General features: G+C 39.0%; 13 protein-coding genes and 2 long non-coding RNA genes across 25 annotated transcripts in view; 8 read left to right on the forward strand and 7 right to left on the reverse strand.

The window, feature by feature from the left end:
* Positions 1 to 1,271: 1,271 nt before the first annotated feature.
* On the reverse strand, positions 1,272 to 5,501 carry LOC121503709 (tryptase-2-like). Its single transcript, XM_041778241.1, has 5 exons — positions 5,386 to 5,501; positions 2,362 to 2,536; positions 1,880 to 2,157; positions 1,641 to 1,780; positions 1,272 to 1,549 (listed from the first exon to the last, which is right to left on the reverse strand). The coding sequence occupies exons 1-5, from the start codon at positions 5,435 to 5,437 to the stop codon at positions 1,370 to 1,372; spliced, it is 825 nt and encodes a 274-aa protein (XP_041634175.1). The 5' UTR covers positions 5,438 to 5,501; the 3' UTR covers positions 1,272 to 1,369.
* Positions 5,502 to 7,316: 1,815 nt separating this feature from the next.
* On the reverse strand, positions 7,317 to 10,667 carry LOC121503729 (tryptase-2-like). The gene is made up of 5 exons (XM_041778268.1): positions 10,605 to 10,667; positions 8,410 to 8,584; positions 7,927 to 8,204; positions 7,688 to 7,827; positions 7,317 to 7,596 (listed from the first exon to the last, which is right to left on the reverse strand). The coding sequence occupies exons 1-5, from the start codon at positions 10,654 to 10,656 to the stop codon at positions 7,417 to 7,419; spliced, it is 825 nt and encodes a 274-aa protein (XP_041634202.1). The 5' UTR covers positions 10,657 to 10,667; the 3' UTR covers positions 7,317 to 7,416.
* An 889-nt stretch (positions 10,668 to 11,556) lies between these two features.
* Positions 11,557 to 33,613, forward strand: cln3 (CLN3 lysosomal/endosomal transmembrane protein, battenin). 2 transcript variants are annotated; one of them, XM_041777957.1, is made up of 15 exons: positions 11,557 to 11,823; positions 11,901 to 11,937; positions 16,117 to 16,213; positions 17,287 to 17,370; positions 18,620 to 18,699; positions 20,096 to 20,181; positions 21,637 to 21,709; positions 23,747 to 23,890; positions 24,698 to 24,831; positions 27,630 to 27,712; positions 27,800 to 27,868; positions 28,074 to 28,129; positions 28,233 to 28,326; positions 29,147 to 29,287; positions 30,528 to 33,613. In XM_041777957.1, exons 1-15 carry the CDS (start codon positions 11,769 to 11,771, stop codon positions 30,642 to 30,644), a joined length of 1,350 nt encoding a protein of 449 aa, XP_041633891.1. In that variant the 5' UTR covers positions 11,557 to 11,768; the 3' UTR covers positions 30,645 to 33,613. The 2 variants fall into 2 exon arrangements, with proteins under 2 accessions (XP_041633891.1, XP_041633892.1); XM_041777958.1 differs by having other exon boundaries at positions 27,660 to 27,712.
* A 2,044-nt stretch (positions 33,614 to 35,657) lies between these two features.
* On the forward strand, positions 35,658 to 53,499 carry LOC121529626 (serine/threonine-protein phosphatase 4 catalytic subunit B). Its single transcript, XM_041817574.1, has 9 exons — positions 35,658 to 35,807; positions 39,499 to 39,763; positions 42,500 to 42,551; positions 43,266 to 43,316; positions 45,788 to 45,889; positions 46,591 to 46,764; positions 46,858 to 46,984; positions 47,215 to 47,404; positions 52,605 to 53,499. Exons 2-9 carry the CDS (start codon positions 39,654 to 39,656, stop codon positions 52,732 to 52,734), a joined length of 936 nt encoding a protein of 311 aa, XP_041673508.1. The 5' UTR covers positions 35,658 to 35,807; positions 39,499 to 39,653; the 3' UTR covers positions 52,735 to 53,499.
* Positions 53,500 to 57,476: 3,977 nt separating this feature from the next.
* On the forward strand, positions 57,477 to 72,049 carry aldh3b1 (aldehyde dehydrogenase 3 family, member B1). The gene is made up of 10 exons (XM_041816688.1): positions 57,477 to 57,710; positions 62,915 to 63,083; positions 64,681 to 64,791; positions 65,011 to 65,131; positions 66,706 to 66,791; positions 66,914 to 66,995; positions 67,653 to 68,045; positions 70,050 to 70,216; positions 70,306 to 70,405; positions 71,305 to 72,049. Exons 2-10 carry the CDS (start codon positions 62,922 to 62,924, stop codon positions 71,490 to 71,492), a joined length of 1,410 nt encoding a protein of 469 aa, XP_041672622.1. The 5' UTR covers positions 57,477 to 57,710; positions 62,915 to 62,921; the 3' UTR covers positions 71,493 to 72,049.
* A 2,387-nt stretch (positions 72,050 to 74,436) lies between these two features.
* Positions 74,437 to 87,269, forward strand: ube2z (ubiquitin-conjugating enzyme E2Z). The gene is made up of 7 exons (XM_041777985.1): positions 74,437 to 75,459; positions 81,720 to 81,792; positions 81,965 to 82,152; positions 84,184 to 84,295; positions 84,388 to 84,500; positions 84,590 to 84,680; positions 85,024 to 87,269. The coding sequence occupies exons 1-7, from the start codon at positions 74,993 to 74,995 to the stop codon at positions 85,204 to 85,206; spliced, it is 1,227 nt and encodes a 408-aa protein (XP_041633919.1). The 5' UTR covers positions 74,437 to 74,992; the 3' UTR covers positions 85,207 to 87,269.
* A 5,121-nt stretch (positions 87,270 to 92,390) lies between these two features.
* Positions 92,391 to 125,641, forward strand: LOC121503755 (oxysterol-binding protein-related protein 7-like). 4 transcript variants are annotated; one of them, XM_041778301.1, is made up of 24 exons: positions 92,391 to 92,526; positions 102,953 to 103,058; positions 106,678 to 106,901; positions 107,156 to 107,299; positions 108,243 to 108,296; positions 108,401 to 108,514; positions 109,449 to 109,616; positions 110,052 to 110,241; positions 110,679 to 110,797; positions 111,387 to 111,473; positions 111,573 to 111,729; positions 112,214 to 112,347; positions 115,982 to 116,074; positions 117,955 to 118,135; positions 118,218 to 118,292; positions 119,346 to 119,560; positions 120,038 to 120,169; positions 120,350 to 120,413; positions 120,508 to 120,586; positions 121,302 to 121,446; positions 121,544 to 121,694; positions 121,789 to 121,915; positions 122,004 to 122,126; positions 124,750 to 125,641. In XM_041778301.1, the coding sequence occupies exons 3-24, from the start codon at positions 106,734 to 106,736 to the stop codon at positions 124,859 to 124,861; spliced, it is 2,832 nt and encodes a 943-aa protein (XP_041634235.1). In that variant the 5' UTR covers positions 92,391 to 92,526; positions 102,953 to 103,058; positions 106,678 to 106,733; the 3' UTR covers positions 124,862 to 125,641. The 4 variants fall into 4 exon arrangements, with proteins under 4 accessions (XP_041634235.1, XP_041634236.1, XP_041634237.1 ...); XM_041778302.1 differs by having other exon boundaries at positions 102,956 to 103,058; XM_041778303.1 differs by lacking the exon at positions 102,953 to 103,058.
* Positions 125,642 to 133,338: 7,697 nt separating this feature from the next.
* On the reverse strand, positions 133,339 to 162,769 carry LOC121503603 (TANK-binding kinase 1-binding protein 1-like). 2 transcript variants are annotated; one of them, XM_041778084.1, is made up of 13 exons: positions 162,637 to 162,769; positions 144,266 to 144,500; positions 144,011 to 144,142; positions 141,581 to 141,685; positions 141,354 to 141,504; positions 140,378 to 140,571; positions 140,224 to 140,285; positions 140,034 to 140,140; positions 139,429 to 139,628; positions 138,260 to 138,541; positions 138,035 to 138,115; positions 137,721 to 137,948; positions 133,339 to 135,101 (listed from the first exon to the last, which is right to left on the reverse strand). In XM_041778084.1, the coding sequence occupies exons 2-13, from the start codon at positions 144,488 to 144,490 to the stop codon at positions 134,973 to 134,975; spliced, it is 1,896 nt and encodes a 631-aa protein (XP_041634018.1). In that variant the 5' UTR covers positions 144,491 to 144,500; positions 162,637 to 162,769; the 3' UTR covers positions 133,339 to 134,972. The 2 variants fall into 2 exon arrangements, with proteins under 2 accessions (XP_041634018.1, XP_041634017.1); XM_041778083.1 differs by having other exon boundaries at positions 144,260 to 144,500.
* A 5,158-nt stretch (positions 162,770 to 167,927) lies between these two features.
* Positions 167,928 to 171,889, reverse strand: LOC121503842. The gene is made up of 5 exons (XR_005991398.1): positions 171,801 to 171,889; positions 171,562 to 171,709; positions 170,097 to 170,195; positions 169,824 to 170,015; positions 167,928 to 168,330 (listed from the first exon to the last, which is right to left on the reverse strand). It is a non-coding gene; the product is annotated as an uncharacterized LOC121503842 (long non-coding RNA).
* A 10,593-nt stretch (positions 171,890 to 182,482) lies between these two features.
* On the forward strand, positions 182,483 to 231,680 carry kank2 (KN motif and ankyrin repeat domains 2). Its single transcript, XM_041778500.1, has 13 exons — positions 182,483 to 182,550; positions 204,094 to 204,181; positions 214,214 to 214,296; positions 214,571 to 215,917; positions 218,923 to 219,120; positions 219,208 to 219,316; positions 221,968 to 222,555; positions 222,857 to 222,944; positions 225,434 to 225,653; positions 225,999 to 226,141; positions 227,561 to 227,761; positions 227,857 to 227,955; positions 230,377 to 231,680. Exons 3-13 carry the CDS (start codon positions 214,260 to 214,262, stop codon positions 230,431 to 230,433), a joined length of 3,087 nt encoding a protein of 1,028 aa, XP_041634434.1. The 5' UTR covers positions 182,483 to 182,550; positions 204,094 to 204,181; positions 214,214 to 214,259; the 3' UTR covers positions 230,434 to 231,680.
* A 6,089-nt stretch (positions 231,681 to 237,769) lies between these two features.
* LOC121503902 (hemoglobin embryonic subunit alpha-like) lies at positions 237,770 to 238,811 on the forward strand. The gene is made up of 3 exons (XM_041778501.1): positions 237,770 to 238,287; positions 238,367 to 238,574; positions 238,683 to 238,811. The coding sequence occupies exons 1-3, from the start codon at positions 238,100 to 238,102 to the stop codon at positions 238,809 to 238,811; spliced, it is 525 nt and encodes a 174-aa protein (XP_041634435.1). The 5' UTR covers positions 237,770 to 238,099.
* A 4,226-nt stretch (positions 238,812 to 243,037) lies between these two features.
* Positions 243,038 to 247,518, reverse strand: LOC121503903 (hemoglobin subunit beta-2). Of its 4 annotated transcripts, none has more exons than XM_041778505.1 (4): positions 247,197 to 247,518; positions 243,642 to 243,753; positions 243,331 to 243,553; positions 243,038 to 243,241 (listed from the first exon to the last, which is right to left on the reverse strand). In XM_041778505.1, exons 2-4 carry the CDS (start codon positions 243,731 to 243,733, stop codon positions 243,113 to 243,115), a joined length of 444 nt encoding a protein of 147 aa, XP_041634439.1. In that variant the 5' UTR covers positions 243,734 to 243,753; positions 247,197 to 247,518; the 3' UTR covers positions 243,038 to 243,112. The 4 variants fall into 4 exon arrangements, with proteins under 4 accessions (XP_041634439.1, XP_041634440.1, XP_041634436.1 ...); XM_041778506.1 differs by having other exon boundaries at positions 243,642 to 243,852; XM_041778502.1 differs by having other exon boundaries at positions 243,642 to 243,863.
* Positions 247,519 to 249,222: 1,704 nt separating this feature from the next.
* LOC121503713 (complement C1q-like protein 4) lies at positions 249,223 to 254,567 on the reverse strand. The gene is made up of 5 exons (XM_041778249.1): positions 254,441 to 254,567; positions 254,292 to 254,357; positions 252,078 to 252,108; positions 251,724 to 251,968; positions 249,223 to 249,858 (listed from the first exon to the last, which is right to left on the reverse strand). The coding sequence occupies exons 1-5, from the start codon at positions 254,453 to 254,455 to the stop codon at positions 249,553 to 249,555; spliced, it is 663 nt and encodes a 220-aa protein (XP_041634183.1). The 5' UTR covers positions 254,456 to 254,567; the 3' UTR covers positions 249,223 to 249,552.
* A 4,319-nt stretch (positions 254,568 to 258,886) lies between these two features.
* On the reverse strand, positions 258,887 to 270,656 carry LOC121503481 (slit homolog 3 protein). 3 transcript variants are annotated; one of them, XM_041777924.1, is made up of 7 exons: positions 270,572 to 270,656; positions 267,415 to 267,501; positions 263,725 to 264,100; positions 263,222 to 263,367; positions 261,259 to 261,427; positions 261,018 to 261,180; positions 258,887 to 259,511 (listed from the first exon to the last, which is right to left on the reverse strand). In XM_041777924.1, exons 3-7 carry the CDS (start codon positions 264,016 to 264,018, stop codon positions 259,219 to 259,221), a joined length of 1,065 nt encoding a protein of 354 aa, XP_041633858.1. In that variant the 5' UTR covers positions 264,019 to 264,100; positions 267,415 to 267,501; positions 270,572 to 270,656; the 3' UTR covers positions 258,887 to 259,218. The 3 variants fall into 3 exon arrangements, with proteins under 3 accessions (XP_041633858.1, XP_041633860.1, XP_041633859.1); XM_041777926.1 differs by having other exon boundaries at positions 267,415 to 267,722; positions 270,572 to 270,623; XM_041777925.1 differs by having other exon boundaries at positions 267,415 to 267,819; positions 270,572 to 270,597.
* Positions 270,657 to 283,952: 13,296 nt separating this feature from the next.
* LOC121503765 overlaps positions 283,953 to 285,450 on the forward strand; it is a 2,409-nt gene continuing 911 nt past the window's right edge. Inside the window, exons 1-2 of the long non-coding RNA XR_005991392.1 lie at positions 283,953 to 284,691; positions 285,264 to 285,416. This is a non-coding gene — a long non-coding RNA (uncharacterized LOC121503765). The remainder of the gene's footprint in view (positions 284,692 to 285,263; positions 285,417 to 285,450) is intronic.

A 285,450-nucleotide genomic window follows, 5' to 3' on the forward strand; every position in this document is an offset into this window, starting at 1 on the left:
CGTAGGCACGTCACTTAGCGGGCTGCTACAGCGCGCTGGTGTATCTGGTCTTCTATCTATGCGTGCCCAGGCCCACTTGCATCTGTACTCAGTCTGAAACAGCAGGTGGGGGTGTGCATGCAGCTGGTTAGAAGGAGGAGAGAGAAGAAGAAGTTACCATGGCAACCACTCGGGTCATGACCTGAGCGAAGATTGTTTTTGTTTTAACCCGGCAAAAAAAGTCCCTCCTGCAGCCATGGATGATTTAAAATCACTTTGAAAGATGCCAGCAACTTTCATATCCCTTCATCTCTTCATAGCTCTTCGTATCTGCACATCTACTACAGCCCAGAGGATTGAACGGGCCGAGCTGCAGATACAGCGGTTTTTGAGGTGACAGGAGACTTTTATTGCCTTTACACCTCCTCTCACTGACTCCAACTTGCGGTGAGTCACAGCAGACCGTTTATTGACTGGATTCTGATGATTTCCACCCTTTATTAGGAAAAACGTGAACAAACTGCCGCTCTGTGGAAAGAAGTTTAGTTTTCACGATGACGTCATAAAGCTGATACGACCTCCCCATGTGGGCCTGTCCCGGTGCCTGAATGCAGTCCGTTTGTATTCACAGTACCAAAACAAACTGGACTTTGGGCTCAAGTGCACTCGGATCCAGGACTGGGCCCCTAATGTGAAAGTACTCTCATAATTGCCTACACTTTGAATATTACTGTGGTGCCCTCTGTTGGCACTAAAATGATATAACATTCCACTGTCACTTCATAACACGGGGGAAGTCCTGAATAGTGACATTTCACTGTTTTATTTAAAATCTGTGCATATTCATGATTTTTTAAAGGCACCAGTATTGAACCAGCGCACCCAAGAAGTCGTCTGAGAGGAATCAAAGACAATTGGAGCAACGGTGTGGCATGCAAATCAACACAGACGGAAGATAGGCTGCCAATTATAGAAGTACGATATTACTACCTAATTTTTTAGTGGCAGAAATGGGCTTCAAGTGTAAAACATCATGAAATAAATATGTAAAATGAGAGTGACAAAATTAAAAAAAAGCAGAATAAGAATAAAAATCGCTAAATGAAGTGCAGGATTTAGCCCAAAGTTTGTACAGCCAGATGTTTTAAGTCTTTTTTAAATAAGTAGAAATTATGTTTACTAAGCATGTAAATGAACTGAAGAGTCTGTGATGCTTAGACTTAAATAACAGTGTTCATGCTTTGTTAATTCAGATTAAAGCTTTGATAAAAAACACACTGACACCAGAAATGGATGCTTCAAAGCTTTAATGCAGAGATTGATATTGTTGGTGTGTAGCACAGACTAAGAGCTGTCAGAGAAAAGCCGGTTTTCAGGAGAGGAGTGGCGTCTAGAACTCAGCAGAAGCTTCCTGGCCTTGGTTGATGTAGCTGTTGATGTAGTCCACGAAGCTGGAGACACGGGTGTAGACCCCAGGATGACCAGGAAGACCACAACTGCCATAGCTCATGATGCCCACCTGGACAAAGTCACCGCCACTACGGCACACCAGTGGGCCGCCGTAATCCCCCTTTAATGGCAGGAAACAAACCGTTAATCACATTCAGGTTGGCTGTTTTATTCTAAAAGGGTTCAAACTTTAATCTGATGGTCAAACTCACCTTGCAGGCGTCCTTTCCTCCAGCCAGGTCTCCTGCACACAGCTGCTCATCGGTCAGGTTAGGATAGGTCTCCTTACAGACGTTCTGAGGGATGATGGGAATCCTCAGCTGCTGAAGGGTTTCTGGAGAAGGGAGGGGAACTGCAGAGACACAGGGGTCATAATGATTCTGGGCTTATACTTTCTCACAGCCCTGTATGTCCTTGTACATCATGTAAACCCTCTTGGTGTGACCCTTACCCTCATCTCCGACGTTCCCCCATCCTGTGATCCAACACTCGGACGAAGAGTCGAAGGAGTCGGTGGCTCTCGGCAGCCGGATCGGTTTAACGAGCTGAGAGAAAGTGATCGTCTTCTTCAGCTTCACCAGGGAGAGGTCGTTGATGTAGCCGTTGCCCACGGCTCGATATCCAGGATGAGGCATGTCAAACTCGATGCCCATGTAACGAGCCGACGCCTTCTGCAGGTCATGGGAGCCGACCCAGGCCATGGAGCGGGTCACGTCAGGCCTAGGGTCTCTAGAAGCAAACAAATACCAGTGGATCAGGACTCAGAGTGTTCAGTATTGTGTTGATCTGTGTAACCTTGATGAACAGAGTAATGAAGAAACCTCGCTGTCCTTTTCAGACTGAATAAAGCTTTTAGAAACAGAAGCTTATGTGTGAAGTTATTTTATTATAACGGTGCTTTTAGCTGCAGAAATCCTGGACACAGATACTGACTTGTCCCAGCAGTTGGCAGCAGTGAGCACCCACTGACTGTTGAGGATGGTTCCACCGCAGCGCCACTTTTTGGTGCGGCTACTGAAGACATTGAGGTAAACCATCCACGGCCACCCGCCTTTTGGAGCGTTCTTCCCCCCGATGATGGAGCTCCCCACCTCAGCACCAAACAGACCTGAACAAGAACAAAACAAACCAGATCAGAATGATGATAAACCTCTGACAGGTCCCTGCAAAACACAAATCTTTGTAGTCTGTGTTCTAATTTCTGGTCAGAAACAGGGGTGTAGCGGGGATTTTTGGCCCCCAGAAAGAATATTACACGGGGCCGTCCTTAACCAGCTAGCCAGTCAACAAATGTTGCATCAAATTTTTAATCTCTTTATTCTATTTTATATTTGTTTTGTTGTTTTCTCTGCACAGTTTTTCTTTTTTTTCTATCCCCCCCCCCCCCAATTTGTTGTCTCTTTTTAATGTTTATTATATGTAAATAATTTTGTAAATCAGCACCACAACTTGCTACCCATTTATCTGTCTGTGTAGCAAATATTTGTTTGTATGCACTTATTGGTGAATAAAAGATATATATATATATATATACTGCATTTCATGTAAAGTTATGAAATTTTAAATAAAATTTAAAAACATATATACATATATGAGAAAATATATATATTAAAAAAATACATATAAAATATATATCTATTTACATATTTGCCTTGCATAAAATTACAAAATTTAAAATAAATTAAAACACACACACACATATATTATATATATATCTAATATATATAAAATATTAGTATAACAAAAAGAATATATATTGAAAATACATATATAAAAATATTTATTTATAATTTGCATTGCATAAAATTATAAAATCTTAAATTAAAACACACACACATATATATTAGTATAAAATATATATATATATTAAAAATACACATTATATATTATATAAAATATATATTTATTTATATATTTGCCTTGCATACAATTTTAAATAAATGAAGACACACACACATATAAGAAAATATATATTTATTAAAAATATATATTTATATTTTTGCCTTGCATAAAATTATAGAATTTTAGATAAATTAAACCACACACACACACACACACACCCATATATATATATATTCTTTTTTTAATTTTAATTTCCCTTTCTATAAGCAATAATTTTATCATGCTAAAATTAAATTAACTTGCATTACTTTGCAGTGCTGGACATTCGGAGATTTCTAAGGGAGGGGCAGGGCCCCCAGTATCGTATTTCACTCTGTATTACTCCATATTACAGTTCTTATACTGTTTTGTGAGTGTTTTTTGAACAAATATGACCATCCTGTAATCAAACTAGCATTGAAAGGGTTAAAATCCTGAACATTTTCAATAATTGATTGTTTTGATCACAACTGAAGTTGTTCAAAAGATATGACCAAAAAAAAGCAGAAAAAAATGAATGTATACTATTTTTATTGCTGTTTTTGTCCCTAATGACTCGAAAGGGAAGAAAATTTTATATCTGTTTCTACACAAAAACTAAAAATGCAACAAAGTCAATATTTTGGCTGATCATTGACATGTCCACGCTGGATTTAGAAATAACGTTCCAGCCATCCAAAGATAACACATGTTAAAAAACAACATTGACTTTAAGTAATCAAACTGGCATTTAAAGGGTTAAAATCCTCAAAAGGATTGAATGGAGGTTTAAACTAATCTGTTAAGTTTTTACAGCAGGTTTTGGAAGGGGACATTTTTGTCCTTAATGGCTTTAAAGGGTAGTAAATTAAAGTGATGCCTGAGAGTTAATATAAGCTGTTTTCACCCAAAAATCAACATTTATGTCTTATTTTATATCCAAAAATCAAAGCTCAGGCCTGAATTTTCTTTGGTAATTAATCTGATGATGCAGGATGCAAAACTTCTTAGTCTTCTTGAGCTCACGTCAAAAACATTTCTCGCTGCTTATTGCCAATTCTTCATGTCAGCTATTTTTCTATTTTTCTATCATAGAATAAGATGTTTGGATGTTTGTCTTTCAGGCTAGTTTTCCTTCTAATAAGTGAAAAAGATGTTTTTGACTAGAAAGTAGACAAGCACACGGCAGTGATTACAACACAAAACTGACAGAATTGTGAACTTTTCCTTTAAATTTGGAGAGAAACTCACAGGCAGCCTGTTCTCAGAAACCAACAGAGGCAGACATTAGTTTATAAAATGCTGAAGCCAAAATCCTTCAGTTTAAAACAGACTAACATTTTTGATAGTTCATCCTTGTGCTCTCCTCAAATTTACAACCCTCGGGACACCTTCGAGGCAAAAATGTACACGTACAGAAAAGTTGCCATTAAATCAGCATACATCAATATTTTTTTCTACTTTTTTTTTCATAAATTTCTTCAACAACTTCAGACCGGCTCCAATCTACCAAATATTAAATAATTTTAAAGATTTTAACCCTTTAAATGCCGGTTTGATTATTTAAAATATTTTATTTTTTCACTAAAAAACAGAAAAAGTACATTATTTTTCATATAATTAACAGTAGAAAGATGGGACTTTGGTGCTGATGAGAGTCTCTGATGGGTCAAAGATTAACAACAAAACTGATTTGATTGCACTTGTATTTTTTTTGTAGTGCCAGCTTTCACATTCGGGCACCCTCTTGACACCTTTGAGGCAAAAATGTACACGTACAAAAAAAACTGCCATTTTTTGTACGTGTTCATTTTTGCCTCGAGGGTGTCCCAAAGGTACAAAATTCACTGAGAGAGTATGAATGACATTTAAGAGTAAAACATGTTGGATTTCACAAATTTAACTAGAAAGCAAAGTTCCTGTAAAAATTCGTGCCACAGGCTGTAAAACTGACAAAATGATCACAAATTTAAAAAAAAAAAGTTGAGAAAAATGGCCAAAAATGCCCGAGGAGGGCACAAGGGTTAAAGTCAGTGAACTACCTTTAATAAATCAAATCCAGATACATAATTAAAGCATAATGCTGACGTGTCTCACCTCCACAGTAGTGGATCAGCACCAGCACGGTCAGGAGTTTGCAGAAAGCCATGATGGTGAAGAGTGAAGCTCTGCAGAATGCACCGAGACCCTGCAGCTTTTTATCAGCCGCTCTCTTATCAGCAACATCAGCTCAGGTTTTTTTCTCAGAATGTGGAAAATTACTCGCATGCTGTGATGTAGAGATCTGGTACTCTGCAGCAGCATTTCAACTTTGAAACATTTTATATTAATGCACAACTAAAGCGCAGCGAGTGCCGTTTTATTGTTTATTATCTCAAAGCACAAGTTATGAGGAGAAATATGAGAAAGTTTAATGAGCTCTCTTACCTAATATTAGTAATGTTTCATATCATCTATTTAAAATAAATAATCTATAACACACACTTGTATTTACTTCTTTCAAACAAACCAGTCATTTGACCCTGTTTACCCATGAAAACAGATAAATTTAGTTTGTTTTCATATTTTGATTTATTCATCTTGTTTTCTCAGGATTACAACACTGTCTGTTTCTCAAGATCTTGATAAATAACCATGTGATCATTTGGCTTTTTCAATTGGTTATTTGGACTGATATCATAGTTTGACCTTTTAGGGCCATCGTTTTTAATTTTAAGCCACATTATTGCCTAAAAACATTGTGATTTTCTTTTTTATATATTTGCCCTTTAAAAGCATTATTTTATCATCTAATTTCATGTTTTGACCTTTTGAACAAATAAAATTGACTTTTTATCTCGTATTTGACATTTGAGGTTAACAGTTTTAATTTTAAGTCATATTTTGGCTTAAAAACATGGTTGTGACTTTCTTTTTTTATATATTTGCCTTTTCAAAACATTATTTTAACATCTAATTTTGTGCTTTGACCTAAAGCAAAAATGAAGTCTGTATGATGAAGTGAGCTGAAGTTTGAGCCTTAGAAGTTGAAACAGTTTTCGAGGATCTAAAGAGTTTAGTTGTATTGCCGTAGATGGGGAACTGAATGGGTTTCGATCACGCTTTGAAGCTTACTGTGCCAAATCCGTTGATCATTTTGCCCTTAAATCTTTTTTTGTGAGCAAGAGGAGACGTTTGGCTATGTTTTGCTGTTAATATTATAAATGTGGACCAAATATTTTATTCAGCAGAACAGTTTCTTCGGGAAGTTCTGCCTCTATTTCACACAGCTTCTGTGCTCTAAGTGTGACATCATCACTCTAAGCCTCTCCATTTACCCCCATTGTAAACGTCTGAGAGAGCTCAAATATTCATGAAGTTTGATCAGTGATTATAAGAAATCTGTAAAAGATATCAATAATGTGAATCAGTCCTAGATAGCTGAAGAGTTTGTCTACGTTTTAAAGCAAAAATGAAGTTTGTATGTTGAAGTGAGCTGAAGTTATAAGCCTTAAAAGTTGGAACCATTTTAGAGGATCTAAAGTGTTGGCCCATCTGAAATAATGTTAATTTAGTTTTAGAAAAAGCAAAATGGTTTAAAAAAGTATAAATGATATAAAAAATATTTAAAATAGCTGAAAAGAGCATCGGAAGCTGAAGAGTTTGATAGTAGAATAGTGAAAATATTCCAAAAAATGCCAAAGTTATGAGGAGTTAAAAAAAAGTGCAGTTTTTAAGAAATGCCCTATTCAATTGAATGGCAAAAAATGTTGCAGAAAAAGTGTAATATTTAAAAATTATAAACGTTTTAAATGAGAAAAGTCATAGCCATCATGTCCTAAAAGAGCTGGATAGAATGATATGAGAATGATGAGTATAGCTCAAAGAGTGAAAGAGCAGATGGGGTCCAAAAAACGTACAGAAAAAACAAAATGGCTGACGCAAATATCAATAGTGTGGATGCTTACTCAGCATCCCCACTAATTACAGTGTTCATACTTTGTTAATTCAGATTAAAGCTTTGATAAAAAACACACTGACACCAGAAATGGATGCTTCAAAGCTTTAATGCAGAGATTGATATTGTTGGTGTGTAGCACTGACTAAGAGCTGTCAGGGATAAGCCGGTTTTCAGGAGAGGAGCAACGTCTAGAACTCAGCAGAAGCTTCCTGGCCTTGGTTGATGTAGCTGTTGATGTAGTCCACGAAGCTGGAGACACGGGTGTAGACCCCAGGACGACCAGGGAGACCACAACTGCCATAGCTCATGATGCCCACCTGGACAAAGTCACCGCCACTACGGCACACCAGTGGGCCGCCGTAATCCCCCTTCAACGGCAGGAAACAAACTGTTAATCACATTCAGGTTGGCTGTTTTATTCTGAAAGGGTTCAAACTTTACTCTGACGGTCAAACTCACCTTGCAGGCGTCCTTTCCTCCAGCCAGGTCTCCTGCACACAGCTGCTCATCGGTCAGGTGAGGATAGGTCCTCTTACAGACGTTCTGAGGGATGATGGGAATCCTCAGCTGCTGAAGGGTTTCTGGAGAAGGGAGGGGAACTGCAGAGACACAGGGGTCATAATGATTCTGGGCTTATACTTTCTCACAGCCCTGTATGTCCTTGTACATCATGCAAACCCTCTTGGTGTGACCCTTACCCTCGTCTCCGACGTTCCCCCATCCTGTGATCCAACACTCGGACGAAGAGTCGAAGGAGTCGGTGGCTCTCGGCAGCCGGATCGGTTTAACGAGCTGAGAGAAAGTGATCGTCTTCTTCAGCTTCACCAGGGAGAGGTCGTTGATGTAGCCGTCGCCCACGGCTCGATATCCAGGATGAGGCATGTGATTATAGATGCCCATGTAACGAGCCGACGCCTTCTGCAGGTCGTGGGAGCCGACCCAGGCCATGGAGCGGGTCACGTCAGGCCTAGGGTATCTAGAAGCAAACAAATACCAGTGGATCAGGACTCAGAGAGTTCAGTATTGTGTTGATCTGTGTAACCTTGATTAAATGAGTAATGAAGAAACCTCGCTGTCCTTTTTAGACTGAATAAAGCTTTTAGAAACAGAAGCTTATGTGTGAAGTTATTTTATTATAACGGTGCTTTTTAGCTGCAGAAATCCTGGACACAGATACTGACTTGTCCCAGCAGTTGGCAGCAGTGAGCACCCACTGACTGTTGAGGATGGTTCCACCGCAGCGCCACTTTTTGGTGCGGTTACCGTAGACGTTGACGTAAACCATCCACGGCCACCCGCCCTTTGGAGCGTTCTCCCCCCCGATGATGGAGCTCCCCACCTCAGCACCAAACAGACCTGAACAAGAACAAAACAAACCAGATCAGAATGATGATAAACCTCTGACAGGTCCCTGCAAAACACAAATCTTTTTATGTTTGTGTTCTAATTTCTGGTCAGAAATATCCCGTTGCTATGGTGGCCAGAAAGAGCAACTGTAAAAGTATTTAATAGCTGCAAAAACTCATTCCACCAGATGTCAGAAAACAAATGCAACAGTATTTAAAGAATGTAAATAAATTTAACATCATTAAAATATTTTATGATACCTAAAATACATAAATGATAAATTATTAAATCTTTTTGCATTCAACTAAAAAATGAAATAAAATCATAACTTGCAAAAATAATTAACTCTTGCAAAAAAATTTGATTTTTTTTTGCAGTAAGTGAACATTTTTTTCTTAATTTTTTTCCTCTTTTTGGAAATGTGTATGCATTTTATTTTTTATTTTTTTATTGCAATCATTAAACATTTTTACAGTGGACCTTTAGGGTCATCGTATATATAACAACTTACCCCAATGACCCATACATGTACATATAAGGATATTTTTACATTTTGGCTTCTTTAAAACATAAAAAACACAACATAATTGTTCCAAATTTACATAAAGTTTTATGAATTTTCTTGGGATGTTTGAAGAAATTTGCTTTGAATTTTTCTTGGATTTTATTGAACATTTTTGGGGTTATGTTTATATATTTTGGAGTCTTCTGAAATTTGTAGGTCTTTTCAGGGGTATGCAGGGAATTTATTTGAGCTATTTCAGGAAATATGATTGGAAATAATGGTGGGGAATTTTCTTTGAAATTTTCCTGAATTTTTAGGGATCTTTTTGGGATTTTCTTTTTTTTTTTTTTTGACTTTTTTTGACTTTTGATTTTTGGGAGGTATTTTTCCTTTGGACAGTTTCAATAAATTTGATTGGAATTGGGGGGGCGGGGGGGTATTTGTAATTTCTTGAGAATTTTATTAAAAATTCTGGGTGAAATTTACTTAGAAATTTTGGTGAATTTTGTTAAAAACGGAACTACATTTTTAAAGAATATTTGGAGAACATTTAATGCAATCTTTAGGCCTTTCAGGAAAGTTTACTGAAATATTTGGGGATTATTTTAGGAGGTATCTTTTTAAAGAATTCATGAATTTTCACAGAATTCTTTGGTAATGTCTCAGACATTTTAGGGAAATCAATTTATTTTTTATATTTTGAGAATCTCTAATAATTCTAAAGGGAATTTCCAAGACCTGGACTTTTGGTGGAAATTTAGTTTATAATTGACCTCACCGCAATAGTTGCATGTGAAAAGATGCTTAGAAAAAGAACAATGATCTATCTAAAGAGCAATGGGGTGATTTTGGCCGTCATATTTTGGAAGTAAGAACCTAATTTGTCAAGAAATGGACGGACTGTATAAGTGCATTAGTGAAATGGTACAGATCCTCTACAGACCTCAACAAGTTCTCCCATCATCAGAAATCTGACCCTGTACATCCCTTATTGGCAGGCGCCATTCCACCTGACTGAGACTCATAATGTAAAAAATATGCACCTTTTTTTTTTGTAAAAACTACTTCCTGTTCAAATACGAGGTTTATGTTATAAACTTAGTAGAGTACGCTGTTAAAACTAATGTGCCAATGCAGGAAGCAAAAACTCATGTCAGATTATTTTTCTATTTTTCTATCATTGAATAAGATGTTTAGATGTTTGTCTTTCAGGCTAATTTCCCTTCTAATAAGTGAATAAGATGTTTTTGACTAGAAAGTAGACAAGCACACGGCAGTGATTACAACACAAAACTGACAGAATTGTGAACTTTTCCTTTAAATTTGGAGAGAAACTCACAGGCAGCCTGTTCTCAGAAACTAACAGAGATAGACATTAGTTTATAAAATATTAAAGCCAAAATCCTTCAATTTAAACACTAAACCTGGTAGTTTAAAAAAGATTCCTCTAGTTGGAGTCAGTAAACTACCTTTAATAAATCAAATCCAGATACATAATTAAAGCATAATGCTGACGTGTCTCACCTCCACAGTAGTGGATCAGCACCAGTGAGGTCAGGAGTTTGCAGAAAGCCATGATGGTGAAGAGTGAAGCTCTGCAGAATGCACCAAGACCCTGCAGCTTTTTATCAGCTGTTCTCTTATCAGCAACATCAGCTCAGGTTTTTTTTCTCAGAATGTGGAAAATGACTCAAATCCTGTGATGTAGAGAGCTGGTACTCTGCAGCAGTATTTCAACTTTGAAACATTTCATATTTAAGCACAACTAAAGCCCAGCGAGTGCCATTTTATTGTTTATTATCTCAAAGCACAAGTTATGAGGAGAAATATGAGAAAGTTTAATGAGCTCTCTTACTTAATATTAGTAATGTTTCATATCATCTACTTAAAATAAATAATTTATAACACACGCTTGTATTTATTACTCATGATCCTGTTTACACATTAAAACAGATAAATTTAGATTGTTTCCATGATATTTTGATTTGTTCATCTTGTTTTCTCAGGATTAAAACACTGCTTTTCCCTGATGACAAGTTTATTTTGGTCTAGTCTCAAGATCTGAAGAAATTACCATGTGATAACAGGAAAACCAGTGCTGTTTACCCAAGTTATTGTGGTAAGTAGGTCAGAATAGTGAGAAAAAGACTAATTAGTTTGTTATCAAGTGAAACTGGTGTCATATAAATGGTATAGTCTTGTCATTTTAGGGCTTTTGTAATAATTTATAAATTTAAATCTATTCAAATTCCCTTCTTAAATCATAAATAAGTTCTGATATTTGTTTCTTAATCGTCAAACTGGCTTCCAAAGCTACAGATTTGTCAGCAAGAGGTTATTTAATATATATTTTTTCGTTCAAACAATAAATATACTGATTTTACAACAAACTCTTGTTCGCTAGCTGTAGCGTCAACGGGAACTTGCGCTTTAGCTTTTGTTTCCGCTGGGGTTTATTTACGTGGAACACCGCGTTCACTGGACGGAAGGAGGAAAATATCGAACAATTAGCGGCTAAACTAGGTCAAAAACAGCCTGTTCTCCGGGATGTTTTGACGCTTTCTGTGTTTGACAGTGCACGTAGCTTCTTAGTAGCCTTGCTAAAATGTCTTCGGATTATTTTAAAGTGTTCTAACGTATTTTATTTACTGTTAGATAGTTTTATTTATTTTTTATCCTGGTTTAAACATGGAACAGAGTGGCAGCGTCCCCGCACATCTTGTTCACCGCCCTGACACCAACGGTGGGTCTGACATCTGTCAGCATCATAAACAAGATCTTTAAAAACATTATGTTAATGGTTTCATGTTTTATTTTTAGGCCGTTCGACTCTATGGAGGAACTGGTCCGGGTTTTGGTGAGTGTCTACAACCAATGTCTGGTGTACTGGTTAAATTAGTTACCGTGTAAAATGTGAACTTTAATTTTAAGTTATTGATGAATACATATTTATAAGCTTGTTAGGATATGACAACTAAAATATAAACAAAAAGGCATTTACGAAGACTCCTAAATCTTTTAGCAGTTGTTCTAACTACGGCAAGCACAGCTTAATTCGGCTGAAGTCACCAGTTAGCACGGTCACTACTTAAACCATTACACTGGTAGAGAACAGAGCGGCTTTTCTAAAGAGAAACTTATTCTAAAGGTGTTATGAAAGGTGACATAACAGATGTATTACCAACGTTAACAGCCTTTATTTGGAAAAAATAAAACTATAAAGTTTTTTAATTTTCCGGTTGTAGTCGAAACTGCTTCAGCCCGCTGCTTCCTAATGTTCACACTGAGTAGACTAGACCAGGTTTTCAAACTTTGTTCGCCCAAGGCACACCATATTTAAATTGATATAAAATAGACTTTTTAAATAATGTTACAGTCAAGGTGATCCATAAAGGGGAGAGCCTTCTGGGCCCAGCCAACTGGGGGATCATGGAGGTGGAAAAATTGGGCAATAAGTGGCAAAACAAAATCAGAAATGGGCGAAAATTGGTTAAAAAAAAAAAAGTGGCCAAACAACAGGTTAAAATTGGAAAAACTTGTTAAAATAGAAGGAAAAATGGGTTACAAGTGGTCTAAAAGGGTTAAATGTTGTAAAAAAGTGATAAAATGTGTTTAAAGTGATTTAAAAAAGGGCAAAATTGGGCAGAAAAGTGGTCAAACAAGGGCAGTAGTGGGTGAAAATTTCCAAAAAGGTGAAATAAATGGGTTGAAAGTGTCAAAAAGGTGGCAGAATAGATCACAAGTGGCAGAAAATTGGCAAAAAAGGGTTGAAATTGAAATAAGGTGGTAAAAGGGGGTTAAAGGTTATTAAGAAGAAGTAAAAAAGTGGCCAAACAGTAGAAAAATTGGCTGAAAAGTGACAAAAGGGTTGCAAAGATGGTTTAAATGTGGCAAAACATTCCCCAAAAAGTGGCAAAAATATGTCAAAAGTGGTAAAAAGAAGTGGCAAAATGGATTAAGCTGTCAAAAGAACCAATCCAATCAACCCAAAATTAGCTTGCCATGCTTTTTCAGCTCTAAATTATGTAACTGTTAGCCAGGATGCTAGCACCAATGCTACTGATCCAACACACATACGCTGATATCATCAATAAATCATAATTAGGGAGGGCCCATTCTCTGTTTTTTTCCAGCCAGATCTGTGGGCAGGCCTGGCTACAGTAGGCTACTTGCCCTAAAGTCACAGTAGTAACGTGCGGTTGTACAGGTTCCCAAGGCACACCTAGACTTGCCTCAAGGCACACTAGTGTGCCCTGACACACCATTTGAGAACCACTGGGCTAGACTATACACTTTGACATAAATGTAAAAAAGGAACAGAAACCTTTGGTTTGCTGTTTATTCAGTTTAAGAAATGAAACTGCCTCCTTTTGGCTGTGTCTGTTGTTAATAAGGTAGAAGAAGAGTTGTTTCTGCTGCCATACTACATCTAGATTTGGACTGTTGTGAAATATTGGCTCATGGGAAAAGATCATGTTTCATTATCAGTTCTAGATAGTAAGGCCGTCTAAATTTTCCACCCTCAGAGACTCATGGAACTGCAAAAAGAAACAAAGTGTTTTGTTTCAGGTCCTGGTTTATATTTTAAAATTTCACCTGTGGTGGACTCAGGATGTTTGAGGAGCAGGGGTGAAAATAAGAAGGGTACCTTCAGTGTGTAGTGGGGCACCAACACACAGAAGTTGTACTCATAGTACTCATGTACTTATAGTTGAACATTTACAGTAAAATACTTATAAATCCCCCCCATGTCTAAGAAGAATTTGAGCCCCCTCAGGGCCGACACGTAAAAAAAATAGTGATATTTTGTGACCAAAATTAACATAAATTTTAATTATTTTTTGTGCAAATCCAACAATGTAGCCCTCAGGACAGACAGAGCCCTGTGCCCCCCTGAGATCTCTGGTGCCCCCCCTAAGGGGGTCCAGGACCCCAGGTTGGGAAGCAAGGTACTACACCACTGTAATGAAACAGATGAGGAATTTGTAACTATTTAACTATTTATGTCACAAAAATAAATAAGAGAGGACGTCAGTGAATGTTGATTCAATACAGAAAAGTTGATGGCACTGATCATCAACTGGAGGCCCGGGGGCCATATCAGGCCCCCCAAAGCTTCCTGTCCTGCCCTTGAAACATCATTAAATCCAAAAAAAGGAGGAAAAGAAGATGTGGTTTTAAGAGTATCCTTTGGCTTTGAATGCCTGCAGCTTTTAAATCCATCCCACAAACAATTAACACCGAATTAGTTTTAGGATGACTTCACAATGTGATCTGTTTTTACTGAAATCAGTAGTAGATATTTAAAAAAAGGGTTGAGGTTGGCAGAAGTGCTGCAAAATGACCAGATAAAGTGGTGAAAAGGGGTTAGAGAGTAGCAAAATGGATTGTGGAGTGGCATAAAGGGACCAAAATTGGCAGAAAAGTGGTGAAAAGGGGTTAAAATCTTTCAAAAATTGGGTTGAAATGGCAATAAAAGGGGATAAAAGTGTCAAAAATTGGTTAAAAATGACAAAAAATAGTGCAAAAAAAGTTATGGATAGGGATAGGCAGTGGCCAAAAATAGAAGAAAAGTGGCAAAAATGGATTTAAAAAAAAGTAGCACAGAGGGGGTAAAACATGCAGTGGTTCAAAATGGGTTAAAAATTGCAAAAATTGGGTTAAAGAGGCAAAACGTATCAAAAATGGGTTAAAAGTGACAAAAATTGGTTTTTAAGTTGCAAGAATTGTTGAAAAAGAATGTAATGAAAAGGGGTTAAAAAGCGGCCAAAATAGAAAAAAAGTGGTACATATGGGATAAAACATGCGTGAAAAGTGGTTCTAAAGGGGTTAATCCTTGCAAAAATTGGGTTTAAGGGGCAAAAAGTAACAAAAATTGGTAACAAATGACAGAAAATAGTGCAAAAAAGTCATGAAAAGGGGCTTAAATGGGTTAAAGAATTACAAAATTGGGTTAAAGAGGCAAAGAGGGGCATAAAATATCAAAAAGGAGGTAAAAGTGTCAAAAATGGGTTAATACTGGTGCTTCATGACAATTGTGGAGGGCCCGTTCTCTGGGATTTTCAGGGGCCCAGCCAACCCTGTTGTCAGGTCTGTCTCCTTGTGGCCTGCTGCATTATAGATAATAGGTATAGATCTCACTGGTAATGACTAAAATGTCCTGAGTTTTGAAAGAAAGTACAAATACTACTGCAATAATATTTCAATCAGACCAAAATATTGATTTAATTTTTGTTTATGTGAAAGTCGGGCCCCCAGAGTTTCTGTCGAGACTAAATCTGGCCCTTGTGCAGATGTACTTGATGACCCCTGGTTTATGGCACTCAACAACATTTGTTCTCTCTAGTATTGGGGTTCCCAAACTTTTGGGCCTAGGACCCCCAAATGAAAAGGTCAGAGACCAGGGACCCCACCGTACCTTAAGATGGGGAAGCACTGTTGCACACGGCCGTGCACATTTAAGAAAAGTTGTGTGCAGACTTACATTTTAAGGATTTTTCTAAACTATTACTTTGATGTCAGCATAAATCTCACAGCAGTTAGCACTGGTGCCTCACATCAAGACGGTTCCTGGTTTGGTTCCTGGTCAGGGCCTTTCTGTGCTGAGTTTGCATGTTCTTCCTTTAAAATTTAGTAAATAAGTGATATGATCACCCAACACATGGTTCTGGATTCTTCTATTTTTGTTTTGAAAAGTATATTGATAGAGTTAGATTTATACCTTTATATTACTTTATAATATTCACTTTAAACCATTCAGTTTGTCCAGCAAAGTTTACATTTATGTCATTATTGTGTGTTTGCATATTGTAAGCTTTTTAATCCTGGGATTATTTATGTGATCTGTCTCTTAAATAAATAAATAAATGTTAAAATTGTATTAAAATGTAATTATCTGTGATCATGACATCCCTGTTGAAAACCGTGCATGTATAAGAAGTTATCAGAGTAACCTTTCATCCAGCAGCTCGGTCATCAGTTTTTGATGCATCTGTTTACTCTGCCTTATCTGTCTCTCTTCCGTTTATCTCCTCAGGCTGCTCGGATTGTGCAACAACTTTGCGTATGTGGTAATGCTGAGCGCTGCCCATGACATCCTGAAAAAACAAGAGTCAGAGAACAACACAGCATCAGTAAGAGGACTGAGTCTGTCTGTTTGGTAGCTTTTATTCAGAGCTAAGGTTCTGTACTTTAACAGTCTTTAATACTGCATTTTTTAAATCAATTAATAGTCAGAAAAAAGCAAAGCTGTAAGAAAAAAAAAGATTTTATGTCGTGATCTTACCTGCAGCTGATGGGAGGAAAAGAGAAAGTGATCCATTCATCCCGTAGAGATGCAAAAGTTAAAATATTTTATAGCAAAAGAGAGCAAAAAAAAAGTCTAAAATGCCTGAAAAAAACATAAACCTTTTGGTATCAAAGTTTTGTGCAATTCAAACACTGTGCAGAAGGTTGCCTGCAATTTTTGTTAGCTGAAATATAGAAAGAACCCAGTATTTTATTTTCTATTTTTATTTAACTAGAACAAAACCTCGTTGATATTAAATGTTTTTCTGTTCAAAATTGTCCTGGTCAACAGTTAACAGAATTTTAAGAGCAGATTATTAAGTCGGTGCGTAAGACTTCAGTTTTTTCTATGTCGTCACAGGGTTCCAGCAGATCCTTAAAAGTCTTCAGAAGTCTTATTTTCAATAGTTAGTGGTCTTAAATTGTAGATGGCACCTTGACTTCGGTGCGTCTATATCCAGTCTCTGTTTTCTACCTACATGCGATTATTTTAATCATCCTTTTTTATATGTTTGTGATAAATTTCACTGTACTCTATATTGATAGAAATGAGGCATTAAATGTGCAGGAAATCATTAAATTTGGGTATTAATGACCAAAATATCTCTGTTTTCCATCAACTGACATTTCATCCACAGGGCATTGAACCAGATAATCCAGTCCAGTGTACCAAGGAATCGCATGCCTTTCATTTTTGACTGTCTGCCACATAAAGTGTGGTATTAAATTTTATCAGCTCAGGTCTTTAAAAAGGTCTAAAAAGTCTTGAATTTCACCCTTAAAGCGTGTAGGAACTCTGTATCAGAACACGATTGATACTGTTAGATTTTTTCCTGTATTATTTCTAGGTGTAAAATCCTGGTATCATGACAAATCTATAAAATTAACTTTTTCCTTTTTTTTCCGCTTTCCTTTCCAGGTTTCAGGGACACTGTCCGTGGATTTCCAGGGTGGAAACAGCAGCAACAGCAGTCGCTATGACTGCAATCCTGTCTCCACTGCGGTAAGTAAAGTCACACCCACCGACCTCTGAATGTCTTTAATCAGGTTATACAGAGGCAAGGAATAACTCATTTTCTAGGTTTTCATGAAATAAAGCACAAAAATATTTCAGATAGAGCATCAGAGGTTCCTTTCAGAACACATTTCATAAAAGAGAAATGAATTAGGGTAAATTGCAAAGAGCTGTGTTCATGTATGACCTCTGACAGAGGCAAAAAGTATTTAAAGTAAAGTTGAACTGGTGATTATGAGGTTTAAGGGACTTTTTTGCCAACCAAAAATATTTTGTGGAATATTTTTTAGTTTTTCTCTAAAGCTCAATGGAGCAGTTTTGCTGCACAAGTGCCCAGTTCACTTAAAGTGCTCTCATTTTTCACATCTTTGCCTGATTTTTACAATAAAAGCTAATCATTTAAATGAAAAACTTGCATGATCTAAAATGCATTTCAGTCAGTAAAATTGTATTTTTAAGCTGAGAACTTTTATAAAGTTAAAGAGTAGATTTGCACTCCTGATTTAAGTTTAAATCATGAGGACAAATTTTCCCACTTCAGATGAATGTTCAAACTAGGGCTGGGCAATTAATCGTAAATTAGATTAAACCGCAATATGGCCTGCTTCAATTTTCAAATCGCAAACAGTGCAACATTTTTTTGATCTGAAATGTTTCAAAATACCAATTTGATACAATTTTTTGCAGCAGAAATTTTAAGCTCTACACATTACGCATACTTAAGTGTCTTTTTTTAATATAAAATCCTAATTTTCCTCTTTGTGTATGTGATTTTCTTGAACAAAATGAAAATAACATAAAAGATTGTCATCGCTTCAGCTTAGCAATCAATATCAAATTAGGCGTATGAGCCAAAATCACAATTAGATGTATTTTTTTTCAAATCTTTCATACCTAGTTTAATTTATCTAACATTGTGCTGTGTATAATATAAAATTATTTATTGCTTATGTCTGTTGAATAATACATAAGATAAGGAATCTAAAAATAATCACATATTAAATCGCAATCACAATATTGGGCAAAAAATCACAATTAGATTATTTTCTCAAATCGTTCTGCCCTAGTTCAAACTTTTCTTGCACCTTAACAAGAAAATTAAATTAAATTAAAATAAACTTTGAGACAGAAGGAAAATATAACTTCTTTAGTTTTACTTTTGATGTCACAGGACTCTTAACAATAAAACATTCTCCTTTATTTATCTGAGTGATATTTCTGATGTTTTCCTCCTCAGGCTGTCCTGTTGGCCGACATCCTTCCAACGCTCGTCATCAAGCTGTTTGCTCCGTTTGTCATCCACAAAATGCCTTATGGGTAAGATCAGAGTTATTTTCCTATTTTATCTTTCTTTTCTTTTTTTTTTTTTTTTTTGGTCTTATTTTAGTTTGTCTTTGTTCACCAGGTTTTTTGTCTTCTATAACTGAGCGCTGTGGTCCATTTAGTTTATTTTTATTCTGAGCTGCTGATGCTAAGCTCACTCACTGTAAACTAAGTCACTAAGGGGTTAAAAATAAAGTTACTTTACTTTGCAAAGCTGGTGGATTGTCCAGATTCCATGGCTGTCATCAGATGGAGCTATCTCCTAGTGCTTAAAGCTGATTCATCTGTCCTGGTTACAGAACGACAGGACCAATCAGAATCATTTAAGGAGAAAGAGGCAGTGCCGGTGGGCGTGGTTTAGTTGAAGCGACTGCAAGCCTGTAAACAATGGCGGCCTGTAGAGATTAGCATGGATGCAGCTATAGCAGCAGAACTGGACAGGATTTCTGTATTGAAAGAAGAGCAGAGAACCAGACTGAAGCTTTTCTTGGTTTTCACTCTTCTCCTAACCGGCTTCAGCAAGAGTTTGATTCACCAGCCAACGTCACATAAACATTCTCACATCTGTTGTAGTCGCTCTATTGTTTTCATCTTTATACCTCTCTGGTTTAACATATCAACAACATCTGTAAATGGAAAACAACAACTTCTTTATTTTAGGGCTGAGAATATTTTAAAGGGGACATATGCAAAAATCACTTTCTCAGGCTTTTCTAACAAAAATATGTGCCTTTGGCCCGTCCACAATCCCCTCAAGTACCAGAAAAATCCATTCCCTGCCCCCTCTCTTTCTTCACCTCCCAGAAAATGTGTGCTGAGACAAGCTGTTCTCAGATTTCCCCTCATGGTCAGGGGCGGAGTCAGACAGCTCGTTAACATTTAAAGCCACAAACACAGAAACACACAAAAAGCTACCTACTTCAAATCTAAAAGGTCAATTCATTGTTTTAGAAATACAAACTGTTTTTTTTTTTCAATTAAAAAAGTTTGATTCCAACTTAAAGGGACAAATATTCATCTATTAAGTCAGTAAGACTCCAGATCTTTATTCTTCAGATTTATTTCTGGGCTTTTTATCCCTTTATTCATAGAGGAGGACAGTGGATAGAGTTAGGAAAAGGGAGAGACATGAGGGAAAGGAGCCACAGGCCGGACTTGAACCCAGGCTCATCTGCTCCCCAACTTACCTCTAAATTTATGGTTTTTATGGCCAACATCATTCAAAAAGGGGCAATAACTGCAACCAGTTTATTGTGGATTCTTTCAGTTGCTGGACTGAGCTTTAGAAGAACTGTATAAATAAAAATATCATCCTTTTAGGCTTTTGCACTTAACAAGCATGGAGCTAAACTGTTTATTTACCTCCTTCATTCTTTCCTTTCTGTTCCAGTTTTCGAGTTTTGTTCTGCTCCATCATGGCGGCGACAAGTTTCCTCCTGGTGTCGTTCTCCTCAGCTGTGTGGATGAGCCTCCTCGGTAAAGAACACACCTCTAAAGACAGAATCCAAACTAACTTTATAGGTTTTTTTTATCAATTATGGTGGTGTAGCTGGATTCTGATGCTGTCTTTGTATGTTCATCCAAAAGCTTGATCCAAAAGAGCCAGCTGGACTTGGTTCAGGTTCTTTTAAAGGTTTATTTTTTGGGCATTTCTGTGCCTTTATTAGATAGAGGAGGACAGTGGATAGAGTCGGACACAGGGACAAGAGCAGGGGAGAGGCATGCAGTAAAGGGCCTCAGGCTGGATTTGTACCCGGGCCGTCCGCATACAAGGGGCGCACCTTAACCACTCGGCCACCTGCGCCCTTTGGTTCAGGTTCTTGAAAGTGATTCTTCATGAAACCTCAAGTCCAGCTGCCCCTTTCAAAAATTGCTGATGGTTGAGTTTTGTAGATAAATCTCTCCATCTTTAGCTTTGATCTCATTTCCTCTAGTCGGATGTAAACAGTCATTTCACAGAAATATGTTATCATGATCTGCTGCAGGCATCTAACCTTAAAGTTTAGGTTCATGTGCTGATGTTCAGTTTTTACTCTTAAAGTGAGAGGAAGAGGAAGAGTAATCTAAACAGAAGCAGGTTTAGAGACAAACTGAGAAGTCTGATTCCTGTAAAGCTGAAAGAACATCATCACAGCTTTTATCAGGAGTGTTTCATCCCTGACAGCTGAACAGGTCAAACATGACATCTGACAAAATGAGGGTCACTTTGTACCAGACCTGTGGAGTCCTGAGAAGACTTTCTGCTCAAGTGTCCTCTTCAAATGTCCCTTATGAGGCCTGTTAGCACTGGTTTAGAGTCTTTATAGTCAAGGCTCATCTTAAGTCTAAATTCAATAAATCTCTCCTGAGCGTGTGTGCTTTCATCCATTGTTGATTTCTTTGTCAGGGACCAAAAGTAGGAAGTTAGCTGAAAAAATATAGTTCTCATGAAAGTTTTTCTGGTACCTCCACATCCCTTAAGGCAGTGGTTCCCAAAGCGGGCGGTGGGCCCCCTCCATGAGGGTGCGGGGTTATATAACAGGGGAGGAAGTCACCTCAGATTCAACAACTTTATTGGAGTTTAAGTCCAAGACAGTCAGGGTTTTGGATTGGAGGGGAAAAGGAGGAGTAGTGAGGCACAAGAGTCTTTGCCACACTTTCTCCTTTTGCAACATCCTACCTGTGTGAGGATGTAGCAAAAGTCTGTAGCCTCTACATTAGAAAGTCAAACAACAACTGGACATTAAAAATGAACAGAGATTGACAGTCTCACTGCTGCACCCAGAACTCAAAAAGATCTCTAGCACCAAATAAGCCCCAACAAAAGTTAGGGAACCTCTGCCTTGAGGAACTGAGTATTGTTTGTTAGCTCATATTATTTAAATATTTTGTTTTAAAGTTCGTGTCTCTGCCCGTGTTCAGACTAATCCGTCTCTCTCTCTCTATTTTCAGGAGTGATTTTTGCCAGTGTCAGCTCTGGACTCGGAGAACTGTCCTTCCTCTCTCTCACAGTCTTCTTCAGCAGGTAAACTGTGATCTTTACACATTTCATTGTCTACAGTGAAGTCATTTCATGTTTTTTTTTTTAGATACTTCTTCATATTTTGACAATTATTTCCATGTTTTATCTGTTCTTTCTTGGCTGCACTCCTGTAAGATGTGTCTTCTTACTATAACTAGCTTGTATATTGGTATATTCATGTTTTTCTACTGATGAAGTTTTTCTAAGTGTTGGCAGAAAGTTAACTAGCCATGGGCTGTGGTCAGACCCCATCAGAAAGTTCTGGATTATGTGAATGCCCCCTTTGAAATAGACACAGGTTTTCTGAGCTGTACTGTCTGCTCAGTGGGTGAACCTTCCAACTACACTTTGTTCCACATTGTTATGTAAATTGGATTTTAGTGTCAAACATTCAGTTTTTGTTTTCCAGTTAAACTCATGGATGATGTTGTGTCTCAGGGCTCTTTGGATCACTAAAATCAATCTAACACACCTGTGATCATTAGTTTGCCAGGTGAGCCCAATTAAAGGAAAACTACTTAAGAAGGATGTTCCACATTATTAAGCAGGCCACAGGTTTCAGCAATATGGGACAGGAAAAGGATCTTTGCTGCTGAAAAGCCTCAAATAGTGCAATGTCTTGGACAAGGAATGAAAACATGAGATATTTCAGGAAAACTTCAGCGTGATCATCGTACTATGAAGAAATTTGTGGCTGATTCAGAGCACAGACGGGTCGGTGCAGATAAAGACATAATGAGGAAGGTTTCTGCCAGACAAATTCATGGGATTAAGAGAGCAGCTGCTAAAATGCCATTACAAAGCAGCAAACAGATATTTGAAGCTGCTGGTCCCACCAACCTCAAGGTGTAGGATCCTCCAGAGGCTTGCAGTCGTGTATAAACCTACTATTCAGCCCCCCCTAACCAATGCTCACAAGCAGAAACGGTTGCAGTGGGCCCAGAAATACAAGAAGACTCATTTTCAAACAGTCTTGTTTACTGATGAGTGCCGTGCAACCCTGGATGGTCCAGATGGAGGAGTGGTGGATGGTTGGTGGTTGGCCACCATGTCCCAACAAGGCTACAGGGAGGGGGCGGAGCCATGTTTTGGGCCAGAGTCATGGGGAGAGAGCTGGTAGGCTCCTTTAAAATTACCTCAGCAAAGTATATAGAGTTTCTGACTGACCACTTTCTTCCATGGTATAAAAAGAAGAACTGTGCCTTCCATAGCAAAATGATCGCGTGCATGACAATGCACCATCTCATGCTGCAAAGAATCTCTCTGTGTCATTGGCTGCTATGGGCATTAAAGGAGAGAAACTCATGGTGTGGCCCCCATCCTCCCCTGACCTTTAACCCTGTTGAGAACCTTTGGAGCATCCTCAAGCTAAAGATCTATGAGGGTGGGAGGCAGTTCACATCAAAACAGCAGCTCTGGGAGGATATTCTGACATCCTGCAGAGAAATTCAAGCAGAAACTCTCCAAAAACTCACAAGTTCAATGGATGCAAGAATAGTGAAGGTGATATCAAAGAAGGGCTCCTATGTTAGCATGGAACTTGGTCTGTTAAGATGTTTTTGATTGAAATAGCTTTGATTTCAGTAAATATGACCTTCAACAAATGACCATTTTCAGTTCTTTACAACCTATAAAATGTTTTAAAACTCTGTTTTGCATAATAATGTGGAACAGTGCATTTTGAGTTTTTTATTTTTGAAAAAAGTAGATAGTTATCATTGGGAGGTTTGCTCAAACAAAGTTAAATTATGCTCTAAACATTGATGACTTGAAAATTACACTGACTGTCATTTACATAATAATTTGGAATGCGGTGTAGTGCTTTCATTCTGCAGTGAAACAGAAGCGTTGTGCACTGACAGCTGTGAGACAAACAGTTTTTCCTCCATGTTGACACAAGTGGAATCTCAACATTTCAAACATAGATCTTGATTTAATTTTGTTGCTGACGCTCACTTAGTGAGACGCACTGTAATTCAAATACTGACAATCATAACTCCTACTTCAAATATATTTTTTGCAACCTTTATGTTTTCTCAGGAACGTTCTGGGAGGCTGGGGCTCAGGTACAGGTGGTGCAGGTGTCGCTGGAGCCTTCCTCTACTCTGGTCTCACCCAGGTCGGCCTGACGCCTCGGGTCACGCTCCTCATCATGCTGGTGGTCCCAGTCATGATGCTGATAAGGTGAGTGTGGAGGGAAAAAAAATCAAACTTTATTTTACTTAAATTCAGACCTGTACAGCAGTGGTTTTAACTGGTCTGGCCTCAGGACCCACCAAACCAAGACACACATTACTAATATTTTCAACCAATCAGATTTAAACATTGATAAATAGTGCAGTTTGGACCTCAGACGCTAAAACACAACAGGACAAGGAGTCGGAGCATTTCAGAGTTTTCATGAAAAGAGAAATGAAGGACAGCAGCCCAAACCTATCTACCAGGCTGTGCATGAATAATTCTGCTGTAAAGTTTGCTGTTTTAATACGGAGCCTGATAGAAATCAAACATTTTAGCAGATTTTTACAGGAGCTGCAGTTTCTGATTCTCCTTGTCAGCTTCTTTTTTAGACTTTGAGAGTTACTGCCTGTTTTTTTATAGCCATCCTTATAAACTTGATATTTCTGCGTCTTCAGGAGGAGTTTCTCTAAATTCAGCGCTGTTGACCTCCACTCATCAGTGAACTAATGAGATTTGAAAGATGTACGAGTGGATAATTCCTCTGTTTGTTCTGCTGTCATGAGAAAAGTCTTCTGACGATCACATGCTCCTCAGTAAATGTTAAATGTCCTGTGTTCTCTATTGTTAATGATACTGAAGCATCTTCTGTTTTAATAGTCACATTTATTCAGCTGTGTTTTAGGGTAAAGGGTTCTCTTAAATATGAATATTTTAACACTAAACTAAACATAACTCCCATTCAGGCCACATCCTGGTTTCTCCTTTTCATTCCTCCTCATTTTACTGACTATATCGTCACTCCTCTGTTAGTTATTTCTTCCTGCTGGATCCCCCGTCTTCGTTGCCTCAGTGGAGAAACAAGGTGACAGCGTATGAGGCGGTGGGCTCAGAGGAGAGCGAGCGGTTGATTGACGGAGCAGACGAGGAGGAGAAATCAACCACAGGTACACGCCACAAAGCCTACCAACTTTCTGTCCCATTCTGATGCTCGGGCTGAACTTTAGCACATTGTTGTCACCGTGGGACTGTCAGCGTTGATGCATTAATCGTGATTAATTAAGGTCCACAATTAATGCAACAATTGCCTTTAGTCACGATTAATCACATGCTTTATTGTCAATTTTTAGCACACTTTAGTCCAGCTTCTCCCTGCAGCCACAGGGATGTAAAATAAGTCCACCACTTCTCCTAAATGGCTAATTTCACTTTAAAAATTCAGACAGCTCAGTGCAAGAGTCAGAAATCATCTGAACCTTCTGATATCAAGCATTTATCTTTTTACTGCCCATTTATTTCCTTTTTAATCCATCACAACTTCTTTTTTCTTTGGTTAAATGCCTGCAGCTACCACTATTCTTCTCAAATTCTCTGACCAGAAACAAGCGTATCAGCTTGAAGCTTTGCAAGGTGAAGGCTAGACATGAATTTTGGACGATCTGTCTGCATTGCACGGTTAATTTTAATGATCCAAACAAGTAAAATCCATGCCATGTGCAACCATACATAAAAACAAAGCAAATACATGTGCATTAAAATAATTTAAAATGTGAAAATGTATTATTGAGAAGTGCAAATAAGCCTGACTCTCAGAAATGCACTTACTGCTAAGTTAACCAGCAGAGCATGCATGCAGCAGCTCTCCGGGCTCTGCTTTAATCTAATCAGATCATAATCAAACATTGAGCTATTCTGGAGGAGGAGGGGGGAAATCTGATCATAAATGTTTCTTTAAGGAGATAAAATGAAGCTTAAACTCTAAATGAGTCACCTCGGTGCCCTCAGCTCTTTATCTCAGTTTATTTAGCCTATGCTGGGTTTTTTTTACAGAAGCTTGTTATGTGCACATTAGAGGAGATAAGTCGGTCCGTATGAGGGAGGGTTTGTGTGGGGACACAAAGGAGATAAATCTGATTTTATCTGCTCTAAACTACATTAAATCTGATATCCAGGGTTGGTATGATGGAAAAAGGCCAAACAGATAACTAATCTAGCTTTACCCTGTAATTTTGATGCTCTTAATTTGCAAATTGTCATGTCAGGATACTTGATTACTGGTGGACTTTAGGCCACATGTTTATGTGTATTTAAGCTGATGACTCAAAGATGCATAAGTCTGAAGAAGAGCGTGCTGGCTCAAAAAGTCACATGGTTGCAAATAAACGCCTGATACAGCAACTCCTAGGTGTGCAGACCTTTTCTCCTTACCTCTCTCCCCCTGGACGTGGACTTTTTGACCCCCCTCTCAATCAGGAGGCTGACCAAAACCTCATGCCCATCTGCTGTCAGCCCAGTGAGCAGTACTCTGGCCCTCTCCCTTCCTTCCATAGACTCTTGACTGAACCCAGAACCTGCAGACTAAATAATGCATGTTTATATAGACTTTATGCATCACATTAACACTCATCAGATTTTATCTCTTCTGTTTAAAATCAAACAGTCTGTTTTACATCCTTCATAAAATTGCACTTTCACCTGACAATCAATAAACCTGCACATCTCCACGGTTTCTCCTTTTTTAGCACCTTTGTATATACTTTCCTGATCTTTATATTGTATTTTTTATTTTGCTGCTATATTTTCCTTTAATAATCTATTTAGGACTATGGCCTCGTAATATTTTTAACTTCCTCTGTGCCAGTGTGAGTCAACCCTGCTCAACCAAAGAGCCAAATTACTGTAAAAATATCTTTGCAAGAACCCCAATCTAAGGGTGAAAAGTGGTGAAAAAGATGTCGAAAAAATGGGTTAAAGTGGTGATAAAAATCAGTTAAAACCGGAATAAATGATGTAAAAAGTGGCAAAAACAATGGGTGAGAAGAGCAAAAATGGTATAGAGTGGCAAAAACAATGGCTGAGAAGTGACAAAAACAGGGAGGAAAAGTGGCAAAAACTGTGTGAGAAGTGACAAAAATGGGGAGAAAAAATGGCAAAAAAATGTGTAAGAGGTGACAAAAATGGGTTGAAAAGGGGCAAAAATGAGTGAGAAGTGACAAAAATGGGGAGAAAAAGGGGCAAAAAGGGGAAAAATACAAATTGCAAAAAGCAGGATAAAAGAGGCAAAAACTGGTGATAAAGGACAAAATGGGCTAAAAGTGGCAAAAATTGGGGGAAGCTGTAAAAATGGGCTAAAAGCATCAATGGATTAAAAGGTGCAAAAAGGGGCAAATAAGAGCAATAGAAAATAAATAAAGGTTGACAATTAAAGCCTTTTAAGTGTGGGAAACAAACTGATTAATGCGATTTGCAATGAGGAATTTCTGAGGTCAAAGTTTCCATTTTTCAAGATTTTCTGGGGATAATATTTCAAATTATGACATAAAAGAGCCGTTGACTATCATTGCTTTATGCTACTTGTTTTGCATCTAGTACAAGTCAGATTCCTTAATTGTAAAAATCGTCTTGGCAGTAAAACTCGATTCTGGTTCTGAAAAGGCAGCTTTCGGGTTGTTAAATGTGATTTTTCTCATTCTTCACACCCTTTCATTTCAGTTTTGACAGCTAGATTTCCTTTTACTTCATGTATTACTGCTTAGCTTGAGAAATACAACTAAAAATTTATATTTTATTATTTTTGACTACATGGATGAAGCTCAGCCAAGCTCTGAATGATGAGGACCCTGTTTGATTCCTAACGATCAATCTTTTGTCTTTCTGAATGATTTTTAGAGGCTTCTTTAGTAAAAACTGTCATTTATGAGCATAATTTTGCTAAAGTGTGTTTTGTTACTGAATAACCACACAGTGCATGCTCTCTTTCACCTGAATGTACCAGAGGAATGGACTGTTGGACCGCTCACCTTCACAGAGAAGCTTCAGGTTATCAAAGTGAGTCTACTCTCATATCTAATGGAAACATCAGGGTTGGAGGATTTGTCTTATTACACTGATAATCCTCTTGTTTTCTGTGAGCAGGGTCTGCTGAAGTTCGTGTTTCCTCTGGGACTCGTCTACTTCGCCGAATACTTCATCAACCAGGGATTGGTGAGCTCTCTTCAATTTGATTCACCTTTTTGATGTCCCATTTAACGGAGATTCCTTGAAATGTGTTGTCTCATTTATTTCGTAAATAAGCCATCCAAACCTACCTCTTATGTGGAAAAGTCATTGCCCCCTTAACCTGATACCTGGAGTCTTTCACATCACTGTGGAGGAATGTTGTCTCACTCTTCTCCTTTTCTTTTTCCAGATGGAACTTCTGTATTTCCCTGATTTCTTCCTGTCCCATGCAGAGCAGTACCGCTGGTCAGTTAGCCTCCCTTTAAAACTTCTCCTAATGATTTCTATTGATTAAATTATTTTAGGATGTAGACTTGGATTTGGTTATTGATCAACGTTGTGTGTTCAGGTATCAGACTCTGTACCAGGTGGGCGTGTTGGTGTCTCGGTCGTCTCTCTGCTGTGTGAAGATCAGGAAACTGTGGGCGCTCTCTCTGCTGCAGGTGAGAAACAGAGGACAAAAGGTGCAGACACGGGGATAATGATTGTCCAGAACAGTGGTTCTCAATCCTTTCTTGATCAAGGCGCACCAGATCCATATTTATACAACACTGCCTATTTAAAACGTTCAGGCAGGCCACGGGGTCAAGCACTTGAGATCAGCTGATCTGATTTGCCAGCTAATGACATTCATGCAGCCATATTTAAACAGCTCTAACCTGGCTATGCTTTGCTGCTCCCTCTCCAAGCCACTTTTTACAGCCCTCCTCCACCCCAGCTCCTCCTTCCCAGGACAGCCACAAATGAATAACAGCGAAGTGCAAATTTACAACTGCCAATAAATAACAACTATTTATGACCGCAGATCATGCATTTCTTGACAAAGTGGTCCTGACTTGTATAGCTGCAGTAATTATGTATGGTTGTACAAATTGCTATGGCACACCAAGACTTGCCTCAAGGCCTGCCGTTTGAACCACTGGTCTAGAACATTTAGTTTGTGCATGTTATGACAAAAAAGTCACTAAAGTGAAAGTAAAATGTTTGAATTTTCAAAGTGAGTAGCTTTTTAGACCCAGTAATAACTTCAGAGTTATTAATTTTGTTGCTTTACAACCTATGAAGATGAAATCCACACAGTATTGATAAAGGAAAAAAGAAATGTGTGTTTAAAGCTTCTTTTATTTGTAGTTCTTTTAGTTTTTTTCTTCATACAAAGAAAAACTAATTAGATACAAAGCTGTTTAGACTATAAAGGTTGTCAGTCGTTGTTGGTTAAGTTCCTGATTCCCCTGACTCTCTCCGGCTCTTTGTCCTCCTCAGGTGGTGAACGCCGCGCTGCTCCTGTTTGCAGTAAAGTACCAGTTTCTCCCCAGCGCCTGGTTGGTGTTTGTTATCATCCTCTATGAGGGTCTGCTGGGTGGAGCCGCGTACGTCAACACCTTCTACTTCATCAGAGAAGAGGTGAGAAGCTGAGAGCTGCACCTGAATTCATAATGAAGTTTGTTCAATCCTTTGAAATTGATATATTCCTATTAAAAACTATACTAAATCAAGTTAAAGAGGAATATATTGACAAACACAGAGGTCTGCAGGACTCCTTATATTTATGTAGTTTAGTCCTTTAAAATGTAAATATTTCTGTTAATCTTGATGTAATATGAAAACTAGAAGTGCCAAACCTTGAATTTATTTTCAAGAGAAAGCCAAGGCTTACATCTGTAATATCAAACTTTAAAGTAATAATTGTATTATGACATGTTGTATAAAAAAGGGAAAATTGAACAGCTGGAGAAGCTCCAATTTTGTTGTATGAGATACATTTTTGATCTTTTTTTTGCCCAAAATGCAATGAAAAATCATGGAATATTTCCCCCATGCATTCAAACAAATTCCCTAAAATTTACATGAAAATTCAGGAAAACTGTGCAGGAACTCCCCCTAGAATTTCCGATCATATTCACAAAAGCATACAAATACATTTCTGAAATTCCCATGAAAGTGCCTAAAAATTTTAAAGCCACCAACCACAAATCAAACTCTCCAAAATACAAATTTTCCCTATACTTTTCATTGAAATTCCTGCAAATTTAAAAAACGATTCCCCTTAACATTTCAATCAAATTGCTTGAACTTCTACAGTAATTCTGGACAATTTTCTAACTAAATTTAAATGGTTGAATTTATCACTATATTCTAGGAAAGCCAGAATGTAATATCCTCATGTGTGCGCGCAGAATCTCAGGTTTAGCCTCCTGACAAACAGCCACAACATGCTAGCTTTCCCTCCTGTCAGCCCAATCAGAGGTATCATTTTTAAATTAGGCAGTAAACATATTTATTTCTGCAGAAAAACTAACATTTTAACATAGATTATTAATGCAGACAGCCTCTAGTAGACACTCGAGGAACTGCAGCTTTTTCACTTCTGCAGTGGCTTCGTCTGTCAACAGCAGAGGTTGCTGCTTGGTCACCAGCCTCTCTCTCCTCCATTTTCTCTTTCTTCAGCTGTCCTATCCTATAAAGGCAAAAATAGCCTAAAAATAACTTAAAAAACGTAGGCTCAAGCAGAGGATTTCAGAGGTCTAGGCATTGTTGCAAGCCTCTATTTGTCTTAAAATCATCACCTAGAAGAGCTGTAGGATTTCAAACAGCTGTGGTGTGTCTGTTGTTTATCCTCACGTGTCTTCCTGTTTCCTCGCAGACGGAGGAGCGACACAGGGAGTTTGCGATGGCTGCAGCCAGCGTGGGAGACAGTCTGGGCATCGCTCTGGCCGGGCTCGCTGCTTTCCCCGTCCACAGATACTTCTGCTCCCTGTGAGCCGCCCACACAGCCGGCAGCTCGATGATTAAGACATACGTGGGAGAGCTTGGTTTGAAGGTTTATTTATACCTGGTATCAGAGACTATCAGACTTCCCTCCTACATTAAACACAGGAGAGAGGGGGAAACATCTAAATATAGTCCTAATGAACTAAAGTGGAGTTTCAGGTATCTGAACTTTGATCAGATTCTTATTCTTCCAACATGTTTTTACATTTAGGCCCTGAAATTTTAACATGGTTATCTTTCCTTTACATTATATCAACTTAATTGTCCCTAAGGGGAAATTTACCTTAGACCTAAGTGCAGAAAAACCACTCAGATCTGTGCAACTTATAAGAAAACAAAAATACTTAGGCAGCCATGAAAAGACTTAATCAAATAGACTTCCATATGCATTATTTAGAAGAAAGAATAATAAATACAAAAAAGACCAAACTACACGTTTTTATTGTTTACATTTGCAGACTGGCTCATAACTTTATTCTCTGCAGACAGAATTTGATTATTTTCATTTAGCTTCATTGAAAGCCTCCTTTTCAGCATGAATACTAATCGCAGCCTCAGCAGATGAGCCAGTAACATAAAAAAACTGCTTTTGCACGCACATCAGTACATATCCTGCTCTAAAGATACTCTTTATAGCTCTTTTTCTGTACATTGCTGGGATATTTTGGGAGTATAAGCTGCATCTCCTAGTTCTGCTCCTGTACAGAAGTGAAGCCAGATTTTTCCATGTGATCGCATGTGCTAGAAATGTCAAAATATTCAGTACTTGGACACTTTTTGTCTTTATAAAACGGTACTGTATTTGTTATTTTAATGATCTATAGAAGGAAAAAGTACTGAGACATTACACATCTACATCTGTTTGATAGGACAGATGCATTAAAGAGGATGAATCCATCAAAAACTGCAGGAAAAACTCCTGCAAACTTAAAGTACCTTTATTCTTTGTTAGGTTAGTGTTGTTACTTTCCAAATTGTCTTCCAAAAAAAAAACATTTTTATCTGAATAAGATCAAAATTTACCCATGGCTAAAGGTCAGTATATATTTCAAACTAAAAGCAAAACAAAGAGAAGTTTGTTGAGGAAAATCTCTTATCTTAATTGCTAACTGTAGCTGAGATTTTAGGCTGACCTCACACTGGATGATCTACAAATCGTAAATTATTTCATAAACATGGGAGACACATGCATAAGAGCAGTTTAGTTCTCATGTGATAGTCCTCTGAACGCACACACGAGAAGATTCACGGTGAGACCAGTAGACCAGGTATGGGAGCGTATGCCGGTTCGGCACTTCCCCCGTGTCAGCCCTGGTCCTGGACTGCTCTGGTCTCCTGATGGCCATCCTCCAGGCCTGCTCCAGGCCCATGCCCCATCTCTCCAGGTATCCTCCCACCTGACCTCTCCACGATGCACACGGTCACCCTCAACGTCTAGACCTAATTATAGAGTTTGCAATTAATTCATCACAGTTAATCCCATATGTCGGTCGTTTTGAAAAGACTGCATGGCTGCTAGTTTTAGTAATAATAGTAATACAACAGAATGCTTCTGAATGGCATCAAAACTTCCCTCTAGCTTTTGAAACAAAGAAGTGTAGAATGAGGGCAGATTATTTATAAAATTTTAACTATTGAGATTAATCGGCATGCATTTTTAATCGCATATTTAACCTCTGTGATCGATTCAAATTTTACCACCACTAATAATACAAAAGGAAGACCAAAGAGAGGAAGCACTGCTGGGGTCTTTTTCCTGTCGTACTCAGGTGTTCTTTGAAACGTTGGGCTTGCTTTGCACAGTTTGTCTGTGCCTTGGATTGTTTTTCTGAAAAACGGTTGCAGTTTTTTAATAATTTGTTTTTTATTTTACACCGTATGAAAATCATGCATCCACCGCTTCACAAAATTAACTTGTACACAAATTATTTTGTTTTACAAAACATTTATAAAATACAAAATAATTCAGAGTCAGATTCAGACAAATTTATTTATCCCAAATGGCAATTCAGTTTTTGCAGTCTACCCAGACCGTACATACAACCACAAACAGCAGAGACAACAATAAATTAAAGTCAGTACGTGACAGAGATGCTCATTGACACATCGACCCTCATGTGACCCCTTTAGTAACGACACACTCAGGGTCAACTGTACAAATGAGCCCAAAGTCCACATACTGAGACATCCACAAAGCTCCAAACACACAGGACGGCTTAAAAATGTTTTAAAACCAGCTAAAACCGGTTAAAAAAAAACCTGTTAAAAAAAGGTAAAAGACAAGCCAGGTAGAGCTGCTTTGGGTTGCACACTGTGAAGCGCCCCGGAATTGATTATAATATAAATAATAATAATAAAATTATAAATAATGACAAAATTGAAAAATAGTGCAATTAAAAATTCTATTAATTGCAATTAGCTACCAAAATTCTGTTATAAATTGCCTTTTTCAAATGGTTTGACAGCCATTGTTAAATTTAGGAGCTTCTTTATATTTTGAAAAATTTTCCAAATTTTGATTTGAGATTTAACAACATCTACGTTTGACGAGTTTGCATTGCATGTAGAAAAGTCCTTTAGAGAATCACCTCACATTCATACTATCAGCTGACACCAGAGCCTGAACTTTAAACTTTTACTCTAGAATAGGAAGTCAGATTAGTACTTCTGTTTTTTATTTTTAGTGTTTTAGTGTTTAACACAGCTGGACTAAAGAAAAGATGCACTTTTGGCACTTTTGCATTAAAAATAAACTTTAGGAATACTGTAAACAATAAAGAGCATGGTGATGGGTACGATGATACTGAAGTATTTTACTTTAATGGTCAGATATTGCAAGCAAGGAATAATTTACACACATAATACTGGTTTGTATCAAAGCCTTAACAATTTTGAGTGCTCTAAGATTTTTAATGTGTTTTTGTCACTTCTGATTAAATACTTTGAATTCTTTTTCAAGCATTTGCAACTTTTTGATTCCTTTTATTTTTAAATCCCATCTGAGACGTTAACAAAGCCTCAGAAGATTAAGTCGTTCTGTTACCTTTTTCTTTCAGTACCTGGTTGAATCAGGGTTGTTAGCTTACTGATGATTGTTTTCCTTTTCACTGACCGTTCATGTCTAATCATAATTGAAATAACCAAAAGTGCCCTTAACTGTTAGTTCCTATGAGCAACTCTGAAAAATACTTTATGTTGATGATAATTTTAATTTTACACAGGTATTAATCAGGAAAAAGAACTAAATCCAGCTTTAATAATTCACTTTTCAACAGTCAGTGCCCTTAAAAACTTTGTAGTAATAAAATAAAGTGTTTTCTTTCAAGATGTGCACATTCCTGCTGATGTTTTTATTATGTTTTATAATCTGCTGCTACTGATGACTTTTTGAAAACAATTTATGTTTTTCAGCACTTAGTTAAATTGTTTTCATTGTGGGGTTGTGTTTAAACTGTCATGCAAAGTAAAAATGTGAATAAAATTTGAAGTGATAATAAAAATGTGGTCGATATTTTATAATCAGTTTGAACTTTTCTGCATTGTATCATCATAAATAACATTAGTAGTACTTGCTGTACCTGCTTTAACCTGCTTTACTTAGTTTTCTAAAAAACGATTCAGTGTTGTTTTTCAGTCAAGAACAAAAGTGGTGAGATTTTACAATCACTGAAATCTGTTTTTGTTTACATTTTACACAGCATCCCAACTTCATTTGTGAGGTATTTATTAGGCTTGAAAAATCTCAATACAAGATGAAGCCTTGTCATCAGTGTTCTAAGGCAGTGGTTCTCAAAATAGGGGTCAGGACCCCATTTGGGGTCGCCAGATGCCTGAAAAAACAATATTTTTTAAATGTTTTTTGTCACTATTATTTGCCACACATTTTATCTCTTTCCCTCGCCAATTTTTGCTAATTTTAACCCATTTTTGTCATTTTTAATCTGTTTCCAGACTTTTTTCTGACTGCTTTTCCAACTTCTAAACCAATTCTTGCTGCTTTCTGCCTATTGTTGTCTCTGTTAACCCATTATTATGGATTTTTACCTGTTTTCACCCATTTTTGCCCCTTTTAAGTACATTTGACTATTTTTATGCACATTTTTGCAAGTTTTACCCACTTCTGCCAAGTTCTCTGCCTTAGTTAACCCATTTTTGCCAGTTTAAAACACTTTTCTCCACTTTTAAATCCCATTTCACCAGCATTTCCACCCTTTTCTGCCACTTAAATCCCCTTTTACCACTCCTTAAGCCTATTTTTTGCCATTTATTGCTGCCTCTCTTATCTATCTTTTGGTACCTTTTGCCTTTTCTACTTCTTTTAAAATCCCATTTCACCACCTTTTCCCCCATTTTTTGCCATTTTAACCCATTTTAGCTATTTTCAATCCATTTTAGTTCTGCTTTTAAGAAAAACGATGCACATTTAAGACTATCGACTACAGCACAAATTAATAAAAAAAGATATCTGTTGCTTTGTTAAGAATTGTTTTTATTCAGGTTGAATATTAATATGGTTATTGCAACTTAACTGTAGAGTGGACCATGGTTTTGCTGGGCCCCAGAAAGCGCTCCCATTTATCCCCCCTTATGTGCGGCCTTGTCTGCACATGACTATTCTTAATTGTGTCTGTGTTTAGCCACCTTCAGGTCCAGTGGTGTCCCCTTGTTTTTCCTGTTTATTTGCTAATTAGCTGTAAACCTGGGGAAAAAGTCAAAAATCTTTATAAACACTTATTTATAAAAAAAAAAAAAAATTGAAAATCTTTGTAAATGTTGTTTTTCTTTACCAGATTCTCACAGCTTCAATGAAATCTTTCACAGTTTAGCCTTAAAAAATTAAAGGTGGCATATGTTAAGAGGGAGACACCTTTAAAATTTCCTACATTGCCGTTTAGGGCCACCGTATCAGAGAAAAAAACATGCTTATGTGATCTAACGACTTCTTTCGGGAACGCGCTCGACTGCTGTTCAGGCTGAGCAATGCGCGTGCCCGCCACCGGAACTTACAGTGTGATCGTCGGTGTTCATGAACAGGCAGGCTGAACCGGCAACGACGAAACCGAGGAGAGAAGAGGAACCGGTGGACACACAATCCACGGAATGAGATTTACCTATGGTTGTTTCTCAAAGATCATCCGTCACTAACACTCCGGTAATTACTACCCTTCGTCTTTTATCGAATTAACCGCCGCGGTTTGCGGCTTTTTGTCCCGGTGTGCCTTTTAGCATCGGCTAGCTGGTTAGCCGAGTAGTGCTAACTGGTGTTGACGCCGTCTGTTCAGGTTAGCCCCGGCAGCCATGGTTAGCCGGCTAACGTTCGGCGTTTTTCACAGCTAACCTCAATACGAATTTTAGTCATGTAAGTCAAGCAATTCTGTGTTATAGTGCGGCACGAGATGGCAGACATTACAGCCAACCTGCGGGACAAATTCCTGAACAAAATGGTCGGCTAACTTATCAAAGCATCAGCGGTTCGCTGACGTCGTTAGCAGTGATGTAAGCTAACCTGCTAATGGTTAGCTTTCTATGTAGCTACGCCCATAGGCCTCACATTCCTTTACGGAAAAAACGTCAGTATATGAGGTGTTTCTACACCTGTATTCAGGGCTAATTTAAAAAGGAAAGTATTCACCCTGTTCTGATTACAATGATTGTTTTGTAGGAAACCAGTTAGGGGATATCATGGGACTGTGGTTGTCATAAAACTAGGTTTTCAACTCCAATACTTGTAAAGAACAAGCTATTCTGATATGGTTTGAAACCCATAACTTAAACAGAAGTCTGGAGCTCTCAGACTTGGTTATTATCTTTTTACATGATTGGAAATGGCGATAAAACAACTACAAATCCCAAACTTATTGGTCGTGTTTGTCTGAGCAAATTTAGATAATGTGGAGGTGTTTGTCTTCAATATTTGATAAAAACATCCCTATTCAGTGCGGGGATATTATAAATTATATGTAGTTCGTTTTTAAAGCTCTGGAACTTTCTGAGACTTTTGATTTGATAATTTAAATATCCAGGACTATATTATCCTAAAATATGTATTGTTACAGGCTGAGCAGTATTTATAATATTAGATGAGGAATTGTAAGATCGTTGTTTATGTTGAAGTTGATAAGAGAAAAGCTACCAGGCCTAAAAATAGTTTGTTTACAGCCTTTCTTTACAGCCCTTTGGCAGTGAATGTGAATCAAGTCTTGGTCTAATTTAGGGATGCACAATACCTACTTTGTCAAGACCAACTCATGATACAGAGTACAAATATGAGTACTTATACCATCACTGTTGGTAAAATAATTCTGGAAGTATTTTTATTTACATCCGATGACCTTCATTCTTCACTTGAGAATTTATCATTGCATAGTGGTTTTTAGTACAATTTGGTAATAATGTGTAGTTCTAGTTATACTGGACAATACTGCATTGCATTTGTGATTAGGATGTAATCTGTTCATGGCATCATGAGTCTACTTGCTTGGTTATCCAGGAAAAACAGAAAAATAATAGTTTTGGTGTTCTCAGTTTAAAACATACAGCTATTAAATAGCATAGAAACGTCAGTTTTTATAGTACTGCTGTTAAATTAACTTTAAACTTAAAATCAATCATATTTGAATATAAAGGCACTTCTACAAAGTACAGTATTTGCATTATTGTAAATTTAAAGGCCTTTCTGTAGTAGCTTTCCAGTACTAAATACAAAATAAGTGCACAGTCTGACATTAAGACTGCAATTATATTAACTGTACATCCTCATTTATGTTTAAATATCACCAAACTGCAGACTTGGCTCCAACTTTAAATATAAACTCGCATAATAAGAGGCCAACATCATACTGTAAAATGATACTGCAGTGTTTTACAAATATGAGTGCTAAGGTTTATATTGACTAGGGCTGAACAATTTTGGAAAATAATCTAATTGTGATGTTTTCCCCCAATATTGCACTTGTGAACTGACATGCGATTATTCCTTAAATTTCTAATATTCCTATACAAGGGCTGAAAAATTATATATAAGTTTCTAATTCTGATGACTTTGAATCGTCTTGCAAATTGGATATGATTGTTGCATTGAAGGGTTTTTTTCATTCTTATATTTAATAAGAAAAAAGTACAAAAAAGAAGAAGGTAAGGGTTTTTGTAGACTATTCTCAAAAGAAATGGCATCTGAATGATTGCATGATATGTCATGCATAACATCTCTGCTGCAAAAAAAAGTTTAAAACTGGTACTTTGACTCAAATTTCAGGTCAAAGAAATATTGCACCTTTTGCAATTTGAAAATTGCAGCAGGCCATATTGCGATTTTATCTAATTTTCGATTAATTGCCCAGCCCTAATATTGACACCTATACTGGTATTGGTATCTATGCATCCCTAATCTTTAGATTAAAATGTCTTAGTTTTCAGTCACATTTAAGATTTTTTCACTCCTTAAAGGTTTATTTTAGTTTTAGTGTGGAAACTCAAACATCTTAGTCAAGTTTTGGTCAGTAAAAGTCCTGACATTTTAGTCAAGATATTTATTTTCTTTGAACTTGTTTACCTTGACATTCTGTAAACTTATTATAAATGTAACAAACTGTTATTAATGCTCTAAAGATATTTTGATAGATTTAAAATACACAGAAGAAATGACTGACGTAGACAGAGGTGCAGACGAAAATACCGACATACCTAATAGGGATGGGAATTTTTACGTATGATTAGGTAGGTACAATTTGATTTGAATACAATTCAGAGGTCTAGGATTTGATTCTTAATCTGTTATTGATGCATTTTTTTTACATTTCTGTTCTTACTGTGTCAAACTTAATAAAACTGTTACATTTGTGTTAAGAAAGAAGGAGATGAATTAAACTTCCACTATCGTCTAACAGGAGATGTGTGCAAACCGTCATTTCAGATGTGTTACAAGTGTCCTTTTTTCACAAGTGAACAACTGGTAATCAAAATCTTGCTGTTACGCACTGCGTGTCAAGTTCCACGTTTTTGGTCCTGCTATTCCACAGTATTAAATATTTAAATAATTGATTATTATTATCAATTATTGGACTTTTGAAAATCGTTTCAGAATCTTTCACCTCCACATCACGGTGCCTCTAAAAATCAACTATTTCCTCCCACCTCTAATACCTAACGTGCGTCATATACGCAGATACCTTGGATTTAACATCCCACAGTTCAGCACCAACACTTATGTCTCCTTGACAAAAACTAAACTTACTTTTCATCAGCGTTTTTGTCTTCAAAGATCAATTTTAACTCGTCCTTAATCTTGTCTTACTCATGGGTAAAAAAGGTTTTTAGCTAACTTTTTAGTCATAGTTTTGTTGATGAAATTAACACTGCAGTCTCGGTTCTCAACTGATGGGTCGTAACGCAATTTCAACATGTATCTGGAAAATGATAATTGGCAAATATTCTGTGACGCGCCTTTATTTTGAAGAGTATATCTGTGTTTTTGTTCTGTCACGTCTTTTGTTCCCTCCCAGCCAGACTTACCATTTCATTACAAATAATTGTTTATGACTGAAGTAATAAGAAATGTAGGCCAGTTTTTTATTATTATTTCTCATGTGCATGTCGACATAGTGCCACATGCTGTTAATTAAAGTGCCTGTGTGTGATATTTAGCATTTAGGCCATGAGGATTTGACCCAGAGCTGATCTGTTTTCATGGTCAAACCTGAGAGGAAATATGTTGGATAGATCTAGTATCCCGTGGTATCATAAAACAACTACACCATGTGATTGTCAGGTTCTGGTGTTTTAGTATTGTGACCTTTCCTTTGGTTTGTTGCTGACTTCTCTCTTTTTTTTGGCTCCCCTCACAGAAAATTAAAGCCAGAGCCTGAGCTGCAACTTTTGAATAGCCTTGTCCATTTCTGAGGACCGTCCGCTCCACTGCCGGGGAAAGAAAGAGGCCGTTGTTCCAGTGACCCCGGCGTGAGAAGAGGAGTGTGTGCTTAGTGTGTGAGCGGCTCTCCCTATGTGTGTCACAATGGGAGACATCAGTGACCTGGACCGACAGATAGAGCAGCTCCGACGCTGTGAGCTCATTAAGGAAAATGAAGTCAAAGCGCTGTGTGCTAAAGCCAGGTAATGAATGAAGCTGAGTCACTGACACAAAAACCAGGATGTAATGTCCTCACTCTGAACAGGATCTGTGTGATGTAAGCTGCTTCAGATGAAGTTTTTGTGCAATCATATTTTTACATTGCAAATCCTGTTTTACTGATAGTTGATATTTTTGCTTACAACTTGTAGGTGCTTCGTAATTTTCGATGCCATGCATTTTAAAATGGTTCAATCTCTGCTGTTTTTATGATAATTAGTATCTCAGGCCCTTTTCAAGCTTGTGCAAAATTTTCACAAATTCATTAGGGTGGAAAACTTTGCATTTGTAAGAGCAAACAGGAGCTTTTCACCCAAACTTGCCTGGTCCCCTTATATTAATGCCCATCTTTTTGAGGAAAACTTTTAAGCGTAAAGAAGCAAGTCAGGAAGGGGGAAATTGCAGGGTACTGTGTGTTAAAAAGAGCCTAATAGTGCTGAAACCTTTTAAAACTGTTACATCTTCAGTTTTATTTTAGAAAATGATTTATTTGTAGTTTTACAGAAAAGGCAGAGCATTCAGACGGTTGAAAGGCGAGAACACTACCTTTCTCCCCCTCCCATCTCTACTCTCTTATAACAGAAAAGGGACAAAAGGATCTATTGTGTATTTGTTTACAAGTTTCTCTGGTCATCCTTTTATACAACTACATCTAATGTTAACCCTCTGAGACAGACATTTATACATCAAGGAGAGACGCGGGTTATTTAAGTTTCTTAACTTTAGAGCCATATATCACTGCCACTTTTTACCCAATTGAAGCTTGACACTGTGTCACTCCAGTGATGCCACCCATGCCTTCGTAGCCTTTATGGAGGCTTTTCAAGTGAGCCTGGGACTTGGATGACTTTCTGGGGCATTTAAAGATTAAATCCACACCGGATATTGCTGGTGTTTTATCCATTTTATAGAACTGCACAGATCCTGGTGGAGATGTCCTGAATAGCTCATAATAGAGAAAAGGAGAGACAGAGAGCCTGTGACGTGGTCTTCTGTGTCTCTGCAGACAGGAACTGCTTTGAACAATGGCACACATAGCACCAATACAAAAAAGTGAATCGACTTTTTTTAATTATGTGAATACTTCAAAGATTTTTGTCATAGAATGATTATTTTTTCACTTTTTGGTCCTAAAAAGAATCAGAGGACACGTTTGTGCAAAAGTCTTGGTCATTATTAGGGCTGAATAATTCACAAAAATAATGTAATTGTGATTTTATTCCCCAATACTGCAATTTAATATCTGATTATTCATTTTATGAAGAATTGAAAAAACATATGTAATTGCAGTTGATTTTGCTCTTGTTGCAAATTTGATATCAATTGCTTTATTAAAGAGAAATTCTTTATTTTTCAGTTCTGAAAGGCGGACATCAGGGCACATCATATACATGAAAAAGTACCTGAGTTTCCTCTATAATTCAGTCTTTCCTTTTCTTATGTAAGGAACTAGTGCAACATAGGAGAGGTAAAGTGTGCACACAAGACCAACCAAAAATACACCATAAATAGTCTCGCGAGGCAGAAAGTAAAACAAAACCACAACAACATTGTAGTTTGCCAAGATTACATAGCACCACAAATTCCTTAGATTGTCACCTCCACAAAATTTTTGTTGTTTTGATCAAGAAAAATGTGCATAAAAAGGAAGAAGGAGGATTTTTGTACACCATTCTAAAATACTGAAACTTGAGTGTACACAGAAGTTCTGCTCCTGCAAAAAATGAATGCATTAAACTGGTATTCTAACATATTCAAGTTAAAGAAATGGCCACATTGCAATTTAATCTAATTTGCGATTAATTGCCCAGCGTAGTCGTTATTGATAACTGTGTATCACACATAAAAATATTTGACTTTTAATTTCTGTTCAGTTTTTTCTTTGTCTTTAGAGTCCCAAACATTGTTTTAATTCAATGACATTACTGCAGCACACTTATTCTTAAAGCCCAGGTTGTCCTGAATAAAAGGATGTTTAGAGCTTGACTGTGCACCACAGGGTTGATCCATGTGGGTCCCTGCAGAGCTGAGATATAGACAAGAAAAGGCTGTTTTTCCTAGAATCTCATATCTGAACTTCCCCAATATAAAGTACTAGAAAGCTCAGTGAGCCATGCTTCAGAGCAAAGGTTCTTTAGTCATATTTTTAACCTAAAGCTGTCACAAGAAAAAAAGACTACTGTCTTAACTACACAAAAACTGCAGGGTGTTGGAGTTTGCCTGCAGTTTTTGGCACTGGAAACTACAAATTGCTCAATATTGGGTGTCTGGAACTTCTATCTTTGTTGCTGTGGTATCAAACCAGTATTGACCGACCTTTAACTCTAGTAAACCTTGATTCAAAAAAGTAGAACACAGATTGAATCATGTTGGGTGTCTGTAAACCTGGATTTGAATCAGTTTGCTGTACTGTTCTTGCATCATGATTGCAGTTTAGTGATATGAGCTTTAGACAGAAGGGTGTAGCTTTACAGCTGTGTCTTATGTAAGTCCTAAGAATCTGGTACAGACCTGTTCTGGATGTAAAAAAAGAAGGATTAAAGACCATCAGTAACCATAAAAACCTGCAGTACCTCTCATTAAAAAATCAGATTTTAATGTATGCTGGGTAAAAAATGCTAAAGAAGTACCATAGCGTGGGTCTTAAAACGCACTGTCAGTAAATCTAAAGGAGTTTAGCAGGACATGAAAGTTTATCTAATGATGTGTTTCTTTTTCAGAGAGATTCTTGTTGAAGAAAGTAATGTCCAGAGAGTAGACTCTCCTGTCACAGTGAGTAAAAGTTTAATTTCTCAGCAGAGATTCTGACTTTAAAGATGGTATTAACCTAAGACTCCACTCCAAGAAAAATATAAAACTACTAACATGTCCTGCTGGAGACAATGTGGTTTGAGGGAGGCAAATCACTTTCATGTATTTTGGGGATGCCCCACATTAACTCTTACTGGAAGGAAATACATTGACCAACATTGATCATTGTGTTTAAAACTCACCTACCTATGAACTTTGAGACTCTGTATTTTGGTCGAACTCAACTAATGAATGGAAGGAAGGATGTAAAGCTACTACAGGCTCTTCTAGCAGCCAGTAAAAAGTAAATTACCAGAAGGTGGTTGAATCCTTCACCTCCCACATTGGAGGAATGGTTTGGAATCGTTTTTGAGATATATAAAATGGAAAAGCTAACCTATTGTTTAAGAGTTCAGAAAGTTAAATTCGACCAAATTTGGGCTAAATAGATTGATTTTATTACCCTGACACGCATGGACTTTAGTAACTACACCTGAATCTGTACAAACTTCATCTCTCTGATTGTATATTATGTAAGCCACCTTGGTTCTTTCGTTTTTTATGTTTCTTAATTCAAAAAGTGGGAAATGAATGTTGTAAACAATGCTGAGTTGATTATACTTTTGTATGCAACATTTTCCTAATAAAAAGTTAATAAAAAAAAGGTGGTATTAATCTTTGTTTGTTTCCTCGCAGGTGTGTGGTGATATCCACGGTCAGTTCTATGACTTAAAAGAGCTGTTCAGAGTGAGTTCCTGTTTTTCTTCACGTATTCTCAGTTACCACATGATTGTTGTTCATTGTATTGTCTGCTGAAGTTTGTTGCTGATGCCATATAGAGATGTTATTTAATACTTTATGGTGGTGCATTGTTGGAGTCACGTTGTAGGGCTCGTGTTTATCAGCCACGCCTCGTCCAGGTGCTTTCTAGCTGTGGTTGGTAGAACAGGTATTACAGTGTGTTCAGACAAGCACTGATTACAGGAGCCGGGCTCTTTAAAGGTTAAATATGTGACTTTTAGTCTAGATGTCCAATAGATGGCTGAAGTTCTGGAACCAAAAACAACCTCCACAGAACTTCAGAGCATCCCCACACCCGCTCCTCCCTCAGTGTTCTTAAAGATTATTTGGTCCATATTTCTTAGAACCTTTTTACACAAAGTATTTTTCTTCAGTTTGCGAAGTCTTTTAGTTCCTTCCATTTGTACATTATTCCTGAGTTGAGGCCTGGGTCTCTTCTTTTACTTGTTTGTGGGTGTAAATGTTGGATTAGGAGGATCCCTGTGGCGAAATGAAAAATATAAAGCATGTTTGAGCCTCTGAGGTTGCATTAGCACTGTTATCCATACCATCCCTAAGCATATTCAGCCCTTAAAGTACAGTTTGTGTCACCAGTAGGAGTGCGCCATACTATACTCAAGCACAGCACCCTTCCTTGACTCTGGAAGAGGCAGGATGGTTGGAAATTTAAGGCTACATAAAGTCTTGAAAAGTCTGATTTTAACCTGTAAGCGGTCTCACATTTTAGATGGCTCTTTGACTATAATGTGTCGTTATCCCTCCTTTGGTATTTTTTCTTTTAAGATATATTTTTGGGCTTTTATGCCTTTATTTTAAGAGAGGACAGTGGATAGAGTCTGTAACAGGGATGAGAGATTGGGGGAAAGAAGTCCTCAAACCCAGGCTGCCTGCATACATAGGGCACAACCTAACAATCAGGCCATCTGCACCCTTATGTAATCTTTGTTTCATAGTGAAATCAATTACATCTTGATTATTCTTCTGCTTGCATTTAGAGCAGTGCAGCCTGTACAGTTTATAACCAGACACCATCAAATTTCAGCTTTAATGACCAAAAAATGTCTGTCCTTTCTAACAGCATTAAATCATAAATTCAGATCTGGCCTGGTGTGCCAAAAATGTCGCATCTTATTTGTGACTGTTTGCCACTGCTGTCATCCTGTCTAACACGTCTTGACCACTAAACCTGTTTAAGATCAGCTGATAAGGTGTGTCGCAGCAACATCCTGTGATGCTTCTTAAGAAAAACTGCAGGAAGTCAGTGGTTGAAACATGTCAGGGTCATAAAAATGTCACGTCTGTCTTTTAGAAACAGAAGAAAAACCTCAGGGGAGGTTTGCTTTCACTGTATCTTTATGAAGTTATTAATCCATTATATAGTCAGCTGCAATACATTTAATATCCAAAACATTAAAGTTTAGAATATTGCGTATTCCTGTATCTGTTGAAATACACCCCAGACTCAGTTCTTCATATTTCAGAATATGTGCTCATTCTGAACAATAAGAAATATCTGAATTTGCAGTGGTTTCTTCAAGCCTCAGTGTGTGCTTAGGCAGTTTGATTCAGGTTGTTTAATAGATTAGCTGCCTTTAAATATGGCTGCCCCAGTCTACTGCAGAGGCTAATATTTCCTACCGCCGTCCTGCCTTAAATGCCTTCTTAAAGGTCTGAAAAAGCGTAGTGCTTCTTTTTTTAACAGCTGCTATGCATTTCAGTATCACGTACAGTAGAAGACATGTATTATAGTGTTCTGTGGGCCAAGTCTCTGCTGCATCAAAGTCACATTAACTGAAGCATTGACTTTTTAAAGTAGAGCTTTTATTTGAGGTTTTTCTAAGATTATCAGAGTGGTTACAGTGAAGCATTTGTGGATAAATCTTGTTGAATCGTGAGGCTTGCAGTCTGTGTTGTAGTGTTTCACCTTGGTCAGTAACTTGCTCACGGTGTCTGTGGGGTCTGCAGGTATTAAGATCATAAATCTCTTTAGCTGAAATCAAGGCTTTTAAAAAGTATTCAAGTTTTAAATAGGGGCACAGGTGTTTTAGTGGTTTAAGGTGGCCTCATGTAAGCAGATGACCAGGGTTCATGTCTGACTTGTGGCTACTTTCCCTCACTCTCTCATCCCTGTCTCTTACTCTATGAATAAAGGCATTAAAAGCCCAACAAGACAACAGGAGCAAGCTGCAACTTTAGCAAGACTCCCATGATTTTACTGACTTTGGAAATTTGAAAAGTCGTTAGGTGTAAGGCCGCCTCAGTATATACGCAACTGTGTTGTTAATGCAATATGTGATGAATTAAAGCTCTAATGCAACTCTGCATTAGTCCCACCTGTGTGGTTGTTATTCTCTGTAATGTTGTTTTCTGAGCATATTCCCTTGTGTTAAATTGTGTAATTTGTCCTTGTTCTACAGGTTGGTGGCGATGTCCCAGAGACAAATTATCTCTTCATGGGCGATTTTGTGGACAGAGGCTTCTACAGTGTGGAGACGTTCCTTCTTTTGCTAGCTCTTAAGGTAAATGTTCTTATTTCTTGGTTTTCTATTAGGAAAGTGAACAGGGTTTTTTTCTTGTTTTAACCAGTAATGCATTCTCCAATTAAATTTTCATGCATTGTCTTGCACCTTAGCACTGCGTTCTGTCTGATTGTTATGAAGTCTAAAATCACATTTAAAATATAAAGTCATAAAATGTGTTAAAAGCCTTTGTTTTTCTTTTTCAGTAAAAAAATAGATGATCATTCAGATGAGATATCTCACTGCTTTATCATAGTCACATCAGCTAGTTGGCAGTGGATTTTTTCACTGCATTAACAGGACTGTATTGTGTGCAAAATAGAAGACAACTGGAAAATTCAAGTTCTGGGAATTTGGCTTCTAGATAAAATACAGGGTTGGTTTGTAGGGGAAACAACTGTTATAATGTGAATGCAACACACACAAAACCATCTTCACACTAGGGACAATAGGAATCAAAGACATGAGCCCAGCATGGAATTTAAGAAGCCTCACTGCTATGTGGAGCTAAAGTTGTATGAATTTTCTCTGACTGGGTCTTAAAGTCGTAGCTTTAATAAAGTTTGCTGCATCCTCCCAGCGGGAGAATCAGTTATGTTTGTTGTCTGTAAGTTTCATACTCTGTTTCCCTGAGTGACTTTTTAAATCACTTAAAGATTTAAGAAGACTTCTCGTCTCATCTCTTCTGCTGTGCTCGTCAGGTGCGTTATCCAGACAGGATAACCTTGATTCGGGGTAACCACGAGTCACGCCAAATCACCCAGGTCTACGGTTTCTACGACGAGTGCCTCCGTAAATACGGCTCAGTCACTGTGTGGAGATACTGCACGGAGATCTTCGACTACCTGTCCCTGTCTGCTATCATCGATGGCAAGGTGAGAAAAAGAGCCTCAGGATGAAGATTTGAACGCTGTAGTCACAAAAATGACGCCGTGGAAGGTTGATCTTTTCCCTCCTTTGTCCCTCAGATCTTCTGTGTGCACGGCGGCTTGTCTCCTTCCATCCAAACACTGGACCAGATCAGGACCATCGACAGAAAACAGGAAGTACCTCACGATGGGCCGATGTGTGACCTCCTGTGGTCGGACCCTGAAGGTAAACACACAGCCAGATGGGCCTTTTTAAACTTATTTTGACTCCAGTCAGAGTTTAAATCCCACATGACACCGGTGTATCGGCAGTGTTAATTTCCTTTCCTGAGTCTGATAAAGTTTAACATTTGATTTTAAAAAGTCTGCAGCAACCCTGAACCAGCACCAGAGGTAGAACGCCACTCGGATGTCGAAGTTTGCAGGAGTTAACCTGACTTCTCTCCCCTCCCTCAGACACTACGGGGTGGGGCGTGAGTCCCAGAGGTGCCGGCTACCTCTTCGGTAGCGACGTTGTTGCTCAGTTCAACGCTGCCAATGACATCCACATGATCTGCCGAGCGCACCAGCTGGTCATGGAGGGCTACAAGTGGCACTTCAACGAGACGGTGCTCACCGTGTGGTCGGCACCAAACTACTGCTACAGGTGAGCAGACAGATGCATGAATACGATGTTAGATCGGTTCTAAAGGTCTAAGGCTGCTCTCATAGTAACATCAGCTCTGTCTTCTTTTGAGTGGAGCCTGTGCAGAGGCAGGATTCACACACTGCTGCTGGATTACTTTGTTACGTGCCATACATCTTCTGTTCCGCCTTTGTCTCTATGTGGAAAAACCAACACTAAACAACATAAAGACCGTTCCACAAGATGCAGCTAAAAGTGTCTGAGCCCTAAGAATCCCTCTACATCCTGAATTTGCTCCTGTTTGATTTAAACAAAATTTCCAGAACAAGAAAGGGCCCTTCTCTGCTAGAAAAACAGCCATTAAAATCTCACTAGAGTTTAATGAAACCTTAGCCACCATTATGTCAGAAAGTGTAATAAATGACTAAAACAGGAGGACAAGAGGTCAGTTTAACATGATGCATTCAACTCTGAGGACCAGTTGGTTCCATGTATGCTCGATTAAAAAGCAATCCTTTATTTTTAAAGCCAGGACACAAATTTTGAACCTTCACAACATTGTGAAAGACTTCCACTGCTGTTAATTTTTTAAGCAATATTCATGCAAACTGAAAAAACAAACAGCTGTTTACATAAAGTACCTGCAGAATAATGCATGCACAGATTCAAAAGATTAGATCTTTGAAACTCTCCTTTTTACATAACTAAGCATGAAGACACTCCCATCCCTAAACTGCGTCTAATCCTCTGCTGCTGTCAGTCATTCCAGTTGAAAAGTAACTAGAACAGGCGGAGCCACATCATGAAAAATAACTTGTTAGACTTGTGTGAACGTCATGTAACTCTTCATAATTCATGTCAAATCTGCATGACAGCTCCTTAACAGTGACTTTTAGAAATGTAAGCTTACTGTCCTGAAATGCCTGTGACTCAGGCCAGTATTATCTGTGACAGTAGCAGCATTGGGTGCTTGTAAACAGACTCTACATAGACAGCAGTCAGCTCAGCCTGTGTCTGAGTAAAGAGGCGCACTCATGGCGTACCATTACATCCACTTATCCTGTTGTAAAGCCGTTAAAATGTGACTGAAAGTAGGGTTAGGGTTAGTCTTGAGTTGTTGAACAAGTAGACTTGGTGTGAGTTTTTACACATGAAGCTGTAGTAAAAATAGAAATCATGCAGACCACGGTTAAACCAAGGATTAATGGCTGGTTTTATAGAGAGCTGAGATATGCTGATACCACTATACCACAAAAGCATCAGGGAAAAGATGTTGGAGTTGTTTTTATTCAACCAGTTTTCACCTCATAAAGAGACATAGGCATCACCAATAAACAAAGACAGCGCACTACCTCGATGAGGTTATCTGAACAATGATCCTATGATCACGCCAAACGCCCAAATTTCTGCCCCCTCTTTAAGGTGGCACATTTAAACACCTGTCTGTGAGTTATTGCATTATTTGAATTTTTTCCAATCAAAGCCAGAATACGACTAACTAATCACATACATTTAGGGGATATCAACTTAATCTTTATTTTAAAAGTCAGAAATTTTCAAGAAAAAAAATTTCAAGATTTGAACAGTGATCAATTGGACTGCATTGACTCAGAAGTTTTAACTTTAAAGAGTTGTAAATAACAATAAAAAAAAATAAGAACATATGTTGTATAGCCACAGTTTTTTAGGATAATTTTGGGGCCTTTTTTGCCTTTATTGGATAAGACGGCTAAAGAGAGACAGGAAACAAGGGGAGAAAAGAAAGGAAGACATGCGCCAAACATGCGCAGAGGCTGGTAGTGGATCGCGTGGCTAGTGTATTGAGGACTGTATCCTCAGTATGTGGGTGCCTGCTCTACCCAGTGGACTAAACCCGTGCCCAGAGTTGTCTTTTCTTAGTCCAAACACGGATGATAATGTTAAGAATCTGGGATAAAATCATGAGTACTTCTTAAATATCAGCCCTAGTAGAATTAGCATTTGATTGGACTCTCCTCTACAGGACTTAAAACTAAAACTGCTTCATGTGTTATGATTTTCTTCCACATATTAGGCTATTTTCCACTTTCTAATCTTTTAAATTTACAACTAAAAGAATTCAAGAAATCTCCTTATTTCTTGTAAATGTATGAATTTTTTTAAATCAGTTTTATTTTCTCAAAATAAGCTGATCCTCTTTCTTTATTTTAGTCTGGCTTTTCTATCATTGCACCAGAGAAATCTTTCTTTTTTTTAGTGGCAACAGTGCATTTATTGCTGTTGGCTGCTGCCACGGTGGAGCTGCAGTGGCACAGATCACGTGTTTACTGTGAAAACGCTGGATGTTACATGAACAAGAGCAAGCTGCTCTTAAAAATAGCAACAATTTCTTTAAACATTTCCATCAATTTGCTGAGAATCGGAGCCTCAGTTAAACCATTTCCTCATGAATTCCTTTTTACAAGCAGTGATTCACAAAGATCCCAGCCTTTTTGAATGGTTGCTTCCTCTCTTATTTGACCAGTATGGAGGATCTTGACGCTCTTGTGGATTCCATTACAGTCTGAGTTCTTCTTTTGAATGCCTTTCTCTGTTGTTTTGGGTCAGTGTCAGTGAGTTAGAGGTTCCTAACATGCAGCAGAAAGAGTCTTTGTTTACATATCTCAGAGATTCTCCCTCAGCCTCGCTGTGAGAAATATGTAAACTGTTAAAAGGAGGCACAGCCAGATTTCCCACAGAGTTGTACTTCGCAGTTACAGGAACACAGTAGAGATGTGTTCAGCCGATGCGTGTCAAATAGTTAAGTCCACCAGTCTAAAGTTGAGAAGACACTCAGACCCAGTAATCAGCACTGTTTCTATGAGACAGGATAATGGTGTCTTCTAGTAAAATAGGTCAGCTGAATGTTATCAGCGGTAGCACCGCTGGTGTTTGACCTTTTTCAGGCTAAAGTGTAGTGACTGCTGTATTACTCATCACTCCAGTCATGAGATACTACCCATGTTTAAGCTGACACAGTAAATTTATCTCCTCATATTTATCTGCAGTTGTTCAGGGTGCATTGCAGGCTGTTTGACTGGAATAGCAGGGCTGAACTGATCAAAATAATAGTAATAATTATTATTATTTTCATCATTATTATACAGACTGTCAAATCTGGTGATTCATGTGTCCTCTTGTGTGTTTTAAGGTATTGAAGTATTTATCAGGCACATTTTAACATCTTTGCTTTCATTCTAAAGCATGTGGACTATAAACTGAAATCCTACAACTTCAGCTTTAAACCACTAACCTGTTCATGTGCATTTTTATGTGACCGTTACTTCAACCTTTTTATAGACTGACAAAATAAGTCATTCAAAACATAACCAGATTATGATTAATGTCATGTGGACCGTATTTTTATTTTTGGTAGTCCTGGTTTTTATTTGTACGTGGGTCAGGAAACATTGATTCACAGAGCGGTGACGTAGGTTTTGTGTTACATCCGTACCTGTCTGCTGCTCACAGTGAAGTAGAGGAGGAGATGCCAGCTGAGATGCTGCGGCAGCATGATTATAGGCTAAAGAAATACAGGAAAATCAATGATTATACTGCTTGAAACATTTTTGAATAATGATCGATGTCAAGACCTCGCTGCCTCTCTCCTAAAAACACGCTGTAATTATGAAATTTCCCTTATGATTCTGTTATCCTGATGTTTACCTGTCAGGTGGAAAACAATGGAAAGTAAAAGAATGTTGACTGAAATGGTAAAAACATCCATATCTGCGGCTACCACACTTTCTTCCGCCGGCGATGTGGATCTCTGCCCTGTTTGAACCTCAGAGGACGGTTTAGGACATTGTCTTTTGAGCTCATCATAAAAATGTTGATTAACTTGGTGTAGGTAGTGCAAATAAACATTTATTGCACACTAATGGTTTAGAAAACAATAACACAGCTTTGATTAAGACAGGTAGAATTCTTCTCAAGGACTAACTCTTAAGTTCCAGTATTATTTCCAGCCAGGAATCACTGCTCAGGAAGCAGAAGGAGAGGGATAGGAGCCTAGAACTAGAAGTGAAAGAGCCGATTCTACGATGAAACAGCTTTAGCAGATCACCAATACATTCTAAACTTAGCACAGAAAGTACAGAGATTTGTGTTTGGTAGATTATTTCATTGTTTTAATGATGCTTCTTTGCAATAAATCTTATATATTTGGAAAGCCTGTTTATTACAATGTCATTATTACCCCTTTAAATCGTGCTACATTTGTAAGGATCATGCATTTGTGAGATGAGCAGCAAGGCTGAGTATGTGGGTTGCACCCATACAAATTTGCCAAATCTGGCATCAGTCATGACTGGCCTTCCCCGTCAGACCCATTTGCTGGAATGTGGAGGAACGAAATGTTCAGCGATGAGTCCAGATTCTGCATGTCTTGTTTCTTCAGACTTCAATCATCCACTCCACCAAACAACGGGAGAATAAAGGTGTTTGGCATTGAAGAGTTGGCACATTTTTCATGGGTGCAACCCACATACTCAGCTCTGCTGCTCGTCCCACAAAGGCATGCTCCTTTCAAATGTGGCATCATTTAAAAGGGAAATAAACAGGCTTTTAATGGTATAAGATTTATTACCAAGAACCGTTCTTACATTAAAGAAATTATCTACCAAACACAAATTTCCCTTTTTGTTCTAAGTTTATGTCTTCATGATCTGAGATCGACCTCTCACACACCCCTAATCTGTATAATACAGGATTTAACAGCGCTGTAAGATGCTTAAAAATGCACAGAGAAGCAAAATGGTCTGAACACCATGAAGACCATGTTCAAATATTTATTAACAAGTGACGTTTAAAACCAGCATGATCTTCATCAGACTTGCAAATGCATCTGTGAGAAAAGCCTCGCAACGTCACTCGTGAATAAATATTTGATGGGGAGCTTCCTGGAGAACTAGCTTATTCTGGATCCATTTAGGGACGTGCATGTCTTACTTTGATTCTCTACTAAAGTTTGAAATGCACCTTGAAAGAGCTTGAATTAGACCTTGCAAAATGTGTTTGAACCCTGTAATAATTTTCTTAAATTTTCAGGAGACCAGGCTGTTTGCTGAAAATCTGGTTCTGAGTTTCTGAATAAGCACTAAAGGTTCCTGGGAGTTAACTTGGATGTAAAAAACTGCAGACAACCAGTCGTTTTACATATTTTCCAAAAGTCCTAACCTCTGTTCTCTGTCCTGTCAATCAGATGTGGCAATGTGGCAGCCATCTTGGAGCTGGATGAGCATCTACAGCGGGAGTTTATCATATTCGAAGCAGCGCCACAAGAGACCAGAGGCATCCCCTCCAAGAAGCCAGTAGCCGACTATTTCCTGTGAAGTTTTTCAGACAAAGAAAAGAAAAAAAAACAGCCATGATGTGTTGAAAAACCTCCCACACCATTTCACCACCGGCCTCCTGCTCCTCCATCCTGCTGCTGGACGCTCCTGTCAGTCCGAACTCAGGGCAGTAAGACGAGAAGACCTGCTGGACCCCTCCACGAGCCGGATTTTTGCCGCGCTGTCTGAGCCTGACAGAGCAGTCACTGTGAAAGGTGCCGGGGGCGAGGCGGGTAACGGGGCCCATGACTGTTGTCTCTTCACCTCAGATCCAAACAAACGGCCATTTTCTTTCTCCCCTCAGCCTCCTTCCATCGCCTCCTCTCTCTTTCTGTAGATACCACCTCCTCTGACTTAACCACCTCCTTTAGTTGTTTTTTTTTAGTTTTAGAAATAATTGGAAGGAGTTTAATCTTTTCTTTTTCTCCCAAAGTTTGCAGATTTAGGAACAATTTTATCATTCAAGGAATTCCTTCGATGCATACGTTGTCTTTTTGTTTTTTTGATTTTTGTATAATTGTTGCTGCCAGGATTGAATGCAAACTGCTCTTTTGTTTCTGTTGAACTGTCATGTGTGTCACTATTTAACAAAGGCGGTGCTGCCGACCAGCAGCGTCACAAACAAACACCAGAAGTGTAAAGACTGGCCTCCAGGAGTCACTATATTCACCAATGTTTTCTCTCTTAATTCATCTTAATCTACAAATCTCCGTAGGTCTGTCATTTTTGATATTGTGAGAATAAAGTTTTTGTATCAATGATGAATTCATTTCATGTGTGAGTTTATGGAGAGTTCAAAGCAGTGGTTCTCAAATGGTGTGCCAAGGCACACCAGTGTGCCTTAAGGCAAGTCTAGGTGTGCTGTGGGAATTTGTACCATATGTTATTACTACGACTTTATGGCATGAACTGTAACCAGGCCTGCCCACAGATCTGGCTGGACCCCTGAAAAACCCCAGAAAATGGGACCACCCCAGTTGGGATTTATTGATATCAGTGTGAGTGTGTTGGATCAGTAGCATTGGTGCTAGCATCCTGGCTAACAGTTACCTCATTAAGAGCTGAAAAGCATGGTGAGCCATTATTGGGTTGAAATTGGTGTCAAAGCCATTAATTCGTGCTATTTTTAACCAAGGTAAACATTTTTTCTACCCACTTTTGCCACTTCATTTGACTTTTTTTTTCCACTTCTTATTTCTACTTTTGACCCATTTTTGTCACTTTTACCGAACTTTTTACCACGTCACCCATTTTTACTACCTTTTTGCCACTTGTCGCACAATTTTGCTATTGTTTGGCCATTTTTTGCCATTTTCTCCCTTCACTTTTAACCCCTTTTTACCACCTTGTAGTAACTTTAACCCTTTTTGCCACTTTTTTGCCCACTTTTGCCCTTTTTTAAAATCCCTTTTATCCCATTTTTACCACCTTTTTACATGGTTAATCCTCTTAGGCCAGTTATAACCCATTTTTTCCATTATTTTGACACTTTTAACAAGTTTTGACCAATTTCAACCCATTGGTTGGCCACTTTTTTACCAATTTTTGCCCATCTTTTTTTGTTTAAGATTTATTTTTGGGCCTTTTAATGCCTTTATTTGATAGAGTAAGGACCGTGGATAGACTCAAACAGGGAAGAGAGTGGGGAGAGACATGCGGTAAAGGGTCACAGGCCAGATTCGAACCCGGGCCGCCCATGTGCATGGGTAGTGCCTTAAACCATTTGACCATCCATGCTCCCATTTTTGCCCTTTTCTGACTTTGTTTCGCCACTCTTTGCCCAATTTTGCCATGTTTTTCCATCACCTTTAACCCATTTTTGCCCAATTTTGCCATCTCCATGATCCTCCAGTTGGCTTGGACCCAGAAAGCTCTCCCCCTTTATCTCCCCTTATAGGCCACCTTGACTGTAACATTATTTAAAAAGTCTATTTTGTATCGATTTAAATATGGAGTGCCTTGAGATTTTGGCTTAACCTTAGGTGTGCAATGGGCGATCAAAGTTTGAAAACCACTGGTTTAAGGCATGATATGGTCACTTTACTAACCAAGAAGAAAAAGTTGTGTTTAAAGCAGGGGTTCTCAACCTTTTCAACCCCCGACCTCCAAAATAAAGGTGCCAGAGACGGGGACCCCCGCTGTACCTGGAGGTGGTTGAACAGTGATGCACTATCAGGAATAGTCATTTCCAGAAAAGGCCGCCCATAAGGGGGGATAAATGGTCAAGCTTTCTGGGACCCAGCCAAATTTGGGGGACCTTGGAGGTCTGCAAAATTCAATGGTGAAGTTAAGCTGTGATATCCTTATTTTATATTTAACCTTAGTAATTACCAATCTTAAAAAAACAAAAAAATATTATTCTTTTGTGCAGTGGTAACTGGCCCTCTAAAAACTCTAAATCTGTTTTTTTTTAACAGAATTAAATGGGTTTAAAATGGCAAACATTGGTGAAAAGGTGTTGAAAGTGGATTTTCAAAGAAGCAGAAATGGCAAAAAATTAGATAAAAGTGCTACAAAATAAGCAAATAATGACAAAAACAAGCATAAAAAAGTAGCCAAATGGGTTTAAAGTGGGAAAGATGGGTGGAAAATTTTGTGAAATGGGAAGAAAAATGGGTTAAAAATGGTAAAAATGGGCAAAAAAATAATGAAATGTTCCTAAAATTTGCCTAAAAATGGAAAGGATCGGTTTAAAAGTGACAAAACTTTGCAGAAAAAAATGGTGGAAAAGGTTTAAAATCAACAAAAATTAGTTTTAAATGGCAAAAAAAGTTTTAATATTGGCAAAATTGGTTTGAATTGGCAAATGTGTAGTTTATGTTATTTTGTTCTCAAGACATTACACCATGTGGGCGCTCAAAGGACTGAAGTCTGAACTACACCGCATTCCAAGTTATTATGCAAATGATTTTTTTCTCTGATTTTCTTAGTCGATGCAAATGACAGTCAGTATAATTTTCAAGTCATCATCCATTACAGCATAACTCAAATTAGATTGAATAAACCTCTCAATGATAACTTTTTTTTTTCAAAAGTAAAAAACTCAAAAGCACTGTTCCACATTATTCTGCACATCAGAGTTTCAAAACATGTTATAGGTTGTAAAGAACTGAAAATGGTCATTTGTTGAATTTGCAGCATTAGGAGGTCATATTTACCAAAATCAAAGCTATTTCAATCAAAAACATCTTAACAGACCAAGTTCCATGTTAACATAGGAGCCCTTCTCTGATATCACCTTCACTATTCTTGCATCCATTGAACTTGTGAGTTTTTGGAGAGTTTCTGCTTGAATTTCTTTGCAGGATGTCAGAATATCCTCCCAGAGCTGCTGTTTTGATGTGAACTTCCTCCCACCCTCATAGATCTTTAGCTTGAGGATGCTCCAAAGGTTCTCAACAGGGTTAAAGGTCAGGGGAGGATGGGGGCCACACCATGAGTTTCTCTCCTTTAATGCCCATAGCAGCCAATGACACAGTGGGATTCTTTGCAGCATGAGATGGTGCATTGTCATGCATGAAGATCAGTTTGCTATGGAAGGCACGGTTCTTTTTGTACCATGGAAGAAAGCGGTCAGTCAGAAACTCTATATACTTTGCCGAGATAATTTTTACACCTTCAGGGACCCTAATGGGGCCTACCAGCTCTCTCCTCATGACTCCGCCCCCTCCTTGCTGACATCACAGCCTTGTTGGGACATGGTGGCCATCCACCAACCATCCACTACTCCTCCATCTGGACCATCCAGGGTTGCACGGCACTCATCAGTCAACAAGACGGTTTAAAAATGAGTCTTCATGTATTTCTGGGCCCACTGCAACCGTTTCTGCTTGTGAGCATTGGTTAGGGGAGGCTGAATAGTAGGTTTATGAACAACTGCAAGCCTCTGGAGGATCCTACACCTTGAGGTTGGTGGGACTCCAGAGGCACCAGCAGCTTCAAATATCTGTTTGCTGCTTTGTAATGACATTTTAGCATCTGCTCTCTTAATCTGATGAATTTGTCTGTCAGAAACCTTCCTCATTATGCCTTTATCTGCATGAACCTGTCTGTGCTCTGAATCAGCCACAAATTTCTCCACAGTACGATGATCACGCTGAAGTTTTCCTGAAATATCTCATGTTTTCATACATGCACTATTTGAGGCTTTTCAGCAGCAGAGATCCTTTTTCTTTCCCATATTGCTGAAACCTGTGGCCTGCTTAATAATGTGGAACGTCCTTCTTAAGTAGTTTTCCTTTAATTGGGCTCACCTGGCAAACTAATGATCACAGGTGTGTGAGATTGATTTCAGTGATCCAGAGAGCCCTGAGACACAAAACCATCTATGAGTTTAACTGAAAAACAACAAACTGAATGTTTATGACACTAAAATCAAATTTACATAACAATTTGAAACGTGGTTGACATCTATCTAAAATGTCTTATTGTAACCACTCTAAAAATAAATTTGAAAAGGAAAAAAGTGCATCTTTTAATTTTTTCGAAAATTTTAATTTCTCTTCTATTGCTTTCAAGAAAAATACTGCACAAGTTCTGCAGTTTAGAGCCTACTCATATGCTTTTATTGGGACTGAGCAGCGAAGAAGTTCTTATGGTTTAAGCTCACAATCATTTTCATTATCTTCTGGGGAAAAATCCAGAACTTTATCCCTGTGTTTTGTGGCAACCACTTGTTTTAACAGTTTAATAAAAAGGCTTTATTCCATGTCTTTTGAGGCAGAGTGATTAAATCTAAGTGAGAGTTCATGCTGAGTTATACTGCACATGCGTGGTCACGGCTCTCACCTGGCGAGTTTTTAGGCAAGTTTTTCGAGATCAACCAAAACCCTTTTCCCCTCCCTTTTCCCAAAACTCCCAACATGAACCGGTAGTTAGACGAGGCTCGACACCCGGAAACACTGCAGCTGTCTCGGCCTTCAGCGTTTCTTCGGCTCTGGATCTGCCAGCTTGAATACTACACTCACATTTAACAGGTAAAAGGCTGTTATTTTTCCGTTTTATTTGATAAACAGCGCTTAAGTAGTTCCCGCGGATGAATACTACACTTGAAGGAAATCTGTGCAAATCCTAAAAAAAAAAGTGAACTGTGATCAAAACCGACATTTTTGTCGGCAAGAAAACAAAGAAGATTCATCAGCGTTTATTGTTATTTTATATTTAGCATGCATTCCGTTTCATGCCTGTGAGTTTAATTCGAATTAAATAACTGCATGTCAATTTTAAAGCTGAAACCAGCCGCATGACAGCCACCAACGGCCGGAGTGCTGTGCTAAGGCTCCAGTCCTCCGCGGAGACTCGTTGGGAAATATCGCAGTCTTTCATATTTCTCGTCTTTCCTCGCCAAACAAACCAAAAAACCACGAAAGTAAAGACAAAAAATAAAACTCCAAACACCTACGGTTAATTCGGCGTACATATATATTCGATATGTTCAGTCTTAGTGAGGAAATATTGCGAAATGACTTCAGGTGCGTCCCCATTATCCTCGAGTGCCTGATTGACGATGCTGCTAACGTTAGCATCTCATTAGCATCCTGTGACTAGCAGAAAGAAAGTTTAACTCAAACGGACGGGAAATATATCAGAATAACTCAAATTGAGACAGAAAACACAACTTAAATTTAGTAAAATATTTATTCTACCGTCAAAATGCCATAAAGGTAGTTACATTTTTTCATATATTTTCCAGACATCACTCTGTACCACCCGAGCTGGTCTATTTGCAGGGGCGGTTTTAGCCATTTGGAGGCCCCAGGGTGGCCCTTTCCCATTTAGCTAAATTAAGTGGGGGCTGTGAAAAAAATAAAATAAAATTAACCCAAAAATCTGTTAGCAAAGACCAGTGTTAATTTTGGTAGCTATTTTGAATTCACTCTTGATCTAGATTAAGTAATTTTTAGTTTTTAGTCACACTTTTGTCATTTTCACCGTTGAAAGTTTAAGCATAATTTTAGTCCACGAAAAGCCATTGTATTTTTGTCTTTACTTGTAATTAAAACAATTATTGTCTTTGAATTAATTTTATCACCATATTGTAATGTTAATATTACAATTTTATCCCAAAATATTGTGTTTTTAATTAGTCTAGTCTTCATCTTGGGAACAAAAGTAGAGTAAAATCTTATTATGTCTTAGTTTTAGTCAACAAAATTAACGCTGACATTGATGGCAACCTTAAAGGGTAATTTCAGTATTTTTGAAGTCTGTATGAGGTAGCTACATAGCAGTTGTAGTGGCATTAGCCTCCTGTGAGTTTTTAGTGAGCATTGCTCCTTTACAAAGGACTCTGGTTTTACTGGCCATGAAGCGAGGCTGTACAGCGTAACAGTTTTTGGTAAATATGTGCCACAAACTACCTGACACTCCAGATGGATTTGTTTCACACATCAATCTGGAAAACCTTTAATATTAAGCATTTGGGAAAGGGCAGAGAATTTGAAAAAAACTCAGAGTGTGATTGGATGAATGTTCTGTCTGTCACGTCTTTGCAGGCCAATCAGAGCAACAAAACACGTGGCGTAGCCACGACCGAGGTGCACTTGCGCAGTTACCGAAGAAGACTTCTGTCGTTTTTGGAAAGAAAACAACTCACTGCTGCTCTTAGTTCTTCTTTTAACGGAGAAATGTCGTCAAGTTCTGATAAAACGGGCACTTTAGCAGCATCCATGCTAATCTCTTCCGCCTCTCGTCGCTGCCTGAAAGTACTGCCCCTCGTCGCTGATTGGTCCTGTCACTTTCTAACTGCGCCAGAATGGTTCAGACGGAGTTTTGCAAGATGGATTCACCAGTAAGAAACACAGAAACAGGTGAATCCATCTGCTTCGCAAGGTTACCAAAAGTGGATTTCCAGTGCCTTGGAAAGAACAAGGCAAAAAGTCTTTTATTTTGAAGGATACCTCTCAACCTCTGTTTTTCTACACCTCTTTAGTTACTTCTCAAGTTTTTCCACCAAAACATTTGGTAATGACTGAAAATTTTTCCAAAATTTGTGTTGTGATTTGTCCTTTAGGAGGTGGTGATGAGGTGAGAACGCTCTAAAGTACAGGGGGATGTATGCTCTTAATTTGAAAATGAATTGGTGAAAAATAATAATGAACAGAGTAAAGAACACGTGCCCAGGTCTGACTGAAGTCATAGTGAGTGACGGGCTCTTGGACTTATTTGGCTAACCAAAATGTAATATTATTAATAACTAAAATACATATATTAATATTCAAAAATAATTTTAGACATGTTCTTTATATTTAGACCTGAACCTCATATTTGATTCATGTACGTGGACTAAACCCTGCAGTCCTTGGAGCAGAAGCCCCATGTAGTTGCTGCCTGCCTTTCCCTAAACTACCAGTGGATATTTGGACTGGGAGAGGCTAAAAAGTGTTGATATATAAGCTTAGTTTCACACGTTGTCACATTTATTCTTTTCTAATCAAACACTGGCTATAAAGTGATTTTTTAAAAAAAATTCAACAAATACAATAAAAGTTTTATAGATTTTAATCTGTATTTTAAGAAATGTTCATTAACCCTTAGAGCTCCAGTGTCACAGATCCGTGTGGGAGGCATACCCCTGTAAATTGCTTGGTAACTTTTGAACCGTAAGTCATAGGCACTAACTTTTTTTTTCCTCTGAAAGCTCTGTGTTGTGCCTTTCTATATATATGCTTCATGCATTCGTAGCCCTTACAGAACATTTTCTAGTGAGTCCAGAACTTGGCTGACTTCCTGGGGTTCCTGAAGACAGGGTCGCCGTATACAACAAGAAGTGACACAGTTTAGAAAACGTTAATAACTTTTGAACCATATGTCGTAGACACGTGCTCTTTTTTTCCTCTGAAAGCTGACCATTTTGCCGTTCGTTTGCTACACTCGACCGTTTCTGTGACTTTTCAGGGTCTTGAAATATTAAATCCACGGCGTCAGATCCGATAATAAGTGTCTTTTTGTCTATTTTTAATCCATTTTCAGTCATTTACTTTGGCTTTCTTCAGTGGGTAGCACCATATTTGTTGAGGGCAACGTTTAGATGCAAAGCATTGTGGGAGCTGTAGTCAACCAGTTGCTTCTCTACTGTTTAAAGGAACAGCACAAATTAATCTAACTGTAAAAAAGCGCATGGACTTTCTCTTGCATTTATTTAGATATTTTGAAAACCCTTAGTCACAGAATGTTTATGTTTTCACTGTTTTGTCCCCAGAAGATGGAGAACAAGTCTATGCAAAGAAAATGCTTTGTCACTGTTGTTTACTGTGTGTTATCAATGAAAATCTTTTGAGTTTCAAATTCCGATTAGTTTTTTTATTTTGTCTTCAGAGTCTTATAACTTTTTCATAATTCAAGTGACATTACTGTTGTAGATATATTATTAAAGCCCAGGTTGTCCTGAAAAAAAAAGATGATAGAGCTTGACTGTACACCTCAGGGTTGATGTTTTACAAGCTTTTTAGGAAAAAAAGTCCAGGCGAGACATGATGGTGAAAAAAACAGCTGTTAGCTCTAAGGGTTAAGTTCTGTGGTAATATGGTCCACAGTTCAGTCTTTCTGTACCGGTTTTTGATTTGGATCTGGTTCCTGGCAGACAAATATTATCTTTAAAAAACACAGAGGACATCATGCCAAAGTTGAACCGTGCACCAGAACACACAGGAAAAACATGTTACACTAGTTTACTTAACCTCTCTAAGTATGCCGTACTCTAAAGATAGACTGGAATTGTTTAATGTGACACTGAACACGTGTGGAAGAATCCTTCATACTGATGTCTTTAGAGACATTATTTATTTAGCCTTTATTTAACAAGGAAAACATCAGTGAGACTAAGTGAAGACAGGCGGCTTCACAGTTAACAAACAACATCAATTGGTCATATGGACAACTGTATTACAAGATAATAGACTACAGTACACTCAGCAGACACTTTAGTATCTGCACATTGTACAGGGCTGGACCTCTGCCCTAATTCTTTGTGACACAGATTCAGTAAGGTAGTGGAAACACCCTTCAGAGATCTATGCCCATATTGACATGACTGTGTATAACTTTCCAGCAGTTAAAGTTGTTGTTCTATTTACATTTCCTTAAGTGGTAGGTGTATTTTATTTTATATATGTTTATCAAACCAGAACGAAGGTCATTATATTATCTCTCATTTACTTTGAGGTTTGTTTTGATTAGAGTTTCCCGATCTCCCAACTGTGTGTGAAGTGGACAGGGTTTGCTAAAAAAGTAAATTTAATCCTTAGGTTTCATTTTCACTTTATTGTTCATCAGGACTGGTACGCCTTGTCGGTGAGTGACTATATGCTAGTATTGCTAGTGTCTCAAACAGGAATTAATGCCACATGAGCAATTGTAAACTTACCTTGGTTAATTCTGGGTTTTGTTTTGTGTTTACATTGCAGGTTTACAACCTAACTAAGGTCTAACTACTTTTGTAACCATCAAGCAAACGTGCGGGCGTTTGTTGTATGTGTGTGCAATAAACGTAAAAGGAGAGACCTGAGTTGTATCCGCCGTACTTGTTCTGATAACCCTTCCAGAGGGGAGTTTATTAAGCTATAGCAGGTAGCTTAGTAAAAGTCTGGACAGACAGCATGGTGCAGTTGCTGCACTTTTGTCAGCTGCACATCCACAATGTCAATCTCCAGTACCACCACATCCCAAAGGTGCTCTGCTGGGATTAGATCAGGTGACTTGGGAAGTCATTTGAGTCCGTAAACTCATTGTAATGTTCAAGAAACCAGTTTAAAGACCATCAGAAGACTTTACATTGTGGTCATACAGGGATGGACATAGTCAGCAGCAATACTGAGGTTGGCGGCGGTGTTTAAATGTTGCTTAATTGGTCCTAAAGTGTGCCAAGAAAATATCCGCCACACCATTAAACCATCATGATCCTGAACTTTTAATTCAAGGCAGGACGGACCCTACTATTTAAATGTGGCTACAGCATTTAAGACTCATCAGACCAGGGTTTTTTTAATCTTCTATCGTCCAATTTTGATGAGTATGTGTGGATTATAGCCTCTTTAACTAGTAATGAACATGATTAAACTTAAATCTGATGCTTTAATCCAAAAGAAAGCCAGGCAATCAGCTTATAGGTGACTATTTTAAGTGTTAAATTCTCTTCAGAAAGCTGACATTTTGGTTTTGCTCTTGATCATTTCTGTTCTAGGTCAAAGATGGACTCCCAGAGCCAGGTCGTGGACAGGCTGCGGTCAGCGTTCTCTTCAGGCGTCACATTACCAGAGGAGTTTCGCCGAGCTCAGCTAATGAAGTTGATGTCGATGGTCAAAGAAAATGAGGAAGCGATTGTGGAGGCTCTGCACAAAGACCTCAGAAAGGTACGTCACTGTGCACATGTGTTATTATTACACAATCCTAGTAGTTCATGTGTTGGCAGTTCTGTCTGGGTGTTCTGATAAACCTTTTACCAGAACATTAAAAACTCCTCCTTTAGGTGTCCATTTCACTACAATGCTGAATTTAGTTTAGTTTCTCCATTGATGTTTTTGTGGATCATAAAGGAAACATCCCAGTCAGCATTTTGGCATTGAAAAAAGCTGATTTAAAGATGACTTAACCTTGACATCTCCAGTGGATTCTCATATAGCTGATATGGTAGATGCGCTGAGCCCTACAGGATCATCTGCGATCCCAAGTGGCAGCGCACTTCGTTTACAATATCTCAGGAGCTGCTTGACAGATCTCTATGGAATAAATTTTGATCAGAAGGGAACCTATTTACCGATCAATGGACAGATTTTGGCATTTATATCCCTTCCAGAACATTTTTAATCCATCTAACATAAAACTTGACAGTCTTGATAGCTTTCCTCCATTTTGACACTGGAAGAGAAAGATAAGAAGTTAGCCTGTTGGCCAATCAGGATGCTCCAATTCCTTCTGCTATGATAATAGCGACCAATCAGGGCTAGCCAATGATAAAAAAGAGGTTATCTGCCTGCTGGAAAGTAAAGAAAAATAGCTTTCTATGGCCCAAATAATGAAAAGAGTGTAATTTGACTCATAAAATGGGATTAATGAGCATTTTACACACTGGAATACCAAATGAGTGCAAAATGTGAATTGTTTTTAAGGCAAAAAATGATAGTAATAGTTTCTGTTGTGGGTTTGTTAGAAAGCTGTTATTTATTCCTCTAATAGACAAGGCCTGTATGAAGTAAATAAAGATGTGAAACTGCTTGTTCATTGTTTTTCTGGATGTGAAGTTCTGAGATTCAATTTCCGTTTTGTCCTCTAACTCTTTCTTGTCATATAACTTTTGATACATTCATCTGACATCCTTGTAGCAGACATTTTCTGATAGTCCAGGTTGTCCTGAAAAAATAAATGTCTGTAACTTGATTGTGCTTAAAAGGGTTGAGATTCTGCAGGCGTTTTAGCAAAAATAAATAGATGAATAAATACAAGCTGACCAAAAATAACAAAAGCTGGCTTGGGGTTCTAACATACTGAAACTATTATCTCTTAGATTAAGTTGCAGCCATTACAGTCAGTTTAATGGTTGTTAGCAACGGCTGTAAAATGAAGCAACTCTTTTATTCAGACCTCAAAATTTGTAAAATGAAGCCTTAGATCTAAATGGGTCAACCTAAGTAAAGTGTATGTCACAGTGAACCTAACACTTCCAAAGCTAACAAGTTAACCCTTCTTTATCATAATAAAGTGTAAGGAAGTGTTTGAGTCCAGTGTTTATATTAGAAAGGCAGCCTAGGATTCAGAGATTACAATGTGACATAAACAAGGGTGTCATCAGCATAAAGCTCTAACTTTACATTATCTCTTGTGAGTTGGTCCATGGGAAACATACAAATTATAGACCTAAAATTAATATTTGATGTATTTTTGAGCCTGTATACACCAAAGTCTGTCTTCTACTACTCAATAAGCTCTAAATGTCCTTTTTTTAATTTTTAGCCTAAATTTGAAACCATCTTGTCAGAAATCGAGATGGTGACCAACGACCTGCACTACACCATTAATAACTTCTCAACCTGGATGAAACCAGAATATGTTGGTAAAAACCTGGTAGGTATAAAAGTTAAATTTAATAGTGGATATTTTGTTGTATATATAGAGTTTTAAGACTTTTTTTCTTAAAGCGATAAAATGCATCTCTTAAGATGAGACTGAAGGGATATTAATTGTTTTATCTCACCAAAGTTTTGATTTCACATCTAACATATTTACCAAGAAATTCTGTTTATGTTGCATCTAAAATGTTTTTGATGTTTTGATTTTTTTAAGGCAACAAAGCTCGACACATGTTTTGTACGGAGGGAACCGTTAGGCGTCGTGTTAATCATCGGGGCGTGGAATTACCCATTGCAGCTCCTTGTTTTACCGCTGCTTGGAGCCATTGCTGCAGGTATCATTCACATCCTGATCACCTTAAATTAAAGCTTCATAATGCAACACATTTTGAATATTAATCAAATTAAAATCAAAATTTTCCAAAGTTAATTTAATGTTGAGTAATGACTTCCTAAAAAGAAGGTGAAAAGAAAATCCCCTGGGGTTTGTTCTTCTCAGCACTGTGTTCACACTTAAAGGCAGCACACTGTTCTGATTGTTAATGTTTCACAAAAAGGCTTAAACATATTTCAAACATGGATTTTTATGCCTCAGTGCTGGCAAAAGCCAAACGAAGAGGTATTCTGTTTTCAGCTCATCCATCCATCAGTCCATCCAAGTATCTATCTATTCATGCATCCATCCATCCATCCATTTATCCATCCATCCATCCATCCAAGTATCTATCTATGCATCCATCCATCCATCCATTTATCCATCCATCCATCCATTTATCCATCCATCCATCCAAGTATCTATCTATGCATCCATCCATCCATCCATTTATCCATCCATCCATCCATCCAAGTATCTATCTATGCATCCATCCATACATCCATACATCCATCCATCCATCCATTTATCCATCCATCCATCCAAGTATCTATGCATTCATCATCCATCCATCCATCATCCATCCAAGTATCCATCTATACATCCATCCACCCATCCATCCATCCAAGTATCTATCTATGCGTGCATCCATCCATCCATCCATCCATCCAAGTATCCATCTATGTATCCATCCAAGTATCCATCTATTTATCCATCTGTCATCCATGCATCCATCATCCTATGCATCAATGCAACCATCCATCCATCCAGGTATTCATCTATGCATCCTTCAATCCATACATCACTACATTCATCCATGCACATATCCATCCATCAATGCATCTCTCTATCCATTCATCCATCCATCCATTTATCCATCCATCCATGCATCCATCCATCCATCCATGCATCCATCTATGCATCCGACCAAGTATCCATTTTTGCATCCATCCAAGTGTCCATCCATCTATGCACCTGTTCATACATACATCAATCCATCTGTCCATTCATCTCTCTATCCATCCATCCATACAACCATATTGGCCCCAGCCCAAGGAGGAGCTGATTAGATTTTGGAGGTCAGAGGTCAAACGTTACGGTCATTTGGCCTCATGTGCATTCCTTGCTTGTGAACATATTATACCAAACATACTTTTGAGGGATTTTCTTCAAACTTGGCACAAATGTTTGGCCTCACTTGAGGATGAATTACTTAAATTTTGAAGGTCAAAGGTAGATTTAATTTGTCCTCATGGTCATAACACTTGTACCACAGAAAACGCCCCAGCCCCTTTAGTTGGCACACCACTGTACTTTCACTGTCCGGTTATTAGAACTTTTTGCAGAGGCATGCAGCCACCAGTTGGCAGTTCTAGTTTTTTTTTTAGCGTTTACCTCTTTGTGTCTGTTAGCCCGGCCACCACATGGCACGTAGTAGGAGCTAAGCAGGGTAAAAGATCTTGGACAAAGTAAAAAAAGTGCCTTTTCTAAGATCACTCATTCATGTTTTCACTGATGTTTGTGTCCTCAAAAAAGGAAACTGTGCAGTCATCAAGCCCTCTGAGGTCAGCTCAGCTGCAGACAGCCTGATTGCAGAGCTCGTCCCCAAATATTTATCACAGGTAAATCGAAAGTTAAGAGGATTATAATGATGCATCATTTTATTTGTATAAATTTCACTAAAACTAGATTTGAACATATTAAGTGTGACCCTTGCAGTAAGCTAGGACTCTTGTTTTTGCAGGATTGTTATGCTGTTGTTCGTGGAGGAGCTGAGGAGACCAAAGCACTGCTGCAGAACCGCTTTGACCACATCTTCTACACCGGTGAGGATCCATTATTTATACATTTATATATACGGGTTAATTTTCCTTACACTGCTCCTATAGTCCTAAAGGAGTTTGTCTCAGTGAACAGAAGATATAGATCTGTTTTTTCACTGTATACAGCTCTTAGCTTAACAGCTCTTAAAGCCGTCAGACTCAATTGATAAAATCAGTGTTTTCACTTCTCAGAACAAAGGAGTGGTTGTTCTACATCTGCCTAATCTGTCAGAGTAGTTATGTAAAGTTTTCTAGGTCAGGCAGCCCTTTGAAACAACAGCATGAAAATTCACTTAGGAATCAAAACCAACATGTTAAGGCAGCAGCTGACTGACAGCTTCTGTTTGGTTAAATAATTGTTTTTATAAATGGAGTTTGGTGGCTGGGGCAGACTGGTGTTAAAGGCTTTATCTGGTTTAAAATAGGAGTTTTAACAACATTTCCTTTCTGTAATATTGTCCAACAATTAGGAAAACAATGTGAGACTTTAAGTTAAAAAATTAGTCTAAAACTACACATTCCAGACTCTCCTTTAACTCCATTTCCTGTTCATCCCTAATCTCTGGTAATAGCCCGTGTCAGTCTGACTGTACATACATGTGTCTGGCCAGGAGTGTCACACCACACGCATGACTCTAATCCCTCAGTTTTGTCTCTCAGGTTCTCAGACAGTGGCTCGCAGCATCCTTCAGGCAGCCTCGGTCCATTTAACCCCGGTGACCTTGGAGCTCGGTGGAAAGTGTCCCTGCTTTATTTACGGCCGTGTCGACATCACAGCTGCTGCTCGCCGCCTCATCTGGGCAAAGTTTTTCAACGCCGGTCAGAGCTGCGTGGCTCCGGATTATGTTCTTTGCACGGCGGCCATCCGGGACGCTCTTCTGCCTGAGCTGCGCCAAGCTTTGGAGGAATTCTACGGAAAGGAGACTCAGACGTGCCCTGACTTCTGTCGCATCGTGTCCCCGAGACACTGGACTCGACTGACAGAGCTGCTGAAGAAGACTGGGGGAAAGGTGGTGGTGGGAGGAGAGAGCAACGAGGAGGACAAATACATCGGTGGGTTACGAGGTTCAGAGTCTGTTGGTTTTTACTGAAAAACTTCTGAATGAATTCACTGATGGGCTATAGTCTCAGGAGAAACATCTTTGTTAGACTGAAATACACAGATTTTAAAAAGATTTTGACTTCCAGTTATGTTTCTAAAAATGCATTAGCTATTGGTTGGGGAGGAAATCTGTTTATACTGAAGAGTACGGAAGCCTGTAGCAGACATGCATGCAGACCTTTTATTTCACCCCATTTTCCCCTAAGAACAGATGTTTTTCTCTCATCATAGACTGGTCCCTGTCGTGATTTATTGATATATCCAAGCATGTGTGTTGGATCAGTAGCATTGGAGCTAGCATCCTTGCTAACACTTTCCTCACTGTGGACCCAAAAAGTGTGTTAAACCTTTATTGGGTTCTGATTTTGGAATCATTTATTTGTGCCTCTTCTGACCCCTTTAAACCACTTTTTCTGCCCAGTTTTGCAAAAATTATTTGACACTTTCCATCAATTTTGAAAAAAATTTTTTGCCCATTTTTGTGTATTTTTACCATTTTTTACATCTATAATCCCATTTCACCACCTTTTTGCCCATTTATCTGACTTTCAACCAATTATTGCCACTTTTTATTCACATTTCACCACTTTGAAACCCTTTCCACCAGTTTCTCTGCCCATTTTTTGCCACTTTCCAACTATAGTTGCCTCTGTTAATCCTATTCTACCACTCTCTTTATACATCCTTGCCCATTTAACCACATTTCACTTCTTGTTATGCCTATTTTTGTCACTTTTAAATCCCTTTTTACCAATCTTTTGTCCATTTTTGTCCTCTTTTACCTTATTTTACTATTTGTTAAGCTCAATTTTGCCACTTTAAAACAAATTTTGCCACCTTATACCCCTTTTTCTTCACTTTTAACCCTGTTTCAACACTTTCTTTGCCTGTTTTGCCACATTCCAGTTAAAGTTTCCTCGGGTAACCCTCTTCTACAAATATTAACCCCTTTTCGCCACTCTCTTTAGCCACTTTTGCCAAATGTAACCATATTTCACTGTTTGTTATACTCAATTTTGCCACTTTAAAGCAATTATTGGCACTTTTTAATCACATTTCACCACTTTTAAACCCTTTCCACCACTTTTTCTGCCTGTTTTTGTCGCATTCCAGCTATTGTTGTCTCTTTTAGCCAAATTCTACCACTACTAACCCCTTTTAACCACTCTCTTTATCCAATTTTGCCCATTTAACCACATTTCACTACTTGTTATTCCCATTTTTTGCGGCTTTTAAATCCCTTTTTACCAATCTTTTGTACTTTTTTGCCAATTTTAACCACGTTTTACTGTTTGTTATGCTCAGTTTTGCCACTTTAAACCCATTTCGATTCTGTTTAAAGAAAAGGGATTCACATTTTTTGTAAGGCCATTCACTACAGAGTAAATACTAGTAGATAAATCAGGTATAAAATAAATAAATGTAACATGGATATCACAGCTTAACTTTACGGTGGGCCACCACATTGCTGACCCCCATGGCCCCCCATTTGGCTGAAAGATCTCCCCATCTACCCCCTTCAGAGGTGGCCTTGATCGTAGCAGTACATATTCAAGCGTCAAGACATTAAATGTCACTCTGAGTGGGGTTACAATTGCATGTGAAATGTTTCGTTAGTAGGCGTCGTATAAAGGGGTAAATAGTGAATATGAAAGACGTAAAATCAAGTCAAAGGAATTAGAATCAGAGAGGCAGTGATAAAAATTCTCAAAACAGAGATAAAAAAGGAATCTACTGAAATAAAGGGATATTTGTGGAGGTTAAGTTGTGCACATGGTGTTGTTTTGCACTTTTCTATGTTGGTCTTGTAATTAAAAATCTATTATAACTGTCTTATGAAAGAACTGTTCTCAGTCTGCTGTTGTGGACTGTAAGAGATCTTTACTGTAGCTGTGTAGTGTCCTTGAATACTATGATATACTGTATGTATTATATGGCTATGTGTTTCCTTTCAGCTCCCACAGTGGTGGTGGACGTGCTTGAAGATGACGCTCTCATGCAGGAGGAGATTTTCGGCCCCATCCTTCCCATCCTGACCGTGGAGTCCCTGCAGAAAGGCATCGATTTGATCAACCGTAAAGAGAGGCCGCTGGCTCTTTATGTGTTCTCTGATGAATCCTCAGTAAGATCACAAACCTGCGCTTACTCTCACATTACAGCTGAACATGTGTTTTTTTAAAATTTGGCATCACATTGTGCTTTTTTATGCAGATTGTGAACACCGTGCTGGAGAAGACTAAGAGTGGAGGATTCTGCTCCAATGACGGGATCGTCCACATGACCCTGCCAACGCTGCCCTTCGGAGGGATTGGTCAGTGACTTTCTGGCTCATTTAACTTCAAACAGCATGCAGCTGCACCATGCAGCTGCACCATGCATCGCTTTACAAAAATAAAAGATAATTATTGGCCTGTCATGAATTTGACAGAATATTTCACCCCATCACCTTCTTAGAATTTTCTGAAAAAGTCCTGCCCTCTCCAAATGCTTTCTCTTGGAGCTTTCCCAGATGAATGTGAAATACACCCATGCAGTGGAGATGTGAAACAGTCTATCTGGTGTGTCAGGCTAACATTTATTTGTCTAAAAGGAAAAAAAAATACTTAAGTCTGGATATGGAGAAGGTAGGGTGGTTTGAACTCTCCAAACCCCCCTTGGTGCAGACTTATGTGCATGCAGATCTAACCAGCTGTGTGCTTCTTATAATCACCGCTAACAACTTGCATGCTTGCAAATTTTCCTGAATATTTCCTGCTGCACTCTAACATCAGCTAGGCGTCTTAAAAAGATTTCTTTGGAAGCAGAAATGGAAAGCTCCAGCAACACTTTATTGGAGCAATGTATTTTGGATTGTGGCCCTCCACAGGGTCACAGTGAAAAATTTCATTGTTGATGTTCATTCATGAACAAAACTCCTAAAATTTGCAGGATCTTTTAAATGTGTGAAACAAGCTGTTGTCAGAGAACAGATGCAAATACAGACCACCAAACTTAGAGGTTCTGCAGCAATACAAGAACACCACAGCACTCACTAGAAGTCCATTCATGAATGTGTGTGATTTCAAAGACATAAAATGCTGCATAAAAGACAAAAATACGGAGAAAAAAACTCTGTGTGGATTTGGCCTTATTTTGCAGACAGATAATGAATTAACTGCAGTTAATTTTAAAAATAAGTCCATATTTTTATGACTTTATTTCTGTTTCCAGGATCGAGCGGTTGGGGCAGTTACCACGGCCGATGGGGCTTTGAGACGTTCAGTCACCGGCGGGCATGCATGCTGCGTGGCTGGGCTCTGGAGAGACTGAACAGCCTGCGTTACCCCCCGTACACGGACAATAAGCTCAGCTGGCTGCGCTGGACCACCTCGCCTAAAAGCAGCTGCTCCATCATGTAAAGACCGGCAGGATGAGTGTATGAGTGAGGAAAAACTTTTTTATACTGAATGAAAAGGTTTAATGTTTGAGAAAGTGATATTAGAATAGGGTAAATCTTCTCTTTTTAAATCTGTGGGTAAGTTTACTTTAACATGCAGGGTGCTTGTGCAATGTTTCTCACCTTTCTGCACTTTCAAGTCTTTGACACTGTATTTATCTCACTGCCTAAACTCATAACTCTAAACTGTCTGTTGTTTTTACCAACTCCCTTTCCTTGTTTTCCTTGTTCCGTTCTTTTTAGACCTCACTTTGAGTATCTGCTCTTTTTGCACACTGTTACATGATTTTAAAAACATTTAAACTAAGCTATCTTAACATTAGGGATATGCATGCCTGCCTATTTTTTTATCATAATGCACAGAAGTCTTTACACAGTGAGGAAGGTAGTTTTCTTTACATGTATTTTTATTGTCTTGTCAGTGGGTGAGGAGAAAGTTTCGGTGTGCTTTTGCCTTGTTTTTCATATCATATTCATGTAATAATGTAAATAAATTTGATTTGAACCATTAAAACATATTTTTACTGATGTGACCAAAGTTTGGTTTCTTCTTTATGTATGATTATAATTTTATGCACACGAGTTAGCATCTGACTTTTGTGAACAACAGAAAGGTTTTTGCTCTTCAGGGTTTCTGTAATATGAGAGTATATAAGACAGCCTCTAGAGGGCGCTTTTTCAGGTTTCATCCACTTTGAAGGCACCTAAAAGGGCACGTTGTCAGAACCCTGGAGGGCACTTGGTCATATTTTTGTCCATGAGCCCCCTAGAGGTCACTTTATCACATTTTTCCACCATGAAAGCTACAGAGAGGGCACTTAATCACGCCTGTCACTTAAGAGGGCTCTATATTACATTTTGTCTGCTTAGGAGGCACCTAGTGGGTTCTTTATCATGTTTTTCCACTTACAGTGTAACAAAGAGGGCACTTCATGTTTCACCCACTGGGAGGGCACCTAAGAGGGCACTTTACCATGTTTTGTCTGCTATGAAGGCAAATTGTAGGGCAAGTTTCATGTTTTGTCCACTAAAAGGGGAATTTATCATGTTTGTCCTCATAAAATACACCAAAGAGGAAACTTTATCACGTTTTATCCACTGAGAGGGTACATTATAGAGCACCTAATTACAGGTTGTCAACTAAGGGGGCACTTTATCATGCTCTGTCCACTTTGAGGGCCCCCAGTCATGTGTTGTCAACTAAAAGTGCATCAAAGAGAGAACTTAATCATGTTCGGCCTGCTTAGAGGGCACACTATAGGGCACCTAAACATGTTTTGTCCACTTAGAGAGAACCAAACAGGGCACTTTATCATGTTTCGTTCACAAAAAGGACACCAAAAAGGACACTTTATCATGCGTTGCCCACTTAGAGGGCACCAAAGAGAGAGCTTTATCATGTTTTTGTCCATTAAGAGGGTACTTTATCATGTTTTGTCCACCAAGAAGGCACCTTATCTGTTTTTAACTAGGATGGCACTTTATCATGTTTTGCCCACTGAGAAGGCACCTTATCATCTGTTTTTAACTAAGGCACCACTTTATCATGTTTTACCCAGAGAGGGCACCTTATCTGTTATTAACTAAGGTGGCACTTTATCATGTTTTGCCCAATAAGAAGGCACCTTATCATCTGTTTTTAACTAGGATGGCACTCTTATCATTGCCCAGTGAGAAGGCACCTTATCATCTGTTTTTAACTAAGGTGGCACTTTATCATGTTTTGCCCAGTGAGAAGGCACCTTATCATCTGTTTTTAACTAAGATGGCACTTTATCATGTTTTGCCCAGTGAGAAGGCACCTTATCATCTGTTTTTAACTAAGATGGCACTTTATCATGTTTTGTCTACTGAGGGGGTCCCCATTCATGTGTTGTCAACTAAAAGGGCACGTGCTAAAGTGCCCTCGAGAGCCAAAATGCGTGCTAAAGTGCCCTCTTGGTAGGCAAAACACACTAAACTGCCCTCTTGTGTGGAAAACAACACACTAAACTGCTCCCTTGGCTGGTTAAAACATGATAAACTGCCCACTTGGGTGGCAAAATCGCATGCTTAAGCACCCTCCTCATTGGCAAAACACAACTGACACTAACCTCCAGAAGACCATTAGGACCAAGAAATACCATGAAACATTACTGTTGCAATGACTTATGTTGGGCCCTTTTTTAATCTATATTGAGCCAGAACTATATATAACAGCACCAGTTTGGATTATCTGGTGCTAATATGGTGTTAAAATGCACTGTAATACAGGAAATGGCATCTACTTCATTGAAAATGTTTTTCATGTTTTTTTCTTTTCGCCCCTGCCCTTGAAAAAGTCTGCACGCCACTGGTAAAGAGGGAACTTCATCATGTTTTGCCAGCTTAGAGGGCACGCTATCGGGCACCTAAACATGTTGTTTCCAGTTAGAGGGCACATTGTCATGATTTGTCCACTGAGAGATCATAAAAGGACACTGAAGAAGCACCAAAGAGAGTACTTGTCTCTCCATTAAAAACACCCAAAACACGTCTTTTCATTGTGTCTGCTCACTGAGAGGGTACCAAACAGGGCACTTTATCCCATTTTGTCCACTTAGAGGGCTTTATAAGGCACTCATTGTATTCTCATCTAATATTGTACATCAAAATACTTCACTGACCCCTTAATAAAATGCATTCAAGCTTATTTCTGCTTCTCCTTTAGGCTAGTTTTGTTTTCCCCGTGAAAAAATGTCTTCACAACAATGGAATATTTTAGCCATAATACAAATAAATGTGAAATTTACTTTAAAAAACAGGTTTTCTTCATGAGAAGCAGGTTTAAAATGTGATTGAGCTGCTTTGTTTTATGAGTGGTAAATAATCCTCACATTACACAAGAGACAAAGACATCGACTAATCAATAAACAATGTTTAGAGTATTTTGCCTGTGATATGATTATGAATCTAACATCCGGGTCCTTCACAGAGCTGTGAAAGCTGTTGCTTCCATAGTGACCTCAGACGGTAAAACAGGACTTTTATTTTGGTAGTCTCCACCGGATGTTCCGTGTTTTGGCAGTTAGCTTGACTAGAAATCAGATCCTGAAGTTGCGTTACGTGAATGGAGTAGTGTGGACGGTCTTGTTAAAATCTAATATTTTGACACCGAATTCCGTTAAACCGATAACAACCGGTCCGTTTCTTCCTTCGTTAACCGTTGAAAGGAGGAGGAGGTGTTTCGGCTGACGACTTCTCACTTTTGTGACGAGCAGAGGGGAAAAAAACACTGAAGCTAACGATAAGTAGCCACCATGTCGTGGGAAGAAATGCCTTGTTTGGCCTCGCCTCTGTGCTCGCTGGTTCCCCGTCTCCGTGCTCTCTGATCCGGACTAAACCAGCACAGGTAACTTCCCCTTCAGCTGTCAACGCAGGTAACCCTTCGCCTCATTAATTAGTCAGCGTTACCGCGGTTATCCAGCTTCGTAGCTCCGAGCCATGGCGGACAGCTTCGGGGACAAGTCCAGCGGCGGTGCCCTTGGTTTAGGCGTCACTGGACAGGGCGGTGGGGCTTCACTGCTGCCGACTTTGGCCAACTCTCTCCCGGGGGGACACTCAGCAGCTCCCGGGGCTCACACCAACTCTAACCCGGCCTCCCCTCCTCTCGCCGCGGCCGCGCACAGTGGCCTAACCGCCGTGGTGGCTCCGATTTCCGCTGTCACCGCCACTACAGCCGGCTTCGGGGGCACTTTCACCCCCGGGTCTTCACCACCAGCCGTGGCCGTGTCACCCACCGTGCACTCATCGGCACCCATACCCGGGGTGGGGTTAGGGGTCGCCGGGGTGGCTGGGGTGGCAGGAGCGGGCCTCCTGTCCCAAATCCACGCCACCTCCTGGGACCCGACCCTGAGCACGGACTGGGACAACGAGAAGGCTTCCCAGCAGTGCATCCTGAGGATAAAGAGGTAGGAAACACGGATGTAGAGCCAGTTTCAGACTTTATCTGGGGTTTTTATTTCTTATTTAAGGGTTTTAGGCCCTGAAAACACGAAGACTGTTGAAATCGAAAGTGATTTCAACAAGTTTCCTCATTTACTGGAAACCAATAAAGACGAAACTGAGAGGGAAGTCTGGCAGGAACAGGAACTCTCACAAAACCAAGTTCAACATGTGGTTATGGCAGGAAAAGTACGGGTTTTCTGTTTCTTATGGAGCAAATACACTGCCAGTAAGGAAATTTAGTGTGTTTGGGATCTTACATGAGGCAAAGTCAGCGAAAGATTTCCAAAATATTTTAAAAATTGCAAATAAAACTGAAATATATACAAGTCTGAAGAGTGGAGTTTTTTAAAAAAGTGCCACAACTTCAATATTTATGAACTCAGATTGCTAAAATGTCACATTCTTCAATAATTATTAAGTATTTTTCTAGTGTCAGTGTTTAGATGGTACATCTCCTATATCATTGGTTCTCAACCTTGGGGTCAGGACCCCCTTTGGGGTCGTGAAACACTTAGATGGGGTCACCAGGTGCCTTAAAAAACGAAGAATACTTTTTAAATGATTTTTTTCCCAACCAAATTTCGTTAGAATTTTTTTTAACTCTTTTTAAAATCAATTTCTGCACAATTTGGAACCATTTTTGCCTCTCTTACCCATTTTGCCACTTTCACTTTACACCAATTTTGCCACATTTTAACTAATTTTCATTACTCTTCCCCACAAGTTATTGTTAATTTTTTTTTTTTTTTTTCAAGAATTATTTTTAGGCCTTTTCATGCCTTTATTTGATAGAGGAAGGACAGTGGATAGACAGTAATTGTTAATTTTAACACACTTTTTCAACTCTAAACCCATTTTTGTCCATTTTAAACCCTTTTCCACTGCTTTGTTTCTGCCTGTTTTTGCCACGTCTGTTGTTGTCTCAGTTGACCCATTATTGATGCTATCAACCATTTTTGTCACTTTTTACAACCATTTCTACCTGCTTAACCCATTTCTGCAAATTTCTGCCTATCTTTCTGCCTCAGTCAGCCCGTTTTTGCCGGTTCAAACCGATTTTCCCACTTCTAAATTCCATTTCATTAAGTTATCCACCCATTTATGCCACTTTTGACCTATTTCTGCCACTTTTTCGTCCCCTTTTACCCCTTCTTTTGACCATTTTTGAAAACCAATTTTTCGCCATTATTTGCTTATTTTCTTGCCACTTTTATCTAATCCTTGCCATTTCTAACCCATTTCTGCTACTTTTAAAATTCCATTTCACCACCTTTTCAACACCCTTTTGTTGCCATTTTAACCAATTTTAATTCTGTTTTTAAGAAAAGGGATTTCCATTTGTAAAATGGCCATATACTGCGGCACAAATGAATAATAACAACAGATATTTGTTTCTTTGATAAGAGTGGTTATTGTTCATGTGAAATATTAAATATGGTCATCACAGCTTAACTTCAACTGGACCATGGTTTTGTTACCCTTTTGCTGACTTTGCCCCCGCCCCAAAGGTGGCCTCGTCTGCACATAATTATTCGTGCAGAGCTGTTGAATCACCTTCAGGTACAGTTCTGGCCCCCTTATTTTGGGGGTTGCGGGCTGAAAAGGTTGAGAACCCTGTCCTATAGGACTAGGGCTGGGCAATTAATCGAAAACTAGATTAAATTGCAATCTGACCTGCTGCAATTTTCAAATCGCTAAAGGTGCAATATTTCTCTGACCTTAAATTTGTATCAAAATACCAGTTTTAAACTTTTTTTGCAGCAGGGATATTATACATGACATATGCAATCATTCAGGCGCATTTTTTAAATAGTCTACATAAAATCCTACCTTTTTCATTTTTGTACTCTTTTCTTATTATATGAGTATGGCAAAAACCCTTCAATGCAATAATTCATATCCAATTTGTGATACGAGTCAAAAACATCAGAATTAGTCACTTTTAAAGAATTGTTCAGCCATTGTTTAGGAATAAAAGAAAGTGAAGGAATAATCACATATCAAATCGAAATTGCAATAGTCGGGGAAAAAAAAGCAACTAGATTTTATTCCAAAATCGTTCAGCCCTACTTAAAATTTTTGTCAATTTTTTTCCAGAATAGTTTGCAAAATTCCTACTTTCCTTAAATTTGCATATGTCTTATTTTGTATAAATCAGTATTCCATTCAACACAGAGTTCAAATCATATTTTCAATGAGTCTAAATAATTGCAATTTGTTCAGCCATAGTATAATCTACCAAATATTGTGTTTTTATAGTATATAATGATTTATTTGTTTTTTACAAAATACATAAGATGATGAAGTTAAAAAAAATAACAGCATGGTAAATTGCAGTCACAATAGTGGGGAGATATATTGCAATTTGATAATTTTCCCAGATCCATAACTAGGACTGGGTGATACTGTAAAACAAGAGATGGAAAGTAACTGATTACATTTACTCTGATTACTGCAATTGGGTTGTGTTTTGGACTACTTGTACATTTTGAGTATGTTTTGAAATAAAGCGGGGTGATTAATTGCAAATTAGATTAAATTAGCCTATAGCTTGCCGCAATTTTCAAGTCACAGAAGTTGCAGTATTTCTTTAATTTAAAATGTGTCAAAATACCAGTTTAATGCAGACATTTTATGCACATTATGCAAACATTCAAGTGTCATTTTTTGGTTTACCAAAATCCTCCTTTTTGTGTTTTATCTATGTTTTTCTTAATCAAGATGAGTGACATAAAAATGGTAATGCCCTCAAACAAAGCACATGACATCACATATGCAATACGGGCAAAAATAGTTAGCTTATTCTATCTAAAACCGATGAAGCCTAGCGTTTACGAACTTCACGGAAGTCACACCTCAGCTGAGATCAGCTGGTAGCAGCTTCACCTCCTCCACCCCAGCCGCCTCCTTTATAGCTTAAAGCTTGTTGCACCCCCATCATTCAGCCCTATTTTGAAACCAGTACTTTTAATTAAGTCCGTTTTAACCAGAGTCACTACTTTTACTTGAGTACAACAGCCAAATACTTTTTTTTCCACCTCTGTAGACTAAATGGTAGCACAGGGATTTTCAAACGTTTTTTGTCCAAGGCACACCTGAGATCACGCCAGAATCTCAAGGCACACAGTCTCCATATCCATGCAAAATCACCTCTTTAAATGTTCTTACAGTATCTTTAGTTGATTGTATAATTGTAGCAAGAATTCAAGGTTGTTCAAATCCCCAACGCTACACCATTTGGGGAAAACAGAATTACACAAATGTATATTTTTGCAGCATACTTTTCAGCCATATCAGCCTTATTCACAATTCGTGTGTAAAGAAATATACTATAGCAAATCCAAAACTTTTTTGCTTATTACAAGTCATTTTTACACCAAACTCATACAGTAAGAAAATCCAAAAAATACTACAGAAAATGCTAGTTTTCTTAGAGGTGGCCCCTTTTTTTGATACTTGCATAGTCATTGTAATCCTGCATGGTTGCACAAATTTCCAAGCCACACCATTTGAGAACCACTGCAGTAGCACACAGTGAGAGAAGGATCCCACATAATATTATCGCAGTGTGATTCTAAGTGAAAAACCTGGTTGTACATCAATATTCTCATAGAGGCAAAGGGAACGTCCACATTGTACTGCACAACTCCCCGGTAGCTCCTAAGGCTGGGCAGTTAATCTCAGTTTAGATTAAACTGCAATCTGACCTACTGCAGTTTTCAAAATGCAGAAGATGCAATATTTCTTTGACCTGACGTGTGTCAACGAGAAATCCAAAATGCACTAGAGATGTTTTGCTCTACACTGCTGACACTAATGCTTTTTTCCAGAATAGTTTGCAAAAAAATTGTACTTTCCTTATTTTAGTAAAGGTTTCACAACAGACATTTCCACCGGTTAAGTAAACATAAAATTTCAGTCCTTTAAATGCAGTTTTAAACATAATGAATCAGGATGAACAAAGGAAAATTCAGTCTGTTCTAACAGGCAGAAACTCTACAAACTCATATTTAGCTGACATTTATGTTGCTGATATCATGGCGATAATTTTGTAGTGTAACTTGAAAAAAACAGGAAATTTAAATCTTGCAATTATAAAGTGATTGATTTGGATAGGGATGTTTAATCGGCATGATATTGATATTGATATATGATATCAGTGTCAGCAGGGGTATTTTGGCTGTATGCAGCAGTGTCAGTGATCTGTCTGCAGGAATGGATGGCCATTATCTGATACGCCAATATTTACAAAGTCATTTCAGCCAACACTGGCGTACACACCCTTTTTATTGTAAAGAACGCCATGTGTCTCTTGTGCAAATAGAGGCTGAGTCGAGCAGAGCTGAGACAGGAAGTAGACAGTCTGGCAGTGGTTTAATGTTTGGAGCTTCATTGAAAATGTTCAGGGCTTTTTTGAGAATGTGGAGCTACAGGTGACCACCTTTACCTGATGGTACAGTTGTACGTTTAGCTGATATTTAAGCTGATGTATGATTTATACTGCCAATGGGCATGGCAGATGTATCGGCTGTAAATATCAGTAGAAATGTTCATATCTGCTGATTCTGACATCATAGGATAATGTTAGCATCCCTGTTGTGTTCTTTACAATAATAAATGTGTACCTAAGGAACCTAAATGTACTTATTTTTATCCCAGATGTGTTGTAAATGAGGAAAAAATGTGAGGTGCAGAACTGATTTTCAGTGTTGGAGTAAAGATATGAAGTGTGATAATTTAACATATTCCAATGCATTCATATTAGCTTAACCTTTAGCTTTAGCTATTTGCAACCAAAATAAAGAGGGCTGCATCAGTTCAACATCAGAATGAGATGATGCCACTTACCTGTTGTGCCTACTCATTTTAATGCAGGTATCTGGTTCATCTAACACCTGAATAGGGCTGAATGACTTGCAAAAATAATCTAATTGTAAATTTTTCCCCCAGTATTGCAATTGCAGTTTGTTATGTGATTATTATTAGGTAGGGCTGGGTATTGTCACTGATTTCCTGAATCGATTCAATTTTGATTCACATGGTCCTGATTCAATTTAATTCAATTCAATATCGATTCATTGAGGGATATTTCAGCTACAGTACCTGTTTTGCTTGAATATGGAAGGGGGTCTTAGAGAACTAACGGCAGAAATTATACTTTCCTTCTAACTAGGCACACTAGTTAAAATATTAAAGTTCATACTAAAAACTGACCCCAAACTTGTTTCTGAAAATACTTTTTATTGACCAGCACATTTGATCAATCAACATAATGAAGTGCAACATACACTTAACAGTCAGTATTAAAAGATCGATCTTTGATGCCCTATTATTGCCCTATTATTAGGTTCTTCATCTTGTGTATTTCTCATCAAATTCAAGCAATAAATCGTTCTAAATTACAACCTACATTTAGTCAGGAACACTCTTGTCATACATTTAACCATTTTCTGCTCTACAGATGCTCCCTGGGTTAGTCGGGCAGCATGCTTTGACTTTCCAGGGAGTGGGTAGCTTGAAACACCCGTACGTATAGATATATTTATGACAGTGTGCATTGAAAACAGTGAAATTATTCAGAAGCAGTTCCATAGCAGCATGAACCTGAATAGGAGGGAGCAACACGCTTTAAGCTATAAATGAGGAGTCTGGGGTGGAGGAAGTGAAGCTTTGCCAGCAGTAGCATGATGCAAGCAGGGATTAGTGAGCAGTACGTCCTCTTTAAATGGGCCACTGTGTTGAGAGAAAGAGCTGTGATTGGCTGTGGGAGCTGGGAGGCAATAATTGGTGGCCATCAGTCAGTCGCGGCTAGGGGTATGACTGCATGAACTTACACTAGGCTTCATCAGTATTAGATAGAATGAACTAGGGCAGAACGATTAAAAAAAATTCTGATTGAAATTATTGTTGCTCATATTGCAGATCAGATATCATGTCACTTGTCTTAATAAATCATAACTACTTGAATGTCTGCAAAATCTCAGCTGCAAAAAGAATGAATGCATTAAACTGGTATTATGACACATTTCAAGTTGAGGCAATATTGCAGCGTCTGGGATTTGTCGATTGCATCATGCCATTTTGCGATTTAATCTTATTTGGGATTGATTGCCCAGCCCTACTGCTGAATGAATAAAATAGATTTTTCTACTGGGCAGATGAAGTCAGCTGTTGGACAAACTCTGGTCTGTTTATAAAATCACCCCCTCCTTTCTTTGTGCAGAGACATCATGTCCATCTACAAAGAGCCTCCTCCAGGGATGTTTGTGGTCCCTGATCCTCAGGACATGACCAAGGTAAGAGGAAAGTTCCCCTGTGACAGGACGTCTGTTCTAAGACCGTTAACAGTCAAGACAGCAGGTGTTGTCTGTCTGTAGAAAATAAATGTTCAGTGAACTTTTGACCCACAGGGAAGTCCGTCCCCGAGACCCACAAACCAAACCTCCTTCTTGTTTCACTTTTCTGCAGATCCACGCTCTGATCACGGGGCCGTTCGACACGCCATACGAGGGCGGATTCTTCCTCTTTCTGTTCCGCTGTCCCCCCGACTATCCCATCCACCCGCCGAGAGTCAAACTCATCACCACCGGTCACAACACGGTTCGCTTCAACCCCAACTTTTACCGCAACGGAAAAGTCTGCCTCAGCATCCTGGGGTGAGTCACGTTGGCTCCTGTCACGTCTGAGTGTGTCTCCATGGGGCTGATGTTTGGTGCCTTTCTGTTTCACAATGCTGAAGGAGGAGAGAATAGTTGAAGTCTGAACGTGTGTTTTCCACTTATTACCACTTTCATTTACCAAACTGCTGTGTTTAAGTTTCATGCCATTCACCCTTGGAAAGATCTTTTTCTTGTAGTAGTGACTATTTTAAGATCCAAACAACACAGCAGCCACAATCTACACATCATTTAGACCGCTGACAAACAAACAACGATGTGTGGAGTCATTAAATTCTTCATTAATAGCTCTACTGTTCATAATAATAATTATGTTCTCATAGAAACAGTCCTCCTGCATCAGAAAGAGTGCCCATGATCCAACCCCAGTGGAAGGTTTAATCCAAACATCCACAAATATCCACAGATCGATTCTTATCTATAAGAAACAGAATGTTTTTGATGTATTACCAGTCTTCACTCTGGCCTAGTGAAGCTCTGGAGGTACATAACCTCCTGCAGGTGAAGCAGCTTTTCACAGTAAGAGCATGCAGGGCAGAGACAGGCTTTGTGGCTGGCTATTTGGTGAGTTCTCAACACTGCGTTCCAAATTATTATGCAAAATCTATTTTTCTCTTATTACCCTATATAATTGATGCAAATGGCAGTCAGTATAATTTTCAATGATAACTGTTTTTTCAAAAATAAAAAAACTCAAAATGCACTGTTTCAAATTATTCTGCACAACAGAGTTTCAAAACATTTTATAGGTTATAAAAAACTAAAAATGGTCATGTGTTGAATTTGTAGCATTAGGAGATCATATTTACTGAAATCAAAGCTATTTCAATCAAAAACATCTTAACAGGACAAGTTCCATGTTAACATAGGAGCCCTTCTTTGATATCACCTTCACTGTTCTTGCATCCATTGATCTTGTGAGTTTTTGGAGAGTTTCTGCTTGAATTTCTCTGAAAGATGTAAGAATATCCTCCCAGAGCTGCTTTTTTGATGTGAACTTCCTCCCACCCTCATAGATCTTTAGCTTGAGGATGCTCCAAAGGTTCTCATCAGGGTTAAAGGTCAGGGGAGGATGGGGGCCACACCATGAGTTTCTCTCCTTTTATGCCCATAGCAGCCAATGACACAGAGGTATTCTTTGCAGCATGAGATGGAGCATTGTTATGCATGAAGATCATTTTGCTATGGAAGGCACGGTTCTTCTTTTTGTACCATGGAAGAAAGTGGCCAGTCAGAAACTCTATAGACTTTTCTGAGGTCATTTTCACACCTTCAGGGACCCTAAAGGGGCCTACCAGCTCTCTCCCCATGACTCCTACCCAAAACATGACTCCAGCCCCTCCTTGTAGCCTTGTTAAGACATGGTGGCCATCCACCAACCATCCACTACTCCTCCATCTGGACCATCCAGGGTTGCACGGCACTCATCAGTCAACAAGACTGTTTGAAAATGAGTCTTCATGTATTTCTGGGCCCACTGCAACTGTTTCTGCTTGTGAGCATTGGTTGGGTTGGGGGGGGCTGAATAGTAGGTTTATACACGACTGCAAGCCTCTGGAGGATCCTACACCTTGAGGTTGGTGGGACTGCATAGGCATCATCAGCAGAAACCTTCCTCATTATGCCTTTATCTGCACGAACCCATCTGTGCTCTGAATCAGCCCCAAATTTCTTCACAGTACGATGATCACGCTAAGTTTTCCTGAAATATCTCATGTTTTCATACATGCACTATTTGATGCTTTTCAGCAGAGATCCTTTTTCTTTCCCATATTGCTGAAACCTGTGGCCTGCTTAATAATGTGGAACATCCTCCTCAAGTAGTTTTCCTTTAATTGGGCTCACCTGGCAAACTAATGATCACAGGTGTCTGAGATTGATTTCAGTGAGACACAACACCATCCATGAGTTTAATTGAAAAACAACAAACTGAATGATTATGACACTAAAATCAAATTTGCATAATAATTTCAGTGTACATGCCTCTTTAATGTTCGTTTGTGATTGCAGGACGTGGACAGGTCCAGCCTGGAGTCCAGCTCAGAGTATTTCATCAGTCCTAATCTCCATTCAGTCTCTGATGACGGAGAACCCATACCACAACGAACCGGGCTTTGAGCAGGTGCTCTCATCTCTTTGTTTGTGCTTTGAAATGTAACACACTTTGGGTTTAAAAGTCTTTATAATCTTATTGTCTGCGTTTTTGTATCTCAGGAGCGCCACCCAGGGGACAGTAAGAACTACAACGAGTGTATCCGCCATGAAACCATGAGGGTGGCAGTGTGCGACATGTTGGAGGGGAAAGTCCCGTGTCCAGAGGCTCTGTGGTGAGATAGATAAAAACATTCATCTTAGTCTTTTTTAAATTCCTCTCGTCTCTGCTGAGCGGCTGATTTTGTGTGTCTGTGTTTTTCAGGAGTGTGATGGAAAAGTCGTTCCTGGAGTATTATGATTTCTACGAGGGAGTCTGCAAAGAGAGGCTTCATCTGCAGGGACAGAACATGCAGGTGACTGCAACTATTACCATGCATTTTTATTAAATCTCTAATCTGCATTTTTGAATTTTCCTTTTTTGGGGAAACATTGGTCTTTATGTAGTGAGTGTTTCCTTTAAAAGTACAGCCAGTGAGTTTGTCTGAACTGCACAAATAAGGAAGTCTTTCATGGTACTGAAAAGTGTTTGAGTATTGATGACCTTGATTTTTTTTTTCTAATTTACCAGGACAAAAGAAATCACTCCAAACAATAGTAATAAGGTGTACTTAAAGCTTCAGCCTCCATCTCCTCTATTCTGCGTGTATTCTCTTGCTTTTCTTGTCTTTAATGGGGCGTTTTAATCTTTCTTTCCAGGACCCGTTTGGCGAGAAGCGCGGCCGTTTCGACTACCAGGGCCTCTTGGCTCGCCTCAACGCCACCCACAGGCGCATACGTGAGAAAAGCCTGGCGGAGGACGACCACAACAACGACGACTCGGACTCAGACACCAGCTCTTCAGGGACGGACCCCGACAGCCAGGGCAGCTCCCAGCCCTGACTCCCCGCGCGGTGCTCGACTCAACGCCAAGGATGTCAAAGACAGAGGCACCTTTTTTTGTTTTGTTTACAGCAGAGGAACAAAATCACTGCAGAGATTTAAACGCCTGAGTTACAGGCTTTTGTAAGTCCAAGATTTCAGTGGGATCAGGCTTTTGTTGCTGGGATGTTGCAGACAGAAGGATCAGTCTCTTAACGATGAAAATGAGCACCATCCATCCGTCAAATGCTGGAAAATTTGGCCTGGAGCGGTGTTTCTGTGCTACTTCTGTAGCTACCAGCTGTCACTTTGATGCTGCCCAAACGCCGGGAAGATTTTGAGACCAACCAACCATTGATGCTCGTGGATATAACGGGTTTATTTCATGGCTCAAATGTTTGAAAGCGCTGAAGGAATGGACAAAAGACGCTGCAGATTCCAAGGATTCCTTTTTAGGTGAATGGGGGATCAGCCTGAGCCAAAAAATCGAAGCCGACTCTCCTTCAAAGCACTTTGAATTCAAGAGGAGAGGAAGAAAGTTAAAGGCAGTTTTAGAGAGTGACACTTTGGCTTTTTCGTTTTTGAGTCCCGTGCCTTGTCTCCTCCGGCCCGTTTGAAGCCTCTCTTCAAAGCGGACCTCAAACAACCAGACCACGTACGACATCAGCAGCTCTGACGGTGATTCCTGTGTGTGATTCAAAAAGTTCTGCTTTTTTTTCAGTTCTTCTCGTGCTGTTGAATTCTGTTTACCAGATAAGAAGTCAGACATGTCTGTTTCATTGTCATCCACCTTTATGCCCTTTTTGTTATGCTGTATTTCTCATCGTTGTGCAGAAACTGAAGCTGATTTGCAGTGTTTAGGGAGCATTGTTTATGTGTAAACCCTACTTTTCTTTAGGTTTAAGGCTCTTGTGGTTAAATCGTTGAGATACGACGTAGAACATCCCGTGTTTTAGCTAAACCCTCACAGGTTCTGGGGAAGAAATGGAGTTCATTTTCCATGTGCTCATTCTGCAGAGAAGGCTGGATACACACTGGACGATTTCCAGATGCAACTGACTTTAAAATATAATAATCCTAGACTATTCAGCAAGACCACACATTTTTCATAGTGGAGATTCTGAGGACACGAAATCTCACAGAAACTTGCGTGATCAAACCTGAGTTCAGAAGAAAAATACAAATAGGACAATCTGTTTTGCACCAAAAAAAAAAAAAAGAATAAATAATGTGAAAGAATCAGGGTGAAATCCTGACTGAGAAAAAGGCAGAGATGTGTTTATTTTCTCTGCCATGTTTGTGAGCTGTTAAAGGTTGCAAATCCTGCCGACAACGCCATCTCCGCTCGCTCTTATTGGCTCATCAGAGGCAGACCGCCCTGGAATAAAAATATCAAACATGTTTGATTCTTAACTGAGATTGAGGAGGCTCTGATCTGATTGAAGCAGTAAAAATAATTGTATTGAATCCACTCATTTTAGGATCATTTGGACAAATAATCAGTTGTGACTAGTCTTGAATTGGTCCACATCCCACCAGACCACTGAAAAAACCTAGAAATCGTCCGGTGTGTAACCAGCCATCTTCAGCTGCTCTGTTCTTCCTGATTTAGTCGTGTTAAACCAGATGCCGTATCAGGTCTTCACACTGCTCTGGAATCAGTTTCTACATTTGATTTCATACTTAAAGATGGCTTTGGTGAATATATATGAAAATAAATGAATAAATACTGTACCCAGTGAAGATGCATGCTTTCTCCACCAGATGTCAGCCTCCACAAAACCTGGGTTTGAATCGGAGTGTCATTGCAGGTTAGGTTTACAGACAGAAGAGCTGAAAAACTAGACTAAAACTAACAAAAACAGATCTGTGATGACTAAAACTGACAAAACTACATTTGGTTTTTGGTAAGATGACTAAAACTACATTAAAATGTAGTTTTCATCTGGCATTCAAGATCTGTGATATTTGTCCACTGTGGGTAAATCTATCAAAAAACAATGCAGCTGTTTCCTGTCTCTCAGCTGTAGAAAGCAGGGACCCCAGGTTTAGCAGGGTGCAGAACACACTACCATGATTTGGTACCAGATTTAAGGAAGAAAATAAATGCTTGGACTAAAAGTTCAGACTAAAATGTGAGGACTTTAATGGACTAAAACTAGACTGAAATGTTTTGAGTTTTAATCAACTAAAACTAGACTAAAACTAAAGAGGACAGAAATGACTAAGATGTGACTAAAACTAAAAGACATTCCATTTAAGGACTAAAATTAAAAATAGCTGCCAAAATTAACACTGCTGCTGTGCGCAACAGTGAAGATGAGTGAGGAAAATGGAAAAGGGGGCCGAGGAAACTGAAGGAAAAAAATGATTGAATTAAAGAACAAAAAAATAGCAGAACATTGTATGAAATATGTGCATTCTCTATTTGGTGCATGAAAAAGATGCACAGATTTAACAGGATTGCAAAATGTTGGAAAGGAAGAAGTGATGAGCCAGATCTTTCAGGTTGCAGTTTTTGTTCATGATTTTCTACTTTAGCAAATAAAATATAACTTATTTGGGGAAAATAATCCAATTGCAATTAATCTGCGATTATTTTAAGGTTCATCCTCTTACACAAAATAGTTGGCACCCTTACATTAAAAAAAGAAAAACCCACAATAGTCACTGAAATAACTTGAAACTGACAAAAGTAATAAATACAAATTTACTGCAAATAATGAAAATCAGATGCTGCTTTTGAATGGTGGCTCAACAGATTTTTTTAAAAAGCAAACTAATGAAACCAGCCTGGACTAAAATCATGGCACCCTTAACTTGATATTTTGTTGCACAACCTTTAGAGGCCGCAATCAAGCGATTTCTGCAACCCGCAATGAGACTTCTGCACCTGTCCCAGGTATTTTGGCAGTTTGAGCACACTGCAAACTCCAAAAGGGTTTTCATGAAGCCTTTCTGAGAAGAGGCTTCTGTCTAGCCCCTCCACCATAAAGCCCAGATCAGTGGAGGGCTGCAGTGACGGAACATAGGTGTCAAACTCAAGGCCGGGGGGCCAAATCCGGCCCGCAAGATGATCTCATATTTCTGTTCCAACTGGCCCATCAGTCTGAGGTCTGCAGGTTTCCTCAAGTATAAAAATGTGAATTTATCCTTGATGATTTAAAATATCCTTGTTAAGTTACAAAATCTGAAGAAGTAAGGAGTAAAAATATTAAGATAAGAAGTCAGGAATGTGGGAAAAGAAATGAATTTGTGTTTTAATTGCAAATTTTTAATTTAGCATCTCACAATTAGGACTCAAACTTAGGATTTTGACTTTTAATTTCATACTTTAAGCATTTTAACTCATAATTTAACTTCTCAAATAATATTTTGAGCTTCAAGATTCATAATTATAATTTTTAAGTCATGTTTTGACCTTTTTATCCAACTATTTTGTATATTATATTATAATATATATATTATATAATATATTATAATATATTATATTATATTTTCAACTCCAAACATTGTCTTCATAATCCCAAAGTTTGATCTTTTAGACTTACAATTTGAAATTTTAAATTATATTTTGACTTTTAATTTCATGATTACAAATTTTATTTCAAATTTTGACCTTTTAAACTCACGATTTTTACTACTATATAATATATTTGCCACTTAAAAACATTTTTCAATTTTAATTTCATAAGTGCTTGGTTATTGTTTTTTGTTTTTTGTTTTTTGTCATATTTTTTTTACCAGTGAAACAAGGTTGGCAGTTTCTGGTTAAAAATGTGACCCTATTAGGCCCTCAAATTAGTCCTGAATCCAGAATCTGGCCCCTGCTGTGACTGAGTTTGACACCCCTGTTCTAGAACTTTGTTCCATCTCCATTCAGGATCTCTGGAGCTCAGTCAGAGTGACCATCAGGTTCTTGGTCTCCTCTCACACTAACGCCCTTCTCCCCTGGGCGACCAGCTCTTGAAGAGTCCTGGTTGGTCCAAACTTCTTCCATGTGAAAATCCTGGAGGCCACTGTTCTTTTGAGAACCTTCAGAGCAGCAGAAATGTTTCTGTAGGCTTCCCCAGATCTGTGCCTGTCAATAATCCTGCAGCTCTGCAGCTCCTCTGACCTCATGGCTTAGTTTCTGCTCTGATATCATTCTCAGCTGTAAAGCCTTCTAAAGAGGTGTGTGCCTTTCCAAATTCAAATTTAGCACAGGTGGACTCCAGGTATGGTGTAGAAACATCTGAAATGGGAGGAGCCTGAGCTAAATTCACAGAGTTGTTGCAAAGGGTCTGAATACTAATGTCAATGTGATATTTCACTTTGTCATGATGGGCTACTGAGCATAGATTAATGAGAATAAAAATGATGTTTTTTTACTGTAGCATCAGGCTGCAACGTAACAAAACGAAAAAAGCAAATAGGGTCTGAATGCACTGAACTTGCCACCAGATCAACCATTAGAAAGACTCAGCTGCCGTCGCCAGGCTTTAACCTATACATAAATCTAACACCAAATGTCAGTTTTAAAGACTTTGTACTCAAATGTCGGGATTTGGACCCAAACAGATCAACAATCTCACTAAATGCACATATGCTTGTGTTTTTTTTAACTGAAAAATGTCGTCTAAAGGGTTCGGTTACCCTCAGAATTATGAAGGTTGACACCCTGACATGCAAAATGCTCAGAGTAAGTCTGAAGGCCTGAAGTAGCATCCATCATCTTCATCCACTCCATTTCCCATTCTGCCATTACCCACTTAAATGAGGTAAGTTCAGCCTTTTTTTGTTTGCTTCTTACTTATGTAACCCTAAAGTTCTAAATAATAACCTTCTTTGTCTTATTTCCATTATAATCCATGTGTTTTGTCTTGCTTATGTCCTCCAGTGTCTGCCTTTAGCTCTCCACACACCTCGGTTTATCTCAGTCAGGATCACTGACCTGGAGCATTCCTCCTGATTTGTTTTTGAGAAAGATTAAGAGAGAAGCAGCTCCTGTACCAGAGTATTTGTGATTGTTTGCAGAGCTTCTCAGTGTGGAGGTGAAGAGCTCATGTGGTCGTGTTGTGTCGTGCTTCATTAAAGCAGGGTTCTCCTATAGAGCCTTGATAACTGACAGGTGTGGTCATGTTCAGGTGTTGGAAATGTTGCTGTTGTACAAAAGTTCTGGAGAAAAACAGAATAAAATGTTGTTCAGTCCTGATGCATGAGTCTGGTCTGTTTTCTCACTGGTGATGTAAAAGGGTTAACGACACTCTGCTGACACCTAGTGGTCTTAGTGTGTACAAACAGGATAATTCACCTTTCAGCTGTGGATTTGAGCTTTTACCAACAGCCTAGGGTCATTTTACATGTGATTTTCATCTTAAGTACAACCATTTGAATATATTTTATTATAAGTTTTGTGTATATTTTAACATCGTGAACAAAAAGGGACGTCTCATATTGTTTTTATTTGACAAATTCACTTTAATATAAAAGAAAGCAATCAAAAAGCAATCAAATTATCATAAATGCACACAGTAAAAATAAACTATACAAGTAGTATGGAAGCCCACAAGGGTATTCATCTGTACATTTTATTTCTTGTGAAAAGTAGTAAATTTTAGGCGTTTTCTTAAAAACTAAACTTACTATCATATCATCTGAGAATATTAGTGTTTGTTTTCTTTGAGTAAATTTACTTATTTTCTTGAGATCAGCCTAATTATTTTGTTATCTTAACATACTGGCTCTTATTTTCTGTGACAAGGTAATTCTATAACCCCAATTCCAAAAAAGTTGGAACTGTGTAAGAAAAACAGACATTTCATCACTTTGCCTCACTAAAATGCTCCTTTTATACTCAGTCATGTTACTGACCTGCTAACTATTAACCTAACTGGTTGTCCCTTCAGCTGTTTTCCATTAGTACCATAATGGTACCTACTGTATTTTTTAAATGTGCTGTTGACATCGAAATCAAAATAAGTTAATATTTTTCATGAAATGGTCAAATATCTCTAAACTTCTGATATTTATTTCATATTCTTATTGTTGACAAAATGTGGGTTTATCAGACTGGACAATCGTTTCATTCAGCTTTTGTTTAAATTTTACACAACAGCCCAACTATTTTGGAATAAAGGTTGTAATTTTATTTTTTTCATATACAAGTTAACTTCTTATATGCCAGCTTTGTTATTGCCTTGTTGGATGTATGGCCAGGTAGGGCTTCCATAAACCCAGCCTTCATATGGATGGTACGAGCTATTCATCTTTCATTCATTAATGTGAAAGAACTATTGTGTCTGTCATATTCTACTAACTATGAGAAGCCTGTTAGACTAATTTTACCTACCTACCTATTAAAAAACATCCATATGGAAGCCCATTTCCACCACTTAAAAAAGAAAAATTATCTAGGTTAGGCAATAAAAAAAAGATTCTAAAGTCATGATTATGAGATAAAAAGTCAAAATTATGAGATAGAAAGTCATAAACATGAGTTAAACTGTTGAAATTACGAGATAAAAGTAATAATTATGAGATAACAAGTCAAAATTATGAGGAAAAAAGTCAAACTTCGAGAAGGTTTTATCTCATAATTTCGACTTTCTCTCTCATAATTTTAACTGTTTATCTCATAATTATGACTTTTTTTATGATTTTTTTTTTTTTTTTTTTAGAATTTTTCTCACTTTCACATTTTCTCTTCTATTTGGCGGATATGGGCTTCGATATATCCATGATAAAATTAAATTTTTTTCGCCTTTTTGTCCCTGCGGGAATAAAAATACGGAAGAGTATTAGGGCCACTGAAAAAAATTTTTGAGACAAATTTTTTGTTTTTCAATTCTGAGATTAAAGTCAGAATTCTGACTTTAATCTCACAATTGAAAAAAAAAATTTGTCTCAAAATTTTTTTTTTCAGTGGCCCTAATACTCTTCCGTAGGGGGAATATGTGCTAAAAAAATATATCGATTTTTTTTTACTTCGTAAAATAACGTATTTTTTAAACATCAATGTTAAGTAACCTATCAAATATTCCTCTAATTTTACAACAAAAACTTTACAAATAATCTTCATGCATTTATTTCACTGGAATCTTGTCATCACCCAATTATTTATAATTGTATTTTTGTGTATTTTTTTGTAGTTTAAGTGAAGACGACTATTTCAGCGTTAAAAAATAAGTAGATGGAGATGTTCCCATGATGCACCTCTCCTGTCCGTGCACCTGTGCAGCTGTCGTGAGTGGCACGCGGACGCGGTGGTAGCAGAGCGAGCGAGGGCGGCTACACGGAGGAGTTTCATCGGTTTAACTCCTGATTTACGGGCTGTTGAGACGGAAAATCCAGTTAAATCAGGTCAGTTCTTCTTCAGGAACGCCAAAGTAACGTATGTATTTGTTTTGCATTTGTTTAAATATGATTAAACATTTTAAATATGAGCTAGTTTAAAGTCTGTTTGTATGGTCAGGGCCTTTTAAGTGCACGCGCGCTCTAATCAGTCCTAACGGTTCTTTTTTAAAACATGAAAACCGTTGGTGAAAGTTGTAGTTTTCTGTCGCCATTTTTACTCATAAGAATTTTGTTTTCCTCATCAAAAAAGATGGTTCAATTCGATCGTGCCGTTTCCTAAGTCGTGTCCAGCGTTCTGAAAAAATAATCAACTATAAAATGATAATTTATGTTTTAAGGTATATTAAACGTTTGTGTAGTTTTTCTCAGGCTGTTTTCGGTTTTTGGGTGTTGCTCAGAGATGTTCAGTTGAACCAAACCTGTTTTTTTTAAGACTGCTACCTGTCCGCACCCGTCCTGTAGGACTGGATGCTCCCATCTCCACAAACCAGTTCACTGAGTTGTTTTATTATTGCTCTGGAAATCTTTTAATGAAGGCTACTGCAAAGTCTCCAGTCCATAGCCTAGCACATTACGAAGATGCCAAGTTAAAAAACTTATCAGAATTATTCTAATATCAGACGCATCCCCTGCTATCTGAGATCAGTTAGGCTGCCATGCTCCATTTTAGTCCTTTTTTAGTACCAGGATAGTTCTTGCTCCCTTTTTTAACCATGATTTTAGCTAGCCCATATTTTGGGCCGTCACATGTTAGGACCACTTCTGATTTGACTTGTTTTGGTCTTTGAGGGCAAAAAAAACCCTCATATGAAAAATGCTTACGACCAAATAAAGTTAATTCACAAACTAATTTTTCAAAAATTGCACTAGCAGTTACATAATTATGAGATTCATGTAAAGATATTTTGAAATGCGTGGGTAAATAGCAGAATAATAGAAGATTCTGGCACTTGCTTCCATTCAATTTTTAATTATCATCCTTAAAACTCTGAAAAGGACAATAACAATGAAGTCAAGCTATTGAAAATGCTGATCTTTAAGCATTTCACGGTCAACATCACTGTCTTATTTACATTTATAAAACCTCCTAAGTAGGGATGCACAATATTGGATTTTTTTCCAATATCTTTTGGAAATATCTATTATCTATTGGATTTTGAGATGGCCAAGGGTTTTGGTCCTAGGTACTCAATATAAGGTGGTTTGTTGATTTTCAATCATCAAAATCTGTTGGCTCTAAAGGTTTTAACTTTATATTTGTGCAATTAGGACAGTGTTCAAGAGTTTGTCTGCAAGTCTTTGCTGATTAATTCCACTCCAACATACCTATCTCATGAAGTATAGCCTAAGTAGATTTTTTAATTGTCAGTGTTATGGTACTCTTTCATACTACGCTCATAAAGGTAGGATGTATTGTTTTTGAAAATAAGGCATCAAATGTAATCAAAGAATTGAAAAATGTGATAATCTTAACAGATTCAACAAATTGTCTTTGACATTAAGCCTAAGGGACATGAGGAAAATTTACAATTTGTGTACTAATGCTTAGGATTGTGTGTGTATTTGCCATAACCTCGTTCCTTCTTCAGTTGTACCCTTTCTTCTGGGTTAGCTTAAGTCTGTGGTAATCAAAGATTACTTTAAATAGCAGAGTTGCAGGGTTTTTTTTTGTTTTAACACAGGCTTTTCATCAGCCTAATTTCCTTGGCTCTTATTTTGTCCATTTGAACTGTTGACTTGCAGATCAGAGAAAAATCCTTCCTGTTTAGTTGCTTGTATTTTGCTGTGAGAGATGACAAGAATAGAAGCTAATTTAGCATTAGTTACTCGACTTGCCCTTTTAATCTACATACTGGGACACAGCTGCACCCAAAACTGAAACACTGGGTGGTTTAAACAGTTGTAAACATTGGTAACCCCGTCACGTGCCCAGTTGGCGTGTACATGTTGCTCTGGAACATTCCTGTATGGAGGGAGGAGGTTAAGGATGGAGGATAGTGGAGGTTTGAAGAGAGAGAAAGAACCGGTCTGTTCAGGTCTTGGCTCTGTCTGAGGTGACATCACCTAGACACAAATATGAAGGAACATAGAGTTCTGAAAACGCAGCTTTATCATGATAGAATTTTCCAAAATATGTGAGCATCATAGATAGCACCCAGAATGCTTTTTAGCTATCAGTACTTTTTGTGATAGTCTGTGGAAACTGATGATTTACATTTAAAGATTTCTAACAGAGGGGCTATATAATCTGAATTACAGCTGAACAATTTGGGGAAATAATCTAATTGTGATTTTTTTTCCCCCCAATATTGCGATTGTGATTAAATATGTGATTATTTCTCAAGTTCCTCATCTCATGCATTTTACAACAAAAACAAGCAACAATGTTTCTATACTATAACCGAAACAATGTTAGATTGACAGTTTTTTTTTTTAAATATCTAATTGTGATGATTTTTTACTCATTTTGCAAATTTGATATGAACTGTTGTATTAAAGGGAATGATGATTTTTATATCATTCTCTAATTTAATGAGGAAAAACATACAAAAATGAAGAAAATGTGATCTTTTTGTACACTATTTTGAAAATATGGCACTAGAATGATTGCTTGATATGTCATGTATAACATCTCTGCTGCAAAAAAAAGTTTTAAACTGGTATTTGACACAAATTTCAGGTTTAGGAAATATTGCACCTTCTGCAATTTGAACATTGCAGCAGATCATATTGCAATTTAATGTAACTTGCGATTAATTTCCCAGCGCTAATCGGAATAATTAACTACATCAAATGAAACAGATTCTTGTTAGACTGCGTTTTAACTACGATGTTACAGTTGAAGTTGTCTTTTAGCGTTATCATTCACTGAGCTCAGCTCTAGTTCCAGGTAAACAAAATAACAGGTGCTTTTCAGATCCCTAAAACGATAACCCAGCAAGTCACTTTTTGCACGTCTTCCTTATCGATCAATCTGTCCCAAACTTTATGCAACAACAGAAAAAAAACCTCCTGAATGTATAGATTTCCCTTTCTCCAGATGGACAGCCGTCTGAGAAACACTGAACCAAAGCCAGAGATGTCTGGGGTCCTCACAGTTGTTATGGTACACCAGCGTTTCCGAGTGATGGGTCTGCAGGTGAAGATCCGGTTTGTGACAGGCAATTGAAACCAGCAGTGAGTTATTGGAAACATGTCTCTGTTGAATGAATTTACAGAATTTGAACAGCAAATTCTACAAACGTCACATGCTGTGTTTTGTGCTGCAGGCAAATTTAAAGAGATGTTCATGAAATCATGCTGTCAGGGCTGTATCTCAAACCCTGCATGCTCTGTCTCTGGTTTACTGGTCCGACCACATACTTCACATTGTTCCTCTGTCCTAGTTAGTGACTCAAAATATTAGTGTCATTCCTGGGTTATGATTGAAGCTTTTAGATGTTTCTTTGTCTAACATGTCACTGTGGATGGGGTAGCATTGGGATTTTTGCTTATGAGTGACAGTCGCTCTTAAGGGGATATTTTTACTAACAGGATTAGTGAGATTTGAAGATAATTTCTTTCAAACTAGCAGCTGAAAAAGTATTTCTTTGGTTTTCAAATGTAAACTTAAGCACATCCTCACCCCCTGCTTGTTGCTGGTTCACAGGTGGACAAGTAGACATAAGAGGAAAGTGGTGGCTGTTTCGGGATAGATGAGTGCTGCTGTGTGGATTAGACTTTAGCATCAAAGCAGCAAAAACAACAAAAATATGTGCTAGGGTTGTCACAGTACCTGAATTCTGAAGTAAAATTTGAATTGGAAAAACATATAAGTGGCAATCACCCAATATGGGGTATTTTCCTGTTTTTAATGATCACCAATTGCAGGCAAACTCCTGCAAACTGTCTAAATTGTACAAAAAACGTTGGCAATTTTGCTTCTAATTTTTGATGGTTTCCTCTCCAAACCAGCTGTCTTGTGAAATGCAGGTTTTAAAAAAATCTTTTTAATAGTTTTTAATCCTGTCAAACATTAAATAACATGTGGTATTCAAAGTATTAAAGTAGCAGACATGTTGACAACCTGAGTATGTGGTGGAAGGGTATTCACACACGCATACTTCCTAATTGTTGCGACAGCAGCAACTACCTTTTGAAATTTACTGGTAAAGCCTTTATTCCCTCCTGCTGTGTTTTTCCAATATGACTGGTGCTCTAAAGCTTTAAAACATGGTTTGTGCAGGTACTCAAAAACTTAAGACTTAAATTAGATTTTTAAAATCTAAGGCCAGAAAATGTCCTTAATTTTCTTGTAGTGTTTCCTGTAAAAAGACTGTTCTTGGGTGGTAGAGATGACCATCCTGCCCTGCCTCTTTCTGTATATTTTGATTTTTTTGTCCCAGCTTTTTTGTTTGGACTTTGTTCGTTGAGTAAAAACATCACCTCATAAAGCAAAATTACAAAAACAGAAAACAGGTGTTTTGTATTCATTCATAAATTTCTCACAAATGAGGGAGAAATGCACTGAAAAAAGGCACTAACATGGTGGTGCTGAAAGTGGTCTCAGGTTGTGCATGCACTGTAGCATCACTGCCAGCCCACATGGGCATTCTGGGAGCACTTCCAGCGTGAATGTGGAAGTGCCTTTTCTAGTTCATTTCTTTCTCATAGTGAGAACTTTGTGAATGAAAACAAATTCAGTGCGCCTTATGAGGTGACGTTTTTACTCACTGAACAGCGTCCTCAATTCAAATGGGAAGTAGTTTTGAGAAGAAGGTCACAGAGGTGGGTTGTATGAGTAGTGCTGGTGTTAACTCACTGGAAATGTTGAATGGTGGGGGGTTCTGTGTTACTGAGGAGAGTTTGGGAAATTGAACTTGCAACCTATGACAGCCTCAATGACGCATCGCGCTACAGTTATAAAAATTGAGAATTTTTCTGGCTTTGAAAACTTAGGAAAATAAACAGTGTGACAATGCAAGACCTCACTTTTTAAGTTCATATGGACATTTTAGTTAAAAAATTCTGCATATGGTATCTTTAAGTAGAATTTTGCATTTCTATTTGCACCTTAAGGCTGGTCACACACTACAGGATTTACACCTGATTGGAGACAAGATTTGCCTCTGTGGACGATCATGGGGGTGTATCCTGAGTTGGGCAACTATTTTTCTGAAGAATCCTCACATGTGATGTAGGGGTGGGTATAAATATCGATTAATCGATGCCTTGAACCCCCCCCCCAATTCAATATCGATTCAGCGAATCCTCTGAATCGATTCACCTCCTGGCCATTGGGGGTCGCTGTGTGTGTGATTCGCATTGTATGGACGGAGGCCGCACTGACCAAACAACAACATACCATAACCATGTTATGTGAGGTTTATCACGATTTCCAAGAGGAAAGAAATATTATTTAAGTTTACATGCACTTTACTTTTTTCAGTGTTTATACAGAACTGTCATGTTTTTTTACTTTTGTACTCCTGAATCAACATTGAAGCATTTAAATCAATATTGAATTGAATCGATATTGAATCGTGAGGTTCTTAACAGTACCCAGCCCTAATGTGGTGTCAACATGGTTGCTTTACTGCTCCAAATCGTGTCATAGCCTCCAAGACCCAGAATTGTAAACATCAGACATGTTTGTTTATGATTCTAGGTTGCAGTGCCACCATCAGAGTACCCACAACAACCAAGTGAAAGTGAGCAGACCAGGCAGCATCACCAGTGTTAAGGGTGGCAGATCATATGTTATTTGACCTCTCACAAACGTAACTGTACCTTCATTCCAGCCAGGATTTCATCCGGATTCTTTTCCTTGTTTTATGATTTTCTCTGCACCTGTAACACATGCCAGGACAGCCTGTGGTGGAGAGACAGCAGACAGACAGTATCAGTAGTTATCCGTGTTTGTTTTTCTTCTGAAATCATGTCATCTAATGAAAAATTTCACTTTGAATTAATATTTTTGGGGGTTTATAGCCCATCAAAATGAGACTTCCATTTCATATTTATCTGCTTGCAACATCTAGAAAACAGCTGTGATTTGATGAACTGGATTACAGGCGACCACATCAGATGGCCTGATTTGAGCTGCAGCGTCTTAGATCAGATGGCTGCAACCATCACCAGTGACATTCTAAAACAGTCTTGTGTTGTGAATCTTTGCTCTGAACTGGTCTTAATTGACACGTTGTCAGGGATTATGTGTTAGATAACTTTTTGTCAAAGGTTTGTGTCAACACTCCTTTTTCCACCACATTAGTTTAGAATTGTAAGCGAAACTTCTTCCCATTCAGGTAGAGTTATGACCAGTCTACATAACAAAGAGGCTCAGCCTTTATTAGATAACAGTAATCATTGGGCACGGTAATCCAGCCAAATACCTTCCCCATACAGTCCCTCAGCCTTATAAGGTGCGTGTCACCAACAACATAACCTGAATGCTTCATACAGTGAGTAACTGAGATATGCAATCTCGTGATGATGCGTACTGCAAAGTATGTTGGGAATGTTTGGCCCTCTTTTTGCTTTTCGTGCTTTTTCTTTGATTCCAACTGGTAGGAAACTCAGAAGAGACTAGTGGTTTACAGGACATTTTTTCATAGGGTAACATTTGAAACTGCTGGCAACCATGTGTAATCTATAAGTAAAGCCAAAGATAAATGCATTGATAAGACATTATTGGTGGTTTACCATAGAGATGAAGCCCCAGACGGTCTTTAGCTACCCTCAGATTTTATCAGAGACAACTTGACAGTAATTGATCTTAATTGCATAGAGGTGAGGAAGAAAATTATGTCAGCGTGGTCATACTTTTTGGTGTGATTTGTTAATTTTGGTCAGAATATTTGGTTTGTTTACATTAATAACTAGGTGTACCTCAGCTTTGATATTCTAGTTGAAATCCCTCTTCTCTAAGGGCTGCTTTGGGCTCACTAGAACATAAGATCTGGTATTCAAGAACTCAGAAATTAATTTTAGTGTCACTGGTGGTCCACTTTGTATTCTGTAGCATGCTGCTCATCAGCACTCGAAAGCTTTGATTTAATTAGGATTATAATGTAATGAAACGTTCTTAGTTATGTCCAAACCTCAAAAATGGATCACTGTAGAATTAACAAGATGGTCCATACCTTATTTTGTCATTGAGTACTTGATAAATTGTACCCATCAATTTTTAACCAATAATTTTCTCACTCCTTATGTTTTTAGGTCACCTTTGTGTTACTTTTTTTTTGTGTTGTCATTGCCCCATTATGCTGTTGATATACTGGTCTATTTCTCTCCCAGTGTCCTAAATGAACTATGATGCTTTAATGGTTGTTTAGCCTTTTTACCCTACATTTCCTTCATTTTAACCTGCTAACTAAGTCTATATAAGTTCTGTTGTTGGACAAGATGAATTCACCAGTGCTGTTTCACTCCATTCCCAGACCCACCACAACAATCCAGGTTTCACCGTTGACCCACTTAAAACATGTCAGTGTCTGGTCCTGTTTCTCTTAGCTGTTTCTCATTTACAGATTTCAGATTACATTGTCACTTTCTCATTTTTCTCTGTCAAGATGAGTTTAATTATGCACACTTCAGTGAAACTGCTCTAAAATATTTAAAGTTAGGTCAAAATACAGCTGCAGGGTTAAAGCCAGCCTTTGTCCCACATCTTTACTGCTCTTGCATTCCTTCACTGGCCTCCTTTTTTCAAACTGATCTACAAGATCCTGTTGATTACACATGGACAGCATAAGATTGTCACGATTTTTGATATTTTGACATATTTCTTTCAAACGTCCTTTATAACAAAACTGTCTCTGTAGATCAGTTGTATTAAAAAGGGCAGAGGTTGGATGCTCTCAGTGGATGCTGGATGACTTGGAGGCAGACATAACTGTTTCAGTAGCTGTTTGCACATATTTGCTTATTTATTTAATGTGTGTACAGTGCTTAACAAATTAGACCACCACCCAAAGTAAGGTTTATGCCACAATTGCCCTAAATTGACAGAATTGGTAATTGCCAAAATATTTTTTATGTATCTGCAATAGTTAATACACCGATATATAGTAGCTCTTTAACCCAAATGATATTTTTAATGCTAAAATAGAATTATTATTATTATCCATGAATTTTAAAAATGTACTGATTTACAAAAAACCTGAAAAAATAGTAAAGCACATTATTATTTCTTGATTAATATGTCAAATTATAGTTATTTACTTGCATTCCTGAACAGAAAAATGAGTTTTAGTGGTTGGATGTTATGCTTGATTCATTTCTGACTTCTCAGAGAAGCCCAATAAGCCGGCTCAAATTTGGGTATAAAAAGGTGAATTAAGTTTGAAATTCTTCATTCCTGTTTAAAATGGTAAAATGTGGAGAGCTCACTGAAAATGAAAGAGTCTGCATTAAAGCACTTCATGATGCTGGATGGTCTCTGAGACAAATATGACAGGTGGCCTAATAAATTTGTTAAGCACTGTATGTCTGCTCATTGTCTGCTTATAACTTTAATTGTGCTGCTGCCTTTCTTGGCCAAGGCACCTTAGAAAATAATTTTTTTATCTTAAGGTTTTTTTGGTTAAATAAAGGTTGAATAAAATAGAAAAAATACATTTTTAAACAAAGCTTCTACAAGTAAGTGTTACCATGATTTTTTTCCCCCAATTCAGACAGTGTGCAAAAGACTGCATGTTTTTTTTCAATAATTTAAAACATAAAATCGTTGATACTGGGTGCTAGGACTCAGCCTATGTTTTTGTTGCTGTGGTATGAAATCGTCTATGATGTTTGATTTTTACTGGATTGATGTCAGATTTAAAAATCTGGTACTGTTCCAGCTTTGAAACTGCACTGCCTCACCAGTCTCCTTTATTTCTACTCCTTGTCTCCTTATTTCATGAAATCTTCAAAACCATGGCCCTTTAACAGTTAGCAGATACATGAAGCTGAAAGAAATGCACTTGTTCTTATGACTGATCTGCCCTGGTTTAAAAATCTCCGTCTGGACTGAAACCTTGCTTAGAGGGTAAAAATAGCCAATGTTTTTTCCGTCTGTACCATGCAGCCCAGAGTAAATTGTGCCTTTTCAAGTCAATCTTTGTTTTTTCCACACCATGTGCTGTGGTCAGTCTCTGGAGCATGCCAGAAGCACCTCTCTGCTCTGTTCTATTCAAGATGCAGAGGAGTGTTTCCAGCACAGCCTCCACCAGCGTACACCAAGCTCAACACAGCAGATTGACCCAAATAGGGAGACGCACACGGGAATGCACAGAGCATCCAGCCAATTAAAAAAAACATGCCCAGACTGCCAATAGTATATTCCATTTTTATATCAACATTACATCAAAAACAGGAAGCAAATGAACAGCAAATTAACCTTACAAACAATTAAACATGCTGTTTGTATGCTGTTGTTTGTATTCCCATGTGTTCTTGTGAACTCAGGGTCCATCTGGCTGGGCTGGGCTGTATTCAGCTTCAGAAACGAGCCCAGAAGGTGAGGGGAAATGCTGTTGGTCCAGGCAAAACTGTTGCACAGACAGAGGGCTGCAGACATGGACCCAGTGGGAATTAAGGGTCAACCATAACGCTGCCTGATGAGCAAGAGTTGATTCTGTTACGCCTCCTTGGGTGCAGCATCAACTCTTCACAAACAAACCTGGTGTTATCTGTACCCATGACGCGTCAGTTTGCTTGTCTGGTCTATTTCTATGAAGGAAGAAATGGAACAAAAATTGGAACAATTTCTCCTCTGTAGATTTCGCATTACATTGTCCATTTTTATATTCCCTGTCTGTATCATTTTAATAATTCATGCTTCAGTGAAACTGCTCTAAAACATTTAAAGTTGGGTCAAAATACAGCTGCTGGGTTAAAACCAAACTTTGTCCCACATCTCTACTGTCTTTCACTGGCCTCCTTTTTTAAGATAAACTGCACAATTGTTGCACTCTGCTTCAGAAACAGGCCCAGAGGGTGAGGGCATATGATGTTGGTCCAGGCTAAACTGTGGCACAGACAGAGGGCTGCCAACATGGACCCGGTGAAAAATGAGGGTCAACCATGGCGCTGTATGCGATAAGCAGTATTTGTTTGTTTTGCCTCTTTGGGTGCAGATAATCAAACAGAAGGCAGTTTTTTCTTCTTCTGGTTGTATCATTCATCTGCTGAAAAGAAATCACTTCCACTTCTTGTCACCGTCATGTTGACAGAGCCGGCCGGCCTGTTTGGTGGGGTTAGACACTGTTGCTCTTTCTTTGAGCCCCGCCCAGATACCTGCCGGCTCTGATATGCACCAGTCTGACAGGCAGCTCATCAGTCAGGTGTGTCTCTGCTCTCAGTGAGACTCTGAGGGCTCATGGGAGATTTTCAGAGGACTTTTTGATGCTGAAGGGGCTTCAGGAGAAAAATCCGTCTTTTTAAAGTGATTTTTCTTTTTCAGCAGGAACTTTGAGGGGGAAATCTTTCAGCTCTGCGACTGTTTTAAAAAGGTTCTGTCCGTGGAGTACAACAGGAGCAGTAGCCTGTTGGAAATCAGGCCATCACAGGTGTGTTCATTTGTTACTGTGTCGCCAAGTTTACTAGCTTTTAATTATTGCTCTCATTTCCTGTTCTGTTCTACTTTAATGCCCCAGATTGACTTCCGTTTACTACTGCATTTTTATTTTACGTACAGTCATTTTTGTTGAAGATATTGATGGAGCTGAATTATGTTTCATAAACCTGCTTGGCTACGGAAGTGAAGGTTTAGGATGTTTACATCTGGTTATAATACATTTGTGTTGCTGGGAGAGTCAGTTAAAAAAAACTGTGAAATGTTTAATTTAAAGATACGAGTATAATAAAATTGATCAGAATCAGAAATGGAAAACGCAATAAAGATGGGCAGAAATATTCACAATGGAAACATGTACTTCCAGGCTACATACACATAGCCTATATTTGATTCAGAAACAGGGTTGTCAAACACCAGAGTTTTAAACTTTGTTATAATATTAGTCAATGTCAAGCAATTACAATACTTGTTTTAAAGCCACAACCAAATAAGGTGGATGTCCTAGACTCTTAATATTTAAAAATTTTTATCAAAATCTCAGGCAAATTCCTGGACATTGTCTTGATTGCCCAAATACACTGGCAAGTATTTTATTTACATCTATTGGTGCAGCTTAGACAGTGCTATCTTTCTATCTTGATAGCATCTGGTAAAAATGTCCCTCTGGAGGTTCATAGTTCTTTAGTTCTTCTAGATATTCTCAGTCAGCCTGAAGTCATCGGGTGTCCAAAAAGATCAAGTAATGACATTTTTGACCTCAGTAATGCATTGAAATATGTGTTCTCCAGTTTGTATTGCACAATGGGTTTGAGTAAGTATTTGAAGTTTTACTTGTTTTAAAGTCTTACAGCAAGGATAAGACTTCACCCCTCCTCTGAACTGGTTGTTTGTCTAAATAATCCTAAAGTGAGTGGTGCCAATGGATGACCTTTCTACAACCATTCAGAGCCACCTCAATCAGAAAACATTAACATCAAACATGTCTGAATGTTTATGAGTCCAGATGGGCAGCCTCTGACAGAATAGCTATGATAGCCAATGAGAGCAGCCAGGACAAGAAGAACTACCATCCGGATACTGCACAATTTTACAGCTCGCATACATAAATTTGATTGTGCAGCGAGACAAGTGGAGTATCAAAAGACAACCAGCTAGTGGGATTATAGAATTATCATGCAAGACAATAGGGACAATAGCTGACCTCCGTTTTTGTTATTCTGCTGAAGTCACGTTTAATCACAAGTCTCTGTGAGATCTCGTGTCCGTGGAATATCCACTGTGAAATCTGCAGTCTGGGTAAATCATTCAGTGTTTATGTTTAGAGGGTTATAATCACTATAAAAACCAGTTGAAACTGTCGCTATGTCCATGCTTTTCACAGTTGGTTAAGATTTAAAATAGGGATGCCTAATGTTATTGGTATCGTCAGATATGAACGATATTTACAACCAATATTAAACTGGCCTTTTCAGCTGTAAATATTGGCCTTACAAACAAATAAGTCAGTGGAGTTTTAGTCTACACTAAAAGACGACATCAGCTGAAGTCTTTGTTTTATAGGACTAAAATTAGTTAACTTGTTTATCCACAAACTATAAATTTTGGTTTTTCAGGACTGATGTTTAAGGTCTGAACTAGGTTTGAATATCTGTGTTGGTGTCAACTAAAATTAATTCGAAGATATCTGCATATTTAATGCCAGCAAAAAAAAGCAACATCCTGCATCCCCGACATACCAATAAAGTCATCCTGCAAGGTTAATAAACAGTTAATATGTTTGGTCTGAGTAAACTTGGATAATTTTGTGTTTTAAGTCCAACAATCTGAATGTATCATTTATAGATATTTGATTTTTTACATTTTCTATCTTGGTAAATTGCCAAATCAAAAGTCATCTTGTGACGCTTTACAAATAAAGCAGATCTGGAAAGTATCTTAGAAAATCCTACAACAAACCTAACATGAATCCAAATATAAGCAAGAACTGTCAACGGTAGCATAAAAATCTCCTCTATGACAGGAAGAAGCCTCAAGCAGAATTAGACTTATTGGTGGAAAGCCATCTGCCTCAACCTGCTGAGTCATGAATGTTGCATATGGGAGAAATAAAACACAGAGATTGTTTGCAAATCATAATGATGTGATAATGGTTGCTATGCAAAAGCAGAACCTTCCTCCGCCATCTGCTCAGGCTTTTCAAAACTTTCGGCTGGAATTTTCAAATCAAGCACTTCCTGTTGGCGGCCATTTTCACCTGCTGGGTGAGAAAGAGGAATGTTGACGATGGAGGGAGTGAGGGAGGCGGATCTTTTGTCTGTGGTTTCATCCTCATTATGCATTCCTTTGTTTTTTGTTTGACCCACATGACTAAGAGCTTTTCAGGTTTTTAAAGCTGAAGGAAGTTTTCAATGCTTATGTCAGTATTTGTGTATTTTCCTGTGGGGGGTTAGGGAACAGGTTTTCCTATGTTTATCAAACTTAAGTGTAGCTTTTAAATGCATTGTAGTTAAAGTATTTTAATAGATTAAATTTGATTTTATAAAAAACATGGCATTAACCATCGTGTTGTGTTCAACTGGCAACAGAACTTTGGAAGACATTTTAAGATGTAGTGTCTGCCCCCTTTGTACCAAGAGAGTTGTCAACAGTTTTATAATATCTGAAATTTTTTTTGTATCTCTTATTGTGTTTAAGAAATGGCATCCTTAATAAAACATGGCAATGGGAGAAGTACATAAACCAAATCAGCAGTTAGTTTAATCCTGTTGATTCTGAAGAATTAAGAAAAACTTGGTTAAAGGAAATAATCCAGATGTCTGAAATATAAAGCACTCTTAAATGTACATTTTTATAACTGATGTTGCTATTTATCTCTGCAGATTCTTTATTTACATTTCAGCCATCTTTGAATATGTATTTAATTTCATAATTGAGTTAACACCTGGAAGTTTTGCAAGTTGTCTCATGAAATGCAATGAACTGCATTCCAGTGTTTACACTCTATATTTGTAAGGTCCCCTTTAAATTCAACATATACAATCATTTATCCTGAACTTTCATCTTATTGGGATTTGTTTTTTAATTTTATTTAACTTTCATGGCAGGAGCCGGTCTGGGGTGATAGAATATATCATCCCTTTATGTTTTAATTTTCATATTTAAACATTTTAAAAAGTCAGAATGACTGAGGCCAAAATCTATTTTTTCTAGAGCTGGTAAAGAATAATCAAGTAACATTAGCTGTTAGAAATGAAAGTGTAGTGCAGATTTTCAAGCTGCAGTTGGGAGAAAAAAGTGCTTTCTTGAGAACAAGGACTTTATGTTAGTAAAAATCTCACTCTCTGATTTGTCATTTAAAATGTAGCACATGGGACATTCAGTATTTTGAGGATTTACTTTCATTATTAAGAAAGCTATAGATTTTATTGCACGGTAACTGGTGATTGCTTCTTATATGGAATCTTTTAGAAAATAACTTTATATTACTTGATATGAAAGTAAAATTAGTTGCTTAGAGTGACCAAAGTTACATCTTATTTTTAGGTGTGAAATTCTTTTAACTTCTAAAACTGTTAACTGTTCACTCATTTAAATCTTTGTGTCGTCTGCAGTGCCGTTTATTCTGAAATGAGACAAAACCTGTCCTGAAGGCACTTACGGTCACTCCATGCAACGCTATCCACCTACCTTCGCTCCAATGGACCCTCAAGTGGTCCCGCCCCCTCTGAGCAGCAGCCAATCAATGATCAGCGGCCTTGATAAATCACCGGCCAGCACGTTCAAACCGGGCCACTCACGGAGCAGCAGCACAGGATCCTCCAAACAATCAAAACAGGTAGAAAATTGTTACACAACCTCATGTACCAACATCTTTGCCTGAGTTGATGCCTAAATAAACATGTAAACAATGCTGTTATTGTTTTTACTAATTCAAATGTATATAAGTAGTAAAACGAGGGGCATATAAATGACAAAAATACTACCAAAAACTGTCCAGGTTAGTGTGTTGTGGAAAATTATTGAATCAGACAATTCTTATAGTACAATTTTAAAATGTTCTGATCGTTTTTCCTCCATGTCCGTTTCCAGTCTCGTCACTGGGAGGTGTTAGATGATCTGCAGAACATGGACATGTATTCAGTCCCTGGATCAACTCTGGACCTCAGTATTCCTGGGATCTGTGAGGGATACCTGATGAAGAGGAGGAAGTACCCGCTCAAAGGCTGGCACAAGGTGAGCACAGGACTTCAGACAAACTGTCATATAAACCAGCATTTGTTGACTCTGTTTATCGTGATTCAGGTGTCAGACCCTGCACAATTTTGTTTCTGCTGGAGCAAAGTAAGACAAAACCCTGACATCAGCCTCTTTCAATTTACAACTTGTTATAAAGTTAAACAAGATTGTGTCATTTAAAAGATTTAGTGGCATAAAAGTGAAGTTATCAATGCCTTTGGTAACTGTAATGTTTACAAAATGTGACATTTTCTGTATTATAGAGGATATTCCAGCATGGAGGATACCACTCATTCAGCATGTGAATGTTTTTCCAGCACTGTTTCGGAGTGGCCTTTTTTATCTTTCTAAGTTACAAACTGTAAGATAAAGGTTAAAACTTACTTTTAGCTTCTTCTTTGAATATAAAAGTTGTTAATTGGTTGTTTCAGGGTTTCATTTACTTAGGCACCCGTTAGATATACTTTATTTGGCAAGAAAACGAGCCCAAAAAGGGTATTGGTGTCTGAAGATGACCTCACTTTGACATTGACAGAAACAAGACACTTGCTCCCTTATGAAAAGAAAAGCAACCAATGTAGAGACCCTTTATTCCAGTTATGCTCCCAACATAACCCTGTGGATGGCTTTAAGCTGCCCAAATGCATTCGCCTTCATTGGAGCCAGGCTTCAAACATGCAAGCTCCAGATAGTGACAATGCCAATGTTACCTGACCTACCAGCCTTCCAATCCAACTGTGTTTACTGATGGGCACAAAGAGTCAAATTTTTACCAGGGCGGACATGTCCCCTCTCCCATGTGTTCTGATTTTTCCTACTTGCCAAATGTCTTATGTGCATTTCTCTTTGTTCTTGTGCACCAACACCAGCTGCATGGTGACTTTAAACCTTAAATTAAGTTGGCTTGTTGTTTAACTTGCTCTGATTTTTGCTTTTTCAGAGATACTTCTTGTTAGAGAAAGGAATTCTGAAGTACTCCAAGACGCAGCAAGATGTAAGTGATGCTGTCTGTTTATCCTCACTGATTCCAGTGCAGTCTTACCAGTCTTAGTAACATTAATCGAACTGCTCGATATAAGCTTTGTGTTTTGATTTTAGATCCAGAGAGGGAAGCTTCATGGCTCACTGGACGTCAGTTTAGCAGTTATGTCCATCAACAAGAAGTCCAAACGTATCGACCTGGATGCTGGAGACAACCTCTACCACCTCATGGTAACTCAGACAGAGCTGTACTGAAAGTCTTTACAATCCTGATAATATTTACAGTAGATTAAAATGTTTTAAACGTCATTAGTAAGTATTTATGTTTAGCACAAAATCATATTTGTCACTAAGTTTGGCAAACAAAACTATAAAGTACACTTGACTTGCTCTTTATCACAAGTTTAACTCATTGTAGTCGACATGATCAAAAAAAATAGAAAAATACAAAGGGTTTAACAACTCTGTGAAGTCTGTAAGCTGCCACAGTGATGCTTAAGGTAAAATTCTAAGGCATGCAAAACTATGCACACAATGAAAGAGCTAACGTGCTGATGATCAGCTGGCTAAATAGTCTCTGTTTAGCATCTTAGTTTAGTGCAGCAGGGTGCTAATTCCTGATAATTACCAAGTTTTAAAGTCATAAATGTGAGAGCCAATATTGCCAAAAACTGTGGCATAATCAGAGTAAACGAGGAAGAAATGGATAAACACAGACTCTAAAGGTTTAATTATTTATCTCTTTTCATTTGATTGAGAGTTCTGAATGTTTTAGTGGTGATTTCACACAAAAATGTCATCTTTTTGCAGGGAGCAGGTGGCCTAGTGGTCAAAGGCGCTCCCCATGTATGCGGGTTGCCCGGGTTCAAATCCGGCCTGAGGCACTGTACCGCATGTCTCTCCCCCACTAGTGACCCTGTTTCCGATTCTATCCACTGTCCTCCTCTATCTAATAAAGGCACAAAAATGCCCCAGAATAAATCTTTAAAAAAAAAGGAGTCATCTTTTTATCAACCCTATGGCAAATCTTAGAAGAAGAATTAAATCATTGTTTAAATATTCTATCAAATGTCTGAGTATTTGATTGTCTACCATCCTACTATTTTTCTGTATCCCTAATTTTTTTGTTCTTTTCTGTTATTTTCTTGCTTTTTCCCCTTCTTAGGCAAAGAGCCAGGACCTCTTCTACATCTGGTTGACCAAGCTTTGTGCCCATCGGGTGTTCAGGAAAAATGAGGCGATGAGCGTCCATCATGGCGTCCTTCACGCTCTGTCTATGGGTCCAACCAACCTGCCAGCCATGGCAACACTGGCCCAGCAGAACAGAGCAATGGTTGGTGGAGATATAAGTTATTTAATCAGAAGATTAAACTCTTTGTAGCCCATTTCCATTAAAAAATCAAGCAAATGTATAGAAGACTACACAATTAATGTTTTAGCACCTTCTGAGCAAAATTTATTTTAAAAAATGTCTGAAATATTATCTGTTATCACAATCCTACATGAAACTGGAGGTTTTGTCACAATAAGAAGAGAAATCTGATCACTTTCTGAGACTGTTTCAATACAAGCAATCTTGTGAGTTTTCAGATTTAATGCTTATTTCGAAACTCTATGAATGGGGATCATAAACTCTATAAATCAGGTGCAACAATCCTAGAAAAAAGCCTGGGAAATACTTAAGCACTTAAATGTTTTAAATGTTGCAAAAAAAGAGGAATATGTAAGAATTTTTCTTCTGACACTCCTTCACACCATCTTTCTCCAGCTTCCTCATTACGCCAGCTCAGCATCCATTTACCAACCAGAGATGATAAACCCCACACCCGCCTCCATCCCCACCATGGCCTCCAACCCTGCCATGGCCTCCATCCCCACTATGGCCTCCAACCCAGGTGTGACCAACAAGGTGTCAGCCTGGCTGCAGCAGACCCACGACATCGACGCTACATCAAACGGTAAGGACCAGAGGAAAGCCTGGTTTTAACAATAGAAACCAAAATACCCACTACATTTTTAATTGTTTATTCTAAACGAGAGATTTCATGTTGGAGGTAGAGTTATGCCCACACGGGGTTTTTTATAGATGTTCCCAAGCCCCATCATTTTTCAGAGTTTCATGCAAATGCGTGTGTGCCTAATGCCCCGAAAAAGGAGCCCATGTGGGCGGAAAAAACCTTTATACACCTATGATGGAGCTCTGGCACTGATAAGGCTGTCCTGGTTCTCTCTTGCAGGTTAATGTAGTTAAATACTTATATTTATATATAGAAGCATAAAAACTAGGACATAACCATGCGTTAGAATGATGTTCACTCATGTTTTTGTAGGAATCGATGTTAACATTGAAATTTCCCACCTCCTGCATCGCTCATTCTTGATCCTGTATTTTCAGACCTGGCTCGCTGTCAGACCGAGCTCACAGAGCTCGCTCAGCTCATTCAGCGCCTCCACTGGCTCGAAGGGGGACTGCCGATCACAAACACAGACCTGGAGATGAGGATCAGCATGCAGGTGAGAACTCTGGTTACAGGTGTTGATGTTAGGGATTGGTCAGACAGTGTTTCGCTGGATTTTTTTTCTTTTTTGTAGCCAGTCTATTTTTAGGCCTTAACCTTTAATTCAAAGAGAGATACACCTGATTTAAAATGCCTTCGACTTAAAATATTTGAATTATAGAGACAAGAAGGTAAACATCAGACCTATAACTGATTTTTTTTCTAGCATAGTGAAAATAGAATCTGTTTTAGCTCCAGTCTTGTTTTGCAGCAGAGGCTGCAGGAAATGTTTGTACTATTGTTTCTCTGTATCTTAAAAGAAAGCATAACTAAAGCTCTTTTGCTTTTTTACAGCTAAGGCTTCTGCTCTTTTTCAGAGCAGCATTATAGTTTGCATAATCCTTTGAAGATCTTTATTTAAAGGAATCATATTTAGGTCAAAACCTACAAGTCAGATCAGATTTATGTGAAATAAAACCAGATACTCTGACATGTGTAATTTTAGAGCTTTGTACTGAAGAAATGTTTGTGTTTGGATAAAAAGAGGTCAGATTTAGCTACTTATTTCACCTTTAAATATCCTTAACTCTGTTTATCTGTTTCAGAATCTCACTCTGGAGAAACCAAAGAAGAAGCCAGGGAAAGTGTTTGGTCACTCCAGGACTTTGTCCCGTGTTGAAGCTCTGGGAATGGTAGGACAGTGTTTGAGTTTTTCTTAATCTTGAATATTCTATACATATAGTTTTTTATCTTTTAGTTGTGATATTTCACCTCTGCCTTGTGTTCTTCAGTTCAGTTCCAGTCACCTGAGCACAAACGGCAGTTCTGGTTTGGGAGCATCCATTCAGTCCATCCCTGACTACGTCTACTCTCAGCTATCCAACCCCCAGGTGACCTCACCTGAGGCCAAGAAGCTCCACCAAGACATCTGCACTGTTTCTCAGAGAAGTACGATTTTTTTTGTCTTAGATCTTTTAAAATATCATAATAAACAACATTAAATCAGAATATTCAGCCTTGTTCCTGTCTACTAAGAAATCTTGTATATCTTTCATTTTGCTGTGCATAAATGGTGTCAGTTTTTCTCAGACCAGTTCTTAAAACTGTCTCTAAAAAGTTTTAAATTTAGATATAAAAAGTGTGAAGGCACTTTCTGCAGGACTTTGCTTCCCATATTTGATAATAAAGAATAATGAATTATCTCATCTAGGGAGTGTAGGACTTTAGTTTTTGTTGGTGGTATCCAAACGGGGTTAGTTATTGATGATTTTTACTAGATTTATATCAGAACTTGGTATTCTGGCATCATGACAAAACAGATGATACACTGGAATTAAAGATTAGAAACATCAGCTTTGCTACTCTTCATTACAGTTCATTTTATGTGTCTAATTAAAGATGGTGACTAGAAAAGCTTGTGTTTTATTTGTAGTTCATACTTCCCTGAAGTCCATCCATGATGTTTTAACCTTTGAGAGAGAGAGACTGAGGCAGGCCTGGACTGGACCAGACCTGAGACAGAACACCTCGCATCAGCTCGCCACTCTCTGCAGCACGCTGTCCGAGGTAACACACTCATTCACAAACACAAACAAAGGTGTTAGGAGCACAGCAAGGGTTTCATCAAACTTGAATAAGCGCTGTTTCCTTAAGTTAAAAGTGTAGCTGTCTGACATGAATTTATAGACTTTCCCTCCCTCTTCCTCTCTGTTCACTCCCCCTGTCACCCTCCTCACTTTTACCTTCACTCTGATTTATTTACTTTAATAAAGAGTGAGCTTGAAAGAGAGAGAGAGAGTGAGTATCGGGGCTGAGAAAAGACAAAGGAGGCCCAGCCCTCGCTGTCTGTTGGTTTGTGAAACTGTTGAGCAGGTTTGGTTTGTTTTTAAGACACAAGTTATCACAGGCACGTCTCCTCCAGGAACACACCTTCACAGTCTCCCTCTCTCCACTCACAATCTCTGTCACACACTGAAACTGAGCAGACTGATTGGATGATTCCTGCTGTCAGGCTGACAGTTTTAGTCACTCTTCTTGTTCGGTGTTGCATGAGCTTTCCTCTCTGCATGTTTTCTGTCATTTCTGCATGTGACTCCTCGTCTTTTTCAACCAGCTGAGCATCAGTCGTTGTGGCTTTGGGGTTTTATTTTTGTTGTTTAGTTGCCTGGCAGCTGGCCGGAGCAACTGATTCACGAGGAAACATGTTGGTTAACCTGGGGAAAGTTCTGCAGAGCAGGTTCAGTAAAGTCTGGGATTTCTGAGGGAAACTGGCTCCACGAAACAAGTAGAGTTAGTAGTGGATCCCTTATTTTACTAACAGTGTTATAAAAGCAGTAGTGTTTGAATTTAAAAGTTTTGTCCCGAAAAAAAGGAGCCAGACTGAGAAATCATCAACAGATTGTTCCTTTTTCTGCCAAACAAATGTTACAGGATGCAAACGCCCCCTTTTCTGTGAGCACATAGAGTCTGAATCTGAACACAGGAGTTCTTAACAAAGCTAAAACACTGTTCTCCATTCTCTGAACCAAATGGTCAGGTACCCAGACTCATTTAACAAACCTGTTGGCATAGCCTTACGCACTTCTCCTAGCTAGACACAGTTTGCAAAACCCACTTGCTGCTCTTTTCAAATCTCCAAAAACATTCTTGCACTCTGTAAAACACATGTTGCATTGTGATGTACTTGTAATGCAGAAGGTGACCACTGGGGGCAGAAGTTAGGCACAATTTAAGCTTCAAAAACTCATCTCTACTGATGTGGAACCAGTTTAGGCCACTTCAGAAAGTGAGTTAGATTTGATATAAAAGATGGAGGGAGAACATCTGAGAGTCTGAGGAAGAGGAGTGAGAGAGAAGACAGAGAGGAAGACCAACACTAAGAACAGTCATTTATCGGGATGTGTCATTTTATCTTTATGTCAGTATCGACACATATTAGCATCAGTAAATATGAAAATTATGCCGATATTTTGGCTATAAAAATCTGCCTATATCAGCCGTATAAACAAGAAGTTAGAGGAGTTTTAGTCTGGACCAACAGACCTTCATCAGCTTGTGGAAATATCATGAAAGACGTACCGCAATAGGCTGGTCGCAGTTTGATAATTGGGTTTATCCTTCACGTTGTTCTACTGAAATCAAGTTTAGTCGTGAGAGTTTCTGTGAGATCTCAAATCTCCACCGTGAAATCACTAGTGCGGACAGCAGGTGTGTGGTCTCACATTTTTGCCAAATCGTGTTGTGTTTACATTTGGAGGATAACAATGATATAAATCACTTGAAACTGTCCTTATGTCCTTAGTTTTTCAAATTTTTTTATTTTATTTATTTTGCAAATATGAATGTAATGAATATCAGCTAAAATCCAATATTGTGCATCCCTTGAAATATCAGATGAAATTCAAGTAACAGTGATAGTCATTTCTCATAGAATGACAACGAGGGATGAAATATCAGCCAGTGTTATGTAATGCATAAACTAAGGCTGAGTTTTAATTATTTCTTTAGGGAAAAAATAAAAATAAAAAACAGAAGTAGAAAACAAAGATTCTGACACTGCAGTCTGCTCTTGCATTGCCAACTTTCATCTGGTTGTTTGCCATGATGAATCAACCTAATGAAGTGCAGTGTCTGTTTTTTTTAGATTAATTTTGGCTTTTTGTCCCTTTATTAATAGTAAGTAAAGTTTATTTGCATTTTTCACAGACAGCAATCACAAAGTGCTTTACACAGACAAAAAATACAGTGAATAAAAGTGATGGTATTAAATCACCACATGACTGCAATAGTCGTAACAACAATAGTATAGTATGAAAATATCAGCAATAACATTAGAAACACACACAATATAAACAGTTCATACTACATGAAAGAGAAATCAGTTAACCAAAGGCCTGTCTGAACAGGTGAGTCTTTAACTGACTTTTAAAGTAATTCACAGAGTTTGCAGAGCACAAATACAGGGGCAGCTCATGCCACATTTTTGGGGCAATGGCTTGAAAAGCTCTATCACCCTGAGTCTCTAGGTGAGTGCGTGGGACAGAGAGAAATTCTAGTATGTTTGATCTGAGCTGGCGGGTTGTCTGGATGGGGTGGAGAAGGACAGTGGATAGAATCAGAAACAGGGATGAGAGAGTGGGGGACAGACATGCTGGACCGGATTCCAACCCCGGCTGCCCACATACATGGGGCGCGCCTTAAACCACTAGGCCATTAGCACCCCGTGTAATGTTTAGAAGCAAAAGAGCATATCTTTGAATTGTGCTGTAAAAGTGTGCTGGAGTGTTTTGTGCTTTGATTGTTGACTTTTCTACGTATTCCCCTCTTCAGGTGTGCAAAAGGTTTTCCTTCTTTCAATGTTCATTTTGGAAAATTTTACTGTTTTTTTGCAGTTGTGGAATTTACAGTAACTTTACCCTGTAGCAACCACTGACCTGAGTGTTCTCTATTATCTCTAGTGTTTGGCTTGTGATGGCTGTGTTTACAACGTGAGAATAGAGTTTGTTTGATTTTGACCACGGATTCAGAGGTTTTTTTGAAAAATAGCTTGAAAACTGTGGTTTGTGTTCAGTGTTTAGAGAAAAGGGAGAAAGAGATGGTTGATAACCGACTTTGTGATATCTGTCATCTCTAACTGGAGCTTCAGGTTTTGTCGAGCCAGATGCTCAAACACGTACGGGTTTCTTCTCCATTCCTCGGTCATTTCACAGATTTCCTCTTTTTTGATGGGCTATGACTCCACTCAAATCAGAGAGTGATGTTTGAATAAAAGCTGAGTTAGGTTTTTGGAATGTGAAAGCTTTTGGAGCTCAAGTCAGTCTCTAGACCAAGAGTCTAAATCCTTTTGAGACTCTGCTGCATCTAATTCAACCTTTTCTTTAGTCTTGCATCATTTAAACTTCTTATATAAACACTGAAACACTCCTAAAGTATGTTTAGACTCACCAACTTAAGCTTTTAGAACTTTAAACTGCAGTTGTAGAGGAAGAAATGGTCATTTTGACTCATTCAAGTACAAAAAAGCAGTAAATTCCAGCAAAGCTGCATGCTTGTTTTGCATGTTTCAGTTTAAAAATGTCTCTGCCTTGTCTCTGCTTTGGCCTCCCTCACGGTATGTTTTTGCTGTCCTGTGTTTCCTCTGCGTGTGTCTTGCATGGCTGCTCTGTGTATTCATGTATCAAACCTTTGCATGCTGTTTCAGCTTGACATACAGTCACGTCTGACCAAAGTCCACTCGCTTTCCCTGTCCTCTGACTCTACCGACGAATCCTTCTGCACCGTCCGTCCTGACCAGGTGTGTACTGCGCTGTGGTTCTGAAAGTTTCTCTCTCTGTCCATGTTTCAGTATCCACGGTCTCTCATTTTCATGCATCATCATCTGGCACGTAACTTTTTTCATGGGAGGAATCTAACAGCTGTTATAAACTGGGTGTGTGCAGGCTGCATGGCTGCTTGATTTTATTTCAGGCGTGCATCTTAACCAGTCAGTGCTACATCTCATGCACAGAGAATCTAGGGAATAAAGGTCTTAAAATTTTAACCACAAACCATGCACATCTCTTGGACAAACTGGACAGGAAATGCTAGATAGAGAACCATATTTACCTTGTTTTAACATATACTTATTTCCATTTCTGGCATTTCTGTCACCTTAGTAGTACAGAATACTTTTATTTTGAATTTTCCTGGCTCTATTCTACAAGGATCAAGTCACTTGAAGGGAGATTTATTGAGTTAAAAGTTATAAAGAAAGACAGGAATGTGGCTGCAGGGAGACACAGCCAACACGTAGCACAAAGACGCCTGGTATGACGGTGCAAGCTGGAGCTGACATGCGCTGCAGCTGTCACACAGCCAGCACGCACCCAGTCTGAACCAGTTGAACTCTCCTGCAGGTTCCCACAGCAGAGCTCATGTAGGATGAACAGATACAACCTGTGATAAGAAAAACATGTCAAAGACAGTAGGGGGTGTTTCCACCTAAATGTGTCGCAAAATTTTAACAAATTATTTGCAATTTGGCAGGTGATACAGCAAATTTATGTCTGTTTCTATCCAGTGTTTGCAAATATTAGGAGTCAACAGGTTGAGCAGAAGGCAGCATTAACTTGAAAAGGGAAAATGCTGCATAAGTAGAGGATTTTATCATCAGAAATAGAGTTTTTAACAACGTTTTTCTGAATTTATGAGCTCTTTGAAGAGATCTAGTAACAGCCCTGAATGCTGACGTAATCGTGTTTATCCTCCGCTCGGCTGCTTATTGTTTTTCCACCGCAAAAAGATGCACTTTTTTCCTCCTCTTTCAAGCACAGATACTTAGAGCTATAATCTGACTTGTTGATTTACAATTTGCAGCAATTCCAGTCATGTTTTATTAACAAATATTAAATGCACATAAACTGGTGGATCAAACCCTCACTAGTGCAGTCATGCTCTTTGAGCTGATGGTCCCATTAAGCCATCCTGCTCTGCTGCAACACTTATTTTTGTTTGATTTATCTGTAGATTATTCTTCTCTTTATGTTTGTCATATTCCAACACTTTTTATCTAAAATAAGTCCAAAAGCAGAAGATTAGTGATGCAAGGCACTGGAATTTTGCTGATATTTACAGATTCATTCAGCTGAGCTCGATACAAATACTGTTCTGTAAATGTGTGTTTCAGAACTAAAACTGAGTTCCTTAAACACACATCAGGTTTAAGGAATAAGGATGAATGGAGGAAAAGACATGAACTGATGTACAGCTGTTTGTTCTGCTTTAAAATCCCCAAACGTCTTCACATTTACCGCCAATATTTTCGGCAGATGTAGGCAAGTTTTAACAGATGATATATTGGTTACAAATGTTGTCAAAAAATGTAATTTCTGCTGATGCTGATATCATGCCTATATCTATAATCTATTATCAAAATATTTAGTGATTAATTGTCTTTCTTTCAACGGTCTTTATTCCTAATTGATGCAGCTCTACTGTAGAAATTTTGTGGATGACATTGCTATGGACTGAACTCTTTACTCTCTTCACTCTGGGGTTCTTTTGTGCTTACGTTAATTCTCCTGTAACATTTTTCCTCCCTGAAGTCTAACAGTCTGGCTTTAACTGTCACTCGGTCCAAACTGGTCATTTAAAATCTAAAAGCAAAGTTAAACCCATAATCTGCTGTCTGCACAGAGGACTCCATCCATGGGTCGTCACAGTCATCGGGCGCCGTCTGTGGCAGATTCTATGGCCGAGTATTTCGACGCCAGCGAGGTGATCGTGTGTGAGACGTCGTCTGAAGCCGAGGCGTCTGATGAGTCGGGTCTGAGTGACATCACGACCACGAGCAACTCCGAGCCAGAAGAGGGACACAGTGAGTGTTCAGCTTTATCAAGCAGATTTTCATGACCGGTCGAAGGCTTTAAATAATATCTCTCCCCTCTCTTCCTTTTCAGCCACGGCCACCCTCAACTACAGAGCAAGTCTGAACAACGCTCAGGAGAGACCGAGCCCAGTGCCACCCAGTACCGGTAACACCCTTTTTCAGCTGAACTTTGACATCAGTCTATTTAGACAGCTTATGAGAAATGATTACCACACAAAGTAATGAATACACTAAATCAGTGGTTCCCAACCTGGGGTCCAGGCCCCCCTAGGGGGGGCGCCAAAGACTTTGGACCTTGTCTACTTTGATGTTCTCAATATTAGATGTAAATACATATTTTTTTTTAAAATCATGGTAAGAAACATAATTTACAACAGTGTATTAAGACCACCCTGAAAGATAAAAAAATTAGAGGATTCATTCAATTTTTTTTTTTTTTGGGGGGGGGGGGGGGTTGGATAAAAAATAAACTTTTTTTTAAGATCATAAAGTCTATCTATATTTATAAGACGACAAACTCAGAATTTAAAAGTTTTAAAAGTTGTAAATAAAAAAGTATTAAAACATCAAAAATATATGAAGTTTTTAAAACCATAAATTGACAACATTTTAATAAAAATATATGAGAAACCAAACTGAGACAGCTGTTGGATAGTTGCCTTTTAATTTTCTAATCTCAAAAATGTAAAGTTTTGGTTGGCGTGCATTTATGACTTTAAAAGTTCAAAATTTCTATTTTTTTTCTTTTAAATTAATGAACTTTTAAATGTAAGAATTTAGAGTTTTTCTTAAGAATGAACAGATCATCAAATGTTTTTTTCTAGAGTGGATTATGTCAATGAAAAAAATAAAAATTCACATGTATTTTTTCCAAGTGGGTCCTGGGGGGCTGAGCTTTTCTTACATCAAATAGGGGGTCCCTTAGGGAAAAAGGGTTGGGAACCACAGCACTAAATGAAAAAGTTAAATTCAGGCCCTTTAAAATAATGTAGGAGACCGACTAAGAATTTCAAATATAAAAATTTAGAGTTATAAGCGATCTCTATCTTTTTATATTTTATTTTTTGAAACGGGATAAAACTAAGGAGAAGTTTAGTCATCATGTGACGTAGATGTCTGCAGGTGTGAAGAAGAGAAGTTCACCTTAGAGTCTCAGAAGGAGTCTTTAAGAAGTCTGTACTTTGTCTCTGTGATCCAGGCCGTCGCACCACCCTCCCCGCTCCAGGAACAGACAACAGCCACATCGGCATCATGACCATCCTGTACAACAACATCGGGAAGGATCTGTCCAGAGTGTCGATGCCGGTGGCTCTGAACGAGCCAGTGTCTCTGCTGCAGAGACTCAGCGAGGAGCTCGAGTACACCGAGCTGCTCGACATCGCAAACCACATCGACGACCCGTTTGAGAGGATGGTGAGTTTGACTTGCTTTTATACCTTTTATACAAGATTTGTTCTCAATTTTTTTATTTTTATTTATTTATTTTTTTTGCATCTTTTGAGCTTCTGGTGTGACTTTATGCAGAATCTCTACACTCAAGATAAAAGAATCAACCAGTTTTTATTTAAATATCACAAGAACAAGAGTCCATACATGAGTCAAATCTCTAGAATACTGTTTTGCTGTCTTTATTTGGACTTCTATTGTTGTGTTGCCTTCATATTATCCTGTGGGCTCTTTACATTGTTTTATTTTTAAGATGCCTGCAGTGTTTAATAGAACAGGGGGTAAATAATCTGCTTTTGAAAAATTAAAGAAAATGTTAGATGTTTGTGTGATATTAACCATTTTAAAAGATGTTTATATAACAAATGATGATATTGTGACTGAATTATTGTCATGATATCGTGCTTCTTTTGACCCTGTCCTCTATATTCATTCTGTCTCCAGGTGTACGTGGCAGCATTCTCCATCTCCGGTTACGCCTGGGCCACCTGGAGGTATCGCTACAAACCCTTCAACCCGGTCCTGGGAGAAACCTACGAGAGAGAAGACCGAGGCTTTAAATTCGTCAGCGAGCAGGTGAGCAGCAGAGAAACATCCTGATATATCACTCTTGAGGTTAATTTAACAGTTTTCAGAGCAAAGGGAGCGGTCTAAAAAGCCCCGCTGCTGTTGTACTGTGTAGTATCTCCTATTAAAATGCCTCTGGTCCAATCGGATGACTTTGTCTGATCTGACTGATGACTGTTTTTCTACCAGGTCAGCCATCATCCTCCCATCTCTGCGTGTCATGCTGAGGCAGAAAACTTCACCTTCTGGCAAGGTAGGAGGAACAGGAGTGTAGGAACGAGCCTCTTCTCCTCCTGTAGAGTTCAGCAGAGATGCAGCCTGATACTCTGTTTGCTTTTGTGTTTCAGATCAGAGATGGAAGAACAAGTTTTGGGGGAAGTCAGTGGAGATCATCTCGTCTGGACCCGTAAACGTCTCACTGCCAAAGTAGGTCAAAACTTCAGTTACACAGTTATTATCTGTAGCTCATATTAGACCAGCACTGCTGTGTGGAATGGATTTATTTATAATAGTCTAAATATTCTAATCACCTCTGTGTGATTTTTACTGCTTTAAGCCCACTTTTGTTACTTCTTTATGCCACCTTTTGCCCATTTTTTGACTTTTTTGTCCTGCCTTTTACAGTTTGCATTTTTTCCCCCATTTTTGCCACTTTTCACCCATTTTAAGCTGCCTTTTGCCATTACAGGACACTATTTTTCCCAATTTTTGCCACTGTTTGCTGCCTTTTGCCCATTGTGCTCTCATTCCACTAATGTTTTGTCTTTTTTTTAACCACTTTTTGACCATTTTTGCCACCTGTAGCTCTTTTTTTGGTCACTTTTCACCCAAATTTTGCCACTTTCTGCCCTTTTTTGCCACATTTTCTTGCCCATTTTTGTCACTTTTCATCCAGTATTTGGCATTTTATGCCGATTTTGCCCCTTATCACCTTTTTTTGCTGCTTTTTGACCATTTTGCCACCTTTAACTTACTTTTATTGCTACCTTAAGCCAATTTTGCCACTTTACAACACATAGATTGTGGCTCTTGCGATGGTATTTTTTAAAAACAATTTGGCTCTTTGGTTCAGTAACGCTGATCTAAGACATGATTAAATGTTAGTGTTTTATTTCCTAATCTTCTAAATTTTTGTTTGCAGTTATGGCGATCACTACGAGTGGAATAAGGTGGTAACGTGTATCCACAACGTGCTGAGTCAGCAGCGCTGGTTGGAGCACTACGGCGAGGTGGTGATCAGAAACTTGAAGAGCGACGTTTGCACCTGTAAGATCACGTTTGTCAAGGTGAGAACAAACACAGGTTCATGCAGGCTGTTAGTTAATAATATAAAAGTGACTGCTCTCCTCTTTAACGCCGTCATCGCTCCGCTCTGTGTTTCAGTCTCGCTACTGGAGCTCTGATAACAGTAAGAACGAGGTGCAGGGCGTCGTTCTGGATCAGGCTGGGGAGGTGGTCCATCGTTTTGGAGGTCTGTGGCATGAAGGAATCTTCTGTGACACCCTGCCGACACCAAAGTGCATCTGGAAGCCCAGTGAGTAGCATCGATTAGCTTTCTGACACCAGTAAAGTTCAGTTCTTCATTTTTCAGCCAAGTTCTAAAACAAATGATGTCACTTCCTGTTTAGACGTGCAGCCTGACGACCACTTCCAGTTCTATGGCTTCTCGCAGTACACCAGAGAGTCAAACGAGCTGACGCCACAGCTGGAGGCTGTCCTCCCACCCACAGACACCCGGTTCAGACCGGACCAGAGGTACAGTCATGTGAAAACACGGCTCTTTTACTTTATTTCTTTTTGAGTTTGAGTTGTTTTAACATCTCTGGTTTGAATTTCCCATCAGGCTCCTGGAGGAGGGTAAAGTAACGGAGGCCGATAAGAAGAAGGACGAGGTGGAGCAGAAGCAGCGAGAGAGGAGGAAGGAGATGGAGAAGAGAGGAGAGGAGCACATCCCCAGGTTCTTCAAGTAAGGAAAACTGTTAATATTTCACATTTATGCTGTAAAGATGATCCTTCAGCCTCATGACCTGCCATAGAACAAGTCTGCCAGAGCATATCTTTACATTTTTACATGCTGTAGTGACATTTTTGGAGTATTTGAATTGGCTTTACATCAATACAACCCTTAGAGCCCAAATTTTAATGATATATATGTGTATAAGTCCATAGTAACAAATTAAATTGCTTAAAAGTGCAAAAAAAAAACCTAAAAAAAAAACAGATAAATGAAAGCTTTTTTAAATTTTTTTACACATTTTCCTAAATACAGAGATATCATTGCTGTATCCTTTGAAATTGTGATTTTATAAACGGTGCACAAGATCATTTCAAACCACTAAAACATTTTTGAGTATGTTCATAACTTCATTTTTTTAAGATCCTCTCATCTTTATAAACTGGCAAAAACGGAAATAACGGACAGATTTGATTTGACTTCATGTTGAGGGTAGGGCTGGGCAATTATTTGCAATGTAGACTAAATCGTATTATGGCCTGCTGCAATTTTCAGACGCAGAAGTTGCAATATTTCTGTAACATGAAATGTGTCAAAATACCAGTTTAACAAATCAATTTTTTCAGCAGCAGAGATTTTTTATGCACATTATACAAACATTCAAATGTCATTTTTTTTATAATGGTTTACAAAAATCCTCCTTTTTGTGTTTTATGTTTGTTTTTCTTAATCAACATGAGTGACATAAAAATGATAATGTCCTTTAACAAAGCAAATGACATCACATTTGCAATACAAGCAAAAATAGTTAGCTCATTCTGTCTAAAACTGATGAAGCCTAGCGTTACTTCATGAAAGTCATACCCCAGCTGGGAGCCAGCCTCACCTCCTCCACCCCAGCCGCCTCCTTTATAGCTTAAAGCTTGTTGAACCCCCACATTCAGATTCATGCTACTGTGGATTAATTGCCTCTGAATGATTTCATTGTTTTCCATACACATGGTCTTATTTATGGAATTATTTATTGCTTGAATTTGTTGAAAAATACCTAAGATTAACCCAAGAATAATCGCATATTAAATCACAATTGCAATATTTGGGGAAAAAAAATCGCAATTAGATTATTTTTGCAAATGAAGCAGCAACCTCCAGTCCTGAGAAATGAAGCCAGAAAATGCAATACCACGAGTGTCCACTTGAGGCTGGTTGCAGAAACACTGAAAGTCCTGTACACAACACATGTTAATAAGCCATTTTAACACTAGGAATAAATTGGTTTACAGCCTGGTTCAAAAAACAAAATAGTCACATTTTTATCTTACAGTCTGCATAAAACATTCGCATTACTATAACCAAAGTATCTGGTTAGACATTGAAGATTTTATGCGGTCTAAAATATATTGAAAAGGTGTTGAGGTATTGAATTTGATGTCAGATTTCCTATAAATACTCGGCCTTAATTTCATCATAGTGAATGCATTGATGCTGAGAGCTTTACTAAACACAGCGCAGGGGTTTTTAAACATTTGTGTCCAAGGCATACTGAAGATCACGCCATAATGTTGAGGAAGAGAAGTCTGATTACTTTATAGTGTTGATGGAAGAGTTGACTCAGTCAAAGGTTGACGTCCAGGCATCAGGACAAAGTTTGATTGAAAAGCACTGTAATCGGTGACTTTTCTCCGTATGTAACAGAAAAACATCAGGCATGCAAGAGACACCTGGTACAAGAGCAAGTTATCGTCTTGTTTATAGAAGTTCAAATTAAAAAAATGATCTTCTCACAGGAAGCTGAAGGCTTGGCAGCTTGTTTTTCATGTTATTAGAGGCTGCTCTTGGTTTATATCAACTAAAGTGCATAAATCAGTGTTACTCAACTCTACTCAAGCAAAAAACCCAACTGTTGAAAAATACCTCAGTCACAATCTAAGTGGTGAAAAGTGGCAAAATAGGCATAAAATGGCAGAAACTGGGTAAAGAGCGGCAAAAATAGAGAGAAGTGGCAAAAAAGGCAGAAAGTGGCGAAAATGGTTGAAAAGCAGCAAAAATTAAGCTAGAATTAGTGAAAAGTGATGACAACAGGCAAAGGAAGCAAAAAGGGGTGAAGAAGAGAAAAAAGCAGCATTAAAAACAAAAGGCAGCTTAAATGGGCAAGAAATGGCAAGAAAGGGGAAAAACTGCAAAAAGCAGGATAAAAGTGGCAAAACGGGCAGAAAGTGGCAAATAGAAGGGGCCAAATGTGTTAACAGCAGTAAAAATGTATCAAAAGTAGGAAAAAATGGGAACAAGGGGCATGAATTTGCAAGGGCAATAGAAATATACAGTGCAAATAAAGGTTGACAATAAAAGTTGACTGTACGGATAATTTCTCAGGTCAAAGTTTACTTTTTTAAAAGTGTTTTGGGGGTAAATATTTCAATTTAAGACATAAAAGAGCCACAAATCCTCACAAAAGAGCCACACGTTGAGTATCCCCGGCATCAACGCTCACGTCTCAAACTAATCTTTGCTTTTAGTCTGAAAATATTTGAACTTTAGCTCCTAAACCAAACGATCTTCTGTAACGTCGGCATCTTGTTTTAAGGAACGATCATCGTTCAGTCTGATCACTAACCAGCTCTTTATTTTATTTCAGTAAATCTGTGGATGAAGCCGGCAGAGAAGTCTGGCTCTATAACGGAACCTACTGGAACATTCGCAAAGATCCGGGCTTCGCTAACACAGAAAACCTGGACCTGTGGTGCTGAGGCTGAAGACACTTTAAATAGAAACTAATCATATGTATAATATGAAGACAACCCCTCTGTATGATCAACTATACTCTGTTTTTACTGTAATCAGTGCAAAGATTCAGCTGTCAGTAGAGGAAAAGGCTCACAGAAGCATAAATGAACCTCTGATTAGAGATGTAGAGGTGAGATGCCGCTAAAGAACAAATGAAGACTGATTCAGATGAAGCCGGATGTCTTTCCAGCCTTTCATCGACCTCGAACCACAGTTTTAACCTAAAATCATTAAAGAAATCTTCATTTTTTATCACAGCCATGGAGGAAATGAGAGGGTAGAATCACGCCCTGGTTACGTTAGACTCCCCTCATGAGGGACAAATGTAAGATTGTGTTTTAACTTTATGTTAAATATTTTATTCAGGCTCTTTTTTTTTCCTGCTGAGGGATTAGAACAGATGAAAGCTTTTATTCTGGGTTATTTCTGTTGTTTTAGGGTGAACTGGTGCGTCTTTCTCAGAGGGTCTTTATGTATAAACGTATTTGTAAAGTCACTTTGTATTTTATGTGGCACTGCGTCGGTTTGTTGTAATAATCCTGTCAGACGTTTTAAAATCACGAGTTTATAAAGATTAGGAAGAATTTAAAGACTGACGGACTTCAAATGATCTCTTCTGCTCTCAGTTGATGCGATGACGTATTTTTATCGATGTTTCAACACATGGTTTTATTAAGGAAAAGAGACGACTGTTAAAATGTTTTTTCTTCATGTTTTTGTTTCAAATAAAAGATTCGACCATCCATGTCGTGTTTTTCCTTTTTAAACCCTTAATTTCCTGTTAGCTCAGGTTTTAGTCGGGACTTACTCCAGGAATATTTTACTACAAAGGGCTTGGTTAGGCTAAAGTTTAATGTGGATTAAAAAAGAAAAACTTTAAATGAAGAAAAGGAATTGCAGAGGTTGTTTTTGAATATCACATAGAACAGTTGTTCTCAACGTTGGGGTCGAGACCCCACTGGGGGTCGTGAGACACTGAGAGGGGGTCTCCAGATGCCTTAAAAAACTAGGAATATTTTTTTAATCCACACTGTTGCCACTTAACAACAATTTAGTCAGATATTTACCCGTTGTCATCACTTTTTCCCCCACCCATTTTGCCAACTTTAACACATTTTTGCCACTTAAAACCCATTTTTATGTCAGTTTTAAACCCTTTCACCACTTTCCTGCCTGTTTTTGCCACTTTTAAACCAAATCCTGCCACTCTCTGCCTATTGTTGACTCTGTTGACACATTATTGCCACTATGAACCCCTCTTTATCACTTCTTACGCCACATTTCATAATTCAATATGCCCATTATTGCCAGTTTCTGACTATTTTTGCCTAAGCTAACACTTTTTTGCCAGTTTATATCAATTTTTCATCCCATTTCACCAAATTTCCACCTATTTTTGCTACTTAAATGCCTTTCTTAATCCCCTTTTACCTCTTAATATGCCCGTTTTGCCATTTTTGGTTATTTTTTGCCACTTTTGTCTTATTTTTGGCATTTCTAACCCATTTCTGCTACTATTAAACTCCAACTTCACCACCTTTCCCTCCATTTTTTTGCCATTATAAACCCATTTTAGCTATTTTTAATGTATTTTAATTCTGTTCTAAATAAAAGGATTAACCTTTTTTAAGAGTTGCTGCACAAATGAACTAAAAAGATTTGTTTCTCTTATAAGAGTGGTTATGAGTGGGCTTAAAAGGTTGAGAATCACTGACATAGAAGACGGCTAGCTTTAATGGAGCATCCTCTAACACTGAAGGCTGCATGAGTTTGATTTAAACTGTTTTCATATGAAAGGAGAAATAGGCTCTTAATATAATCGAATAAAAACTGCAATTTGATTAATTTATCCAGTTAAAAACTGTTTTCTACTGCTGTAATGTCATTAGTGTATAAAAGACAGTAACATGGTATGACCATGAATAAAGAGCACTCTAAAATCTAAAGAATCCACCGATTTTCAAGAAAAAAAAAAGCATTTTTGAGTTTATGAAGTCCTAAATTTACAACAAATCCAAACAGCATTTTTAAAAGTGGTGGAAGAACAAAAAATGTAATAGACATTTGGAGTTTGAATGAAGAAAATTAAGGTGCATCTCAAAAACTGAATGTCATAAATCATATGTCAAACTTCATTATTTTCCATGTAGTTATCTTTAAAAAGTTAAATTTCCATTAATTCTAAATTCAAAACAGCAAATTTATGAGAATTTTTTGGAAATTGTGGAATTATAAATGAATGAGAAAATATTACAATTTTGTTATTTAAAATTCTGTAAATTAATGAAGGAAAAAAAGTTGAATTTAAAATATAAATTTCAGAGGGGAAAATACAATTTTGGAATTAATAAGTTGTAAATTTTATAGAAAAATAAATTGTGGAGTTTTACAAAAAGTATGTTTTTGAGAAATAAATTAAATTGTGGAATTTAAAATGTTCTGAATTTTTGTGAAACAAAGAAGGAACATTTGAGATGTAAAAGTACAACATTTATTTCTAAAAAATCAAATTTGGTTCAAATTTCAGATTTAAAAAAAAATGTGCATTTATTTAAAAATGGAAATGTGGAACTTAAAATGTAAATTTATGCAGGGAACAAATATACAGTTTAGAGGAAGAATACTTCACAGAGGTTGAATTTGAAATTTCAGTTTCTCAGAAAAAAATGGAAACTTTTAGAAAAAAAAATGGTTGGAGTTACAAAAAAAGTCAAATTTATGAAGGGAAAAATGAAATTGGGAAGTTTAAAATGTTTTTTGAGAAATAAATGGCAATTGTAGAATTAAAAAAATGTCTCTAGAATGAAAGTTTCACTTCATGAAACCAGAAAAATCTGTATATTTTGATTATATTCTATGTTTTCTGACATGCAGCTGTATGCTGGGAGAAGGAGGTGAAAACTGACGATCATGCTGAAGGACTCAGTAGCAGACCTCTGTAAACAGACGAGTAGAGGATTGTAGATTTAATGTCAGTCTTTATTCATCTTTCTTACTGAACATCATTTACAGATCCAGTCCCCGTCCCTGTGGTTTATAAAAGCTCCCAGCCTGCTCTCTGTCTGATGTAAACAGTGAAGTTACAGTGAGGTATTCATGAAAACAGGAGGTGGAACGGAGAACAGCGCCTCCTGCTGGCTGCATTCAAATCCTCTGCTAAAAGAAAACAATTGCATAAAAACATTTTTTAGAGTAAATATCAGTGAAGTTAAGAAACACACAGTGAGACAGAATAATGCTATATAAGTCAGTCTCTAACAGTAAAATGATCATGTAGAATAACTGAAATAAAATAAAGATATTCCTGTTTTAAATCAGCGAAACGTCCCGAACATCAAGCAGACAATCTGACAGTTTCCTCCTGGAACACCTGAACTATGAAAACAAATCCAGCAGTCTGGTGTCGCCTTAGAGAGCAAGTTTGACTGTTTATGTGGCAGCAGAACCTTATTTTTTATAGTTCATGCAAAATATTTTTATGGAATAAGAGACAGAGGTTGTGTGGTTTTACAGGCGTCTATTTCAGGTGTTTTATTACAATTCTTCTGTTTTCAGTAGGTTTTTTTCTGCACAGTTTATCCACACACTACGGCTGTATGCAGACCTGCCTCTGAGACATTTTCTCTGTAGTTCTAATACCAGTCTATGAAACTAATTCTGATATTTTTTATTGGTTCAGGCTCTCAGTCCTGGTCAAACACTCCGTCTAAACTGTAGCTGCGTTTAAGGCTATGGCTATGTTTCTACATGTAAACAACAGTAGGCTGATAGCACTGATAGCCCCTCAGAAACAGCAAGTTTAGAAATATTTCATCTAGAAAATGAGTAAAGATGTGCTGAGCTCTGTCAGGATATTCTCATATGAGTGAGTGAAGACGTTCAGCACAGGAATGTGGAGGTTAACCTGTGAAATAAGGACTGAAGACCGGGCAGCATTAGCAACCATTTAAACCAACTTATTTACTGACTGTCACTGTGATCCAGAGTAAACCAAAACTCGGGATCACAGGTGCAAAAAAAAATAATAAAAAATAATTCTAGGGTGAAAAGTCTTAAATTTAAAATAAAACAAATAAATTGTGTTAAGTAAAAAAAAAAAAAGCAAATTTATGAGAAATTTATGGAAACTGTAGAATTTAGAATTTGATCAATTCATGAAGAAACAATTAAAATTTTGTCCTTTAAAATGCTGTAAATTAGTGAAGGAAAATAATTTAAATATTGAAGTACATTTTTGAGGAATAAATGTTATTGTGGAATTGAAAATATTCTAAATTTTTGAGAAACAAAGAGGAGATCCAAAAGTCAAAAATTTAATTCAAAAAATTAAATTGTAGAATAAAAAGTCTGAAATGTATATAAAAAAAAAAAATTAATTGTGGAGTCTAAAAATAGTAAATTTATGAGAAATTTTTGGAAAATGTGAAACTATAAATTCATGAGAAAAAAATTACAATGTTGTCATTTAAAATGCTGTAAATTTATGAAGGAAAAAAATTAAAATACTGAATTTGAATTATGATTTTACAAGGGAAAATACGATTTTGGAATTAATGAGTTGTAAATTTATAAGAAAAAAATAAAAATTGTGGAGTTTAACAAAAAGTATGTTTTTGAGAGATAAATGGATTTGTGGAATTTAAAATGTTCTAAATTCAAAGAGGACATTTTTGAGATCTAAAAGTCCAACATCGATTTAAAAAAATTCAATTGTAGAGTAAAAAGTCTTAAATGTATAAGATAAAATATATTGTGGAATTTAAAAATAGCAAATTTATGAGAAATATATGGAATTTGTGGAAATATAAATTAATGAGAAAAAAAATTAACAATTCATAATTTGTTCATTTAAAATTCATTAAAATGGTATAGATTTATGAAGGAAAAAATAAAAAGTTGAATCTAAAATATACATTTCAGAAGGGAAAATACAATTTTGGAATTAATGAGTTGTAAATTAATAAGAAAAAAATTGAATTGTGGAGTTTACTAGAAGTACGCTTTTGAGAGTTTAAAATATTTTTAATTTTTGTGAAACAAAGGACATTTTTGAGATGTGAAAGTCCTTTTTTTTAATTTCATTGAGTTCAAATTTCAGATAAAAAATGTACATTTACTTAAAAAAAATGGAAATGTGGAACTTAAAATTTAAATTTTTGCGGGGGGAAAAAATCTACATTTTAGGAAAAATATTTTATAGTGGTTAAATTTTGGAATGTCAGTTTCACAGAAAAAAATGGAAATTTTTGAAAAAAAATGTTGGAGTTAAAAAAAAGGTCAAATTTATGATGGGCTAAAAGAAATTGTAAAGTTTACAATGTTTTTTGAGAAATAAATGGCAATTGTAGAATTCAAAGTGTCATAAATTTAAGGGGATAAGGAAAGTTTGGAGTGGAAACTTATAGTGCTGAAGTTCAACCAGCTCTAGAGAGTTTTCCTAACTCTAGTTGACTGTAGTGACCTTTATGATTTACATTTAGCCTCATTATGAATCATTAATCTAGGAAACAAAAGCAGCTGGACTGAATGATTCTGCTGAAAGCAGCACAGAGAGTGGATCATACCACACAGCGAGTCTCAGAGGCGAGGAAGCAGTTTTGAATACAGACAGTATTTGTGTTGGCAGTTTGACGACATCCTCTCTCTGATTCTTTGTTTTTTCAGCCCTTTGGACTTTCTAAGAAAACAGTTCAATGACAGTGTCACAATAGTCACGAGTAAAGCTGCAAAAAGAAAATAAAAGAATAAAATGAATAGATAAAAACACTTTTTAAGGACCAGTTTGAACTCATAGGGCTGAAAACTGAGCTAAGACAATGTTAGCTTTGATGCTAATGAACACAGAGGAACACATTAGCCAAATAAAAACAAAATCTTGACAGTCCTGTTTTGGGAAACTCATCGGTGAAGATCCTGAAGATTTTTTATGTTTTAGCCCTCACTCAGTTTATTTGTTCTTTATGTACAATATATTAGTTCAGTTTGTGAAATATTGTACACACATGATTCTATTTACATCGGTGCATCGGCACTTGAACACCATTTTCTTTCTTTTTATGATTTTTTCTACTAGCTAACATCACCGACAGCTAGAAGTTAGCCTGTTTCCTACGCTGTTAAATGACCTCAAATTAAAATGGCAGACAGTAAAAGTCCTGATGAGTGGAAATATTTCAAGATAACAACATATTTGTTTACAGTTAGCTTCAGCACAACCACAGCTAACATTAGCGATGACCACTTACTAGCTAGCAGCATTACTGATACAGATTTACGCATTTTTCTTTTCTGTGTCTTTTTTTTTTTAATATAAAACTATTAGATAATTATTGGACTATAAATCAGTAAAATCCAGAGTGATACTGAAAAATATTTAGAGCCAAAAAAGGACTGATTTCTGATCAGCAGCTAACATCAGCGAAGCACCACTTACTAGCATTTTTACTGAAACAGATTTACGCCTTTCTTTTGCTTTTGCTCAGTTTTATAAAACTATTAGAGGATAGCTGGACCATACATCAGTAAAATCCAGCGTGATTCTGATAAATATTTAGAGCCAAACTCAACGTTTGACTAAAGATCAGACACCCTACGTTAGCTAACGCAACCGGCTGCTAACGTTAGCTTTGTTAGCATTAGCTGAACATGAAATCAAATAAAATGTCGACTTTGTTGACTTAGAGTAGGAATGGGAAATAATCTTAGTTATCAAAGTCTTTTATTCATAAAAACTGAAGATTTCATGCAACTATTCTCTCATTGAATTTTTTTTTCATTATTTTAAACAGTTTTGTTGGAACGTAGCACTACTACCAGATGGTAGCTATTAAAAGCTACATGCTAACTGATACTGAATAACAAAGAAGAAGAATGCAGTAATGTTGGTGACACATCTGAGGACCTCAGAAACCAGATTTACCTTTTTAAATTAGAAAACTTTTTATATAAATGGTCAATCAAAGATGTTTTATTTCATAATGTCAGCTGAAACTGTTCCAATGCTATGCTAAGTAATGCTAAATCTGTTAGCATCAAGCTAATATCCCTGTCCTTATATTTAGATTTTCTTCAGAAAACTACCAATGTCTTCAGAGAATAATCTAACTTTAAATCAAATATGTTTGATTTAATGTAATTCAGCTCACCGTTAAGTCACTGAAAAGACTTTAAAACATTCATTAAACTTTTAATATTTTCAGGTGTTTTTCAAAGATATAAGAACCACCCAGAAAAAATACAGAGGATCTGTTAATTTTCAAGGAAAAAAATAAAATCTTTAAGAAAACAACAAAAACATATTTAGATTGAAAAGTCCTGTATTTACAAGGAACCAAACTCAGAGTTTGTGGAGTTTTAAAGTCAAGAATTTATTGAAACTGTGGATTTTAAAAAATCATAAATTTACAAGAAAAAAATGAAATTGTGGAATTTAAAATTTTATGTTATGACAAAAGATTGAAATTGTGGTTTTCAAAAAGTCATGCATTTCTGAAAAAATGAAATTGTTTATCTTAAATTTATGTGGAAAAAAATCAAAAACATTTCTGAAAAAAAAAAAGAATTACAAATGTCAAAAATTTATGTGAAAAAAAATTGTTTAAATTTTGTAAATTTCTGAGAAAATAAAAAAGAAAATGTGGAGTTAAATATATCATTAATGGTTCAGAAAAAACATGAATACTTTTAAGAGTTTAAAAGTCATGAATTCCTGTGGGAAAAAAATGAAATTATGAATCTAAAATTCATGTGGAAAAAATTAAAAATATTTCTGAAAAAAAAAAGAATTAAAAATGTCTTAAATTTATCTGAAAAAAAAAGAAATTTTGGAAATTCTTTAAAATTATGTAAATTTCTGAGAAAATAAAAAGAAATTGTGGAGTTAAATATATCAGTTATGTTTCAGAAAAAATATTAAATTTAGGAGTTTAAAAGTCATTAATTTCTGAGGAAAAAGGAAATTATGAATCTAAAATTCATGTGGAATTCTTTTAAACATTTCTGATAAAATTAATGAATTGTAAATGTCATAAATTTATGAAAAAAAAACAAAATTTTGGAAATTGTTTAAAATTATGTAAATTTCTGCTTAATGAAAAAGAAATTATGGAGTTAAATTATTCTTAAATATAATGGCAATAACATTAAATTTAGGAGTTTAAAAGTCATTAATTTCTGGGGAAAAAATGAAAATGTTTTTGTAAAAAAATTCTTGAGAAAAATATTGAAATATTTTGAGTTTGAAATGTTTTGAATTAAATGAGAAAAAAATAAAATAAAATTGTGGAATATAAAATGTAAATTTCAGAGGAAAAAATGGAATTGTTGAGTTGAGAATTGTAAGAACATTTGTGAAATTTTGGATTTTAAAGATTTCCACATTTTTACTTTAGGAACCAAAAAAATATCAAGCTTGTAAAGCCATTTATTCACAACATCATACAGTTATAAAGTTATGAGACACCAACTGTTAGCTCCAGTTTAAGATAGCTATGACCTTTTAAATTTCAGAAAATGAACAGATCCTCTTTATTTTCATCTTTCGAGTGGCTCTACTTCACCGTTGTTTCTGCAATAAAGGACATAAAGATCCACTGTCATCAATATTTTCTTGTTAATATGGAGCTACTGATAACCTAAAATATTTTTGAAGGTCTGTAACAATGAAAAAAGAGTTGAATTCACACAGAGGCTCGTATGGAGTCATTTCAGCGTCTTCAGTGTGATTCTGAAACATTCGTCCATCCCAGCTGAGCGCCAAACAGCCGTCAGAGATAAATCCATCAGATCAAGAGTCACACATGTAAATCCATCCCATGTTTGACCCATGTGCAGAATAATGAAGACTATTTTTTGCTTCAGTAGATTAAATAATTTGTTTTTTGCTTCATGAAGTGGTCGAGTTTGGCTTTCATCCCTGTAACGTTAACAGCCGAGAGTCGAAAAATTCTCCTGCAGTGGGTAAATATCCGTCCACGGCTCCTTGAGTCCTCGTCTCTTCGGTCCAGATGTCTCTCAGATGTTGTGGAAGATTAATCAGAGCTGCTGGAAGCTAAAGTTCGTCTTTATTGTACTTTTAGTACAACGGGAAGCCTGTGGAGCTGAAAATCTGACAAGAAAAATCCAGAGAAGGTTGAATTCTTGAAATGAAAATCTAAAAACACCATTTATGTTTACATTTTTAAATTTTACAAGTTATATCATTAAGGAATATGTCATAAATATGAGCTATTTTAGATCATTATTATGAAACTATTGCTAATTGGTAGCTCCAATGATATTAAACATCATAATTAAAGCTAATTAGCTATAATAATGAGCTATGGGTTATGTAATAATTACATACTTGGATATAATGATTATTTATGATGCACTTTCTCATGATATTACTTTAATCTGGAGACTATTTAAAACACCAAGCCATGGGAAACACAAAAGTACAGTTTGGCAGTAATTTCTGCTAAAATTTAACCCTTTAGTGGCTCTCTGATTGGTCCGCTGACCGACCAATCAGAGAGCATTTGCTAATCATCTTACCCTATGACAGTTCATTTCAGCTCCAAAAATATTCTGAAAATATATATTTTTTTTATCCCTCAAAGTCCAACATGATTGCTGGGACATCCTAGTCATGCGATCCGTGTCGGGACGTGAAAACAGCGTGACCTTCTGATGTCATCGTCGGTCTCCAGCAACATAACCAGTAGAAGAGAAAACACTATGGTCTTTACTACATGTGCTACTTCTTCAGCACTATTTTAAAGACTAGTTAAAGTTTTTAGGTCAAAAATACTATCAGATGATGATCTGTTGATATGTTTGTGAGCTCTGTCAGAAAAATGTCCGTACATCCTTGTAAACTGGAAATGAACTTCTGAACTTCTTGGGTTTGAGGGCAGAAAAACTCCATAATGGGCTGATTTTCAAATCAAACCTGACAGAGGATGAAGTGGCCCTTAATAAAAGCATTTATCCTGTGTAGCCAGAAGACGGTTATTCTACCAGGAAAAGTCCAAATCATCGAAATATTCCTGGATTCAGCTCAGGAAACAGGTGAGAAACAGGTGTGATAAACAGTCAGATTTTGCTGTTTTCCAGATGGGAGTCGATGTGTTTGATGAGGGCGTCGTCAGGGTAACCAGTCGGGAAAGTCAGCTGACACAGCGGGCAGCTACGAACGGCGCTCTCTTCTGACTCCATCCATAGCTGTGGACACAAGAAGACAAAGTGGGTCAAAATACAGAAAAATACACAAAATCTTTGTGAAATAAAAAACGTATTTTTTCAAAACTGTGGTACAAAAGTTGGTAGATCATTTAAGAAGCAAATTAGGAGTTAGATACAAACAAACATCATGTGTTAAAGGTCTTTGGTTTTAATAAACTGCAGCTTTCCTTGGACCCAAAGAGCTTTAAAGACCATTTTGGCTCTTATGATCTGTTTTTATGCAGATGACACCAAACTCTATGCATCTGCCTCCTTTTATTTCAGCTACAGTATTTAAAGATAATTTCTGCATCATCAGCAGAACAAAGAGATAAAAAGTGGATGTACAGGGTTGATGTAGTTCTTAAAGACTTTAGAAATATGGGTTTAACACTATTACCATTAAAGCCATTACTGTTGTTCTTATTTACTCTGTTAGACCGCGTCCTAACAGCACGCAAGTATCAGGTATCGTTTCTCAGCATTGGATACTCGCTGTCCTTATTGCATCTGTTAAATATTTGCTGCTTTACTGGATACGTTCTGTTGCTGTATCTCCAGGATATTCCAGGAGTAGAGACACCATCACACACTCGTTGGTGTATTGCTGGTGCAGTGGTTAGTTGTGCAAAATTGTGATTATGTAAGCAAGAGATGTGACGTGATGGAGCCTGAGCAGAGCACTTAAATACACACTTGTAGTTGATATAATCTATTTCTGCAAGTCTGCACAGTTAAAAATGTGTTAGTATCTGTGGAGGCTTTTTTTTTTTAATACCAAAGAGATGCTGAGGAGAGGGAGAAGAAACTATCAGGTCTTTTTTGAATGCAAATTCTCTTCTTCATGCGTTATGTTGTGCCTACTTTTTCCTCTTCATTAATGCCTAACGTTCTTAGGAAATGTAAACGTTATTCAGTACTCCAGGAAATAGGACAGGCCAGAGATACGAAGTCACAACGAAACAAACAACTAGTCTGCTCAGCGGACTTTCTGAACAGATTCATCAATGAAAACGCATGAAGATGAGCAAGACGGAGTCATCTCTGATCAGACTATGAACCTGTGCTTTAACATGAACAGTTATCCACTATGTTTAGCAGACCAGCTGTAATAATACCTTCTTCTGCACTACGAGGTCACAGAGGTCAAACAGAGCTGTCCACGCCGTGCAGGTGCTGAACCTCCGTTGGAGACACTTCAATATTTATCAGATATTATCATGTTGGTTTATCAGAGGCATTTCCTTTGGCTTTACAAAGCAATAATAACTTCTTCTTTTCTTTTGTTAATGTTATTTAAATCTTCTGACTATAGTTTATAGCAGTTAGAACAGGAGGGAAGTGAGTTTTTTGCAGCACTCACCTCTCAGAGTTAAGGTGAGCCTGGAAACAAGACGTACATCGGATATAGAAGATAAGATCGTCTTAGGTTACTAGTCTTAAACCTGGAGTCTGTCATTTTATTTATGTCTGTTAAGTGGTGGTTGATGCCGCCTGCAGGCTCCTCAGGCCGACGCTGTACTCCCTGCTCAGACAAAAGGACTGTCTCAGGTTGCTATGGTTACTCCTACCGTCTAACTGCTGCTGCGCATTAATTTGGAACAGAACAGTGTAAAGATTTTTTGACCGGAACCACATGTGAAGTTCCATAGGTGTCCATATATCAGAAGTTAATGGACACCAATGGAACTTCCAGAGCCAATCAGAATCAAGTATTCACCAAGACCATGGTATAATAGCCGTTAACGTACAGTTACAAGTGTTACGGCCACTTAGACTGGTGTCATGTGTGATTTGTCTCCATTCAAACGCATTTGTCTTGTGACTATGTGCACCGAACCTTGAGGATTTGGGATGAATACAAAAATCATCACGCTCCTGCTAAACAGTGAACAACTGTTTCGGTTTCATGGATGAATTTCATGTAAGGAAGGAGAAAAGCTGTTCAAAGGGGCCTTCCTGGTTTGTGCTGAAAGCTACTTGCAAAGTGTTCTGGGATTGCTTGCAGCGATGGGAACTTTTAACAGCTGTTCTCACTAATTATGTGAAATTTATCAGCAAAACTAAAACAGTGGTTTGCTAATTGATAACACGCCTTAAAGAGGGCTGGTGTACAGGACAGAGTCCTCGATTCAAAACAGGAAGTAAACCATTGAGGTGGACAGAGCTGAGTGCTCTACTTGTCTTCTTTTGTTACTATTTTGATTGAGAACCCCTGGAGGTGAAATTTACGTACTGTATGTCAAGTTTGATGCTGTAATAATTCTGCTAAATGGGACTAGAATATTCCTCTTTAATGTCATCTTATTTATAATATCACATATGCATGGATGAGACAGGAGAAGCCACAACGTCCTTATACTCTGACCACTGTTTATCTGTGACCTGAGTGTCTAAATAAAGGACATAAAAGTTTATCCCTGACCTGAGTGTCTAAATAAAGGACATAAATGCAGAAAAACACTGTGAGAGGATTTGGCTCTGGTTATGTAAAAGACAATGACATATTTGTCTAATATTTCCATGCCTCTGCTCTGTCTGCCTCATAAATATTTCCTCCTAAATGCTGCAGGGAGTCTGCGCTCTCTTCATGTCATCCTCTCTGTTTCTTCTACTCACGTTGATGGAGGGCCACGACTGAGCATGCTCAGTGTTCATGAAGGGAGGCAGATGGCAGGAGAGGGTGGCCGGGCCCTCGGGGGCTGAGAAGGAGGGGTGGTGGGGCTGTTTCCTAGGAGATGGGAAAGACGGGTGCAGAGGCTGTTCTCTGGGTGACGATGGGCCGATCCCGATGGCGCCGAGCGTCCGGGGCGGGCTGGCGGCCGGCGACAGATACGGACAGACGTCCTGAAAATAGACAGGCAGACCTTCACTGTTAATATCACAGCTTTGGTGTCAAGATAAGACACATAAACTATAATCATCATCATCACCTCTTCATCGTCAGATGACTGAGGGGGGGTCACCAGGGGGGTGGGCTCAGGAGGGTTGTCATGGTGACGGAAGTGGTGAACCTGAAGGGGCAGATAATGAGGTTAATAAAGAGAAGCTTTTACACTATCAGAAGCGTTTCAACAATTCTTCTTCTCTATTAAATTCTAGTTTCTATTCTTAAATGTTTTATAGGAAATAATTTTCTTAAGCCGTCTGTGTCTCACCTCAGCGTTGAGAGGAAAGCCCAGGTCCACAGCGCAGTGATGCGGACTGCTGCTCAGACTGCTGCCCCCTCCTCTCTCTCCTCCCCCTCCAACTCCTCGATCGCCCCCAGCTCCATGGGCCGAGGCCGGTCTGACCAGTCCAACCAGAGAGGCCCGGAGCTGAGGTTTGCTTTGACCATAACCCTGCGCCTCCCCGAGGAGGGAGCGGGGTTTGGGGAGGGTGGAGACCGGGTCCCTCAACAGACGAGCCTGGGGCCTCTGGACGGCTGACGGGTCAGAGACCTACGGAGGAAGGGGGGAGTCAAGAGCGTGCAAAATATCTTTAATAAACAAAAACTGCAGACATAGTTAAAAAACAATGAGAAAATAACTTTATTTAAAAAACAGAGCAAGAAAAATGAGAAGAACTCCAGCATAAGCACGTGTAAATCTTCTAAATATGATAAATGATCTATTGATACAGGAAAAACACAGAGCATTCCTCCTAAAAAATTAAATTAAATAGTTCCATCACCATTTATAATATATTTTTTAGAGCATTTAAAAGGATAAAAGGCTAAGTTTAATCCATAAATAAGCATAAAAACAAAGCAGTTGCTGGAAACATTGCCAAAAACTGCAGTACCTCTTGTAGCCACTAGGGGCTTGCTCCAAAAGTGAGCCAATCCTCATAGGGACCCATGTTATAATGCCCAACTTTACAGCTGATTTTAACAAGTTGTCCGCCTTAAAGGCATAAACATTTTGCATTTTCTGTTATTTTATGATTACAACTTTACATAGATTATTGTTTTGAACGTACCTCACATGTTCAGTTGTATTTAACCTTAAAGTTCGGCATTCCAGGGCATTGGCTCTCTTTCTGATTGGCTAACTTTGCTAGGTATCACCCTCTACTTATTAATCCATAGTTAAAAACCCTCATCAGGGTTTTTGTTCTTCTTTCCCTGTTGTTTTAACTGAAAATTTAGCTTGCTAACTGGTTAATCAAGCTAATCTAAAACTAGAAACGCTCATAAATCTGTGCTCCAGTTTCTTTCAAGATAAACGACATTTTGTATATTTCTTATAATGGCTATTCTGGTTCATCATAGACACATTTTCCACTTTGGCTGTTAATTTTTCATGAAAAAAAGTGACGTGATCAAAAAAAGGAAATTTCCTCTCACCTCTGAGTAACTACGGCGACCCTGGAACTTCGCTCGTAGCCGGCTGCTGGTTGGCTGATGGGAGTAGGAGGCGGGGCCATCGTTTGGAGACAGAGGAGGAGACGGCGTGGGGAGGAGCCTGTCAGGAGAGAGAGGGGAGAGAGAGGGGCGCTGGGGGGAGGTGGGCGAGAGACGCTGAGGAGCAGGTGGAGGGCGAGACACTGGAGGAGGAGAGAGAGGACTGATATCAATACAGACCTTTGTTTTTTCTTCGATTTCTATTTAACCAATCAGCTACCCCCATTTTTAACATATCCAACAATCAATGAAATATCATCTGTAACTGTCTACTGTTAAGTGCAGAAAGAGAAGAAAAGAGTAAATAGATTTTATATATGTATAAATGTGAAATATTCGTACATTTGCCTTGATATTATAAAAAAAATCTTGTATTTCTACGATTTCTTCTAAGTCATTTAAATTATTTTTTATTCTCATTAAGCTACACTCAGTAGCCTGAACACCTCTGTGATATTTAAGATATTTTATCTTTAATAAATTTGCAAAACTGTCTTAAATTGTGTTCTTTGTCGTGATTGGGTAAGACTCCAGGTGAGAAGACATACCTGGTTCCTGTGAGACGTGCCTCAGGAGGTCGGTCTGTTTCACGGCCAGATTTCTGATTCGACCCAGCTCCTCCGTTAGCTCTGTGTATGCTAATGCTAGGTTCACCCTGAAATCAAAAACATCAACTATCACCACACTAGAACAGATAAACTGGTGTTAAGAGGCCGTCCTATTTGAGTTTAGACTCACTGTTCATCTCCAGCTTTCTTTATCCACTCCACATCACAGTGTTCACAGTGGGACTCCTGGGACTGAAGCACAGTTTTATTTTGAAAGTCACACTTCCTCTTCTGTGGTGGCTAACAAACATTCATGTTCAGGTTTGATCACTGGTGAGGCGTACCTGTCTCTGAGCGTCCCGTAGCTGTGCCACTTCCTGCTGCAGCCTCTGAAGCTCCGCCCTCAGCTCCTTCTCCCTCTTACACGCCCCGTCCGCCTGGTTCCGCGCCCCCTCAAGCTCCGCCTCCAGGCGCTGCAGCTTCAGGTCGGAGAGAGCATCCAGACTGCGAGAGCTCTGCAGCGTCGGCCCGCGGCCCTCTGACCAAAAAAACCCCAATAAAATCTCCTTTTTGGTACGTTTGTGATAAATAAATCAGGCTTTGAAGATAAGTATCCTGATTTAAAACTACTCTAAATGTGTTCTAAAGCAGAGGTTCTCAACCTGTTCAGCCCGTGACCCCCAAAATAAAGGTGCCAGAGACTGGGGACCCCCACTGTACCTCAAGGTGGTTGAACACAACCATGCACAAGAATATGCACAATTCAAGAACAGTCATGTGCAGACAAGGCCGCCCATAAGGGGGGATAAAGGGGAGAGCTTTCTGTGGGCCCAGCCAAACTGGGGGCACATGGGGGTCAAAAAGTCATGGTCTATTGTAAAGTTAAGCTGTGAAAACCATATTTTATATTTAACCTGATAAAACAAAACGCTCATCAATGAAACAAATCTCTTTTTAAATCATTTGTGGAGTATATAGCCTTCTTAGAAATGGAAATCTAATTTGTAAAAAAAAACAAAAAACAAAAAACAACAATTAAAATTGGTTAAAATTGAAAAAATGGGTTAATAATGGCAAAAAAAAAATTTTGGGAAATAGGATCTTAAAAGTAGCAGAAAAGGGTTCGAAGTGGCAAAAATTAGATAAACATGGCAAAAAATAACCAAAAAAAGGAAAAAATGGGTTACAGTGGCAAAAATGGGCATAAATAGTGGTAAAAGGGAATTAAATAGTGGTTGAGAGTCACTGTTCTTAAGTATCGTTCCATCCCTCATTCTTAGTGCTGATTCTGCCATCATCAAGTATCTACTCTGGACTCACCTCTGGGTACATCCAGGCCGACTTGCCGCTGAGCCTGGTGTAAATCTTTGCTGTGCAGCTGAGCGCTGAGTTTCTGCAGAGACGTCTCTCTCTGTCTGAGAGCCGATTCAAGACTGCGGATCTGCTCCACGTGCTGCTCTGCAAGAGTCGTCTGACATGCACAAAAGCACAAACGTTAAACATGAAATCTTAACATTGGAGCTTAATTTCAGACGTGCTCTTTTTACCATCTTGTCGAGGTCTCTCTGGACATTACTCTTCTCCAGGTGGATTTTCTCATAAGCCTGAATGACTTCCTCCAGCCTCTCCTCTCTCTCTTTACTTTTCTGGAGCTGAGACAAAGAAGACAAAGGAGAAACCCATAAACAGATGGTAAAAAATGCTGCAGCCAGGCTTACATCTGTCCTGTTCAAGCCTCAAATCACTGGATTAGTTTCAATGTTTCACTGAGTTTCAGTTCTGAGTTTGCATGGCCAGTCCTTTTTAAGTCCAGCACAAATTCCCCATTGGATTGAGGTCTAGGCTTTGACTCGGCTTCTCGAGAATATTCCCCTTGTAGGGTTAAACCTACTAGGACCGGCTGCTGAGAAGCATCCCCACAGCATGATGCTGCCACCACAGCGCTTCACAGTGTGGGTGGTGTGTTTGAGGTGATGTCAGTGTTAAAGCTCCATTCTGGTCTCATCAGACCAAACTTGACCATGGAGTCTCCCACAGTCCTTTTGGTGAACTCTAGTCCAGATTGAATCTGAGTTTTCTCCAACAGTGTCTTTCTCTTTGCCACTCTCCCATAAAGCTCTGACTGGTGAAGAACCCGGCCAACAGTTGTTGTCTGCAGAGTCTCTCCATCTCAGCTACTGAAGCTTGGAGCTCCTTCATAGTCATAGGTGTCTTGGTGGCCTCTCTCACTAGTCTCCTTCTTGCACGCTCACTCAGTTTTTGTCTCCATCCCCTGACTTGTACTTTTCAATAACCTTTTCCCTGGAGTGTTCTTTTGTCTTTATGGTGCAATGGCAGCCAGGAATACTGATTAACCAGACACAGGTGTCTTTATACTACAATCACTGAGACACATTCACTGACCTCAGGTGATCCCCATTTCACTGACTGTGAGCAGAGGTGTAGCTAGGGATTTTGGGCCCCCAGAAAGAATATTACACAGGGCCCCCTTAACTGGCAAGCTAAGTGACAAATGTTGCGTCATTTGTACAAATATCTATGCATTTTAATGTATTTTTAAACTTCTGAGTTGCTTGGGGTGTTCTTTTGTCTTCATGGTGTAATGGTAGCCTACTACACATTCACTGCAGACTGTTAGACTACTAGCACCAGCTGGCTGGACCTCTCTGTTGAACTAGCTAAATTATATTGACCATGATTGATTTATAAAATCAATAAAAGGGTAAAAGTCTTTTCTCAGGTTTCTAGTGTCTCAAATGTTGTGTTTATTTGTTCTGTTATTTAAGGCATTGGTTCTCAACAAGGGGGTTGGGACTCCCTTTGGGGTTGCGAGACACTGAGAGGGGGTCTCCAGATGCCCCCCAAAAATAAGAATATGTTTTGAATTACACTGTTGCCACTTTACACCAATTTTGTCAAATTTTTTACCCCTTCTAATCAATTTTTCCCACCAATTTTAACACTTTTAACACCTATTTCTGTCAGTCTTAAACTCTTTACACCACTTTATTTCTCCCTGTTTTTGCCACTTCTAAATCAATTCTTGCCACTTCAGCTTAATGTTGCCTCTGTTGACCAATAATCGCTATTAACTCCTTTTATCAACTTGCATTTTAACCCCATTTCACCATTTGATATGCCTATTTTTGCTTGTTTAACTAATTTCTGCCAATATCTGCCTATTTTTTCTTTCCCAGTTAACCCTTTATTGCTGGTATACATCAATTTTTCATCCTATTTCCCCAGATTTCCACCCATTTTTGCCAATTTAAAGCCATTTCAGCCACATTTTAACACCTCTAACCATTATTTATGCCCATTTTTGTAACTTTAACCCATTTTTGCCATTTCCCGATTTTTATCCAATTTTTTGCAACTTCTAACCCATTTCTGCCGCTTTTAAAGTCAACTTCACCACCTTTTCCACCATTTTATTTGCCATATTTAACCCATTTTAGCACCTAACCACTATTTATGCCCATTTTTGTAACTTTAACCTATTTTTGCCATTTTTATCCAATTTTTTGCCACTTCTAACCCATTTCTGCTACTTTTAAAGTCAACTTCACTGCCTTTTTTCACCATTTTTTGTCATATTTAACCCATTTTAGCATTTTTTAAACCCTTTAAATCATTTTTTTATCAAAAAGGATATACATTTTAAGAAACCTTTTAACTACATAAATTATTTTAAAATGATATTAGTTTCTTTGTTAAGAGTGGTGATTATTCAGGTTAGACTGAATTTCAAAATGGACCATGGTTTTGCTGACCTCCATGGTCACCCAGTTTGGCCTATGCCCCAGAAAGCTCTCCCATTCATCCCCATTTATGGACGGCCTTGTCCACACATGACTGTTCTTAATAGTGCATGGCGGTGTTGAACCACCTCCAGGTTCCGTGGGGTCCCCGGTCTCTGGCACCTTTATTTTGGGGGTCATGGGCTGAAAAGGTTGAGAACCCCTGCTTTAAGGTACCTCCTGAGTGAGGGAGTTGATCCTCTGCTGCAGGTTGGTGGTCTCTGATTGGATGATGCTGGTGTCCTTGATGATTGGCTCACAGGAGCAGCACATGATCCTGTCCTCTCCAAAATCACTCATCATAGGAAACTACAGGATGATAAGAGATGGGAGGGATTTAACGACCGGATGATGCTAGCGTTAATATTGAAACGTGCAGATTTTGTCGATGTTTACATTTATGTTTGTGTTTGTGTTGCTCTCCACCTTGACCTCGTAGTGTTTGAGCTTCCTCTTGATGCTGCTGTTCTCTCTCTCCAGACTCGCCAGCCTCGTCTTGATGTCATGATAGGCAGCAGCCAGAGCCAACCCCGACGCCGGGTACATGTCGTCCGGCAGCCTATTGGCTGTCCAGCTGATCCCGGACACACCCACATCATCCCTCAGCCCCTCTCCTCCTCCCAGCAGCCCCAGCTCTCCTCTGCGGAACAGATCCATCGTCAGTTAGCTGCAGAGAGAGAGAGAGAGAGAGAGAGAGAGAAAGGAGGTGAATCCTGCGCCTGACGTCACAGCGTTTACATCTGCTCAGTGAGTCACTTCACTCCCTCCACCTCACACAGCGGGGGAGCTAATGGACGTAAATATGCCAGCCCCATGCTTTGGCAGAGGTGACAGTGTGTGTTTGTGTTTAAACTGCAGCCAGGAGCTCAGAGAGCCCGGCAGGCAAAGGTTCACTGTTTCCATCTGCTGCTGTACAAACACATCCTCCTCTACCTGAACCCTCGCTATCACGGCAGAAAAAAAGACAGAAAAGGCTCCAGTTATTCAGGGAAATCTCACAACACAAAATCAGACTGAAGGAATCTGTACTGGAATGAAGATAAGGGGATCAGACTGAGACGGTCCTGTTCTCACACCATCTATAAATCACTGATATGTCCTGGTTTAGACCAGCCCCTGTCCTGGTTTTAACCAGCTCAAAGACCAAAACGATGCACCGTGCATGCAACCCTGACCCGTCTGCATATCCATCAACGGCATTACTAAGACTGATGCTGATGGAACCAACAGAAAAACATCCACAGAGGCCTCACGGTTAGGCAGTTCAAGTCTGACCTGTGGCTGTTTTCTATGTCTCTCATCCCTGATTCCAGCTGCCCCCCCCCCGCCTCCATTTTTGGCCAATGCATGCCTAATAACTCTGCAAATTACTGCATGTAACATAAAGAAGTCACTTTTAAGGTTATGTCGACATTTCAGTGCAAAAATTCTACATACTGTACCTTTAAAACACAGGTGTCAAACTCAAGGCCCAGGGGCCAAATCCGGCCCACAGAACGATTATATCCGGCCCGCGAGATCTTATCATATTTGTATTATGAGGTCTGCAGAGTTCCTCCAGTATAATAATGTAAACTTCAACCTGATTATTTAAAATGTCCTTGTTAAGCTAAATATCTGAAAACAAGATTTCATAAAAAGTCAAGAATGTGAGGAAAATATTAATTTGTGTTTTATTTCATATTTTCAATTTTGCATCTCAAGATTACGTCTCAAATTTATGATTTTGACTTTTCATTTCATATTTTGACCTTTTTGACTCATAATTTGGACTTTGTAATTCACATTTTTATCTTTCAGATCCCCAATTTTAAATTTCAAGTCATATTTTGACCTTTTCCACTGATAATTTGGACTTTATATGTCACATTTTTATTTTTTAGATCCCCAATTTAAAATTTTAAGTCATATTTTGACCTTTTCAACTCCTTACTCCCTGGCTTTTTAGTCCCATATTTTGACTTTCAAACACATGATCTCAATTTTTTTTCCCCATTTTTTGACATTTTAAATTCATTAATACATTAAATTCATTTTTTACATTTTATATCATATTTTTTATTGTTTAAAGTCCCAAGTTTGAATTTAAATCATATTTTTAAATTTTTAAGTCATTATTTTGAAGTCTTGCTCATATTTTGAGATTTTCAACTCCTAATTTTGGCTTTTTAATCCCATATTTTGAAATAAGCCCTCAATTCAAAAGATTTAAAGTCATATTTTGACTTTAAGACTCATGATTTCAATTTTTTTCTCATATTTGACATTTTTAATTCAGAATTTTTACCCTTTTTAAATCATATTTTTACCTTTGACACTCCCAATTTTGATTTTAAATCATATGTTTAACTTTTCAAGTTATCATTTTGAATTCTAGCCCATATTTTGACATTTTGGCTTTTTAATCCCATATTTTAAACTATCAGACTCAGAATTTCAAATTTTAAGTCATATTTTGACTTTTAAACAAATGATTTCAAATTTTATCTCATGTTTTGACCTTTCAAACGTATAATTTTAACTTTCTCCTTGTATATTTGCTGTTTAAAAACATTATTTTCTATTTTTAATATCGTGTTCTGATGTTTTGAACCAATAAATTGGGATTTTAATCTCAGATTTGAGCCTTTAAACTCATCATTTTTACTTTTTTGAGTTTCCAAATGATTTATCATCAGTGCTGTTTTCATATTTTATTACTGGTGAAAATGAGGTCGGCAGTTATGGTTAAATGTTGACCCTGCTAGCCCCTCAGGTCAGACCTAAATCCAGAATCTGACCCCTGCTTTAAAGGATCATCCAGGAAATCAAGAATCTGCAGACTCTTATAAACACCTTGGTGGCCCATGTGGGCTACTATAGGGTCTCTGCTGGCTCAAAAACAAATAAACAACAATAAAGGGAGGGTATCTGCCAAATAAGGCTAACTTTAAAACAACAGTCCACGAACAGCGCTAACACCTCTGTCAGCTTTGTGTTCCTACTCTTCTCTAAAAAGCCTCCATGACTGCTGTGTCATCATTCAGAAGTACATCAGCCTCCAGCTGCCACTCCAGAGGTTTCAGCTCGTGTTTATACGGACGACACATGAAAAAATAAAAAGTACACGCGGCCTCAAGTGGAAGATTATTCAGCTGTGGAGCCGCGGGAGACGAGAGGCGCTCTGCAGCACATTAACATTTCATACATGAACATCTTACACGAGCTCCTCTACAGCCACGACTCCTCTTTTAGAACGGCAAACAGCCACAGCTACAGGACGGCCACGAGCGCCGTTACATTTCCACACTGAAGAGCATCAGCAGTGTAGGACGACATTTCCATAGACACCAGAACAGCATAAATACGGCTCAGAGGAAACAAGAAAAAACTATTAACTATTCAGTGTATTCACTCAGCGTGGTGACCTTTGGCCTGACCCCGTCTCAGCTGATCTACCGCTACATGCTGCCGTTTTCTCTGCAGCTTTGTTGACGATCTCAGGATGAAAGTCTTCAAAAGCCAGTGGCTGACATCACTGACGCTGCTTTCACATCAAGGAAACTGACCACATCTGGCCTCAAAGGTTGCTTCAATTTGGTCTGTGTGAACGCAAGAGTACTGGACCCAGGGAGTACTGGACCCAGGGAGTACTGGGCTCAGGGAGTACTGGACCCAGGGAGTACTGGACCCAGGGAGTACTGGACCCAGGGAGTACTGGGCTCAGGGAGTACCCGGCTCAGGGAAAACTAGACTTAGGGACCATCTGAGTCCACTTTCAGAAGTGAATGTGAGCTCAGTCTGGATTTGATTGGCTACTGGATCATTAGCATATGTGCTAGCATCCTAGCTAACAGTTACTTCATTCTGGATCTGATGAGTGTGCTGTCGTTGGCTCTGATGGAGAAATTATTTACCTCTGCCACTTTTATACCACATAAAACATTTTTCACCACTTTCCTGCCCATTTTTGTCACTTTACTTGTCATTTTTCATCCATTTTTGGTCCTTTTTCCACATTTGCCCACATTTTATCCCCTTATGATCACCCCGCCCCCATTTGGCCACAAATTTAAACACATTTATTTGATTTCAAACCATTTTGCTAGTTTGAAAAAAAATCTAATTTCACTACTTTTGCCACTCATTTTTACCACTTTCTTTTCTAACTATTTCTTAACTTTCTTAATAACTATTTCCTTTTTTTGCCACTTTTTATGCAAATTTTGGCCAAATTTCAACTGTATTTTAGTTTAGGTTTACCCATTTCTGCCACTGTAACCCTTTTCTCAATTTTTTTGCAAGTTATTGCCACTTTAAACCAATTTTTGCCTCCTTTTATACATTTTTTGATTATATTTCACCACGTTTAGCCGATTTCTAAAAACTCTGAAGCCTTTTTGCCACAAATTAAACAATTTTCACCACTTTTTCTTCCTGTTTTTGCCACTTTCTGCCTATTATTTCCTCTGTAAAGCCATTTACACAGCTGTTAACCCCTTTCCACCACTTTCTTTGCCCATTTTTTCAAATTTTAACTGCAGTTCATGTTTGGTTTACCAATATTTTCCATTGTTAACCCATTTATGCCAATGCAATCCCCTTTCTCTAATTTTTTTTTTTTTGCAGGTTATTGCTCCTTTAAATCCATTTTTTTCCTTTTTTCATTTTATCACTTTATAATGATGTTACTTTTTTGCCCATTTTTGCCAATTAAACTTTTAAGCCATTTTACCACACATAATACTCTTTCCATAATTTTTCTGCCTGTTTTTGTCACTTTTACCAAGATTCACCACTTAAAATCCATTTTAATTCTGCTTTAAGAAAAGAGGTTTTTTTTTATTTTGAAGAAGACTATGGCATCAATAAATAAAATAAAATAAAATAAATAAATAAATAAATATGTTGCTTGATAAGAATGGTTAGCCTCCTGAGACCTGAGCCTTTGTTTGGAGGTTATTTTATTTTCTCCCACTTATTTGGGATAAATACGGTCTGATAAGTGAAAATATCAGTCTTGTTGCTGAACAGAAATTTCTTGGAAATTTTCCTTTCCAAAACCCCCAAAATTCTTTATTTTAAAAAAAGTCTTTGAAAATCCTTAAACATATTTTTAAAGTATCTCATGAAAAGTACCCAAATATTTTTTAGATAGTTCTCAAATCTTTCAGTGAAAATTCCTCTTAAAGACTGAAAAAAAATTCCATGCAAATTCCTCAGTATTGCAAGAAAATTTCCCAAATATTAAAGTAAATTCCCCCTTAAATTTCTTGTTAAATTCTAGAAATTTTCAAAAACATTCTCAACAATGCCGTGAAAATGATGGAAACAACCCAACCCCTCTAAAGTTTCTAAGAAAAATGCTGAAAATTTCAGTTGTGAACAATCGTGAACCCCAAATTCCCAATCCAATTCGCCCCAAATTTGGTAATAATTTCCCCATATTCCCTTGACAATGCATAAAAAATTTAAAAATAAATTCAAAGCCATGAAACCCTCCAAAATATACAAACATGTCCTCTTAATTTCCATAAAAATACTTTGATAACTTTCAAGCAAATTCCCTAAAATATCCAAACAGCAAATTATCCCAGAACATTTAAGCAAATACCTTCAACTGGAATGGACATTTTGGACAATTATGACATCAGTTCTAATACTAAAAATGATTGCTATAATGTAGGAAAGCCAAAATGTCATGTTTTCATACGTGGACGCCGGGTCTTAGGAGGTTAATATTCAGGTAAAGGTGAAATATGTTTATCACAGCCTAACTTGGACAGGACCACGATTTTGCTGACCTCCATGGGGCCCCCATGTGGCTGGGCCCCCCTTTTTGCCCTCTTATGAGCGGCCTTGGTTGGTGGTATTTCTAGGTGTTGTCCACCTTCTAGCCAATCATAACCAGAGATTTCATACTAGCTCTTCATTTTGCATCCATGCGAGAGGAAAACAAAACCTAAAATTTATCTAGTTTTCAGGATTTGAAAATGTGCGTTAGTGAGAGAGACGAATATTGTCATTGATGTTTTTGGACATGTGGGTGAGCTCTGAGTAAATCCTCAGTGACAGAGAGGTTTTGGTGGATCTGTGAGGACATTTCAGGCTCATTTGAGCTGAAACGGATCCACTAGTACTCCATGTTCCTGTTTGTGTGTAGAGCCCAGAGGCAGCTGCAGCTACAGGGAGGTCAAAGCATCTCTCTGCAGAGAACTCCCACTCTTCCAGCCCACAGACTCTGTATCACACACACTCAGCCCACTCACTGCCTGTGTCTATTGTCTCTCTCTTCCTCAACGTTCTCCTCGATTCACTCGGCTCTGCCGACTCTTTTTTGGAGCGCACACACAAACGTGCACGTGGAGCCGGCTGAGGGCAGATCGGAGCGGGGCCATATGTCTCCATCACATGGTTGTTTCATTTATTAATGGAATAACGGGCCACGTTACCCACAATCCCCTGCAGTCAAACATGAAGCCTGGTGGACTGCCTCTTCACGGCAGAGTTTGCAGCCATGCAAACAGAAATAATGCTTTGTGTTTCTCCAATAAAGGGTCGTGCTCTTTAAATATTCAGAGGATGTAAACTTAACTGAAAGAGATTTTAAAAATATTTGAACAGAGATGGAGAGGAATGACAGAAGAGAATTCACAGTTTACAGTGTTTTTGCTTCTCATATGAATACCAACAACCATGAAAGTCCACAGAAGAAGAAGAAGAGCCTAAAGAGTCCAGAGGAGCTTTGCACAGCTTTTTCTACATGTCTGTGTTCTTGGAAGAGTTCTAGTAACAGCCCGGGTTCTTACTTAATCCTATTAATTCACAGACTTCATTGTTTGTTCACTAAATGTGTTTCCACTGCAAAACTCACACTTTGATTTTACTGATACGCCAACTTCTTCCCCTGCAGGAGTAAAAACTTATTTGCTAGTGCCTTTTTAAAATTTGCAGCATTTCCAGGATTTTTTATGCAAAACATTTCTTAAATCGTGCATTTAAACGGGCCGTTTGCACGACTCCACATTGCACTTTGCATTATTTGGTCATTTCCATCTCTGCATGAATTCTGAGTGGATTTTTACTGTTGACTTGTGCATTGTTCTTCATTATGTCTGACTTTTAGGTTGTTAATTGACTCTGAGTTTACCGTTGCTGTCCTCATGTCTGCTGTCTACTGTGAGCTCCTGCTGCCCCACTAATTTCTACTTACAGGAAAATTTAAGATAATCTGAGTTAGGAGAAGATGGGGATGAAAATGTCATTTTTAAGAGCGATGCACATGAAAGAGCACACCCAACAGTTGTGCATAGGTGAAGTAAAGTGTTTCTCTCTAAGAGCAGTCAGTTCAGCCTGTTGGGGCTTAGTTTAGAAACTTCAAGGTTTTCTTATTTAAGTGCAAAGTTTGGAAATGGGTCTGAATGCTGGAGAGGTGCCAGTTCACTTCCTGATTACTGCTGACAAGGCCACCCATAAGGGGGCATAAAGGGGGGAGTTTCTGGGCTCCATCCATACTGGGGGGCCATGGAGGTCAGGAAAATCATGGTTCATTGTAAAATTAGGCTGTGAAAACTATCATCTATATTTAAGCTGAACAATAACCACTCTGATCAACAAAACATGAATTATATTTATTTATGCGGTAGTACAGTATGGCCTTTTTCAAAATCTAAACATTTTTTTCATATTAGAATTACCTTTCTTGGTCATGTTAACTATGTGGATGGGGACATGGATCTAAACAGTTTGGAAAATGAGGTCGACTTCAGAGAGCAAGAATGAGCTAATAAAGGCAAAAAGCAGCAGAAATGGATGAAAAGTGGTTTAAAAATACCAAAATTTGATTAAAAGTGGCAAAAATTGGATCATAGCAGCAAGAAAACAGGCTAAAGGAGGAAAGGATTCATAAAAAGTGTGGAGAAAATTGTTGAAAAGCAGTTAAAAAGTACCAAAACTGGATTAAAGTAAGAAAAAATAAGGAAAAAATGACAAAATGGGTTGAAATACACAATAAGAATGGCAAAAATTGACTGATAAAGGCAAGCGGGAGGATAGGTGAGGAAAAAAAGATGAAAAGTGGTTTAAAAGTGTTGAAAATTGATTAAAAGTGACAAAAATTGCACAAAAACAGAAGCAAAAATGGGCTAAGAAAGGCAAGAAGTGATAAAAAGAGTGGAGAAAATTGTGAAAAGCAGTTAAAAGTACCAAAATGGATGACACGCAGGTAAAATAAGAAAAAAAATTGTAAAAAATGGGTGAAATACACAAATATGGGATAACAATAGCAAAAATTGACCAATAAAGGCAAAAAGGGTAAAAGGGGAGAGTGGTCGAGAAAAAATGGTGAAAATTGGTTTAAAAGTGTCGAAAATTGATCAAAAGTGGAAAAAATTGGAAAAAAACAGCAGCAGAAAATGGGCTGAGAAGGGACAGAAGGGAGGCGAAAATGGTAAAAAATTCGTTAAAAAAGTGCCAAAATGGAATAAAAGCAGGAAAAATATGCAAAAAGTGGCAAAAAAAATGGGTTGAAAGACATAAAATTGGATAGCAATGGCAAAAATTAACTGAGAGAGGGAAAAAGGGGCAAAAAAATAAAAATAAAATAAAAAAAAACGACTAAATGGGTGGGGGAATGGTGAAAAGTGAATAAAAGTGGCAAAAACTGGACAAAAACAGCAGCAGAAAATGGGCTAAGAGAGGCAAGAAGGGTCAAAAGACGAAAAAAATAGTGAAAATTGGTTAAAAAGTGACGAAATGGATTAAAAATAGCAAAACATAAGCAAAAAGGTGGAAAGAAATGGTAAAATTTTGAAAAAAAAAAACTGACAAAAAGTGCCAAAAAATGACTAAACGAGAGAAATTGGGATAAGAATTGCATATATGGCCATATATGGCCTATATAAGGCAAAAAGGGGCAAAAATGCATGGAAACAAAGGTGAAAAATGGTTTAAAAAGAAAAGAGCAAACAACAAAAGCAGCAAAAATGGTGAAGAGAGGTAAAAAAGTGCAAAAAAAGGGTTAAAGAGGTGAAAACATCAAGCTGCAACAATAGAGTAAAACTGACAAAAGTGGCAAAAATGTGTGGAAACAACTCCGAAATGAAGAAAATGTTAGCCAGGATGCTAACACCAATGCTAATGATCAAACACATATGCACTGACATCATCAACTAATCCCAGCCAGGGACGGCTTACTTAAACTCTCAGCCATCAAACAACCCAAACCTCAGTGAACTTTTACACCACTGACCAGCTCTGAGATCATCGTCCATCTTTGAATCTATGAATCACTGAGAGATTTTCAGCACCAGTATCAGCCTTCAGCTGAAATAACAGGACATCTATTTAAACTCCAGTGTTTAGGCACAAAGTGATCCAAGACTTTAGATAAACACATCAGAGAGAGAAATCCTGTAACATCTGAACACATCTGCCTTTCTCCACAGGTCAGAGGTCATGTTAAGGAGAATAAAGTGCTGACGTTTCAGTGGTTTAAATAAAGTTTCATGTTAAAGAGAATGTTTCTATAAGTGCTGACGTCTCAGTGGTTTTAAATAAAGTTTCATGTTAAAGAGAATGTTTCTATAAGTGCTGACGTCTCAGTGGTTTAAATAAAGTTTCATGTTAAAGAGAATGTTTCTATAAGTGCTGACGTTTCAGTGGTTTAAATAAAGTTTCATGTTAAAGAGAATGTTTCTATAAGTGCTGACGTCTCAGTGGTTTTAAATAAAGTTTCATGTTAAAGAGAATGTTTCTATAAGTGCTGACGTCTCAGTGGTTTTAAATAAAGTTTCATGTTAAAGAGAATGTTCTAAAGTACAGAAGTTTCTCATCAACATCAGCTCCTTTTATAATCATGAGGACAAAGAAGAAAATAAGTCGTCCTTGATGAAAAACACGAGCTGCTTAGAGACGAGGAGAGGAAGATAGATCACGATTAAACGGAGGCAAAGATGTGGAAAAGAGGAGGAGGGGGCCTTAAGGACGAGAGCTGCTATGTGAGCTCAGCTGAAGGCTAATGTAGTCTGTGTGTGTGTGTGTGTGTGTGTGTGTGTGTGTGTGTGTACAGTGAGCAGAGACTTACAGACTAGATCTGATGTTTGGAGAGTAAAGATAAAAGAGGAGAGAGATGTAGTGGAACTTGGTGTTCTGCTGCAGTAACAGACGGGTCACTATGAGGACAGAGAATCAGTGTTTGACTGTTCTAGCGGATGAACGATGGCTGTTTGGAGGAGCATTAGCACGTTTAATCAGACAAACCTTTCTGAAGAGGTCACTCAGAACTGGTATAACTGTGAACGCTTATTTCACTGTTGCATCGCCCTGCAGAGTTCATTATTTTTGCAGACTACAGCCTGTCATCAGGTGGATCCATGCAGCACAGCTTGAAGCTGATTCGCTCGTCCCCAGTCAGAGAGAGTGATATTTACAGGTGTGGTTTAATGAAGTGACAGCTTCACTCATTATTTCATATCAAACTGCACCACTAATCAGGCCATTTATCCTCTACTGGTATGAGCTGCTAAAACTGGGGGGTATACTTTAGGAGTAAAACAGACAGCTGGGGTTCAGATCATGCATGTCATTACTCTCTCTCTCTCTCTCTTTAGTTTATGACTCCACCCACTGTCCTGACTGAATGAAGGCAGAAAAGCCCAAAAATACAGTCATGTGTAGAAGTTTTAGGCATATAGGGCATTCACTGCATGGACCAATGAGCCAAAACGCAGGGATGGGGGTGTCAAGCTCAACATGTGTTGGCACACATGCAAGGTCAAGCCAAGGTCAAGCTCAACAGCATCTCTTTTGTCAGTGCCTTTTCAGCCCTGGTTCTACTACCTCCTGGGTCATCCAGAGCACGACCAGAGGCTCGTGGCAACCCTCCTCCCCGCCCTGACAGTACTCTTGGCTGTGCTCACTCGCCACATCCACCCCTTACTTTACCCTAAAGGTGTGGACTTTATTTGTTATTTTTTTTAACTACTTTCCCATGCTCCTGCTGACATGCGGCGACATCCAGAGCATGGCCGGGGTTGTGTCAATCCTCCTTCCCGTGAGCAGCCTTACTCGCCACATCTACGCCTTACCTCAGTCTTAATTATTGGCCCGAACATGCCTAAAAGTTCTGCACAGTACTAGGGATGAACGATCTTCATATGAGCTTATATGAAAATGAAAAACTTTAAAATGTGCATGGAGGGGCTGGGTACATCACAGGACTGACATATAAAGACAACCAGGCACTGTCAGTCTCACACCTACGGGCAATTTAGAGTCACCAGTTAACCTAACAGGCATGTCTTTGGTGGTGGGAGGAAGCTGGAGTACCGGAGAGAACCCACGCATGCATCTGGACATGCAAGCTAGGAGTGCAAAAAGAAGAGGTGCTCTAGAGCAGTGGTTGTCAAACTTCTTTTGCCCAAGGCACACTGAAGCCAAAATCTCAAGGCGCACCATATTCATATTGTTAAAAGTGATGCAAAAAATGGCGAAATTGGGCAACAAGTAGTGAAACAAAATAAAAAAATGGGCAAAAATGTCAAAAAATGGGTTAACAGTGGCAAAAATGTATTGAAAGTGTCAATAAGGTAGAAAGACTTGGCAAAAGTCGTAAAAATGGCTTAAAAGTGATGAAGAAATGGGGCAAAAAGTGTCCAAACAAAGGCGAAAATAGGTGAAATTGGCACAATGTAGCAATAATGGGTTGTAAGTTGCAAAAAGGTGGTTAAAAGGGGTAAAAAGTGATGAAAAATTTGGCAAAAATGGCCCAACTGTAGTGAAATTGGCAAAAAAAAGTGTGCAGACAATGGGTTAAAATTGGCAAAAAGTAGTGAACATGTCAAAAAGGTTGCAATAATGGGTAACCAGTGGCAAAAAGTGAGTAAAAATAGGTTACAAGTGAAGAAAAATATGGCAAAATAAGGCAAAAAAAGCAGCCAAACAAAGGCAAAAAATTGGTGAAATTGGCATAATGTGGCAAAAATGGGTTAAAAAGTAGCAAAGCAGTGATAAAAAATGATCAAAATTTGCAAACAATTGGTAAAAAGAGGTTAAAAGTGATAAAAAATTGGCAAAAATGCTGTTCATGCAACACATACACTGATATCAACAAACCACACCTGGGGAGGGCCCCATTCTCTGGTTTTTTGTTGTTCAGGGGTCCAGCCAGATCTGTGTGCAGACCTGGTTACAGTTCTTGCCATAAAGATGTACAAATGGCGTATGGTTGTACAAATTCCCAAGGAACACCTAGACTTGCCGCACGGCACACTAGTGTGCCTCACCACACCATTTGAGAACCACTGGACTAGAGACTACACGGTGCCAGATCTGGCCCATGTTTTTGAAACACAAGAACAATCTGCATCTTCCCTGACCAGGGAGCGAATCAACAACCTTCTTGCTGTGAGGCAACAGTGTTAACCCCTGCACCACCGTGCAGCCCCATATTGGATAAAATTAATTAAATTATTGGCATACAGGAAAACAGCAAAAGTCCAGCATGGTCCATCCCTACACAGAACTGTAAGTCTTAAAAAAGCTCAAATCAAACACAACAACAGAAGCATTCTGCAAAAGAAAAACGAGCTGCAGGAAGCCAGGAATAAAACTCTTTTGTGTTTTTTTTTTTTTCTCCATTATATAATTGCAATCAGCTCTGCGTAGCGCCCCCTGCAGGCCTGGAGGAGCTCTGTAGTAAAAGCCTATCTGCAGAGCCTTTCCTTTACATGCATTTGTTCTGTTATGTGCTGCATGTTTCTTTCTTGTTGTATTAGTTTTTTCTTATTTTACTTTTGTGTTTTTGAATTTCTGAGAACTTTTTTGAGTCTTTTGAGATGTTTAACTTGCAGCTTTTGTCTCTTTCTAGCCACCGTACGCCCTCAGAATCCCACTTTAAGACACAGCGCTCATTCCTTCGACTGATAACGACTTAAATATGGATTTTCTTTGCATTAAATAAAACATTAAGTGTGTTACTCATTGCTCTAAGAGCAGTCCTTTTCCCCCTTATTTTCCTGCGCTCCTCTTCCTACATCATATTAAATGTCAGGACAATTAAGAACCCTTTTACTCCTTGTTTCTGTCTGTATTTCCCACCAGGACGTGTTCACACTCTGTAGTGCTGTAGGTCATCCTCTCCTCCCACACAAACATCACCTTAACGTGCTCTCTCAGCCCCTTCATCTCCATCTACAAACTGCTGCTTCATCCCAACATGTGAAACAAGCTCTGATTCCTTCACCTTACTGGACTTTCTCCAGCTGATCGAGTGAGTCGACCACCCACCTCCACCTCCGGCTCGTTTTCAGATAAAGAGCAAAGTAAGGACAAATCAGCTATACGGCTCTGAAATCAGAGAAATGAGAAGGATCTAGGAGGATATTACTGCTGTAAGTCTTCAGTTTAGCCGTGATATTATTATTCTTTTAGACATCTGACGGAGAGTCGCAGAGAGAAGCTGAGAGCCGAGGTGTTACATCTCAACTTCTGTGACAAAATGAGCAGTGGAGTGGAAATGTCTGCCTGAAAAGCATGCAAAATGACACAAACAGCCTCTTCACACATGCAAAAAGCTCCTGAATAGTTCACAAAATCTCCAGGTAAGATCCACCTGTGAATTCAAACCGCCAGCTTTCTGTCCTGACTATCTGGAACAACTTCTGTGAGAAGTCAGGGTGAGCCTGCCAGCAGGTGACGACAGCTCTATCGTTAAAACCAAGTGTGATTGATGAAGCTGCTTCATACTTAGTGTCTTCTCTGTGGATCAGTGTAGCAGCTACATGTAGCACTGATATGAAGGTAAAGACTTATTACAGCATCAGACCCTGCTGATTGGTCCTTTTTTGTCTCCTGCTGTAGGAGTCGCGTGTGAAAGATTTTACAGGCAGGCTGTTTGGATGTTTACCGGAAATTTTCAGGATGCATGTATAAAAAGTGCATCCAATTCTACAAATGCATGACCATGTCTGCTCTACTGTAACTTCAGAAAAAGTTGAAGGATCTCCACTGAAGTTGTCCTGATGTGGTTAAAACACCTCTCAGTGCGAGAAAATCCCTGTGGGACGAGCTGCAGTTGGTCTGGATGTCTGCAGACATGTTGGATGAAGCAACAGTGTCAGATGTAAGAGGCTGCTGTGATTTTTTTGCCTTTTTATCAGAGCCATGTGTAGCTTGACACAATCACAATATCAGTGATATATGGTGTACAATGATCAGCCCTTCTTGCTCAGTCAGGGTGAACTGTCCTGCATATTTCCTGCTGTGTTCAACGTTAGTCTACTCTAACTTCATCTGTAAACTTAGTTGGAAAGTTGGGGGTAAAAATTTGCATTCAAACATACAGCTCAGCATGAACTTTTCAGCAATTTGTGCATACATGAATGGGCTAAATGCATGGTTTGATTCTGCATCCAGTGCATCCTGCTGAAGCAGCTGTTGTGTCAGCATCACTCCAGAATACTCTACCCCAGCGTTACTCAACCAGAGAGCCAAACTGTTGAAAAATACCTTTGCAAGAGCCACAATCTGAGTGTTGAAAAGTGGCAAAAACAGATTAAAGTGGCAAAAAAATAAGTTAAATGTGGGAAGTAATGGTCAAACAGCGGCAAAAAGGGGCAACGTGGGCATAAAATGACAAAAGGTGGGTAAAGAGTGGAAAAACATGGAGAAAAAGTGGCAAATAGGGCAGACAGTGGCAAAAATGGGTGAGAAGTAACCAAAAATTGAGTTACAAGTGGCAAAGAATTGCCAAAAAACAGCAAAATCATGGCAAAAAATGAGTGTAAAAGTGACGAAAATGGGAAAAAATGTGGGGAAAATGGTCATAAAGCAGCAAAGAGTGGCTAGAATGCTGAAAACAATGTTGTTTAATGGCAAAACACGGCTTAAATGGGCGAAAAAGGGGCAAAAAAGTAAAAATTGCATAAAGCAGGATAAAAGAAGCAAAAAACTGGTGGCATAAATGGGAAAGAAGTGGTTAAAAATAGGCAAAAAGAAATGGCAAAAGTAGGCTTAAAGCAGTAAAAATGGATTAAAATTGGCAAAAAAAGGGGGTGGAAAGGAGAAAGTGGGCATAAAATGGCAAAAGGTGGGTAAAAAGTGGACAAACAGGGAGAAAAAGTGGCAAAAATGGGTGAGAAGTGACCAAAAATTGAGTTACAGGTGGCAAAGAATGGCCTTTAAACAGCAAAAACATGGCAAAAAAAGGGGTGTAAAAGTGACTAAAGTGGGAAAAAATGTGGGGAAAATGGTCAAAAAGCTGCAAAAGGTGGCTAGAATGTTGAAAACAGTGTCGTTTAATCCCAAAACATATAAGAAACACATAAGAAATAGCAAAAGTGGGCTTAAAGCAGTAAAAATAGATTAAAAGTGGCAAAAAAGGACAAAAATTGCAAATAAGGGCAATGGAAATGTACAGACAAAAAAAGTTTCCCTTTCTAAAGGTTTCTTTGGGAATAATATTTCAAATTAGGACATAAAAGATCCACAAATCATCACAAAAGAGCGTCAGGCTACCGCTGTCGTCCATTGTTAACGGCAGAGCTTCTTGGTGAAAACGATTGATGCCAATGCTGGACAGGACACGTGCAAAAAAATCTTCTCTGCCAAGACAAGCCTCCAATTTGACTCTTATTTGGGGGTACTCAACTGGCGGCTCAGGAGCCACATCAGGCCCAACACATCTCCCCATCCGGCCCCAAGAATATTATCAAATTCAAATGTGCAGAGGAAAAAATCTGTTACTCCCTACAGCTATTAAAACAGCTCCAAAACAACTGAGACTGAAACAGTTTAATCAGGAATGGCTTTGGTTCATCCATTTTTCAGAAATCCCTGTCAGCCAGTATTAGCAAATATAATACTTGTTAAACACGTATTTATCGGCCCATTCTTTCTGATAAAAACTGCAGTTTTAGGTGGAAACAGGCGTCTTGGAGGAGCAATTTTCCTGCTTTGCCACTACACGGCATATTAGCATCTAACCCAGTGATGGAGAACATGACAGCCACAGAAACATTTAACTGAAGTATCTCAATCGCCCCCTTGTGGCTGGTTGCAATATAGAGACTCTAAAAAATACATGCATTTGCAAGAAACTAAAAATATGTCAACTAAACCAAGTGCCTGATTAGGAAAAAGCTGGCCCTTGTACAAATGTTGATGACCCCCTATTTCAAAAAGAAATGTAGTCCAGTTCTGATTAAATCGCTGCTACATCCAAGCTAACGGGTACTGTAGCAGCGGTCACTGGACACACTTGCTAACCCCACACTTAACGGCCACAAACCCATGTCAAAGCAAACCGGGAGAAGAGCGAAAACATCTTTTCTGTCATGAAAAGCTTTCAGTGTGGCTCTCTTCCTTTGCTTAATAAAGAAATGTGGTCCAGTTCTGACAAAACTGCCGCCGTGGCTAAGTCAGAGCTAATCACTCCGCTAGCAGCCGTTGTATTTTCACTCACACAGGAGCTAACCCTTTCCCTCTTAGCTCTTACAAACGCATGCTGAAGCAGGCCGGCAGAAGAGCGAAAACATCTTTACCATCATGAGCAGCTTTAAGTGTTGTTTTTATTCTTTATTTCATACGGTTAACCCTCGCTCCCTTGTAATCTTAAGCATGGCTGAGGCCAGTATGTCCAGAAATCTGACATGCAAATAACTGTTTATAAAATAATCATTTTGCCACTTTTTTTATTAACTTTCACTGCTTCAAATCTCTTCAACAACTTCTTACTTAGGTTTATTTTAGGTCCATGCATAAAAAAATCAGAGGAAATATATAGGATATGAATCATGAACACGCGTATTTCCACCTCTAACCAAAATGTGACCGCGATTACGCACATATATAAATTTACTGCATGTTTGAGATATGATATATTCTTACCTATTGATGGAAAGGACCCGTGCATCTTCATGCATTTCCATCCACTTTCTATGAAGTGAGGGCAAATTTGAAATTGTCCAAATGTCCCTCTTTCTTAGTCCCAGACTGCAGAACTCGGAAGCAGCATTTTCGACTGTAAACACTCCACTTACGGCATGTCCGGTTGTAAACAAAGACGCAGATTCACATCCGAGCACACCCGTAGGAGCACAAAAACTTTTCCTTACACATGTAGCCCACTCTCAGACATCCATATCTAGTGGCACCAATTTTTTCATTTAATTCTGATGGTTTTTAGTGGGTGAAATAGCGCTTCAAACACTCTGAGTCCATGGAAGCTGGCACTATCTGCTGGATCACTGTGGAATGGTGAAATTTAGAGCCCTGGTGATCGAGTGACTGCGTAGAAAAGGTTGCTGTATGTTGTTTTGGTGCCATAGACACACAGTCAAAAAACGTGTTTTTAACGGAAGTCTATTGTCCAGATTTTGGACAAACAAGGATGGATGGAGCTATTTGGCGTCAGCAGAGTTTTATGGGCAACACATTTTTTTTTTTTAATATGAAAAAAAATAATAAATTTGGCCAAATCTGATGCCTCAATCTATAAAAATGTGACTATCAACTCAAAATAATGATGATAAAAATGATGAATGTCCTCAAAATGGACATAGTAGGATCTGAGGGTTAACGTGGTCTGGTTCTAGTAAAACAGGCGCTATGCTAAAGCTACAGTCGAGCTAATCATCAGTGGTTTGCAAACGTCTTTGAGTCCAACTAAGCTCCACCCACAGCTACTGTCTTTCTCCTAAAATGAAGCTGACTGGTCCGAACAGTGCTGGTTCGCTTCAGTCTATGTGAATTGGAGCTTTGAGGATGGATTTGCCTGATGACAGAGATGTAGTCTGCTGAATCGATCTGCTCTGCGGGGTTAATTTCCTTCAGTGAAACACTGAAAACATCCAAACTCTGATCATTAATCTCTCTTTTTCTAAAGAATCTATGTCTGTTTCAAAAATTCAGAAGTGGAAAATTTCTCAGAAAGATTATGTTTAGCGGAATAATGAACTTTTAGTAATTGGCTCGCCCTCTAATACTGGCAGTCTTTAGTCCCTGTCTTACATAATTCACTCAAGGATTTGGTGCTTTAGGTTAATTAAATCATCCACTGAAGGATATATTCATGCAAAGCTGCTCTTAAACATCATTCAACAACCAGATCAGAGGTATTGTATAATTAATCAGCTGTAAATGAAGTCTGAAGTAAAAAAGCTGCAGAAAACATCCTGTTCTTGCAGCCCTGCTGCTGAGACTCTGCTGCAGAATACAGAAAACACACCACAGCTCTCTATTCAATGTTGCTGTTATTACCGTAATATATTAATAGACGGATCGATGTAAATGAGCTGCTTCCTAAGAAGCTGCCAGTATTCTGCGGTTTATTTACATGACAAGTGTGGATGTGTCCAGGAAAACCGACAGCACCTGAAGGCAGCACGTGTATCCATGCCGTTTATCTTCACTGAAATGACTCAGAGCAGAGAAATAAGACAGAAAGGGTTATCATCATCACAGACTGTGGCTTTATGCATCCAAATTAAATTAAATGATCTTAATTAAAGACAATAAAAATCATTAAAACGCTCTGCAGAGGTTGAGTTTAAATCTCATCCTGGCGTTTTTCCTCCTTCCTCTCTAACGCTCCTGTTTGTGGTTTTAGTGTCCAGTTTCCCTACCATCGTCACTGCTGAGCCCTCACAGACCGCATCCACCTCTGCGCAACCAAAACATCCATCCTGACCCACTGAGGGAACCGAACTGCTCGGTTTTACCGGCGAACGAGGGTTTAACGTGAGAAACGTGGCGGATGAAAGCGGCAGACACTAAAAGAGAGAGAGAGAGAGAGAAAAGAGGGATGGAGGAGAAGGTTTACTTACGGCTGTGAGGAAAAGCCATGAACAGGATGGAGCTGATGGTGCTGAGGAGGGTCGACATGACTGGAGTCTGACATCAGCAGCGAGAGAGAGAGAGAGAGAGAGAGAGAGAGTCCCCCCTCCCCCATTTAGGTACACAAGGAGAGAGAGGGTGAGGAAGACTTCAGGGAGGAAGAGCAGCCTGCAGTCCTCCCAGCCTGTTTAATAAAGTTATATTCAAAGAGAGAAACAATGACATTCATCCTTCTGTTTTCAATCAAAACTACTGAGAGCAGATTTTATTTACACTGATAGAGACTAGAAATAATACTAATGAATATTTATGAGCAACTAAAGCAAACAATGTAGTGTCGATGACTCACATCGTCTCATTTGGCTCTAATGACTTCATTCTACCACATTAGTTGTGTAAATTCTGCTTAGTATAATAAGTTATTATGAGTTTCCCATGGGACAGGCACTTTATGTAACATGAGCACCCCCTGCTGGAGCTCTGAGAACTGCACCCATGCAAGTTTGCAGCGCACTGACCCCGAGGTAAGATAGCACCCTTAGCTACAGTGTGGAAAATATTCATATTTACTTTAATTGCTCTAACAGAACAGCTGTTTGTGTACTACCACTTCCAAAAAAGTTGGGACATAAATAAAAGCAGAATGTAATGATTTTCAATTCACATACAGCCATATTTTTACCTCCAACAAGGAGGTTATGTGATCAGGTGGGTTTGTTAATTTGTTAGCAACATAACTGAAAAAGTTGTGGACGGGTTTTGATGAAATTTTCAGGAAATGTCAGAAATGGCATAAGGAAGAACTGATTAGATTTTGGGAGTGATCCCGATCATCGTCTGGATCCAGGAATGTTTTAAAGCAGTGGTTTTCAAAGTGTGAGGTGGGCCTCCCCTGGGGGGCGCTACAGATCTTCAGGGGAGGCGCGGAACCATAAATCAGAAAAAAAGGTGATTTGCTTTGCAAACCTCTGCTGTGCATTGAGCAAAATGGATAAACTTATAGTTACTACAGGGACTATGCTGTAGAGCAGTGTTACTCAACCAAAGAGCAAAACTGTTGAAAAATACCTTTGCAAAAGCCACAATCTAAGACGGAAAAGTGGCAAAAACAGCTTGAAGAAGCAATAAAAATAGGTTAAAGGTGGCAAAATGGTCAAAACACAGCAAAAAAAAAGGGTGAAAAGGGGTGAAAATGGGAAGAAAAAGTGGGAAAATGGTCAAAAAGTAAAAAAAAATCAGTGGAAAGTGACTTAAATGGGCAAAAAGCAGTCAAGAGTGGCAAAAATGGGCAAAAAAAGAGGAAACAAGTGGTATGCAATGGCAAAGGGTAGTTTAAATGGGAAAAAAGTTGAAAAAAAATGGGAAAAAGGGCAAAATGGGAAAAAATGGCAAAAAGAAGAGGTAAAAATTGGGAAAAAAGGAAACAAGTGGTATTTAATGGCAAAAGGTAGCTTAAATGGACAAAAAGTGGCAAAAATGGTTAAAAAAGGGCAAAAAATTTGATAAAAGTGGCAAAAAGATGTAATAAAAATGAGCAAAAAAGAGGGAAAAAGAGGGATATTTAATGATGAAAGGTAGCTTAAATGGGCAAAAAGGTGAAAAAGGGCAAAAATGGGATAAAAGTGGAAAAAAGAAGTTATAAAATGGCCAAAAGTTGTAGAATTGTAGCGAGAATACTCACAATGCTGGGAGGAATAGAGGAATATTCACCCTCTGCCATGACTTCCAGTCGTCCAGTGAAACCATGGGTGAGACTGTCAGAGCATCTGTTGGCACCGTCAGGCAATGCTTCCACCATGACAGTCAACCTGTGGTGAAGCCAGTGCTTTGCCTCGCTGTGTTTCCATCCCACTGGGGAGGGAGTAATTGGCGAATGCTGTGGTGGGGGGCACACGGGGACGGATCCAGGAATATTTTATAGGATTCTTTACTACTGGGAGATAGGGCTGATGGCGGAGGTCTGCACTCCCAGAGTGCTTTTCTAGTATTCATAATAGAACATAAACAAAACATCAGAAGTAGAAATGGGGAGATTTTACCATTTAAAGAAAAATATCAACTCATTTTGAATTTAATAGCAGCAACACATTTCAAAAAAGTTGGGACAGGGCCACGTTTACCTCTGTGTAGCATCCCCTCTTCTTTAAACAGCAGTCTGTTATAGAAAGTGAGGCTGCGGGAGTTTTTGGAGAGGAATGTTGTCCCATTCTTGTCTGATGTAGAATTCTAGCTGCTCAACAGTCCTGGATCTTCCGTGCCAGATCAGACTGGACTGCAGGCAGACCAGTTCAGGACCCAGACTCTTCTGTGAAGCCATGCTGTTGTGATGGATGTAGTTTGTGTCCTGCTGAAATAGTCAAGGCTGGAAAAGTAAGTGGTACTAATGAAAAACAGCTGGAGGAGTAGTTTGCAAATAAATAGTTTAACTGACAACAGGTCAGTAATATTATTGGGTATAAAAGGAGCATTTTAGAGAGGCAGAGTCCCTCAGAACTAAAGATAGGCCCATGTTTACCCAAACCTTTCCCCAATAGAAGACCAGGACTGCTGAGCTGATAAAAATATAAGGCACAAAACCAGTCTGTAAATATTGGTCTTGAGTTCTTTGTTTCGATTCATCTGACCACAGAACAGTTTTCCATTCTGCCAGTATGCATTCATGAATTTCCATCAAACATCTTGGTCTATTATTCATATATTTATATTTTATATAACACTGAGCTGTTGGTATTTATGTATAAAAATGACATTAAAATGTAGAATATCTCGTTTTAAAGCACTACTACTGTAACTGTCCTCCCATAATTCCTTGGTCCATCATGCACAGCTGACATCTCCTGTGTGTGAGCGTTAATCGAGTCCCTGCTGGACTCTCTCTCTCTCTCCACAGCGGCTCTAATTTGCTGTGTCAGTGGTTCTGAATGAACTGTTGTGTGTTTGTGCTCGTCCTTTTGCTGCTAACTGTGTCGACTCCTCAGACGTGAGTCACGTTGGCTCCACTGGCCTACATTCAGCTCTCAGAGCTCACTGCATTTATAAATTAAACATTGGCCTCCATTTAGCTTTATTTATCACTGACACATTCATAAACACAAATAAATGACTCAATTTAATCCAAATATGTCAGATGATCAATGATTGGTGTAAATGTACAACTATTTAATGTGTGTATCTACTCTGAGCCTCATTCTGTAGCTTTCCTATTGATCTTATTATGTATTTTATTTTAACTGCAGGTATAAGGCTGACAGCTTCTATATGTTTGTAAATTGGAGTTTAACTTGATTCTATTTTTTTTAATACACATAATTTAAAATAGGTACATAATCACACAATTCTAACATAAAAACTCACAGACAAATAAAAACATGATGAAAATAAGGACAAAACAAGAGATCAGGAAACCTTGAATAAAGAAACATTAATATCTAGATTGAAAAAAAAAGTCTCTCTTCTTTGACAGCATTCTCTCATTGTTCTGTTTACTGTTTACTACTGCATATCTCTGTGTGATCATGTTACTGTTCTTGCTTTACATGGCCATGATTTTATCTGTTTCTTAAATGCCTGCTGTCTAAATTCCACCACCAGCGGCTCTCTGTAAAAATATGACAAATAGAGACCAACAGCTCTGAGACCCTCCACTCTTTACTTCCTGTTTTAAACTGGTCGTCTAATCTGCCCTCCATAAGGCGGATTTACTAAACAGTGAACCGCTGTTTTGGTTTCATGGATGAATTTCACATAATGTGGGAGAAAAGCTGTTAAAAGTGGCCTTCCTGGTGGACACTGTGAGCTCCTTGCAAAGCATTCTTTTAGCCGCTTTTCTCCCACATTAGTTGAACTTTCACCCTGGCATGAAAACAACGGTTTGCTGTTAATAATCCCCATAAGGAGTGAGATTTTAAAGCATCATTTTATTGTATTTTATTCTCAAAGGTTGTTCAAACCTGCGGTTCTCAGCTGGTCAGGTGTTAAAGGGATACTTCAACATTTTGCAAATTCACCCATCGCCATAATTCCTATAGTCTTGGTAATAGGTTCGTTTCCTTCAGTTGTCGGTGCTGTTTCTAGATCTGGGGGGACCGATATACCAGCTGCACAGCTAACGCTATGGAAGCAGACGGAAAATGTTGCTTTCTCTCATCAAACTCATCAAATACACAATCCAACAACTCCAAAACGCTCTCATGGACAAGTTGTGACCTTCACATTCACCACGCTATGAAATAATCATGGAACATTACAAGACGGAGATGCTTTAAAGCTAAATGCAAAGCCAGAACTACACTCCAGACATGGCTGCTGCACTCCGCCCAGTGGTTTACTCATGAAATAGTTCTGAGTATTTGCTTCGTGTGTCTTAATGTTACATAATTATACGTTATTATTTCATAGCGTGGTGAATGTGCAGGTCACAACTTGTCCATGAGAGTGTTTTGGAGTTGTTGGATTGTGTATTTGATAAGTTTGATGAGGGAAAGCACCATTTTCCGTCTGCTTCCATAGCATTAGCTGTGCAGCTGGTATATCAGTCCCAGATCTAGAAACCGCTTGCACCGACAACTGAAGGTAACGAACCTATTACTAAGACTATAGGAATTATGGTGATGGGCAAATTTGCCATAATGTTGAAGTATCCCTTTAAGAAGTGCAGCGTTTGGTGCAAATATTTCCTTCTCTTTAGCACCCCCTGCTGGTTCTACTGATACTGCAACAGGCCTTTTTCTATGAGCTTCACATGCCTAAAAATTGTCTTGCAAGTGACTCAGCATAAATCGTCACAAAATACTGTGATTATTTTTAAGGTTGAGTTCAAATCTGTCCTTAAAAGCTCATTCAGGTTCTGGTCAGGACTTTGGTTCCTCATCATTTCCTGGTAACATTCCTTATAACCAGTCCACTCTCTCAGCTCGGATGCACAGCGATGTCCCTTGATTGGCCCTCCCTGCTTGGAAGTAAGTTTCGCCCTCTTTCCTGATTCTCCTCTCAGCTGAGGAGAAGGAGAGCCACATCCATTTCAGGAGAGGGGTGGAGTCAGACAGCTCATTAACATTTAAAGCCACAAACAGAAACAGCTCGTTCTGAGCAGGGCTGAAACAGAGGGGTTTTTAGACATGCAAAAATCCAATATTGGAGTATTTTTTCAGCAACAAACTTCACAGGCATGTTTTGAGAACCTCTGAGAACAACATAAACTTGTCTTAAAGGGGTAAAATACGTTACCTTGACCTCTTGAGTCTTGGGGTCTTCCAGCTGATAAATATAAGCTTCAATAATAAAAAATTTGCACATTTTTATTCTAAGAAATGAAGAATTTCTCTGACCCTTCTGGAAATATCTGAGGTAATGTAAGAACTCAGCTAAAATATACACAACATAGAAGTACATGTTGTCTCTCTCAGAGCAGCTCAGCTGTCTCTCTGTCCCCCTGTTGTGAACTAATCACCCCCTCTCCGTTGTCTCGATGTACATGTGAATGTAAACACATATAGAAATCTAAATCAGGACTCTCTGAGCGGTGACAGCAAGGCTGAGCAGCACGGCGCTCATCCTGACGCTGCAGGGAGCTCCACAGGTGAACTGGATGTTTCCACTGAGCAAGGAGCCAAATAAATCCTGGAGACTGCAGAGGTTGTCGGAGATTCAGCCGAGGAGCAGAGACTCGGTGGAGTTTGACGTCACTGAGGAAGGAGATGTGAGAACAGAGACATGTCTGAAACAGGAAGACTCATTTAAAGCATTTATTTTCTTACTCTACTGTGCCTTTCTGGCTGTTGAATTCTAATGAAGCTGGGTTTGTGTGCTGAGAAGTTTGTGAGCTTTAAAGATGGGCATCAAAGCGACATCTAGTGGTCTGTAATAATGATTGCAGCCTTTAATATGAGTGGCTATAGGTCACTGATTATCAACCGGCGGCCCGGGGGCCACGTCAGGCCCCCCAGAGCTTTCTGTCCGGCCCCCGAAAGATCGTTAAATTCAGAAAAGGAGGAAAAGAAGATTTTAAGAGTATCTTTTGGCTGTAAATGTCTGCAGCTGTTAAATCCATCCCACAAAAATAACATTGAAATAGTTTTAGAACTAACTGACTTAACATTTGATCTGTTTTTTTTTTCAGAGATTTACTGTAATTATTAGTAAGTATTTAAAAAAGGGTTAAAGTTGTCAGAAGTGCTGCAAAAATGACCAGATACAGTGGTGAAAAGAGGTTAAATGTGGCAAAAAATGGTAAAAGAGGAAAAAAGGCACAAAAGGTATCAAAAATTGGTTACAAATGACAAAAAAGTAGGGCAAGAAAGTCATGAAAAGGGGTTAAAAAGTGGAAAAATTGATAAAAGAGTGTCACAAAGGGGGTAAAACATGCAGGAAAAGAGTTTTAAATTGGGTTAAAATCTTTCAAAAATTATTCAAAAGAGGCAACAAGGGGCAAAAGTATCAACAATGGGTTAAAAGTGACAAAAATTGTTTTAAAAGTTGCAAAAAAATGTTTAAAAAGTAAAAAGAAAAAAGGGGAGGGTTAAAAAGTGGAAAATAGAAAGGTGGCAAAAATTGTTAAGAGTGTCACAGAAGGGGTAAAACATACATTAAAAATGTTTTAGTTGGCTTAAAATCTTTCAAAAATTGGGTTAAAGAGGCATAAAGTATCAACAATTAGTTAAAAGTGGGAAAATTGGTTTTAAAATTGCAAAAATTGTTGAAAAAATGTAATGAAAAGGGGTTAAAAAGTGGCAAAAATAGAAGAAAAGTGGCAAAAATTGATGAGTGTCACAAAGGGGATAAAACATGCATGAAAAGTGGTTCAAATGGGGTTTTAAATCTTTGAAAAATTGTGTTAAAGAGGCAAAAAGTATCAAAAATGGCTTAAAAGTATCAAAAAGTGGTTAATATTGGTGGTAAATGACAACTGGGGAGGGCCCATTCTCTGTGATTTTCAGGGGTCTGCCCTATTCTGTTGTCAGGCCTGTCTCCCTGTGGCCTGCTGCGTGATAGATAATAGGGATAGATCTCACTGGTAATGACTAAAATAATATAAAACATTTCTTTGATTTTTGTGTATTTGAAGTCCGGCCCCCAGAGTTTCTGTTGAGACTAAATCCAGCCCTTGTGCAAATGTACTTGATGACCCCTGAATGATATAGGCCTTCACACCTGGCTGATAATTTGTTCATGAACTCACAGGTTCCATTGAAGCAGCGATCCTCGGCTCCCTGACAGGACAGCGTGGAGTTACAGCTGTCCGTCAAACAGCAGAGCTGATTGTAATAAAACCCTGATTCACCGACCACTCAGTGGGAGAGTTCAGGAGAGTGAAGCAGGGATGAACAGCTCTTAGTCACAGACACGGTGATGGACGTCTCCGTCTGCCTCACTGGTGTTAGAGGAAAGTCTTAGATGATGAATAAACCTCTTATTCTGATATTTCAGTGGTAGTAAATGAAGTAGGTCCTACATGTAGTGATGCTCCTGCACATGGAGAAGACGGGACACGTGACCGAGGAGGAGCAGGAGCAGTTCTGGTCGAAGCATATGTGACAGAGCAGCGACTCAGCTGAAACAGAAACACAACCCTCTCAGCCAGCTGACGCTCAATTCACAGAGGACAGACCCAAAATAACAGTTTTATTACAAGTCTGCAGGATTTTAGTCCTTAAATCATGATGTTTGAGTTTGAAGGATGGTGAGAGTTAAGCAGACTTCATGTGTTTTTTAGAGCTACAACAGTAAACACTGAAAAAACATGCTGACACACTCAGAGATGCAGAACACTAAAAATCAGCTGACATTGTTCTGGAGCTGATCATTTTAAACTGAATTTAATCACTATAGATCAGCAGTGTGTTCACTGTGACAAGTGCTTAAGATAACACAACACACATTCTTACTCAGGTTTCCCATGAAGGAGAGATCTCTGATCACAGCAGGACTAACCTGATTAAATAAAGGCTAGATAATAAAATAAATAAATAAATAAATGACCTGTGGACTTTTAACTTCAGTCCTTAGAGCAGGGATCGCTAACTTTGGTTACCAAGAAGGCCACGTCAATTTTATTAGCAATGCCAAATAGATACAGACTGTTGGATATTCCCAATTTAAACCCTTTAAATAATAATAATTCAATAAAAGGAAGAAAATGCTGCTTTTATGATCATTTATTTAACCACGATTTATGTTTTTTTAACTCCGGTGCAAAGAAGAATAGTTAATTTAATGAGAAACACAGAAATAAATCGATTTAAAGCTGGTTTTTATGCAGGGAATGTTATAGTTACTGATTTTACCTGCGCATTTATTTATTTTTACAAGTGCATTTAATGAGCAAAATAAAAAAGTCTTACAGAAGTGACTGCAACCAAAAGAATCTACTAAAAAAAGGATTCATGAAAATAAAAACTAAATAAAAGCAACAGAAAATAATTGAATTAAAATCAAAACTCATATAATTTAAATAAAATAAAATAAATAATCAAATAAAAAATGAATAAATTAATATGTTAAAAAAATCTATTTTTTAAACAAATAAACTAGAAAATATCTAAAAAAAAAAAAAAAAGCTTAAAAACCAAAATAAAACAAATAAAAATAAAGTAAAAAAAACAAACGAACAAAAAAATTTTTGATTCATTGGCTTTTAAATTTACCTGAAGGCCTCCAGGCTACAAGTTTTACACTCCTGATAAAATGTATGCCTGCAGAAATTGACATATCTATGATAAAAACTCATTTTTCAGCCTATCTGCCCGTACCACAGTCATGCATAAAATATGGTCTGTCTTTTTCATAGGACAGATGCTTTAGGGAGGAATGGACACATGAAAAATCTCACACATAGATAAGAGGAAGGAGGCTCCAGATAAAACTCTGAGAGAACATGAGTGTATTCAATCAGACCTGGAGGTAAAAATCAGAGTTACCTGTGCTCAGCAGAGAGCTGATGAGGCCAACAGTCAGCAGCTCCATGGTGGCTTTCTGAGTCCAGCAGAGAGCAGAAACAGGCCGATAGAGGAGGGTGGATCCCGAACTCAGCGCTTGTTGAACGAGTGTAACCGAGATTTTCTGATTCTAGGAGTTTTGATTCAGAGATAAAGAGTTTTTTCAGACTGCTGCTGTGAACAAACCCATCAAAACTTTATCTACAGAACTAAAGCTTCACCTCACAGCATCTTCAGAGGTGAGTTCAGGTTCTTTAGTTCCCCGTCTGGCTTCACTGGAAGAAACAACACTCATCATGCTGAGAGGTCACATGACCCTGGTTATCAGCTCACAGAGAACCTCCAGCTCAGAGTTTTTCAGATTAACATCAGGTGTGCAGGTGATCTCCAAACGTCGGCCCAGTTATCAGGCCCACAGGGACCCTTAGTATAACTTTACATTAAATCAAGTATTCCATCATTTTATAAAAGAGTAAAATATTATGATTTTATGATAATGCTCTATTTCTGACCCTTTCTAAGCTGGCGTTCAAACACTTTATTATTTAATTATTTCTGAGAAGAGAGACAGGAAATAAAAACAGTCCAGTGAAAAAGTATTTCCCCTTCCTGGTTTTGCATATTTGTCTCACTTTAATGTTTCAGATTATCAAAATATTTTAAATACTAGGCAGATAAAACCTGAGTAAATATAACTGTTTTTCAATGTTAGGGTCTTAGATAACGGCCTTCTTGATGTTTGATGCCCATTTTTTTTACCCCGTTCTCCAGCTTTATCCTGACGCTTTTTGCCCCTTTCTGCTTTTTCCCCTTTTCTGCCCCTTTTTGCCCCATTTCCTTTACATCTGTTGGCAAATTTTACCTACATAAGCTGTCTATTGCCTTTTTCCCCCAATTTTTGCTGCTTTTAACCCATTTTTGCCCACTAATTTTTTTGACGCTTTTCATATATTTTGTGCCACTTTTTAAAAACTTTTTCCCAGTTTCATCCCCTCCCTCCTTTTATCTATTTCTGACACTTTCGTTTATTTATTTTTATCAATTTTTGCCATTTTTTGCCTGTTTCTGTTACATCTTTTTGCAACTTTTGCCTACTTTAGCTTCCTTTTGCTCATTTTTGAAACTTTTCAGTCATTTTTCAGCTTTTAAACCTATTTTATTATGCCAATTTTATGGGGTTATGCCTATTATTTGCCAGTTTTTGCTAATTTTGTGTCACTTTGAACCTATTTTTGACCATTGATGCCCTCTTTTGCCCATTTTCTGCTGCTTTTTGCTCATTTTTGACATTTTAAGATTATTTTTAAAACTTTTTGTCACTTTTTGTCAGTTTCTGTGACATCTTTTTGCAACTTTTGCCTACTTTAGCTGTCTGTTGCAATATTTTCCCCATGTTTGAAACTTTACTGCCATTGTTTTCTGCTTTTAACCCATTTATTTTCTTATTTTTTTGCCCTTTTTTGTCACTTCATAACCACTTTTTTTTTTTCAAACAAAGCCACTTTTTTGCCATTTTTGCCCACTTTTTTGGAATGTTTTCCCAGATTTATCCTATTTTCACACCTTTTTTCACCCATGTCTGACACTTTTATTTATTTTTTAACCACATTTGGCCCCGATTTGCATTTTTTGCCCCTTTGCCATTTTCTACCACTTTTTGCCCATTTCTGAAACATCTTTTTACAACTTTCGCCTACTTGAGCTGTCTTTTGCCACTTTTTGCCCATTATTGAAACTTTTTGCCCATTTTTGCAGCTTTTAACCCATTTTACTATGCCAATTTAATGGGATTATGCCATTATTTCCCCTTTTTTGTCCCATTCTGTGTCACTTTTTACTTATTTTTAACCACTGATACCCCTTTTTGACCATTTTTGCCAATTTTCTGCTACTTCTTGCCCATTTTAAGACTGTTTTTGAAATCTTTTGTAACTTTTTGTTCATTGATGCTACATTTTTTGCAACCTTTCGCCAGGTTTTGCCACTTTTAATCCATTCATGCCATTTTTTTGTATTTTAATCCATTCTTGCTTATTGAAATTCATTTGGTCTCTCTCTTCACAATAACTAACTATATATATGGCCAGTATAAGTTCTGACATTTCTTTCATCATTTAGTTTAATGGGCCCATCCACATTGTTGGCATCACTAATTTAACATAGATTAAAACACAGATAAAAGATCATTTTTGTTGCTTTGACCAGAGTGGTTATTATTCAGGTTAAAATAGAATCTGGTTATCACAGCTTAACTCTATAATAGACCATGACTGTGCTGACCTCAGTGACCCCCAGTTTGGCTGGGCTCCAGAAAGCTCTCTCCTTTATCCCCCCTTGGTTGTACATCGGGCTCCATGATGAATCCTGAGCCCCATTCATGCCTAAAACTTGAGCACATGACTGTATTTACCTCAGGAGTAGTCATTCTAAACATGATATATACATTTATGTGCACAGATTCTACAGATTGTACCTTTAACATATCTATACACCTGTCTTTTTGTGTCACCTTTCTTTAACATGTTTATTTTTAACGAGTGTCGTCTTCTGTCCCTGCTTTTGAAGCATGCATGATAAACAGTTACTGTGATTATGAAGTTCTCCATGACAGTGGTCTTACTGAGCTACAGTAACGTTTCCTCTGCATGCTCTCCAGCCTGCAGCAGATGGTGCTGCAGAGCCGTGATCAAACAGACAGTTAAGACACTTGTAGCTGCAGATGTACGATCATAACACTCCTCAGCCTGGAGAGGCGACACCCCCCTGGATTATTAATCCTGGCTGAGTGGGGTTAAAAGTCTGGGTCAGAGTTTGCAGCAGTGACAGACATTCCTGAGCAGATCTGTAACAGTTTCTCCCCCTCACCGGGCCTCTATCCCACATTCCTGATGACCTAAAGCCGCTCCGCCATCACAACAAACCGCTCTTTAAAGACTTCACTCAGAGGTGATGACACACTCCACATCCAGACTGTTGTGTAACCAATAAAAACAGACCCCTCACTCCGCTGGAAGCTGTGCTCTGTTTTCATGCAGGTGTGAGGACGCCCCGAGGAAGAATAAAACCCTGATGGGAGCAGATGAGAAGGAGCCACACAATGGTAACATGAGAAATAAGGCGCACACTCATCGCCTACGCACTCAAGAATGAGCTCATGCTGCTTCTGCACAACCATCTGACTGAAAGACAAGTCTATCAAACTGCAGCCTGAGGACTTCAGAGCTTCTCTGTTTCTCACCAAAAACCTCAGGAGTCAACTTCAGCGTGGAAAGAAAGTCTCCCAGAGTAATGGTCCCGTTTTAGACGGGAACTATCACCACATGTTTGTGTTTTGGTCGGCCCTTGGCATCAGCTCTGTGTTTGCACGTGAGCGTCTGAGGATGGCTGCTTTCTAATCAGAACCAGAGCTGGAGTCCAACAGCACCTGCTGCAGAGACGCTGTAATGAGGAGAGAACAATGTTTTAGAAGAGGCCGTTAATTACAGACTTTTATAACGAGTAAAAGGATGTTAAAGACTCAGTGATCCTCAACATGTGGCTCATTTGTAATGATCCGTGGCTCTTTTATGTCTTAATCTGAAACATTATTCCCAGAAAACGTTAAAAAAGGAAAATTTTTACCTCAGAAATTATCCATTGCAAGTAACATTAATCAGTTTTTCCCCACACTTACACAGTAGGCTTGAGTTGTCAACCTCTATTTTTTTCTCTGTATATTTCCATTGCCCTTATTTGCAATTTTTTTGCTACATTAATTCCATTTTAACTGCTTTTAGCCCATTTTTGACACTTTTATCCAGATTTTTGTGATTTTTTGCCACTTTTTGCCCATTTAAGCTGCCAATGAAACGCCACTAATTTCCCATTTTGCCACTCTTTTCTGCTTTTGGCCCATTTTCCCACCTTGTTTCTGATTTTTGCCCACTTCAGTCCCTTTTCACTAATTTTTCTCCACTTTTTACCCATTTTTGCAACTTTTCTCCCAGTGTTAGCTGCTTTGAGCCAATTTTCGCCACTTCTTTTTGTAACTTTTCTCCCCTTTTTGACACTTTAATCCTGCTTTTTGCAGTTTTTTGCCCCTTTTTGCCACTCCTCATCCATTTGAGCTACCTTTTGCGATTAAATGCCACTTTTTGCCCATTTTCTCAACTTTTATTTGATTTTTGCCCATTTTAGCCACTTTTCAATCATGTTTGTCCACGTTTTTGCCATTTCTTACTTATCATTGGTCACTTCTCATCCATTTTATCAACTTTCTTCTGAATTTTGCCCATTTTAGTCACTTTCACTCCCTTTTCTCCATATTTTGCCATATTTGCCACCTGTAACTCATTTTATTGCCACTTTTCTCCCAGTGTTTACAGCTTTTTGCACATCCCCCCCCCCCCATTTTTCTCATTTTTGTCCATTTTAGTCACATTTTACTCATTTTTCTCTGCATTTTTGCCACTTTTCTCCCAGTGTTTGCTGTTTTAAGCCCATTTTTGCCACGTCTTTTTGTCAGTTTCTCCCCTTTTTGACACTTTTATCCTGCTTTTAGCAATTTTTCGCAGGGCTTGAGCAGGGCTGAGTCACACTGCTTTAACTGATCCAGAATGTCTCTTGGTTATATTGATCTGTGCTGTGTGAACAAATGCGGAGCTGGTTCTGATTATTTTCATTCCTCTGAACCAGCAGGAACTGAGGCTGGAGGCATGAGGATTTTGCATTAGTCCATCTATTCTTCTGTCCATCTCCGTGGCATTCTTACAGCAGAATATCTCAACAATGAATCGAGTGATTGCCTTGTGTTTGCACAAACGTCCGCTCTGACCTAGGGATGATTGGGTAAGGTTTTTTAGGTCAAAGGTTGCAAAGCTGTTGGACTTGCCAGATTCCTTCCTTCAAGCTGATATGCTTATTCCCAGTCAGAGAATGATCAGACCAATCAGCATCATTTAAGGAAAAAGAGGCAGTGGTTGAAGTGACTGCAAGCCGGTAAACAACGGTGGCCGGTGAACCACGCTTGAAGTCACTGAGCTCCTCAGAGCGACCCATTTAGGATCACAGATGTTTGAGAATGGAGACTGCATGACTAGGTGATGATTTTACACACCTGTGGCCACATACTTTTGTCCATATAGTGTATGACAAGCAGCACTGGTCACATAGAAGAACACTGAGTTGTTTGCATTCACACATGCCGCCTATGAGGAAATTTCCTGGACGTTTTGGGGATTCAGGTGTAAAAACAGCTTTGTCAGCAAATGTCCTGGACAGCAACAATACCACCTGGAAGTATGGACTTGTTTTTCTGCATCTTTTGAATTTGGAGAGGAAAACTGATGAAAAATTCTGTCTTTGGCTTTCGTTTTCTTCGGACTGGACGGCTGCAGCCTGAGCTTGGACTGAGGATCCACCTCCTCTATGACGGATTCTAATAAGGAGAGATGAGAAGATAAATGGGGCGAAGGAATGTCAGTAATTTAGTCTGTTGATAACAAAGAGAAGACTCCCTGGGACTAGTTTATAGCTCAGTCTGACAGCGATATGACTGGGACAGTTTGGAGAAAGATCTCCTTCATGTTGAAAACAGCTGAGATGTAAAACAGACAAACCAAAGTAAAACATGAGGAGAGAACCAAACAAACATGGAGAAGCAGGCTGGTGTAAAAGTTAAGTCAAACCAGATCAGGCTCAGATGGATTAGTGAGAGGAGACGTCGTCTTAAAACCGGGTTTAAACGCCGACGTGTCCGTGCCTTCTTTCCATGTTTGCCATGCTGATAACCTCCAGGACAAACAGCCGAGGCTTTCTCCTGCTGAGGTGTGAAAGTGGAGCTCAGGGGGAGAAGAGGTGACAAAGTGTGTGTTTGGTTTGGTGATGGCGTGGAGGGGGTGCTGGGTAAAATAACGAGGTCACAGAGGAGGAGGACGGCGTCCGTGTTTGGGACAGTTGGTGTGGGGGTGGGGGAGTGGATGGATCAGATGGGGCTGATTGGTAAGGCTTATCAGAGGAAGGAGGAAGCCTTCAGCTGCCATAAAAACACCAATGAGGTTGTTGTTTCCAGATATTATTACATTAAATTTGGTTAACAGACTCATCATGTTCAAGTGTAAAAAAGAGTTTTAGAATCAGAGGAATATTTCTTAACTGAGATCAGTTTTGATGTCATATCACCATGGAAAAATTTTTTCAAAACATGTAATTCCTCGTTATAAAATGGAAAAAACCCCTCTTTGAATACCATTATATTCTAATATTCAAACATCATGATTTATTTTTATTTCCAGGCATGTAAACAACATTTTTCTACCATTAACCGTCTGTGACTCATCAGTCCACTCTGCAGGAAAACGCTTGATGACGTTTTTCTTTTTTTCTTCTAGTTTCTGGAATTTCAACATGTGTGACCAATTATAATAATCTGAGGTCTAGGGAGTCACATAGTTCTAATATTTTCAGTCAAAAATCAGAGACAGGTAGAGACAGGTTTATCTATATAGCAGCATTTATACTTCAAATATTTAAAGTGCTTTAGTTTCAAATAGAAGAAATGGTGATGGACCTGAGCCCTTTTCTAGTCATCTAACTACCCAAAGAACATTTATAAATGTGGATGAAAAGAGACAAAAAAATATCAAACTGTTCAAAGAGTTGCAAAAAGAAGTTGCAGTAATGGGCGAAAAAAGTGGCACAAATAGTAAATAGTTTCAAAAAATGCATAAAAAGCAGTAAAAAAAAAAGGGGGGAAAAGTTACAAAAATTGGCAAAAAGCAGCAAATTATTTTTGGGCAAAATTGTGAAAAATTTGGTAAAATGCAGCTTAAATGGGCAAAAGCAGAAGTATTAAAATGGGTGGCATCAGGTAAAAATGGACAAAATGTTTCTCAAGAGTGACAAGGAATGGTAAAAAGGGGGCAAAAGATGGCAAATATGGGCACAAAGTGGCAAAAGCCCATAAGTGGCAAAAACAGAGCATTACAAAAAAGGGATAAATAGCAAAAATGTAACAAAAACAGTGGCAAAAAATGTGTAAAAAAATGGCAAAAATGAATTAAAAGCAGCAAAAGTGGGCTGAAATTTTAGAAAAAGTGAAACAAATGGGGGAAGGGGCAAAAGGGATATTACACGGAAAAATAGATCAATAAAAAGTAAAAAAACAAAAAAAAGTTAAAATAAATAAATAAAGGGGCAAAAAGCAAAAGTGGTAAAATGTGTGATAAGGGGTAAAATGGACAAAATGTGTCCAAAAAGTGGCACGGAATGGCAAGAAGGGGGCAAAAAGTGGCCAAAGCACAAAAATGGTAAAAATAGGACTTGGATAAAATGGATAAAAAACTGGTGAAATGGTTTAAAGTAACATGAATAAATACTTCCAACATCAGAACTCAATGAAAGCTCAACACTTTTCCAAAAGGAGGGAACTGTTAGCCAGGATGCTAGCGCCAATGCTAATGATTCAACACACATGCACTGACATCATCAATAAACCACAGCTGAGAAGGTGCTCAAACTGTGCTAGCCTGTTTGCTAGCCTTCAGTGCTAGCCTGTATGTTATCCAGCAGTACTAGCCTGTATGCTAGCCTTCAGTGCTAGCCTGTATAGCTCAGGTTAGCTCTGCAGCTGTACGTGTGCTACCTCACTTTGTCTCCTGATTGGTTCGTTGTGAACGTGCCAGACAGAACATTCACCCAATCACCTTCTGAGAACTTTCTGAAAAGTCCAGCTGTTCCCAAACGCTTTCTGAAGGAGGTTTCCTGTGAATATATCTGTGAAAAATATCTATGCAATGGACTTATGAACCAGCCTACATGGCGTGTCAGGTTAGCATGTTTTTAGCATGTTTCTGCAGGTGAGTGAGGCTGTTGCACACATTTATTTTCACCTGAAAACAACCCAAAGCCCATGTGTGAGCCTTCTGCTTCATACTCTGCTCTCCGGTATGTTCTTTAACCCTTTGTCTCAGTACATGTATCACTAATATAAAGACTAAAACTGTCATCCTAGCATTCATTGGCCTTCTTGCATGTGTTGTAATCATTATTTCTTGGTTTCCTTGCGTCTCTTTTTACGTCCTTCCTGCCTGTTGTTGTGTTCTCTCCTGGCTGTCTCTCACTCTGATATGGAGAATGCTACCCTGAACCACCTGGAGCTCCGCTGTGCTGAACAGAATCACTTCCAGGTATCTTTCTTTAGAGCAGACTGAAGTAATTCCACTGATTTAATCATCTACTGAAACTTTAGGTACACTCAGAGCCGTTGATCTTGTTTCTTTTTACATGCACGCCGGCCTGCCTTTTAAAGTTTTTCTAACAGAGTTATGAAGACGCAGCAGATGTATTCGGTCCAGATGTCCTCCTGGCTCTTTTTCCATACCATTCTTCTAATATCCTGTGGTGGTAGAGAGATCCCGTTCAGAGCTCCCAATGTTTGTCTGATTTATCAGGATGAAGGCTCGCCTTTATAATCAGGTACTTAAAAAAGACTTCACGTGGCTCAGCCAATCAGAGGTTAGGAGTGGAAATTTTCAAGCTAAAGGTCACTCAGTGTTCGTTTTCTCAGATTTACACGAGGCAGAGAGAGAGAGAAAGTGAAAGACTCTGATACTAAGATAAGAAAAGGTCTGGATTTTTTTCTTTTATGATGCTCCAAATGTTTTATATTGGCAAAAATTCTGGACTGATCATTATTATTATTATTTTAATTTATTTATTTATTCAATTTTTTTATTTCTTTACTTATTTATGTATTTATTTATTTATTATATATTTTATTATTTTTTCTTTTGTATGTCTTTCTGTGTGTATGTGTAATGCACTGTTTGGGGAGGTCTATGTGATGGCTGGAAAGGTCTTTCCCTTGTTCAGGGATGGACAAGGACAAGAAAATGGACACTGGACATTGTTATTGTCAAGTGTATACTGTCTTTGACCCAATAAAATATATTATAAAAAAAAAAGTCAGGCAGGCCACTCCTCTAACTTTTTGTTTCCCTGTCTCTTCTTTTTTGAGATGGTTGCTGCCATCAATTTCCAAATGAGCTATAAAAATGGTCATGAAACGGTAAAATATCTCAGCTTCAGCGTCTGAGTCTCTGCTCTATTGTGAATAAAATACGTGTTTATGAGATTTGACAGTCATTGTGTTGTTTTGTTTACATTTTAAACAGTGACCCAACCTTTTTGAATTAGGGTTATCAAAAGTAAACAGTCTGCAGTATGCAAAGCACCCGTAATTTAATGCTAACATATCAGTAAACTAACAGACTTTTTTTGTTGGCATTTTACTGCAAAAATCCCAGTCACATTACTTTCACTGCCATTTTTGGTGTTAATTTTGTCAGATAAAATATGACTAAAATGTTATTTTACAGTCATGGATGAAAGTATTGACACCCCTGGAATTTTGCCAGAAAATACACAATTTCTCCCAGAAATTGTTGCAATTACAAATGTTTTTGGTATACATGTGTTTATTGCCTTTATGTGCATTGGAGCAACACAAAAAATCTGAAGAAATAAAAGAAGAGCCCAGAATCGTCTGAGGACGTAAGAAGCAAAACTGTGGAAAAATATGAACAATCTCAAGGTTAAAGACCATCTCCAGAGATCTAGAAATTCCTTTGTCCACTGTGCGTATAATAATATAATCAAGAAGTTTATAACCCATGGAGCTGTGGCTGATCTCCCTGGACGTGGACAGAAGAGAAAAACTGACAAAAGAATGCAACACAGGATAGTTGGAATGGTGGATAAACATCCTCAGTCAACTTCCACACAAATTCAGGCTGTCCTGCAGACTCAGGGTGCAAAAGTGTCAGCTGGGACCATACGTGGTCATCTGACTGAGATGAAGCGCTATGGCAGGAGACCGAGGAGAACCCCACTGCTGACAAAGAGACATAAAAAAGCCAGACTGGAGTTTACAAAAAAGTACCTGAATAAGCCTCAATCCTTCTGGGAGAACATTTAGAGGGCAGATGAGACTGAGGTAGAGCTTTTTGGAAAAGCACGTCATTCACTGGGTCAAGCACTGGGTGCCTTGACTGTGTGCAAGGAATCATGAAATCTGGAGACTATCAAAAGATTTTGGGCCGCAATGTAGGGCCTAGTGTCAGAAAGCTGGGTCTGTGTCAGAGGTCATGGGTGTTCCAGCAGGACAATGACCCCAAACATACCTCAAAAAGCACCAAGAAATGGTTGGAGACAAAGCTGGAGAGTTCTGAAGTGGCCAACAATGAGTCCGGACCTAAATCCCATTGAACACCTATGGAGAGATCTCAAAACTGCTGTTGCAAGAAGGAACCCTTCCAATCTGAGAGACCTGGAGCAGTTTGCAAAAGAAGAGTGGTCCAAAATTCCAGCTGAGAGGTGTAAGAAGCTTGTTGATGGTTATAGGAAATGATTGGTTTCAGTTATTTTTTTTCCAAGGGTGTGAAACCAAATATTAAGTTGAGGGTGCCAATAATTTTGTCTGGCCCATTGTTGAGTTTTGTGTAAAATTATGTCAATTTTGTCTTTTTTCTTCAGATTTTTTGTGTTGCTCCAATGCACATAAAGGCAATAAACACATGTATACCAAAAACATGTGTAATTGCAACAATTTCTGGGAGAAATTGTGTATTTTCTGGCAAAATTCCAGGGGTGTCAATACTTTGGTCCATGAATGTAAATCCTTATTTCTTCTTATAATAAAATAAATCATAATGGCGTTAATCCATTTAAAATGTGTAAAATCACGCCCTAGAATCGGTTACTTTAATATGGAGCTCTAACAGGAGTGACTCACTTTCTGACTCCGCCTCCAGTGGCCGCTCTCGGTACTGCACCCTCGTCTCTCCCGGAGGTTGCTCCCTCCTCGTGGCCGCTGGCCCTTTAAGAGAAGCGGGGGGAGGGCTTGAGCATCTCGGTTGTCTGCGGTGTTTTTGTCTCCGTCAGTGAGCGCTCCTCCCGGGCCGAGGAAAGGCTGAAAGGATTTCTAGAGGGCAGGTAAGAAGAGCAGATAAGTTCCTCTGTCTTAAACCTCGTCTCTTTTGTGTTTTTATTTATTTCTTTTAAAGCGGTTTGGACGAGGCGCCTTTCGGTGAGAGTTTTTTTTTTTAATCGGTGCTGCCCATTCCTCCGGTCCTCTATCTCCGCTAAATAACGGCTCATTTATCCTCCAAACCTCTACTTATTTCATTTTTTACTCCCATTTCTCCCCCCTGCTTGCTCTAGCTGGGGTTAAATCCTCCTCTTTAGTATTTATTTACCTTTACAGGAGTGTTTGGCTCAGTCTCGTGGTGCGTGTCTTTTTGTTCAGAGCATCACTGGAGGCTCGCGCTGCACGGTGACGAAAATCCTATATAATAATACCATAATAATATCAATAAAACCTCTCTGTTTGCGCCAAAATATGACGTCAGAGTCACTCTACGGGGCCACTGGCTCGACTTATCATAACAGAGACAAATTCTAATATAAGACATGCGCCTTTTCCCTACAGAATGTCGGTTAATCCATCCTGTACATACTGTATTATTGTCAGTGACCACATATAGACAGAGGGCTGATGCCACGCGGCCTCAACTTTAGCCCTAATAGACTGAAGCAGGACTTCTCCTCCTGCTCTGAGCTCATACTGTCTGTGCTAAAAGCTCCTCTCTATAAATGACTAACACATTCACTGTTCGTTTCTGTTTGTGCCATTCCTCACACATTTTCTGTCGCAATCACTCCTGCTTTCATTAAGTAAAATCAAAATCTGTGGCAGTCAGGAGGACTCTGGGGAGAGGGTGGGTCCGTGCAGGATTCTGCTGCAACTTTTCATTACTTCCAGATGTTCATCAGCTTTTTCCTTCTCCGCTTCTTGCCCTCAAATTTCTCTGCCCTGTCCGCCCTGAGCTGGTCAGGCTGGAGATGGATGAGGGCTGGGCAGGAGAAACACACCTTGGAGACTTTTTAACAAAGTTTGGACCGTTTCAGAGCATGCAAAATACACTTTAATGCAGCTAATGGAACAAATAAGTGAACTTTTATGAGCCAGAATGCATAAATCAGCGTTTTCTCGGGAGTATTTAACTTTTTAAGGTGCTTCTGACACTTTTAATTTCCTTTAAAGAACATAAAGATTGAGCTAAATGCATAAATCAAGACTAAGTTTGCATTTTGATTAAATTTCAGTTTAACATTAAGGTTTATTTGTTAATTTCAGCTCCTTAAATGCAGAATTTTAGTGCACCTAACTGTACTTTTGAGTTGTCAGATCATGCAAGAGCTCTTAGGAGCTTAGATGACCTTTTAGTGCCCTTTATTGCACATATTAAGTTCATTTTTACAATTCAAACGCACAGCTTAAGGCTTCCACATTAGAAGTTTATTGTTTTCTTTGTAAATTTAGCAAATACTGACATGTTTGAGTTATCTTAATTTATGAACAGGAGGGTTTTTTCAACTCAGAAAGCATAAGTAAAATTTTCTGTTGCATTTTCACGTCAACATATAAGATTTATTTGTCAGTATAAATGTTGTAGGCATATAAAAGGAGGATAAGTCCACATTAAAGTCTGTTAAATTATCTTTATTTCCAAAAAAAGGTGGGGTTTATCACCCAGAATGCATAAATAAACAATTGCTGTTGAATTTTTCACATTAATATTGGAGGTGTATTGGTAGAAAAATGTTGTAGGCATTTAAAAGGAGGATAAACTCACCTTAAAGTCTATTAAACCGTATTTGCACACTGTTAGATTAGGTTAGAGCTATTAGAAGAGCTTTAAAAGCCGGACTGCTCCAATAAAGGGACTCTCCGCTGGTCAAAAATTCAAAAGGAGTCAAATTATGACTCATATATTATTTTAATATCCCAAAAAAGATGGGAGGGGTTTCAACCCAAAATGCATAAATAAAAGATTGCCTTTTAATTTTTAATGTTAATATGGAGGTTTTATTGGTGGTTAAATGTTGCAGACAAGGGTCCAGATGGCTTACTGGTCAGGACACACCTCATGTGCATGGGACGCCCGGGTTCAAGACTCCTTTGGCTCATGTCTCTCTGGACTCTCCCCTTCCCGTTCCTGACTCGACCCATCGTCCACCTCTCTCTGAATAAAGGGAAAAAAAAGTCCAAAAACAAATATCTAAAAATGTCGATGAGGGATGAAGTCAGCTTAGAGATTACTAAACCATGTTTTGCATGATGTCAGATCATGAAATTGTGCACTATTAGGAGCACTTTTGCACAAATACTGTTCAATTTGAAGACATTTATAAACAGTATAGTTCTGTTTCATGACCCAGAATGCACAGATAGAGGTTCAGTGCAAAATACTTTCATTTTCAAAAGCTTTATCAGAGACACAAGTCAGGATTTACAACCCAAAATTCACAAATAGCAGTTCCCTTTTATACAAAGTTAGCAACCTATCATCCAAGTTAATGAACAAATGCATAGATAAAACATGACGATTTGTATTTTTGACATTAATTTTGAGGTTTTATTTGTCGGTAAAGATGTTAAATGATTGTAATATGAAGGATAAAGTCTATTGAACCGTACCTGTGCTGTCAGATCATGAAACTGGACACTGTTAGGAGCACAACTCATCACTCTGATGATAACAAGTTATTTTTTATTACAAAAATGCACGAGGAACAAGGAAAAAGGGAGATGACAAGCAATCAGGGGTGTTTGACGAGAAGATTTTCTTGATTTTCTTTCACTTTCCTCAGCCAACAGAGCTTGTAAGCTTGCTTTACAGAGTGGAGATAGTTGTGCAGTAATCACATCAGTGACTGACAGTTAGGCTCTGACTTGTGCCATGATGGAGGGAAAACTATTAGTTGTGGTGAAGAGGGTGAGATTCCTCAGACAGGTGTCTGGACTCAGCCTTAGAGCTCAGACATCCAGAAGGATCTCAAAGTAAACCACGGCTCCTTTGCATCGAAAGGAGCCAGTTCAGGTAGTTTGGGCATCTGATCAGGAAGCTTCCTGGTTTCCTTAAGTCTTCCAGAAGTCCAACTGAAAGGAGACCAGGGTAGACCCAGGACTCACTGGAGGAATCTCATCTAGCCTGGGAATACCCCAGGAAGAGGTGGAGAACGTCGCTGGGTAGAGGGGTGGACTTACGTCGCCTGCTGCCACTGCAGCCTGACCTCGGATAAGTGGAAGAAGAGGGATGGAAGCTGAAACTTACAGGACGGAGAGATAGATTTTTGACAGATGCAGCATGGAGAGCAAGCGTGCGACATCTGATTCTTGCATTCTGTTAGGACTTAATGTTAGGAGGTGATGGTGGGTCCGGAGTCCACATCATTGGATGTACAAAAACACTCCTGACATGCATGGTACCAACATGCTGTCCATGTTTTTGAATAATTTAGACCAGTAATTCTCAACACCTGGCTCTGGAGCCACATGTGGCTCATTTGTGATAATTTGTTTCTTTTAGGTCTTAATTTGAAATATAATTCCACCAGTAAACCTTAAAAAAGGAAACTTTGACCTCAGAAATGATCCATCAGGTCACATTCATCAGTTTATTTCCCACATCTATACAGTAGGCTTTAACTGTCAAACTTAAATGTCAACCATTATTTTTGTCTGTATATTCTGATTGCCCTTATTACCAGTTTTTCTCTTTTTGCCACCTATAATCCAATTTTGCTGCTTTAAGCCAATTTTTGCCACTTCTTTGTTCCACTTTTCACCTATTTTTATCCAATTTCTGCCTCCTTATGTTGCTTTTTTGCTGTTTATTGCTCATTTTTTGCTGCTTTTTGTCCATTTTTACCACTTTATCTTGCCTTTTGCCTGTTTTTCTCACCTTTTCCATTTTAGTCACTTGTCAATCTTTTTTTGTAGCTATTTTTTTGTCCATTTTTGCCACCTGTAACTCCTTTTTTTGTCACTTTTCACCTTTTTTTGCCACTTTCTACCCTTTATCTCTTAATTCTTACCCCTTGTCACCCATTTTTGTCATTTTTTGGCCATTTTGCCACCTTTAATCCAATTTTGCTGCTTTTAGCCAATTTGTGGAACAAAGAAGTGAAAAAAATGCAGAAATTCAAAATGCAAGATAAAGTGGCAAAAATGGGATTTTTGCCACTTTATCTTGCGTTTTGCATTTTTTTTTTTTGCTTTTGTTTGCTGTTTTATTGCCGCTTTTTGTCCATTTTTGCCACATGTAACTCCTTTTTTTTGTCACTTTTCACCTTTTTTTGCCACTTTCTATCCTTTTTGCCACTTGTTCCCTCAATTTTAACCCCTTGTCACCCATTTTTGCCACCTTTAACTTATTTTTATTGCCACTTTAACCCTTTATCACCACCTATGGATCATAGATGATTTTCTCTGCAGTCTTTGCCATTTGAAAACATGGAAATACCTTAAAAATGTAGTTTTTCTGCCATTATGACACGGGTTTGATTTGATCTGAATCATATCAAAGTTTTAAATTCTGGTATTGAGGCAGCCCTTCACTAAAGGCACACAAAACATGAGGAATTATTATAACTTTATATGTCCGATTTACCTGTATTAGAATTCAAAGAGCATTATTTATGTGGTTAAACTTTGTTCGTCAAGCTTGTCAGAAGGAGGATAAATCCACTTTGAAGTCTGCTGAGCCGTATTAGTGCTTATCAAGATCATGCAGGAACAATAAGAGGGTTTTACTGAAATTCAGGAAACTTTTAAAGCCTCTTAATGATCAAATAAAGCAGCTTTGATTTGCCAGACTGCATAAATGCATGTTTTTCCAAAAGATTCAAACATTTTTAAAGAATTGGAAAACCACAGTTTAAAGTTTAGCTCATCAGTGTTTGTTTTTGAACAGTAATAAGGAGGATTATTAGTTTAGAGGTTGTGTGTTGGCTTGCTAGAAGGAGGATAAACCCACTGAGAGTCTATTTAACCGAATCTGTGCTTAATGAGATCATGCTGGAGCAATTAGAGGGCACATTACTGAAAATACGGAGCATCATAGTGTCCCTATAAACCAGGTTTGATATACCAGACTGCAGAAATGAATGTTTTCCTCCATGTATTCCTCGTTTTAGTGTTAATATCAGGGATTGTTTGTGTGCTAGGGAACTCTGTGTGTCATGATAAGAGCTGCAGATTCATCAGTAAACACATCAGATGTTGTTAAGATGAGGAACATGCAGAAGTTGGCAGGATGTGGGCGTGCAGTCGGTCGCCAGTGTGTTTCACTGCTTCATACAATACACAGCACTGTCCTGCTGTTGTGTAATGGGCTGCTGGATGGATTAAATCACCTACCAGTGAATAACGGGGGATTGTAGCAGCTGCAGATGAGCTCAGAGCTGTTGTTCATGTCGCTGGATGACGGGATGGTTGTTCCCATGTTTGGTCTAATATTGAGATTAGAGAGAGCAGAGAGGGATGTGGTGAGGAGGAGGAGATGGTTTATAGCAGCGGTGAAGATTTTCAATGCACTGTGAAACAACAATATAGCAGTAGTATGCAATTTAATTAACATGGTATTAAAATAAATGTACTATACTTACAGCCAAAGCAAGATTCATGTGTTCTCTCACTGAAGCAGAAAAATACGACAAAAATAAATAAAAACAAACAATAAAGGTCTAATTCAACATCACAAGCAGAAGCAAATATGGGTCAATCTTGTTTTGAAGGAGACATATCATACGTCTTTTTTTTCTTAAACACAGTACCCTGTGGTCTACAACCCCAATTCCAAAAAAGTTGGGACAGCATGCAAAATGTAAACAAAAACAGAAGTCAGTGATCATTCCCTCTTCTTCTAACATCAGTCTATAAACATCTGGGAAGGGAGGCTGCTGGAGTTCTGGGAGAGGAACGTTGTCCCATTCTTGTCTGATGTAGGATTCTGGCTGCTCAACAGTTCTGGATCTTCCTTGCCAGATCAGTCTGGACTGTAGGCAGGCCAGATCAGCACCCAGACCCTTCTGTGAAGCCATGCTGTTGTGATGGATGTGGTATGTGGTTTAGCATTGTCCTGCTGACAGAGACGTTGTCTGGATGGGAGCATATGTTGCTGTGAAACCTCTTTACTTTTCAGCACAGCGTTAATTTCATCGACTAAAACTATGACTAAAAATGTTCGTCAACAGCATTGTTCCATGACAAAAACTAGACTAAGACTAACAAAAATAGATCTGTGATGACTAAAACTAGACTAAGACTAACAAAAATAGATCTGTGATGACTAAAACTAGACTAAGACTAACAAAAACAGATCTGTGATGACTAAAACTAGACTAAGACTAACAAAAACAGAGCTGTGATGACTAAAACTAGACTAAGACTAACAAAAACAGAGCTGTGATGACTAGGGCTGGGCAATTAATCGCAAATTAGATTAAATAGCAGTATGGCCTGCTGCACTTTTCAAATTGCAGAAGGTGCAATATTTCTTTAACCTGAAATTTGTGTCTAAATACCAGTTTAGAACTTTTTGCAGCAGAGATGTTATGCATAACATATCATGCAATCATTCTAGTGCCATATTTTTAGAATAGTGTCCAAAAACATCAAATTTTCTTTTTGTATTTTTCTTGTTTAATATGAGAATTATATTAAAAATGTCATTCCCTTTAATACAACAGTTCGTATCAAATTTGCAAAATGCGTAAAAAAATCATCACATTTTGATATTAAAAAAAAATTTGTTCTGCCTTACTTTAATTGAATACTGTGTTGTTATATAGCAAAGAATAAATTATTGCCTGTTTTTGTTGTAAAATGCATGGCATGAGGAACTTAAGAATTAATCGAACATTAAATTGCAATATTGGGTAAAAAAAAAAAAAAACGCAATTATATTGTTCCCCAAATTGTTCAGACCCAGTGATGACTAAAACTGACAGAAACTAAGTTTAGTTTTCGGCAAAATGACTAAAACTAGACTTAAATGTAATGAAGTTTTTGTCAGACATTCAAAATCAGTGATATTTCTCCACTGTGGGTAAATCTGTCAAAAAAACACTGCAGCTGTATCTATTCTGCCTCTCAGCTGTGGAAAGCAGGGACCCCAGGTTTGGCAGGGTGCAGAGAACACACTACCATGATTTGGTACCAGATTTAGGCAAGAAAATAAAAGCTTGGACTAAAAGTAAAGACCAAAATGTGAGGACTTTTGATGGACTAAAACTAGACTAAAATGTTTTGAGTTTTCGTCGACTAAAACTAGACTAAAACAAAAAGAAATGACTAAAATGTGACTAAAACTTAAATGCATTTCATTTAAAGACTAAAACTAAGACTAAAATTTAAAAAAGATGCCAAAATTAACACTGTTTCAGCATTGGTAGTTCCTTTCCAGATGTTAGAGCTGCCCACGCCATAGGCACTAATGCAACCCCATACCATCAGAGATGCAGGCTTTAGAACTGAGCCAGGAGAACAAGCTGCATGCTCCCTCTCCTCTTTCACGACGTCTCCGGTTTCCAAAATAATTTCCCATTTTGATTTATTTGACCACAGAACAGTCTTCCATGTCTCCTCAGTCCATTTTAAATGAGCTTTGGTCCAGAGAAGATGGCGGTGTTTCTGGATCCTGTTCACATATGGCTTCTTCCCTCCATGATCCAGATTTAACTGTCGTCTGTGGATGGCACGGCCAACTGTGATTTCTGGAAGTGTTCCTGAGCCCATGCAGTGATTTCCAGTTCAGAATCATGCCTGTTTTTAATGCAGTCCCTTGCTTACAGAGATTTCTCCAGATTCTCTGAATCTTATGATTAAATTATTACTGCAATTTCACATTAAGGAACATTGTTGAATGGGTTGGCTCTACTTGGTTTGACTTGGCATGAAAGCCCAGCACGGCCGGAGATTTGACTCTTCACAATGACCAAGCAACCCATTAGAAGCTGCCTCTAGATGACGTTAAATAGCGGCACTGTTTCGTTCCGCCAGAAGAAGAAGAAGCACTGTTTGGTTTCCATGTTTCTTCTCCTTCTTCTATTGGTAATCCAGCAGGTATTTCAAAGTTTGGTGCAGCAGTTTCTCCTTGAACACGTCTGCGAGGCATCACCAAATGTTGAAGCGCTTGGGTCCCGCTGCAGAGCGGGACCACTCTGTGCATGGCTCAGCGTAGCCCTGTAAATCAGTACAGTTTGGTTTGGATCAACGTGTCCAGAAGTCATATTAGAAAATGCTCTAAAATGCTCCTTTTATACCCAGTCATATTCTTGTCTCCAATTGAATTTATCAGCTGCAAAACGCTCCTCCAGCTTTGCATCATTTCGTTGCACTGTCCTTCCTTTTTTAGAATAAAATATGGGGTCATGAGATTTGAAAACCACTGCATTATGTTATTATTAATGGTGCCCAACATTTTTGGAATTGGGGTTGTACTTTCTGATCGTCTAACAGTGGGGCTAACCTTTGTCCACATGCAAAGATGCAGGATTTTGCATTGCAGTGTCACCGTGAGTGTCTCTGCCCTGCAGTCTGTCTCAGCCTCCACCCCAGCTCCCTCTTTCAGTTCACTGGTCTGCAAATACATTTATTATGACCCTCATCCTCTGATTAAAATGCACACATTAACATATGTGTTACAGACAGATAGGGGGCAGAGGAGAGAGACAGCGTTGTCTCCAAGTCCCTAAAAGTTCTCCTTTTCTTCCTGACCTGAGGACTACAGGCCTACTTTTGACATTATCTGAACTATATAGGAGTAATCACAGATCACGGTATTATTCAAGCAGGCATGTGAAGGCTTTTGCTTTGTGTTCAGCTCCTGTGACTTTAATAAGAGTGTAACCCGACTCCATATTCCTCCAGGGGGACCTCCTGGAATCCCTCCAGGGAGACCCCACAGGACTGCAGATTTGGGATCTCAGGTTCGTCAGCAGCAGAGATTCTTCTTAGGAATGTGAATGTCTCATTACAGCACGTAGACCCAGGGGTGCTGAGCAGGAATGCAGGGTTATAAACCCCATTTGCACACTCGGCCACACGCCGGGCATTTAAATGGTTTAGTGAGGCTAATGAAATTACACCCAGAACCTGCACGAGACTGTCAGTCTCTGAGAGGATCCACCGCTGATTAACTAATCCAGACTGGCTGACTTCAGCATGAATTATCTGCTCTGTTATAACAAGACTTCATGCTGAATTTCATCACATAAAAAGGGGATTTACATGTTTTTAACGAGCGCTTTCCAGTGATTAAACGGTATGTGAAGTCGATTTAGCCACCTCTAAATAAACTTGTCTGAGATTTTAATAAAACATCAGTGCTTAAAGTTTAAACCTGGATTTCTTTATCTGAAAGCATAAACATAGTCAGCACAGTGAGGGTTAATTCTCCTACTTAACCATATTAATTGTAACATCTGTTGTAGAATATTTTCAGTAATCTGGCTTTGGAGCTTCTTGGGACAGTAATTCATTATCGGCCGGAGTAATCTGACTTGATCTCCTGTAAGACTTTAATCGCTCAGAAAGCATGACGGACTTTTTTTTTTTATACAGTAAAGCACACAAACAAACAAAGATGCTGGAGATGTTCATGTTATGGAGGGATTTCTGCTGTCTTTTGATCGGCCGCTCTCACTGAATCAGGAAGTCATTGATAAGATCCTGAAGAGGGAAACACTTAGAGACATCAGGAAAATGACTTCCTCTGCAGACGGCCTGGTGCACGGCCTGCAGAAATCTGGAGACGAAATGAGGAAGTCCGAGGACAAAACTGTACATTAGTGCCTAAATATGAAGACGTGTGACCTATAAACAAGCATTTAAGATCTCATATTAGCTCTACTGTGAGGTTTTTATCTGCTGGTCTGCAGAAGAAAACCTAAAACAATGTTAACATTCAATTACAAAATACTTCCATATGAACCAAAGTCAAGGGCTTAGGCCGGGTAAATATTATTCAGAAACTTTCCAGCAAAAAGTAAATAATAAATCTAAAGCCTTTGTTGTTGACAGTGGTGTAAAGAGACTGCATGTGTGTTGGTCTACAGCTGTTGCCACTTTAAATCCAGGTGATGGTGTCGTATGATGTGGATCACTCCTAAAGCTTTAAAATTTTATTTTCCAGACTTAGCATAGAGATGACCTGAGGGAAATAACAGAAGTTGACAAGCTGTAGTAGCGTCTCTCTACAACAGTTGAGTGTTTGAATGAATTCTAACATTCTTCTTCTTCAACATGACTTTCTATTGAACTTTAATTTTACCAACAATGTAAAGGACATGGAGTTCTCAGCTGTACTAAAAGTCAGGACTAGTTATGCTCCCAGACAAATAACTTCACATCTGACAAACACAGTTTATAGTTGTGTTTAGTCAATTAGTGCAAAGTAGAGGAAAGACCCAGGAAACACTCAAAGCTGAGCAGTATTTACACGGACTGACTGACTAGATGACCGATATTCTTCAGAAGAGGATCAAAGTATGACAACTTCGCCTTTGAATGAATTTATTAGTAATTTTATCTCTAATCTCTAGGTAATTCATAAAAGGTTCTTTGTAGATGATGTTACGCAGCAGTGGAGAACTCCCGATGGGAGGAAAGCAGTGATTTCTGCATGGAGAAACACTACCAAAAGGCCATGTTTTGAGCTGTTTACAATAAAATCTTTCCTAATTCTTAAGATACTTTTATGTCTCGAAAGTAGTGAAATAATCAGAAAAAAAGCTCAAAAAGCTCACTTGTTTTTTAGGGGGAAAAATACATTACATTTAGTGTCAGCTTTCAGTGAAATTCTACTGTTAATGTCGATCCTCAGCTGTTGTCATCAAAATTTACAAGCCGTTGATGCTAAACATTTTGTGAGACGGCGCTGACGTCATCGCCTGCAGCCAGCATAGTGTCCGGAATCATTTTTCTGGTTTGCAGTTGAGTCCACTATGTAAGCTAGTCCATTAATCTGCTTACTATAGAGTGGAGAGGTAGTAGGGAATGAGTGAGTGTTTCGGACACAGCCACTGTCAAAAACTTTTGAACCATTTCATTTTTTACCCAGAAATCCTCTGTGTTTTGTCACTGTTTTGCAATGCAGGCTTTGGCTACTGGTTACATGCTCCTGCATTGCAAAACAGTGACAGAAACACAGAGGCTTCTGGGTAAAAAATAAAATGGTTCAAAAGTTTTTGACAGCATGTACATTTGAGCCAACATTGTTTTGTGGCCCATTTTTACCAAAAACTCACTAAATTCCCATCTGATACGGTGTATAGCCTAGCTTCCTGTCTGGTATAACCAGAGAGGCCTTCTTAAAGGAGCAGTGCTCACTAAAATCACTGGAGGCTAATGCCACTACTACTGCTATGCACCTCATCCAGTCCAACTTCAAAAACACTGAAATATCCCTTTAAAGGGGCTCAGTTAGCATCTTAGCTCAGTACTAAAGACCTCTTGTTTTGTCTCCCTCCATCTGGACAGATGCCAGACGTGAGAAGGTCTACATCAGAGGCAGACATTTTTTCAGGTCTTTCCACTATTTGATCACATGATTGGGATGGGAGGGGAAAAAATGCTTGAATGGATGGGACTGGTCTGCACTCTAGCATGCTGGTTGCAGTAAGCTAATAGGAGACAGTAAAGGTCCGTTATTTTTGGATGCGGTTTTTTTTTTATATGTAATCCCAAAAAACGCCACGCATTTGGACCTTGCACACTGGATCCGATGCGTTTTTATTTGCCTTCATTGCGAAAATTCAGAGAATGTGGCAAATAGTTTCGTACCGCAAGCCTGCATCTCTGTCACCCCTTTAAAATCCCGCTGGATCCATCCTGACAGAGAGCTTCATCCAGCACCCATTCATGCATAGTAGCGCTGAGCCACATTGGAGAAATAGAGAGAGCAACTTTATAGTTCTGTCTCTGTTATGAGCTGTGAGTAGGTCACAACGTATGCCTCTATCTGTTATATTTCCATAGCTGATATCCACATAATACACCGGAAATCTATGGCGTTTGCAGTGAGAGCTGGGAGTGGGCGAGAGGGAGGAGTTGGACGGGGGTGAGTGAGCGAGAGAGAATAAATCATGAATCACCCATCTATCTGTTACATTTCAATGGTTTATATCCATAGAATAAATGAGCAAACTTTGGTGTTTAAAGTGAGCTTAGTGCAAGAGAGAAGGAGAGAGAGAGAGAGGGAGGAGGGGTCTGGCAGGGATGTGGAAGCGAGGAGGAAGCAGCGGGCACTGTTTTGAATCATCGCTCACCCATTTAAATGACTTGGACTGATGCGAAATTTCGCTTAAAATCAGGCCTGTTCCGAATAAAAATATGACGGACGAAAATTTCAGCGTCAGTCTGCAAACATCATTAGAATAACATGAGCTCGATTTTCTTTTTTAATGTGCGAAACATTCAGATGAAATAATCAGACCCAGTGTGCAAAGGCCTTGAGCCTTCATACATACAGCTCACCTGCTGGGATTACAGGATGTCCAGTACAACAATTCAAAACTGGAGTGATGATATTTGAGTGTCTTTACGGAAAGTGCTGCTGATGAATGTCCAAAAAGCAGAAATACAGCCCCTCTACCCCCCACCTACCAAGTATAGCATCAATCTTCAGGAAACACTGATCAGGTAACCAGAAAGCATGAAGAGGGAGCATGGAACTGGTACTGGAGAATCACCCACATCAAATCTAGGTATGCTGATTGGTATCCAGAAGGAAGAATGGAAACATACAACCTTAAACCTCAGTAACAGGGTGGATGTGATTGATTTCTCTGTACTACAGCACTCTGATCTGAACTTTAACCCCAAATCTGCTCGGACCGAGCCTCCACCAGCCATCTTCCTCCCATCTGGTCTTCGTCTTCCTCCCCTGCAGACCCCACACTCTCCTCAAAAACAGCCTCTGCTCGCCATCATTCTTAATCCCCACCTCCGCAACTGCACAGGAATTTTTCTCCCTAAATTCCCCTCTCTCCTCTCCCCCTCCCCTCTTTTTTAATGCCTTTTTTTCCGGTGCCGCTCCTTGCCGCTCTGCCCCACCCTTGCTAGGTTTCCTGTTGGAGGTCGGCACAATGACCAATCGCAGCAGACTGACGGGTGTTTACTCTGCTCTTGTTCCAGGAGTAATGGGAGCCGGCCAGCCCCTCCCCAGCCCTTCTGCTCCTCCATACCTCCACTCCTTAATGTAAGAAACAGCCAGAGAGTCCTGGAGGAGATGTCCCGTGGGCTTATGATTTCACTTTCTGCATTTTTAAAGCCCAAATTAGTCATAAACCACATGTCCAGCGGTGGCACAAGAGCTGACTGTACGGCCATGTTGATGTGGGATCATGTGGCCCCGTCACGCGTAATAAAGGCCCCGTCTGTCGGAAGTTGACGTACACTTTCTGTTCGCTGACAAGTTTGCTGCTGTTGCTTCTAGATTTAGCATTCTCTGAGCTTGTTCAGGGGAGAGATTTGATGTTAAATTTTCTGATTTATTATTCATTAAGAGACAGTTGGCTGAATGAAACCATCTGTGCTGCACAGTGAGGAGGAGGAGGACAAAGACGTCTCAGTAGATAGGTCAACAACCGTGTCTCCTCTTAATGCAACTTTTAAAACTCGTCTGCATGTCTCTGAGCAACAATCGGCTTTATTTCTCTCAGCACAGATTCTCTATTGTCGGTCTAAATTTAGGAGAGGAATGCACAAATGATGGTAATCTTCTAGGCGGAGTTGCTTCAGATTATGAGGAGAGGTCCTTTGAAACTTTATATTGTCGTCCTGAGGAGTTGCTGGCTGATCTTCCTGCCTGAAAACACTCTCTGCTGTCTGAGTCCAAATCTGAGAACAGTCATGGTCTTCTCATTTGAGAAGTTTCCATCTAAAACTCTCAGCAGCAGTTTTTCTTCTCTCTCCCCCCTCCTCTTCTCCCTCTCCCTCACAGACTGTACAAATCTCCTCATCTTTCTCAGTCCTGCTCCTGTGTTTTCTCTTATTCTATGCTCTCCTTCTCCTTGTTACTCTTTCTCCTGGGCTGGGAGGAAGTGACTTGGTTGTTTCATGGTCCTTTGGGAGTAGACAGATGGAGCTCCCTTTCCTGTAACCCTTTCTACATCAGACCTCAGACTTTGGCAACAAACTGTCTCAGTTTTGACACAACAAGGCAAGGCAAGGTGGTTTTACTGAGGCAGGATATTACAGCAGTAAGACAATTCATAGAGTTTCGCACAAGACAGCAAAACAAAAGGTAGTAAAACTGATAAACTCCAACAAGTAGGAGGTATACAGTCAGTCTTTTTTTGTTATTGTTTTGATTAGCTCTCTGCAGGCAGAATTTACATGCGTGTCTGACTGACATATATCTGAGTGTCATCTGCATAGCTATGGTAACTTATCTTATAAATATTAACAATTAAAGCCAGTGGAGGCAAATGTTAAACAGAAGAGGAACCAGGATGGAGCCTTGGGGAACTCCACATTATTTCTGTCTGCTCAGACTAAGGTCGTTTTCACATCTGATATTTGGTCCCTCTGGGTGGGGAGGGAGTCTTTTCCCCAAGTGAAGGAGTTCAAGTATCTCGGGGTCTTGCTCAGGAGTGAGGGCAGAATTGACCATGAAATTGACAGGCAGATGGGTGCAGAATCAGCAGTTTTGCGGGCATTGTACTGTACCGCTGTGGTGAAGAGACCTGAGCCAAAAGGCAAAGCTTTTAAATTAACAGTCATGAACTCTGGGTAATTACCAAAAGAACAGAATTGCGGGTTCAAGCAGTTGAAATGAGAGCTCTCAGGAGGGTGTTTGTGCTCGGACAGGGATCTCAAAGTTGAGCTGCTGCTCCTTCACACCAAAAGGGGCAAGTCAAGGTGGTCCAGGCATCTGATCAGGATGCCTCCCGGTCTGCTCCCTGTGGAGGTCTTCCAGGCACATTCAACTCTGAGGAGATGCCGGGGCAGACTCATTCTACCTGGAGGGATTATATATCCCATCTGGTCTGGGGACATCTCAGAATCCATCAGAGGGAATGTGGAAATGTTGAGGAGAGGGACGTCTGGGTTGACTTACTTCGCCTGCTGCCGCTGCGACCCGACCCAGATAACCAGAAGAAGATGGATGGATGGAACAATTTAACACTAGCTCTGGCAACATGAGGAAACAGGAAGTGATGCCCAGGCCTCCGTGCCGATTGGCTGTTATTGTGAAACCAAAATCAAAGGGGAGACACACCTTGCAGTGGAGCCAAAGTTGCACACCTTTGAATTAACTGATTTTGTGGTCAATCTGTAAAATTAAATGCCAATACCGATAATCAGCTAAATGCCAAATATCAGCATCAATAATCTGACAGTTGTTTTAAGGGCTTGTTTGAAATCCACAGGAACCTATCTGCACCAAAACATCATCAAACAATGATATAAGTATTTTTTAAGTTTCAAATCTTGCTGATGACTTACATGCAATTGTAGGAGATTTCACACAACTCTCAGTTTGTAGTGTGCCTTTATAGTCCTAACACTTTACCCCTTCATTACAACAAGACTCAGGACACTCCAGCTCTAGATGTTAACATTAAAACACATGAGTAGGGCTTAGTGGAAGGAGCAAGAGGGGCATGGGGACTGAGCCTCAAAGCTGCCTATAGGTCCCGCCTATTTCTCCGATACGTCAAATATCTTGAGCTTAACGGAAAAGAGCCAGGCAATCCTTGGGTGTCACAGCGAAGTCTCTGTTTAGTGGAGCCCACTGACACCATGGAAAGGTTGACCATCCCTGTGAACCTAAGCTGCTGGCTGCTATGACTACTACTGCTGCTACTAAAGTTTATGGTTGATTTTACTACGGATTTGAATGGAGGAATTTACTCCTGGAACTAGATCTGCAGAAAAAGTGGGCAGTTTCTGTTGAGCTGGCACCACATCCGACACATGAGTTTCAGGTGGCCTGCAGATTTAGCTACGCTTAAACAAGAGCATCCTCAGTGCTTTAGTGTGGTCAAAAACCTGATTAGACTATGTCCAAGCAGCACAAATAACACCAACCATCTAGGCTCATTTGGCACATGATAAGTGTGTATTTTATCACGTGGAGTCAGAATGTTTCTGCCTATATTGGGAGCTTAATAAATCAGGAATTTATCATCGCAGCACCAGATTTATCAAATATAAATATAGACAGATTAAAAGCAGCTTAATCACTTGGCTTTCCTTCACCTGAATAAATCCATTTCAAAGCTACAGCTGTGTTTGCCGGCCTGTGGGAGTCTCCGGACTCACATGGTGTCTGGAGATATGTGTGTTTTCATCGCTGCTGTGTGGGAGTCGATGGGAGTCTGAGTTGTCTCTTGTAAAGTTTGGTATTTGTCTTTGAAAGTATTTGCCAACTTCAACAGCACGATTAAAACTGTTTTAGAGTTATTCATGCTTTCCAGAGTGTATTCTTTGGCGTTTAAAGATCCTCTGCTGTGAGATTCGGCAGGATTTCTAACACAGATTGTCAGTTCTGGAGCGTTTCCAGGAGTGAACATCGATTGGTTGCCTCTGTCAGTGTGTGGGTCAATAACAGCACTTCATCAACTGTTTGTTTGTTTTGAGGCAAATTTCCTCGCCACACACTGTTTCTCTCAGCCTCTCTCTCTCTCTCTGATGCCCCTCCTTGCTTTATATTAGAACCAGCTGTGGAACCAGAGCCCCGATGAATGGCTCTTTGTGATCTAGCTGCTCCAAAAGGTCTGTTTCTCCCCCGTACCCCTCCACCCTCGGCAGCTATGGCAGGACGAGAACACGGCACAATGGGCAGAACAACAGAAAGGCTTGTTATGAAATTATGCAAAGGTCACCCATGGAGGGTTTTTAAGGCTGTGAAACCTCCCTGACTAAACGTGGAGCTGACTTTAGCAGCCTTCTGACAGGCAGAGTATGAGAATCAGCAGACACAGTCATGCAGCTTATCTGTTCTGGGCACTGTAAGAGACCGTGTTGTCCATAAAGGGATCGCATTATAAGGCCATGAAGTCAGTCTGGCTTTAACTCTTTAAAGGAAATCCATGCTAGGGTTGTCATCATACCAGAACTCAAACTTTAAGATGGAGCTACTAAGAATCAAACAACAGAGGATGATCAAATGAACTCCTTCTTAAAGGCAAATCCAACAAAGAAAGCGGAGCACACAAATCATTTTTTGCAAAGTAGAAAGGTGCAAATGGCGAATGTTTTAATGTGCACTGCATCATCAGCAAACATCAAAACATTCGTCCTTTGCACCTCATTAAAATTCAAAAACTGAAACCATTCAATCATCTTTTATATGCATAAGCTCTGACCTCCACCTGTGGAGGAGCTAAGGTGTAAGGGACTCCTAATACCATGGTGACAAAAAAAGAAGATCAATGCATCTAATATCGGTTTATTTCTTGATTACAATGAGCAAAAACTGCAGTAAGGATCCTGAACATTGTCTAAAGGTGACACCTAAGGGACCTGGGCTCAGATTTGAGTACACTGGACTCCAAGGTCTGGTTGGTTTTTATCAGTATATCCCAAGTGTACAAGTGGATTTTGGCATGGTGCCCGAGTCCACTTGGTAAGGGGGTCTCAGGCACGATTACATGTGTTCCTCAGGAGATGTGAAAGCAGCCATGCTCGAATATCAGGAACTCATCGGTGACGAGAGTTGGAAGGTCAAACCTTTGCATCCAGGCAGCACAGGCCCGTTTTATCTAGAGATATTCTGATACTAAAGACGTTCAGTATCAGGTTTACTGGTGTGGATTTAATCATTAAAGTCCTCAAAACACACACGAGTTCCAGGCTAGCTGAAAATGCTGCTGCAAGGGATTTAAATGCATCATTGGGAAGGAACAATGGCTAGCTTCAAGAGGAAAAACAAGTAAGAGGCAACGATTTATGGTTTAAAAGTAATTTAACTTTTGGTAACGGTGTCATTTCTTGTCGTGTATGACAGCGCCGGCATTTTAATGATCACATTCAGAGAAAAACTGTCACCCAGCCTCCATTCTTTGCTGCTGCAGTGGGTCCTTCAGTTCTTCTTCTCTGCTCTAAAAACGGTAGCTCTTGCATGAAGTGTTTTCCAGCAGCAAAGAAGAATTGATTTCTGCTTTAATGGTGCTAACAGTTAGCATGGCTAAATGAACTAAAACACATAGTTTAACCAAACGTGTCAGATTAGAGCATCAACTCGTGTGCTTACCAATACCAGTACCTGCATTTTAAACAGCATTGGATGTATTTCTGATACTGGTATCGGGATCAGAACAACCCTAGTCTCCTCTCCTGAAAGCCACAGTAGATGTACAGGTGGGAACAGGATTTCGCACTAAATAAAAACCACCAAGTAACAGGATGGACTACATTGTCTACAGGGATATAAAAATGTTGATGTGAGTGGTTGCACCTCAGTGTGCTTTAACAACGGTTGTATATCTGATAAATTTGTATACAGTGGTGGACTCATATGCCTTAATTTCAGATCAGATTGGCTGTGTAGGTGCAGCAAGTCCTGACATGCATTAAAGACCACCCTGCTGCTTGACTGCGGTATTCTGCCAGTAAACAAAAAAAGCAAGGCTTTAATTTGTAAGCCTCGATCAGAGTGAAGGGGACTCTGGACTCTTTAGAGAACTGGATTATTTGGCTCAAATCTTTAAAACGGATCTTAGATTTTAACTTTTTATATCTTGAAAACAACAAAACAGAAAGAAGGGGACAGTCTCTCAAACAGGAGCCAGCTCGTAGAACCATCCTGTCCACAAATGACACAAGACTCCTACTATTCCAATCTAACCCCACATATAAATAGTATATCAGTGTGTCTTTTAAAAGCATGCCTATGACAACACGAGGGAGAAAAGCGGTTAAAGAGGCACTACTAGCCTCTTAGCTGTTGGCTGGTTGGCCTTTATGCATTATCTCCAGCAGCTTCACTGCACACACCATGAGAGCATACTAAGGTGCAGTCTCTTGGTATCTTAATGCACTAAACACATCATTAATCTATGATATAACCATCTAAACCCCGGCTTCTAAACTGGTCGGTAGGACCCCAAAAGTTGGTCACAACTTCCCTTTTGGTGGGTCATAGATGTGTGTCTGGAAAAAAAGCCAAAACATCTGTGATGTGCTTTTATTTTGAAGGACATGTCTCTGTCCCTTTGATCAGTTATGATTTAAAAATCAAACAAAACCAGTTGGATCAAGTATGATCCCTGGAAATGACCCAAAACGCCCCAATTTTAGCTATTTTTTTGGCTTTCCTGTTGGAGATACAAACATGGTCCTATTGGGTTTTTGTAGATCCCCCCAAAAGGCATCGACTTACCAAATTTCATAAATCTCTGTAAAACTGCCTTTTGACTGTGTTCTGTAGAAGAATGAAAGGTGGCGCTATTGAGGCAGTTCCTGAGGGCCATTTTTAAAACTTATATCAACCTGTCATTTTGTCAGAGTTCTAGGTGTGTGCCAATTTTAATGCAAATTGGTGCATTTCTAACACCCCAAAAATGGGCGAGAGTGGGAACAAAAACTGAACGCCTACGATAACAATGGGGCTCTTGCACTCTCAGTGCTAGGACCCTAATTAGTTGTGATTTGCAATAGAGAGAGGGGGTGGTGTCCTGATGCTAAACCTGTTGAAAACTGGTCTTTACAACTCTTCAGATTCACAGAACAAATCTTTAGCCATTGCATTTAAAGACATTATATCCTCACCCAAACAATGAGTACGGCTTTTGTTGCGTTCATTTAAAGTTGCTCTTTAACGTTGCACAGAAATGTTGGCAATGTTTCAGCATCTAACCCAGTAATTAAAGGCAAAAACACTCCAGTTTTGCATGCCTAGAACTAGAGCTGTGATATTAAAGAAGGTGTGGAGTATTATATCTAAACTCATAATTCTGGTGTTGTGGCAGAGCTAACAGAGTTATACTGGAGTCTTAGAGCTGGACCAGTAGGACAGACTGGTGCCGTAACATCACTGATGAGTTTACATGAAGGATGTTCCCACATAAACTGGAGGGCGTAGGTTTACCAGTGGATTTGAGAGCGTTAGTCACACAGACGAGTAAACAGACAGCGTTGCCCAATCACATGGCAGGACGGCTCGGGGGCCTTGAATTGATTAGAGAGCCTTGAACTGGTGAGAGGAATGAAGAGGGAGGAACGTGTTCAGGCTTCATCCCTGCTGCTCTACACGGAGGTCACAGAGTGACTGGCATTTCATGGAGGGATATTGTTGACATCCGGCGTGTCAGTCAAAACCACGGGAATGTTTGGGAATGTTGCTCTGGGTTTGGAGACTTAGAGGAGACGCTTTAGCAACCTGCTGCATTTCAACATTGTGTCTCTCCTTTACTGAAGTATCCTGATGGCTAAGGCTGAGTTTTTCAGACGTGTTTACAGTAAAAACCTCTGTCATGCTCTTATTGACAACAAGATAATCCACTGGAAATGTTCAGACTAAATGGGGAAATGTTATTTTATTTATTCACTTAATTAAGGCGCATCTTTCTTAGTAAAAATAGCATGAAATTAATTCTTGCTTGTCGAATGGCTACACTCTTGTTTGAATTTTACTAGAATCATATAAAAGTTTGTTTTTCTGATACTATGATGACTGTTTGTTATTTGATTAAAAAGAAAAAAAGATTCACTACAGGATGAAGATAAAAAAAGATAGACGTTAGAACACAGAATCGTCTGTATAGATGCTGCTAAAAACATTCAGCCCTGCATTAGCCTGAGGGACACCCAATCAGTCTCTTCCAAACAATCACACTGAATTATATTAATTTTTTTATTTTATTATTTTTGTAGCTTTTTTGTGTTATCTAAAAATCAGATTTATTTCATTATACGGTGATTAATTGTGGGTTTAATATGCAAATTTATAAATCTGTAAATATTTAATGAATTTTATTAATTTATTATTTTCTATTTTTTAAATTTTTTTAGGCCTTACTTTCTCATCTGATTACTCAGATTTATTTTATTATACATTGATTACTTGTGGAATTATTTAATATGCAAATTTATATTATCTGTAAACATTTCATTATTTTTTTTAATATTTCAATTTTTTAATTTTGTATTATTTTCTGAAGCATTATTGTTTTATCTAAAAATCAGATTTATTTCATTATGCGTTCATTAATTGTGGATTTAATATGCAAATTTATATTATCTGTAAATATTTAATGAATTTTATTTATTTATTATTTTCAGTATTTTTATTTTTATTATTTTTTAGGCATTATTGTCTTATCTAATTAATCAGATTTATTTCATTACACATTGATTACTTGTGGCATTACTTAATATTTAAATTTATATTATCTGTAAATATTTAATGATTCTTTATTTTTTACACTGCTTTGGCAGTAACTGATTTGTTGATGCCCATGAAGCAAATTGAAATTGAATTGTTAAAAAAACATACCCAGCTATGTATCCTCTGTCGCCATCCAGCTAAAAATATCAAGATCTGCTCTTTTGCCCACGTCTCCCAGCCTTCCTGAGGACTTCTTCCTTATTTTTCCTAATTTTCTGCTCTGAGACCTCCTACAGCCTAAAGCCCAGAGCGCCGCAGTTTAAATCTTCTTTATTCTGGTTTCTAACAGGTGCTGACTGTAAGAGTGCAAGAAAAGGAAGAGAGAGCAAGGAGCCTGGGGAGGAGAGATCCCGTCCTCGCGGCGCATCAAGCAGCTGGTATGAAGCAGGAAATAAATCCTTCATTTCCTAATTCACAAACCATTCGTGAACTTGAGGAGAATAGTAATGACCCAACGGCTGAGAGAGTCAGTGGAAAAATCCTTAAAGATCTCCTGTGGGTGGCGGGAGGAGGACTGGTATTTCTGACTTAGCAATACCGAGCTCTAATCCTTTGTAATGGCAATAATAATAAGGTGACTCACTGAATGGAAGCAATGAGTTTGATAAACTTGGGAGAGCTGACCTCGAAATGAAGCCGGGCATCTTAAATTACTTTCCAGGGTGGTCCCACTCCCCTGATACAGGTGGTAAATCAAATCCAGTTTTTAACCCTTGAGACGCTCGCATGCAAGCAGAAGCTGCGGTGCACGAGGAGGAGCATTCAGAAGAAGAGTTACTATCGTGACGTCTTACAGGACATACCACAGACGTGTAATTTGTGCTGGGTGACCTGGATCTTACCCCCTGAGGGTCGTTTTAATCATAATAGCCGGTGATGAGGGAGGAGACCAGGCCATGGTAGCTTCCATTAGGACGGTATGGGGGTGTGGGGGAGTTATGGGGGATGGCATTTGTCCTGGATAGGCCTGTCAGCGATCAAATACCAGAAATGCCTCAGATACATTTAGAGGTGAAAGGGGTTCATCAGTTTGTGCAGCAATCCAAACAGGTCCACTGATGGTGTTTTAATGAGCTATAAAAACAAACTTGACCTGACTACGGCGTCTACGGACTATTGACTTGAAACTGCCCTGACAGTTCACATTAAAGAAACATGCATGTATTTCATGTACACATGCAGAACTCTGAAACAAATGCACCAACTAAAGTGTTCAGGACATGCATTTACCCTGCCTTGTTCATGCATTTGTATTCGTGTTAGTTTATTGAAGCATATTCTTTGTATTTATCCAGTTCAGACTGGTTTCTGTTGTTGCATTTGTTTTTGAATTTGCAGTACATCACTCCTCATGTAAACTGGTCGGTCAGGTCGCCACGGTAGGCCCCTGTAATTTCTGTGGTTCTTGTAGTTTTTGCAAACACTGCGGGTCCATGGAGCTGTAAGCTGAGCTGTTTGTAATGCTAGTACATTACATTCTGCTTGGTTTGTGATAGCATTTTCTAAATCTCTTTTAACAGAATTTGCAGAAACACACAGAAACAGTGGGTGCATGAGTGGAGCTTGGTGTTAGCAGTGTTCTGGTTTTGAGTATTGGCCATGAGGCCTTAGCTGTGCAAAAGAAAACAGCTTAAGAGAATAGCTGATTATACTCCATTATAATACAGTCGTGTAATTTGTGACCAAAGTTGGTAAAAATTCCTGCAAGTCGGGAGCGCAGGTGGTCGGGTGGTTTGGGGCGCTACCCGTGTGCGCGGGCAGCCCGGGTTCGAATCCGGCCTGTGGCCCTTCCCCACATGTCTCTCCCCACTCTCTTCCCTGTTTCCGAGTCTATCCACTGTTCTTCCTCAATCAAATAAAGGCTTGAAAAGGCCCAAAAATAAATCTTAAAAAATAAAAATAAAATCCCTGCAAGTCATCCGAGGTCATTTTTGAGTTTTGTACACATTATGAAAGTGTAGATTCCAGGCTTTAAATGGTGTATCATACACCTAAAGGCCCATTTATAGTGACAGCAACACTGCCCCCATGGTTTCTGGTGGTACTGCTCCGTTTGGCCCGTATCCATAAGCTTTATGGAAACGTGCAGAAATACAGACGAAATGAACGCAGGGCATGGACAGAAGGCTCCATCTGTATCCAGATCCGTATTTAACGTTGAGCATAAATGGACCTTTAATCTGAGCATATTTTACAAAGAAATGCTCATTTGAATATTAACTTCTAGTTTCTGTTTGTTCTGAGAAAACCAGGCTCAAAGTTTCAGGACTTTTCCTACCTTCAGGCAGGCCAGGTAATGGGCGTGAACAACAGGGCCACATTTACGTAAAGTCCACCCAAACCAAGCTTCTGAATCGGACTGGTGATGCTCATCAAAATATTCCCAAACTTTCACTGTCGAGTGATCCTGAAGTCGTCCCAAGTCTGTTGATAAATCTTGCCGCTTTTTCATCGTCTTTTCTATTTTTCTTCGCTGCAGGGTTCATCTTGAGGCTTGCTGATAAAGGTGATAACTAGAAACAGCTGTATTTATGTGCCGGCGGAAGGGTGGAGTTTGAGCCATGCGTTGTTTGTTATTGTCCATCTCAATGGGGAAACTGGGAACGATGGCAGGGTGAGTGGCCAATTATCACCCAGCGGTTTCGCTGTCCCCTCCCCTCAATCTCCCCCACAGCAACTCTGAAAACAGGGCATTTTAAAACACAAAATTAACGCTTTTAAATATCACATTTGTGTCACTTTTTTCATCGAATTAGTAGTTTAAATGTCAGACTTGCATAAAATGAGAAAAAAAGATCATTTTGAAGAAAACGACTTTGTATCCATTTTTCTCAACCATCAGAATGCCGACTTGCAGGAACTTTATCTGGCTTTGGTCACATTTAGCTTTAATGAATGTCTTGAACCAAATATCGTCATCAAAAAAGATAAAACCCCGATTTAGCCACTGTCTCAGAATCCCAACACCAATCTTGCTTTGCTCAAGTTTCTAGTTTGACTGTAAATGAAAAAGGAAGTCCTTTTTTTACAGTAGAATTGTAGGTTTGGTCAGGTAAGGGCCCGCTAGATCAGCCTTTCTCAACCAGCGTGCTTTGGAACCATGGAGTACCTCCAAGCATTGTCGGGGTGTGTTCAAAATACTTGAATTCAAAACGAATGATTTTCTTCAGGTTGAAGTGTTTATACGACACCTTTTATTTAGATCAGGCATTTATTCTGATTACAAGCGGTCCATGCAAACATAGCTATAGTAAAAATTGGTATCTAAAGGCCTGTGTGGACATTTCATGAAAATACAGGCATTGTTATTGTTTTAAGAGATTGCTTTAAAGATTTATCTCACAAATTCTATCTCTGCACAAATGCAGTCGTAGAAACATCAAATGTTTGTTTGATCATCAGCACATGACTGGAGATTTTTCATATTTTGAAGAGAAATGCTGGGTTGGATCAGGTTTAGGGATCCACTCATTGATCAGCAGCCGATCATTATCATCCATTATCTACAACATTTATCCCATTTGGGGCTGTTAGCTGTCGCTGTGCCAGAGGCAACGTACACCCTGGACTGGTCACCAGCCAATCAGGGCTGACGTACAGAGACAACTCACATCTACGGGCAATCTAGAGCCACTTGTTAACCTAAAGGGTATGTTTTTGTCTGTGGGAGGAAGCAGAAGAGAAATGAGTCATGCGTAGGGAGGAAATGCAAACTCTAGATGGAAAGCCTCTGTCAGATCAAGACTGAAACCAGGAACTTTCTTACAGTGAGACTTGTTCGCACTAACCCCTGCACCACCATGCAGCCCTTATCATTATCAGAAGATTTTATCAAAAATACAAACTTAAAAAAGAAAGTTCTCTCTATAAAATACAAAATTAATATCAATCTTTTCCTATACTTGCAGGTTTATACATTTTGCACAGGTACAGAAAGTTTGCACATTCTGGTATCTGAGAAGGAGTTGTGAGTAACAGTAAACGTCTGTAGTCGTGGATGGAGCAGGTCAGAGAGAATCGCCTGAGCTTTGGTGGCGTGGAGCTGGGAACAGAGGCTAACTGGTTTCTGCTCAGATGTCAAATCAAAGGAACTCTGTTTGAGAGCCGACAGGGAGCAACGAAGGTCAACCGCTGTGCTCCAGCCTTTCTCACAGACTCAGACACTGTGGGGGAGTACGATGTCCACACATGCCAACACATCTGTAACACCCCGTAGGCCCCTGCTGGAGCAGCAGATGTGGAGGCCTGGTGGTGCGGGCGTCCTGAGGGTCGATGTGGGAGGAAAACACCGGGGAAGTAATAAGGAGAGAGGCGTTTAGAGTGAAGAATAGTGTGAGAAGATTTCAAACCACATTGGAGAAGTCAGAGAGGAGTCAAGTGGACGTTCGTCTGGTCTGCTGGGCCGGGACGTTTGGGTTGCAAAAGAGCAGCTTCTAATTATATCTCATTTAGTGTCCTCTGTCAGCGCCGTCCTCCGCCCTCCTGTCCACACACACCACCAGCCTCCTCTGTCCTTTTCTCACACGCCTCACAAAATTTACAGCTGTTTTCATGCAGCAGACAGATAGATTTAACACACTTTTCTTTAATATTTGTTTGTCCTGCCTTTTTTTTACACAAATAACACAACGCCAAATGTATTTTATGTGAACTTGGCAGTAAACTGATATTGTTTCTAAAGATTTAGACCACACAGTGCAGCATGCAGCACAAACAAGTCTGACACTTTCATTGCACACAGGAGATAAATGACTTGTGTTTATTTTCCCAGAACAGTTCTGAGTTGTGTAAGTCTGCATGGTGGTGCAGTGGTTAGAGCTTGCTCAGAAAGATCCCTGGTTCCAGTCCTGTAGAACTGATAGTAATAGAACAGGATGGTAGCAGAAACATCACAGAGGAGAACCCTTACCTAACGTTACACTGTTGAGTTAGAAGTATGAGGGGAAAGGTGTGGGCTTCTGTCTGCAGCACTGTAGTGTTACATTAATGTTAAAAGCCAGGACGACATCGCCAGTGGATGACCAACATTCATTAGCATAGACGTTAGCTGTTAGCAGCGTTAGCTTGCTAAGCTGGCTGCTCCACTCATTAGTCCAGTCTTTTCAAATGCTCAGGCACTGCTGATGTGCTCCTGTGATATTTAAGGTCTGCTTTATATATCATACAAGCAACCTTTGTTTTTGTCAAGAGTGAAACATTTCCAGACTTCCAGCCATTTCTCTCTGGTTACAGAGTCTGTCGATCACTGTTGAGCATGCGCAACTCTCAACAGAGATAGTATGAATGACAGATGGCTCACTCCCAAGCATATCACCTTAAGAAAATCGCAACATGCTGCCTGAAAAAGGGTGTGCGGACGCAACAAACAAATTGTTGGCGATAAAATGTGTCGTGATGGAAGTCAGTATCAATTATTGTCGACAGCAATGATGAATCGTGGCATCCCTACCCACCATACTAACATTTTAGCTCATGTTTGACCATGAAAACATTAGAGCTTTCCAACAGGTGATGAAAAAATATCCTCAATATGATTCAGCACGTAGATATACCAGATATCAGTATTAAAGGACAACACCCCCCCCCCCAAACACACACATACACATTTCAGAAAATGTGTGCTGAAACAAGCCATTCTCAGATTTTCCCCTCATGATGTCATGTGGGGAGTTAGCCCCGCCCCCAGGTTCAGTTGGCCCTCCCTGCTTGGAAGAAAGTTCTGTCCTTTTCTCCTGATCCTCAGCTGAGAGGAGAGTCAGGAGAGCCACATCCATCTCCAGAGAGGGCGGAGTCACACAGCTCATTAACATTTAAAGCTACAGAAACAGCTCGTTCTGAGCAGGGCTGAAACAGAGGGGTTTTAGAAATGCAAAAAAAAACAATACTGGAGTGTTTTTTCAGCAACAAACTTCACAGGCATGTTTTTGGGACCTCTGAGACTGATATGAACTTGTCTTAAAGGAGTAAATATGTGACCTTTAAATTGCTTACATGATAAACTTTTGCGACTGGCACCTGTTGAGCTGATATCAGCAGTTTAGCTGATGCGTCTGTGGATCCCTGTCTGTATTTTTCAGTATAGTGTATCTGCAGCTTTAGCTGAGGCTATTTGCAGCATGTTTCCCTTGAATCCAAATTGCACAATGCATCTTCTTGCTCTACAATTTTCTGAGGGTAGCAGATGTGTAGCTTGAGTTGCATAAAATTAATGAAAGCATGTAAAAAAGCATTGTTTGTCTGCAAAGGAAGATGTCTTATTTATTGCAATAAATTCAGACCTTTGTAGTCTGTTTACTGGAAAAGCTTGTCTTGCAGTAATGATAAAATTGTGATTTATTGTGCATCTGCACTTTGTTTCCATGTTGTTGTCATTGAACAGTGTCATTTTTCACCATGGAGCGTGAGAACTGCTGGTACCTCTGTATCGTGGTGACTCTGTCCAGTATTTCCATGCCTAGTGGTGGCGGCTGCAGAAGAGGGTGGTGAAGGGGCACAGATTAGGGGAATCTCTTAGAGACATTCAACTGACTACAGGACTTGTAGAAATACCAAATCAAGTCAGTCAGTGTTTCCAAGTGCCCTACTTTTCACAAACGAGCAAACTCTGAGCCGGGTCACGAGATAGAGAGCCAGAGAGGGAGAGGAAGAGCTCAAATTAAAGACTCGGTTCTTAGAGAAAAAACAGAAAACCTCCTCTAGTTGAAGTGAATGAGCTCTCCTGTAAACAAAGAGGACGCTTTAGAGTTCAGACTTCTGATTTAAGCTTCTGAACGTAAAATAACGACTGGTTAATGCTGCGGATGGTTTAAACATTACATCCTCCGTTCCCACAAAGTGATGACCTAGAAAGTTAATCTTTTCCAAGCAGACACAAACTCAAAAGCATCAACGTAGTGCACTCTATCTAACTGGCACCATGTGGGAGAGAGAAAGCACAATCTCTTGTAAATAAAGAGTCAAAGTGTACTCTCACTGCTATGAAAAATTCATCAAAGTTCCCAGAAATACTCCAGTCCTCTCTGTGTTTAGGGGAATGTGCAGGGAGATAATGACTGGCTGAAACCTCCTGATCATCAGCTGACGCTAAAAGAGGGAGAGAGCAGCAGAAAAACAGAGAGAAGAGGAGAAGGAGATGAAGCAGAAGAAGGGAGATGTGGAGAAAGGGAGAGAGTGTAAACCCCTAAATTCAGAGTGTGCTCGGATGATTCCTAATAAGGCTGTAACTGGCAGTCTCAAAGCTCCGTCCTGGAATAAGCTGCCAGGAAACTTTTCCCCTGTAACTCCTCTCCTCTGAACGCTCAGAACAGAAACAAACACACAATCCGCCGTGACCCACAATGCACCGAAAAAATGAGCGGATAAATTTAGAACGAAAGGGAAGCAGGAGGGTGAAGAAGTGAGAGAAAGGCTGAAACTATTTCTGATCTCTGCAGAGAAAAAACAATGAAGTAAAGGAAAAAGTCAGTGAGGAGTACTTTTCTATGTAAATGAATATGTGGTCTGCATAAACGTATGAACTACGGGTGCCCTGATCAGTCTCTTTGCTGCCAATACCAATCATCAATCATCTATGAACGAGCTCAGACGATGCAGTCAGTTGGTTTAGAGCACTGATCATCAACTGGTGGCCCAAGGGCCAAATCAGGCCCCCCAAAGCTTCCTGTCTGGCCCCTTGAAGATCATTAAATTCAGAAAAGAAGATGTTCTGGTTTTAGGAGTGTCTTTTGGCTTCAAATGTCTGCAGCTGTTAAATCCATCAAAAAAAAAAAAATTACTATTGAAATAGTTTTAGAATGATCTGATGTTGACCTGTTTTTACAGAAATTCACTTGTCATTCATAAGTAGTGAATACATTTTTAAAAATGGGTTAAGACTGGCAGAAATGTTGCAAAAATGGCCCGAGTATGTGATGAAAAGGGGTTAGAGAGTGTCAAAATGGGTTGTAGAGAGACACAAAGGGGCAAAAATGTGTAGGAAAAGAGGTAAAAATGTGGCAAAAAAATTGGTAAAAGAGGAAAGAAGGGGCAAAAAGTTTAAAAAATGAGTTACTAGTGGCAAAAATGTTGCAAAAAAGTAATGAAAAAGGGTTAAAAAGTGGCAAAAATGGATACAAGAGTGGCACAAAGGGGCAAAAATGTGCAGGAAAAGAGGTAAAAATGTGGAAAAAATTGGTAAAAGAGGGAAAAGGGGGCAAAAAGTATAAAAAAATGAATTATTAGTAAGAAAAATGGTGCAAAAAAGTAATGAAAAAGGGTTAAAAAGTGGCAAGATGGATACAAGAGTGGCACAAAGGGGCAAAAAATGTGCAGGAAAATTGGCTTAAAAGGGTTAGAGAAAAGAAAAATGGTTTTAAAGAGGCAAATAGTTATAAAAAATGAGTTAAAAGTGGCAAAAATATCGCAAAAATAGCCTGGCAAAGTAGTGAAAAGGGGTTAAAGAGTGGGAAACGGAAACAGTAATTGGCAGGAAAGTTGAAGAGTGTCAAAAAGGGCAAAGAATATTTTAAAAGTGGCAAAAATTATCAAAAATAAGTTGAGGTGCAGACAATTATGCAGAAATGGCCAAATGAAGTAATGAAAGGGGTTAAAGTGTCAAAAATGAATTAACATTAGTGCTTAATCACAAATGGGGAGGGCTCATTATTTGGGATTTTCAGGGGCCTGGACAGTTCTGTGGGCCGACCTGTCTCTTTGTGGCCTGCTGCATTCTAGATAACAGGGATAGATCTCGCTGTAATACCTAAACATTTCCTGCGTTTTGAAAAGAAAAACAAGTACTAACACAATATTTTAATCAGACCAAAATATTTATTTAATTTTTGTTTATTTGAAAGTCCGGCCCCCAGAGTCTCTGTCGAGACTAAATCTGGCCCTTGTGCAAATGTGGTTGATGACCGCTGGTTTAGAGGTTGGTCAGTCTACATAGCTTTGAAGTGCACCAAGGCTTCCTACAGGTGGCAGTGTAACCATCCTTATTTACTTCCTTTGTCAAGGAGGAAAATCTCCCAAAGAACAATGAAACAGGAGTCCTCAGAAAGGATAACTTAACTAAACTGTGCAAAAAGTTTCATATATACAAGGCTGAATCTTAGAACATTAACTCCGCTGCGTTATGCTACAGGTGCAGTTGTTATTGGGGATGGAGAGTGAAACCAGGTACGCAAAACCAATGCTCGCATTCCAAGCACAAAGTCAAACATGCTCCCACTGAATGTTGGCCTCTGCCAGGGCTGCTTTGTACGTACAGGATCTCAAGGTGTAGTCAAGGGAAGGACAGTTTTTGGTTTGAGGTCCTCAGAATTTCATCTCTGCTTTTTGCAGATGATGTGGTTCTGTTGGCCTCTTCTGTAAAGGACTTCCAGTAGGCACTGGGGCGATTTGTAGCTGTATGCAAAGCAGTTCGGATGAGGATCAGCACCTCCAAGTCTTAGGCCATGGTGCTCTGCTGGAAAACGGTGGATTTCTCCCTCCAGGTGGGGTGTCTTTGCCCCAAGTGAAGGAGTTCAAGTATCTCGCAGTCTCATCGTTAGTAAGGGTAGAATGGACTGTCAGATTGATAGGCGGGTTGGTTCCATGTCAGTACTGCAGATGTTGTACCAGACCGCTGTGGTGAAGAAGGAGCTGCAAAGCTCTCAATTTACCGTTCAATCTTTGTTTCAACCCTCATGGAACTCTGGGTAATGACTGAAAAATCAGACTATAGGTTCAAGCGCTCGAAATGAGATTTCTCAGGTCGTTTGGGCGTCTGATCAGTATGGCATCTGGATGCCTTCCAGTAGAAGTCTTCCAGGGTCATCCAGCTGGGAGGAGACCCCAGGGTAGACCCAGGACTTGCTGGGATTGGCCAGGGAATGCCTTAGAATCCCCAGGAAGAGCTGGAAAATGTCACTTTAGAACTCCTTTACACTTGAGATTTGCCACTTTAAGAAAAGAGAACCCACATTCACTGGCTCAGTTTTTTAAAGGAACTTTATTTCTGTTAACAAGCTGGAAACAGTTTCATTTCTGTGTTATTTCTGAGTGTCTAAATGTCCTCAGTTTCAGGCATCTGCTAAACAAAGATATTGATCGGTTGGTTTTGTGTTCAAAATGAGGGCTACCAGCACAAATAATAGCTGTGCACACAAACCCTAATACTTACTGGCCTTGAATCCAATTAGCCTATATAATCACACTACACCACACACACCATGCTGCCCTTAAGCAGCTGACACCAGAGATTTAGCCACAGGTGACCGGATTGATGACTACAAGCTTTATTTCCAATCTGCTTATCATGCACTTTTGAATAAAAGTCTGCAGATCAGTCCCCGATCAGTCAGGACGTTTCAAGTCTGTTTTTTAAAATCTGCAATAAAAGCATCTCTTGTTCCTTTATAATAAAATGTAGCTTATTTTCTCTCTTCCAGGTGAGAGCTGGTGGGGGACCGTCTGAAAAGCTGCCACAGACTCAACATGGCTCAGGTGCTGCACATGGACCCCGGCTTCCCAGGTACAGCTCCAGAATATTCTGCAGAATAATGATGTTATTTTGAGGCCCTTATGTAGACTGTGTTTAAACTGTCAGACAATACTCCTGTAACGTCACCGATTTACCATGAAGAGCAAAGCAACTGTCTCCACTTTGTTCCTAATTTGGTGATTGTTCCAGAGTAAATACACAAATGCAGAGTTCAAACAGAGTTAATGCTATTTTCTAAAGTCTGAGCCCAAGATTAGACGCAGATTTCCGTTTGTTTAAAGTTGATTTCCTTCCCCCCCTTCAGGGAAACTCAACTCGCCAGCCCCCCCCTCCCTGCACGGCAAGGAACAGGAGGCCAACTACTCAGTGGAGACCCCCTATGGCTACCGTCTGGACCTGGACTTCCTCAAATATGTCAACGACATAGAGAAGGGAAACACCATCAAGAAGGTGCCAATCCAGCGCCGGCCTCGCTATGGCTCCCTGCCACGTGGATATGGCTACGCCGGCTCCTGGTGGACCTCCACCGAGTCTCTGTGCTCCAACACCAGCATGGACAGCCGGCACTCCTCCTTCTCCTACTGCGCCCCGGGCTACCACACGACACAGAGACCCAGCTTCAGCACAGCCCGGGTGGAGAAGACCCTACTGGATGCACGCAGGAAGCTGGAGGAGGAGAAAGAGGGACGGAGGTTCTCAAACCTTGGCAGCATGCACAGCAGTATAGCAGGCTCCAACACCTCCATCAGCAGCGCTCACAGCTTCAACAGAGCCCATGGAGGGGGGTCGTTCACACCCATGAGCTCTGGCCTGTCCACCCCAGTGACACCCACTCCGGCCCACCTGCAGCACGTCAGGGAGCAGATGGCAGCAGCGCTCAGGAAGATCAAGGAGCTAGAAGAGCAGGTGAAGACCATCCCTGTGCTGCAGGTCAAAATCTCCGTGCTGCAGGAGGAGAAACGGCAACTCAGCGTCCAGCTCAAGAGTCAGAAGTTCCTGGGTCATACCCTGGGATTCAGTCGAGGTCGCCCCAGAGGAGAGCTCTACATCGACATTCCTGAAGAGGAGGTGAGCACAGCAGCGAAGAGCGCCAACAAACCAGCAGACGTTATGTCTCCCACCACACCTGAGGGCTCCAAGCAGGACTCAGGCTGTGAGATCGAAGACACGGTGATTGTGAGTGGAGCCAGACCAGATGCAAAACGGGAAGTCAGGACCATAGGAGTCGGCCCGGAAGATGCAAAGGGAACTCGTCAGGTAGGAGTCGGGGTTCGGGAGGAGGACCTGGGTCTGCTGCCAGAGACCGTGGCCCTCAGGAACCAGGTGGGCCAGTTGGAAGGCCACTTAAAGAGGACGATGCAGGAGCTGCAGGCGGCACAGGCAGTGCAGAAAACCCCTCAGGCGGAGCATCCCATCATAACGACCAGCACGGGCTGGCAGGAGCCACAGGGTTGCAGCCTGCACACTCTGGTCAGCTTCAGTCAGCTGCCACAACAGAGAGAGCAGAGGACTGTGGGTATCCAGGTGTACACGCTGGAGCAGCCCACCGTGGTGGAGGTGGGGACTCTGCTCAGGGCGGAGACCTGCAGCTCCGTCGAGCCCCAGCAGGCTGAGGAAGTCGTGGAGGAACAACAACTAGGACAAGTTAAAGGTCTGGGTTCAGATGATGGAGTTTAACTTATTTACCTGAACAGACACATGCAGCAGCCCTGTATCACACATGTTAACACTTACTGTGTCAGGGGGGTTTGTACGGTGGCCCTTGAGAAAATAAAAAAATATTTCCATGGAGGCCAGAAAAAAACCAACAAAAATACATTTGAAGCTTAAAATGCTAAACTTTACTAAAAAACACTGCATCACAAAACAAATTGTGTAAAATGCAAGAGCATTTTGTGACATGCAAAAATATGAAGTAATTTTGTTTCACAATGTTTTTGCAAGACTAAATGTACTTTTGCATTTCATGCAGTATTGTTTTTGTGTCCCATAAAATGTTGCAATGAATTTTGTATTCACAGTACTTAAAAGGTTTACAAAAACACCTGCGACACCTGAGAGGCCTTTAAGTTTACAAAAGCGCCACTATTGCACTTTGTAGAATTACTTTTTAGTTTTTGGAAAATATTTTTTTGAAAGTAGCACTGTAAAGACTTAAGGTTTTATATTATCTATAATACTTATATTTGCATATTTTAAGTGGAGAAATACATACTTGAAATTATCATTATTCTCTGCATTTTCCTTGATGGCCAAGCAAGTAAACTCATGTTACCATTTATGTTTTAAATCCAAACAGCAATTGCAAATTGCAGTGATGCCAGTATAATCCCAATCTCATACTATCAAAAAATGGTTGCAGCATATATAGTACATCTTTGCATTTTACAAAATATTTTTACGTTAAATAAAATATCTGTACTTTTTCTTAAAATGTTTATATGAAGTTATATTTTTTGCATTTACTGAAATGTTTTTGCAGTTAACCTTCAAGTCCACCGTAAATTTCAGCCAACTCAAGCCATTTTGTAACACATGCAAGCATCAAATGTTGTGTCAAATTTTAGCTTGCCGTCCAAACGGCATCCATTAAATCTTTCATTCTGCACCCTTTAAATTTTATTTTTCCCCTTGTAAAAATCATGATATCTGGCACTTTTATCTTACAAACAGACACTTGGCTCTTTCTATTGACAAGGCTTTAACAGCTTTGAGCTGAATAGTTTTGCCTCAGTGTTGATATGAGTCAGAGTGCAACATTTATAGCACAGTTCCCTTTTTCCTTTTTCTTGTCAGTTTGAGCAAAAGAGAGGAAAATAGGGATGGCAAAAAAGTTCACGTTTCACTGCTTCATACCAAATTACTTACAATATGAATCAACACATCAAGCTGATTTAGTGAGAGGGTTCTGCCTGCAGACCCTACATCTCTGATGGCCACTCTCACAGAACGTCCCCCTGAGTCACACTATATCTCAGAAAGGAAGAGACGTAATTTGACAGTACCACGAATTTACAGTTTTAGTTGAAAAAGAGTGAAGAGTGCATGAAATAATCACACAAACACCACAGACCAAGCCACATTTCATAAAGAAAACAAAAAAAAAGGTCTGATCATTATGTATAGATCAGTTTTACAAGTAGTTACATGACTGGTGGCTTGCTTTAGCTTCATTAGCTTTAGCTAACGCTAACCTAGCCAGGCTAACTACGTAACTGACATTACTGCATAAGCATATGTAGCTAAGTTAGCTTAAGCAATGTGGGCTTTTGCAAATAAAACTAAAGCCAACATAGCTACATAGATAACGTATCTATGTAGATTACACAGCTGCTTTGTGAGCTAAGCTTTAGCTAACTTAATTGCATAGCTCCGTTATCAATAGCTAAGTTAGCTTTGGCAACATGAGCTTTAGCAAACATAGCTAAAGCTAACGTAGCAACGTAGATGGCATACCTACATAGCTTGTATACCTTATTTTGTGAGCTTAGCTTAAACTATGTTAGCTATGTAGCTCTGCTATATGTAGTTAAGTTAGCTTTAGCAAACATAGCTTAAGCTAACTCGGCTATGTAGATACATAGCTTACATAGCTGCTTTGTGAGCTAAGCTTTAGCTAATTTAGTTGTGTAGCTCTGTAATCAATAGCTAAGTTAGCTTTGGCAACATGAGCTTTAGCAAACATAGCTAAAGCTAATGTAGCAATGTAGATGACCTACCTACGTAGCTTGTATACCTACTGTGTGAGCTCAGCTTAAGCTGTTAGCTGTGTAGCTCTGCTATCTGTAGTTAAGATAGTTCTAGCAAACATAGCTTAAGCTAACTCAGCTTTGTATATACGTAGTTTACATAGCTGCTTTGTGAGCTAAGCTTTAGCTAAATTAGTTACGTAGCTCTGTTATCTATAGCTAAGTTAGCTTTAGCAATGTGAGCTTTGGCAAACTTAGGTAAAGCTAACTTAGCTATGTAGATGACATACCTATGTAGTTTGTAAACCTGCTTTATAAGCTTAGCTTAAGCCATGTAGCTGTTATCTATAGCTAAGTTAGCATTAGTAAACATAGCTTAAGCTAACTCAGCTATGTAGATACTTAGCTTGCAAAGCTGGTTTGTGTGCTTAGCTTTAGCTTTAGAGTGTTTTTCTTTGAGAATGAGATTTTTCCTCTAAACAGATTGTTTATTTGCTTTACTGAATGTTTGGTAATCAGGTTTTCAGGTCAGGTTTTTAATGTTCAACTTTTGATATCTTTCCCTTAACCCTGACCCTAAGTACAAGTTTAATCTGATTTTATTTTGAAAGTTCTAGCGTGTGTTTCTGATCTGAGATGTACAGCGTCTCAGATGAACGGTCTGCAGCCAGACTGTGGTGTGGATTTTGTTGCCGACTCTTGTGCATGTTACATTTGGTTTGGACGTTGTGATCGAGCCCCTGATATTTTTAAAAATAAAACATTAGAAACACCTCTGATGACTTATAAATCTTAACATTCCTGTTGATTACAGCCTGTTAGGATTCAACAAAGCTGACTAACACCTCCGTGATTCTGACACTAAGATTAGAAATCAGGATCTCCATTGCATAGTTTTGGATAACACCAAACACGTGACTTCAGTATCTGACTGGTTAAGACTGAAAATCTTCTCTCTATCTTCCAGATGCTCCCGTTGAGTTGCCACTCGCGGTGAGCTCAAAGGAAGTACGAGACGTCTTAAAGAGCGAGGTGTCCACTTCAGAACCTGTAGCTGTTCCCGTCATCGCTGCTGATCAGATCAGTTTGTTGCCTTCTAAAGAAGCAGAGACGCACCAGCACACATCCTCAGAGGCTGTTCAGTCACAGGAAGGAGATCAGACAGGTAAAGGCCGAACAGCCTGACCAACATTCTCACTCACTTTAACCACATTTTTTCTAATGTGTGCAATCACTGCTTTTCTTTCTCCAGCCTCGTCTCCCTCATCTTCTCTGAGGTCCATAATGAAGCGACCAGCACAAGGGGAACCAGGATCTCCCTCTACAAAGAAAAATCTGCAGTTTATTGGAGTCAATGGAGGGTAAGAGTCAGATTTTTATCCCGTAGACACGAGTAGGATTAAGCTTAAGTTCACATAAGAATTTCTCTACTTTTACTGGCAGCTAGTGTTGTAAAAATGAGATAGAATGCATGTGTTAAAATTAGCCAAAATTGATTAATTCAGAGTAAAACTGGCCCCTTTCTCTGCAACGCCTTAGAAAACTAAATAAATCAAACTCTAGTGCTAACAAGGACTTGCAGACTGAGTTAAATTATCTGCATCCACAGAGTTGTGGTTACTGTTGTAAAGTATTCTGAAGTGGTGTCATGCTCTGAATGTACATTAATAAATTAGAAAATTCCACCTCTGTGTACGCACTGAAATAAAATATCAGTAAATACAGCCTGTGAGTGATATTTCAACAGTGTTATTGTTATCACTTTTAAACAAATGGGTACACTCACTCCAGATGTGTGGAGAAAAATGGGAGCTGTTATTGAGGATGGGGAAGCGTTTATGATGAGTAGAGCTGCTCACAGGCTCAGTCTGTGTCACAAAAAGCCGTATATGGATGAGCGTTTATGGTGCACAAACTAGTGTGGATGAAGGCAGCCTGGACGCACCGATCATCTTTTAAAGCTTCAAAAGCAATCTTCCTGAGGCTTCCCAACTTTGGTTTTGGTCCTGATGGACCTCAGCCTCCTGCAAGAGGAGAGGGCCAGAGTACTGCTCACGATGCTGACAGCAGAGGGGAAGAAACTATTCTTGTGACGGGAGGTTTTGGTCCTGATGGACCTCAGCCTCTTGCCAGAGTAGAGGGACAGAATACTGCTCATGATGCTGACAGTAGAGGGGAAGAAACTGTTCTTGTGACGGGAGGTTTTGGTCCTGATGGACCTCAGCCTCCTGCAAGAGGAGAGGGCCAGAGTACTGCTCACGATGCTGACAGCAGAGAGGAAGAAACAGACCTTGCGATGGGAGGTTTTGGTCCTGATGGACCTCAGCCTCCTGCAAGAGGAGAGGGCCAGAGTACTGCTCACGATGCTGACAGCAGAGAGGAAGAAACAGACCTTGCGATGGGAGGTTTTGGTCCTGATGGACCTTAGCCTCCTGCCAGAGTAGAGGGCCAGAGTACTGCTCATGATGCTGACAGTAGAGGGGAAGAAACTGTTCTTGTGACGGGAGGTTTTGGTCCTGATGGACCTCAGCCTCTTGCCAGAGTAGAGGGACAGAATACTGCTCATGATGCTGACAGTAGAGGGGAAGAAACTGTTCTTGTGGTGGGAGGTTTTGGTCCTGATGGACCTCAGCCAGAGCAGAGGGTCTCAAAAAGTCCATGACCAGGGTGAGTTGTGTCAGCTGCAATTTCACCTGCACGTGTCTGAGTCCTAGAGATCATGAGAGATAAAAAATTGCAGCCGATTACCTTCGGTGCAGAGTGGCTGCAGCCTGTATCTGTCCCTTGCTGTGGCTGCAGCATATCAGACTGTGATGGATGAAGTGAGGACGGACTCATGGCGGTGTAGAAGTGCACCAGCATCAACTTCGGCAGGTCGAATTTCTTCAGCTGCTCCAGGAAGTACATCCTCTGTTGGGCTTTTTGATGAGGAAGCTGATAAAGTAACTAACTGATGAAGTTAATTGCTTTGCTATTGTTTTATTCGTCTGCCCTCCTTATCTGTTCAACTCCTGGTCAAACCCCCACCTCTTGAAACATCAGCTCTGCATAAATTGCTTGCAGTTGGGAAGTTGCTAGCATAACAAGAGGATATAGCACCCAACTACTTAACTTTTGTATTAGCTGTCTCTATGCATTGCACAGGCTTACTCCAAAACAAAAGTAGAGTTGCATGGCTGCAAACACAGGATAGCATAAAACTGAGCTGAATAGATCAGATCAGCTCCATGGACTGTCCCACTGTCACAGTATTCAGTCTAGCTATTTGATTCTAGATCAGACCAAAACCTGATACCAGTTTCAGATCAGTGCATCCCTATCTCAGTCCTTCTCTGTATGTAGTCTGAGCTGTCTGGTATAAATCTACCTTCAGGATGCATTGGTTCGGCAAAACCTAAAAAGGACGCTTCGGAGTTTGATGCTTTATTGACAGTTTTTGCATTTTTGTATTAATGCAATGTGTAATTGGATGTGTTACAGTCTCAACAAAAGGGTGGAAAATACCATCCTGGAAAGCAGAAAAGAGTAGAAAGCAGCTTTATTACGTGTATAAGGATCAAACCGGTTTTAGCTGCGTTGCAAGGTATAAATTTCATCCTTTCCCACTTGCTTGCAGTGAATTTTCCCATTTCCTGCTGTGTTCATGCATCTTTCAACCCAACTTCTTGTGTCAATTTCACAAGGGAGCTGGCAGGAAAAGGCTGAGATAAAGGTTTGATGAAAATTCCTTACTTTTCTTTTCACACATGCAGTCTTCCCCCCCAAATTTCAGGAAATTTTCAAGAGTTTGGTTCCTTAGTGAAAAGTGGCTCAAGAGAGTCTGCAGCAGATGGTGGAGGTGTTGACAATGCTTGTCCACAATCCCCTGCAAAACAAGAGAAATATGCTGTGTGAAGAGTTGGCCCCTCAAAATCAAAGGGCAGAAAACACTGATGCTCCCTGCCTATGCTCAGAGGTTTCAGTTGCACATCTTTGACCTGTACTGAAGATGAAACGTGTCTTTGTCTTACAGCTACGAGTCCACGTCTTCAGACAGCAGCAGCGAGAGCTCAGATGAAGGGAGTGACTCCAGTGAATATCATGAAGCCAGAGAAAAACTACCAGAACCAGCCGTCCAGAACCAGCAAATAACCCCCAGCAATCCTCCACAGAGCAACAGCGGACCTCAACAAACTGCCGATCAACTGCCAGCCATCATTCCAGACTCACAGCAGAGTCCAGACTCACAGCCTGAAACCACAGACACCAGACTGCCAGACAGAGCCGTCCAGTTACCAGCGACAGACACTGTTGTAGAAAAATGTGCCTCAGAGCCGGCAGACGATGCTTTCCCTCCTCCTCCTCCTCCAGCAGTCGATCCTGCTTTTACAGAGAAGCCATCAGAAGAACCAAGTATAACCCAGGAGGTCTCTGACTCTTCATCGAACACTGAATCCACGTCGGAACAAACCACAACGTCCTCAGTCAGCTGTCCGCCCACACAGTGTGTCACTGAAACCACGGAGATCAGGACGCAGCAACACACCGTCCAATCAGAAGCAACCGTCCTTTCCAGCCAGTCTGAGAAAAAACCAACAGCAGAATCAGCAGCACAAGTCAGGTACATACACTCAGGATTAAAACAGACTACTGTTATTGTGGAGCATGTGTTAGAGCATGATTGACTAGTTCTCTCTCTCCCTTAGTTAGAAACATGCTCGTTAGGCTGACTTTAAAATGCCCATAGATCTGAGTGTTTGTCTCCTTGGGTCAGCTCTGTGATTGACCTGTGGCCAGTCCAGGATGCACCCCGCCTCTGGCCCGGTGACAGCTGGGACTGGCTCCAGCCCCTTGCGACCCCAAACAGGATAAGCAGTGTAGATAGTGGATGAATAATGACTGTTTTCTTTTGTGTTTCTCAGACTGGAGCTGAGTGAAAGCCTGATGTCGTCTCTTCATGCTCTGCAAAAAGCTCTGGGAGAACCCAACGCCTTCAGCCAACAAGGAGCGGTAAGTTCTCAAAAACAAAGAAGCGTTTGATAAGCGGATCTTTGAGCTTTTTATAAGGAGTCCAATCAGAAGACTGTAGAAAGTCCTGGACTGGAGTAAGTCTGAGTAACGCCACCATTTGGTTACTGAAAGTTGTCTTTGTGGCCAATCTGTGGCGGTCTACATATTCAAAACGCTACCGTAAATACAATGAATACATAGTAGCGTGAAAAGGTGCAACAAGATTTATGCTATAAAGGAGGAGGCTGGGTAGAGGAGGTGAAGCTTTGCCAGCAGCAGCAGCAGCAGCAGCATGGTGCATCAGCATTAATGCAAACAGGGATTAGTGAGAAGTATGTCAAATTTAAATACACCACTATGTTTACAGAAACAGCTGTGATTGGCTGTGGGAGCTGGGAGGAAATAATTGGGATCAGCTGGCCGTCAGCAAGTCATACGACTACCGTGTCTTGCATGAACTAACGCTGAGCTTCATTAATACTATATCCTATATCCCAGGGCAACTCTGCCCAATCAAAGAGCAGCAAAAGGTGGGAATAAATGGGCAAAAAGCAAGATAAAGTGGCAAAAATGGGATAAAAATGGGCAAAAATGGAACAAAGAAGTGGCAAAAATTGGCTAAAAACAGCAAAAATTGGATTAAAAGTGGCAAATAGAGGAAAAATTGTTAATAAGGTCAATAAAAATATACAGACAAAAATAATGGTTGACAATTAAAGCCTACTGTGTAGGTGTGGGAAATAAACTGATGAATGTTACTTGATAGATCATTTCTGAGGGGAAAGTTTCCCTTTTTTAAGTTTTTACTGGGGAGTAGTATTTTAAATTAAGACATAAAAGAGCCACAAATCATCATGAAAGAGCCACATGTGACTCAAGAGTCACGTGTTGAGTATCACTGTCCCAGGGTATCCCAAGGTGGAGTGTGCTTGTTTATAATACCGTAAAATCCAGAATATATGGACATCAGTATGTTTGTGGAATTTCTCAAGGCAGAGAAAGATATAAACTTTCCTTCTAAGTGATGATTTTGTGCAGTTTTTGTGCAGCTTTGTTGCTCTTTTAGTACTATCTCTTTTCCCTGTATGGGGTCTGCACATCTACTCGCTATAATACGGTAGTTGAGCTACTGTGTGGAGAGCTGGTTTGACTGTTCTCAGTCAAACCAGCGCCCCAAAGTTTTACTTACTAATGGTATACGTTCTTTCTGTAAATGCACTGTTGAGACCTTACAAGGGTGAAAAGTGGTTACAAAGTGCAAAGTGTATACATTGCATGTGGGATGGCAGCTGTACACACTTGAAATAATGATGTCAGGTATCCCAGTACTTCATACTGGTGTAGGTTTTTTGCAATCACTGTTGGGGGACAGGAAGTGGGGCACAGCTATTACTAATGAATGAGAGCAATGTTAGTACTTTAAGGCTCTACATGGACCTGCACACTGCATTTATCATTAGAAAATGTCTACATACACTGATTGCAATCCTTGCACTTTACAAAAAAAGTGCTTTTCACCATAGTTTAACTGATTTACCTGGCGTGAAGGTAACCTGCACTAGACATGCTGTGGCACTTCACGCCACGGCTTTATTCCTATATTCCTATTGGGCAGCTTTGTGCATCTCAGCTGCTAAGTAGCAGCTCCACTGTAGCACAGAAGAAAAAAATTAATGCCATCTTCTGTTTGAGGTGTAGAATAAGTGAAATACTGCCACTCTTATCATTTTTTCTCTTACCTGGTGAGGAAGGGAGGTGAGCCCCTAGTGGGCTCTGCAGCACCTGGCCCAGCAGTGGCTGGAGGCGTGTTTGACCGGTGACGTGCTGCTACCATTGTGTTAGGGGCCAGTCATGTGATGCGATGCTTTGGTGCCAGTTTGCTTTGGGCTGAAGTGTCCTTGTTGTGTTTTTTAGACCCTGCAGGAGGGGAATTTTCTAAAAAGACTGAAGGAAACAAAGTGCAAAAGCTGATGAATGCTTGGTCCAACCTGCTTTGTGTAATTTTTTTTTTTTAATCACATTGTCTACTGCAGGAAAATGTTGGGAAGGATACTGCCTGATGATAATGCATCCCTCATATCCTTCTTAAATCCAAAAGGGACAAATTAGAAACTAAAAGAATCACCTCTCTTACAGTTTAAGAGAAGTACCCTGACTTTTATGAATGCCACGTCATTTACCGTTCAACAAGCCTCATATCAGTTGAACACATGTTCAACCAATGCTGTGGTGCATTCCAAATGTTAATATGACACATATTCTGGTTCTGGTTATTGAAGGCAACCTAAAATATGTATAAAACAAGGCCTGGGCTTTATTGTCAGTGTTTTGAGTCACTTAGAAGCCTGCCTTGTTATCCTAGTCAACAGTTTGTTTGAGTTTTTCATTCAGATATAATTATTATGATGTGTTTGCTGGCCTGGCCTCTGCTCCTTCATTTTCCTGTCTGTGTTTTTGTCTCTGAGCGTCCTCATTGTGTCTGATTCCAGAGAGCGGCGTACACCGCCGTGCTGCAGGAGTGGCTGCGTGTCTCCTGTCACAAAGCAGCAGACACAGCGGTGGTGAAGGCCTACATGGACGCCTTCGCCTCCATCTCCCCTCAGCTGCTGGAGTTCGTGATCAACATGGCAGACGGCAACGGGAACACGGCGCTTCACTACACTGTCTCTCACTCCAACTTCCCCGTGGTGAAACTGCTGCTGGACACAGGTGAGCAGTGAATATCTGTGAGTTTGATAAATATGTGTAGAAGAGGAGATATGGCACCTAAAGCCTCATTCAGAAGTTCATATGGTAAAAAAGTCAACAGTTTATCAATAAATCAGGATCTGGCAGGGAAGATTTGCACCAGCGTTGGACCGTGGTGTTCTTCTTCATCTTGTTCAGCCCTTTACACTTTGAGAGGAAAACTTAATGAGGCAGCTGTCATCTCATTTAGCCAGCAGGATTCATCAGAGTTCAAAAAGTCACACACTGTCTAAAAACATTTCCATCTCTTAATCGTCCCATCGTCATTTGTGCGCCTGTCGCCCTGATTGTTATTTTACCTCACAGGTTTGTGTAACGCTGACAAGCAGAACAAGGCGGGATACACGGCCATCATGCTGACGGCGTTGGCGGCTTTCCACTCTGACAGCGACCTTCAGACGGTTCTGCAGCTGCTGAGAACCGGGGATGTCAACGCCAAAGCCAGCCAGGTGCGCCCTCTGCTGTTCAATAAGTTTTACTGCAACTGAACCCAGTGAAACCCATGGTCCTCTGCTCTGTAGTGAAATAAACCTGCAGAGATGGTCAGTAGTTTTTTTTTATTAGTTTTGACCTTGAATGCTTGACTGTGTGGCGGCTCTGGTGAAAAGTAAAAACCAAAGCTGTCGTGTTTTGAGGGGTTTTTTTTTGTTTGTTTTTTTTTTTTTACTGTAAAACTGCTTGGGTTGCTCCCTGACTGCACACAGTGGATATGTTTATAGTCAGGAGCCAACTCACCCAGTCCTTACTCTCAAATTTTGCCTTTTTGCCTATGATGCTCAACACAAACTCAACAATCCAGAGTGACATATGTTTGCTAAGTATCCGTAAGCTTGTGCAGAAATAAGGATGAAATATGTAAAAAAGCTTTGTCTGTTCCCATGTGGGTATCAGTATGAATGAACTTTTAGTCTAAAGCATGAAGTGTTGTAAGCACCTATAGTATATAAATACAACAAAGAAGACATTTTTATGCCCTCTTTGTGGAGAAAATTTGACAAAGTGCCTTCTTCAGGGTCCTCTAAATAAATAAATTGGACAGATTGCCTCTAAAGTGCCCTAAATAGACAAAATTTGAGAGTTAAACATGCAAGGGGGCTATTTAAGGAATATCAAAAACCTTTAACCTTTAAAAGAGTATTTGAAAATGAAATAAAGATCAATTCCAAATGAACACAATCAATAAAATTCACCCAAAAACTTCATAAACTTGGAGCATTCCACATTTTACCTCCCCCTAGATCTAGGGCTGGGCATTTAATCACAATTCAGATTAAATAATAATATGGCCTGGTGCAATTTGTAAATCACAGAAGTTGCAATATTTCTTCAACTTGAACTGTGCCAAAATACCACTTTAATACATTCTTTTTTTGCAGCAGTGGAGATTTTATGCAAGCATTCAGGTGTCATTTTTTTTTTTAGAATGGTTAACAAAAAGACAAAAAGATAAAGAAAGAAAACCATGTGATCGATCGCTATATTACTGGTAGGCCAGAAAACATATGCAAAAAGAGGTGATCTGACCCAGATCCAAGAAAGGCATGATCCATGGGATGCCATGGAGGCGGACAAGCCAGGAGAATCCTTAATATCTTCCACTTGTAAAGAGCTCATAGGTTAATTTAAAGGTCATGTTTAACCCCTTTTAGACAAGTTTATATTGGTCTCAGAGGTCCCCAAAACGTGCCTGTCAAGTTCATTAAAAAAAAAAAAAAAAAAAAAAACCTCCAGTATTTTCAAGTAAAAAAAAAAAGTTAAATCTTAATCAGGATTTTTAACTTTAACTGTAAATTTTTTTTGATTTTAAAAGGCTGCATATCTCCATGTTAAAGACCTGAAGTCTAAATCTGAATCTTGCATGTTTACAGGCTGGACAGACGGCATTGATGCTCGCTGTCAGCCACGGTCGGGGGGACATGGTGCGGGCGCTGCTGTCCTGCGGGGCTCAGGTCAACATCAGAGACGACGATGGCTCCACGGCGCTCATGTGTGCCTGCGAACACGGACACGTGGACATCGTACGTCAGCTGCTGTCCGTGCCAGGCTGTGACGCAACGATCACTGACAACGTAAGAGCTGATTCCACTGCTTTCATTCTCTCTAAACCACTTTGTGTTTTATTCTTCCACCACTGATCTCACCATCCTTCTTTTGTCTCCAACAGGACGGCAGCACGGCTCTGTCCATCGCCCTGGAGGCCAGCCAGAACGACATCGCCGTGCTTCTCTATGCTCACCTCAACTTTGCAAAACCTCCTTCCCCTGTGAGTGCTCAGATTCACCGCTGACACACCTTTAGTGTTTTAATACTTTCTGCAACAACACTCAAAAATAAGGCAGAAAGAAATGACTCACAGATGAAAAAGTCATCACAGCTTACTGTTATAGACTCAACAGATCACTGTGTCTGGGTCAGAATGTTCTTCACACTCTAGAATGCCATAAAAATAAGCAGAAGCTAAAAACAGTCGCAGTTCTCAGTGCAGAAAGGAAATCTGGCAGAGTGTCTGATCAAATCAAATAAAGTTAAAGCTATAAAGTCACTTCCCCATCATAATTACATTTGTGCGCCACTTTACAGTAATCCGTTTTTCTAGTCAAGCTAAACAAGAGCAGATTTGATGCTAAATGCTGAATGACAGACCGACATCTCTGAGCTTTGGATCTTCTTTCAAATACATGCATTGACCAGATTTTCTAAACATCACATGCAAGCCAGACTTTAATTTCAAGTCGTTTTCAGACTGTTTTTACGGCTCTCTCAGATGGATATATTAGTTAAACTGTCTTCCTGATGATTTCCGTCGTTGCTGAGCTGCGTTGCTCTGTTAGCACGTTTACTATCACGCTAGTTGAGCTCACAGAACACAATCTCTGTTTCAGTTCATTCCAAATGTGCTGGATGGGGTTGAGGTCAGGACTCTGTGTGGGCCAGTAAAGTTTTTCTTTGCAGTCCTTCTTTGTGCACTGGTGCACAGTCATGCTAGAATAGAAAAGGGCCTTCCCCAAACTGTTGCCACACAGTTGGAAGCATAGCATTGTCCAGAATGTCTTGGTCTTGCCTTCACTGGAGATAAGGGGTCTAGCTGAGACCCTGAAAAACAGCCCCATACCATTATCCCTCCTCCACCAGACTTCACAGTTGGAACAAAGCTCTCCCAGCATCCTCCAAACCCAGACACCCATCCGACTGATTGGTCACTCCACAGAACACGTTTCCACTGTCTACAGTCCAGTGTGGGTGTGCTTCACACCACTCCATAATAATATCACTGACAGTTGACTGTGTAATATCCAACAGGGATGAAATTTCACCAACCGTCTTATAGCAAAGATGGCCTCCATCACAGTACCACGCTTGAAGCTCTTCAGAACGACCCATTTAGGATCACAAATGTTTGTAGTGTAGACTGCATGGATAGGTGATGATTTTATTCTTCCGTGACAACGGGTCTGATTGAAACACCTGAGCTTAATGGTTAACAGGTGTGGCCAAATGGTTTTGTCCATATCGTTAGCCTCGTAGCATAGTTGCCTAAAGCCTATACAATGTGTGATATCAAGCCGACCATACAACAGTCGTTAGTCAGAATATTTCCTGCTCGAGAGGAGGATCAGGAGGGAGGGCGGAACTTTCTTCCAAGAGGGGAGGGACACCCAAACCTGGGGGCGGGGCTAATTCTCCACATGACATCATGAGGGGAAAATCTGAGCACACATCTTCTGAAAGGTGGAGGAGGGGGGGGTTCTGAGTCTTAGGGGGATTGTGGATGGGCCAGGGGCACATACAGTGCTTAACAAATTTATTACACCACCTGTCATAAAAACGAGAAAACATGAATATTGTTTTACTTTTACTTTGACGCGGACTCTTTCATTTTCAGTCAGCTCTCCACATTTTACCATTTTGAACAGGAATGAGGGATTTGAAACTGAATTCACCCAAATCTGAGCCGGCTCACTGGGCTTCTCTGAGAAGTCAGAAATGAATCAAGCATAACATTCAACCACTAAAACTCATTTCTCTCTTCAGGAATGCAAGTAAATAACTATAATTTGACACATTAATCAAGAAATATTAATGTGCTTTACTATTTTTTTCAGTTTTTTTGTAAATCAGTAAATTTGAAAATTCATGGATAACAATAATAATGATATTTTAGCATTAAAAATATCATTTGGGTTAAAGAGCTTCTACATATTGGTGTATTAACCATTGCAGAAACATAAAAAATGATTTTGGTAATTTCCAAAGCTGTTAATTTAGGGCAGCTGTGGCATAAACCTTACTTTGGGTGGTAGTCTAATAAATTTGTTAAGCGCTGTATTTTTGTTAGAAAAGCCTGAAAAGTCATTTTTGCATGATATGTGACCTTTAATAATCTATTCCACCAATTACTGAATTGTGAATGCTTGAGTTTAAACATCAGAATTCTGTTGTTGTTTTTGTTGCATTTCTCATGAACTGGCCATACCGCTTCATTTTTTTTTATTAGCCAGTTGTCTGTTTTTTACTGGAGGACACAATAAAACAAATAAGGCCAATTTTATGCAAATGCAAAGCTCTCTGATTTGTTGATCGTCTCTAATTGTTCATTAAAAGTGGGTCTGTTAAGTTTGATTTTGAAATCATATTACCTGCGACTGTTCTAGACATTAAAAATGTTTTTCTCTACCTTTTCCAGGTTTCTCCAAAGTCTCCTCTCCTGGGTTCCTCTCCTCCTTCTGGTGAATTGAGATAAAGATTCTCCTCCTGCAGCTCCTCCTCATATCAGTGTTTTATCCGTAATCAAGACAAACTTTATGTTTCTGTGTGTTTTCATCCTGTTTAATTTAATAACTACATGACAGCTTTCACCTTTGTTTTCTGCTGCTTTTTGCTTCCTTTTAAAATCACAGTGTTGGTTGAAAACATGGATTTCTTCTGTGGTACTTCCCTGAATAACAAACATGTAGTATCTGTAAAAACATTAAACATTTATCCAGTCATCAGCACAACTTTTAGAGGCATCAAAAACCCACTGAATCACATCATACAGCTCCTGACAGACTTGTTTTTATCTCTTCAAAGTCTCAGATCAGCTCCTTCATAGAGTTTTCACTGTTTTGTGTACATTAGCTCTGCAGCGGTAGCATCATGTGACCTAACAGGAATAACAGCCACCCCTCTCATGGATAAGTGTCCTTGCATCAACAAACTCATCGGTGCTACAAAAAACACCACTTCAACAGTTTATCAATATTTATACACAGGATTTATGTACTCTAGAGTATTTTTGATATTGGTTTTTTAAATTCTGGACCTCTAAAGATCACAGTTTTTATTTCCTCAACCGGTAAATTGATTGTTTTTATTTTGTTGCAGCATTCCCAAAGTAAACCCAAAGATGTAAGTGTCCTGTCAGCTCTGTACATTGTTTTAAATAAGAACACAGGCCTGGTATCGGTGCGAAGGATGGGAAAGGCAGAGTTATTGTGAGGGTGACGGTACTATGGTTTTGTATTTTTTTATGTGAAGGTTATTGGATGGTTGTAAGGAAAGACATCTGTGTTTGAAATATTCTGTGCTTCAGATTAGTGAAAAATAAGGACTGAAAGCTCTGGTGAGGCCGGGTTAGTCAGAGAAGAAGGTGTCTGATTGGGATTTTAAAGGACGTGTAAGATATGAATATTAAAATAATATATGTCATATAAACTGGTAGTAATGATGCCTAACGTCAAACTCCTTGAACTAAAGTGCATAGGCTATTGATGTCAAATTTCTATTACTTTTTAAAGACTTTTCACGAGTTTCATAGTCACTTTGAAGCAATTAAATTTTATAAACTTTCAAATGTTTAATTTAAGTATCTATCTTTTTATACATGTAGAATTTTTAAGCTCACACCACCTTTATGTAACCGCACAGCTCTTCAGTTTATGATTATGAAGGTTTATGTCAGATTTTAGATTGTGTTTCTCAATGAATTAATAAATGTGGACCACACTGCCTCTGTTGTATGTGTCATTATTTATGAACCTAGTACTGCCAGCGATGTAAGGCTGCAAGACTCAGAGTATTTATGTTAAAGACTATCTAATTAAGGGAAATATTTCAGCAGCATTTCCCTGCATTATGAGAGTCAGACTTGGAAAGACTAAATAAGATTCTTGCAATCTCATGTTGAACTACAGGCCTTGTTGCATAACTATCCATCCATTTTCTTCCACTTATCCGAGGTTGGGTCGCAGTGGCAGCAGGTTAAGCAATTCCACCCAGACATATCTCTCCCAGCAACATTTTCAAGATCCTCTTGGGGTTTTCCGAGGCGTTCCCAGGCCAGATGAGATATATAATCTCTCCAGTGAGTGCTGGGTCTACCCCGGGGTCTTCTTCCAGACAGACGTGCCCAGAAGACCTCCACAAAGTCTTGAAAGTGGTCTCGTCCACGCTGAACACCAGGTTTGGCTTTGCCATGTTGCCCGAACCACCTGAACTGGCTCATTTCGACGTGAAGGAGCAGCAGCTCTACTTCCCTCCAGATGTCTGAGCTCCTCACCTTATTTCTAACCTCCAATTTCCACATACAGCTGTGATCCGCCGGCAAATCGTACTGTGGAGCACATCCCTCCCTCTCTAGTCCATCAGAGCATTTCCACAGCTGGCGGTCTGCTTTGTTTGAGATACGCTGCAGGTCTATTTTCAGCGCTGGCTGCTGCCAAACCACGTCAATATCCGTTGATCAGAAAGCTCCAAAAAGGAAGTCACAAGTGTAGAATATCCGGTTGTTTCAAAATACAACTCAATGCACGGACTCCCAGTTGCAAATCATCACTATATCAATGTTCCGTCTCAGCCTGCAGTGACAGCAAAGGGTCACTGAGAGGTCAGTGGGTCACAGAGCTACAACGGCGCCATTGACAAGGAAAAGTTAACTTTTGAGGACATTTAGCCAAAGAATGTTACATAAAACCACAGATCCTTTAAGCAAACATTGACCTTTTAACTTCCCAATGTACTCACCCAATGGTGGACGCAATAATATCATGGACTTATACTGGCATGGATGATAAATTAACCCCAAAAGTAAAATTTTCTGCTGTTAAATACTATTCCTGCATGAAGTCGCAGTTCTGATCAGGGCTGCAAAGAAAAGAGGCAGGGAACCACTGTGTTAGGTGAGCATATTGCTAAAGTTACAAGCACTGACTACAGATGCACGTTTAGATTTTGGATCCCATGGTTGACACAGCCCGTACACCCATCAGATGATCTGGTGTTGGGGAATGTCCACCAGAGGGCGCACCATCACAACCATCCAAGACCAGTCTGTCCCTCGGTCTAAACAAGGGGATTATCAAACTCAACTTTTTCTCTCATACAGTTTCCTTTTAAAACAGTTGACTTTTAATTTTGTGTTCTGACCTTCTGAACAAATAAGTTTGAGTTTTTATCTCAGATTTTGAGCCTTTAAACTTCTCATTCTTTTATCTGAAAATCGTTTATCATCAGTGCAAAGGTTTTTCCTCCTGTAATTTATTGCTGGTGAAAACGAGGCCTTTTAACTGTGAAAAGCACTGTTTACTTATTTTAAAGGCAATCGAAAGGTTCCTTCCTTTATGTTTTTTTAATTAAATCTTGATGAATTTTATCTACTTTTTTATTCTATAAATGTGAGACACCAATGCAAATTTGTGAGGTGAGAAGTGTCAGTCCCCACAACTCTGCGGACAGCAGGTGAATATGTCTGTACACCTCCTACAGGTGGCAGCATAACCCTGATGAAAGAGCACAAAAGTCCTCTTTGTTCAGTCAACAACAAATCCTCCTAAGGAGCAATGCAACGAGTGTCCTACAGAAGTGGACTTCAAACTCTTTTTTTTTTTTTTTTTTTTTTTGCCCAGGCACAGTCAAGATCAGGCCAAATGTCCAAGCCTACCAAATTCATTACCCTTGCAAAACAGCCTCCCTAACACATTAGAATATCTATGTGTATAGTTGTAGTAATAATGTTTGGTTGAATAATCTCCCAGTAAGCCACACCATGTAGGAGTCAGGGGCAACTGGTGCTTCATTCATTATTTTTGTTCATTCATGGCAGGGGTGTCAAACTCAGTCATAGCAGGGGCTGGATTCTGAATTGAGGTCTAACCTGAGGGCCTAACAGGGTCAACATTTAACCATAAACTGTCATCCTCATTTTCACCAGCAGTAAATGGCAGGAGGAAAAACCTTTGCACTGATGATAAACAAGATTTTGACATAAAACAAGTCAAAATGATAAGTTTAGAGGCTCAAAATCTGGGATAAAAAGTCAAACTTATTTGTTCAGAAGGTCAAAACACAAAATTAAAAGTCATAATGTTTTAAAAGGCAACTGTATGAGAGAAAAAGTCAAAACCACGAGTTTAAAAGGTCAAAATATGAGTGCAATCTTTAACTTGGGAGTCTAAAAGGTCAAAATATGGGATTAAAAGTAAAAGTAAGGAGCTTTAAAGGTCAAAACATGACATAAAATTTGAAAGAATATGTTTAAAAGGGTCAAAATATGACCTCAACTTCAAAATTGTTAATCTTAAAGGTAAAAAAAATTAGATAAAAAGTCAAAATCATGAATTGAAAGGTCAAAATATTTAATTCAAAGTCACAATCATAAGCTTAAGTGAGATACAAAATTGAAAATATGACATGAAATATTAATTTCGTTTGCCACAATTCTGACTTTTTCTTATTATTTGTGCTCTTTACACTTTAAAACTTTTATGACTTAACAAGGATTATTTGAATTGTCAGGGTTAAGTTTGGAGGAAAACTGCAGCCCTTACACCGCTGGACCAGTTTTCATAAAAATATGATATGATCTGTGGGTCGGGTGTACCTGTACCATGGACCAGATTTGGCCCTCGGGCCTTGAGTTTGACACCCCTGGTTTATGGGAATCAACAAATTATTCACAGACTAAGAAAATGATTCAGTCTATTCAATGGGTCAAACTGTGCACTACAGTAAATCCACTGGACCATTCAACTAAAGCAAGTATTTCTACAGCAAAGGGAACAGACTTCACATCCAAGCAACTAAATATATTCAACTTTTTCACCAAAATCTAAATTTCCTTCTCTGAAGTTACACTTGAACACATCATTTTGGCATTTTATTTACCTTAGCATTGCAGTCATTGAGAGGCCAGACCTTAAAAACAGCATAACCTCACCTTTTGTCACCTCTTTTGGCTACCTAACTAGCAGCTAACCCAAATTATATTTTGTTCAATCCGACAGTCAAACATGCTCCAATTTAGTTTAATTTGATTAACACTGCTAATATGATTAGCATTTCCTGGCTGGCAATCTAATTACACTACACCACCCACAATGCTTCTCTCAGCTGCAGACACCACTGTGATGTGCATTTTTGATAGAAAGAGTGCAGCACTGAGCAATGGAGGTATGCACATGCACAGTATTTGTTGTAGTCCACAGAGAGAGAGTGTAAAGACATTTATGGACATTGTTTGATGCTGCATTGATATAATAAATGTCCTAAAATAGATCCCTGAGGCACACCATATTAGATCAGTCATTTTACTTGAGGTTCAAAAATTGCTGATAACATTGATTTTCTCAGGAAGTATTTAACATGATATTTCTTTTTGACACAGTGTTTCTTAAACCCTGTAGAAACTTTAAAGGTCAGCACTGATCACAATCTGACAACAGTCATCACAGAAACAGCTGCTTTCTGCAGACAGCTGCTCGTCTTTGGGTGGAGCCTTGAAGATAAGAGATGTCTGCATTTGGGTTACTGTGATACCAGAATTTTAAACTTTGACAAGCAGCGAGTAAAAATTGTAATCAGCCAACAAAACTAATCTGCTGTTTTCTTGGATTCAGTCATCAAAGAGAGCAGTCTTATTGCATTAAAACACTCTTAGAGTGCAGGAGTTTGCATGCGTGTTTGATGGATTCTTCCTCTTCTACGCACCCGTCTGAAAGTTAAATAGCATCATGCATTCATGCATTCTAGTTTTACGATAACAGTGATAATATGTGATACTTTTGAGACTAAACAGAAACTTTTAAGGTTATCTAACAGCATTTTAGACAGGACAAGGCTGGTTTTGATTCGATTGAGGCTTAAACTTGCACCAACTCCTGTCTTTCATAACTCAGTCTGTGGGGGCTTGGACTGAAAAATGGAGGGCTGCTAGTTTAACTCCTGGTTCATACCCATGGAAAACGTGACAAAATTGGTGGGAAAACTGATGAAAAGGGGTAATAAAATTTGACAAAATTGGTGTAAAGTGGCAACAGTGTAATTTAAAACTTATTGTTGGTTTTAAAAGGCAACTGGAGATCCCCTCTCAGTGTCTCATGACCCCCAAGGTTGAGAACCAATGGTTTAAGGTGCAATGTGTCGTTAAAAATGAAGCTTTTCCTGCAGCTATAATCCCGTTCTGCTTCATTAAAGTATGATGGTTGTGATATGCTACCTCACCTGTCATTAGCCTTTTCACGTGCAGCTCACTTGCTATGATTATGACATATGGAGGGAAATACTTCAAAAGGATAGAGATGTTATAGGAGTGTGATAATAAAAAGACTGCTGATGAATATTTCCAGAGGAGCAGAAACAAAATCAAACATATGTAAGAAAATGGAGGTTTCTTCTTCGTTGGCTACCACTACTCAGCCACAGCTGAACGTCATTTTCAGCTATTTTAGGAAACAGTTTCTATTGTCACACAGCAAATCAGCAGAACTACGCACTTCATTTGATAAAGCATCTTATCTCCCTGTTGTTTTCAGGGGGTCCACCCTTACAGCTGCGGTGTTGTGGGTTAGATAAGCCTGATAATCAGGACTTGTATTGTTAGGAAGCAGAAAAAAAGTCATTTCACAGGAAGGTTTCTATCTGGTACACAAATCTAGCATCATAATATTCTATTCTGCTGGATTAAGATCTGCATGTTTGAACATTTTGAATAGAAGAAGGCCTTATTATTAAGCATCTTCACACACAGACAGTAATGCTGCTGGGGGGTAAGGACATGTATTTTTCAGGCATTTATTATAAATATGTGCTCATTACATAGCATCATCTTAATGATGCTAATTAAAGCTATACCTCAGCTATACTAGAGATAGACTACATATCACGTACAATCATTCAGCTAAAAATATCCAGACATGATTTTTGGTCTACAGCAGTGTTACTCAACCCTGCTCAACCAAAGAGCCAAATTGTTGAAAAATACCTTTGCAAGAGACACAACCTAAGCAGTGAAAAGTGGCAAAAATGGTTTGAAGTAGCAACAAAAATAAGTTAAAGGTGGCTAAAATGGTCAAAAAGCAGAAAAAAATGAATGAAAAGGGGAGAAAATGGGGAGAAAAGTGGAAAGAGTCAGAAAGGAGCAGAAATGGGTGAGAAGTTACAAAAACAATGAGTTACAGGTGGCAAAAAATGGTCCAAAAGTGGCAAAAAATGAGTGAAAAGTGACTAAAATGGGCAAAAAGCAGTCAAGAGTGGACAAAAAAGGGGCAAATAATACAAAACAAGTAGTATTTAATGGCAAAAGGATGCTTAAATGGGCAAAAACATGGGATGAAAGTGGCTAGAAGAAGTGGCAAAAATGGGCAAAAATAGGAAACAATTGGTATTTAATGGCAAAAGGATGCTTAAATGGGAAAAAATGGGATAAAAGTGGCTAGAAGAAGTGGCAAAAATGGGCAAAAAATATGAAACAATTGGTATTTACTGGCAAAAGGATGCTTAAACAGACAAAAAAATTGTGAAAACGGCAAAAATGGGATAAAAGTAGCAAAAAGAGGAGGCAAAAAACAGGAAACTAGTGGTATTTAATGGCAAAAAGTAGCTCAGTTGGGTGAAAAGGGGTGAAAAATGGTGAAAAGGGCAAAAATGGGATAAAAGTGGCAAAAATGGGCAAAAAGAGGTTTCAAAAATGGGGAAAAAAGAGGTATGTAATGACGAATGGTATCTTAAATGGGAGAAAAGTGGCAAAAAATGGTGAGAAAGGGCAAAAATTGGAAAAAGTGACCAAAAAAAGGTGGAAAAAGTGGCAAGTAAAAGTGGCAAAAAGTAGAAAAAAAAGTGATATTTAATGAGAAAATGTAGCTCAAATGGGTGAAGAGTGGCTAAAAATTGTATAAAGCAGCAAAAGCTTCCCGTTCTTAAGGTTTTCTGGGGACTAATGTTTTAAATTAAGACATAAAGAGCCACATGTGGTTCTAGAGCCACGCGGTGAGTATCACTGCTCTCCATCGTCCAGGCCTATGGTGATGTCTTTTGTACTCATAATTATTAAAATACAGTAAACTCTGCTGTCCTCTTTGACCTGCTGCAGTCACGGTGGGAAGGATTATTTCTTATCTGATAAAAGTGGGACCCGTCTCTTGGACCGCCCCCTGATGGAGGAGGCGGGGCCCCACATTCTGGGGTATAAAAACCTCCACAGGTTGGCTCATCAGTACAGTCAACAACAGTCAAACCAGGGTAAGATGACCAGTCTCACTGAGAAGGACAAGGCCACCGTCAGAGCCTTCTGGGCCAAAGTATCTCCGAGGGCTCAGGACATCGGCACCGACGCGCTCTCCAGGTAATTACTGCCTAAAACAAACTGACTGATTCAACCTCCTCTAGTATGAGACTCACAGTGACCGCGTTTCCTCCTCCAGGATGCTGACTGTGTACCCACAGACTAAGACCTACTTCGCCCACTGGAAGGACACAAGCCCAGACTCTCCCTCCTCCAAGAAGCACGGGATCACCATCATGGGTGGAGTTGATTTTGCTGTTTCCAAACTGGATGACCTTAAAGGAGGTCTGCTGAATCTCAGCGAGCTGCACGCCTTCACTCTGCGTGTGGACCCTGCCAACTTCAAGGTGCGCTAACGCCGACGAGATTCAAAGACCCAGTCATCTAGTTCACAGATTCAGGAACATTTAGGCGTTTTGAGCTTGTGAATCATGTTTACTTACATTCTTTCACAGATCATTTCTCACTGCATCCTTGTGGTCATGGCCATCATGTTCCCTGATGACTTCACCCCCGAGGTCCACGTCTCCATGGACAAGTTCCTGGCTGCTCTGGCTCTGGCTCTGGCTGAGAAATACAGATAAACAGCAGAAGATGATGGAGGCTGCAGCATGAGTTCACAGAGAATAATGATGAATAAATGCATGAAAAAAGCAAATTACTTTATGGTGTGTCATTTTGGGAGCCCATTTCCAAAAAATCTGAAACACTGTGTAAAAAGTAAAAAAACAAAAAACAAAAAAAACAAAAAAACAATTCAATGAATAAATTTACAATATTATATAAAAGCATGTAAGATGATGAAACTGAGTCATTTTACCACTTCATGAAAAATATTTGAATTTGATGGCAGCAACACATCTCAAAAAATAGGAACGGGGCAAAAAAAGGCTGGAAAAGTAAGAGGTACTAGTGAAAAAAAAAGCTAAGGGGCATTATGGGACTAATTAGTGGCAACATGTCAGCAACATGACTGGGTATAAAAGAAGCATTTAAGAGAGGGAGGGTCTCTCAGAAGTACACATGGTCAGGGGTTTAACTGTCTTAAAAATAGGCATAATTCTGTACTGGAAATCCCTGCATGGGCTCAGGAAATCTGTCAACACAGTGGACCGTGCCATCCACTAATGACAGTTAAAGCTGGATCATGGAGAGAAGAAGCCATATGTGAACAGGATCCAGAAACACAGCTGTCTTCTCTGTGCCAAAGCTCATTTAACCTGAACTGAGTCTACGTGGAAAACTGTTCTGTGGTCAGACAAATACAAATGTGTAATTCTTTTTGGAAACTACAGACACTGTGTTCTGTAGAGGAACCATCCAGCTTGTTCTCCTGGCTCAGTTCTACAGCCTGCATCTCTGATGGTATGGGGTTGCATTAGTGCCTATTGCAATGATCATCAACTAGTGGCCCAGGGGCCAAATCAGGCCCCCCAAAGCTTCCTGACTGGCCCCCAGAAGATAATTAAATTCAGAAAAGCAGGAAAAGAAACTGTTGTGGTTTAAAGAGTATCTTTTGGCTTTAAATGTCTTCAGCTGTTAAATCCACCCCAAAAGTATTTCATTAAATAGTTTTAAAAATGACTAACAGTTGATCTGTTTTTACGGAAATTCACTTATCAGCCTTTGTTAGTAAATAGTTTAAAAAATGTGTTAAAACTGGCTAAAATGGCTGGAAAAGAGGTGAAAAGGGGTTAAAGAGTGGAAAAAATGGGTGATAAAAGTGGCAAAAATGTTGAAAAGTAATGAAAAGTGGAAAAAATGATGAGTGTTTTAAGGGAGTTAACGAATGGCAAAAAATTGGGTTAAAGAGGAAAAAAAAGGGCAAGAAGCAAGGTTATTATAGTTAACTAGAACTAACTAAATAACTAAAACTAAAATTTAAAAATCATTTGAGTTAACTGAAACGAAATAAAAACTAAGCTTTACCTAAGAAATGAGAACTAAAACTGTATAGTGCGCTTGCGAAACTAACTGTAATAAAATAAAAATGGAGACAAAATATCCTTAGTTTTAGTCTTTGACACAACCAGACTGACTGGCACCTAAATTGTGAGACGCTAAATTGAAAATGTGAAAATAAAACACAAATTAATTTCTTTTCCCACATTTCTTACTTCTTATCTAAATATTTTTACTCCTTACTTTTTCAGATTTAGTTACTTAAGTATATTTTAAATCATCAAGGATAAGTTCATATTTTTATACTGGAGGAAATCTGCAGACCTCTAATGGGACAGTTAGAACAGAAATATGAGACCATCCTGCGGGCTGGATTTAACTGTTTGACACCTGTGCTGTAAGGTTTGAGGATGACCAAGGAAACAAACGCAAGTCCTTAAAAACATTTTGAAGTTTAAAGAATGAGGACAAATAAAGAAAAAGAACCCAACTGATACAGGTTTTTTGGTTCAGCCTAAAACTCCACTAGTTTATTAGTATATATGGACATAATACATATGCATAAATATCGCCAGATATCAATACCAGACCGATAATATCATGCATCCTTAAAATAAACGTTTTCTTCATTGGTAAAATGATTGGCTATCATTTTTAAGCCACACTGAATTTAAATGATTGAGGTTTTTTACAAAGTGAGTTTTACTTTATGGAATAATTTCTCACATCTGTGTGAAAAAGACTGATATTGATGCTGCTTTAAAAATATTAAATGACCAACTTTTAAGTGTGATTAATGATGTTTGAGTTATTTGAACTGATTTAAGGTAACTTTAAATATCGATTTAATTCTCCAGCAATGGTGTTTGAACCTCTACTCTAGAAAAAAAGAAGTAAAAAACAAAGATGTTGTTTTGTTTGACACTGCAACAATTTAATCAAAATATGAATTGTCCTACTATGGATCCCTGAGGTACACCATATTTAAATCAGAGCTAATCTGATGGTAAATTCTTTGCTCCCAAAGTAAACCACACTAGCTTGTTTTTCTTTTTTACATGATGGTTTTGACAACCTTACTGGCTGACAGTCAGCACTGATCACAATCTGAGAGAAAACAGTCGTCACAGAAACAGCTGCTTTCTTCAGACAGCTGCTCGTCTTTGGGTGGAGTCCTTCAGATAACATGCAGTGTCTTTAAAAGTCAAAAAGTAAAATAAGGAATGTATTGACTAGTCCACAGAGTAAAATATGTCTCAGTAAAGTCACTCCTGACAGTCCGCTTCAGTTTTTTATCATGCAGTACAAAAAGAAATCACTCTGTGGAGCTAAAGAAAAGCAGTCTGGCATATTTCAAATCTCTGGATATTAGAAGAAAATGATTCACTATGTTTAAACTGAATCTTTATTCTAATGCATGCATCTGTTTTATGAAACTATACGGGGTGTTTGGAATCTCTAATTTACAGCTTTCATGAAGGTCACAATCATGGAAACTCACTAGCAAGCTTCCTACTGCGGTATGCTACTCAGATGAGCATGGGACACGCTGACAACTGTGTTTTATTTATTTGTTTTAGTTTTCATACAGGAAAGTTTTTCTGCATCTGAATGCATTAAACAGGAGAACATAAGCCGGGGTCACACCTCTGCAGAACCTTAGAGGAAAAAAAAACAGGGAAGAGGAGAAGATTGTTGCCTTTTGAAGATCTGTTATCAGCTGCAGCTTTTAGAAGAGATGAGCGGCTCTACACAGCTCCAAAAAAGATCTGGGAATGGAAAATAGAGTGCTTATTTGGCCAATTAATACATATTTATGCCTTAATGATAAATATAAGATTTTGTGTAAGATCTCATTTGAATAAGGCAATTTTAGTGCTTTTCTGCACTGTCCAACCCAAGACCTTAATGATGTCTAGGTCTTTCTGGGGCCCAGCCAAACTGGAGGTCAAAATCATGGGACATTGTAACTTAAAGCTGTGGTATTTTAGAATTTACTTGAATAATAACCACTCTAATCAAAGAAAAAAAAAATTATTCATTTGGGTAGTAAGTAGCCCTCTTAAAATTGTAAAAAAATATTACCCTGTAAAAATTGCTAAAATTGGTTAATAGTGACAAAATATGGTGGGAAAGGTGGTGAAATTATATTTAAAAAGCAGCAGAAATGGATAGAAATGCCAAAATTTTGAAAAAAAGCAGCAAGAATTAACCAAAAAATCTCAAAAATGGGTTGAAGTGGCAAAAATGGGCATATTTAGTGGTGAAAGGGGATTCGAAAGTGCCTAAAATGGCATTAAAGCATCAAAAATAGGTGGAAATTTGGTGAAACGGGATAAAAATTGATATAAAGTGGCAAAAAGAGTTACATGAGGCAGAAAAAGTCAGAAACTGGCAAAAATTGGCATACCAAATTATAAAATGTGCCTCAAAAAGTGGTAAAAGGGGTTAATAGTGGCATTTATGTGTCAACAGAACCAACAACAGGCAGAGACTGACAAGATTTGGTTTAGAAGTGGCAAAAATAGGCAGAAAAAAAGTGGTGGAAAGGGTTTAAAACTGACAAAAATGAATTATTAGTTGAAAAAATGTGTTAAAATTGGCAATATTGGTGGGAAAAAGTCATGTTTACATCTAAGTTTTTTTGAGGTTGCTCTGGGATTTAAGCATGCTGCTTCAGAGAGGAGACTTAAAATGCTGGTGCTGCTGCTCCACGTGGTGGTCAACAGTAGCCTAAACTCTTAAATTACTACTGTTTATTTTTTAAAGTGTATATTTTGTTCACTGTTTGTGCACTTCAGCAGTTACACTGTTCACACATTTGTAAACCCAGGGTGTTTGCAGGTTTAACATTTGAACATCTGCTCTGAGAAATTTGACAGACAAACAAGTTTTTGAATTTGCGTGTTGTTTTATTTGTTTTGAGACAACAAAACAATTTTAAATTGAAGCTCCGCATCATTTGGTCTTCTGCTGCAGCTGTCTAGTGGTACTGTTTGCCCAGAGAGGAAACGACCACAGCCAGAAACTTCTGGAAAGCAGCCTGGATCTCACCAGTGAATTCTTTGCCCCACTGAGCGGCGACCACGATGGTCAGGCAGTCAGACAGCAGCTGCAAGACGACAAACATCAAACATTAGAATACATCAGTATCATGAGAGCAGAGGTGTTTTCATCATCACAATATCTCCACATTTTTACCCTGAAGTTGTCGGGATCCACGTGCAGCTTCTCGGAGTGCAGCACGCTAAGCTCGGCGTAGGTTGCCTTGATGTTGTCCATGTTCTTCATGGCCCTGTCCATACCGTGAAGGATGACTTTTCCGTGTTTAGCAACCAACGGATTTGAAATGATAGCAGCGGCGTTGTAGAGGTTTCCAAAGTTTCCAAAGTACCTCTGAGTCCAAGGGTAGACGACCAAACACCTGAGGAACAAGAAAAGTTGCAGGGTTAGACCGAGGGAAGGTTTTTACAAACATTTCTGAACACAAATGAGGAATAAGAATCTCTCACCTGGACAGAGCTTTGGGACCGACAACTTCATAGTCCATCCTGGCAAAGATGTCCTGGATGGTGGCACGCTCGAAGTCTGTCCATTCAACCATGATGCCGGCTTTAGAGTTATCTGTGCAAGTCAGAAGATCCTGTTTCTCTACGGCTTCAGCTGCAGCTTTTAAAGCAGCCCGACGCTCCTCCCAGGGCGTGTGATTGGCTGAGCAGCGGGCTGGACAACATCTGCATGTTGGATTTTTGGCTCTGATAAGACCCGGGCGCTTCTGCACTGTTTAGATTATCTCTGACATCGAGAAAAAACCCTCACAGCCTCACAGAGAGCAGACAATCGACAATGCATTATCACAGACAACACCTCAGACACCCAAACACACACTTTAGAGTCCTGAGCATTAAGGGAGACAACAGATGTGCACCATGATCCACGACAGGGGGTCTTGAAGTGAAGTTTTTACAGTACTGCTATAACAATAAGTTAACATTTAGGGCTAGGCAATTAATCAAAAATTAGATTAAATCGCAATATGGCCTGCTGCAATTTTCAAATCCCAAAAGGTGCAATATTTCTTTAACCTGAATTTGTGTCAAAATAGCAGTGTTATACTTTTTTTTTGCAGTAGAGATGCTATGCATGACGTATGCAATCATTCAAGTGCAATTTTTTTAAAAAAGATTTATTTTGGGCCTTTTCATGCCTGTATTGTATAGAGGAAGGACAGTGGATAGACTTGGAAACAGGGAAGAGAGCGGGGAGAGACATGCAGTAAAGGGCCACAGGCCGGACATGAACCCGGGCCGCCCGCACACATGGGTAGCGCCGTAAACCACTCGACCACCTGCATGGCTAAGTGCCTTTATTTTAGAATAGTCTACAAAAAAATCCTACCTTCTTTTTTGTACCTTTTTCTTATTAAATATGAGAATGATAAAAACCCTTCAAGGCAAAAATTCATGTCCATTTTGCAGTAAAGGTCAAAATCATCAGAATTAGATCTTTTTAGAGGACTGTTACGTCCTCGTTTGGGAAAAAAATAGAGTTAAGGAATAATCAAATATCAAACGCAATACTGGAGAAAAAATTTGCAATTACATTATTTTCCAAAATAGTTCAGCCCTATTGATATTCTTTAAAAAATCCTATTCTTTAAGTAAGTCTACTACTACAAAGTGCAATAGAGGCACTACTGTAAACTTAAAGGCTCTTCTGTAGAAATTTTGATTAAATCTTCGTATTTTCTACTGCAATTTTCAAATTGCAGAAGTAGTAAAATTTCATCACCCTGAAACGTGTCTCAAAAAAAAAAAAAAAAACAGTTTAACCCCTTAAAGCCTGTTCTATCATATTTTAAACATACTTTTATGATACTTCAACCTAATCAATATGATTATAAATTCTAAAAAAAAAAAAAAAACTTCTGAATACAATCTGATAAGTGATAAAAATGCCCTCAAGTGAATTATGAGTTACCAAAAACACTTAATGTATCAAATGAGATACAAAAAATATATATGTTAAATTTTATGGAAATTTTTATTTTTTGGATTTCAATAGAAAGTGAAATAAACATTTCATTTCTAAAAAAAAATAGAATTTTCTGGCTATAAATTGTGTTTTCAGGGTTTAATGAGTTAATACTTCTTTTGCAGCTGAGAGATTATGCTCTGCACATCATGCTAGGGCTGGGAAATTAATCACAAATTAGATTAAATTGCAGTATGGTCTGCCGCAATTTTCAAATCGCGGAAGTTGCAATATTTCTTTAACCTGAAATTTGAGTCAAAATACCAGTTTAAAACTTTTTATTCACAGCAGAGATGTTATGCATTAACTTCGAGACCATTTGTTTTAGAATAATCTCCAAAAAATCCTTCTTTGTCCATTTTTGTCATTTATTTCTGATTAAATATGAGAATACCTTTAAAATGATTATTCTCTTCAGTACAATAATTTGTATCCAATTTGCTACACGAGTCAAAATCATCATTGGATATTTTTTCAAAATTGTCAGTGCTATTGTGTTGATTATAATATAGAATGATGTATTGCTTGTGTTTGTTGGAAAATACATAAACTGAAGAACTTAAGGAATAATCACATATCAAATCGCAATATTGGGGGAAAAAATTACAATTAGATTATTTTCCAAAATCGTTCAGCCCTACATCATACAAATATTTAAGTACAATTTTTTATAGTAGTTTTCTAAAAATCCTACCATCCTAATTTTGTATGTCTTTCAAAATTAAAATGAGAGCAGCATCACAATGATCATTCCCTTTAATGCAACAATTTATACCACACTTGCAATATGGATATAAAAAAATATCTCTGTATTTTTTTTTTTTAAATATCCATCCATTTTCTGTACTCCTTATCCCGTTGGGGGTTGCGGGGGGCTGCAGCCTATCCCAGCTGTCATTGGGCGAGAGGCGAGGTACACCCTGGACTGGTCGCCAGTCAATCCCAGGGCTGTGAGACAGACACACTCAAACTCACACCTACGGGCAATTTAGAGTCACCAGTTAACCTAATGAGAATGTTTTTGGTGATGGGAGGAAGCCAGAGAGAACCCAGAGAGAACCCAGAGAGAACCCAGAGAGAACTCACGCATGCACGTGGAGAACATGCAAACTCCACACAGAATGGCTCTGATCGGGAAATGAAGCAGGAAGCTTCTTGCTGTGAGGCAACAGCGCTAACCCCTTTATCAAAATAATTCAGGCCTAAGTTTTAGTCTCAGTTTGATAGTGGTAAGAATCGAGAACCAGTTCCAGTTGAGAACCAGTTCCAACCAGTTTAATCCATCAACATCTTTTACCTTTAATCTTAACGATGCCTTACTTCTGCGTGCCCTGAAAAACACGGTCTAGCAGGAAGCAGTCAGCGTGAACAGGAGAGAAGTTGAGGAAGTAAACATGACGGACAGTCACAGAAACAGGCTGCAGCAGTCAAAAGTATGGCTTCCTTTCTCAAAAATGACGAGGCGTATTACTGCTAACCAGTGATTTAACGTAAGGGATCAAAAACTGAGCAAATACTTTCAGCCCCACTTTTTTAACCAGTGATTTATTTATGTTGCTGTTCTTATTATTGTGTCTGAGCTTTCTTCTATTTATTCCTCCTGTTTGAGGTGTTGAATGTATTGTACTGCTGACTGTGAAGCAAATAGTCCCTAAGGGGTAATAAAGATATCCTTGATCCATACCTAAATAAAGAAAATAATGCTGAAACATCTTCATAGATATCAGTGTCATGGTGATTGTACAAGAATAATAATGGAGCTCCATGTTTGTATTTTAGTCTCCTGTCTGTCTGATGGGTCTGTTGTGAAAGTTGACTTTGGTTTGATTTCTTGGAAAGCTCAGAATATACTGTAAGTAGGAGCTAGTGATTAACAACAAAAGTAGAAGAACCACAAAGCAGGAAATACAACTGAATATGACTGAAATGAATGGCTACAGCTAGCAATCTAAGCTAGCTGCTGGGCTAGCGCTAGCAAAAGTTACAAATCAATAGATTGAGGTATCTGAACTTACAGCCCAGTGTTTACTCACAGTATTAAAGTAGTTCTCTCAGACAGTCCTCATCACAATCCTTGTTATCGTCCATGTTAGATACTCCACCATCCATTGCGTTAGCGATTAGCATCCTCATTGCTAAAGTTAGCAGCCTGTTATTCTAACATCCTCCTGTCTCCCTCCGTTGTTATGGATAAAAAAAATGACAGATTTTAGCATCAGCTAAGCAGAACGATCAAAAAAACATGATTTCAAATATTAACTAAGCAATAAACTAAAACTGCAGGGGTAACATGTACTCTAGCACCAAACATTTCAGTAGAAACCACAGCGGAAACCAGCCAAACACAGCGCTGAATCAAACGAGTTCAACGGCCATGAACGCGTGCGTCAACATGACGTCATTACGTACAAATTGTAACTTTCTTTAATTGGCTTTCTCTCCTTGAATTTGAAGAAAATATCCAACATGATACGTTACCTAACTCTAAAGTACGACGAGTATTAGTACGACGGCGTACGACGGCGTATTAGGGACACATGAAGAGGACAAAAAAAGGTTTTCTTTTTTTTGACATTATGAGAGGAAAAAAATTGTAATATTACGAGAATAAAATATTACAAGAAAGAAAGTCTGCCGGGGCGCCGCCTCCATTAAAAAGAGCAATGTTCAGCATGTTGTGAAGCTGTTCTTTAGTATCGGTTCACAAATAAGGAAATACTTCATCTTTTGGCACATCAGCATTAAATTATTATCAGAATCAGGACAATACTCCGTCGTAGATCTGCAGCGCCGCGGCAGAATGTCTTTCTTGTAATATTTTATTCTAGTAATATTACGATTTTTTTCTCATAATATTTTAACTTTATTCTCGTAAATTACGATTTTTTTTCTCATATTACGACTTTATCCACATAATATCAAAAAAAGTTTTTATTCTTTTTTTTTTCTCTTCGTGTGGCCCTCCATCGTACTAAACATACCACCAGTCCAAATCGAAAACAAATGGTTTTATTATTTTCCAAGGAAAAATAATTTTGAGAAAACTGTTTCAAGGCCATATTATCCTGCATATGTTTGGGTAATTGTACAAACTGTGAATATATAAAAATCTATTTATAAACATATAAATATACATATGGGAAATTTGTTTAAAATTTCCCATGAATCAAAATTGAATTTTGGGGATGTAACTTTTAGTGTTAATGTTGATGCTTGGCCTCAACAAGTCCTTGTGGTCCATTATCAAAATACGCCATACCTCTCTCACTGACTGACATCAGTTTTTTCTAGACATATTTTAGGGACCTTTTGTCTTTATCCAGAGGGGAGGACAGTCGGAACCAGGGATGAGAGATTAGGGGGATAGGAGGAGCCACAGGTAAACCTTTAACAGGAGCCACCATTATACATGGGGCACAATCCAACCACGAGGCCATCTGTATTCCCTGATATCATTTCTTGCTTTCTTACTGACTGAAGACTCCCCACAACTGACCAATTGGCTGTCTCACAGCTTAAATACTGCTCTAAAACCAACCCAGTCCTGAAGTCAATTTAATTTAGTATCACTGACTTACTGCTTCTAAAGTCCAACCAGACAACAGATAAAAATAAGTTTTCATGCTTTTATCAGCTAACTTGGAAAGGAAGGCAATGTCAAAGGTAAGAACTGAAAAGAAAACAGACATCAGCATCTTTTACAAGATGTTTTTAGATCTTTATACTTGCATGAGCCGAAAAGACAGCATAAAAAAGTGGAATTAAACTGTTTACAAGGTCAATATTCTCGATAAGTAGTCATGCATTCCTACTTACTAAAAGGTCTATACAAGAGCTGTTTAAATTTTTATCTGAACAAAAGATGCATGAACATGATCAGTCAGCAGTCGCCATCTGTTGGACAGTCAGGGTAATTACACCACACCCACTGCACAGATGCAGACTGCATATTTTACTATTTACAGAAAAAGCACTTCTCTAACCGAATTCCTGCTTTAATGCACATGAAACAATGTCTTCTTAATAAAAGTAGTCCAAACTATAAAGAACACACACACACACACACAAATCTGATTTATTGTATGTAGTTCTTAGAAATGATCTTTTCTGGGCCATGAATATTTAATGTGATTGTAAATAACCTAAAAATTCAAAACACTTTTGTGAGATAGTGGATAAAAAATACAAAAGCCTCTCAAGTAAACATAATGTTTAAGTTGAGCCAGTCATGTGCAATTTCTGCAGATATTAAGAGATGGATGGACTGATCCATCAAGCAAAAATAAGGGGAAAAAAGGAATAAATTGTTGAAAAATATCAGCATATATTTTTGCATTTAAAATACATCATATGTATGAATAAAACCTTCTGTACATAATAACTCTACCATTAATCACAAAGGAGCCAGCACATGAGCAGAGACATGACGACACTCAGTAAAGCTGCTCTCAGGACGGTTGAGTCTGACAACACCAATCTGCTGCTCTGACCAGGCAGAGGACAGGAGTTGACATATTTCACCCCCAGCATGGACACGCCCTCACTGGCCAATAGGACGCCGGAGAAGGTGATGGTTCTGGAGGTGGTGCTGGCCCAAGCACAGCTCCCAGGAAACTGCTTCACCGACACCTTGTCACCTTTCTTCAGTTCCTGCATGAGGAAACATGTGTTGAGGGTCGTGTCAGTACCAGAAACCTGTGGGACAAGAGCATAGGGTGGCGACTTTTAGTCACTGTGTTCTGTTAATACAGCCTCAATTCCAAAAAAGTTGGGGCGATGTGTAATAAAAACAGAAGTCAATGATTGTCAAACATCATAAAACCCATATTTTATTCACAGTAGAACATAAACAACACATCAGATGTTGGAACTGAGACATTTTACCATTTTGTTAAAAATATGAGCTCATTTTGAGTTTGATGGCAGCAACACACCTCAAAAAAGTAGGGACGGGACAACAAACTGCTGGGAAGGAGTGGTACTATGGAAAAACAGCTGGAGGAGTTTTTTGCAACCAATTCATTAAATTATCAACAGGTCAGTAACATGACTGGGTATAAAAGGAGCATTTTAGAGAGGCAGAGTCTTTAAGAAACAAAGATAGGCAGAGGTTCCCCAGTCTGTGAAAAACTGAGTCTAAAAATTGTGGAAAAATTTCAGAATATGTTCCTCAACCTAAACAAAGACTTTGAAAGTCCAACCATTTTCAGTCCATAATATTATCAAATGATTCAGTGAATCTGGAGAAATCCCTGTGAGCAAGAGACAAGGCTGAAGGTCAATATTGGATGCTGGTGATCTTGGGGCCCGCAGGGGCCACTGCATTAAAAACAGGCATGATTCTGGGCTGGAAATACCTGAATAGGTTCAGGGACACTTCCAGAAATCATTGTCTGTGGACAAAGTCGGCTGTGCTTCCAGAAACGTGCCATCTTCTCTGGGCCAAAGCTTGTTTAAAATGGACGGAGGCAATGTGGAAAATTGTTCTGTGGTCAGAAGAAACCACAGATGCCATGTCCAGTGGACTAAAGAGGAGAGGGAGCATCCAGCTTGTTCTCCTGGCTCAGTTCTAAAGCCTGCATCTCTGATGGTATGGGGTTGCATTAGTGCCTATGGTGTGGGCAGCTGTAACATCTGGAAAGGAACTATCAATGCTGAAAAGTAGAGAGAGCTTTTAGAGCAGCATATGCTCCCATCCGGACAATGTCTCTTTCAGGGAAGGTCTTGACTATTTCAGCAAGACAGCGCTAAACCACATACCACACCCATCACAACAGCATGGCTTCACAGGAGTAGAGTCAAGGTCCTGAACTGGCCTGCAGTCCAGACCTTTCACCAACAGAAAACAGTTGGAGCATCGGAAGAGGAAAAATCCAGCAAAGACGACCCAGGACTGTTGAGCAGCTAGAACCCTACATGAGACAAGAATGGGACAAAATTCCTCTCCAAAAACTCCAGCAACTGGTCTCCTCACTTCTCAGATGTTTACAGATTGTTTTTAAAAGGGGATGCTTCGCACAGCGCCCCATCTCTTTTGGAGTTAGGGTTGTATTTGCTGACATACAGTGGTTCATGGTAAAAATAGGCGGGCCTCTGAATCGATGGATTCTTTGAGTATGAGACATCGCACTCATGCAGGTAGTCTGGAAGCCCTGACTTGTTAGGATGCACGCTGTTGTGGCTACCAAGCATTCAGTGTGAAACGGCTGTTAGGCTTGGAGCAGCTCCCAGTTACAGTACTATACACTCAGACTACCTGGTGGTTGACATTCCTTACTCTGTATATTTATACATTTATGTCATAGTAAATCCACAGGGTGAAAATAAGAGGTAGAAAGAGAGCATTTCTACCCCCTGGGAGAACCACAAAAAATAGACTGCGTCTTATATACCAGTGTAACGCATTTTCTAGATTTTAAGGTATTGTATAACAAACTCTGCAGCGCTTCACACTGACTTTTAACGAACCAGTATGTCATGTTCAGTCTTTCCCTGGATGATTTAGTTAAATCAACTCTTATGGATTCTTTCAGTTTATCTCTCTTGTTCGTTGTGTTTACCTGAGCATGGCAGGCCATTTTCCGGACCCCCTTCAACATGAACCCCCAAACATTGTTGTGATCTCCACGACAGAGCTGGGCCGCAAACACAAACTGGTAGATGCCATCGACTGGAGCAGTGAACATGCCTGTGGCATTGCTGTATGCAGACCCCAGGTTCACCACCACGTCGTTAAAGATGATGGGGTTGTACTCGATGTCTCTCAGGGAGCCCTGGTAGGAAGCGTAGAACAGAACAGCAGCCCCTAGGACAAAGATCCATATGTCAATCCAGCGGCACAAAATACATTATACCAAATTATACATGTGGTCTCTCTCTCACTCACAAAATAAAGACATACACACTGTTCCTACCCTGCTTTGTGACAACTGTCTGACGAGGGATCTGAGGAGAAATTCAGAAACATGCTGGTCAAATTTAGCAAGAATAAACAATGAAGTTAGCATAAGAGACAATCTTTAACTTAACCCAATCCTAAAACACTATTTACAGCAAAATCAAGAGATATGGTGGGCAAAGATCACATGGAATTGTACTGATCGTATAAAAGTGCATTCATCGTATCAATTGTACTACATTGCACTAATGAATCATATTGCATTGAACACATCGTACTGCACTGGTCACATTGTATCACATTGGTCGCCACATATCCCACTGATCACACATTATTGCATTGTCTTGCACTGATAGCATAGTGTTGCATGGATCGCATCGTATCAGAGCTGCACGGTGGAGCAGTGGTTAAGCGCTGTTGCATCACAGCAAGAAGGTTCCCAGTCAGGGCCTTTCTGTGCAGAGTTTGCATGCTCTCCCCTTGCATGCATGGGTTCTCTTCGGTACTCCGGCTTCCTCCCACCACCAAAAGACATGCTCGTTGGGTTAATTAGTGACTCTAAATTGGCTGTAGGTGTGAATGTGAACATTCCTTGGTGTGTTTGTATATGTCAGCCCTGTGATTGACTGGTGACCAGTCCAGGGTGTACCCCACCTCTTGCCCAGTGACAGCTGGGATAGGCTCCAGTCTTCCCCACAAACCCAAACGGGATAGGCTGTATCGAAAATGGATGGATGGATGCATCCCATCACATTGTACCACATCATTTTGCATCGATTTCAACGTATTCCATTGATTGCATCGTATCACATTAATAGCATCATTTTGCAGTGATTTTACCGTATGACGTTGATCACATCGTACTGCATTGATCGCATTGCATGGTAAAGCATTGATCACATCATATCGCATCATATCGCACAGTGATGCATCATTTGCATGGTAACACATTGTAACGCATTGATTGCACTATATAGGATTATATAAGATTGATCAGATCATATCACGCTGATTGGATCATATCGCATTAATAGCATTGTTGTATTAATGAAATTGTACTGTATTGATCATATTGTATTGCATTCATCATATCGCATTGATTGCATTGGAATGCTTTGATCGCATCATAATTATCCTAACACATCCCAGCATATTGCATTGATCACATCGTATTGCATTGTATGGTATTGATCACACCATAATATCTCATTTATGGCATTATATCCCTTTGTACAGTGTCACCTGTTTTTATTGTATCATGTCGTATCGTATATCATGTAATGTCACATCATGTCCTTTTATACCAAATTGTATTGTTTTGTTTGGTTATGATATTGCATGGTGTCGTAACATAACATAGCATATTGTATAGTTTCGCATCATGTACATCATGTGCATCTAAACGGGCTGGCTCCTCCCTATCTTTATGGCCTTTTAAAAACCCATATTTTATCCCGGACTCTCAGATCCTCTGATCAGTGTCTTCTGACCATCCCAAGGTCAAGGTTGAAGCTCAGGGGTGACCAAGCCTTCTCAGTAGCTGCGCCAAAGCTCTGGAACGCTCTTCCTCTTCCTGTTAGACTGTCCCCCTTTCTGCCTTTAAATCAATTGTTTTTAATTTTTACTGTACAGCACTGTGGTCAGCATTTTGTTGTTTTTAAATGTGGTTTATAAATAAATCTGGATTGGATTGGATGTACAATTATATTGTATCCTTTCATATGGAACCGTATGGAATCTTATTGCATTGAATCATTATGTTTTTTATTGTATACTTTATATTGCATTCCACTGTGTCAAATTATATTATATTTTAATGTTTCCTGTTTTTCTGGTATCATATGTTTTGTTATATTGTTTTCTTTCCTATTGTGTAGTTCTGTATCATATCTGACAGTTCCCTATCGTACCATATCTAATCATATTGCATTGCACCGTGCTGTATCCTATGGTATATTATCTGTAGTCTCTGCAGCTTTAAGATTCTCTTCAAGTGGCTGTTGTATTGTCACATTGCTTCTCTGAACTGCAGCTACTGAAGCAAGAGCTTCAAGCAAAATTACTGAGGTAGTTTTCGTGTCAGGCAAGCATGGTGGCCAATCACAGCAGCTGTGGTCTGCATAGCTTCAACATTCAGTTAGATTAACAGAGGAAATGCTCTTCAGGCCAAAGCATGGACTCAAAACAAACATATAAATCGGGCTTAAGGGTGGAAAGTTTGGATACTTACACGCTCCGCTGATACAGCTGATGTTGAGCTGGTTTCAAACAAGACCACAATAAAAAAAGAAAACACCTGTGACAAAAAGACAGTAAATGTGTTACTAAAACATCCTTAACATTCAGAAGCAGATGAAACACAAAGGCAGAAAGGCCAACCTTTAAGGTGATCATCTTCCTGCTAAAAGCCACACAGCAGTGACAACCTCTGCCAGGCTTCTGTGGAAACGTTGCTGTGCCAAGCAAGCAAAGTCCACCTGCTGCTGCTTTGTTACAAAATCTGTTTGACTAACTCAAACCAACAAATAAAAAAGGACATAAGATAAAGGCAACAAAGAGGACAGGGTGGAACTAAAGGTGACAGAAGAGACTGTACAGTACTAGAAGGTTAGTGGAGTCCATCTTCTCCTCTCAGAGCTCAGATGAGGCTCTGCAAAAGATTCACAGAGAGGAAACTTTATCTTTGAGTTCATGTGGTTAAAAGAAGGGATTTCTTCTTGTGCATTTTAACTCTATCATGACACGGCTGGTGTGTTGTGATGACCTTATAGAGCGGGCACTGACATGGTGTAAGGTCACAGGAAGTTGGAATTTGACCTCTGATGGAGAAAAACAATCAGCAGAGACCTTAATGATCAGAATACAGTTCACACAAGGTAAAAGACACCAAATGTATATACAGTGCATTAAAAAACATAGAGTATGATGTAAAAAATCATTTTTTTCCTTGTGATTAAATTCAGAAAGTTAAACTTCCATATATTCTAGATTCATCTCATACAAAGTGAAATATTTCAAGACTTTTTTTGTTTAATTTAGATTAAATCTTGACAAATAAGACTCCAGAAGACAATCACTGACACCCTCCATGAGCAGGGTAGGCCACAGAAGGTCAAGGCCCCAGAGTCTGGAGGAGGATCACAGTCCTTCAGGTCTTGAAGTCCAGTGATTTGGGGTGTCATGTCATCTGCTGTTGGTCCACTGGTCTTTATCAAGTCCAGAGTCTGCGCTGTCAGCCGTCTACCAGGAGATTTTAGAGCCCTTCATGCTTCTGCTGAGAAGCTGTATGGAGATGCTGATTTCCTTTTTACCTGCCCACAGTGAAGCCAAGAAACCAGTTTACTGACCCTGGTATTACTGTGTTTGACTGGCCAACTGGTCTGACCTGAACCCCTGAGAGCACCCCTGGAAGATGAGAGACACTAGACTCAACAATCCAGGTAAACTGAAGGCTGCTATCAGAGCGACCTGGGCTTCATAACACCCCAGCAGGATCACAGACTGATCGCCTCCATGACAAGCGCAGAGATGTAGGAATTTGTGCAAAAGGAGCCCCAACTACTAAGTGATAAATGAGAAGAATTTTCCAGAAGGTCAACATTTCTGTATTACTGAGCTGTAATCATCAAGATTAAAACTAATTGAATGAGATAAATCTAGATTGTATGGAAGTTGAACTTGAATTAAATCACAGGAAAAATTAACTTTTACATGATGTTCTAACTTTTGAGATGCACTTGTACTTCTGTTTTTACGTTGTTAAATGGACAGCAGGGTGGTAGACTCTGCTGCCTCTACATTCTCCTGTAAGAAACATATAGAAATAAATGAACACAGTTAATTGCTTTTACTTTCTTAGGCTTTTTTCAATTCAAAAACAAGTTAAATACAAAAAAAAAAACCCTAAATATGTGAACTGAAGTCGCCTGTCAAGGATGATCTAGCATCAGTCTTTCACGTGTCTGACTTTGACCTCCGTCTCTGTATCACGCACAAATCTAATAATTGTGTCCAGTCTGGCTGTAACCATCCTGACATGTGACCTGGATGAGATCGTTTCTCTCTTACTCTTAGCGCAGCTGTAATCCTGAACATATGGTCCTCATAATAAAAGACCCTTTCTCTTCTGATGACTGTGAGTTTGACCGTGAAGCTCAGTGTTTTGTTTGGAACACAGAGAAGACGAGACAGAGAGAGAGATGTGAAAGCAAAAGTAATGCCCTGCTGTAGACCCACTAGACCTCCTTTATGAGAAATCTTAAAGCAGATTTAAGGGAATTTTCAAACATCCAAATGTATTTTGATAGAAATGCTGCAGTTTGGATCCTAAATGGATAAAAACAGATTATTTCATCTGAGAATGTGTACATTTTGGTTGTTTTTGGAGAAATTGACAAATAATTATGGGGAAAGCAGCTTTGTTACCTAATTAAGGTGAGCTAAATAAGCAGACATCTGTAGAAAACACTAAATTCATGTGGTACAGCAACAAAAGAAGATAAAATGTCACATAAACGCTGCAGAGTCTCTAATACAGTAAAGTTTTCACTCCCTTGGATGTTTAACCCTTTTTTGATTTTCTAAATCAATCATGATCAGTATAGTTTGGAACTGTGATTTCAGTTAGCGTTTAAAATGCAGGTATTAACATCGGCGAGTACACGAGTTTATGCGTCGATCCGATACTGTTTGGTTTAACTTTCTATTTGTTTTGTTTAGCCATGCTAACTGTTAGTGCCATAAACTGGCTTCTTCGCTTCGAAAACAGGCCATGCACGGGCTACCATTTTTTTAGAGCAACGAAGAAGCCACCGTTTTCAAAAATACCCACCAGCATCTGGACTACCTGTTTATTTGTGAAGTTTATTCCAGCAGAGGTAGCACAGTCAGGCCATAGGGTTGATATATTTAGTCTTGATATGATGACATGCATATATTATATTACACGCTAAGCAGGATTTGACTCAGATTGTACAGGATGGAGTCTTAAAAAGCTTCACATGTTGTTACTTATCTCCAAAAATGCAGGCGAACATCTGTTAACTGTCTAAATCATAAAGAAATAAGAGGGAAAGTGATGTAGCCAAGGATTGGTTGTAGTTCAGACGCTGTGAGGAGTTTACCTGCGGTTTCTATTGTATTTATTTCCTTCCTACACACTCGTCTCATGGAATAAATAAAGCTTTTAAACTTTTTTAATGCTATCAATCATTAAAATGACAGATATTTAAAATTATACAAACAGATGGTATCAAAAAGAATCACACTTTTGCACAAACAGCAAAGAATACAATAATTTCCTTGAAATGGTTTTTCCTTCTTTTTCCAAAATATCAAAATATATATGGTCTCTGTGTTTTGGGATTTATGTCTCTGGATTAAATGTAAGAATATGTGAAATTATTGTGGATTTGATTTCCATTTAAAGAGAAAAATCAGGGGTGTTAGTGGCCTAGTGGTTAGTTTCTGAGACTATATTCCTCAGATCTTTTCTGTTTTCTCTTTCCCAGTTTCTGGGATTCATTGTCTGACACTAAAATAAAGTCTTTAAAATCCCCAGACATCCTCCTGAGAGCCTGCATGCACATATGAAGACCCTGTTATAGTCTGACTTTCCTTTGTCACAGTAACAAATTCTGCTTCTATGATTTTTGGAATCATAGTCCAATATTTTCCAAAAGGTTTGAGTAGTTTTCTTAAAATGTCTGAAGAATTCACTTTGATTTTTCGGGATTTTTTAAATTATATTTTGGGAATACTTTTGTATTTTTTTGGAGGGTTTGAAGTTTTTTTCTTTTTTTTTTTTGCATGGAGCAGTGTGCAAATTAATTTTTAGGTACTTTCATGGGGATATGGGCATTTTATTTATTTATTTAAATTTTTGGTGAATTTGACAGAAAATTTGGTTGGGGAATTTCCTTCAAATTTTCTTTATTTTTTTTTCAAAATTCTAGGGGATTTGTTTGGATTTTTGGGAATTTTTAAATTTGGGGGAATTTAATTAAAAAGTTTGGTTGGAATTTGCTTGACATCTTTCAGGAATTATCATGAAAATTTTATTTAAAAATTTAACGTTAATCTTTTGCCTTTGAAGAAGATTTTACTGAAAGGTTTGAGGATATTTGGGGACATTTTTTGGTATTTTCAAAGAGTTTTTTAAATTTTCACAGACATTTTTTGTAATGTCTTAGACATTTAAGATATATATATTTGTTTGTATGTGTGTGTGTGTGTGGTGGTGGTGGTGGGGGTGGGGGTGGGGGTCTGTTGTGGGAATCTGTTATTATTCTAAAGGGAATTTTCCAAGACCTCCTAAACTTTTAGTGGAAATTTTGATCATATCATCATCAGAAAAATGACCCCATTTGTCTCTTAATGACTCCGTTACTGACTGAACAGCCCCCTACCAAGTGGCCATACTTAAAATGTAGAAAAATTAGAATAAAGAAATTCATATGAATACATATTTTTTTGTACAGTAAGATAAGCCAGTTGTCCTCATATAAAACATTTTTTTGGGTGAAAACTACTTCCTGTTTAAAGACCAGGCTTTGGTTTTATACTTGTCAGGTCCTTCTGATCCCGAATAAGTGGGAAAAACTAGAAAATGCATTTCTAAAAGAAGTTTCGGTCTCAGGAGGATGTAAAGTTTGAAAAATAAAATTGAAATAGAACATGATTTTCAGAGCATTTTTAAATGTCTGCTCATCTTATTTTCTCTTTGAAAAGGAAACAACTTGAATCATAACCCTGATTCATATTCAATTCTTATATTTTGAAATAAATAAATAAAAATTAGTAAATAGAATAACCACTGAATGACCATTTTGGAGCTGTAAATGTATTAACCAGAAGATCGATGGACCATAAGCACAGTTAATGTCTTAAAATGTGCAGAAAATCTGCTGCAAAGTGGGAAAAGGAGCAACAACTTAAACCACACGTCAGCCTTCTTTGAGTCTTTTGGCGTACAGAGCATTGTCATGCCTGTTTGAGCATCACTGGAAAGGTAAGAAATGGCCCAATCATGGCGGCGATATTGTCTGCAGAATCCCTCCTTGTTACTATAGGAGCCTGTGAGGTCAGCTCCAACTCTCCACACAGACTTTTTTACTTTTTCCGTTGTTTTTTGGGTTTTTTGGTAAATATTGAGGTCTCTAAGTTTGTGCCTGTGACTCAGTGTCCCAGTTCTTCCCTCGGTTCCTCTTCCTGTTCCTCTCTGCCATCACCATCGCCGCCACCACAGTGACCAGCACAGTGACGGTGATGACGAGTACGGTGGCGGTTTCTGCCACACAGAGCTGGCTGTCCACCCAGGCCAGAGAAGCCCCCGCTAACTGCTGCGGGTCCTTACACGTCACGTTACGGTAGTCATCGATGTGGAGGTGTCGCACGTGTAAGATCTTACTGAAGACTCGGTGCAGCTCGCAGTCACAGCTCCACGGGTTACCTGAGGGGAGAGACAACACAGGTAAGGTCCTTCTGTGTAAAACTAGCATTTAAAATATCAAGGGAGAAATGTCTGGTGTTGTTGTCGAGTCTCACAAGTATGGGTGAAAGTTAGTAATAGGACTGAGACTTAAGTCCTCTCTGTTTTACAGTCTGAATGTAACACAAAGGAGACGTTAACATCTACATGATGAAGCTCTCAGGGGTCGTCTCTGAGCTCAAAGCTGGATATTTGCTTCTCAAGTTTCTGGTCGGCTTACATACAACGATATCACAAGGATAAGGAAATATAATACAGAAAAATAATACTCAAATCCACAAAGCCAAACGAGATAAAATCACAAGGATTTAACAGAGCCATGCGTGCAAATCAAACAGCTATGCAATCATTATATTCTGCAGCATTTTCACAGCACTGGCATGCAACATTTCTTCAAGCTGAGGGAAAAAATGATGAGCTCTGTCTTACACTGTTCATGCTTAAATCATGGCTTTCTCATGAAAGTATGCAAACCTGCATGCACAAACAGAGAAATGTTGCACCGTTTTGTCAAAAAGTAAAAAAAAAGATCACGAATGCATGCTTGCTTCATTTGCACGCATGGCTTCTCTACTTCCTGATTCATTTGCACATGCAGATTTGTGAGCATTTTGCTGCCATAGACTCCAGTATTTTAGATAGACGACAAAAGAAGCCTAAAGTTGTGGCTCCCCGAGGTGACATAGCAGACTGGCCGTTTCAGACTGGGTGGATGGTGGTACTCATTTCAGCTAGCACGTTTACAAATGAGAGTTTCCAGCCTGCCACATCTCATACACTTGGTATGCATGTCTAACATACGGCAAGTCTGGAGATTGAAGGGTTTGCCTACTTTTTTTTTGCAAGCTGTGCGTGTCTCTCGGCCAAAACAGACACTAAAAGGACAAACAGGCGGCCATATTTATGCTCTTTTTACATACATGCATGTTAACATCAGTAGAATATGTCTGCAGTGTGTTTGATGATGACCCCGATGAAGGCTAAAACTTCAGCTGTTACTGGAACGTTTGAGCTTTTCAAAATAAAAGCCTGGTTTGGCATGTCTGTGGAGAAACCCTCCTTGTTTTTGCAGAAAACGTAATTCTGTAATTTTACTGACTCAAGTCACTTGTAGGGGATTTATTTGAGTAAACTTTTAAAGAAAGACAGAGCTGTGACAGAAGAGAGACTAAGCCAGCACAGAAGCGGTAGCAGACACGTGCTACAGCTGCATGCAGCAAATGCGCACCCAGTCTGAAGCAAATTGGGGTCGTCCTACTTCATATTATGGTTCTTATTTGCCTTACCAGGCCAGATCTGCTTGACTACATCTCAAAGGGAGGATGACTAAAAACATCTGCCAAAGCAGGTAAAATAAAAGCTTCTAGAGCACAGTAAATGAAATAAAGGTCATGATACTGTCTATTCAGCAACTGTTAATGTTAATTTGAGATTAAATGGGGTAATGTAAGTTTTATGAGCAGAGACCTGCCAGCTGGATGTGTGTAGCTGTGGTATGGAGGCTGATGAAGGTCTTAAACTTGAGGTGATGAAGGTTATTTCCCTCCAGGACGAGGACGGCGAGGCTGTAGAGAGGAGCCAGAGCGTCGCTGTCGATCTGAGAGATGTTGTTGTTCCCCAGCTGGAGCATCTACAGACAGACAGGCAGACGGACGGTCAGACAGACAAGCCAGCTTACTCTAATCAATAAGAGTCACTGAACAGTCACCTCCAGTCCAGGCAGCATATCCAGACTCCCATGCTGCACCACGGTCAGTCTGTTGTGGTTAATGTAGAGCTGTCGGAGCCTGGAGAGGCCCCTGAACACGCCGGGGCCGATCGACGTCAGCTGGTTGTGACTGAGGTCCAGTTTCTCCATGTTGTCCAGATACTCAAAGCTGACAGAAGGAACAAAGGAATATTAAAATTCTAACGTTAAACTGTTAAAGGTGTGTAGAGCTAGTGTGTCATATATTTATCTAGTTCTTCTACTGTGACGTTTGACAGTGTTGAAAAGAACCAAAACTTGAAAAGGTGCATCTATTTCATAAAACAGCTGGGTGAGGACTTATTGATACACTGTGATGTACAATTCAGAGATATGCAGATGTAAATGGTGCTACGGGTCAACATTAATTATGCTCCTGTTGGACTTCAAACCCCCAATCTCCTGTTTCTAAGTCAGCGATGTAAACCGCTGAGCTATCCAGGCCAAATCCCTTAAAATGCATGCAAACTCTCGCAGTCTTTCCAAATCTTTCCCCAAAGGGAGGCAAAACTTCTACCTCAGCTAAATCAGGTAGCGTGCATGTGCAGAATGTGCAGAAGTTTAACTTGTTGGTGGATAAAACTCAAGCTGATGCCAGTCAGGAAAAGTGCAAAAACATCTTCTCTTCCAAGAGAAGCTTTCAGTGTAGCTCTTTATTTTATAAAGAAGTGTGGTCCAGTTCTGATAAAACTGCTGCTACATCATAGCTACATCCAAGCTAATTGCTACATTTGCGGCAGCCATCACTATCTGCTCCCAGTACAACTAAACCCTGCCTGAGATACTGCCTTTGTTTTAGACTGAAGCTTTGCAAGATGGATCTGCTTCATGACATACAGGATTCTGGAAAGTAAGTGAGAAATGACTGATATCATTGGCTGTTATTGCTGCTGTGTAATGTTTTATGTTCCAATGAATACATTTATTAAAAAAAAATCTAGAAATGAAAATAAAATATACTAAAATAACCAGTGAGTATTATGTTCATTTGACTGAAAAGCAGATTAATTTGGATTTGGAATTAACCCTTAGAGCTCAAGTGGCACAAATCCGTGTCGCAGGCACACCCTTTGAAAAATCTACAAAAGATTTTTAAGAAGATTGATCCAGGATGTGAGGGAACGACATGAAAACATCCTTCAAAATAAAAGCACCTCATAACAGCCAAGGACAGGACAAAAGAGGGAGGCTTGAGGAATAGCACAAATGAATCTAACTGTAAAAAGTGCATGGACTTTTTCTTTGTATATCTGTAGATATTAAAAAAAAAAAAGAGAGATTTATCATAAAATGTTTATTTTTTTCACTTTTTTGTCTCCAAGAGATGAAGGAGCAAGTCTATGCAAAGAAAATGCTTACTCACTATTGTTTACTGTGTTATATATAAAAATCTCTGAGTTTCAAATTCTGATTGTTTTTTCTTTTGTCTTTAGAGTCCTATAATTTTTTTCAAAAATCAAGTGGCATCACGGTAGTAGAGATATTTTTAAAGCCCACGTTGTCCTGAAAAAAAGGGATGTATAGAGATTGACGGTGCACCACAGTGTTGATGTTTCACAAGCTTTTTTGAGACAAAAAATCCAGATTAGACATGATGGTAAAAAACTGCTGAGAGCTCTGAGAGTTAAAGTAATGTGGCCTTCTCAGAAACCAAAGTTGCCCAACCCTGATCCACATGGATTGCTGTTATTAATCATCTACATGCAGGCATCAAAAAGTGTTATAATAGATGTCATCTTGATTAATGCAAGACTAATATTTGCTTCATTTTTAGCTCCATTTTGGTCTCCACCAACACCAATACTTAGCAGTGCGTCAAGCTAGTCCTGCCCTTTGAAGGACCGTCTTTCGGTGGTTTGACATTTCTCATTAGGACTGCAGAGAACAATCCGTATTAGTCCCCTAAGCACTGAAAGTAGTGTACCTGTATCCAGAGATGTGGTGGAGGTCATTGTGCTCCAGTCTGAGCTCCCTGACAGCAGACAGACTTATGGAGAAGTCCACTGGTAGAGACCTTAACTGGTTCCAACTCAGATCCAGTTTCTCCAGGAAGGACAAGGAGAAAAATGCCTGCAGAAAGAGAAATATTTTAATTCAAGATGCCAAAACCCTTTTTATCTTTCATTTTTTGTCCCTTAAACAGACACTTAAAGACTGATTGGATAGGGTGCAATTTGCTTCAGAGTTTGCCTTATGTGCAAAGCACTGTGCAGATGGTATCAGTAGATTTTAAGGGTAAGGCCAACCCGAGCGCTCAGTTTATCTCCAGGCAAACAGAAAGTGAAGTGAAGCCAGCGTTTTTGTGGTGACCGCCATCGTTGCGCTTCTATGGGTGCTGTCAGCGAGACTACGTCCATAACATTTATCCTGTTTACTTAACGATCTTTTAAAGGCTCCTGTGTAAACCCTCCATATTTTCATTCCTACCTGCGGTTGTACTTCTCTAATCTGGCTGTTGGTCAGCACCAGCACCCGCAGCGACCACAGTCCAGTAAACGCTCGGGTCCCGATCACGCTGAGGTTATTTCCTCCCAGCTCCAGCAGCCATGTGCCGTGTGGAAGACCCCTGGGAACGTGTTCGAACCCGCGGCTGTGGCAGTCCACCAGGTCGGCGTGCTCGTAGCAAGTGCACCTGAAGGGGCAGGACCGTGAGGCCTCGACGGATGGGAGAAGGGATGGGAGGTGAAGAAAGGCGAGAAGGGGAAGGAGAAGGAGACCCATGGCAGCCTGTTCAGAGAGTTTGAAGCGTGGAAATTTGGATGAAGATGGGTGGTTTAGCTCTGCTGCTCTTCTTCAGTGGCATCTGGAAGACAAATCACAGAGATTAAGTTTAGTCAGTAGTGTGGTTTCTCGGTTCTCAGTTTGTGTTTTTTGTGTCTTTGGTCTGCAGCAACTCATATTGCTGTGTCTTTCAGCAGTTGTTTCAGAGTGGGTAAGGCAGATTTTGAGGGCTCAAACATCAAAACACTACGCTTTAAGAGCAGGCAAGCCCTCAACACACAGGATGGAAACCAAATCCTGATGCATGTCTTCCCCCTACTCTCTCCTGTCTCTCTTCAGTGTTAATGTCTATTACAAGCAAAAAGGCCAAAAATAATCTAAATAAACTGAAAATAAGACCAAAGCTCAGGACGTAAAGAAAACTTTCAGGGATGAGGAGACGTGGCCATCTCTCTCCTCTGCTCTCTATCTGTGAGAGCGGCAGTGCTGCAGACGTTGTACCAGACTATTATGAGGGAGCTGATTTACTGGTGGATCTTTGCTCCAACCCTCACCTATTGTCATGATCTGATTGCGGCTTCTGATTGCTTGAGAGACACTGCTCCTGCATTTTGAAAGGAGCCAGTTGAGGTGATTTGGGGACCTGATATGGATTGCCGGTGGAGGTCTTCCAGGCGAGTCGAACTAGGAGGAGACCCAGGGGTAGACCAAGGACTCGCTGGAAGGATTATACATGTAATCTGGGCTGGAAATTTCTCAGAATGCCCCAGGAGGAGCTGGAAAACATTGCTTGGGAGAGGGACTTGTTTAGACCGCTGCCACTGTGACCCTGGGTTGTGCCCCACTTAAGAGGAAGATTATGGATTTACTAACAGGTGAAAAACACTAAAACAGGGAGCGGAGGCAGAGGAGGAGAGGAGCCATGCAAAAATGGGCACTAAGGAGCACCTTCAAGCACCAGCACTCCTACAGTTTAGCAGCTTCCTGAAGTTTGCTCTCGTTTTGTGTCTGAACGTAGAGATGAGACGTCAGTGTCTCCTCTCTCTGCTGCATGGATCGTCGTTCTCATCCTGACCAGGGACAGATCCGGTTGCAGTGGACCAGGAACCCCCTGGAATCTGTTGGCCACCCCAGAATACTTGATATTAACCCTCTTGTGATGGTTTTTACTAACTTTAATCCACTACAGATGAGGTATCTAAGAGGCCTTCTCCATGAAAAGTTTGGACACCCCTGACCTGAACAAGATCAGGCACAAAAACTTCCTAGACCAGTGATACTCAACGTGTGGCTCTTTTGTGATGATTTGTGGCTCTTTTATGTCTTTATTTGAAATAATTTTCCACCAGAAAACCTTAAAAAGGTTAACTTTAACCTCAGAAATTATACACTGCAGTTAACATTAATCAGTTTGTTTCCCACTCTTGTGCAGTTGGCTTAAATTGTCAACCTTTATTTTTTTGTTTGTATATTTCCGTTGCCCTTATTTGCAATTTCCCCCCGTTTTTGGAACTTTCAATCTATTTTTACAGCTTTTTAAGCCTGTTTGCCACTTCTTTTGCCCCTTTTCACCAGGTATTTTCTTTTTTGTCCTGCTTTTTGCTATTTGCAATTTTTTCCACTTTTTTGCCGTGTTTTGCCTCTTCTCACCCATTTAAGCTGCCTTTTTCCATTGAATGCCACTTTTTCCCCATTTTATCCACTTTTGTCCATTTTAGTCTTTTTAAACTCATTTTTCTGCCACATTTTGACAATTTTTGGACTATTTTTGCCACCTGAAACTAATTTTTTAATTAATTATTCCACTTTTTCCTCCCAATTTTTGCCAATTTCCACCCATTTTTTGCCACTTGTGTCAGTTTTTGACAATCTTGCCACTTTTGTCCATTTAAGTCTTTTATAACTCTTTTTTTTTGCCACATTTTGACAATTTTTGGACCGTTTTTGCCACCTGTAACTCCTTTTTTAAATAATTTTGCCACTCTATCTCCAGATCTTTGCCAATGTTCACCCATTTTTGCCATTTTGTCAGTTTTTGACTATTTTGCCTCTTTTGTCCATTTTAGTCTCTTTTCACTCAATTTTTTGCCACATTTTTACAGTTCTTGGGCCATTTTTGCCACCTTTAACGCAATTTATTATTTTGCCACTTTATCCTCCCCATTTTTGCCAATTTTCACCCATTTTTTGCCACATTTTTACTGTTTTTGACCAATTTTGCCACCTGTATCTCTTTTCTTTATCAATTTCTGCCATTTTTCACCAGTTTCTGCCTCATGTACCTTTTGTTATTTTTAAAATTTGGTCCCCCTCTTGTACATTCATGCTGCCTTTTGCCATTCAACGCCATTTTTGCCCATTTTAGTTACTCATTTTTGCCACATTTTACTGTTTGTTGACCATTATTGCCACCTGTTGCTTGTTTTTTAATCATTTTTTGCCACTTTTTCTCCCCATTTTTGCCAGCTTTAACACAATTTTTTCCACTTCATTGTTGCTTTTTGACCATTTCACCACTTTAACTATTTTATCGCCTCTTTTCACTCTTATACTGTGGCTCTTACAAAGGTATTTTTTTTAACAATTTGGCTCTTTGGGTGATCAGGGTTGAGTAACACAGTCCAAGACCCTTATCCCAGCTCTGATGCTCCTCCTTTTCATCGGTGGCCTAGAAGGCATGTCGATGCTTCGCGATCACAATCCTGCATGAGAAAACCAGTTTCTAAATTCTGCCGTTACATAAGTGACATACTTTAAATCTTCCTCAGAGTTGTTTCACTTGTTTTTAACCCAGGCCTCATCTGATTTATCCTCCCTTGTCCCATGTGAATGTAATTACATAACTACAGTCACAGAGAGCACAGAGACAGGAAGGAATAAATTCACTTAGACGCTATATCTGTTTAAATAAAATGGTATTAACCTCATACCTGAAAAGCAGCAATAAAAGACTGTTATTTCTTTATTTTTCCAAGAATTTTTCCAAAATGACAAATAAAATGCTCCTATGATTTAAAATACCATTTAAAGAAGCATGCGGTGTTTATAATAACCCTGTACATCATTTTTCTGATGTTTTTGTAGCTTTTATGCTAATTTTATTGATTTTATTGTGAAGTCCTCACTCTTTAGCTTTTATTATGATGATTTTTCCAAATTTTACCCAAGCTTTCTGTCTTTATTGATGCTTAACAGCCTTCCTCTAAGATTTTATTCATTTTTATTCACATATACCCCAGTTAAATTATGTTTTTTGAGAATTAGAATAAATAAATAGTAATAATGCTTTTCAAACTCAAACAAGTAGAAGAAAATGTCATCATTGCACTACTTAAACAATAATAACAACAATAAAAACACCAGAGACTAATCTAATGTTGAGAATGTGAGACTCACCTCTGGCGTCTTCTTATTGGAGCGTCATTATTGGTGTTTTTCTGCTCTGATGATGAGGACAGTTGGACGGAGACGAAGATGGAGATGCTGCACACAGAGAAGGAGACCGAGCGATGATGCTGATGGAGCCTCGGCGCAGTCAGCTGTGTCACTAATCCTCTAATCCTCTCCAATCACCAAATGCTTCCTCTACATGCAGCTCGTCTCATCGTTTAGTCCCGTCTCCCTCTCATTTTGTGTTAATACCACCAGGGAGCCCTGGCGTCCCTCCAGCCGTCTGTTTCACCCACTTTAACGTTATATAAAAGCTGCCAACATGTGGGGAGGATTTTTGAGAGGGTTTCAGAGGGTTGGGATGAGCAGACAAGGGGGCAGAGAGGAAAAGGCCAACTGGAATAAACATGGCTGCTCAAAAACATAGCAGGAATTCAAATTAGATTAGATTAAAGTTTATTTTCCTCTCTAATTTTTGTTATTTTTCACTTACAAAAAAAGAAAAAAAAACAACAGACACCAGAGGTGAAAGGCTTGGCATATCAAGGGCTTTGACTCGCTGGGGTACAGATTTTTTTTGTTTTTGTTACACAGAAAGTGTCTGAACATGCTTTGGTGAAAAAACAGACAATCTTGCTTCAGCTGATGCCAGAAAGGCTGGTTGCTGACACCAGTCAGACAGAGCAGCTACAGAAGCCTCTCCTCAGTGTAAAACACATGAAGTGGAGTTTTCTGCAAACTAAAACCAAGCAGGCGTCCATGTGTTTAAGTCTGAGGAGAGGCTTCTGTCTTCCATAAAGCTCAGATCAGTGGAGGGCTGCAGGGACGGGTGTCCTTCTGGAACTTTCTCCCACTTCAAAATTTCCAAGAAAATTCCAAAAAATATCTGAATTTCCCAACAAATTTTCCCTAGAAGATCTCATCAAATTTCCAAATGCATAACCCAAAATTCAATAAAAATGACAAAAATACAGAAATTGCCCCAGACATCTAAATAAAATTAATTTAATTCAACTTTTTTTTGGCAAATTTGATACGAACTGTTGTATTAAAGGGAATGAATTTTACATAATTCTCATATTTAATGGGCTGGGCAATTAATTGAAAATTACATTAAATTGCAATATGGCTTTCTGCAATTTTCAAATCGCAGAAGGTGCAATATTTCTTTAACCTGATGTCTCCAGGGTTTGAACCTGATTTATGTCAAAATGCCTGTTTAAAACTTTTTTCCAGCAGAGATATCATGCATTACATAATCACGCAATCATTCAAGTGCCATTTTTTTTAGAATAATCTACAAAATATCATATTTTCTTCATTTTTATACTATTTTCTTATTAAATATGAGAATGACATAAAAATGATCACCCCTTCAAAACAAAAATTCATATCCAATTTGCATTACGAGTCAAAATCATCACAATAAGGTATTTTCTGAAAATTGTTCAGCCCTTGTTCAGTCTAATATTGTGCTGACTGTAATATAGAATGATTTATTGCCTACATAAGATAAGGAACTTACGGAATAATCACATTTCAAATTGCAATTGCAATGTTGGGTAAAAAAACTGCAATTACATTATTTTCCCAAATCGTTCAGCCCTTATATTCAATAAGAAAAACATTTAAAAAAGAAGAAAATAGGATTTTATTTACACTATTCCAAAATACGGCACTAGAATGATTGCATGAAATGTAATGTATAACATCTCTGCTGCAAGACAAGTTCTCAACTGCTATTTTGGCACAAATTTCAGGTTAAAGAAATATTGCACCTTCTGCGATTTGAAAACTGCAGCAGGCCAAACTGTGATTTACTCTAATCTGCGATTTACTGCCCAGCCCTACTTAAGATTCCAATAATAATTTCCTTTCAAGTTCCATGTAATCTCCAGAAATTACAGAAACAACTATCTCATCAAATTCCCACAACTTAATAAATTAATTCCCCAATGACAGGAAATCCTTTATACTTTAAAATAATTCCATGAAAGTTTTTGAAAATTTCAAAGGACTGGGCCACACACCTCCAAATAAAAACTCTAACAACCTTACAAATATATGTCCCAAGTTTCATTGTTATTAAAATTTCAAAGCAAATTCCTCCCAAAAATTCAAAATACATTTAAAAATAAATAAACACATTTCCCCAATTTTCTTTGAGATGCCTGAAAATTTTTAACCAAATTTCCCAAAGCATTCAAACAAAATTTTCCAATTCTTATGAAAATGCCCAAAAAGTCAAAGTAAATTTCTCAGAAACATTTCTAAAATAGTTTTTTTCGAATTCTTGAACATTTTTATGCCTCTCTAAGTACCCAAAAATGTCTTTAAATATTACCAGAAGGGTTTTAGTGAAATGTTAACATAATGCCTTTACATTCAAATAATTTCCTCTAAACTTCCACATGAACTCCTGAAAATTTTCAAACGAACTCCCTAAAATTTCAAAGCAAATTCCCTCTAAAATTTCTCAGAAAATTCTTACTTATTCATAAAACATTCCACAATGACAGGAAATCCCTTAAACATCCAAAACAATTCCATGAAAGTTCTTAAAATGTTCAATTTCCCCCCCATACTCCTTCATATCTAATGCCTAAAACCACCTTACAAATAGGCCTAAATTTAACAACTTTCACTAACAATACCAAAAAATATATATATAACAAAACGAATCCCTCTGAAACTCAAACAATATTTAAAAAAAATAATAAAAACACATTTCTAAATTTACTCTAAAATGCCTGAAATCCAACAAACAAATCCCTCAAAGCATCCAAACATATTTGGCAAATTCCTATGACAATAACCAAACAATTTTAAAGCAAACCTCTCCTAAAAATTCTAGTGACACTCTTCAAAACATACCAAAATATACTTTCCATAAAAATAATTTTAAAATTCGAAGCAAAGTCTCAGGACGTGTTTTAAGAGTAGTGAAGGGAAGGAAGACAGCTTCTAAATTCCTAGTTTCTTTATCAAAGTCAAACTACCTGTGTTGCACACCTGTGTGGCGTTTGGCTGCGCGGGAAACTCCACACCTGCACATTTTAGCGCCAAACTTTTCCCTGCTCTCTATTATTTTACATCCGGTAAAACTCGCCATCATCTCTCTCTTCTTCTCCGTTTGAGAAGGCATTTCTCTCGGCTTTCCTACCTGGAGGTGTGCTGCGTCTTCAGCCAGCCGTCAGCCTCCCGCAGGTGAATCTGGGAAACCCGAGCCAACGCGTTTCCGCATCTTAAATAGGCAAGAAGGCGCGAAATGATGGCTTCCGGTTTGAAGAAAAAAACGCTCCTTTGTCTGTTTCATGAGTTTTCTCCACAAGTATGACTTTGTTGTTGACTAGAAGGATAAATAAAATGTGTAAAATCACGCTGCAGAACCCTCGAGGGTTTAAAAGTTTAAACTGTGTTTAAATAGCGAGAAATTCCGTTTTTGATGAAAATTGTGATCTGAAACTTCCGGTGGGAGGAGCAACAGGGTATAAAAGAGCGTGGCGTGGCCTGCTCAGGTGATAACGCCGCCCGGAGCCCGACAGCTCACGTGCGTGTAGCTTGCAACAAAGACTTACAGGAGAGGAAAACAACGATGAGTGATGAAGAAGAGCAGAGATGAAGGAAGGAAGGAGCTGCTCTGCGACTGTTGTACGACAGAATATGAAATATGGAGTGGTGAGAGGATGAGAAACCGAGGGTGGCAGCAATGCAACTTCATGGATGCAAGCTACTGTAAAAACACCACAGAAGAAGAAGACGGCTCACGTCTGGACCTCGTTGTCCTGCAGGTAACCGTCTTTATTTTCCCGCCTGTTGTTGTTCTTGTCCGTTTTTATGGTTGATATTTGTGAGTCAGAATAGCTTCAGAGCAGGGATACTCAACCTGTGGCTCTGGGGCCACCTGCGGCTCTTTCGTGATTATTTGTGGCTCTTTTGTCTTATTTTTAAATATAATTCCCCCAGAAAACCTTACGAAAGGGACACATTTGCCGTTTTCACCATTTTTGCCACTTTTTACCCATTTAAGCTACCTTTTGCCATTAAATACCCTTTTTTTTCTATTTTTTGCTGATTTTTGCAACTTCTTATTGACAGTTTTTCCCTGTGTTTGCCACTTTGATCCCATTTTGCCCTTTTTTCCATTTTTTTTGCCACTTTTCATCCAAATAAGCTCCCTTTTGCCATTGAATACCACTTGTTTCCTTTTCCCCCAAATCTTTACTTCTTCTTTTTGCCACTTTTTTGCCTTTTGCCATTAAATTCCCATTTCTTTCTTATTTTTTTTGCCAATCTTGACTGCTTTTTGCCCATTTAAGTCACTTTTCATCCATTTTTGCCACTTTTGAACCGTTTGTGCCACCTGTAACTCATTTTTTTGTCATTTCTCACCCATTTTTGCTGCATTTTGACCATTTTCTTTTCCACGGTTAACTTATTGTTATTGCTACTGCAAACCGTTTTTTCCACTTTTCACCTCTTACATTGTGGCTCTTTCAAAGGCATTTTTCAACAGTTTGGCTTTTTGGTTGAGCTGGGTTGAGTAACACTGCTTCAGAGCTTTTGGCATCCTTTACCTGTCAGTTTAAATTCTTTAAATAGAAATTCCCCCTGTTGTCTAGTGATGACTACTAGCTTTAGGACTTTATTTTATCTTGAAAATGTAAAACTTTTGAGGTTTAGGTCTAAGAGACAGCAGTGACATGTGATGGCACGGTGACTTCTAAAAGCCATTTTATAATAACTTCATTGTACAGCACTTTAAAAAACAGTATTACTTCGATAATAAGCAAACTAACTAATAAAACAAAGCAACAGAACATAAAAAGAGCCAGTGATAGTTCAGCTAATACTGTTAACCTAAACATAAGAACCCAAGAACATACTACTGAATATAATTTAATTTTTACTACATTTGATACAAATTGTAGAATTTCTGGAAGAAACAAATGTGTTTTAATCTTTACAAAATGCTTTTTCAAATGGGGGTCGTGACCCCCTTGGAGGCTGACATGTAAGCGGAGGCACAGACAAAGGATAAAGGATTAAAATAAGCCTGACTGTTTATACTGGTTATCTCTACAAAACCCTACTTGTTTATGTCCCTTTGATGAGTGAATCGCTGAATATAAAAATTCATGTCATTTTTCTATGCAAATCTTACAGTTAAAAGAAAATAAAGGCAGCCCATAATAAGGGGGGATAAAAGGGGAAAGCTTTCTGGTCTGGGGCCCAGTCATAAAGGGACCAGTGTTAAAGTTAATCTGTGAAAACTGTATGTAATTCTTCACCTGAATAATTACTGCTCTTAAAACTGATTATTTATGTATGCTGTAGTACAGAACCACTGTTTTCAAAATGTAAACCCCTTTCTTAAAAAAGTCAGTAATGTCAGACTTCAGATGAGCATGATGTGCATAAACATTAGGACCCAGGAGAAAGAAATGGAGGCAACCAAAATAACTTAAGGGAAAATTGTAGTTTGAGAGATTATTTATCTGTTTTTTGTGTATAAACAAGTAGTTTTTTGTCATTTCTTACCATTTAGTGGTTGGGGAAAAGATGAGTCATGCTAGCTAGCATAGCGAGTGAATTACTAGTCAATACATGTAGCCCTACTGATAGATACACTGCTTAAGGATTAAAAAACAAGTACACAACTAAGTGTTTTCTGATTCATTTTACATCAATCTTCAAATTAAGACACAATAAAGGGTTTGGGTGGGTGAAATATTTTCAAAAAATGTCTTTTTTCCAAGGTGGGCTCCTTGAAGAACTCCTTGATAATTCAGAAAGTTTGGCAAAAGAGGGATGGCAATTTATTTATACATTTAATTTATTCAATACAGGCATTTATTTATACATTTGTTTCATTTTGGTGAGAGCATATTATCTTTATTTCCCTGGAAGTCACTGTAGAACCATTTAAGCCCATCTTATGTGTTTCAGTAGGAAATGATGACATTTTGAGGTTTGATAGCTTTTCACTGTAATTCTGTGTTGGATGTTGTTATATTAACTTCATTAACACAAGTACATCACAGATCACACACTGCCCAGAAGAATTATGTCAGTTAATTTTGCATAATTTGTTTACAGTGAGAAAAATGCCAACAAAAAGTAAGAATCACAGCAACTGTCCTAAAATCATAATTGTTACAAGCCAAACATTAAATCCAAGTTCAATAAGATATTGTTGATGCACTATAATGTCATTTAATACAAAAAACAAATACATTTTTTCATTTTGTCAATATTGAATAAAATGTTCAATGAAATGTTAAATACTGAAACCAATGAAAATTAGTTTTAGGCCTATTTAGTCATGTTTGTGGTGGTCCATTTTTACAAGCTAAACTTTAAATCCAAGTTCAAAAGATCAATTTTGTTTAACATGTATAACATGTTACTGAATTAATGTGTTAACTACCTGAAAAATATAATAATTTTTTTATATTTCTGTCAGTAAATGTGGTTGTGGGCTTATTTGGAACACACGTGGGCTTGAATGGTACTTAGGTACCAATTAAGCCCATGCCAGACTTTTGACTTTATTCATAAAATTTCTTTAATTTGTTCTTTAAAATATGCATCAGTAAATAAAATGTACTTTCAAAATGAGAGATTAATTCTTCATTTTAACAAATGATCATGTCTAAACCATCTTAGTATCTATGAAAAATACGTTAGATTTGGTAACTTAGATTTTGGTGGGCTTAATGGGAAGACTTACCTGAGTTAATGCAGAATGGCATAATGGGTTAAGACTAAAATGATTTAACAGAAAATTTGCTGAGACAGACGAAAGGGGGAAAAAAAAAGGGTTGCATAAACAGGCAATGGGTTAAAGATGGAAAAAAAAAAACAATGGGTTTAAGGAACAAAAATAGGATATGGTGTCAAAAAGGAGCTAAGAAAGACAAAAGGGCAATTGGATTGAAAGAAATATTGAAAAGCGGTTAAAACATACTAAAAAATGGGTTAAAACTGTCAAAAATTGGTCAAGAGACAAAAATGGAATAACATTACAAGAATTGGCCAAGAAAAGCAGATTGGGCAAAAAAATGGGTGGAAAAAATGTGAAAAGCTGTTTAAATGGGCCAAAGATGAGTTAAAAGTAGCAAAAACTGCAGAAATTGGTTAATTTGAAAAATTGGATTAAAGTGGCAAATAGATTAAGAAAGGCAAAAATGGTGAAAAGCTGTTAGAAAGAGGTAAAAATTGGTCAAAGGTGGCTAATAGCTTCTCAGTTTTTAGCTCCAAATAAGGAAACTGTTAGCCAGGAAGCTAGTTTAATTTGCTCTTTTTTATTAAATCTTTTAAAGACAAAACACAGTTGATGCATAGGCTACATGTGCAGCTTCAGTTAAGTGCAGAATTATGTGACTTTATGCTAGACTGATACAGGAAGGTGTTGTTCAAATGCTCCACTTTAAACTGGCAGCAGTAGCTTCAATGTACCAGAAGGTGTCGCTGTTTCTCTACAAATCTATACCCTAAACCTGAGAATCTTTTTCAGCACAAATAGAAAGAAAGCCCCAATACTTTAAGAGGTTTCATTCACCCATCTTTACTTTTGCACCTTCAAAATCGTATTTTAAAATGAGTGACTTCATATCTGTAGGTTAGTAGGACCTCAGAAGGTCATCATGTGCAAGTGTTGAGATTCACGACTTCTCATCCTGTTTTCATCTGCTTAGTTTCTCTTTGTATGTGCATGGTTTTAGCCAGTTCATTATATTTACATTTATTTTGGTTGTTTATTTCTTTTGGTCTTATTTTCATAGTTTTAAAACAACACGCAAAGTTTCAACTGAGATTCAATGGGATATTTGTGGCAAATATCAGAGAAAAGCCCTTGCACATCTATCCAAAATGCTTCTTAGTACTTGCCACTGTGACTTGATGCACAGGCTACATATTAGCAAATGCTGCAAATGTTAGCAACGAATAGACAACTAAAAGCAATGGACATCAGCATTTTTGTTTTGTTTTGTACTTTTTTATGGCTTGTGGATCTGAAATAAATGTATTTTTTCTTTACTCAGACTCCAGTCATCAGAGGCAAAGCGTCAGTTTTCAGAGTTATTCCTGATTCCCATCAAATTCAGCCTGAACATGGACAGAGACATCATCTCCAGGAAGGTATCTGCTCCTAGACCAGGATTCACAGGTAGGTCACAGCCCTCTTCATCAGTGTCCTGACCAGCCTCAGGTAAGTCCCACTTATTTATTCACTACAGAGGAGGCTTAAACGGTTGAACAAAGAAGCAAAAACAAACTAAAACACTTCTAGGACAAATAACTGCTGCCAAAACAATAAAATGCTGCTAAAATAATAAAACGCTGCTAAAACGGTGCTGGAACAAAAACAAAACCCCCCAGAGTAAACTGTACCCAACTGCCTAAACCCAGTAAATACAATGTGAAAAAAAATCAACTTAAAAAAAAAAAAACGTTCATCGCAACACTAACAATTTTTAACATTTATGATGGGATCAAATGCGCGAAACTTCTGCTGGTTTTTAAAAGAAGTGGACAACATTTGCATCTGAAAGGAGGCAGCGATGATCCAAAGCTACACCTGGACCTGACCATCAGCAGAGATGTCCAAGACCAGGTAATGGTAGGTTGGTGATTGTTACTTTGACCTTTTGAACATTTTAAAGTTTGGACTGCTTTTATCTTTTGTTTTGCTAATGATAAAAATCTATGCAGTCTTTCTGACGATGTGCCTTTTATTTCACTAAGCTAAAGGTAATACAAAAACAATTGTGCTGGCAATGGCCCTGTTACTTTACACTGCTAATGGTAAAATAAAAACAGCATTCATGCAGGCCAGTGGGCGTTTTTATTTGACTCTGCTAATGGTAATACAAAACGAGTATTCAAGCTGACGATGGGTCTGTTATTTCACTCAGCTAAGGGTAAAACAAAAACATTTGTGTTGGCAATGGCCCTGTTATTTCCCACTGCTAATGGTAAAATAAAGCAGCATTCATGCAGGCACATGGACCTTTTTTATTTGACTCTGCTAATGGTTATACAAAACTAGTATTTAAAGGGACAATGGGCCTTTTCTTTAATACTGCTAATGGTAAAATAAAACGGCATTCATGCTGGCAACAGGCCTATCATTTCACACTGCTAATGGTAATACAAAACTAGAATTTTTGCTAGCAATGGGGCTTCTATTTAACACTGCTAACAGTAATACAAAACATGCATTTGTGCTGGCAATGGCCTTTTTATTTCACACTGCTAATGGTAAAATAAAACTTGCATTTATGGTGGCAACAGGCCTGTTATTTCACACTGCTAATGGTAATACAAAACATGCATACATGTTGGCAATGGCCTTTTTATTTCACACTGCTACTGGTAATACAAAACATGCATTCATGCTGGCAACAGACCTGTTATTTCACACTGCTAAGGGTAATAAAAACCTGCATTCATGCTGGCAATGGCCTTTTTATTTCACACTGCTAATGGTAAAATAAAACTTGCATTTATGGTGGCAACAGGCCTGTTATTTCACACTGCTAATGGTAATGTAAAACATGAGAGGTGTTTCAGTGGGTAAACCAGGTAAACCCAATGAAGAAACTGGAGCACACGAATCACTTGAGGACGTTTAATTAGGTGCAGAGGACTAACGTTTCGACACGCACTGCGTCTTCATCAGAGTCTTTTTTGACTCTGATGAAGACGCAGTGCGCGTCGAAACGTTAGTCCTCTGCACCTAATTAAACGTCCTCAAGTGATTCGTGTGCTCCAGTTTCTTCATTGGGTTTACCCACTGAAACACCTCTGATTGTTGCTGGTCCTTTTGTGAGCCCCGACCTCCACGAGTGGAGGGGCTGAAGCGCAAGAGACTCTCTCACCAATGTAAAACATGAATCGTGCTGGCAATGGCCTTTCAATTTAAAATGCTAATGGTAAAATAAAACTGGCATTCATGCTGGCAACAGGCCTTTTAATTTCACACTGCTAACAGTAATACAAAACATGCATTTGTGCTGGCAACAAGCCTGTTATTTAACACTGCTAATTGTAAAATAAAACTTGCATTCATGTTGGCAACAGGCCTGTTATTTCACACTGCTAATGGTAATACAAAATATGCATTCATGCTGGCAATGGCCTTTTTTTTCACACTGCTGACAGTAAAATAAAACTTGCGTTCATGCTGGCAGCAGGCCTGTTTATTTCACACTGCTAATGGTAATGCAAAATATGCATTCATGTTGGCAACAGGCCTGTTATTTCACACTGCTAATGGTGATACAAAACATGCGTTAATGCTGGCAATGGCCTTTTTATTTCACACTGCTAATGGTTATACAAAATCTGCATTTATGCTGGCAACAGGCCTGTTATTTAACACTGCTAATGGTAATACAAAATATGCATTCATGCTGGTAACAGGCCTGTTATTTCACACTGTTAATGGTAATACAAAACGTGTTCATGCTGGCAATAGCCTTTTTATTTCACACTGCTAATGGTAATACAAAACATGCATTTATGCTGGCAACAGGCCTGTTATTTAACACTGCTAATGGTAAAATAAAACTTGCATTCATGTTGGCAACAGGCCTGTTATTTCACACTGCTAATGGTAATGCAAAATATGCATTCATGCTGGCAACAGGCCTGTTATTTCACACTGCTAATGGTAATACAAAACATGCGTTCATGCTGGCAATGGCCTTTTTCTTTCACACTGCTAATGGTAAAATAAAACTTGCATTCACGCTGGCAACAGGCCTGTTATTTCACACTGCTAAGGGTAATAAAAACCTGCATTCATGCTGGCAATGGCCTTTTTATTTCACACTGCTAACGGTAAAACAAAACATGCATTCATGGTGGCAACAGGCCTGTTATTTCACACTGCTAATGGTAATACAAAACATGAATCGTGCTGGCAATGGCCTTTTTTTCACACTGCTAATATTAAAATAAAACTTGAATTTATGCTGGCAACAGGCCTGTTATTTCACACTGCTAATGGTAATGCAAAACATGCATTCATGCTGGCAATGGCCTTTTTATTTCACACTGCTAACCGCAAAATAAAACTTGCATTTATGCTTGCAACAGGCCTTTTTATTTCACACTGCTAATATTAAAATAAAACTTGAATTTATGCTGGCAACAGGCCTGTTATTTCACACTGCTAATGGTAATACAAAACACGCATTCATGCTGGCAGTGGCCTTTTTATTTCACACTGTTAATGGTAATGCAAAACATGCGTTCATGCTGGCAATAGCCTTTTTATTTCACACTGCTAATGGTAATACAAAATATGCATTCATGCTGGCAACAGGCCTGTTATTTCACACTGCTAAGGGTAATGTAAAACCTGCATTCATGCTGGCAATGGCCTTTTGATTTAAAATGCTAACGGTAAATAAAACTTGCTTTCATGCTGCCAACAGGCCTTTTATTTTCACACTGCTAAGGGTAATAAAAATCTGCATTGATGCTGGCAATGGCATTTTTATTTCACACTGCCAATGGTAGAATAAAACTTGCATTCATGCTGGCAACAGGCCTGTTATTTAACAATGCTAATGGTAATGCAAAATCTGCATTTATGCTGGCAATGGCCTTTTTATTTCACACTGCTAAGGGTAGAATAAAACTTGCTTTCATTTTGGCAACAGGCCTGTTATTTCACACTGCTAAGGGTAATAAAAACCTGCATTCATGCTGGCAATGGCCTTTTTGCTTCACACTGCTAATGGTAATACAAAACCTGCATTCATGCTGGCAATGGCCTTTTTATTTCACACTGCTAACGATAAAATAAAACTTGCATTCATGCTGGCAACAGGCCTGTTATTTCACACTGCTAATGGTGATACAAAATATGCATTCATGCTGGCAACAAGCCTGTCATTTCACACTGCTAATGGTAATTAAAAAAAACATGCATTCACGCTGGCAATGGCCTTTTTCTTTCACACTGCTAATGGTAAAATAAAACAGCATTCATGCTGGCAGCAGGCTTGTTATTTCACACTGCTAATGGTAATACAAAACATGCATTCATGCTGGCAATGCCCTTTTTATTTCACACTGCTAATGGTAGAATAAAACTTGCTTTCATTCTGGCAACAGGCCTGTTATTTCACACTGCTAAGGGTAAGAAAAACCTGCATTCATGCTGGCAATGGCCTTTTTATTTCACAATGGTTATGGTTATACAAAATATGCATTCATGCTGGCAACAGGCCTGTTATTTCACACCGCTAAAGGTAATATAAAACTTGCATTCATGCTGGCAATGGCCTTTTTATTTCACACTGCTAATGGTAATACAAAACATGCATTCATGCTGGCAACAGGCCTTTTTATTTAACACTGTTAATGGTAACATAAAACATGCATTTATGCTGGCAACAGGCCTGTCATTTCACACTGCTAATGGTAATACAAAACATGCATTCATGCTGGCAATGGCCTTTTTATTTCACACTGCTAATGGTAGAATAAAACTTGCTTTCATTCTGGCAACAGGCCTGTCATTTCACACTGCTAAGGGTAAGAAAAACCTGCATTCATGCTAGCAATGGCCTTTTTATTTCACACTGCTAATGGTAATACAAAATATGCATTCATGCTGGCAACAGGCCTTTTTATTTAACACTGTTAATGGTAACATAAAACATGCATTTATGCTGGCAACAGGCCTGTCATTTCACACTGCTAATGGTAATACAAAACATGCATTTATGCTGGCAACAGGCCTGTCATTTCACACTGCTAATGGTAATTTAAAAAAACATGCATTCATGCTGGCAATGGCCTTTTGCTTTCACACTGCTAATGGTAAAATAAAACTTGAATTCATGTTGGCAACACACCTGTTATTTCACACTGCTTATGGTGCATATAAAACAAGCAAGTGTTAAAAAAAATTCTATTTAATATAACAAAACAAAGGACAAAGGTGTGTGGTTTTGGGTCAGGATTTAGGGTCTTTGTATTTTTTTTATGTGAACTTATTTCACAACCTGATCGATTGGCACTGTGACTCCCCATCTGAGGGCCCCTGCCGGCCGGCATTGTTCTGGTGTTCAGGTGGACGGTTCCTCTTGCCTCCGGGTCCTGCTCCGCCCTACAGAGGGTTTCTCCGGCCTCCGGGTCCTCCTCCACCCTGCAGAGGGTTCCTCTGGCCTCCGAGTCCTACTCCACCCTGAAATGGGTTTCTCTGGCCTCCGGGTCCTACTCCATTCTAAAAAAGTTTCCTTCAGCCTCCGGGTCCTAATCCACCCCACAGAGGGTTCCTCCGGCCTCTGGGTCCTATTCCACCCTGAAAAGGGTTCCTCTGGCCTCCGGGTCCTACTCCATTCTAAAAACGGTTCCTTCGGCCTCCGGGTCCTACTCCACCCTGAAATGGGTTCCTCCGGCCTCCGGGTCCTACTCCATTCTAAAAATGGTTCCTTCGGCCTCCGGGTCCTACTCCACCCTGAAATGGGTTCCTCCGGCCTCCGGGTCCTACTCCATTATAAAAATGGTTCCTTCAGCCTCCGGGTCCTACTCCACCCTGAAATGGGTTCCTCCGGCCTCCGGGTCGTACTCCACCCTGCAAAGGGTTCCTCCGGCCTCCAGGTCCTACTCCATTATAAAAATGGTTCCTCCGGCCTCCGGGTCCTACTCCATACTCAAAATGGTTCCTTCAGCCTCCGGGTCCTACTCCACCCAGAAAAGGGTTCCTTTGGCTTCCGGGCCCTTCTCCACCCTACAAAGGGTTCCTCCGGCCTCCGGGTCCTACTCCACCCTGCAGAGGGTTCCTCTGGCCTCCAGGCCCTCCTCCACCCTGCAGAGGGTTCCTCTGGCCTCCGGGCCGTACTCCACCCTGCAAAGGGTTCCTCCGGCCTCCAGGTCCTACTCCATTCTAGAAAAGGTTCCTTCGGCCTCCGGGTCCTACTCCACCCTACAGAGGGTTCCTCCGGCCTCCGGGTCCTATTCCATTCTAAAAAAGGTTCCTTCGGCCTCCGGGTCCTACTCCACCCTGAAAAGGGTTCCTCTGGCTTCCGGGCCCTCCTCCACCCTACAAAGGGTGCCTCCGGCCTCCAGGTCCTACTCCATTCTAAAAATGGTTCCTTCGGCCTCCGGGTCCTACTCCACCCTACAGAGGGTTCCTCCGGCCTCCGGGTCCTATTCCATTCTAAAAACGGTTCCTTCGGCCTCCGGGTCCTACTCCACCCTGAAAAGGGTTCCTCTGGCTTCCGGGCCCTCCTCCACCCTACAAAGGGTTCCTCCGGCCTCCGGGTCCTACTCTATTCTAAAAATGGTTTCCTCCGGGCCCTCCTCCACCCTGCAGAGGGTTCCTCTGGCTTCCGGGTCATACTCCACCCTGCAAAGGGTTCTTCTGGCCTCCGGGTCCTACTCCACCCTACAGAGGGTTCCTCCAGCCTCTGGGTCCTTCTCCACCCTGAAATGGGTTTCCCCTCGGCCTCCGGCCCTCCTCCACCCTGCAGAGGGTTCCTCAGGCCTCCAGGTCTTTCTCCCCCCCTTATGTGAACTTAAAACTAAATATCAAAGATTCATTCAATACAACAAAGAAAAGACTCTGCACTACAATGAATAAAAGTGTATTCAAAACAAAAACATTACTAAGTGTATTTTACACCAAAAGCAACAAAGTTCCCAAACTGTTTCCAGTAAGACAAAAGCAACAAATATGTTCAACGCAAAAAGTCAAAAAACAAAAAAACAAAAACAAAAAGAAAAGTACGAAAAGTTATTTTTGCAATTCAAATTGTCAAATGACTTTCACTGTCTAAATCTGGATGTTCACACACAAGCATCTGTGAGGAGACAGCAGTGATCCCCGCCGACACCTGGACCTGACCATCAACACTGAACACTAAGATGTCTAATGACCAGGTATTGGAGGTTGGTGATTTTTAATCCTAGTGCTGAATTTGCCACAGTTTTTTTCTATTCACATATGGGCCTATTTTTTATTCCACTAAGCTAATGGTAATACAAACAAGCATTCATGCTGGCAACAGGCCTTTTTATTCCACTAAGCTAATGGTAATACAAACAAGCATTCATGCTGGCAACTGGCATTTTATTTTACTAAGCTAATGGTAATACAAGCATTCATGCTGGCAACAGGCCTTTTTTTTTTATTCCACTCTGCTAATGGTAATACAAACAAGAATTCACGCTGGCAATGGGCCTGTCATTTCACTCAGCTAATGGTAATGTTTTCATAATGTTTAGTTGTGAATTAGAATTCACAACCTGACTGTAACTTTGACCCACAATCGGAGGACCCCACTGGCCAGCCTTGTGTTGGTAACCAGGTGGATGGTTTATCTGACCTGTGGGTCCACCCTTCAGGGTGTTACTTGGCCTGTTGGTCCACTACCTCTCTTTAGAGGTTTCCTTGACCTGTTGGTCCACTTCTACCCTTCAGAGGGTTCCTTGACCTGTGAGTCTACCTTCACCCTACAGAGGGTTCTTTTGTCAGGAGGGCTCACCTCCACCCCTCCGTGGTTCCCCCCAGCCTTCAGCTACACCGTCATCCTGCAGCAGGTAGGTCACCATCACCAGGGGAGTCAAGTTTATTCAGTTCCTAAATGCTGCATGGTTGATCACTTACAACAACCTCAATAAATAAGATCCCAAAAAACAAAAATGCAAAATACCTCAATATAAAATTAAACTGAATTCAAAAGTGTTGTTCGCTGAGTGAAAAAAGCAATGTGTGTTCATAATAAAGCAAAATAAAATCCACAAACCCACTGAATTCAAATGAAAAAAATAATACTCAAACTTTTCAAAGTTCAAAAAGTGTGTTCAATATCTATAAAAAAAAAGAGCTGTCATCCATATTACCAAAAAAAAAATCAATAAAAAAGCAAAACATCAAAATACAAAACAAACAAAATGGATTAAACACATTTATAGAAAGAGTCAAAGGGATATTGTTTTTTCAAGGGAAACATACAACTGAACGAAAAAATTCAAAGTGCTCTGACATCAATTATGTGGGTAAAATACTTTTAAGGAAACAGTACAACAACAGCAAAACAATATTTTCGAAGTGCTTTCAGGGAAACTTGGACCAACAATGGACCAAAAGTAAAAAAAACATTCTCAAAGAGCTTTCAAGGAAACTTGGACCAACAATGGACCAACAGTAAAAAAAAAAAAGTTTTCAAAGAGCTTTCAAGGAAACTTGGACCAACAATGGACCAACAGCACAACAAAACAAAACAAAACAAACAAAAAACAATATTATCAAAGAGCTTTCAAAGAAACTTGGACCAACAATGGATTAACGGTTAAAAAAAAAATACCCATTAAGAATTTTTTAAGGAAACTTGGACCAACAATGAACCAACAGTAAAAAGATAAGTTCTCAAAGGGCTTTCAAGGTAACTTGGACCAACAATGGACTAACAGTAAAAAACACAATACTGTCAAAGAGCTTTTAGAGAAACTTGGACCAACAACGGACTAACAGTGGGAAAAAAACAATATTTTCAAAGAGCTTTCAAGGAAACTTGGACCAACAATGGACCAAAAGTAAGAAAATATTCTCAAAGGGCTTTCAAGGCAACTTGGACCAACAATGGACTAACATTAAAACAAAACAAAACAATATTATCAAAGAGCTTTCAAAGAAACTTGGACCAACAATGGATTAACGGTTAAAAAAAACAATACCCATGAAGAGCTTTCAAGGAAACTTGGACCAACAACGGACTAACAGTGGAAAAAAAAACTATATTTTCAAAGAGCTTTCAAGGAAACTTGGACCAACAGTGGAACAACAAAATTCTAATTGCTCTCAGGAAATATCACATCATCAGCGTTTTTTTAAGGAAACTATGATGCAGCACAGAAAATGATCACAAGGTGCTCTGGAAGGAACAACAGCCCAACACTGAGGAAGAATTATGACAACCAGTGAGGCATCAGACCTTGTTTCTATCGCTCCTGCACAGTCACCTAGCAATATGAAGATAACAAAATGATAAAGAAGATTCAACAAGACCCAGGAGCCATGGCATATACTGATAACTTGTTTATGTGTTTACTGTACCGGTCATGTTTGCAGTCCTTTGTGTATTTGTATGTCTGCTGTTCTTAAAAAGTTGCCAAAATGCCCAATGCTGCAGAATTGGGCTTTTTGGCAAAATTTTCAGAGTCGCGCTGCTGCTACAGTGAGATGGTCTTTGGTTCCTCTGTCTACATGAGAAGTTGAGCCAGGCATCCTCGTGCTGGGGACCATTGCTGAAGGTAAGAGGAAGCTGGGACTCTACACACTCATGTCATGTTTCACTCAATTTCTAACTTAAGCCCAACTTTAGATGGGTTAGCCATGATGTACAGATACACTTTTGAAACATCTTTGTTTTGTCCAATCTAAGGTGAAAACTGCCACATTTAATATATCAGTGTGGTTGAAATTCTCCAAACATTTTTGTTGCGATCTCTCCTTTTGGAGGGGGCGGGTCCTTAGACCAGTTGAAAACCACTGGTCCAAAGTTCCCAAAGATTAGGAAAAGAGAGAACTTTTTTGGATACTTTTGATACTTGTGGCTATTTTACAACTACCACATAAAATTCTCAACTGGATCCCAAAATTTTCATCTGTCCGTACATCCCATTATTTCCTAATAACTTGCCTGACAGGTTGGAACAAACCTAAAATAGATAGACCTATAGCTAGCGTAACGACAGTCTTCCAGGGAGAAAGATTGCATCTGCAAGTCAGCCTTTTGTGACTCTGGACTTGTCTCTGGCCATAGGCTGCAGGAGGGTATGAACCCTTGCCTGCAACTGAACCGATTTCTTCTTCTCTACCACAGTGTTCATCCTATAAGAAGACCCCGATGCCCTCCATCATCAATTGGATGCTGAGCCAGGATTCAGATTGGGTCGTCATCTAGCCACCGGATACCTGAAGCCATTGGAGGCCAGAGCTGCTCTAACGTCGTTCCGACAGCAACAAGTGTGTGTAGGTGAGCATTAAGTTCTGTTTTCTAGGCCTCCACC

This window comes from Cheilinus undulatus, linkage group 21 (genome assembly GCF_018320785.1).
Source record: "Cheilinus undulatus linkage group 21, ASM1832078v1, whole genome shotgun sequence".
NCBI classification, from domain to species: Eukaryota; Metazoa; Chordata; class Actinopteri; order Labriformes; family Labridae; genus Cheilinus; species Cheilinus undulatus.

What these genes read in the sequence shown, in the direction of transcription:
- cln3 (XM_041777957.1), top strand. Translation starts at nt 11,769, where the DNA reads ATGGAACAGAGTGGCAGCGTCCCCGCACATCTTGTTCACCGCCCTGAC. An exon ending in AGAAGCTTCAGGTTATCAAA is followed by an intron (nt 27,713 to 27,799) that starts GTGAGTCTACTC and finishes TTCTGTGAGCAG; the next exon opens with GGTCTGCTGAAGTTCGTGTT. An exon ending in TCTACTTCATCAGAGAAGAG is followed by an intron (nt 29,288 to 30,527) that starts GTGAGAAGCTGA and finishes GTTTCCTCGCAG; the next exon opens with ACGGAGGAGCGACACAGGGA.
- aldh3b1 (XM_041816688.1), top strand. Translation starts at nt 62,922, where the DNA reads ATGGACTCCCAGAGCCAGGTCGTGGACAGGCTGCGGTCAGCGTTCTCT. An exon ending in AATATGTTGGTAAAAACCTG is followed by an intron (nt 64,792 to 65,010) that starts GTAGGTATAAAA and finishes GATTTTTTTAAG; the next exon opens with GCAACAAAGCTCGACACATG. An exon ending in TGTTCTCTGATGAATCCTCA is followed by an intron (nt 70,217 to 70,305) that starts GTAAGATCACAA and finishes TTTTTTATGCAG; the next exon opens with ATTGTGAACACCGTGCTGGA.
- LOC121503713 (XM_041778249.1), bottom strand. An exon ending in GACAGTTGTCACAAAGCAGG is followed by an intron (nt 251,969 to 252,077) that starts GTAGGAACAGTG and finishes TCTTTGTCCTAG; the next exon opens with GGGCTGCTGTTCTGTTCTAC. An exon ending in AAATGGCCTGCCATGCTCAG is followed by an intron (nt 249,859 to 251,723) that starts GTAAACACAACG and finishes CTTGTCCCACAG; the next exon opens with GTTTCTGGTACTGACACGAC.
- LOC121503903 (XM_041778505.1), bottom strand. Translation starts at nt 243,733, where the DNA reads ATGGTTGAATGGACAGACTTCGAGCGTGCCACCATCCAGGACATCTTT. An exon ending in GGTCCCAAAGCTCTGTCCAG is followed by an intron (nt 243,554 to 243,641) that starts GTGAGAGATTCT and finishes CTTGTTCCTCAG; the next exon opens with GTGTTTGGTCGTCTACCCTT. An exon ending in TGGATCCCGACAACTTCAGG is followed by an intron (nt 243,242 to 243,330) that starts GTAAAAATGTGG and finishes GTCGTCTTGCAG; the next exon opens with CTGCTGTCTGACTGCCTGAC.
- LOC121503729 (XM_041778268.1), bottom strand. Translation starts at nt 10,656, where the DNA reads ATGGCTTTCTGCAAACTCCTGACCTCACTGGTGCTGATCCACTACTGT. An exon ending in GCTGATCCACTACTGTGGAG is followed by an intron (nt 8,585 to 10,604) that starts GTGAGACACGTC and finishes GTTCTTGTTCAG; the next exon opens with GTCTGTTTGGTGCTGAGGTG. An exon ending in GAGGAAAGGACGCCTGCAAG is followed by an intron (nt 7,597 to 7,687) that starts GTGAGTTTGACC and finishes CTGCCGTTGAAG; the next exon opens with GGGGATTACGGCGGCCCACT.
- LOC121503481 (XM_041777924.1), bottom strand. Translation starts at nt 264,018, where the DNA reads ATGGGTCTCCTTCTCCTTCCCCTTCTCGCCTTTCTTCACCTCCCATCC. An exon ending in CACCACATCTCTGGATACAG is followed by an intron (nt 261,428 to 263,221) that starts GTACACTACTTT and finishes TCCTTCTGTCAG; the next exon opens with CTTTGAGTATCTGGACAACA. An exon ending in TACACACATCCAGCTGGCAG is followed by an intron (nt 259,512 to 261,017) that starts GTCTCTGCTCAT and finishes CTCTCCCCTCAG; the next exon opens with GTAACCCGTGGAGCTGTGAC.
- LOC121503709 (XM_041778241.1), bottom strand. Translation starts at nt 5,437, where the DNA reads ATGGCTTTCTGCAAACTCCTGACCGTGCTGGTGCTGATCCACTACTGT. An exon ending in GCTGATCCACTACTGTGGAG is followed by an intron (nt 2,537 to 5,385) that starts GTGAGACACGTC and finishes GTTCTTGTTCAG; the next exon opens with GTCTGTTTGGTGCTGAGGTG. An exon ending in GGGGAACGTCGGAGATGAGG is followed by an intron (nt 1,781 to 1,879) that starts GTAAGGGTCACA and finishes GTGTCTCTGCAG; the next exon opens with TTCCCCTCCCTTCTCCAGAA.
- LOC121503755 (XM_041778301.1), top strand. Translation starts at nt 106,734, where the DNA reads ATGCAACGCTATCCACCTACCTTCGCTCCAATGGACCCTCAAGTGGTC. An exon ending in CGCTCAAAGGCTGGCACAAG is followed by an intron (nt 107,300 to 108,242) that starts GTGAGCACAGGA and finishes TTGCTTTTTCAG; the next exon opens with AGATACTTCTTGTTAGAGAA. An exon ending in AAACTTCACCTTCTGGCAAG is followed by an intron (nt 120,414 to 120,507) that starts GTAGGAGGAACA and finishes TTTGTGTTTCAG; the next exon opens with ATCAGAGATGGAAGAACAAG.
- kank2 (XM_041778500.1), top strand. Translation starts at nt 214,260, where the DNA reads ATGGCTCAGGTGCTGCACATGGACCCCGGCTTCCCAG. An exon ending in TTTATTGGAGTCAATGGAGG is followed by an intron (nt 219,317 to 221,967) that starts GTAAGAGTCAGA and finishes TTTGTCTTACAG; the next exon opens with CTACGAGTCCACGTCTTCAG. An exon ending in GAAACTGCTGCTGGACACAG is followed by an intron (nt 225,654 to 225,998) that starts GTGAGCAGTGAA and finishes TTTACCTCACAG; the next exon opens with GTTTGTGTAACGCTGACAAG.
- LOC121529626 (XM_041817574.1), top strand. Translation starts at nt 39,654, where the DNA reads ATGTGTGTCACAATGGGAGACATCAGTGACCTGGACCGACAGATAGAG. An exon ending in GAGTAGACTCTCCTGTCACA is followed by an intron (nt 42,552 to 43,265) that starts GTGAGTAAAAGT and finishes GTTTCCTCGCAG; the next exon opens with GTGTGTGGTGATATCCACGG. An exon ending in CTGCTATCATCGATGGCAAG is followed by an intron (nt 46,765 to 46,857) that starts GTGAGAAAAAGA and finishes TTTGTCCCTCAG; the next exon opens with ATCTTCTGTGTGCACGGCGG.
- LOC121503603 (XM_041778083.1), bottom strand. Translation starts at nt 144,490, where the DNA reads ATGGATCTGTTCCGCAGAGGAGAGCTGGGGCTGCTGGGAGGAGGAGAG. An exon ending in TCAACTCCCTCACTCAGGAG is followed by an intron (nt 141,686 to 144,010) that starts GTACCTTAAAGC and finishes TCTTTGTCTCAG; the next exon opens with CTCCAGAAAAGTAAAGAGAG. An exon ending in CGGCCTGGATGTACCCAGAG is followed by an intron (nt 140,572 to 141,353) that starts GTGAGTCCAGAG and finishes TTTTTTGGTCAG; the next exon opens with AGGGCCGCGGGCCGACGCTG.
- ube2z (XM_041777985.1), top strand. Translation starts at nt 74,993, where the DNA reads ATGGCGGACAGCTTCGGGGACAAGTCCAGCGGCGGTGCCCTTGGTTTA. An exon ending in TGCATCCTGAGGATAAAGAG is followed by an intron (nt 75,460 to 81,719) that starts GTAGGAAACACG and finishes TTCTTTGTGCAG; the next exon opens with AGACATCATGTCCATCTACA. An exon ending in TGCAGGGACAGAACATGCAG is followed by an intron (nt 84,681 to 85,023) that starts GTGACTGCAACT and finishes CTTTCTTTCCAG; the next exon opens with GACCCGTTTGGCGAGAAGCG.
- LOC121503902 (XM_041778501.1), top strand. Translation starts at nt 238,100, where the DNA reads ATGGAGGAGGCGGGGCCCCACATTCTGGGGTATAAAAACCTCCACAGG. An exon ending in GGCACCGACGCGCTCTCCAG is followed by an intron (nt 238,288 to 238,366) that starts GTAATTACTGCC and finishes TTCCTCCTCCAG; the next exon opens with GATGCTGACTGTGTACCCAC. An exon ending in TGGACCCTGCCAACTTCAAG is followed by an intron (nt 238,575 to 238,682) that starts GTGCGCTAACGC and finishes ATTCTTTCACAG; the next exon opens with ATCATTTCTCACTGCATCCT.